Below are 233,699 nucleotides of genomic sequence, written 5' to 3'. Positions count from 1 at the left end.
GTGCGATCCGCGGCGTACTCAGATATAGCACGGGGGGAGGGGGCACCTGGCGGGCGCTCGTGCGCATGCGCACAGTGGCAAGGTGCACCTGCGGGGGCGCTGCGGGCCGCGTGCTGCGCATGCGCACAAGGCGCGGGGCGCCGCCACCTGCCCGCCGGGCGCCCCTGCGCATGCGCGCATGCTGCTGAAGGGCGGGTGGGGGCGCCTCGTGGCCGCCATCTTGTGTGGTGGTTTGGGGCTGGGGGGGTGGGGAAAGGGGGCTCCTGGGCGGCAGGAGGAGGTGCAAAGGGGGAAATTAGGTCTTTTAGAGGTATATTGAGGATATAGAGAGCTTTTGGGGTGGTTTTTGTAGCCATATTTAAGAGTTAATGGGTTCTGCCACCTCACATCCTCCATTCCTGTCATGGTGGACCTCCATGCCACGTGAAAGGCTGTGGCAAAGGTCGTGAAACCAAGAAGTTAAACTGAGAAACTGATGGCGAGCAAACTGGTTGTGTCATGAAGTAACCTAGCAAGACACGCCGCTCATCTTTTACCACAAGACTTTCCTACGCGATGGCATGGGAGGAAGAAGAACAAAAATGAAGTACCCAAGGCAAAGAAGTTATTGAGTCATCCAGCTCAGGCCAAGTAGATTGCATTCACCTCATGTTTTATTCTGGTTCCTCCCATGACCAGAAACTTTATCAGGCCCTGAACGCCCAACAGCTCTGCTGCAGACAAGTAGGATGTTCCTGCCATGGTCAGATCTTCCACCATTTTCTCAAGAACGTAGCGCTACTGGTGCTAAGCGTTTTCACAGAATCACCGAAGTTGGAAAAGACATCCAAGACTATTGTGTCCAACCACCCCCCTACCACCAATGTCACCACCAAACCATGTCCCCAAGCACCAGGCCCAACCTTTCCTTGAACACCCCCAGGGACGGTGATGCCACCACCTCCCTGGGCAACCCATCCCAACACCTGACTGCTCTTTCTGACAGAAATGTCTCCTCATTTCCAACCTGAACCTCCGCTGGCACAATTTGAGGCCATTCCCTCCTGTCTTCTCACAGTTACGTGTGAGAAGAGGCCGACCCCCAGCTCCCTACATCTAAAATCTTTTCCCACAGGTTTGCTGTAGGGCTCTCTATTGAATTCTTAACTACTACATTCAAACACTCACGTATGGCACAAAAATTCCTTGCTCACCATGACGAGGGAATTCCTGTCCTTCATACTGGGGATCAGGCAGCCCAAATACCCCGGTAACTTTCAGACTTCTTCAGTGATTCCTACCAGTGAGGCGAACCTGGCGTTACGCAACATTTTCAGCAAGAAAAATAAATGAACAAACATGGATAGTAGAAAATGAGTCTAATGCATGAGCAACCACACACAGCCTGGAGAAATGCTCATTAACAGCCATCAGAAGGAAGAATGGGTAAGTTTGCTTCTCAGATTTAAATATTTAGCATATAGACCAGGCCTACAACATGGAACTTGCGATAAGATGCTGTATAAAGCCAGCTGTATTTGAAACTACCAAATGACTTGTGTTGCTGTTGTAACAGCAGTTGCACACAATGTATTGTACATCCTACAGTGTGCATTGTATACCCTCCTTATTTAAAGCCCTTAGTTTTTATGCATGGAAAACACTTGGCCTCAAAGGGTAGCTGATTAATATATACAGGAAGAGAAGTGTTAGGCAATACAGAAGTGGTATGAGCTGATACAATAGATCTAACTGTTGGTAGCACACCAGTTGCCGAAGGGTAAACATTTTCTGCAGGCACCATAATAAAGAAAAGCTTTAAGGAGGGATTTGAAAGACAAGAATGTGAGGTTTGTGAATAACCAGCTCCCACGTGCAAAGAGTAACATGAACACCAGAAGTGGTTGTTGGAAAAATGACACGGTTTGGGTAGGATACCAGCCTGGAGGGCCAAGAGTAAGAGAACAAGGATGGGATGGCAGCTGGGGTGATGGTGTCCATGAATGACTTTGGAAGTTAACTCAGGTTTTTGAAATAACAGATGAGCCAATGGCAGGGTGCTAAGAGAAGAGTCCTCTGATCAAAAAGCAACATTCTGAATGTAAATAAAGTCAAAAAATCAGCAAAGACCAGATGAGAAGATGGCAAAGCAGACAAAGTACAAGTTGAGAGGGGTCTGGACAAGTAGGTAAGTAAATACATCAAAATCAAGCATTCAGGGTGCAAACAAGTTTTCCATCCTGAAAGAGCTGAGGTACCCAAAACTCAGTGGCTAGATACTGAAGTCAGTTAATTTTATTATTATTATGACTAGGGAAGATAATTAGCTACTTGCTTCACTTCCCTAGGATTCTTTATCCCTTGAAGGATTTAGTTCATGACCAAATATCTTTTTAAAATTATCTAGCTCCTCTAGGAGATATAAACTTGGGGTAACCAGTGAAATTTTACGTCAAGAATTAGAAGATGTAAGATATTAAATTGTGGCTATAAACATCTATGAATTTGTTGCATAATTTGAGAATATATTTCCCAGTCCACTTAGACAGGATTTTAACCATATAATACAGAAAAATAAATACTTTTTTTTTCTTTAGCTGATTATTTTATAGCTACTCACAATAGTCTCCACAAAAACTTACATCTACTAGAAAAAATATCTATAAATGCAGACTCACTCACACTGTGTGCTGATAGAAATACCAAAATGCTCAGAAATGGCTTTCAAGCAAACTATGACAATGATAATGGCACAGATGCAAGTATCTCCCTCTGGTTTATATACATCTGAGGAGCAGAATGCTATTCAAAGGATCTGCTAAACAAACTCTTGCTATAAATATGCAGGACAATTAAATTATAAAGCAGTACGTTTCCACCTGTTCTGCAGCCTGCACGGAGTCTTTAACATATTTTTTACAGGCAGTTCTACCGACTGGGTTGAGATGCTAATAAGTAAACCTTTACCTCCTATTTGAGAAAGGAGTAATCTGTGCAAACAGGTGCTCTTTAAACAGTAAGCGCAGAACACACTTGAATAAATTCCTTCTTTCAGGCACCATTTAGTAGGTAACAGCAGGTTTCTCTTGTTCCCAGCCTTACTAGGAAAAAAAATGGGTAAGAGGCTTTGGGTGAAGAGACTTGTGTTTAACAGTACACGTGGTAAAAGTTCTCAATAGCCAATTTTGTAACTTCCAATGCTGAAAAATTTCCATATTCATGAATTTAAGCCTACTTGTCTGCATATAAAATCTGGACGTGCTATTCAAATAGTTGTGCTTGCAAGTTGGGGTCCCACTACCTAAAAGTATTAGATATCATCAATCACAAATATTTTACAGAAAAGGGCATTTTATTCAGAGTAGGGCCAGCAGCTAACATTATTTTTTTTGTTCTCCAGAGATATATTCCCTGATAAATGAGGGCAGATGGTTTTTCAACACCCTCATTTCCAAGTTCAGCCTACAAGTCTGCGTGTGGTGAGGACAAATGCTTCATGGTCAGCACAAGATCTTATGGATGCTGTTTTTATTTAAACCTCTCCAGTAGCAACATTTAAAGGTCTGAGGTCTCAACCAAGCCCCCTTGGATAAGGGACTGCACAAGCAGAGGAAAATAATGTAAGTACTTCACCTCCTTCCATGATTAATGATGAAGGTGTAAGGACACGTACTAAAAGGTGAAAGCACACATGGTCAGACTACTACAGTGCTGGTCAGCTAACTAGAAACATGGATTTGGGGGAAGCTTAACAGCTTAATTTCCTCAGCATGTCTTGAAATACAGTCCTGAAGAATGAGCGATAACAGCTGACTAGAAGCTTTGTTATTCACTAGCACCCAAATTGATGTCATTTAATTGTTGCTCTAATAGATAAGTAGATTGGTTACTGCTCCTGCTCAATCCAGTTGTTGGGTGAACAGATAAAAGCCTGTATGATCTCATTTCTGTGGCTTGGCCACGTTACCTCAGCTCATCTCACACAAATCAGCTTTGCAAACAAGCAGAACTCGTTTCTGCGCTTTTTTTTCCATACTACTCTCTTCACCATAAGTTAAAGTGAAATAATTTGCCTTACGTTGGTTAATGCCTTCTCCCCGTGTAAAGTTAAAGGAAGCACGTATTTGGGCACAAAGTACATTGCAGTGCTCCACAGAGTTTATTTACTTAGTGAAAAATCCCGTAGGGAATGCTAAATTCTCTCTTTTTCCATTGCCATACGTGCTCTACAGTGGAGGGTAACTTGCTTTTCTTTCACTAACGATGAGTTAGTAGGATTTAGATTTGCTATCACAACTGTAGAAACGGGGAATTGCGAGAGGACTATTAGGATTGACTGTTAAGTTTTGATTGACCATTAATTTAACATTTAATTATTAAATTGGATGTAAAGTAATGCCCAGGGATTGGGACAGGGATTGGGACTGGATGTTATTTTTTTTTTTCAGATTAATTGTAAATTTAAACAGCTGTTCATAGATAGAGTGATCCAGTAGCAACCTTTCAAAAGTAGCCACGAGCAAACATTAGACATGAGAAGTGTGGTTAGTAGTTATGTGCAGATTTGATTTTTATTTGGAAAAAAAAAAAGGCCTTTCCCTACAGGTGTTACTACCTTGTCAGCTATTAATTGAAAGGGTTCAGGATAACATTTTTTAATCAAAGAATGCAAATCAGTATTACCTTGAGGCATACAGTTGGATCAAATCTCGTCCAGCACCAACGCAGCAGGAACGTTGTGGTGGTATCGCTACCCATGTATGCAACGAGCTGGGAAAGCTGAGGCAAGTTATGCCGTGAACTGTGACCAACATTATTTAATGAAGAAAATTGTTCTTTGTTAATTAGCTTCACTTCCAGTAGCCTCACAACAGGCTGAGAGCAAGTCATGTTACTCATATTCTGCTTCTTAGCAATGTCTAGGCTCTTTCACTGCTGAAATAACTTAACGTGGAGGTGGTGAAGGCCAGCCAGCCGTTGCTTCATTGCCTGCCAGTGCTGGAGAGGCTCTTCAGGTGTGTTACAAAGTGCTTCCTCCTGTCTCTTGTAAACAGCACTCTCTTGTGACCGAGTTTCTTTCCTTGGCAAAAAAGTGACACCTTTCCCTTGGACAGGAATTTTCTGCAACTCAGGCTCCTGGGAAGTGTAGCAAGGCTTTAGGTCAGTGAATGCTGGTGTACTTGATAGAAATGTTACTAATCTTGATGGAGCCTGCTACATACTTTTCTAGGACTGCTTGGACAAAATTTGTAGGGCTAAATTTGTTTTTTTGAAAGCTACATCTGTCTTCTGTTGGAAGTATTCGGGATGCTTTTGACCTTGGTAATTTGATGTAACTTTTGATAAAGCAGTAAACACAGAGAGACAATGGTTGTTGTGAATTACAAGTATGTGCAATTTGGAGAAGAACTTTGCTTGGTTTTGAATGTATGTCCACTAAAAAGAGAAGTCATCATCGTGGGTATGTTGTTTATACTTCAACCTTACCTGATGCACTGGAAATCCTTCTGCTCCCCACAGAGGATGCTGAGTTCTTGACTCTAACTCTTTCATCCAGCCGCTTACCAGCTGTCCTTTGAACTGGAGCAGTGGGTGTTTGGTAGAGTGTTAGCTCTTTTACCTACTGGTGTAATAGCTCCGATTCCAGGGGGAAAATACAGGATCTTCTAATGCCAAGGGTCAGCTGAGAAATAGCTTTCTTGGAAATTCTGCATGTGGTGCTGCTACCACGCTAACAAAATAATGCTGTTAGCTTCAGTATCACTTAAAAAATGGGGAGAGAAAGGGGAATATAATGATCCCAGCTACTGGTGAATGTAGAAGAACTGGGAATATTTAAAACTGTAGATTTCTAAATGTGACCTAGTTGCTATAGCACAGAACTGGGAACCAGATATGGAATCTAACACTCAGTTTATTATTAGGCAGATAATTTAATTCACTTCATTCCTCTCTGAGATGGGGATGACAATAATCATTCCTGAATCTATAATTCTTATGAATCGCTTTGTGTTGTGCACCTGAAAGATGATGAGCTACTAATTAAACATTATTTTAATCCTCAAATTTCCTTTTAAACTTTAATAAGTGTTTACATTCCCTAATGGCAGGGAGGAAAAAAAAAAAAGCATGATTGTGAAGCAGCTGCTAAGAATTTTTCCCCCAAGATGTTTAATATTAAATGGGGATTGAGTCATCCGTTTCAGATAAAGGGAGGATGTGAGAAATAATACATAAGCAAGAGGAGAGATGGAGTCAAAGCAACAAAGAAGCTGGAACCCCTGTCCCTTTGAAGGAGCTTCCACTTCCCCTGCTCTCTGCCTGAGCTGGAAATACGCTCGGCAGCTGAGGTGCAGCTGGGAATTTTGGGGAGTTTTTCGGTCTCACCTCTCCTGCTGTGTGCTGTGGCCAGGCAGAGGGGAGCCCTGGCCAGTTTTAGGGGCCAGCAGCTGGTTTCCAACCTGAAGCCTGCAGCGCAGCGGGGTGTCGGTGCTGGAGCTGGTGATTCTGATGTGCTTGGCTGTATTTATCGCTGTGAAACTCGCAGCAATTTCCTGCTCCTCGCTGTGAAGCTCCCCGCATCAATTGCACGTCAGTAAAACTAACAGATTCCTCAATCAGCTCTCTTCACAGTTGTCAAAGACTAATGCCTGTTCTCCCAGCGCTAGAGGTTTTTTTTGCCTGAAGTTAAAACAACAGATTCAAAGCAAAATCCTGGCTCCAGGGAAACCAGGAATTTCATCTGTGTTTTTTTTAAGAGACTCTGTTAATCCCGTCTTCTCCTGAAAGGAAGATCGTAAACTGTCTTGTCCCTTATCTCTTCTAAAAAGCTCTTCTAAAAATCTCTTCTAAGAACTCAAAATTGAACTTTTGTTGCTTCCTGATATTTAATGCCCTTACTAGCGTGATTACTAAACTGCAGTTCTCAAAAAATCAAACAAACAAACAAAAACACACAAAAAAACACCAAATATACAATATACAATACAATATACAAATATACACCAAACACAAACCACCACCAACAAACACAAACCAAAACACCTACATAAACAACCTTTCCCAGTTCCCTTTGCAGAGCACTTTGTGCTGTAGCATAGGCTTCTAACTCTTATTTCCTGTGCACAAATCATCACAGATTAAAATTTACAGTTGTAGTTTTCTAATGAGTGTATTAGAGGCAGCTCCAAGTCACTCCCAGCTCCCTGTTGTCCAGCAGACCTGGACACACAAACAGTAAGGTGTGGCTTAAAACCCGTGTATCTGCCTCGGGACAGCTGGGGGTGGATCGTGGGTTTGTCTCAGAAACGAGCAGGAAAATATTTTAGGTGACTGGAGATGGCTGATAAAGCTGAAGGGGATTTTATAAAAGCAACGTTGGAAAAACGCAACTCAGCAGATCGCTGAGGACTCCGAATTTTGGAGGTGCTGGTTTCCCTGCCTCCCACCACGGAGCTGATGAGCGTTGTGCCTCCGGCTGCAGCAGCCGTCGGATGTCTCACTGCGTGCCACATGTAGGGCACAAGCTGCCAATACAAAACACTGCACATGGAACCAACTTCACCTGCCAGCAGGCATCTAGTTGTCTGGGCACACTCCGTAGGGAGAGAAGGGAAGCGTCTCCAGCAGGAGATTCATACTGAACTAGGTGTCTGGAATAAGTGGGACAAATCACCCCCTAGAGGTGTTATCTTCCCCAGCTTCTGCAGAGCTCTGATTACTGACTCACCCTCCACCCTTTCGTTTAGGGTAAATGCTGAGCTAGACACTAACCTAAGGTGGGATGGAGTCCGTGCTGCTCTTAGGTTCAGACATTGTTGCCTGAGCTAGGTAGGCACTGAATTCATTTTCTTTGTCACGGAAAGCTTCTGTGAATGAATGTCAGTGGGAGGTGCTGACGAGCTGATGAGCAGTACGGTGTATTTTCAGGGTTCACAGGTTTCCCGTGGGACAAATGACCTTATGAATACTGGAAGAATAAAGACAGGAGCCACAAGAATTGGTTGTGTCCATAAAAGATCTTTTAAAGAGGGAAAAAGAGAAAGAATTACTCTTAAAGTTCATTCTTCCATCAGAATATTTCAAACCACATCTATTGTTTGCACACAGAGTGCAAAATAGTAATTTATGCTCACAGGCTATAAAAGATACCAAATAATTTAATCCCATGTAAGAACTCTGAGCACTTACATTCCCTAGCACAGCGTTTGTTAGCCGTGCTGCAGTGTGGAGGAAGGAACCTTTTTTAGGTTGACCATCTGAATCCAAATGTTTTCTCCCCAAATTTATCTTCTGTGGACTTTCAAAGTTAACAAAAAGTGCGTAGGGAAAATGGAAGCTTAACTAGCAATGGAAATGTTGATTTGTAAGCACGCAGTTAGCGTAAGAAACCAGGATGTGCTGAGACTGCCAGGACTTCGTGAGCAGGCCGTGACATCTGATGGCTTGCAGTGCTCGAGCGTGCGACAGGGATGTTGCTCCACCTTCACCCTGGGACTGGCGTTGTGACCAAACCTCTGCACTTTCATTTTCCTCTCTGGCATTAGCAAATATTTACCCACTTTTAGTAAGTACCTTCCCTTCTTGAGAAATGTCCTGAATGAAAGCAGGGTGACATTACCGCCAGCAGGTAATCCTGTTAATCTAACACACGCCCTGTGGGTATATTAATTATGCTCAATACCACTTGATCGCCGTGGTTAGATGCACAAAGGCTATTAGAGGGATTAACTCCTCATGTCTGCAGCTGCCCACCCTGCGCGTTTACTCTAGCCCCAAACCAAGGACTGAAGTCCTCCTCCTCGCAGCGCATAGGAGGAACACCCTTGACTTCTGCAGGACCAGTTTTCCAGCCAGAAAAGCGATGCCTTGCCCCAGTTGCCAGCAAAAGATTTGTCACACAACGGGTTGCCGAGCGCTGCCACGCTGCTGCCACCAGGGGAGACGACTTCAGTGCAAACTTCTGCTCTCCTCCTGCCCTACCAGTTCTGCAGAGGTGTTGTCAGGTTAAAGCTGTCTCACGCTGCTCTCTGCAGCTCACAAAGCCACGTCTAGGCTGCTTTATAAAATCGTAGCCGGAGACAAAGCTCTCTCCAGCGTGCTGTAGCTTCAAAGCTGGCCCTGCTTTGAACTAGAGCTCGGAGCAGATGACCTCCAGAGGCTACTTGCAACCTGAATTATTCAGATATTCTACAAAGTCAGGTGTAGTCTCAGCGGCGTGGAGCTCGGCATAAATTGAAAATCACCCCCTAGATACCGAGGACGTACTCGTGTAGCTGTGTCGGAGAAAGCTCCGTGTTGCTACAGCAACACCTTTATCAGTGCCCCAACTGCTTTCAGGGTAGTGCTGGGAGGACGGTGTGATTCGCTGGCATGTTTCTTGGGGAGTGGAGGTGGATTTTCACAGTCCTGCCGTTGGCAGTGAGAGATTCATTGGCTTTCTTTCGTCCATTGCATTCCATTTTGGTGGTACTTGGGAGAATCTCCTAGCTGAAATAGACAGCAGAGGATGGCTGAAACGGGGTCTGAGGGAGAAGAGAGTACAGAAAACACCACCACCTGTGTGCACGGCAATTAAAGGGTCTCTTATTGGAGCTGGGAGGGAGAGTCTGTGCTCACACGTGCTTCTTGTAGCAGCCCAAGAGGTTACATCTTGTAGTGTTCCAGCTGGAGCATGGCTGGAAACTGATAAGAAAAATGGAGTTCCGGAACTAAGCCTCTTATTTTGGTTTTGTGGTAGTTCGTGGTACCAAAGCAGAGACTTCTAGGAGTCACAGTTTCCATTTCCAGCTGTAGCCTTTTGCTGAGCAGTTGGACTGGAGGCCAATTTGTGTGGGAAAACTGCTGTCACTTTCCTTGGGCAGCCACACGTTGCTCAGAGATGTGTTCAAACGTTATCACATCTCAGTACCAAAGGCTGGGAGTGCTCAGCGTGCTATTCCCGCTTGCTCTGACTTTTGTTGTAAGCAGGTACAAGTCCAGAAGCCATTAATTGGTCCCATTAATAGTGGCATTAAAGCGACTTGTTACAAGTCTTCAAAATGGAGAAACATTTGTAGGGACTGGGTCCTCTATAAATATCCAATGGAAGATAACTTGGATGCTCTTATCCCAGTAGGTGCATTTGCCCTTTGTTTTCTGAAGCCTTTACATTGTTTGTTTGGATCCTGCTTTTGTTCCTTTTCAGTTTTGGAGCTCAGCCTTGTAATCCCAGGGAAGGCTATTAATTCTTGTTTGTTCTGCCACGTAATGGCAGAGAAGCAGGATGATACTGCAAGTTTTCTTATCCCCTGACTGCGGGGAAAAAAAAAAAAAAAAAGAAGTTATATAATACATCCATATAAAGAAACTTATTTTCTCTGGCATCATTTTACTGTTTCTCTGATTAAATAGAGCTGCATCTAGCTGCTTTGAGGGTGCTGGGATTTCATACTCATGATTACATTTATGGTACAAGAGTCAGTGTCTTTAACGTGCCCCGTGCTCTGACACTCACCGTTTCTCTTTGCACTTGTAGCTGAGGAGGAAGCAGGCATGAGGCTTTGCACACCTCCAGAGGAACAAAACGAGGTGCCCATGGAGGAGGCATTGGCTTACAGGAAGAGAAAGCATCTGTGCTAGGAGGATGGGAAAAGCCCTGGAGAAATTAGAGCTCTCCCAGCGAGGTTGCTGCTCACCTGCAGGTACTCCTGAGGAGCTCCCGGGGGGAGCACCTCGGGCAGGTGTGCCCGCACACCTACCTCCCTTCTGCCTCCCCAGGGGATCTTTGCACAAAATTGAAATCTGGGGTCCTGGTTTGTGCTGGGATTTACATTGACTGAGGGTCAGCAGCAGCTCTTTATTAAAACTCGCAGTGAAGTAGCACACCGTTACTGAAGCTTGATTTTACAAACCCCAGCAGCCTGGTAATTGCTGGGTAATTTCACCTGTACGCAGGGTACCTCTGAGCAGAGCACTGCCTGCGATATCACACGGCTTGGTTAAAGGCCATCAGCAAGGGCTGGCGAAGAACCCTGCTTTGCTTTCCTCTGTCACTGCCTTCAATTTTGTTATTACATCAGTCTGTGAACACAGCCTGTCTCTAGAAACTGCTAAGACCAGGCTGCAGCAGCCCTTTAGCTGCCCCCTGGCATAACTAGGGCTGTCCATAGCCTCCCTCACATTCCTTTGTTTCCTTGGAGGAAACCTTGTCTCTTTTGCCCATGAGAGGGGCCCCTTCACTCCTTATTTACAGCTCCTGGTTATCTTTAGCATTCCCATCTGCATAGCGCCTGGGTGAAAGCTCAAGGCCGTGCACTGACCATATTTCACTCGACATCCCTCTTTAACGAATCTCATGCTCACACTCGTGCTTAATTTCCTTCCTCCTGCCTCTCCGTGTCTGCTTTAAGGGCAGGAGTGTGGCTGAGTCATCCTCTGGTACATTCACTCTTCTCTTGTAGTCATTGTTAAACACTGCACAGGAACAAAATTCAAAAATCCCATCCTTCCAGTGTGAGAATCTAAGAATTGATATTCTGGATCAGTCCAAAGCTCCCAATGTCTTGGTATCTTCTCTGTAGCTGATACTTAAGACTCTGGAAAGCACACACCTGCAAATTTAGAGAGTAACCTTCCCCTGGTTTTGACTCAGGATGCATCAGTCACAGCAATTCACCCTTTCCTTTTTTTCAGAATGATCAAATGTCCTGTTTTAAAACAAAATAAGCTTTGTCTTGCTGCTGCTTTCCAGCCTTGGGAGTATATCTTATTATTAGAAGTCACTACTGCAGTTCTCCTTTTAGCAGTTTCCTTTCCTAGCAGGATGAACATCTCTGCCACACACGGCTTCTCACTCCAGCAGCCATGCAGACCTTTTGTGTTCAAGAAGAAGAAAAGCCTCAAGAGGAAGATGCTCAGGATCTGAACCTGCTACGGGGAAATCACAGGCTGACATTCCCCAGCATCCAACCAAGGTATCTGAGCAGCTCGTCCTCCTCTCTTTGTAGGCTTTGTCAAAGCTGCATGTCCTTGTTTGGCAGGGACAGGGGGAGCTTCATAAAAATAAGGGAGGTGTGTGTCACATCCCTCAGAGGAGGCGGCTTCTCTTCTTTCCTGCTAAAGCAGGAGGCTCTACCCTTTGATCAGAAAACCTGGTGGTTGTACATCACTGGGCTGAGGCGGAGCGATGGCAGTAGGTAACAAGGGACAAAGAGGCTAATGTGATTGTCGGAGGGACTCTAATTACAGTGGTAGCTTATTAGGGTCTTTATTGGAATTCCAGGCAGAAGGAATGTGTTCCTGTCCTTTTCTCATTGATTTACAAAATGCCATAATCCAAGAATTTTCTTCATCCTGAAATGGCCGAATGGAAAACATGCTAAATTGGGATCATTTTCCACAGAGCTGGAGGGCCTGCAGACGCCTCACAGTCACTAATGAATTAATCTGAGACACATGGATATGTTCCAAGGGAAAGAAATCCTGTAAGTAACATGTCAGCTACAAGAGAGGGCATGGGAAACAAAGAGCAGACTTCTCAGAAACTTCTGATGCACAACGTGTGGCGTTCAGAGCTTAATACTTGGAGATACCGAGCACCACTCACTGATCTTCCTGCAGTAGAGTTTCAGATGAGAATATCTGGGGCCAAGCTGTCTCATTTCGGTTACCCGAAGTGAAATGATAATTGAAGCGTGCTGGTCTCCACGTTGTCCCCAAGCTCTTGTAGTGAGTCACTGCGAGTGCAGAGCAGTTCTTAGCAGTTGCAGTTCCCAGCTCAGATGCCAGACCACATCGCTTTTCAGTCAAACAGGCATTTCTTAATCTCTCTTTGCTAATGGCCATGGCTCTAGAGCAAGTAATTCAATAAGAAGGCTGGAAATGGCAGCCAGGAAATGCTGACTGGCTCTTCATGCTTTAACAGTGCTCCCCACAGAGCATTATTAACCTTTCATACCTAGTCATATCTGTTGGTGTGGAGCTGTAGTTTTAGACACAGGCATTTTATTCGTTGTATTGAGGACCTGCATTCTTCTTGGATTTTGCTCTAAATGTCCACGTTGTCTTTTTAGGTTATTTTTTTTCTTTTGCAAGTGGAATTCAGGAGGTAAATTAAAGAGATCACCGAGAAGAAAACATCTCCCTTCCAAAAGGCTGGCTAAATGTATCTATACACGTGTGTATGTATATATTTATCACCTGTACATATGTTTCTGTGTATATGCATCCATACGTACGTACCCACAAACATATCCACACGATCTCTGATGGGTTGCAGAACATCTATTTCCTGATCAAACTGTCTGTCCTCTCCTGGTACTTTTTAGGTACCATAGCCATCCTGTACAGGATAAGTATGCACGGGTGGTACATGTCTATTTTATTTATATTTGTGTTCATTTTGTTTATTATTTTATTTTCTTCACATGAACCTCAGCACCTAAACACCACCACAGGTTTCCTGTCTGGTATTTTTCTCTGTGCCTCGGGACGTTTCCTAACTAGGTCGTTTTCTCATCTCAAGCTATTCTGAAATGTCTCCAGAATTGTCTAATCTCGTGTAGGTTCGACCTGTTGAAGGATTCTTTGTCCCCCTCTCTGCACTGGCAATTTCCTGACCTTTTCTGGATCTGGTAACCAGCTGCGAGCCCTGCACATATCTGTTAGTCCCTCTTCTCGTCATGGCTTGGTGGTTGTGTGAGGCTGACATCCCCTCTCCTTGGGGCCAAAGAGGAATGAGTCTGATTCTCATCGTGCTTTTGGGGGTCTGGCTTTTCCATGGAGGCAGTGAACTCCTCGAGAAAAACAGATTCTGCTAAGAGGAGGCTGCAGAGTGTTTAGGGCTGGGCTGGTGGCTCTCCCACCCCTAACAAAGCTGTTTTATTTTGTTATTGTTTGGCCAACAGAGCTGAAATCATCCACTGGTGCAATCTGCCGAAGATTTTTTACTGCCTGACCCTCTTCCACTTCTAAAGCAGTTCCAAAATGTTCCATTAAGCATCAAGTGGCATCACCACGCAGTTGGCTGAGGAAATTAATTCCTATCTACCCCTGCAGCTTTAACTCTTCTTGTGTCTCTTCATTATTTCTTTACAGACTGTGTCAGGCAGCGTAATAGCAAAGGAATCCTCTTTGCAGGCTGCTTGGAATATCACACGCGTAGTCATGGGGCTGTGACTTATCCTAGGACAGAGCCCATGAAGAGAAGGTAGGGGGCATTGTCACCCTTCCACTGGTGACTCGGCAGAGTTTAATTTCTCCCCTTCACCCTCTGTTTACCAAACAGCCCTTGAAGCAAAGCCCTGTGCGTTCCCATGGGCAGACTCCTTAGGTTTTCCATCACCAGACCTACTTTGTTACCCCTCTCTTCATTTTTTTGAGGCCTGAGATCAGTCAGCAACCATCAGGTAGTGGTGGTGGCAGCTGCTACAAGGCAGCAGCACAGGAGGGGTCTGTGTCCTGCTTACCCTCATTACACAACCATTTGTGCACAGAGATCTGTGCCATCTACTTGATATCGTCATGTCATTAGCTGTCATAACGTGCTGGAGCGTCTGCCAACTGCCAGTCTAAAATCCCACGCTAAACAATCCCGATACATGAAAAACCTTCAGTAACAGGTTTCTGAGAATCTCTTTGGCTACGATATAGCAGCGAGACAGCTACAGGGTGATTCACAGCCTTAGGCTTTGGGCTAGGTGGCCTGATGGCTTCTTCTGGAGAGAAGCAGCTCTTCCAGAGAGCAGTTTTGTCGGAGAGGATGTCTAATTGACACTTGCTCGTAGCAACAGCCCACCCGGCGGCAGGGATGTTTGGTGGTGGCCCCAACCCCCAGCTGTGGTTCCCAGCTTGTCCATAACCAGCAAATTCTGCTGTTTGGCCTGGAAATGCTGCTTCGACGAGGAGGTGGCAGCCAGTTGCGGGGCCCAGCGTGGGGTGGAAGTTCCCTCTGGTGGAGGAACGGACCCACTACAGAGGTTGGGGCCTCGTGGCGCTGCAGGTGCTTGGCTTTTTGAGGTTCCACCTGGGAGATCGCTTCTGGAGGTGCCAAACTTCACGTGTGCTGCAGCTTTAGCTTTTATTAAACTCTGGCTTTTGTGGGAATCGGGTCGAGAGAGCCTACGTGGGACGTGACGGGAGCCTCGTTAGGGAGGACTTTGAAGAGGAAGGGCGTTGGGTAAGGGCTGGGTGCTGCGAGGTGAGCTTCCCCTGGCCGAGATGGACAGGAGGATGGCTGGGGCTGGTGAGATCTGCGATCGGCTCCTCGCTCTGCTGCCTCCCCTTTGAAATACCGAGCGCCACCCCAGTTCCTCGCAGTTTATTCACGGCTCAGGGATTTCAGTCGCTTTCTGCTGCGCCGTCCCAGGCTGCTGGGTCCCTGGCCTCGACGCCTGCCTATAAAACACCCCCTAAATTTCCACGGGAGGGCCCAAACGAAACCCAGGGAGGGACAACACTTCAGGATGAGCCACCCTCTGCTGGGCTGCGTGTTGCTGGCGGACAGGCTGCGAGAGCTTGGGGAAGGGAGGCTCAGGGGGTCCCCTTCGTGTCCCTAAACCCCCGAGGGGAGGCTGCAGGGGGCAGGGGCCAGGCTGAGAGGCGCTGGGCACAGCCTGGAGCCCAGGAGCTCCCCCTGAGCCCCAGGCAGGGGCTGCCCAGAGCCTGGGGGGCTCCTGCTGGGGGGGTTCCAGGAGCCGCTTGGAAGTGGGGCTGTGCCCCCAGCTCGGGCTGCCCTTACTGGACCAAATCCTAAATCCCCAAACCCCAAATCCCTCAAAAATCCCCCAATCACAGCCCCCCGCACCCCAACCTCCCCCATCCCACCGGGGGCTCCAAACACCGGGGAGGCGAGAGCGGCGCTGGGAGGGGGGTACGGGTACGGGCTCGGGCTCGGGCTCGGGCTCCTCCTTCCTCCACCTCCTTCCTCCTCCTCCTCCTCCTCCCGGAGCCCCGGGGCCCTCCCCAATCCCCTCGGCCGGGCCCCAGTGAGGCTGCGCTGCGGCTGCGGGGCCGGATGGCCGAGCCCGCCCGCCCCGCTCCCCTCACTCGGGCGGCGGCCGGCGACGGGCGAGGAGCCGGGGCCGAGCCGGGAGAAGCAGAGCCATGGTGTCATGGATCATCTCCAGGCTAGTGGTGTGAGTAACGGGGAGGGGAAAACCCGGGGGGGGCACAAGCTTGGGGACACGGCGGAGGGGGCGAGCGACGGCCCCTTGGGGTCGCAGAGGTAGGGAGTGGGGGAGGCAGCAGCTTGTGGGCACCTTTGTTGGTGCTTTCCTTCCCTCCTCCCTTCTTTCCTTCCTTCCATCCTTCCCTTTTTCCTTCCATCCTTCCTCTTTTCCTCAAATCCTTCCCCTTCTCTTCCATCCTTCCCCTTCTCTTCCATCCTTCCCCTTCCCTTCCATCCTTCCCCTTCCCTTCCATCCTTCCCTTTTCCCTTCCATCCTTCCCTTTTCCCTTCCATCCTTCCCTTTTCCCTTCCATCCTTCCCTTTTCCCTTCCATCCTTCCCTTTTCCCTTCCATCCTTCCCTTTTCCCTTCCATCCTTCCCTTTTCCCTTCCATCCTTCCCTTTTCCCTTCCATCCTTCCTTTTTTCCTCCCTTCCCTCCTGCAGTGTCCCCCCCCCAGCCGCAGCCAAGGAGCGTGAGGCTCCCTGCACCTGTCCCCCAGCATCACCCCGGCCGCTGTATGGGAAGAGAAAATATCCCTGGAAATCCTTCCCAGCAAACCAGAGGGGGGGGAAAAAACCACAACAACGAGCTCGGGGTGTGCCATTCATTCAGCTGCCTGAGAGATTCGGGGAGAAAAAAGGCGTTTTCCGCGCCGCCAGCGAAAAGAGCGAGAGGTTTGTGCGCAAGGTGGGGCAGCGGGGTGGCCGAGCTGTCACACACACACACGCTGCCTTCTGCAAACGTGGCTGGGGCACGCAGTCACGGCCATCTCTTGCCCCTTTTTCTCCTTCTGCTAGCACCAGCCCAGCACATGCCGTGCTCGGAAGGCACTGCGGAGGATCAGCGAGGGGCTGCCGCTTTCCTTTGTCTGGCAGAGACGTGCCGGGAGCTTGCACCAGCAGCACAGCCCCAGGGAGGCGTTTGCAAGGTCTCCTTTTTTTGCCCTACAACATGAAGCATCAAAAGAAAAAATCGGCTTGGTTTTAGCTCTTTCCTTATCGCCGAGATGTTGGGTGGCTGTTGGGTGTGAAAGGTTTGGGGCTTTCTAGAGGTGAATTTAGCCCCCGGAGGTTTATGGTCTGGATTCAGCTGCAGCTGTTGCTGGCTGGTTTGGGGTTTGCACTTCATTCTGAGAAAGCATCTGAAATATTTCAATGGTTTAATGTGAGCAGAGTACCTGCAGATATCTCTGCTGATAGCAACACAAGGTGTAGCGTGCGTTGCCCGTGGCTGCTTTTCTTTCCTCCCTATGAGGCTGATTCCCACTTTGCAAATAGCTGTCATCATGCATCCAAGTAACCCTCAGGAACAAGGAGTGTCTAAAGAGAGACGATAATTGAACCTGCCGTAGCGCACACGCACTCAGGTGATTTCATCTAAGGCACACAGACGGGGTAAAAATCAGATGGGGCAGGGCGAAGAGCAGTTGACATCTGCATGCAGGTAATTAGCTGAGCACACAAACCCTCCCCAGCTGCATCCGAGCAGCATGTCACAGCCTGACAGAGCTGTGCAGAGGGCGGTGCCGATTGTTTGTTACACCTGAATGTCAATGGCAAATAATAATTCGGAAATGCGATTTAAATATTGGGCATTTGGTGGTCGCAGTCATAATTTAAAAGGGAATCTTGTGCAAGCCAGGCTTGCTCAGCGCTTCCTTTGCACCACCACTTTGGCTATACCCAGCCTTGGGGGATGTTTTGCACCAGGAGGTGCTGGTTTGTTGTGATCCCAGCAGGAAACTCAGATGCTGTGTTGCTTAAAATGCCACTTTTGGGTGGTAATATTATAAAAAAAAAAAATGAGGAGAGTGTAGGTAATCTGATGTCCCCTCAGTGCGGGTGGCTGTGTGATGCGAAACAGCCCTCTGGGCTGGGCAGATCTGTCTGGGCAGGGGTTACCTGGTGGTTTGGTCTTCTGAGCCCTTATAGGATTCCTTCAGAGGGGAAAATAATAATGATAACATAATAATAATAATAAAGCAATTGTAAATTCATCATTTATACTGCCAATACGTTGTCAAATGCAAGGGCTGCTCACAGGAGAACCTGTTGCTGCGCCTTTTGGTGACCACAAGGACAGGCGGTGGCCACTGCGAGCTCCCCACAGGCTCCTTCCTTGCAGGTCGCCAGCCCAGTGCCTCCCACAGCCCGGGGAATGGGGACAGCACGAGATGGCTTGGAAAGCCGTGCTGTGTGCACCTCAGCACAGGCCTGCACCTGGGTTAGCAGTTTTGAGGCCACGGACTCCTCTCTGTATGCTCCTTTCGGCTGAGGATCGCTACAAAAATGTCATTTATCCAATCTGATTTCGAATCACCAGCTCATCCATCACCGCAGCTAGCCGGGCTCTGTGCAAATGCCACCTGGTTAGGCTTTTTTTGTTCCTGCCCATGCCTATTCAGCTGATGTTTTCCTCCAATCTCCTTAGCTGATGAGGATTATGAGGGAAGGTGGCGCGGCGTGGTTTAGTCACGCTGTGAATCCTGCTGTCTGCTCTCAGGGCTTGCGCTGATCTCCGCGGGGATTTGCTGATATGACTCAGGAACCAACCTCAGCTCTGGCTCCTGAGTGCTTTGTCACTTCCATTATCCCCGTCGTTTATCCGCGTCATTTATTTATTATCATTTTTAAGTAGCAGGTCTGTGTTTCAGTGCCCTTTTACATGTGGGCCTTGGATATATTTCACTTAGCAGGCTGCTGTGGTGGTTTGAGCATCAGCACACCCACAATTTGATTGTTGCTGTCTCAATCCTGGCGATCTCTGCTTGCAAAATGGTGCTGAAGGAGAGGAGGGCTCCTCGCCGCCTCGGCGTGAAGGCAGGCAGTTGACTGCAAACCATCTCTGAGGTCGTTTGGTGCTTAGGTTTTGCACTAATGCTGGTGGGGAGTGCGTGCTTGTTCCGTCCTCCAGCAGAACTGATGGCTGGTAGCCTCCAGAAGGGGAATGATAGACATTGTATAGACGTTTTAGAGCACTGCTATGGCTAAAGACTTTATTATTGTCAGGGTCTGCTCTGGGTACCGTACAAATACCAAACAAAAACATAATCGTATCCCTGGACACCTTTTCCTTTGAAGACCTCATGTCTCAGCCTAGCTGCAGTCCAGGCGTTTGTTTTTTTGTTTTTTTTTTTTCAATGACTACAAAATCAGGATGGGCTTTTTCTCATGGTGGCAGCTTACAGGTGGCTTTTACAAAGGGCTGTCTGGGATTCCTGTAAGTGCAGTTGTTGCATCTTGGAGTCGTTTGCTGCTTCATCTCTCACAGTGACTGGAATGGGACAGCAGCGGTACCTGGGAGTTAATTACAAACCCTTATTAATTTATCCTCTCTGAGTACATCTCCAGGGACATCCTGGCACACCTGTAGTTCAGTTTCCTCAGTTGTACCTTTGGCTGTGGCCTGGAAGTATTTCAGAGTTAGAAGTGGCGTGTATCAATGAAGCCTGGGAATAACACGGCAGTTTTATTCTTGTCCAAGAACTGTGCAACTTGCTTCTTGTGCCCGGGCTGGTACAGAGCACAGGTACAGCTTCGTGGGAGTTAGGTGCTTCGTGTGGCCTCTGGAGAGCCTTTTGGTCAGGAAAACGTGGCAGAGGAAGGAGGCATCAGCGAAATGAGGCAGGATCTGACAGGTCATCGATACGCGGTGGTGCTGTGTGGCTTCAGCCTTTGAACTCCTGCCGTGAAGAGCGCATTGCGAATGTATGTATGGTGAATTAGCACGCCTTAATTATGCTTTTTTTTTTCCCTGCGTGTTTTCTTTTAAAGAAAAATGTCAGCAGGGGCCTTTCTGGTCCCTTACGGTTTGCTGTGAAGTGGGGTGGCAGCCTCAGAGGTGCTCCACGGGGAGTCCCAGCCCTATGGGGAAGTAATGGGGATTTGGGGCTCTGTCAGAAGCAGCCCGGTGTCTGGCTGCCGCTGGAAATAGGGAGAACAAAACCACAGAATACACAAAGAATTCTTCGAGCTGATGAGGGAAATCTCCTCCCATCACAACTTCTCAGCTTTTCCTTCCTAAAACGTGGTGCTGTTTTAGGGTGGGTGAGATCGGCCACCCCCATCCTCAGCTGGTGTAACCCCCCCGCGCCTGAGGGAGCCGTGGATGGAACCCACACATCGGGAATGAATTTCCATCACGGAGAAACCCAGCAGATCCTGCCTCCTCCTGCTTTCATGCGTAGGGGAGGCCCGAGGAGATTTATGAATGGAGGAACAAAGTGCTGGAACAGATCACACAGCAGCAGAAAATGGTAACCAGAGGCACACAGCCACAGGCTCTGTGCTGCAAGCCCTCAGAAACAGATCCTGCAGCCCAACATCTCCATTCCCCCTGCACGACGAGCCCCCAGCCCTCGGGGGCAGAACCTGCTGGCCCCACAAGCTGACGGAGGAGCATCCAACGCAGGTGCCACGTTTTTTTTTTGCCCTTGGTGTGCTGCAGGGGGTAACGCTGCCGCCTGCTTCGTCAGCCGTGACCCAGATTTCCCTGCACGAGCGCAGATGTGCTGGAAATGCTCTGAGCCCCGGTGGGGAAGGTTGTCTTGTGTGCACGTGCATCCATCACAGATGTTACCGGTCCTTGTTTGGTGAGGCAGGATGTTTTACCTGCCTGGAAGTCGTGGCATGGAGCTGAGGGGCTTGACCTTTGCAGCTGTCCTAATACAGGCTTTTACCTTTACGGGACCTCTTCCATTCCACCGTGTTTAACTACTTCCAAGCGATAATTTAGGCTTGTTAGTAGTGTGGTTTTTACTGCTATTTTACTTGTAAAGGCACCGGGGCACAGACAGATCGAGTGAAAAGCTGTAGCAACGGGTAGCATCTTTCCTCCGCGCTCCTCGAACAAGAAATTAATGAAAGAGAATCGGGCGCAGGGTTTGTGGCTTCTTTTAAGGGTTGTGGGAGAGCAAAAATACAGACTTAAATAGATGCTACCTGAAGCAGTGAACCAAGGACTTAAATCTGCTGAATAATGATGTGTTTCCTTCCATATCGTCAGGCATCCCAGTACCTAAAGCTGGTTCCTTAGTCCCAGCAAGGAGATTCGGGTGCTGGTTACTCCACCTGTGGTCTCCAGCTGGCTGGCAGCCCACGAAAGGGCTGCAGCTGTGAACCAGAACCCCTCCTGCGGGCAGTTGTTAGTTCTGTATAAACCGATTTAATCAGGTGTTAATATTTTTTTTACTATATTTTAAGTTAAAAGGTTTGTAATTACAACTACTGAGTTATGGTTTTATGAAGTGTTTTTGTAAAGTGTTCACATTTCAAGATTTTATGAATTCCAAGTGACTTTCGTATCATTTATCCTTAAGCAGCAGTGTGATGTGAGACGAGCTGCGTGTTCCTTTCAAAGGCTCAGCTGGTCCAGGGATTAAAAAGGCTGAGGAAAAAACTCTTCCATGCTCTTCTTGCAGTTAACGGAGGGAGACAGACAGCCCTAAGAAGCTTCCATTAGAGGTAATTTGCTGAGTAAAGAGCTGCTTGGCCAAAAGGAAACGCTCTGTACCGAGAAGATAAAGGAGGGTGTGTAATCACACCTCCTGCTTCCAGGCACCGAGCAGAGCATTCGCCTCTCTGCTTTCAGCAGGCAGCGCTGGTAGCGTGGAAACTTCCAGGCTGGTCGAAAAGGTGGGTGAAGAGGAGAGCACTGCAGGAGTGGCGGCCAGCTTGGGTTGTTGTAGAGCCATCGTATGACACGGTTTCTTCTGTGCCCTCGTTGAGGATGCGAGTCTAGATTTCATTTTGTCTGACCGTAGCAAAAAGTGAGGGCTGCTCAGCACATTTCGGGTAGCTCCTGGGGAGATGAGATGGCTCAGTGGAGGGAAGCATGCGAGTAATCAAGCAAAGCACTTACCTGGCAAAATCTCACTTAAATCGTCATGTACTTGAGCTTAATCACATGCTGCTTTCTGCAGAGAAGGCGTCACGTCCTTTTGTTAGCACTCCTGTGCTTTTTAGAGGGTAAACCCTTTTGGGGTGGGAACCCTCAGTTAGGTTGTGTGGCACCCTAGGCAGTAGGGTTTGGTCTCAGTTTGGTTCTCCCAAGTTCTGAGGTAATACAAAAATCAATAACTTGAATAAATGCAACTGTGCCTTCCAGGCGGATCATTTAAGATCCCAAGCTCCCTGATGATTTCGCTGTGACATTATTAATGGTACAGTGCTCACGATCTGTTTTGGCATCTCACACACATGTAATGAGACAAGATCTCTGCTCTGAGGAGCTCATTTAAATCACTGAAATATAGGCAAAACAGGTGGTGAGCTGAGTGAGGAGAGGGAACCAGAAGAAGCAACACAATGAAAAGTGGGGTTTGTCTGGCTGTGATTTGTGTGCTCCTGAAGAGGACTGAGATAAGGGGATGCTCCTGCTAATCCCGCAGCCGGGACCCAGGAGCAGCATGCCAGGACTGGGAAATCAGCGGTGCACAAAACAACTCCATCATTTTGGTGTGAAGCACAGAGCAGGCATCTTTAGTGGTTTGTTTCTTTTTGTAGACACATTTTGTAGGATCTACCAGGGATTTTCGTTTGATCTGGGGGGTAAAGCAGGGATCTGCAGACCACCAGAAGCTTCCAGCTAGCCTGAAGAAGGGCAAGGACGGTACTGAAGGAGAGAAGATGGTCGTACAGTGAAAAGAAACGAAGAGTAAGCATTATGTTTCAGAAGAGATGCATTTATATGGAGGCAGAAGGTTTGAAGTCAGCTTGGAGGCTGACTTTGAGGAGTGACGGGGGACAGCTGGCAGCACTGGCCTGGAGTCGTGCTCAGTAAAGGTTTGTTTCTCCTAATGCTGCTCGCTTGCTGCATCCCTTCCTATTAATGCACTAATTGCTGATAAATTAAAAACCACCCAATTCCAAAGGAGGAATCAATCAGCCAGTCGATAAGGCTGCGTTCTGCCTTTCCCCCTCCTCTCCTGTGGAGTAATCTTCGGCTTTGCAAAGTGGCAAATTTTACAGGACGACACAAACGGTTACTGAAGAACCTATTTGTGAGGAGCTAGGAGGAATGCCCCTCACGTCTGGAATTTTCTGCTGTTTTGGACACGTCCCAGGGATGCCAAGGCAACGTTGGAGCCTACGGAACAATTCGGTGCTAGCAGCAAGCCGCAGCTCCCGCCCCAGAAGCACTTCAGATCTGGCGACTTCATGCTGCTGCCTCCTTTCACTCAGCTCGGCTGAGCTCACTCATTCTCTTCTTTGTTAGTAATTTCTAAATAAGTATTTTTAGAGAAAACCAGAAACTGGAAGGAGCTTCTTGCCTGGTGTTTTGGAGGGAGGCTCGTGAGCAATACTGGCTTGGTGTGAGGGAGGAGGGAAGGAGCTGTCTGGTAGGTGTTGTATGGGCATAGCGAGAGTCTGGGTTCAGGTGTGCTGCAGGCTCCCTGTGGGAAGAGGGCAGGTTCTTTTGTTCTTTCCTAAGTTGGTTCCTATAAAATAGACTTAGTGATTACTGTTTAGATGGCCAGAAGTTTTCTCTACATGTGGGAGGCTGACACGGGAAACCCAAGAGCTGGAGGATGAGCACGAGATGGGTGGCTGGATGGAAACGAGTTGGTGGTCAGTGTTTGTGTTGCACTGAACATGTGCTTCTGCAAAAAACAAACACAAAGCACTGTTCCAGCTGGGATGGCTGCAAATCAAAGCAGAGAGGCCAGGGATGTAACAGACACAGGCTCTGAAATGAGGCTTTCTCCCTTCATCCAGCTCTGAGCTGGGGGCTGTTTGCATCTTCCCTGGCTTCCCTGCAGCCGTTTTGCAGTTGAACAAAGGATTCCACTTCCCAGGTTCACTGTTTTCACTCCGCTTACAGAGATTTCAGTCCAAACAGAGAGATGTTGCTGTTTGGAAGGAACATTAATAATTAAGCTGAGATGCTCAAGAGAATATGCCCAATAAGGCTGGGTTTGTTGAATGTAAGTAGATCATCATAATTTCCATGGCAACACGCTGCTGTCCTATATACAGAAAGGGTCTTTCTTGTAGGATCAAACCCGGGGAAAGCTGTTACTTAAGGCAGATACCTTAAAAGCACAGACAATGAAATAAAAGTAAACAGCTCCCTGCACGAATGTTGGCATTTTCTTGTGTTTGTAATGTTGTGCTAACCTCTTTCTGTAGCTGTCACACTGCAATCAGTTCAACCAGTCTTCTTTTGGGATGAAACCATGATCTCATGATCCTTTCATAGTAAATCATCCCTCTATGGATATACCTGTAGGGGTATGTAGATAGATATATCCACAGCACAAACTACCACGGTGATCTTGAACAGATCTAGTAAAATCTCTGTGCCTTACTGCCTGTAATTGTGTCTATGCCAGTACTCTCCCATCTCACAGTGTCAGATAAAGCTTGTTTCATCAATATTTGGGTTGCATTTTGAGATCCTTGTGCCTGGTGTGTTACAGCTGGCTGTTAGATGGGAATCTAATGACAGTCTAGCACCTGCAGACTTAGAGGTAATGGATTAACCACGCATTCGCTTAGAAGATTTGGAGATTTTTAGAGAGGAATGGCACCAAATATTTTTCTTTAGTCTAGCAATCGGTAAGTGCATCATTTTCTACATTAAAAAAAAAAGAGGTCAGAGTGATCAGAGTACAAAATTCTTGCAAAATGCGAAGGCATCAACCAAAGAACACCTCAGAAAAGGTGGGATTTCATAGAGAAGTTCTCAGCGTGGTCTAAAAAAAGTAGCAGCGAGGGAAACAAATCAGTTCATCAGTAATAGCAGGTCCTCCCTTCTGCCAGTGGAGTTAGACTAATTGATGCACTGCCAAATGTTAACAAGAACTGCCACAAAAATTCCCAGTCCTAGCTTGTGGTAAACCTGAAAGGAGCAAGGGTGGATGGTTTGCAGACAGAGGGAATAAATAGCTGGAAAATGCTGATTCAGTGCAAGCCTCAATCGTTTTCTTATCCCTAAGGCAACGCGAGGGCTTCGGCTTGTGTAAGCTGGGGCAGCGAGCGATGGGAATCTGCCCAGGTGAGCATCCCAAGGCTGTGCTTGTGGCCTAGAAAGGAGGATGCTGGCTGGGTCCTGGAGGATTGGGGGTTACGTGGTGGAAATCGGCCAGTTCAGGACAGCAGAAGGCTTTTGTTCCTTCTGAGCCCCAAGGGAAACTGTCTTTGGGAGTGGCTGGCTGAGGACAGAGGGCGATATATCTCTGACAGGATGGTTTTCCTGTCCTTTCTTTCCCCGTAGCGTTGGCAATTTTATCACTATATTATCATGTAGCTTTGCTTGTGCTTCAGCAAGCAGAGCCCATCAGGTGTGCCAGCCCAAGGGCTGTCATCAGGACACGTGTGGCTTCAGATCTGGAGCTCTCCGTGGAGCTTCACTGCTGAGCAAAAAAGCTTTGGTACCCCCTGAAAGCTGACGGGGAGGAGTGCGACCGCCCTCTTTCAAATCAGTTGAGAGAATCATCAGGATTTATTGCAACAGACATCCCTGATGATACAAACCCCACGCACGTTTCTCCAGATTATTCCTAGATCAGTGCAGAAGGAGCAGAGCTGGCTGAGAGACGGCACAGAGCCAGAGCTGAAGATCTTCCCTGCTCTCCGCGAGGCAGGACGTGCGTTCTAAGTGTGTAAAGACCGTGCCAGATTTTGCATGGCACTGAAACCTAAACTACTTGGCTTTCCTTGTGGTTTGTGTATGGTTCGTAGCTAATCCCATGTAAATCTGCTCTGTACGACATCTCCCTCTCCCTCCTCTAGAATTTATATATGGACTAGAGAGTTTGCCTCTTATTTCTTGCAGCGTGCCCTGAGGTTTCTGCACTCCGACATCCCGCACAGCCACTGGGATAGCCCCGTCTCCTTTCCCAATTATTATTCTGCTGCGGTTTGCAGATACTTGGCTGTAACAAATCAGATCCCCATTCAAAACACCATTGTGCTTTAGGTAGATTCTTGCCACCGAGAAACCCTCCATCCAGGCTGTCAGTCCATAAATGGGAGCAGTCTCTAAAGAGCCAGTTTGCAGGGCACGTTTCAGCCCCACGCTGCCGTCGAAACAATTCACCATTTCACCTCCAACAGCAGGGCTTTGTTCCCGCAGGGTGGCCGTGGTCGTGCTTCTGTGTGAATCTTCTTGTCTGCGAAGGAGAACAAGCCCCGGGCTGTGGCATTTAGAGCAGCACGTTACAATGGATAAGGAGCGATGGAGAAGCACAGATAAGATAGCAGTGTGGGTGCTCCCACAAAAAGCACAAGCTGCCTTCTCCGGCAGCTGCTTGCTTAGAAATTTCTCTAGTGGACTTGGGAGCACTGCCTGCCTTTCCCTTTGCTTTCCTCTAAAGTTATTTCTGCGAAGTCTCCATCTGGCTCCGACGCCTGGGTTTGTATTTCATGTTTTGTTCTGAGTAGCTGCCAGTTACATATGTGGAAGAGAAGGTGAGAAGGGAAAGAAGGTGAAGTCACTATGCCGAAACCTTCACCACTCTGAATTGTACAATACACTGCATTTTATTTCTTTATTTTTTTTTCTAATGCTCTCAGCCACAGCCTAAAATTTAGGAAGATGCAAGAAGTGAGAGAGCAAAACTGAATGCAAATGGGAACACGACATCTTCTGTCAGAATGACGACTGAATATCTGGGTAACAATCTTGCTATCTGAAGCATTTAAAAAAAAACTTAGTCAAAACCCTGCACTAAATCCTGAGACTGGACTTAAAATCCTTCATTTTATAATGCGTGCTTATATATTATGCACCAGGTCCTCTGATTTATCTTCTAGACCTGCAGGAGCGTTTGCATGCTCTTTTCTGGGAAATCATTAAGTCTGGGAATTCATTCTGAACCGAGATGTTCCTCTAAGCACTTCCGAGAAATCACCTGCTGAGATTAAATGAAGAAATGTGCGTGTTGGCAGTACCCAAGCACTAAGCAGGGCTCGCAGAGCTCACCCAAGCGTGGTGATGGAGGTGGTAAAGCCCAGCACAGAACAACAGCCTGGGAGCTGCACAACTGCACCCTCTGTTCCCAAATTTTACGTTGACTCCACTTGGGCTGTGACCAAGCTGCTGATTTCCAGGGGGGAAAGCATTTAATTTCCAGTCAGATCAGTGGAACCTGTGGCTATTTGTTGTCTCTGAACGCTGCCTGGCATCTAAAAATTCTCACCCTGGCAATCTCTCGAAGCAAAGCCTCTGAATTGCAGTTGGTGTGGTGAAGGTCTCAGGATGAAGTGCTGTGAGATGCTTCATGCCTGTCCTCACCATGAAGTTTTTCCTGCACTTTATGTAATAGATAGTTGTTAAATTTATAAGCTATAATGCAAATAAATAGCAGTAGTGCTAGAAAAATCATTGGAAGGTGAAGGAACCCCCTTCCTCTGTCTTATCTTTAATTTAAAGACCCAATGTTGCCTGACTGAACATTACAGGGACTGAAATTTACAGTCCGTGGTGTAACAGGGATGTGTTTAAACTGGGAGAAGCTATGACAAGGTAGGAAAGCACTAGGAATTAAACAAAAATCAGCTGTTGGTCCAGAAGTATAAAACCTGGAGATAGCTAATGAGATCTTAGAAAGATCTGGGAGGAGCTGGGAGCCATCTCTTCATGGCAGAAAAATATTCACTTGTGGATGAGGTAGGGAAGTTAAATAGAAATGAAGAGATCAGAGATGCCAAGGCTCAGAAGAGAAGCTTTGTATTTTATGAAACATCACAGAGTGCTGAGGAAATGTGTCTACGTTCTGATATTTCTACCTTAATGTACACATTTGTACATCCGTACTCTTTGTTGAACAAAGAACAAAATTATTTTGCACAATCCTGTGCAAACCATGTGAGTTATACCTGCCACATGTACCTGGAAAGTGGATTGTAAATCAGAAATTTCTAACTTTTACTGTGGTTCTGGGCAACATGCAAGCATTTCTGAGAGAAAGAGGTGAATTTTCGAGGCTATGCAGCTGCATCTCCTCCTGAGAGGTGTGTTAGGCACGAGGTGTTTGCCCACACACTGTGCTGATGTGCTCCAAGCCGGACCAAGTGGTGATCTCCTGCTCAAAACGGACAAGTTAAAGGCACAACAGATGCACGCTTGGCCTGTGAGTGCTGCACGGTGAATGTCCCAGCTGGGGAGTACCCAGCTGAACTTCCCAATTTCCCAAAGGCTTGGAGAGAAATCACTGAGGAGGGTGAGACTTTTAAAGATGTTGATAATTCTGTGCCTGGGGTCTTGCTGTGCACCCAGCTATAGTCCTGAAAATCCTCTTAGCATTAGTAGGTGAGAGAAATGAAAGCTTCCTAAATCCTGGGGGGTGGAGTTGTGCTCTTACTAACACAGGTGAACCCTTTCCAAATGCAGAGTGTAAATCTTCTCGGGCTCAGTTTCATTTCACCTTGCAGCATTTCACCTGGAAAATACAGTTCTCCAGCTCCTAAAGGTCGAATTTAGACACTGTGCTGGAGACGGCCACTTAAGGAAGTCCTTTAAATCCCATTTCTGCTCGAGTGAAGCTTTTCTGGACATTACAGCCCCGATCCTTTAAAAAAATGATCACAGCATGGCTATTAGGCACGTGCATGGGTAATTAACTCTTGCTGTGGGCTTCCCAGCTCCAGAAAAAGAAAGGACGTGTGGGTTTATCTCCAAATACACACCATGGGCTATGGCATTTGGCATGCAAGCAGATAAACCGATAGTGACCTCCTGACTGGTGGCAGGTCCTGCATTACCAGAAAGCCTTTTTGTGACACTGCCCAGCAAACGACACGAGAGCTCACACTGTAAATGTGTAGAGTCGAGATAAGGGGAAATCTCGCTGCTCCTCGAGCTCACCAGAGAAGCAAGAAGTGCTCATAAATATTCATTTTGAGTTCCTCATTCCCTTTTTTAATGCTCTTGCTAATGGCAAACGAGTCTGTGTTAAACCCCAGCACGACGACAACGTGGGGCTGTTCTTCAGGCGTTCCCCTTGGCTGTCAGGTTTGGTTTTACAGGTGGTTTGCTGGATGGCCGTTTTCAATATCTGTTCTGCTGCTTGCGTCCTGGAGAGGATGCGCTAAAGCTGTCCGGCTGGCAGGGGATCTGTGGAGAGCTGCCAGGGATCTGGCAGGGGATCTGTGCTGCTCCGTGGGTGCTGGGTGAGCCTGGTTCCTCCGGTGTCCACCCTGGAGGAAGTTCTGCACTCCTCTGAGCCCTAACGGTGAAGCTCCTTGGTAGCTTGAAGCCATCCCTTATGTTTTTTGGGAGAAAACAAGGAGATCCAGTAGGTATTTTACCTCCTGACTGTGAGTAAGATGTGGAGCAAGACTAAACAGGGTGCCTCTGCACCCTCACGTTGGCTTGTTCTTCATTTCCCAGGTGAGCCTTAGTCCACCCACGCATCCCATAATGAGTCTAATACCCCACAGGCAGAAATTAACTTGCTGTAGGGTGCTCTGGAGAGCCTGTCCCATCGACTTCTTGGGATGGAGGCAATCTCCAGTGGGGGTGCTGGGTGTTACCTGGGCTCCCCCACGTGCCCTTGTGCTCCTTTGTGTGTGCGCAGCCCATTTTGTTACCCTGAACCCTAACACTGCGATTTCGGGTCGTCCACTAAATAATCATTTTCCTTCTAATTTATTTTAATTAGAGACAAATAATTCTGCTGGTAGTTGAGGCTGAATTGGGAGGTGCTGCCAGGAGCTCTGCTTGATTATTCATTAGCGATCGGTGGCTTCGTTTCCTTCTGATTTCCTCTCCTTTATGTTCGGGTTTGACTGGAAGCTGCTGTGTATCAGCTTAGCTCCAGCTGGGGATCTCTCCCTCCTTGTTTATCTCAGCTGCAATATGCATTTCATTAAGACATTGTTATTATCCCTACAAAATGGAAGGATTAAAAAGGATGAATGAAATGAGAAATGACCCTAGAGGAAGGAACTCTGTTAAATCCTCACTAGAAATTCTTGTTAAATGCAGACGAGAAAACACTGGGAGCCTGTCTTTTTCAAGCTGTATGACGGTATTTCATTTTCCTTCCTTTCTTTTCTTTTATTTTCTATAAATTTTGCAGGTCCTAGTAAAAAGGTAGGTGCCCAGCCTCTCCCTAAAATGCTGCTGTAGTAGCCTGAAGAAATACCAAGCCGTGTCTTTGGGCCGGGAAGAAATGTGTTTTGCAGAGCCTGTGAACTCCCTGCAATGTCCCCGCTGTTAAATATAGCACCTGGCATTCTGATGCCACTGCTAATAACAGGGCTGAGGCGGTCTGAATATTGGGAAATTACCTGGGCAGTCATCTTGCCTTAGTTTTCCTACAGTCTCGGAGTTTGGAAGTGGGTATTTTGCATATTTTCTGTATATTTTCAAGTGGGTGTCACTGCCCCTCTCGTTTAAAATCAAGATAAAACCCCGATGAACTAGAAATAATCATAAATCAATGAGTGTGCGACCTGCTCTGCTTCTCAGGTCACTGATATTTATAAACCACTTAGAAATCCTTGTTTGAAATGCGTTATCAAAGTGAGAAGAGGAGTTTTAAAGGGGTTTGGGGCTTTGTTTTCCCTTTTTAAACTTAACTAGCAGTCAGATGCCCAGGTCTGGAAGAACAAAGTGCTTAGGACCAAGGTGGGTCCCGCGTGTTTTCTGTGTGGCCGGTCTCTCCGAATGTTTGATCCAGAACTTGTGGAGGGCTGGGGGACCTTGTGGCACTCAGAGCAGCCTGCTTGATTTGTGTCAGTGGATTGAACAATTGGTAGCCCAGGACTCCTTGTGATTCCATGAGAAACCAACATTTTTCATGGCTTTAGCTGAATATTTGATGTCTTTTCATCTCATTTGTAAATTATATCAGTCAGCTGAAATTGCACTTAGTTAAGAGCTTCTGTATTCAGTCCCTGGGAACAGAGCAATGTGACTCTGAGGAGGCCACGTTGCAGCTGATTTGGACGAGTTACAGCTTGATGTGATGCTTTATTCCTGTTTTCTGTCCCACGAGTACAACACTGGGAGGCCAAAGCTGTCTTTCAGCGAGGAGCCGGCAAACGGGAGTTTCTGTGTCTCACCATCTCCTCCACCAGCAGCAGCACTTCAGGTTTGATGGCAAAACCATGCCCTGAGTTTCAGGATACACAGAGCATCCAGTTATGCTCCAAATTGGGGTTCCCGTGTGTCATTAAGTGTGCTAATTCATGCAGCATCGGTTCAGATAACTCCAGAATAATCCTTGCAGCACGATCTTCATGGTTTTATACGAAAATAATGAAGAGCTTCTTTGTTGCTGTGTGCTCCGTGTTTTATAACCCTTTTTGCTTAGAAATGAGTTGGGTTAGGTTATGTATCTCTTCCCTTTCCTTTTTGTACCATGAGCCTACCATAAATCTGTAGGCTAACTCACAAACCAGATTTGAAACCATCTGTCATCTCTGGAATTTAATGTCAGTGCTTCTAAAAACGCCGTTTTTCCACATAATCGTCCCCCTCTACAGCGTCAGAAAAAAAAAATAACAGCCCTTCCCATGTCAAACACACTGGTTGGTTTTCAAATCGCCACTTGTTTGGCTTGGAAAAGGGACCGGGGTCTCAGGGCAGGAAATATCGGGACAGTGCTGAGCAGGGAAAACACCACAGCACGTGGATGCTGAGCTCTGCACTGGGGAGCTGCGAAGATCCCGACCCGCAGCAGAGAACATTTCTTTTCCAAAGGGCATGGATTTTCTTCCCAGGATCCCATGCTAACGACTGATTTCTTCTCCTCCAAAAAGGTCTGGATGAAGCAGAGGGCTGTGAAGGGCAGGACCGACAGGGGAGGAGCGGCGACACGAAACACTATCTCTCGCAGGCAGCTGCTTGGGGCCTGGTGGCATGTGCCAATACAGTGTTCCTATCAGCCTGCAGCTTCCCACCGACAGCTTGGGGGCCCCACAGCAGCCCCACACACACAGATCCTTCCAAATTTTGCCTCGGTGGCAAACAAATCCCCCTGGATTCCCTTCTCCACCACCGGGCCGGGCAGCGCGGAGCGGAACAGAGCAGCCTCGCGCCCCATCTACCTGCAGTAAATCTCCTTCCTAAAATAGCCGCAGAGCCGCGAGGTATTTTGATGGCAGGCACGCAGCCTTTTTCTGTCCTGAAGGACTGCAAAGGGAGCCTGGAGTTGTTGGCTTGTGTGCAAACCGGTGCCGTCCTGCCCGGGTCTGAAAGCAGCGCGGAACAATAGCTGGGAAGAGGGAATTAGCTGCTTGATCTTGGTTGGGTTTAAGGTACGGCACCGAGGGGTGTCGGGGGAAATGTCAGCACTGGGAGGTGCTTCGCTGCTGGTCGGTTTGGTAGCAGCACTCATCGGGTGCTAACATCCTAACAACCCCAATATTTCATAAGGTCTCCCCATCCGTGTTGCGTTTTAGCGAATTTTAGAGCATTTCGGCTCTTCACCTCTTTGTGCCTCCTGCGTGAGGAGGGGAAAAACGTGGTGGCAACAGGAGAGGAGCGTGCTCTGCTCGGGGAGGATCAAAACAACTTAAATTAGAAGCGCCAAGGCCAGCCCTCGCTCCTGCTATTTCTGCAGAGGGGACAGTGCCAGCTGTCACCCCCGGGGTGAACGGGCCGGTTCCTGGAGGCACCGTGCAGGACGCATCCTGCTGCAAAATGACCACGAGGGATCTGCAGGAGCCATCTCCCGGGGAATACCAGCCTAGAGCCTCCTCCTCTGCAGCTGGTGCTTCCCGGGCCCCAATCCCTCCGTGGCTCTCCGGGTTTGGCCTAAGTGACCGTGTCAGCCCCTTCCCTGACCTCGTGCCCTGCTTATTTTCGCATCCACAGCTGTCGGGTTCAAACCGGGAACGCAGGGCGCAGAGATGGTGCCGGTTATTTTTAATCCGGGGCGCTGCGCGAGCGTTAATTGGGGCTGATAATGAGGGACCCGGACCTCCTGGCACCCTCCTCGGCGGTCTCAGCCAGGAATGCTGGTGTGGTGACAGCTCAGCTGCTGCTCCGTGCGCAAGAAGCGTGCACCAGCCACCGAACATGCTGAGGAAAGAGGGAATATTTCAGCAGTTCCTACACGTGTCCATCCCTGGGATTGAGCAGAAGCTGGTCGGCTTGGCTGCTGGGTGCCAAGGGTATGGAAACTTGAGTTATTTGGGGGAAAATAAGGGCTGTTCCGTTCAACACGACAATGTGCCAAACGTTTGGGCACAGTAACTGGATGAACACAACTTGGCGCAGCTGGAGCTGTGCGGGTGTGTTTGTAAGAGCAGGTTGCCCTTCAGAAAATACGGATCCGCAGGTGTTCCTGGAGGTTTTCTCAGTCCTGCTCAGTGCCCGTGGGAATTGCTGAGATTTTCCACGTGTTTCAGTGGCTGCTGCACTGATGTAAGTTAGCGTTACGTGGACGTGGCTGTAGGAACAGGCCCCTGATGAGGAAAGCAGCACCACCAAGTCATCAGCACTTGAGATGTCTCACGAAGTCCTGCCAGCCCCGGTGCCGATCCCCAAGTACGCGCTGTTAGGAGTGTTGCCACGTCCTGCTCAGCCTCTGAAGGTCAGATCGCTGTGCTGGGAGAGCCACAGGAGGAAGAGGAAGGACGTGATAGCCAGGGTGGAGTGTGGCTGTGCCGGTAAGTGGGACAGGAGGAGGTTTGGTGCTGCTGCAGCTGCTCCCCTGTAGCGTGCCAGAGGCTGCTGACGAGAAGCCAAGGGTTCGGTTGCTTCAGTATTCCCCTGGTAATCAGGAAACCCCGCGATACAGGAAGCTTTGTCCTTTCCTGTGTCGTTTAGTGGTGAACTTGAATAAGGAAAACAAAAACCAATCCCAATCCTGTGCCGTGTGACTGCATAAACAAATCCAGTTGGCTCTACAGATCAGCTTGGTGCGATAGAGAGAGTTCCTCCTGCTCCTGACTCAGTTCTCTTGATGTAGCTGAGCATCCCCTCAAGCTGCAGCAGAAGCAGGAGCAGTAGGGGCACCTGCATCTCCTTTTCCACGCTCTTTGGGTATTTTGGTGCTTCCCCCTTCTAACCTCAGTTGTCTTTGCTGTAGGAGAAACGATTTACAGAGCAATTAGCTGCTTTTATGGATCTTCCCCGGTGTGCTTCCATGCGCTTTCACCGCCCTTCTCCTTTCCCCTTCTGCATCTGTTGTGTCCCTTTGGGCAAACACCGACCAGAAGACCACATGGCAGGCCAGATCGGGGACCGCTGCTGCTCTGCCTAATAGGATTATAAGATTTCCAGCACTAATCCTTATCCTCCTCTTTAGGCAGGCTAACCTTTTACTTAGATTTTTGCCTCCTGTTGCACAATTAGCTGACTCGTCGGTGATTTCTTTCCAGCTGCTCTTCTGGCCTTTTTTGAGATGCAGAGCTCCTCCAGAAGGGCACTGGAGGCACGAGGAGGACCTGGGGAGCAGCAGGGTTGGAATTGGCATGGTTTGGGCTGCTGCCCTTTAGATTTGAGCTGTCACAGTGATTTTGTCAGGCACCAGCTTGATTTAGAGGCGATGGGTCGGCGCACAATGGAGAAACAAGGAGCACGGGAGGCCCAGCACATGGGAGAAGACCCAAGGAAGAGCAGAGGACGAAGCTGGTGGCACTACAGCTGCTAAAGGAGAGGAGGGACAGAGCAGGACCTGCTAAAGGACCAAAGCAGGGGTTGGTAGGGGCAACATTTTTCAGGCACTGGAAGGGGAAGGTGAGGATATTGATCGGCAAAACACTCAGGGAGGCTGGAAGGGGACTTAGACAGGGAAGGGCTTAGTGGCCTGGGTGGAGGGACAAAGATCGGGCTTGTTTGTGTGTGTGCCGTGCAGAAGGAGCAATTTGGCAGCGGTTCGAGCGTGGGGCTGGAGGAAGGCAGGCACCAAAGATAACTGATTGCACAGGAAACCTGGATGAGGGGGAAGAGACGAGTATTGTCCTCAGCAGAGAGAGGAACTGGGGGGCGGAGGTAAAGGGCTGCTGTGTGCGTGTGAGTTAAATCTGCTCTACTCGAGCCTGGCGAAGGCAATAAACCTCAAAACGTTGGAACGTGTCCGTGTGCAGGTGTTCGTCTCCCTAACCCTGCGCGTGCCTTCCAGAAACACCCAAATATCTTTCTTTTTCAGTTTGCGTGGCATACACAGAGGTGAGGTGGCTCCGGGCCTCGTCGTGAGCTGCAGCAGCGACAGGCTGGGCTCCAACATTCCCCAAAGCAGCCTCCAGCCTGGTAAACCACAGCAGCAGGGAATGTCCTTATAAGCACACAGCACGCCGGGCGAGCTCGCAATCTCCAATTTAGGCAGGGCACATCGTCTGGCTACCGCTCCTCCAGCTTTGCATATGCAAAAGCACTGCGGAGTTTCCTTCCCTTGCAGGAATCTTCTCAAGTGGTTATTGTCTGCAGCTAACCCGGGTCTCGCGATCCCACAAAGCGTTTGCTTCTCCGGGATCCAGTTACTTGCTGTTTCCAGCCGAAATCCGAGGAAACGAACATCGATCACTCGGTGATGAGTTGCAGGAAATAAAAACGTGATGCGGCAGCCTGGCCAGGCCAAGAAGGAAGGGCAGAAATATGGTATTTTTTTCCTAAGCAGAGCCAAAACTATTATTGATGTGTTTGGCTGGTTTTTGGAATATTGTGGAGTGTTTCGGAGCACTAATTCCTCGGGGTAGCTCCTGCTGCCATTAAACTCGGAGGGAATATTTGTTATTAGCTTCAGTGTGAACAGCATCGAGGCATTGTCTGCGTGTTCCTCACCTTACCTGGCGTTTGTTACGATATTTCTAGGGTGAACAATGCAGTTGGTTTCCCAAAATCCTTCTGAGCATTCATGCTAACCCTTACACGCAGCACGGCCCCTGTGGGTGTGAAACAGCTTCGGAGCTGCCTGTTTCCAGCGAACCTTTCTGAAACCAGAGTGAAGCCTTGGTGAAATGCTGATTTCCCCTCCCTCAGTAGCTGCCTTTCTGAAGCCTGCTTTGTGCTTCAGGTTTTGCTAAGCTCTGCCACAGCAGGCATGATGAACAGCAGGCAGATTGTCTTCGGTCACTCTGGAAATCAAGGCGTGTGCTGGCTCACTCCAGTCTTTCCCAAATACCTTCCTGAGCTATGGGAAGCACAACGGCACGCCACATCCCAAAGTATTAATTTTTAATGTCCTATGCACACTAATGGACTTGGCTGTAATTATGGGTCCCCCGGCACACAAACACTCCTGGCAGAATGGAAAAAGCAACTGCGGCCCCACAATTAGGGGCTGAAGCATCGATCCTTTCCATTCCCAAGAGCAACACAAGCAGCCATAGGGGTGTAAAGCAAGAGCTCTGGTAGGAAGGGGGGGGATTTGCAAGCCAATAAACATCCCCCTGCAGCCTGTTAAATTCAGACTTTGCAGCATCATCCTGCTGCAATGAATAAAACCTGGGCAGGGCAAAGCGTTTCCGACAAGCCTATGCCTACGTCGAGAATAATCGAAGTGAACACGCAGCCAGGCAGTGATGCAGAGAGGAGTTCGGATAGAAATCTCACATTTTTTTTTCCCTGCGGTGCTATTTTTGACGTAAGGATCCTTATTTCTTCCTTGCATGAAATCTGGAAGCTGACAGCCTCCCTTTCAGACTTGGAACTGGAAGGAAACCGCCTGAAAGGAGGGGAGATTTCAGGAATGATCCTGTTGGCATGTCTTGGTGGGCAAATTCCTCCTTCTATAATGAGCCGAAATGAACTTCACACAACAGCGCAGGGTTATTCTCCTTAGCAAGTTAAATGCAGGATAAGGCCCCAGCATTCAAACCCTCTGGCCAGTGCCACTTGGATGCCACTTTATTCTCCACCAGCTTTTCAGAGTTTTGAATAGAGGTTTTGAAAGGATTTTAGATACACAGATCTCGTTTTGTCCTGCCTCTGAAAGCAATATTGCTGCATTCCTGGTGTCACACTGGATTATTTCAAAACCAGATTTTTCATTTCCCTGTTTAAAGTGTGGTGGTGGTCCTTTTTTGGGTGTGGAACTCATAAAGCACAGCTCTAGAAACTGTTCCAAAAGGAACAACAACCTGAATTCCTCAATTCATGGCAATGGCAACGTGTTCTCTGAATGCAATGATGCAAAATGAGCCCTATCCTGTACTTAGTGCACTCAAGCTTGAAGTGGGTCCAAACACTTTTTACTAATGCAAGAAATACATTTAACAAATCAAAAATAATAATATCTGTCTGAGAAGAAGTCAATTTAATTATTTTTATCCTTCTTTTTTTTTTTTTCCAGGCTTATCTTTGGCACTCTCTACCCAGCGTATTATTCTTACAAAGCCGTGAAATCGAAGGACATCAAAGAATATGTGAGTAATGGGATCTGGGGCTGTGCTGCAGGGTTCGTTTTCTAAGATTGCCCCTGATCACCTTGTAAAGGTGTCACCTGGACTCTGGGAAAGCTCGCAAGTCTGTCCTGAAGGTGGGCTGCCTGATTGCCAGGCAGAGTCTCAAATAAAATGACTTGGGGTCCTGCTTCTGGCTCCTCTGCAGGATTGGTGCACCCTTTGACAAACGCATGCCATTTCTCTGGTGGTGCGAGCTATATGCAGCAGACATAAAAGCTGTTTGGCACCCAGAGCTGTGCGTGTTTTCCTTTGTTTCTGAGGGAGCAAGTATAAATCAAAGCCTTTTCAAAAAGCCTTGAAGCTCTAGCTGCTCATTCAAAACAAGGATCAGAAGAGGCAGCTCGAAGTGCCTGTGACTGAATGTGCAGACAGAAACATCCTTCCTTGTGGAGTGACCTATTTACAGGCACGTCTGGCAGCTGGCTGTGCTGTCTTGTCCTTTTACTAAAAAAATATCTTCCTGGGCTCCCAGTTTCTCAAAGCAGAATTTAGGGAAAGTGAAACTGGGGAGAATCACAACCACTTGGAGTCCTGTAGGATTAGCACAACCTAGCCCTGTTAAATTCATTGAACCCAGCTCAGCTTCCTGATCCTGATTTTTCAGTCCTCTCAGCATCCCAGGGGCAACAAGGCCATTTTCTCCTCTGGGTTACAGCCTAGATGGCCTTCCCATTAAGCCCTTAGTGTGAGCTCAGACTGGGGCTCACCGTGGCTGCTTAGATTCTTCCATTTTCTTGTTCCTGTCCACCAGATAGCAATTTTTGATGTTTTGAGAATCAGAAATGTTAGAGAACGCATCAGATACTTAGGGCAAAGTGTCCCCGCAGCCCTCGTGCAGCTGTGCCTCTCAAGCTCTGTGCACCCCTGACTTGGAAGGGCCGAGATCCCCCGTGTCTGCCACTGATAGGCACCACCTCCCTGAGTCCTTCCTGGCAATTATTTAGCTTAAGGGTCCAATTCCTGTTAGAAATTCAATTGCAAAAGAGAAACTCACGTATCGAGTCATGACCCAAGTGTGGGAACAACTGGTCTAAGACCCGGTCTACACTTAAAACTGTTTTTCAGTTGGCACACCAGTTGGAGGCAGGTTAGTCAGCAGCCTGATTAGAAAGAAAAGAAGCTGTTTACACGGCCACAGTACAAACCTCCGTGTACGAATCTAAACTTGTATCACCGTGGTTTATTTTTATTCTGCTTAGTAACAGTCGTTTTGATCGATGTTGTTTTAGGCCAATCTAGGCCCATCCGCACCAGGTCTCCGTTAGTGTTTAAGAGCTTTGCTGGCGTTAATGTGGAACTGACAGAACCGTGCTGGCAGTGAGGCTTCGAGGGACTCACAGTTATGTAAAAAGTCTGGCAGAAGCTGCCCTGGGAACACAACTCTCCCATGCGTTTGGCACTGCCACTCCACTGCTGTCACACTAAATATAAATATCAAAATATAAATATAAATGCAGGGGGAGCGGGCGTACAGCTGGGTGACCGGTGCTCAGGGAATAATTTCAGTACTTGTAGGCAGATGGAGAGACACTGCAGGCACTGCCCCCACATCAGGGCAGGGGACGGGGCAAGCCGTTTCAGATTTATTGCCTTCTCAAGTGTCCTTCCCCAGAGCAGCACCTGGTTTAGGTGGCCCTCACCCACTGCCTGCTTTCCAGCCTCCCCTCATTTTACTGCAGTTATCCCAGCCTTAGGTAGCACGTTGCAGTTCTCTAATTCAGGGATGTCACGGATTTTGCTCCCTTAAGCTTTCTGATATTGCTGCAAAGCCACTCAGGAATCCTGGCTGCATTTCTCTCTTTGTACAGTTCATTTTTCCAAACAAGAATGACTTGATGTTGGGGTGGTGGTGTTTTTTTTTTTTTAAAAAAAAATAAAACAGAAAATTCCATAGGAATATCTATTCTGAAATATAGCCAACTAGACAACAATTTCAGTTAAAATGATGTTAAAACAACAGTTATTTTTTCCTTGGAGATGCAGACAATTAAAGCTTTTTGAACTATCAGTGGGTGAGCACAGTGACAGCACAGCGTGTGCTTTTGCCACCAGTGTGAGGCAAAATGCTCTCACCTGAGCCCTGAGCAGGGGATTTAAGCTGAAGCAGTTGCTCTTGTCCCTGCAATGCCCCTGCTGAGGGTATGTACGTGGGCAGGCACCACTGCTCAGCTGCTGCATGCTAACTCAGTGAGCTGTGCTCCCATCACTGTGCTCCTGAGCCCTGGGTCGTGGGCTGGGTCTCTCTGCCTCCTCCTGGACACTTTCCCCTGCCTGTAGATATTATGTCAGTAAGTACATTTTGTCTTAATTGCAATTTAGTCCACACCCTAGTACTAAGCTTTGTTGTTAAGATGAGCCAAGTGAGGTTTTTAATGCCCTGTGACAGGGCTGTGGTTCTTTCCTGGCCAGAGGAGCTTCCTCTGTAGGGACTCTTCGGTGTGTCAAGCTGTCCTCCTTGTCATGAGACCGGTCCTAAAGGCCAGATTCTTCCTTCCCAAGGGTCTGCGTGGAAATCTGATGTGTGTTACGAGGTGGGGGAACCCCGGCATCTTCAAGTCCTTAGGGATTAATAAATATAAAGCTTTTCTTCTGTGCAGGTTGGTCTCTGCACTTGTTCCTGTACAAGATGCTTAGAGGGTCTTGGGGCAAAATGATTGTTACTGAAAGCTGCCTCTTTCTTCTACCAGGTCAAATGGATGATGTACTGGATCATATTTGCGCTCTTCACAACAGCAGAGACCTTCACGGACATCTTTCTTTGCTGGTGAGTACCACAGGGGAAGGAGTCTTTAACCTGGGATGAAAAGAAAATGGAAATGTTTGTAAGGGAAAATGAGAGGCCAAGAGCTCACTGTCTCCTGAACATGGGAGTAGCACCTTCGGGTGCACAGAGGTGTTTTGTCTGGAAAAGCCACGTTTGCTTTCTCGGTGCTGTCATGAAATGGAAGAAAAAGGGTAGAACCCCAAGAAATCGGTACAGGAGTCTCCGTCCCCTGGCTTTAGGAAATAGGTCTCTGTCAGAGGCACATCTGATGGCTGAATTGGATGCTTGCAGAGATCATCACATAAAAATCTGTAGTTTTAGCTACAGGCACAGTTCTGAACCTAGGCAGATGTGTCCTACAGTAACTACACTGACTCTGGGATCAGGCAGAAACAGCCCTGCAGCACAGGACTTTGTGTCTAGGTTTTTCTGCATGGGTTGTTGCTCTTCAGATGTCTTGTCAGTCCCTTCCCTGGGCAGACTGGGTTTACAGTTTGATGGAGAGCAGTGACAGTTCTTACTGCCGGGGGCTCGCCGGTGCCAGTGGAGGGATGCTGGTGACCTCCGTCAGGGTGAGAGCACACGAATGCCCAATTATCAGATTCAGTTCCTTAAATTTGGATGCTCAAGCTTGGAAATGTTTGCTTCATTGCCCTTTAGCAGAGCATCTTCTAAGCTAGGGGAAACCAGCGAGCTCAGGAGGCTTGAGGCTGAAGATTTAAGGGTGGTGCGTGGCCCTCACCTAGAGCAGTTCCAGCACAGCACTGTGTGCCTCCGGGGAGTGGGGGGACTTGGCAGCGTGTCAGATCCCTTGGAGAGGAGATAAGACATTTTTGGCTCTTTATCTACCTCCAGTGTGCTCATCTGGAGTCTTTTTTTTTTGGAGGGTGTACGATATGGGTGTCTCTGGAGGAATGACAGGGGTCTTGCCCAGTCTGTGAAACCAAGTATGCCACAGAGATCCCCACGGAGGTGGAAGAGCAATTTGCCAGGTCCGTGCTTGTGGCAGAGCATCACAGAGGCCCAGTGGGTCTGGCCTGGATGCTGTGTGGCCCAGCTGGCTTAGTTGTGGTTGAACACAGCTGTGTGCTCGCTCCCCACACAGTGGGAAGGAGGAGAGAAGTGAAAAAGGTAAAAGTGCAAGAACTCGTGGGTTGAGATAAGGACAGGTAATAGGAAAAAGGGGAAAAAAAAGTAAAAAACAAAACAAACAAACAAACAAAAAAACACAAGTGATGCACAATGCGATTGCTCACCACCAGTCCCCAGGCAAATCCCCCCAGCTTTATTGTTGGGCGTGACATTGTGGGATATGGGATAGTCCTTTGGTCAGTTTGGGTCAGCAGGAAAGAGAAGCAGAAAATTCCTTGCTCCAGTGTAAGCACTGCTCAGCAGCAACTGCAACATCTGTGTGTTGTCAATGCCATTTCCATCCTAAATACAAAACACAGCACCGTGCCAGCTACCATGAGGAAAAATAACTCCATCCCAGCTGAAACTAGGACAAAGCAGAAAGGCAGAGAGATGAAAGGTGCATAAAAATCTCAATGAAATACTGATCTGCTGGTTTGCTCGGTGCTTCCTCTGGCAATGCTATGGAGGCAGCATCTGTGCTCTCCGTGGAGTCTCTTCCAGACCATGAACTGATTTCTCTGATACCTGAGTAAAGGTAGGACGAGCTGAGATGTGTGCAGAGGTGAGAGGATGTCTTTTGGTCTTTGGGTTCTTCGGTGAGCAGAAGCTGCCCAGAACCAGCCTGGCCAGTCCCACCGGGCTGTGCCGAGCATCTCTAATCAAGAGCAGTGGTTGAACTGGGAGAGGACATTAACAGCTCTTTTTTCTTCTAGGTTTCCATTCTACTATGAGCTCAAAATAGCTTTTGTAGCTTGGCTGCTGTCTCCATACACAAAAGGCTCCAGCCTCCTGTACAGGAAATTTGTTCACCCAACACTGTCTTCAAAAGAAAAGGTAATCACAGGTGCCCAAGTCCTGCTTGGGTGGAAACAATCTGCAGTGTGTTTGCTCCATCTTCATATCACTCATTTTCATTGAAGGACTGGGAGCTGCTGATTCTCTTCCTCTGTCATTTGATCATCTCTTTTTGGTCGGTGTTTTTGTCCTTTGCTGTTTTTTTTATAAATACTGGCATCTGTTCAGCTCGCTCACATGCATTAGTTCATCTTCGGGCACTTGAGAAGCTGGGAGGGAGGGGAATGAAAACGCCTCCTGAGCTGCTTTGCACCTACTAGCTGAATATAGCTAGAGAGCTGTGTTGTGGCTGGACGTAATGATTTAGAGAAGCAGGGTTCTGGCAGCCAGGGCTCCTTTATTTTGTTCCCAGCTCTGTGCAGCAACGAGACAAAATAGTCCAGCCTGCCAGAAAGGGGCTTAGCGAGCACTTGCCTGGCTGGGAGAGAAGCAGCATGTTGAAGTCCTGGTTTGAGAAACGGCCTGCTGAAATTCACGATATTAATTTCAGAGCATTACAGCTTGAATCATTTGCCTGCCTAGGAGACTTCTGTTGCTGTGAACGGGACGTTGTCAGGCAGATCCATTTGGCTCACGTGAATCCGTGGGCTGAGGATAGCTGTCAGTCACACATCAACGTACAAACTGCCAAGAAGTGAATAACCCTTTCCCACATTGCCAGCTACAGCCATGAGAGATCTCCATTTAAGCCATAAGCAGCACATGAACAGCTGATTTCAGTCCTGTCCAAGAAGAACAGTGGGGATCAGTCCCCTTTTTGCTTCCTGGGAACTTCTGCTTAGGCATCTCACAAACAGTGCTCGTGCATTTTGGGTTGCCACTTCTTATCTACCAGAAATAGGGAAGGGATCACTAATAAGCCAAGATCTTCTCGCAGATTGCATTTCCTGCTAACCCAGCCCATCTAGTAGCTTAGCACTGAAACTCATCATCATCCATCATCATCCAGGCCCTGGGGTGGAGAGAACAAGGACAGGGACTTTCACTGCATGTTGAGCAAAATCCAGAACCTCTGAACCGCCCATTTCCATGGACATGTTGGAGCCGGACACTGCAGCGATGTGCAAAGAGATCTCAGATACATCTGAGAGCATCAGTCCTGGCTCCAGGGCAGTAGACCCGCAGCTGCCCAGCATCATATTGTGATTCCTTTTTAACTACAGGGCAACCCAATTTGTCTTCAGGCTATAGATTGCCAATGGCAACAACACACCCTGGCCCGTTCTGCCCAAGGTGGGGGAAATGGAGCATGTCTACCTCTATGACAGATGACCTGGCCCTGCCGAGGATCTGAGGCTGGGACCACTCTGATTTTGTCCCTTTTGTGCTTTTTTTTTTGGTTTGTTTGTTTATTTGTTTTGTTGTCTGCTGTGACAGGAGATCGATGACTGCCTCGTCCAGGCAAAAGACCGGAGCTACGATGCCCTCGTGCACTTTGGGAAGCGGGGCCTGAACGTCGCGGCCACGGCGGCTGTCATGGCAGCTTCCAAGGTGAGGTTGTGGGTCGGGACGGAGGTGTTAGCATCTCATAGAATCACAGAATCATGGAATATCCCCAGTTGGAAGGGACCCATAAGGATCATCGAGTCCAATTCATCTGCATCCATTGCCAACGGCAGCCACAGTGTGGAGAGGGAGACAGAGCAGAGGTGGGGATCCTGTCACTGGTTTTATTGTGCCTCCCTGTCTCCCGTTCACCAGCCACACAGGTGCCTCTTAGGCTAAAGACACTTAAGTAAGGGTGGTGCTCAGGGAGCCTCCATGAGGTTGGAAAATGCAGGATTAAGGCCAGGGGCTGCTCCAGGCCTCTGCTGAATTTTTATACATTCCGTGGCATTTAGTACCCAGGTGACAACGTCAGCAATGTTGTGCATCACAGCTCTTGGTTTTCACTGCCAAAATAGGAGCGTGGAAGATGCTGACTCTAGGTGGACACAGCACCCTGTCCTGGGGAAGAGTTTTTTCCCCTTGCTGGGGAAGGGAAAGGCCACCTGCCCTGCAGTTTGTCAGTTGTTACGCTGAATTGCTGAGAAGCTTGGAGCATCTACTGAGCTCTAATTCAGGTACTGACAGGCTGCAGGGTTTACACATGACATAACCTGGTGTATAATTCTCTGGAGACATGCTGCTGTTATGTAAGAGTGCACGGGACATGGGGTTAGGTGTTTTTGGGAGAGTGGCTTCATCTGAAGAGGCGTATCCTGTGCTCTGTTCCTGGCTTCGAGCCAGAGCCAGACAGCAGCTTTTATCTCCTTCTTTGCATAAAAGCTGCGAGGAATTGATAACTGCGTTTGGTGGTTCTGCTCTCTGGCCGTGGATTACCAGGGCTGAGTGTGGATGTGCAGCTATAGCAGCTGTACTTTGATGTTTTGGGGGCAAAACTTGTATAAAAGAAAGTTCCTGCGCAAATACAATGCCCCTTGCAAAAGGAGTGTAGAAACATGTGGGCAAGATGGATGTTGATATTAGGAAAAACTCATGAATGGGAGTTGAAGGAAACTCTTTTCCTCTGCCAAATGCTTTTTGTACGACCTTGGGCACATCATTTAGTATTTCCTGGCCTCATCTGTAAAAATGAGTAATACATCCTTGGGATGCTAAATGTGTGCAGGCTATTAAGCGTGTTGAACTGAAGACGTTATAGAAGTGGGAGCCCCTGGGATATGCCATAAACACATAGGATGACAAGGATATGCAAAAACTGTTCCAAAGAAAAGCCCCAAATTGCCTCCTTTTACCCTGCTGTCAGGCCTGGCTCATTCTTCTGAGCTGTTGCTCTGCTAAACGGGGACTGCTGGCTAATCCAAACCCGGACTGAGAGGTAGGATAAACGTGGAGCTAAGGCGAAGCTCTGTGCTTTGTGCCCAAGGCCACACCATTTGTGTGACACCCCCGTGGCAGCAGTGCTTTCAGTGCTGTTATGTAAACCTGCAGAAGTCACACCGTGGACGTAAATAGGCTCCGGGGAAGCCTGCTCTGCAGCACTGCCTCTGCTTCCTACAGCGTGCTGCAGACTCTCTGTGCTGGAGCTGTCCTTCAGGACAGAGTGAGAAACAACGTGTGAATCCCAAAGAAACTGATTCCTTGTTGGGTAGCCCCCAAACATGCAAAACTCAGTGGTGTCCAGGCCCGCAGTGCCCACCTGTTCATCTTGGGACTGAAACAGCGCCTTCATCAGCTCTTCAACCTGAAAGAAAAGCCAGCACCACAGTTTTTCTTCCTGCTGTTCTGCTTTGTTCTGCTTTTCTGGTGTTTCTTAAGATTCTCACTGCCCTGAAATGCAGCTCCGGTGGCAGCAGGAAGCTGGGCAGAAGGGAGAAGACCCTCCAGGGTACAAGGGGGCTGCTGCTTTGCTTGAGATAATGAAGCTCCCTTTCATTGCTGGAAGAAACCAACCCATGCTGTGATTCCTGTGGCACATCTGCCAGCCTAACTGGAGAGAAAACAGATAAAATATTGCTGCCTGTGGTGGACCAGAAGAATCTCTTCTGCACACTACCTTGGGGATGGGAAAATGAGCGAGAGGAAGTCATTGGATTGAGTAATTTTTATGGTAAAGCAAGGACTGTTCACGTCTTTGTTTCAGCCTTGAGATTTAAGTGACTCTGAATACCTGAGGAAAAACAGGACTCCTGATTTCTTTTACCACTTCAGCACATGGCCTCCAGCAAGTTGCTTGCTTCTGTGCTCCTCAGGGTGTGATTCCAGGGACAAGGGGAGCTAATCTAACAGCTCACCTCTTCCAAAAACGAGGGCAATGCTCCTGCTCCCAGTGGGTCACTCTGCACCAGCCTTTTGGACCTCCTCAGGTTATCTCTAAGGTATCATAAAACTAATCCAGGAAGAGAAAGAAAGGGAGTACTGATTTTTTTTTTTAATACATGAAGGAGCCCACGAGTGTGGACTGATGCCTGAGGGCCTGAGCCACAGAAGGGAAGGGACAGGAGTGTGGCTGGAGGAAGGAAAGCGAGATCCCCCCTTCCTGGCGCTGGGAAGGAGGCAGTTCAGCTCTGCTGCTCACAGCACCGCACCCTTAATACCTCCTCACTCTTTTCAGCTGCTGCTGAATGTATGTCACCACCTTCCTTGCCCACTTGAGAGGGAGGTGTAGCAGAGGGAGATTATCCTGCGTGAGTGAAGTTTAGAGGGCTAATTATCTAGAAAACACTCTGAGCTGACAGGTGGCAAATAAGCCTGCGGTGCTGTCCTCTGGGAAAAGTTTCCAGGGAGGGGGAAGGAGAATCCTATTGGTAAGCCTTATCCTGGCTTTCCCTGTGGGAGGTTTAAGGGTATCCAGCAACCCCCGGTAAGTGTGGGGTGTAGATTGGGAAGTGAGCTCTGAGGAGTCACTGGGTTTCAGCCTTTAACAAGCCAACCTGTAAAAGGATCTAAAGGCATCTAAAGGATCTAAATCTAAAAGGATCTAAAATGATTTTAGGTCTAAAGTTCTTGGAGGTGTCTCCCCTTGTGCACAGCCCTGCCCTCTCCTGTCTCTCCGAGCTGCACTACCTGACTTTTTGTGCTCCCACAGCAATCCAGATCCACGATCTCTTCTCTTTGGTGATTAGATCTGTGCTCAAGGCCTGTGATTTCATCCTTTTTATCCCCAGTGCAGCACGGGGAGGCTGGCTCTCTGATCACTATGCATGAAAAGCTGCTACTTAGATATTTATCACGGGCTAAGGTGCTGCAAGCTGAGCGCAGCCACGTGCACGTTCCTTATCTCTTTCCCTTATCCCTTTCCCCTTTCTGTCCTAAACACCACCATGGTTAGCCAAGTGCAGGCTTCTTTCCCTTCCCTTCTGCTCCCCTCCCTATCTATAGAATCTATTTTTGGTGCTGTCCCAGCAGACAGAGCATCAGATTGCTGTCTCCTTGCCCCTGCTTAGGTGCTCGGCACAGATCCTTTCCTCTGTCCTTACAACCCTCCCATCACCACTTTTACATTCTCCCCAGCTCACCGACCCTCTCCTTAAGGTCCTGGTTTTCCCAGCTCCCGTTCCCTCATTCCTCACCCTGGATAAATGAATTCAACCAAACAGGTCAGTGCCATTTTCCCCTGTTCCCGACTCTTGAACCACCTCAAACTGGCCACAGCTCCACTCTTCAAAAAGGAGAGCTGCAGAAAACGTCCTGCAGCCATCACAAGGCCATGGTTCCTGATACCTGACCTTCCTCAGCCCTTCCTCTTCCCCCCTGTGTGTAGGGCAGGGAGTGTTGGCACAGCAACCGGTGCTGAGAAACCCTCCAGGAGCCTTTCTTGCGTTGGGAAATAGGGTCAGAAACCCAAAGTCAGAAGTATTACGGTGGGAGTTGGAAACCCAAACCCGTGGGAGAGAGATGCTGCCTGTGTGCCACGGCAGTGGAGAGCTGCACTTGTACTTCAGCTGGGAAAGAGGGAGGCAGGGAGCATCCATCCCTGTAAGAGAAGGGATTTGTAATGGGATTTTGTAACAGGGAGGTCCCACTGCTTGCAGGGAGAGTTTCTTTGCTCACCCAATGTGTCACAGGACGCTTCTGTCCAGCCTGCTTAGTGCTGCTTCTGGGCTGTAACAGGGCCAAGAGCTGCAGAAGTCAGGAGTGGTTCAGAGTACAGAGTCTGAGAAACCTGCGTGGACCTGTCAGTGTTATCTGCACACTCCTTTGGAAAATAGCATCCTTTAAAGGATCTCCACCTGGGGTCCAAAATCAGCAATCTTATGGCTGAACTCTATTAAACCATCAAAGAGGAATAACACACAACTTTCTTGAAACGTGCTGCCACTGACCACTATTTCCTGAATTGTTCTTGTTATTGTATAATGCATTTTTCACTCTGAGGTCTCAAGAAACTGACTTCCCCCCCAAATCAATAAAACCTCCACGCAGAGCTACAACCCAAGCAGCTGATCGCAGCTTTTCCATCTTGTTGGCTCTTACGCCGGTGTCTCGAGGAGCAGACAATAGCCAGCGAATGCAGGGGACCAAACAACAAATTCAGACAGAGCCCAGGCTGGGAGAGGCAGCGACAAGCAGTTCCCAGAAGAGGAAATGCCAACAGGCAGGGTGGATGAAGTCAAGTTTCCACCATCAGCTTTAAAGCCAGCCGGTTTCCTCCGGAGTCTTCAGCACTGCCTGGCACCCCCAAACTGCGTGGCTGCTCTCAGCCAGGCACGGCATGCAGGCCCTGGCTGTAAGGACATTGCTTGTAGGTTCTTTGTGTTCGTGTGGTTTGACAATGGCAGAAAAAACCTGCCCCCTTCAGCCCCCAAAGCTGGCAGGTTTGCTCTTAGCGGGACCTTCTGCAGGTAGGCACCGTAAGCTTGGGCATGAGCATTGCCCTCCTTCTTAGAAAAACCTTCAGTCACCAAGTCTAAAATGACTGCGGAACATCCTTCACCTAATCCAGCCTAAATTAGTCATAAACACGCTCTGTCCTTAATGGTTTTAAGTCTGGAGGAGGCTGGATGCTGGGGGTTTCTCCGCTGGGAAGCACCCGTGAGGTGCAACAAGCAGCAGCCCCGTTGCTTTTAGAATTTGCTGAACTCTTTGAACGCACTTGCTGGGTTGCAGCCTGTCAGCTGGGGTTGTGGGGTGGCTTCTTCACCCCTCTGGGGGAGCCGAGGAAGGCAGAGCCTACATTTTGGGGGTGTAGTGCACAGCTGGGTGTCCCTGCTTGTTGTCTGCAAGTCCCTGTACAGCAGCGCCCAGCCTCGTGCTCGCGCCTCACCTCGGTTCCTTGTGCTAAAATCTCTCTTTGTGTCGAAGCGTGTACGTTTGTTGCCACACTCGCTCTCTTTTTCCCTTGCTAGGTCTCTCAGCTGCTTCATTTACACTTGTATTTGGACCAGAAAAAAGGGCAGGTAATCTGCTGAGTGCTTACATTAACCTCTAACCAACATCTGCCTCCCCGTAGGAGTGGTTTGAGCTGTTTCCAGCTGAGGCTGCTCTGAGGCCAGCTGCTGTCTGCTCCGCTTCCCGTAGGTAGATCCTGCGTGCTGTGCTCTAAAAGCCCTGATCACATCAGCAAAACGCCTTCCAGGTCCTCTGCTGGCAGTCAGAGAGATGCCAGCAGCCAAGCGGGGAGCTGTGTTTGTGGAAAACCCATCTAACTCAGGTTGTCGCTGCCGTGTTTGCTTCTGTTTTCCCACTGATGGGTAAAGGCAGCCTGGCGCTGCCGCTGCTGCGATCCCATCAGCCTGGTTGGGGTTGACGTGGAGCTAGTGAGGCCAGGACTTGGCCCACAGGTGGAGAAGCACCTCCGCAAGCATGTCCTAGGAGTTTGTGCCACACCTCGTGGCGAATATCTGCAGGCTGGTGGCTGCCACGTGCATGCAGACACGTCTGCTGCTGGGGAGGAGAACTGCTAACCTCAGTTACAGCAAAGAGGGGACATTAACAGGGTTCGTGTGGTGCTGGACGTGCAGTGAGCGTGGCTTCGTGTTCCCTTGCCTGTCCATTAACATGCCAGAAGGTGCCCTCCTGTATTAACACCGAGCGCATTAAAAGCTTCTCTTGTATGACTTGACATTTTTCATCCCCGATTCGTGTCTCTTCCCCACGCTGTTGCAGCAGCAGAACGGAGTCTCTAGTTAAGAGATTTGTTTTGAAGCCTAAATAATGTCCACAGACTTCTTTCAGATCGTCAGACTGATGGCACGATAAAATCTAGACGCTGTTTGTTTATATTTGGATCAGAGGTAGTGGGACTTTGTTATATAAATTGCAGGTTTTCAAATGATGTGCCTGATTTTATTTTCCTAGAGCCTACGTAAAGCTACCTACCTATGTGGAGGAATTTCTATGCATAATCCTATTGTACTTAAACCCAGTTATTCCAGACTCCTAAGTCCATCTCCCTCTAAAAGGTTTCACTTCAAACGTGAGTGCAGAGATTAATTATAGAAGCCAAGTAATTAAGACACCGCCAGCTATTTCTGATGCAGGGCCTTTCAGAGTACCTGTTGCAGCCCTGGCTTCAGATTTTGGATCCTTCCAAGATTTCTGATCCTTCCAAACCATATTGGTTGTGTCAGTGTCTGTGGCCTGGGTGTGCAGAGTTTAACATCACTTCTGGAGATAAGCCTGCTGCGTTTAGGGGAAGGTAGCCTGCAGGTTAGCTTGCTCTGAAAGCTCACTGTTGGGATATTTTGCCCCCCTCTTTAAAGCAAAAATAAGGAGAGAATGTGCTAGGCGTGAGATGTAAGGTACAACATCACAACACTACAGCCACTGTTGTGACCAAAGCAGGTAGAGACGTACCCAAATTAGTTTTAGATTAATTACTGTGCCAGACGGATGAGAGCTTTAACTTCCCTTGGAATCCCAGAGAAGCTTGTGCAGCTTAAAAGGCCACGTGTTGATGGGCGACGACCTGATATCCTTGGTAGATCACATCTGAATGAGGTTGATACCAACTGGTATCAGTTACTGGGAGCTGATATTTTTTACTATTTGCCTTTTGTCCTGTTCAGTACCGTTGAGGGCTGGCCCTTCTCTGCCCCTGTCCCTGAGAAAACCAAAGCAAAGAGGGAACTGTCCCGTGTATGACGAGGTTGGTGAGTCCTGGGAGAAGAGGTGGAGGAAGGAAGCCTACAGAAGTCCACTTTCGTCTTTCCCTCTGCTGTGGGATGAGCTTTCCTAGGGAGCAGAAGATCAGATGAGTTTGCTAGCAGATACCCTGTAGTGAACAGGGAAGAAAGACACGCCTGCACCCACTTGTTGCCACCAAAACCCCACCTGCCAAAATCTCTGGGACATCTCTCATGGCTGTAGCACTTGGAAGAGCACCTGTATGATCATGGACAAGATGGTAAACAAAAATCCCCCAAATGGCTGCTCTCGATGTGCCACTTGACTGTTCTCACCATAGTCCGAGATGTCTGCTGTGCTAGATCTGTTCCGATCTTGGTTTCTCTGTTGTTAATAAGTCATGTCTTATGGTGAAATAATGGTCTCTACAGCTGGATGAAGACTTTATTGCTAAAATACAACTGCAGCAGGGCAAACCCTTGCAGTGTTGTCCCTTCAAATCTTTGTGATTTCATATACAGCAGCTGCTTATGTGACAGGGAAAGGGCTGGTAATGGCATTGCCATTTTGCTTTGAAACTTTGAAACCGTCCTGATTCGGTTGTAATCATAATTTCTGTCATGTTTCCATTTGGGCTCAAATAGAAATGCGGCAACTGGGAAAGAATTGCAGTCGAAGTGTTATTTTGTGCCCTACGAGCACTGAAATCCAGCCTGTTCCTGCAAAGTCTGAAGGCGCAAAAATCTGAAAGCAGAAGACTGGAAGGGAAGTGAGCAGGATTTCACGGTGCTCACTGTCATCGCTCAGCCTGAGCCATTCCTGTTCCTGCTGGATCTGAGGTTTGGACAAACTTTCATGGCACGGTAGCAGCGGTAACGTTTGCTGTTACCTGTGTGATAAGCAGCCTCCGTCCTTGCTGGAACAAGCTCAGGTAAAATTAAAGCAGAAAATCAAGAACAGACAGGCACGTACCAGGTCCGTATTGTAAAACTCGGGAAGTAATATTGGGCGAGCTGGCTGAGAGGAGGTTAAAAGCTGGTGTGCTGCTGACACTTGAGCTGGTAGCACAAGAGGATTACAGCGCTCGTGTTACACCACCTTAGCGATTGCTAAGCCCTGGCTTTGCTGCTCCAGTCATTCTGCAACAGAAAAATATTGTTTGGTGGTCTGATTGCTCCCAACCATCTCTTGCTAGGGATCTGGCTGTGCAGTTGTAGTGCGGGGTAGGGTGTCTTGTTTTTTCTTAATTGACACCAGCAGAAATAATTTTAGAGCCAGGCTCTGTGTAAAATTAAAACCCAAGTGTACTTTTTATCAGTTATATATATCAGTTTATATGCTGAATATCACCTAATGCAGCCAACAGAGAAGGACAGGTAGGTTCAGTATTGACTAATTTCTGACATTCTTGCTCTGTGGCATTGTGTTGTATGAGGATCTGAGGATCACAGAACTCAAGAAGACGTGCACTGATAACCAACCTTTTGATAAGATGTAGTTTTAATATAAGGTGTCCTTTAAGTGAACTCATTTAGAAAGAACAGCTCTCTTCCTTTTACCAAGGAATATGTTTGTTTCTTGACTGAGAGCTAGTCTAAAAAGAAATAAAAATAGTGCGTGAGTTTATTTATTCCTGAAGCTGCAAGAAAAAGCATCAAAATATTTATCTGCATTTAAGAATAACTTATTACCTTAAGATTTCAAATCTTCAGTGCTCTGGAAATTCTCTGTATGACTGACAACTGCTGGGTGAATGTCATCATGGAGAATTACCTTTAAAAGCAAGTTATTTTGATGTTGACCATTTAATTGCATTTCTGAAGCCAAGGACCTCTTTATCTAAGATATTAATGAAGAAAAGTACCTGCAAGAAAGACTCAGCAACATCCTGCTCCTTCGGATGTGGCCAAGGCCTCTCTGAGCTGAAATGACTGCAGTGAAGAATCAGAGGTGCTGTCCATCAAAATTTTGAATGATCACAATGTGTGTGTAGAACCACTGCAAAAAGAAGGGCAAAGAGAGTGAAATGATGTTTTTAACAACTCATTTATGTCCTCTCTAGGTTACCGGACCAGGCAATATTTTCTCTTCCTATTTTCCTGATGGATTTCAATGAGCTAGGGAGGAGAAAGGTTCAAAATACAGTTTGGTCTAATTTTTGTTTGTCTTATTTGCTTGCTTGTTTAACCAGGGACAGGGAGCCTTGTCCGAGAGACTAAGGAGCTTTAGCATGCAGGATCTCTCGACCATCCGTGGAGACAGCAGCAGCACTGTTCCTCCGTCGGTCACTGTACGAACAAGTAGCAAACAGAGCCAGCCAAAACCATCCAGAAGTGCATCGGAAGGCACTGGCAGCTCAGGTAAGTGCCAGCGTTATTTTCAGCGGTGTGTTGTCTGGAACATCACGCAGCCGAATGAAGTCATGCCGTTGGCAGCAAGCTACAGAAACAGCCATGGCAGGCAGCGCATTCCAGAGCTCGCAGGACACAGCCACACTGTGCACTGACGAGGGAACAGTATCGTCGTTTGGTGGTTGCTATTCCTGGCTGGTATCAAGGGCTGGATGTGGGCACGCAAGGGGGCCAGCATCAGTCTTTGCAACTTGAGCTGTAAGGTTTAGGTGCAAGCAGTGGAGGGTTTTCAACAAGAGGGGCTAATGGAAGTGCCAAAAGCAGGGATAAGAATGCACGATAGTGGGCAAGGGTCATTATTATCATCAGAGGCTCCATATGGTGATACAACCTTTCTCTTTTATGCCATCTAAACATAAATGTGAGTTCTAATGGGTACCTGGTTTGAAATAGTCCCACTCCTGCTTCTTCTGAACTGTACAGTAGCTGTCCCTTGACAGCCCTAGGTCAAGAACTTCATCACTGATGAAGCCTGATGAGAAATAAAACCTGTACAAAGCACTGCTAGAAACAGAGACCAAGGTCTGACAGTTATTTATAATAAGAAGGATGTGTGCATACGCGCTGTTACGGAAAGCAAGTGTCCCTGAAAAGCTAAGGTTTGTTTTCAAATTCTAAAAGAACAACGGGGAGAAGCAGCATGGTGGGAATAAAACCCGTTCCTGAGGATTCGGTTGTGAAAATTTATTTCAAGCTCGGTTAAAGAAATCTTAGTGAGCCTAGATCCGAAACATTTAATTAGGGATACCTGTGCAGATTAGTTCTGCTAGAAAATTGAGAGATGGAGCGTTGTCCCAAGCAGGAATTCCCAGACACTGCCAAAGATCATGCAACTCGACTGCTGGGATGAGAAACCACAGAGGGTTGCAGGCCTGTCTTGATAGTTTGTGAAATGTGGGCTGGTAAGTTTGAAATTTTAAAAGTTTCATCGTGTTGAAGTCTGTGCAGACATTCACTGTGTTCCAAGGCTGTGTAGATTTCTACCCCGTGTAGTTTGCTTTAATTTTGGAAAGTGTTAGAAATGGTTTTTTTTTCCTTCCTAAAAATTTCTTTCAAGCCCTTTACAAATGCTCAGAATTATAGCTCGTAGACTTCTCTTTATTTTTTTAGCATCGTCTGTTGAATATTTTTTCTTTATAGGTAGACTGAAACAGCTAATTTGATTGCAGCTTTGCAGTGGTTTTATTTGATATTTATGTAGGGTCTTGTATGCACGTAGCACATGTTGCTTTTGCTTGTGGTAATCAGTCTGAAGGTAAAGTGGTCACACACAGAATAGAAAACTCTTACTCAAAAAAATAAAAATTAAAACCAAATCGCATGTAATATAGAGCAAAATAACAAGTGGTACAATTAAAGCATAATCTACTTAATGCCAGGGTGTGTAGAGCAGTCTTTGTAGGTTTTTTTTTTTATTTTTTTTCTCAAGGCAGCCAACTCAGCTCTTAACACGTACAATTTTCTGATTTTGATCTGGTTTCCATACTGCACGAGGAAATGTCAAAGTGGATCTGTGAAAAATTGGATCTGTTCATCGATTTTTCAAACTGAGTCTAGTGTTTATCAGACTTTTTTTTGTTGTTCAGAAAAAAATGAGATTTTGGTTTTAATTCTTCTTTTAATGAAATTGACACAGATCTGCAAAATCTTCTAAGAACTCACTCTTCTATCTCCCTTTGTCACCTCCCTCATCCACCACAGCCAGCACAGCCAGGCACCTCCAGCCAGGGATTTCAGCCACAGGTGGCTGCATCGTGCTGGGTGGAAGTCTGTGGCCAGAGTTTTGCTCTCCCTTTTAATCAGGTTAAGTGAAAGAAGCGGCCCTGATCTCTCCTGTTTTGTGTGGGCACAGTTATGTGTGTAGCCAGAATGATTTGAGGGGAGAATTGATCAAAGTCACGGTGAGTGTGAGCTCAGTCAGACAGTGTCACACCTTGAGTGTTGTGTTCTGGGGGAGCCAGCACTGTTACAGGCACGCCAAGGCCAGAAGCCTTATTGCTTCACCTCCCATGTTCATTTATATGGATATTTTGATGGATTTTGTTTTTGCACAGAAACTTTAGCCTTCTCCTTTATATTCCTGGCTTAGAGATAATGGGACTGCCTCGGTCTGACATCAGAGAGAGTCAGCAAAAATTCCCCGGCCTGTTTGACAGGAGGGTGACTCAGCTGAAGGGCTCTGCTTTCTTGAAAAGGTCTTGGAAGCCCCCAGCCCCCAGAAGGTCTGACAGCAGTAGCTGGGATACCTAAAACCAGCTTACATTAATAGAGAGCCTGGCTGGGCCTGCAGATCTGCCTGCAGTAGAAATCCTGCTTTACTGAGGCTTTCAGGTAACTCCTGAACAAACAGGTCCTGCGTATGCAAGAGAGGCAGAGGAGCTCAGGAGGCAGGGTCTGCATTTCAGGGTCAATACCTTAGCATATTTCTCACGTGGCTTTCCTGTACACCTTATATCAGTGAATATACCCCGTAAAATACCTGCTCAGTGAAAAAGTGCTGCCTGTGGATTGATCCCCATTTCTCGAGGAGGTTTCTCAGTCATAGTAACAGCGCTCTGCCTTGTCACTACCTCCTGAGAAGTTTCTAGCCAACCAAAACATCCATTTTTTATGTTTTCTTTTATTCTAGCCTTTATTTTCCAATCCAGGCATCTGAGAAACCGCAGGTGGGTCTGCTGGGATGGTGATGATTTGGGCGCCATGCCCATAGCCCTTCTTCTGCCATTTGCCCATTGCGGTGCTCCTGCACTCACCCATTTCCCTGCACCCTCATTTCCTACCAACCTATTGCAATCCCCTGCAAGTGCAGCTCCCAAAGCCACTGCCTGAGCTTCCAAAGGATCGGTAGGTGCAGCGGGGACAGGAACCCCGAGTGTTATTTTGTCTGGACGTGCTCAGAAGCGCATCTCCGTGCCTGGGAGCGTGTGTGAGCATCTCTCGGTTGTGCAGGGGTCACAGGTTTTGATGCAGCAGTGCACACACACACTGCCTGCGGCACTGCTTCTGTAACATTTCTGAAAACTCCCTTTATTTCCCTCCTGTGGCTCTCAGGGGTGCACAAACCCTGAAGAAGCTGTTTGCCATCTAGCCCAGGCTCTTCATTTTCTCAGGACGAGAGGCAGCAGCACCAAGGAGAGAGCAGGAGCCTTACGATAAGAAGAGCTGCCCTCAGGCCATGGAGCAGGCCAGCCAGCCCTGGGAATATCAGGAGTTATTTTCTCATGCTGTCAGGCGTCTCTTTGATTTTCACAAGAAATCCTGCTGGGGAGCTGCCCTGCTGCTCTTGGCCTCGGGCTGTGGCAGTCCCCGAGCTGGGAGGGTGTCGTGGGGAAGAAGTGCTGCTGCCTGCCCTCCCGCACACACTGCCCCGCACTGCTGCCTGTGACAGCTCTGGTAGCATTCCTGGTCTTGGTTTCTTGAGTGTTCACCTTTCTCCTTACACATCTATATTTTTTCTTGTTGGTTAAGCCAGGGGCTTGTGGGACCTGCAGTGAATTAATTCAGCGTTTGGTTCCAATAAGAAATACTTTCTTTTACAGTTTCTGTGGGGTTATTTTTAACTCAGCCCAATTTGCTGATAAACCTCACAGGGGAGCTCCAAAAAACTCTGTGGAGAGATGTGGAATGAAGCCAAGTGGTGAGGAGCAGGAGGCTCCTCAAGCCAGCTTTGCCACTGAACGAGTGGCACATGGAAGGACAGCCGCACTTAAAGCAACGTGGCAGAGACAAGACGTGGCTCTTTAGGTCAAGATTACAGGTTAGAGGAGTCCCTACACCCTGAGCACTGTAACAGCAGCCAGATGTGCTGTGGGGCTTGGTGTTGCTCAGCCCCAGTCCTGTGTTTAAGAGCAGATGCGGTGTTTAAGGGAAAGTGATTTGGAAGGACAGGGATGGAGAGAGGTCTGCTGCCTTCCCTGTACACAGGAGACAGCTGAAGCTCAGGTTTGGTATAAAAACTGCTCCCACAGTGAGCACTAGGAGGGGCTTGGGTTCTGGTTTCACAGCTCTCGGCCGTGCTTTTTTGCTTTTTTTTTTTTATTATTATTATTATTTTATTTTTTATTTTTTTTTGCCTACCAAGAAAACTCTCCCGACACCGCCGGGCTTTGGCTCTGGCCACAGGCTGGCTGCAGGACCGTGCTGTACCCTGGCTGCAGTAAACGACTGCTCAGCCTGTTTCATTTCCATTGCTGTGATTTTTTATAACGTGACTGGTGCTGGTTAGCCTGATTTGTGACCCTCTGAATTCCCTCCTGACAGAAGGGAATCGCTGCGTGAGGAACTTGGCATGTGGTGAGCAGGGACCAGGGGCAGACACAGCGAAGGGTTATTTTTGCCCTCCGAAGAGTGTCTCATGAGGTCAAGACAAGGAATATGCCAGAGTTTGAGACAAGGGGAATTAGCTCCTCCTTTCCTGTACCTTTTGCTGCCTTTTCAGTAGCTGCAGCCACCCTTCAGCCAGGCACTGAAGGCAGCTGTGCTGTTGCTTGAGCAATAGCTGAGATGCTCGGCGAGCTTAACCCGCCGTCCCCGCTGCCTTTTGTGCCGACAGCTGAGCCATATTCACACCCATCCCACAGAAACACCCTGCTCCTCCTCCTCCTCCCTGCACCCGGCCAAAAGCCACACGCAGAGGACACAAGGAGCAGCGTCTGCTTCGCCCTGCCTTGAGACACGTGCGTGAAACACACGCACCCAGGGCTTGCCCCTCCTGCGAGTGGTGTGCTGGCCACCTGTCCTCTTTATCCGATCCCTCACTTCGCTCCTAGCTCAGCATTTCTCCATTTAGCCTCTTGGCAGCCTGCTGGCAGCCGGGGATATTTTAACCTCGATGTATGTCCCAACCTGTGCTTCTCCTCTGGGCAGAACTGCCCCTTGCGTTTGGGAACTGTAAATGTGTGGCTGCTTGTCATTATAGAGATCTGGAAGCCCCAGAACCACATTTCCCAATATTTTTCAAGGCAATCCTGGTTTTCTGGCAAATGCCTGGTTACAACCCACATACAGAGGTGTCTGTATTAACAGAGGGGGCTTTTGCACTTCGTAACCTTCTCTTACTGCCTTAGAGACAGCCCGGGCAGTGCAGGTAAAGCTCGTTCCCTCCTGCTGTGACTTGAGGACTGGGATTCTGGCCACAGAGCTCAGTCCCAGGGTTGATGCAGACATACGTGGTGGTTGCTGATGTCAGCTGAAAGCTCCAGTGTGAGCGCTGGAGCCAGCCTTTATTTTGGGACAGTCAGAGGGACGTCCTCCAGCGAGCACATTCGCTTGATGGGACATCGGTGTCCAGAGCTGGCATTGCCTGGGCCGAGTATCACATCCCAGCGCACTGCCCGGAGCGAGTGCCCTTTCTGCTGAAGCTTTCCTCAGGCAGAGATCGGCCTCAGCTGGGGTGACCTCAAAGCAGAAGCACAGGAGAGGCAGGGCTGAAGGCCAACTCCAGCTCTGAGGGCTTTGCAGGACACAGCAGAGGTGTGGCAGTATCGGTGCTCGGGAGATGCCCGGGTATCTCTGTCTCCACTCGCCAGAAAAGCTCTAGCAAGGTGCCTGACAACAGCCCACATAAATCTTGTTGTATGAGCTCTCCAAGAATAAATCGTCATAGAATTGAGAGCAGTTACCTTCTATGTAAAATCAGAAGCTAAACCCACAAAAATAAAAAATCCACAGACTCTGTGTAAGATCAGAAGCCAACCCTGCTAAAAACCCCTCGAGCTGGCCCAGCCTCCTGTCTTTTGTACAAAGGCCACAGCCAGGCAGCTCTTGACCCGGGACGGGTCCTCAGACCTGTGATTTAAGATTGGGGATCTAGGAGTGTATTTTAGAGGTTGCACCCGATGACCTTAAGAGGTCTTTCCCAACCTAAGTGGTTCTGTGGTTCTGGATGCCTCCAGAAGCCCTGTGAGTGACTGCAGTGCGTGCAGAGGTCCTGCCTCAGCCCCCTGCACCAAACCTGTGTCGTGATGTGCGAGCAGGGCCGGGGCACGCAGTGGCAGCCTCAGCACCCGTCAGCACAGCCTCAGGTGAGCCCCGAGCTCTGTGCTGGCGCGGAGAGACACAAACGGGAGCCCTGGAGTCTACCTCAGGACTTCCCAGCAGGGGAAGCCACGCCGAGCATTTCCTGAGGCTTACCTGGGTGAGTTCCTAACGCTCGGCTCCTCTTCCAGCGTGCACGTGCTGCTCGGTGTGCCGACTCCTGCGAGGTGAGTGCCGGTTTTCCTGCGTCCCTGCCGGGCATGGCCACGTCCCCCAGGCTCGCTCCTGCTGCCCCTCACTCACCGCCTGCCCTAACACCAGAGAGGGAGCGAGGGGAAGGCCGGGCTGCGAGCCCCTCCGTGAGCCGTGTGTGTGTGTGTGCTGGTGGCAGTGCTCACCCGACTGACACGGGGGGCTCCCTGGAGAAAACCCTCCCTCCTTTCTCTCCTGCCCTGCTCTGGCCCACGTTTCTGTGTGATGGGCAGGACATTTGCATTTGGGACGGGCAGGATAAGTGGCACAGAGCCTAGGAGCAGACCCTGCTGTGATGAAATACGCTCGAACGGACTCTCCCTGTTTCGTTTTGTGCTAGAGATGTTTTTGGGAAATGTCTTTCTGTCCCCAGCACCGCTCACATTGATAAACTTGGGGTGGTGGAAAGAGGCTTTGGCAATTCCTGGGCACCTCGGCTCATGTGCTTCGTGTTCGCTGTGCACGCAGCATCACGCAGCAGTGATGTTTGGTGATCCCAGCCTGACCCCCTGTCCCCTTGCACACCGAGTCGGTGGCAAATTGAGCCCTGCAGCTGGTTTGTCACCCTCCCTGTTCTCCTTCTCCAGCTCTTTGCACTCTGAGTGTGCCATTCCAGGAGAATGAAGCCCGTTTAAAGCTGCCTCTGCTTACCCAAACCCAAAGCGCTCGGATTCACAGGACATTTTATTAGCACCCTTCTAATTCGAGCCTGAACCGATTTTATGGATTTGCCTCTTTAGGGGGTATTTACAAAAGAATCACCAAATCCCTAAGTGCTTAATCAGCATGAATTCATCTCAGGGAACTCATTTAATGATGCTGCAGCGGTAATTAGCCCAGCGTGTTTACCAACTGGGCCCAAAGTCGTGTTGCTCTGGTTTAAATTGAGTGCTCTGCCTCTCAGATCGGCCTGCCTTGTTTTTTGTTTTTTTTTTTTCCTTGACATAACCCGTGTCAATAGGAATACAGCGAGGCTCCAGCCCCGAGGGTCCATTCTGCCTGCACGGGCTGGGGCTGCCCGCTCCCTTGAGTTCTTTCTCAAAGAAAAGAGGGTGAAGAGAGAAGCCGAGTTTGCTTGGCCAGGACTGAGTCGTTCTGCAGTGCTGGCAGGGATCTTCCCTTGGTTCAGACCTTTGGGTGGCTGCTTTCAGGACACAAACACTCCAAGTGCTCGTTCCCAAGGAGGTTATCATCCAAAGGGGCAGGTGGGCAAGCCTGACATCGAGCAGGCTGTCACAGGCTGTCGTAGCTCAGCCTTTTTGGCAGGAGCAGTCCCCTCAGTGCTCTTGCAGGTGAAACGGAATTGCTCCTCTTGCTGTCTGACTCACAACAACCCCACAGCTCTTAGGAGGTACTGGGTACTATCCTGAGACACCCTAGGTAATATCCTCGGTAGTATCCTGAGAGAGGCAGCGACATGTTAACAGCAGCTTGGGCCAAGGACCACAGCTCAGGACCTTCATCTCCTGCTCTGGTACCTTCACGAAACTCGAGCGTGGGCATCCTCCCGCGTCTTCTCGACAGCTTCTGTCTCAGCTCCTCTTGCTCTTGTTCAGTGCCTCGGTCAAAAACCTCGTTCCGAGCTCCTCCCAGGGCTGCAGCCACGTTTCTGACAAATCTCTTCCACGTCCAAGGCCTGTGGAAAGGCAGCCCGCAGCCCCCAGGAACAGCAAGGCAATTCCCGGGGGGCTTGCTTTCCCCTTCGGGAAGGACAGGGGGAAAATCTCCAGGGATGTCTGCTTGCCTTCTGGTAAATGCTGGCGTGCTGGGTGATGTCCAGCCTTGCGTTTGGGCCTTGTGTTTAAGAAATAACCAATTTCCCAGTCAGTGCTGGGATCGCAACTAACCCGTGCTGCTGGGGAGAGCTTCCTTGGCATGGCTGAGAGAGGGGGGAAAATTCAATCTTTGTAGGGAGTGAAGGGATTTATAATCCAGTGGGTATCAGGAAAACTATGGCTGCGTGTATCCGAGGGGGGATTTGGCACTGAAATGCTGATCGGGTGCCTCAGGCGTTGCAAGGAGCGTGCAGGGACTCCGGGAATGACCAAGGGGAGTGTTTGGTGGATGTGGCACCGCAGGGCCGTGCCCCGTGCCAGCCACCAAAACCACAGCAGATGCCTTGAAAACCACAGCCTGGCAGCCAGCCTGGCCTCGGTGTTGCCAGCCCTACACAGGGGCTGTCAGAGCTCCCCGAATTAAACCATTGAAACAGTCTGGGTCACTTCGTTCCTCTTCCTACCTAGTTTTGCTCCCAGCTCTCGTGCTGGGGATTCACAGATATATTTTTTTAAACCTTTCTTTCGCTGAGCTCACAGGCCAAACAACGACTTGCTGTTGCTCCAGGCGTTTTATGCCTCAAAATTTCCCTCTTAACTGCTGAATCGATTGTTTTCAGGTGTGATTTGTGTCAGTTCGCACCCGTACCAGTGGCAATCTGGGAGTTTCTCTGGTATTTAAAAATATTTTAATATTTATTTGAGTAATTTCCCCAGAAAACCAGTAGGCTCTTCGAGTACGTTTGCATTTTAGCAACCAAGTCCAAACATCCATGGCTGTTTAATGACCTGCAGTTCAACCCCAGATAGTTATGAAAGCAAAGGCGAAGCTCTCTGTGCTCTGAACCCATTCTCCTTCCCCTTCTCCACCCAAATGCCTTCCCCTAACAGTTTATTCTTTCCTTTTTCTCTATGTAAATATTACGGGACGCTGATGTAAGTGTTACGGATCGCATGGGTTTTCTTCCGAGGTGTTTGGAGTAGCCTAGCACTTAACAACTTAATCCCTCGTGGGCTGTGCTGGCATTAACTGGTGCCTGCGTTGACGATGTTGGTTTGCCGTGGTGTGGTGGTTTTTTTTGCACTCGACTTCAGCTTCGGAGAGCTGAGCTCCTGCCTGGCCCTGCTCTGTGGCTGCTCTGGGTTTGGCAGCAAGAAGTGTTGGGGAAGGACGGGACCTGGGTCAGTGCCTTTTGGAAGTGATGGCAAATTTGTCTTTGTTCCAGGGAAACGAAGCTGATCACCATCACGTAATAGCTGCTCTCCTGCTAAGTGCGGAGCTCCTTACGTGGAGGATCCCCCAGAAAGCCTTAGCTTTGGAGTGACTTCGTCTTCCCTTACCAATACACCGCCTTGTTCCTGCTGCTCTAGTCTGTGCCTCTGGTTTGTCCGAGTGCCCCAGGACTTCCAGAGCAAGAAATATTGCCTGGGAAAATAAAGGGGATCCACCTCTCCAAAGCACTGGGGAGCCTGATTCCCACTGTATTTCCGTATCCAAATCTTTCCGTGTCCAAATATTGATTTATCAAAGTCCTTTGCTCGTCTGGAGCTACTGGGCGAGGTCCTGACCTCTGTTACATGTGTAAACCCATAGAAAAGTTAATCTAGTCAGTAAAAGAGCAAGTGCTGGCAAGGCAGCCTGCTCCAGAATCGTTTTGTAGTGCCAGAAGGGTTTTGCCAGGGAGATTTTTCAGCCTGTACAGAATCACCGAGAGTAACGATGACGAAGATCTGGCCCCACGTTTCCTTGCCCATGCTGGGCTGTTCCCCGTGGAGCATTGAAGAGCTTTGATCCCAGCTCTGCAAAATGCTCCAGCTTGCAATATGCCCAACTTCAGGACTTCCCACCCAGCGTGCTGGTTATATTACACGGGTTCCCTTGGAAGGAATTAGGAGAGGGTGAGAGGGGCTGGAATTAAGGGCTCTTTAAACCACTTACAGTCAGATTTTGCCTCGCCTTAGGGCGTAGAGGAGTATGATCTGCTCTGGATGCCAAAAAGCCATGTTTGCAGGAGGCAGCAGTGGCTTCAGCCTGGGACAGCAGCGGTTTTCCCAGCTGTTTTCTGGTTTTCCCAGAGAGGTGGGAGGTGAAGGCACCCAGAGGGCTCCCAGGTGGGCAGTGAGAGCCTCCTGGAGGCGAAGCCCTGCCTGGAGCCTCGGCCCAGCTTCCAGGGGATTTTGGGAACCTCTCTGCCTTGGGGTCGAAGCAGCGTGGGCCAGCCTGGGGACTGAGCTCTCCCCCAGGCTTCAGAGACCAGCTCCAGGCTGGGGACGGGATGCTTGGGGTGCTGGGGGGAGTGGAGGAGCCCACGGGGTGCTGTGCATCTGCCCTGCTGCTCGTGGAGGCACAACACAGCTCACAGCACCTACAGGCTGTGCCCAAGCTCTGAACAAAGCTTTTAAAACAAGCTTGTCTCCTTCTGTCCTTGGCTTGGAGAGGCACCGAGGGCCATCTCCTGCAGCCAAGAGGACCCAACCGAGGCTTCTCCTGGATATCTCACTTCCCACGTGGAAGGAGAAGACTGGAAATAAAATACAACGTCCCTGCACTGGGATAAAAGTCAAATTCCAGCTCTCCCTGAAGGCTGTCTCGGTGCGTCCCAGCCTGCCCACGTGAGTGGTGGTCCAGGGGTAGAGACACTCTACCTGCAGCAGCCACAGCCTGAGCCTTTAAGGGTCTGAATCGGTCGTGATCAGACATTTGAGAATTCTTTTGCTGGAGTCTTTGCTCCAGCAGAGTCCTGCAGTGAGGCTGAGACACGAAGTACATTATTTCTGTCAGTCAAGAACATCATTTCTATGTGTGTTTATAAAAAAGGGACCCAGCAATTGTGATTCACGTCGTCTAAGCACCAAACACTTCCACTCCTGCCATGTTTTAGAATAAAAAAATAAACGTGACTGGCAGTTAAGCTCAGAGAGCTCCAGCCCTGCTGGGAAGAAACTGCCCGCAGAGAGGCAGGGAGCTTGGTGGCGCTGGGTGTCCCCTCTGGAGCTCTTGCTTTGGGCTGGCTGCTGAAAACACCGCCTTTTTTTCACTGCCTGGATTTGAGGCAGCGAATGCACTGTCCCAATAACCAGCCCCACAAAGATCATGTTGTAAAGCACGAGGAGGAGAAGCACCAAGCAGGTGTTAGCGCTCTGTAGTCACGGCCCCACACTCTGCCTTCAGATCCATCAGGGGCAGCCGGCTGTGGGGTTTGCTCTAGGGACAGGAGAGGATTTTTCTCCACTGATCTCGTAACAACACAGCCTGCTGAGAGCCCCTTCAATGCCCGTTGAAGTTTTTGGTTCACTTCAGTGGATTTTAGGCTGGGCTGTAGGCTGGAGCTCTCCCAGCTTGCAGTCAGGTGTTGCTGCTGCACTTTGTGCACCCCAGGAAGCTCTCCCCAGGCTGTGCCCCAGCACTCCCTTGGTGTCTTCAGAGGATGCTCCTAAAAAACAGGACATGTAGGAATGATGGATGAATCAGCAATTCAAGAAATCAATTATTTCACTTATCCCTCAGCCCAACAAACACATTTCTTTCTAGAGTCAACCTCCAGAAAAGCAGACCGTGAATTTAGTCTAAATTCCACATAAATCATCCAGGTAGAGCTTGTCATGTCTTTGCAAACGAGGTCCTTTTGATTTCTAACCCCTCGACTGCCGTTACTGAGTGTGCAGTGTGACCCCCTGACCATTAATCCCGGGAGGTGCATGGTCTTGCAGTGAGCTGGGGTTTGGCGGGGCGCGACTCGAACCATGGCTCATCTTCCTCCTGCTTTGTCTCCACGTTTAGCCCGTAACCGGCCACGTTAAGTAGATGTGAAGGACAAATACGATAAATACGAGCAGCCCCGGCAGGCAAACTGTGAAACGCAAGGCTCGGTGTTCTCAGATGATGAGGACAACGCTTTGTTGGATTGCGCATCCACCAACAAAAGGCCCAAAAGGAAGGATCAGCCCCTTGAGGTACTTCTGCTGTCGAGGTTCCTCCTTCTGTGACGTTCTTTGCCTAGCTGAATGAACTCCTTTCTTTGGTCTAAAAGCAGAGTCCAAAAGCAATACCTGCCCAGGCTTTCAGGGGTGAGTCTTGCTGGGGGAACGCTCAGATTCCTGCACATGTGGATATCAACCCCTCATTTTTCTTATCTGGAGAGGAATTGCTATTTTTGTCCCTGAGACAAGGTTCTCGGGGGGAGAACTGCCGGCACCCACAGCCGGGGAGCTCCCAGCTCAGAGCCCGGCCCCTCTCGCTTGAGTGTGCACCCGGCCAACCCCACCGAAAGCAGTGATTTTTGGGATTTTAACACTTTTGAATCAGGCCTGGGATTAACAAATATGGTTTGTTAACGCCCTGGGCATGGAGCTGGGGTCTGCAGCCCTGCTGTAGCGCTGGGATTTGAGCCAGGAGATCTCACTGTGGGGAAGGGGAATCTGGTCCCCCCTCCCCATCTCCTCCTGGTGGGATGGAGAATCACAGGCTCGGGGGATCGCTTGGGACTTTAGGACTGATTGAGGATATTTACTGGGCAGCTGATGGCTGCTTTGCTGTAAGAGCGGGCTGGCTTCCCAAAGAAGCCCTCTGCCAAGCTGCAGGAGCTATCGCAGGGCTCTGGGTTTACAGACGGACACCGAGGCAGCAGCTCAGAGCCCGGGCAGATCTCCGTCTGTGGCAGGATCCCTGATACCCTGATGCAGGGGTAAAAATTCAGAGCAGCTGTGCTCCCCTGCAGCAGCTGGTAAGCATTTACTCTGTGATTCTGACAAGAGCCAGGGCCAAGCTGAAGGTTTTCGGATAGAATCATGCACCGCAGACATCATTTGTTGTTGTTTGCTTACTCGTCTACACTTGGAAACACCAGAGCGGGCTTCCTAGCACCGCTTTGCTCTCTGGATCCAGTGGCTGCAGGAATTTGCACCAATTTCCCTGGGCTGCTTTGACCATCATGGGATTAGGGCTCTTCAGCCATGCCTTTAAGCAGGCGCCAGAGGGGCAGGTGTTGGTTTGGCTCAGGTAAGGGGCTGCAAAGGTTTTCAGAAAGGTCCTCAAGCAAAAAAAAAGTCCTCAGCTGGTGCTTCGTTAACGAGCTGCAAGGCCAAGAGATACTTCTCTCTTCATGCCTGAAACAGGATCGGTATCACAGAGGTGCCACACAGACGGGTGAGTTTTAAGGCAAGAAACCAACATTTCCTCACACGCCGATGATGTTTTCTTTCTGTTTTGCCTCTGCAGGCACCGCCTAGGACCCTCAGACCTCGCTTCAGGAAGAAAAGTACCTCGTCCTCTGCCACCGAAACAATGTGAGTGCAACGAGCCAATCGCACCCAGATCCACAGAATGTCTCTCTTCTGCCTTAACGAGCTCCTCGATAACCACGTAGGAAACAGCAGCGGGATGGACGTGCTCGACGTGCGGCGCTGTAGACGCGGCCTTTCTCTCTCTCCTCTCTCTGTACCCCGTCCCACGCTCCTCGCGCTGTCGGTGGCACGGTCGGGGCGGTCTGACGGAGCCCTGCAGATTCAGAGCCCTCCTTTTGTTTGCAGAGCGTCCCCTTCCTCGTGCTAACCCCGTCGGGCCGTGCATTTACAGTTCTCGTGTGTGTCTGCGTGGCTCTGGCTCTGCGGAAGGCAAAACCACTCAGCTGCTCACGATGCTACACGGACAGCGCGTTGATTTGTGGCTTTACCATTAAGGAAGGGGGCTTGGGGAAGCCACGGATTTCTCTTCCCTCCCCTTCCTCCTCAAGGCAGTGGTGGTGGAACAAATATTTTGGTATTCTGGCTGTTCAAAACACCTCGTTAGGACTCGTTAGGGAAGGCTGAGCTGTGATGTCGATCCTCCTCCTGCAAGGATTCTCTTCCTTTGAGCCAACCACCGCGTTGAAGAGCCAGAACTTAGAGAGGATGAGGAAGAGAGGTGCGAGGTGAATGGTTTCAACGCTGAAAGGGGAGCCTGAATTTTGATCAGCCTGAGCCAGGAGAGCTTTGTGTGGAGAATTTCCTTCTGGAGCAGGGGGTTGGTGAGAGCCGCGGTGTGTTTGTGTCCATGTAGATGTGTAAAAGGAGGGGAAGACGTCCTAGGGTTTGTGTATTTGTGCTTGGTGTCTCTTGTAAGTGTCCCGCATGTGAATTCACACATCCGTTAAGCGCGTGGCCCCTCGTGTTTGCTCTTGGCCCTAGACTAGATGAAACCCTTCGCGTTACCCAGAACTGCCCTCACCGAGGGATCCCCGCGCAGCCTGCACCACGAGCAGGGCTACTTGGCTACTGCAGGGGCAGCCCAGGATGCCAACAGCCAGTTGGGAGGCAGCAGGCTCAGACAGAAAGCTGCAGTGGCCTTTGCTCTGCTGGATGCGCATCACGATCCCGGCTGTCCCTGCCCTAGGCAGCCCCAAACTTTCCCCCAGAGCTTCCCAGGTATGCGGGGAAGAGAGAAATAGGCTGTGCGTGCACACAAATATTTTTCTGAGCAGGCTGGGAAGTGGGGAAAGCAAGCAGGTGCTTCCTGAGTCTGCCACAACATTCGGCCCCATCGCCGGAGAATTTTATTTCCTTTACGCGTGCTAATTAATTGTGGCTTGCAATGGGTGAGAAGGAAGAAGTCCTTGGAAAGTAAATTGTAAAAACCCCAGAGTCCTAAATAGCACTTACAGAAGAGTCAGTCCTTATAACATAGTCAGCAAATGCTTTGAGGAGCTCAGCTTGTGTGTTTTATTTTTAAGCAGCTTTGGAGTTTGATTTATTTTGGCAAGCATTAAAAAGAAAGAGAAAAAACTGCCTGCGGTGTTAGCAGAAATAAAATCCTGTTGCAAGCAAGCTACGTTTCCCTGCTATGCAATAGGCTGCCATAAGATAAAAAGCTGACAAGTTTGCACTCAATTATGCCAAAAAAAAACCAACAAACCATAGAGCTACAACAGCATCTGACAAATTCTGTTCTCAGACACGCTGCGCTAACATTGAATCTCACTGAAAATATTAATCGTGTCTAATCTGCTGTTTTATTGTAAACTTGACTGTTTAGATTCTCTTAAGTGCTGAGGTGAAATCGTTGACAAGGGAGTTGCCTTATATCTCTCAAAACATTCACTGTATAAAGGAGAAAAATAAACCTTTTCGTATGTCTGGCAAAAAAAAATAATAATAATGTATTAAATTATCAACTGAGCTGTATATTTGTGTATAGATAGACAAACGTGAATGCCTCACCACGTCCACGTAGTGCCCTAGCGTTCTGTCCACAGACCAGCCGTGTGTTTGGTTTCTCCTCCTCCCCACGCAGGCTGTTTACAGGTGTTGCCCGAGGTCTGTCCTTTCACCCTGTGGCTGTTTATTTCAAATAAACGCCAGCCATGAAGTCCTTTCTCCAGCTTTGCTTCGGAGCCTGATTCAGTGAGCGGCCTGCCTGCACTGCTGCTGACCCCTCGTGGCGAGGAGTTTGGAGGTGAGCAAATAAATGCAGGCCCTAGGAAAGGCAGCCTCTAGAGCTCCCAGCCTTCAGCCAGCACAAGGCTCGAGCGTAAGGTGCAGTATTTTAAGGAAAATTCGGGCTGAAGGGAAACTGCATCTGGTCCATGGTAAATGGGGCTGTAAATTACTTCACCAATTTACCATAAATTCACCTCAGCTCTGAGGACGTCAGGCTCAGGGCAGCCCGGTCCCATCCTCTGTGCCTGTCCCTGTCACCGCAGGCAGTGTCAGCGCAGTTTGTGCTTGCCAACTGCTGAATCAGGATCACAGCAGCCAGAGAGACTTCATTTTATCCCTGTAACCACAGAACAATCCCCCGCCAATTAAATTGTGTAGGCGCAAACCCAGCACGGAAGGAAAATCAGGTTATTTACTGCTAGTGAGAGGGAGAAAGCTGCTGGAAATACAGCGCTCCTCAGCCTGGTGTAAACAACCTGCTGCCTCCGTCTGCGCCCTGAACGCCGTGTTCCCACCTAACCAAGCCCCTGCACTCGTGACAGAGCGCTCGTTAATCACAGTCCCCTTCCTGCTGGTTGTTTGGGGTACCTGTTCTGCATCTGGCATCGTACTTGAAGCAGAGAACACGGTGTCAGGATTTGTGTTTATCCAAACCGAGCAGGGATCGTCGCCGTGCACGCGATGCGATTGCTTTGCTGCGAGCAGCAGAACCCTGTGCTGAAGCCTCCCGAGCGCGGCCGTCACGACTCCAGAGGCTGACGTTTCGCTGGTTTTGTCACACCGCTCGATACACATCTTGAGTAAAGTCTTAATCTTTTCTTTCAGGAAAACAACGACGATGACATCCGTAGTCTGTTCAATGTATCTGGCAGGCCAGAATCATTATTTGACTGCTGTATTATTTTTATCTCAATTCTGGCTGACTGTATATAGATGTACTCACTAAGTGCTGCATGTCCTTCGGAACTTTTCTGTATGATGAACTGGAAAAAAAATACAGCTACTGAACACTCTGCGTAACCCGTGAGTTCTTTGAAACGCCACAGCCTCGGGTAGGCAACCATCTCCTGCCACGCCGGTGGCGCTGGAGCTGACAAATGGGGAGTACCTAATTAATAAGGGGTTAATTATTAGGAAATATTTGAACCTACTGCATTTCACACGCTTGCTAAGTTTCCAGTGGTGGTCTTCCATACACACAGGTGAGCAGAAGTGCAGTGCGTGAAAAACAAGGAAAGACGCAGAGCTGACTGCTTGCAGATGTAGATTAGGACCCAATGAAGCCATTCCACTACTCAAAAAACAACATAAAATACAAAATTCCAGTCCCACGGTGGAGTTCTGCCATGAAATTTGGCTAATGTTTTTAATTGCTTAGCAAAACCACAAGTAACCATTTCCTATGCTAACATGGAGACATGGCAACAGCGTCTGTGGTACCGTAACGGGCAGCGACACCAAAACAAAATCCCACTCTTCTCTCCTTGGTAGCAAGCTACCAACACGCAGGGACATCAAATACCCTGAGGTTAAACATGTTTCTTTAAAAAAAATAAGTATTTTGAGTTATCTGCTAGCTTTTATTTTAGACTGTATTCATCCACACACATAATCTTACACACAACCACAAAACCAACAGATTTCAGAACGCTTAGGTGATGAGCTTGGCTCTCACCCTCTCCTAAATAAAACACAAATTGACCCTCAAAGTAGTCTTGAATATTCCTTTATTTTGGGCCCCAATACCAAAATTCTGACCAAATGCTACGCGTATGTTTATTTATAAAAGTAACATATTAGATTTATGATCTAAAATTCAGATACAGGGGCCATACCACACAAGACACCACCTCTTTCCTAGAAAGATGCAAAAAATAACAAATCTCTACACACGAAGATTCGTGCGATCATGGTACTTCTGGTAGGGATCATCAACGTACCAATTTCTTCTTTTCCAGAAAGAAGTGGTCATTTTATCGAGGAGCTTACACTGCGTTCTGGTGCACAGCACCATCTCTCTCAGACGCTTCTTCTGGGCAGCAGACTTCTTCCAGAGTTTCTTCTTGTAGCCAGACTGTCAGAAGAAAACACACAAAAAATTAAGTCTCCCTATGCACTCTTCCATGCTAGTTACTAACAGAAGGAAAACAGCCCACTGTCTGTAAACACAAAGCTTGTCTGTCTTAAAAAAATAAACTCTTACCTTTCTCCTCACCCAAAGGCCATTATGCAGCCGGAGAAACCGGTCGATGACAGCTTTCACGGTTTTCCTCTTTCCCTTCCGTAAACTATAGTAAGTGACGGTCCTCACGGGCTGCTGAAGTATGGTTGGAAGTAGAGGTGTGACTCTAAAGGAAAAAAGAGGAGGAAATAGAACAGGAATGAAACAACTCTTTCATTAAGCCACTCACTGGATTTTTCACATAATGAGAAATCAGAAGTGCTCTGACTTGAGGATTAACAAAAATTCACGTCACGTTACAACACATCATTCAGCAAGCATACCTACCAATGCTAACTGCACCGCTGAGTTTCAATTGAAATAAATTAATCTTGCAAGTTATAGAACAACTTTTCCATTTACTCTAAGCATAGCTAAATATTTAAGAGCAAACATACTCAACTGTTATTAACATTCAGAACTTTCAGAGTATTAATGGTCAGCAAGAGAATCAGTGATTATAACAAGGCTATTTGTAAAGTCAAGTCTACACCTATAAAGTATACACCATTATACATCCTCCTTCAAGCATTATGCTCAACTAGAAGACTTGGGATTGTAATTAACTCGTTTATTAGACCAAAAAGCAGTAAGTAGCTTCTTAGCCAAGAAAGAGGCCACCTGCTTCTTGCCTAAGGTGCCAAGGAGGGAATAAGCTTAGTGAAAACAACTGCCTGACAGGAAGCTGTGGGGAGCTGGGGGTCGGCCTCTTCTCACAGGTCACTGTGATAGGACTGGGGGAATGGCCTCAAGTTGTGCCAGGGAAGGTTCAGGTTGGAAATGAGGAGACATTTCTGTCAGAAGGAGCAGTCAGGCCTTGGGACGGGTTGCCCAGGGAGGTGGTGGCATCACTGTCCCTGGGGGTGTTCAAGGAAAGGTTGGGCCTGGTGCTTGGGGACATGGTTTGGTGGTGACAGTGGTGGTTGGACCAGGTGGTCTTGGAGGTCTTTTCCAAGATTAATGATTCATTGAATTTCTGCTCCTCATCTGTTACATCCTTCCCTTGCTTTACTGGTGAGCTCCGGCTGAGGGCAGGCAGCACAGAGCAATGCCTACCTACCTCCTTACCCCCCACCCCCCAGAAGCTTCCCCCCACCCCAAAATCACCCCAGCACCGCGCAACCGCCCCCTACCTGCCGAGGACGGAGGGGAAGCCCCCAGCGGGCAGGCTCCCGAGGGGCCCCAGCCCCTTCCCCAGCAGCGGCGGCGCCTCCCTCAGCCACCTCAATCCCCTGCCGGGCACACCTCGCCCCGCGCCGACACCTCGGGCTGCCCGCGGGGCCCAGCTGCCGAGCGGCCGGAGGAGCCCTGCGGAGAAGCACAGCCCTCACAGGCGGCGGCCCTGAGGCGAGCCCCGAGCCGAGGCGCCGCCATTTCGAGGGCGCCGCGCTGCCCCCCCCACAACATGGCCGCCGCCCTCCCTCAGCCACCGACCCGCCAGAGCCCCGCGCAGCGCCGCCGCCATGTCCCGGCCGCCACAGGAGGAGGCGGAGCAGAGCCCAGGAGACGGCCCCGGGAGCTCCACGCTGAGGGCGGCGCTGACAGAACCGGGAGGAGCCGCGGCCCCGCTCCGCCTCACGCCGCGCTCCAAAATGGCGGCCGCCCTCCTCCTGCGCGCCTCAGCGCGCCCTCCGCTTTTGATTGGCCGAGCCGCCCGTCACTCTCGCCCCGCCCTGTGGAGAAGGCCCGCCCCTTTCCCCTTTCCCCGCGCATGCGCGCTGCCCGGTTCCCGGCGGTGAGGGGCGGAGGCGGGCGGTGCTGGCGGCGGAGGCGCACGCGGGGCGATGCTGCGGGCGTGGCGGAGGGCGGGCGGCGCGGTGGCCGCGCAGGTGAGCGGGAGGAGGGGGGGAGCGCGGCGAGGCGAAGCGGGGGGGCCCCGGGCCGCCCGCCGCGGGGCGTCCTCTGAGCGCCGCTCCGTCGGCTCGCAATGACTCCGCGCGCGCGGGCCGCCATTGGCTGCCGGGCCGCTGAGCGACAGCCGCGGCAGCCAATGAGGCGGCGGGGTGGGCGGGCGCGCGGCTGGGGCGCACTACAAATCCCGGCGTGCAGCGCGCGGGGCTCTGCTTGGAGCTGAGCGGAGCCGCGCGCGCGGGGCATGCTGGGTTTTGTAGTCCGGCGTCTGTCTCCTATCGGGCGCCGCGGTGCATGCTGGGTGTTGTAGTCCTTCGGGCGCGGGGCCTGCGGCGGGCTCCTGAAGGGGGTCCCTGAGGGGGGCCGGGGCCGCGCTGAGGGGCGGCGGCAGAGAGCGGCGGGGCCCGGCCGGGCAGCACGGGGGGGAGGCGGCCGGGGCTGGGCCCGAGGGGAGGTGGGGAAGGGAGTGACCTTGGGCCGGGGCGCCGGGCTGCCGGGGGGGGTTGTGAGGGACCTGAGGGGATCCTGAGGGGGTTTGGGGTCTGTGAGGGGATCATGAAAGGATCTGGGGGTTGAGAGGGGGTGTGGGGGGATCCTGAGGGGGTTTGGGGGTTGTGAGGGGGTCATGACAGGATTTGGGGGGTTGTGAGGGGGTATGAGGGGCCCGTGAGAGAATTTAGGGGGCTGTGAGGGGATTTGGGGGATGTGAGGGGTCTGAGGGGGTCATGAGAGGGTTATGAGAGGATTTGGGGGGTTGTGTGGAGGTTTGGGGGGTGTGAGGGGTCTGAGGGGTGCCCACAGTCGCTGCCGTCCCCCCCCATATGCAGTGGCCGTGGGTACAAGGCAAGAGAAGGAGCAGGAGGGACGTCAGGGTGAAAAATCCCCCCCGTGTGCTTATTTTCTGGGCCTTTTCCTGTCCTCACGCTGCTCTCTCCGTGTGGTAGTGTGGTACGAAGCCTTTTTAAAGCAGCCCCTCACTTCTGGAAGATACAAGGGTTTGTAGGCAAGGTTTCTGCCTCTACAAACTCCCCAGCTTCTATCTTCAGACTCAGCCTCACAGTAACACACAAATAAAAGCATCAACCCCCCTTTATATTACATTCTACTCCATTCCAGCTCCGTTACTCTTCCTATCCACATGCTCTGTGGATAAAGTGTGACCCTTTACACCACCCCAGCAGCCGGCGTCTCCTCTGGCAGCTTTATAGGGCCGGGAGAAGTCTGCCCGGGTCATCCGATGCCAGCTGAGGCGAGGGCCTGGGGAAGGTTTGAGCCAGGAGCTGGGAAGACAGCAAGCAGGCTGTGACGTCTGTGTGTGTCTTACATCCCTGTGCACGTGTTCAGCCTCTAAGAGTACATCCAGGATGACTGTGCGGCTCTGGGGAATCGGGTATTGTGCTCTGGAGTTTGGAAGCCTGCCTTCAGTCCGTGAGTTTGATGGAAAAACTGCAGACACGGAGATGCCAGGGCGTTCCCTGGAGCTTTTTTATCTGTACCCTTGCAATTTCTCTCCTTACTTTAAAAAATGACTTCTTTTTCTTCATCCCTAGTCACGTTTCTTGATTGCTTGACAAAGGAGGCTTAGTTTGAGCAGCAGAAGTGTGTTTGCAGGCAGGTGGCACTGCCTGAGCGTTCACCTGGTGGGCAAGCTCTCTCAGCACACCGTTTATATTTACATGTACAGGCAGCTGCTGGTCCCCTGGGGTTTCTGCAGCTAAATCCTGTCCCTTTTGGTTGGCAAAAAAAGAAACTGGATGTGAGAAACAAGTGTGTTACAGCGCTCCTTCTGCAAGAGATTCGGAATTGTGGCCTCTGGCCTGATCTGAGGTGTGTTAAGGAATTTCTCCCAAGGAGAGACCCACACTGGTGGGGTTATTTGCCCCAGTTGCACAATTGGGACTGAGCTGCTCGCAGTGCCCTGCTGCAGGGCCGGTGCTGCCTGCTCGGATCCATACCGAGGGGATTTTTTATTGGTCATAAACACCTGCTAATGGTTCAGTGGGGAGATGAGAAACTCCTCCGAATTTCCCCAGTTAGGGCGATGTAGTGGATGTAAGCAAGATTTTTACAGTGGCAAAAGGCAAGCAATGCAGCTTGAAAGAATTGCTGCTGGTTTTTTTTTCTTTTTGGAGGGAGTATTGTATTTTGGTGAGAGGGAAGGAAACCAGAGTGGGTTTCTGCTTATAAAATGCTGCTGAAGGCTCATTTCCAGGTGAGCTGCTCACAGTGCCACAAACCCAGAGTTTGGAAGGGAGTGAAAATTCAGCCTGCAAACCAACCCCGAACACCTTTGTTTTGTCTCCTTGCTCTCTGCTGTAAATGAGAAGATCAGCCAAGGCTTGTGAAGGACTCAGGGGTAAGAAATGCTGCTTTCCTCTCGCTGCCCACACCCTCCTGTTACTAATCAGAGAGTTTTGGCTGACTTTCTGGAAAAAAACAGGAGTTCAGTGTGCCTGCCTCTCTGCGGCTTGGATAAGGATGGGAGCTGACCCCCAAGACGTGTGCTCGTTACGTGTTGCCCTACGCAGACATAAAGAAGGCTCTCTCCTTGGCTCAGGGTTTAGCGAAGCATCCCCTGATCCTTGTTTATGGATTTTGATTTTCATTTTTTAATTTTCTAGTTGCCCTCAGTTGTGGGAAGCGATCCTTTTGGGACTCGTGCACGGATCTCCCCTGGGTCCTGTCTTCCTCTTGTAGCAATTCACGTGTGGAAAAAGAAAAATGGAGGGGGCAGTGCTTCTGCTTGTTCTTGGGATTAGAGTACCTTAACCAGCCTTTCTGGTAAACCTGCTTCTGGGGCTAAAACAGCAGATAAACATCTGGGGTCGTGTCATTTGTGTTAAGTAGAATATGGCGGTTTATCACTTGCTCCTCATACGGTAACTTCATTTACATTATAATCCGATCTCTGTTTTGATCGAGGTGTTTTTGTAGTCCTTTTAGAGAAGGTCTTGGTGTGGGAGAAGAAATTGTTTGTGCCTTCAAAGCAAGGTGTAAGTGTTTACACCTTGCAAGGTGTAAAGCAAAGCAAGCTGTAAGTGTTTAAGCAGCTCTGTTTCTCTGCTGTCACAGCTGAGCTGTGGTGAAGAGAACCCAAACCGATCCAGTTGTGCCACACGGACCGGAGGAAGGGAACATAAATAGTGAAAACAGAAGGAGAAATAACTTGGGATGTTTTTTTTTTTTGCTTGTTTTTCCAAAATAACTAATTACTTTTTACGATGCCCTCAAGCTGCTCTTGTGAGAAGTCTGTTGTTTGGGGAGGAAAAACCCTGACATCGCCGCCTTCCCTTGGAGCCCGTGTGAGACGTGGCGGTGGAGCAGGCTGAGCTGAGACGCGAGTCCAGGTGAGGAGCCGCCTCAGGGTGCCCGCTGACTCTTGTCTCCTCTTCTCCTTGCAGAGTTGCCGGTGTGGGAGAGCAGCGCTGCGCCCCTCACGAGTGAGCCGAGGATATGCGACCGCCTCGGGGGAGTCGGGGTGCGTAGGAGGGTTTTGGGGGGTGGGCTTGAGCCTTCTGTGCCCTCTGCTGAGGGTGAACCTGCTGCTGAAGTCCACATGAGAGCAAACTGGTGGTGGGGGTGGGATTTGTTTGGTTGGTAGCTTTTATTCTCCTGGTTCCTTGTGTTCCTTGCTTGGTTGACTCGGATCTAAACAAATCCTACCGAGGTGAGTGCTGGTCAGAAGGGAGGTTGGGGGTGGTCGCCTTGAGCCAAGCTGGGATGCGATTTACGTCATTTTCACTCTTTCCTCCCCTCCAACAGCGTTTCTGTAGGCAAAATTATCGGTGCCAGTGTCTTGTTTGTGGGTGGAGGAGTAGGGGGAACCGTCCTGTACGCCAGCTATGACACGCAGTTCCGGGAGAACGTAGAGAAAGCCATCCCCTACTCCGACAAACTCTTCGAGATGGCTCTTGGTCCCGCACCTTACAGCGCGCCGATGCCAAAGAAACCGGTGAGCATTTCCCCCCCAGCACGCTTCATTCCTGGAATTTAACTAATTTCACCGTGGATGGAGGTTTAGTGTAGTTAGTGAGATTGTAAGATTAGAAAACTTCCATTCTGAGCTGAACTTAATTTAAAGAGATCTGAGAACTTCTTGGATCAATAAAGCTTTGAACAGTGCAGAACCGTGCATGAGTGTCACAGTCTGAAATCTTAGTGATGTGACCCTGCAAATGGAAAACCTGATACTGCCCTCAGCACCGCACTGGAAATGGAATCTGGAGGTTTCTCTCTTACTGCATCTGAAGGAAAACACTCCCTGCTTAAACAAGAATGCTGAAAGGTTCCTCTGGCTGTGGCTTCTCGGAGCTATCAGAAGCTTTTTGACCTTCGGGAAACCCAAAATATTTTGAATTTAATAAAGCTGTCCTAAACAAATAGCACATCAGTTAACCAAAACTGCCTCTCTTCTGTTTTCAGCTGCCGGCACTTTTTGGTAAGCTCCTGCTGCCTCCTAAGCACTGAGTAGCTCTTGCACAAAACAGACTGGTCAGACTAAAATCATCATCTGCCTAGTAAAGGCTCCAATTCAGATGTTTTCATTATTACCTTGTGGCTTTATGTGATGGATACTAAAGAATTAATATCATAAAGCCTTGCAATGATTTACACTTGAGTTAGTGCTCATCTGTCCTAAAAACTAGCATCCAGGCCCTTTCACAGAGCAGTCAGTGAGGCCATTCTGTCAAACCCACACCATGCCTGTAGCATCTTCGGCCACGACTCTGTGTTCTGTAAAGATTCCTTCTAAATTAAAAAATTAAGGCAGGCAATTACGTGGCCTTGCTGCTGTTTTCATGCTGTAGTTTGAGGTTTAGGTTTATGATTCAGTTGTCTAGACGTGGAAATGTTCTTCTGTGTTTTCATGGAATTGGTGACACGCAGGCTCCTTGAAAACTGGTGATATTTCTTCTTTTTGCTTTTCAAGATCCAGCAAGGTCCCCTGAAGATCTCCTCTGTAGCAGAAGTAATGAAAGAATCTAAACAGCCCATTACCAAATCCCCAATAAGCAAACCAGAAGCTGTTCCTCCTGCAGAGGAAAAAGAAGGTAACCTTACACAGTGTCACGCAGAGGGAAACAAAGGAGCTCACGTTCTCTTGTTCTGTACACCCCATAGCAGATTCAAATAGTCTTTTGGAGTGGTTGAAGATGAGTATGTTAGAATTTCTTCAAATTAATATTTTCAAATCTCTTCAATATCTTTCTTCAATATATTTCTTCAATTTTTTCAAATATCTTCAAATTTCTTCTCAGCCGTAAGAATATTTGTCTAAAAAGGCTTAAACTATTTTTGCTGAATTTTTATGAAGTTCATTTACGCTAGAATATTTGGATTTTAATATAAATAATGACTGTCCTGCATAGTTTTGGGTGTGAGACCCACCAGGAAGAACACTTTGGGTGCTGGACTTGGAGAGGATTTCTCTCTCCCTGTTAAGCAAATGCAAGAAACTTCAGTTAGGATAACTGCTGGGCTGCTTTTAAAGCAGGATCAAATGGAATTGGTTTAGAGAGGAGCAGTTGGCATCTTTGTTCCTTCAGCTGCCATGTCGAGTGAAGTTCTGTGTGCATGTGTAATACTGAATGCTCTCTGTCCAGAATAAAGTAATGTGAATGTCCAACTAATGTTTTAACAGAGGAAAAAAAGTCTTTATCTCCCTGTACTCACGTTGAGCACATGCATACTAACTGTTGGAGTTCTGTAACTGTACTTAACAGCAGGCACAGCTGCAGCACAGATCATCTCCGCAACAGGCGTGGCCGTGTCGGTGCCAGCTCCGGGGATACAGCCTGAAGAAGGTGAAAAAGAGCATACAAATGCAACAAAGAAAGCCCGAATTCTACATTTTTAAGTGCATAACTTCTTATTTCTGTGTTGGTATTTGTCATTTGTGAAGGCACTATTCTTTGTGCCTTTTGCAGAAGAACTCGCATTGTGTTAGCAGGTTTTTAGCGTACCGAGACAGTGGGATTGATAGCTGGGGCAGGGACAGGGATGGATGTAGGAAGAAAGCCTGCCTTTGTGCTGGGCTGGAACGTGCACAGTCCAGTTTGCCTCTGCTGCTTGTGGCTTTCTGACTGTGGTTCAGAAAAGCCTGTCTGTGCAGGGCTAAGTGAAGCAACTTCATTTACTGCTTAACTGAACAGGAAACACTAGTTTCTCTCTGGGCTATTTCAGATGAGGGCATATTAATTTATTTCCCTATTAACAAGCCATTTCATAAACTTATGCAAGCAAGAAGTGAATAAATTCTTCATTTAACATCAACATTATTAAAACATAACCCCATTTTTTTTAGATGCAGCCCAAGTCCGAGATCAGGGTTCTCTCCTCAGTGTACAGGCAGACTTAGAGAGAATTAGCTCGATGTTAATTCCTGTTTTGGAGAGTAACAACATTTTAAGCAGCCTTAGGCTAAGGCATTGAGTATAATCTTGACTCACCGTGGCCCTCTCCCTAACCTGCTTTACATTGGCTGAACTCTCCAAGCGTGCCAAAGGGGAGATGAAAAAAACATGGAGAGAGATTTACTGAAACCTTAAACTTGGCTCCATTTTAATTCTTGCTTTGCCTTTGAATTTTGTGTATCTTTGTAACTAGACAACGTACAATGTACAGATGCATGTGAGGTATCCATGCTTCTGCCTTTAATTTTAAGAAGCTTTGTGCCAGTCCTTTGCAATTACAAGTATAAAAAAGCTTGAGGTAGTTTTGGCATAGCTTCATGCAGAAGTCAGATTTATAAAATGATACTAACTCCGCAAATTGATTTTTGAAAATAAAGTTACTTCCCTACAAGTAATCCAAATAGTAATTTGGACTCTCCAATGAAAGAGTTTTACTCTCTGCTTTGTAGGTAAAGAACACGAAGTTTCCCATGCTATAAAGGAACGCTCACCAGAAGAAGTTGCGGCCCGCCTTGCCCAGCAAGACAAGGAGGAACAAGAGAAGATATCGGGTGAGTCCTTACCATCACTTTTCCTGTGCATGTTGTACAGGACGAAAGGATCGTTGGACTCTGTTGGCTTATGCAGCTGTCTTTAACCTGTGTTGTGCTGGTGAAGAATGCTCCACCCACTCACAAATAACTGATGATCAGACAATAATGAAAAAAATAAATGGGGTGGAACAAACTTCTGAGCTCTTTGGTCTGACCTTGGGGAGCTCAGGCAGTCTGCTCAGGGCCTTCTCCCCTGGGGCTTTGAAACTCTCCAAGGGTAGAGAGAGATTGTCCCACCTCTCTGAACATCTCTGCCAGTACTATTTATGGTGGAGAGCTTGTTGCATATAATTAATCTCTGTTGTTTCCACTTTAATTATTGCCTCTTACCCTTTCTCTAGGCACCTCTGAGAAGTCTGTTTCTATTATTTTCTGTAATCCCTCTATATTTTCCTCTTAGACTTCTCTTCTTCAGGCTAGAATAAGACCTCTTCAGTCCCCTCACCATCATAGTGGTTCTCTGTTGTTGTCTCCCTGCTGAGAATCTCAGAAAGGGACAGAGTGTTCCACATGTGGTCTTGTAAATGCTGGGTAGAGGCAGACTGTTCCTTTGTTTGATCTGTGTCACGATCTGTTTGATGCAGCCATGCTGATTTGGTTCCTGCTTGAATAATTAGTAGGTCGTTTGGGCTTGTATCCCGATAGGAGTGGATGGTTGCCTCCATCACCTTCTGGGCTGGGAGGAGTAACTTTGTGGCTGGAATATATCTTCCTTGGGGAAGACAGGAATATTTATTTGTTTCCTCTTGATAACCACTGCAGAAAGTAAAGAGGGAAAACTTCTTCTGGACTAAATGCAAACGCGTGGTAAAGGTCTTCCACTGAGTAGTCCTACTGCTCTAAGCACAGTCCTAATTTTCTGAATTAGGAATATGTTCTAGTGGCATTTCTTCTTCCATAGGCTGCAGTGTAGTTTCCAAACTGACTTTTGGGTCACAGAAAACAATGTGAGGAGACATTTGAGGAGATGTAGAGGATGTAATGTGTCACTTTACTAATTAGAGTTTAATTCAGTTCATTCATTTTTTTTTTTTTTTCAGCCCTTGCAGCAACATTAGAAGGAGCCCTGAGCTCTACAGCTCGTGTAACTCTCCAGGCGATCACGGCACAGGAATCTGCTGTGCAAGCAGTGAATGCCCACTTACAGATACTGAAGGAGGCAATGGACAATTCTGAGGTAAACTGGACAAACAGGGACTTAGTATATTCTGCTCAGCAAAACTTGCCATCTCACAACTGAAGTTGTTTTTCACTCACTGTCTTAATGTTTATCACAGTTTTAACTACTCTTTCCACTTCTGAAATGTGTAGTTTAATAATAAAATGCTTCTGAGTTTGACTTTTTTTCCCTTCCAACTCATTAATTCCACTTTGGCGAGTAGAAAAGTTCAAGTGATGCTGCTGGTCTTCACAGGTAATGCAGAGAGTATAAGTGAGTGGTTCATCCAATGAGCTGGGCCTTACAGACAACTAAACTGAATTCTGTGCTGAGTAAAACAAATGCCTTAAGAGTTTGTTCTTTATCTTGATACTTAAATGTCCTGTATTACTTTAAAATTGCTTTTCAGTGTCATACATACAGAGATTTGCCCCAGAATGTTGTGGCACCATACAGTGATCCTCACACATGCCTTGCTGTGCGTACAAATATCTGTTGCTCAGGTGGAACAAAATGTTAAGGATCAAACAAAACAAGATAAAACATTGAAAGGAAGAAATTCTTAAAACTTCCAGCTACATTGTTGGTAAAACAAAAGCACGTTGGTCAGACTGAGTGAAACGAGTGTAGCAAACTGAATCTGTACAGGCTGTTATTTCCTGGGTAACTTTATTGTACCGATTGTGATAACCCTAAGGAAAAATCTGTGCTTCTTAGGCTGCTGGGGAGAAAAAATCCGCTCAGTGGCGCACTCTGGAGGAAGCACTGAAAGATCGGAGGAGAGCAGTGGATGAAGCTGCTGATGCCCTTCTGAAAGCCAAGTATGTTCCTGGTTTTAAGACTCTTAGTGGTAAGGTGATGCCACCCATGAGGGCTGGCAGGCATTAGATGGGTTTGGGGACAGTTTTTAAGGCTAGATTTTTCTTAGATATGTGGTTAATGAAAAGTTGAATTCTGAAACAGCCTGCTCATAACGTCAGGTTCTGAATAAATTGCAGTGGTGTGCACTGAGTCTGGTGTGCAGGCTCATCACCTAGTGACTGTAACAGCAAAAGTAAGCTGATGGACAAAAACGTCTCCAAGTTGTTTCTGTAATGAGGGTAGAAATAAATTTGGAAGCTCTTCAGTGCTTCTGAGGCTGAGGGGGCAATGGGAGGAAGAGGGGAACGTCCGTGAAGTCGCACAGTTGGTAAGCTACAAACTCCTCTTACCCTGGAAGTTGCTGTGCTGACTGGAAATGGGTAGGAGGGGTAACTGGGGGTTGCAAAGAGTAAAACCAAGCTAGCCAAAACCCCAGGTATGCTAAAAGATTATTGCTAACCAAAACTGCAGGTGCTCATAGGTTATAGTTAGCTTTCAGACTGTCTCTTTACTGGATGCCTCCACTTTCAACTACTTATTTATTTTAAAAAGCTTGTTCCTTGCTCCAGTGGGGTTATTAGAAATCTATGTTGGTTTGAATGGATTTGGAAAAAGAACGCTTGTTCCTTTACTTCCTAGAGGAAAATGGTTCTCAATTACCAACAAAAAAATAACTTTTACAGAGCTCTATAAATATATATAGAGAGAGCTCTGTAGAGCTCTTTTACAGAGCTCTACAAATTTTCTCCATCCTCATTTATCTTTACCATTCACCAAGTCGTAATTTTACCATACGTAACTCTCATTTTATGTGGAATGGAGCCACTGACATCTCTAGGCTTCAGGCTGCAGAAGAAAATCTTTAATCTCAGCAGTTTTGGTGTAGAGCCGGTAGATGGGAAATGTCATTGGAGTTACCAGGTGGCTTTTTCTATAAATACAGATGGTGTCAAGTAAACTTTTCTCTGGGGTTATGTTGTAAGACCTGTACGTGTTATAATTAGCAGCTGCTTTTATTTTCAGAGAAGAGCTAGAGAAGACAAAAGGTGTAATTGAGAACGCCAAGAAGTCTCAGATCACGGGAGCCAAATCTCACATTACTGCTGCAGAAGAAAATCTTCATCATATGATTGTCGACTTGGACAATGTGGTGAAAAAGGTAATGCTTCCACACACTGCTTTTAATCACCATTAGAATAACAACTACTTGGCAGCTTGTGCAGAATTCCCTTTCCAAAGTGCTCTGCAGTAGATTAAGTACTTGCAGTAGATTAAATACTTTTAGTTTGATTTTTTTTTTTTTTTTTTTAGCTATGGTCAGTCCTTGAACTGATTATACTACCAGTATATAGTCCTGACAAAGACTTTGTGAGAAAAACCTGCTCTCTGTCCTGAAAATCTCCAGGCAGCTTGATTGGAGCCATGCTTTCTTTGGGCAACTTGTAGCTCTTCCTGTCTGATGTTGAGTGGAATTGTGAAAGATTCAGACAAAACACTAAACATGTGGCATGATGTGGTGTGCCTTCCACGCGGTGTTTTCATGTTCTGCTGCTGGCAGCTCCTCTTTGGCATGAGAAACTTAAGAGTCACTGAGTGCTGCTTTTTAACCTTGAAAGGAAACTTTGGAAGCTCTGATAAAAGACACACCTCTGTAATCGCGGGGCTGGGGAGGAGTAGGAGCAATGTGTGCTAATGGCGTTGTGGGTAAATTACAGCTCAGAAGACGGGAAGAAAAGTAAAGGTGAAATTTGGCTCCCTTTGCAGGCCAGCTCCTGCACAGGGAGACAAATTCCAATTCCATTCCTCGGGTATAATTTTGGTGGTGAATTTATCTTAATAGCAGGAGCATCAGGAATTAGTGAGAGGAGGGCAGTTCTCTTAGGAGTAACTTGCTAGGCAAGGCAACAAGTGTTCGGTAATGGAAGAAAAGAGCTGCACATCTTTAAAGATAAATTCAGCATTTAAGATGCTGCTTTGATGCTGTCTAGGCTACAGGCTGACTGTGCTGTTACAGTGTGTGTGTGAAAGGAAATGGAGTTGTGTAGCTCAAGCAAATAATGATTGTACACAAGAGGTTTGATAGCACAGGCTGGTTTTTCTTTTCCCCAGGCGTGTTTGTTTTAGTTGGGCTGGAAGATAAAGATCTCTGCCACTAACTCAGGGCCCAGTCTTAAATTACGTCTCTCTGTTTTTGATATTAGCCTTGAAAAATAAACTAATTCATTTTGTTTGTTGCAGGTTCAGGCAGCGCAGTCTGAGGCCAAGATAGTAGCTCAGTATCACGAGCTTGTGGCTACAGCTCGAGAGGAGTTTCAGCGAGAGCTCGACAGCATCACTCCGGACGTCCAGCCCGGCTGGAAGGGGCTGAGTAAGTCTGGCACTGTGGCGGTGCTCCTGGCTGGTTGCCTTGACCTTGTAGTGCTTCTGTAGTCCTGCCTGCTGGACTGAGCGTTCAGAGTCCTTTTTTCCTCTGGTTTGGTTGAAAATGAGTTCACAGAAGGAGTAGGCTAAAGCAGGTGTTAGGGCATCGGTGCCTTCTGGCTCCTGCATGACACGGAGTGCTGATGTGGTGTGCTTGTTTCAAAGTTAGGCAGGGTGTGTTCTCGTTTTGTTTCATTTTTGTAATCCATGCACTGTATTTTATCAGTTATACCCTTGTGAGAAGGGAGGCAATACCTACACACACACAGTGAAGTCAGCACGGCCTGTCACATGCTCTGCTTGATTTAAGAAACAGCCCCGGTCGCTCCAGATTTGGATCAAATGTGTGTTCCTGTCTGATCAAGTATTTCTCTGGTTGATTCTGTTATAAGTATTCTCATAGACTGTTATAGCAGAGAAGCAAAGAGCTCCCTGAATTTTTCTAGGTCATCACTGGAATGATAAACTAAAAGAGAGATTCACAGTTCTTTACATACCCTACATGTACATATCCCAGGGTGTTATTTCTAAGTGAAATTGACACAGGAACTAATCCCAAAGCTACTCCTACAGTTCTTTGCCTGGGATCTGACATCTCACACACTCATATTTTTGAGGTGTTTGGGTTTTTTCAACTTGAGCTCTTTTCTACTTTCCTTACAGCAGAAAAAAGAGAAATGTGATTTAAAAAAGCGTAGTTAGAATCTTCCTCTCTTACAAGAGGGATAAATGTATTACTTTGGGTTGTTGGAAGGTTCATGTGCCGCAGAGTTTTAACAGAAAATGTACTGAATGATCTCACATGTTTCTAGCTGCAGTGTTTAGAAGGACCGTGTCTGAGTTACAGTTCGTTTCCCTCTAGTTATAATACGGTTTGTTTGTAAAATCATCTCTGGAAAGGTCCTTTTGTTTTGTTTGCTCGTTTTTTAAAGTTGGGAAAACATTTTTAGATTAACGAGCTGTTTGCAGTTGCTGTGCTGGCTTACACGTGTAGTCTTTTGGGGTATTAGTTCCGAAGAAAAGTTGATTTTGGCACCCTGGAGGTGGAGCTGCCATTCCTAATTCAGGCTAAAGGGTGAATGAACATCCTGGTTTTGTGCTCGCTGCGCTTCGGTGGGTGCAGAGGGAGCCTCGTGGTAGCTTCCAAGCATTCAGTGTCATACTGCTGTGACCCACTGAAGTACACGGGACTGAGTTTTTGGCAACTCTCCCTGCTGCTTGGGAATTTGGTTCTTCCCAACTGCTTCTAAGAACCTGGAAACATCAAACTAAAACTTTCAGTGTCCTTTGCGCTTCTCTGCTCCCAGCTCGTATTCCTTGCTTTGGCTAAACGTAAAGGTTAACCTGGGGGTTCCCAAAGGTGGGTGTAGTGACTGGGATGTTTTGGGCTACATCTTGCTTGTAATGTGGAGAGACTTCTAGCGTCAGCATGCTGTTCTTTTACATTCCTGAAGACTTGGACTCAAAACTAAGATAGATGCAAAGCTGTTTTCAATTTTTCTTTTGCACGACTGACTTGCAGTAGTGAATGTGCATTAACTTTTCCAACCTCTCCTCTTTCTGTTTGCAGAGATAACCGATTTAGGTGAGTTCCTCTAACTTCTTATGGTCTTGTGAATGTCATCTCTTTTCTCTTTGTCCTTTTTTATGTGTGGTACACCACTGTAAATGACATGCAATACCAACAGAGGTGAAATGTTGCATTCCTAAAATATTCCATGACTGAGTTACGCTTTGGGATCTCTTCCACTCGTGTTGCATGTGCTGCTTGAACCACAATCTCTGTCTAACAGCGCTTGCTTGCCAGGAGAGTGGGATTGTTGGCTTCTGAAAACCAAGCTTGCTTTCTCATTGCAAATTTAAGCTGTTCAGTAGCTGCTGCTGAGATTCCAGTGAGAAACAGAAACTTTGATCAGTTCTAATGAAGCTACGTGACGGGGTTTTTCCTCAAGTAGGCCAAGCTTGCAGTGCTCCTGGCTTGTGTGAGGTGCTGGATGCGCCAGCTCCTGCTGATACTGCTAAAATGCCCAGGTACTTCGTGTGCTTGAAAAGCCACGTGGGGCACTCTGAGCTGGGTCACCAAAAATGATTGGTTTAATTTGAATTTAATCATGATTGATTAACTCTTTGATTCTGAAGATTTTTTTTCTCTTTGGAAAGAAACCTAATGTAAAGCTTGAGTGCAGTAAAGCCCAGCTCTGTTTTAATAGCAGTGATTTCATTGACTGAGCTCCTTAGTGCTGCTGGTTTTCCTAGAAGAAAAATAACAAACTTCTTCACAGATCCACTTCTAGTTATGAGCACTACTGCTCTTTGAATAGCCAAACCTGAAAGATACAAATTCGGATAACACAGCTGGTTGTGAACAGTTGGCCCGGAGGACTGTTGGAGAAAGATCCTTGTTTTGGCTCTCAATGTGCCTTCAGATGTTCACAGGATCCCATTTCTGTGAGCTTGTACCCAGCTAGCCCTATCAGTCAGCACGGGGGTTTTACAGATCCTGCTGCTCTGTGTGCTGTTGGAAGGAAACACACGGTGATGTAAAGACCAAGAAAATGACAGAGTTGTCAACAGTCTCCTCTAATTGTAATTACAGGAGTATAAATCATAGGTGCGAATGATTGCAAAGAATTGAAGGGTGTTTCTCTCCTGCTTACATTTGGTTTGGTTCAGAAAGGAACATTGGCTGGGCATTAGCACTAGTGAAGGGCTTGAAGTGCTCAGAAACCTCATTAAACGTGTTCCCATTTCATAAAAGCCACGTGTGGAGCCTTAGGTGGCCGTTTCTCACAGCCCTGCCTAACGCCCCGTGTTTTCTTCAGCCGGGCAGCTGTCGACGGACGACCTGAATTCTCTGATCGCACACGCCCACCGGCGCATTGACCAGCTGAACAAGGAGCTGGCTGAGCAGCGGGTGAGGGAACAGCAGCACATCGAGCTGGCCCTGGAGAAGCAGAAACTGGAAGACAAAAAGGCACTTGAGGCAGCTGTGGCCAAAGCGCTGGAGCACCACAAAAGTGAGATCGAGATCGAACAGGAGAAGAAGGTAAAGTGGCATAACCCACACGTTTCAATCTCCAGTGCCAAAAGAATGTAGAAGAGCTAGGGAAGGTGCACGGGAGGGCAACCAGGGTGTTGTGGGCGATGAGAGACTTGAGATAGAGAGACTTGTGATAGGAGTCCTCTGGAAAAGAGATTTTAAACAAGATTTTCTAATTTAGAAGGGTGCTGTTATACAGTAAACCAGGAAATTACTTTTGTTTTTCACATTACTAAGGATTTCACTACAGCCTATTACTTCTGACTGCTGTTGCTTTAACACTGTCATCTTTGTACCATAATCTTTGCATTTAGTGGAAGGGTGGAAATGGCACAATCCTTATTAAAAAAAAATAAATCATAAACATGAAAGTGCTTCAGGTGCTTCTAATTAAACCTGTGGCCTACATCTTGTGCTAGCTTGCACTCTCCACAGTGGATAAATATTTTCCCTGATCTATAAAATGAAAGGGTATTACAACTTCATGCTGTAACGCTGTTAAACATTTTAATACAGGGAAAAGGGAAGGCATGTTTTGTTTGGAAGCTGATTTATAAATGTCAGAGTGCTTAGTTTGTCGCTTTACTGTATTTTTCATGTAATATTTTGATACCAGCATGTACACCAGGTATTGGCACTGGGGATTGTGGAGTGGTTCTGCTCCAGGTGAGCCCTGATGGCTGATAATCAGTGTGTGATGAGCGGTTGAAAGGCGTGGTGTAATTCCAGCTGCTCGGTTGTGTGCAGGTTGAAGAAGTCCGAGAGGTGATGGAGAGCGAAATGAGGACCCAGCTGCGGCGGCAGGCTGCTGCCCACACCGACCATCTGAGAGATGTTCTTAAGATCCAGGAACAGGAGCTGAAGGTGGAGTTTGAGCAGGTAAGGGGGAGAGGCCTTGACGAATGGGTTCAGTTTGGTTCAGTGCTGCTGTTGAAGCCTTGACAAGCATGAACTTTGCAGGGTTAGAGTCGTGAATCATCTCCTAGAAGACTGAAAATGGGGCTAGGGAGGGGAGCCTTTCTATCTTGTATAGGTGAATGAGAACTTGAATTACAGAGGTCTTATTCTGAGTTGTCTTAAAAGCTTCTGCTTTAGGCGAGAAGCTTGTGAGGATTAAAAATGCAGAAACTGTTAATTTCACCATAATAAGGCTTCTTACTAGTATGATGTATTTATCACATACATGGTCTCCAGTAAGGAGGAAAAAAACCTATGGCAACATTTCTTAAAAAGAAGCTGAATACAGTTCAGCAGTTGTTACTGGCCTGCTGATAAATGTTTCTATTTCAGAACTTATCGGAGAAGCTCAGCGAGCAAGAAATGCAATTCAGACGCCTTACTCAGGAACAGCTCGACAACTTCACCTTGGACATCAACACTGCCTACGCCAGGCTGAAGGGGATTGAGCAAGCAGTCGAGAGTGAGCATTGGCACTGAAATTGCATCTCGTTAAGGACTAGAGTCAAGATCCCTCAGACCTATTACCAAACCTGGTGCCTAAACACAGGATTAGATGCAGATTCTGTGTTTTGGGTTGTTACAGCTGAGTACCCAATGCCTGCCAGAGCTGGTTCTGCTGAAAGCTGCCCTAGGGCTCTGTGTGCAGGGACCTGGAGCATGGAACTGGCTTGCTGAGAGCACAAAGGGCAAGGGGGTGGCTGTTTCTGAGGGTTTAGAGGGATGGCTTTTGGTGCAAACACTTTCCTGTTACTTTTCCTGTGTGCGTGAGTCCCCTTGTTATTTTGCAGGCCACGCAGTAGCAGAAGAGGAGGCCAGGAAGGCCCACCAGCTGTGGCTTTCTGTGGAAGCGCTCAAATACTGCATGAGAACAGCTTCAGGGGACAGTCCCACAGAGCCCCTGGAGAGCGCCGTGAAGGCCATCAAGGCCAGCTGCTCCGACAATGCCTTCACAGAAGCCTTAACAGCAGCTCTGCCCCAGGAGTCCCTGACACGAGGGGTATACAGCGAGGAGGCCCTCCGAGCGCGCTTCTACACCGTGCAGAAACTGGCCAAGAGAGTGGCTATGATCGATGAAACCAGGAACAGCTTGTACCAGTACTTCCTCTCTTACCTGCAGTCGCTTCTCCTGTTTCACCCCCAGCAAATGAAGCCGCCCGCCGAGCTCAGCCCCGACGACCTGGATACGTTCAAGTTACTGTCCTACGCTTCCTACTGCATCGAGCACGGAGACCTGGAGCTGGCAGCCAAGTTTGTCAACCAGCTGAAGGGAGAGTCCAGGAGAGTGGCGCACGACTGGCTGACCGAAGCTCGGATGACCCTGGAAACGAAACAGATCGTGGATATCCTGACTGCGTACGCCAGCGCTGTGGGGTTAGGGACAACTCAGGTGCAGTGAGCTAGGATGGGCGCTTCAGAGGCAGTTGGGCACTTGTTGGTGCTGCAGGGAAATCCACTGATCGCCTGAGGGGTGCAAACCAAGCAGCTGGCGGGGGCGTGAAATCCAAGCACGGGTACTGCCCTGTTTCTTTGCACTGTATTTAACTTCACCACCTGTTGTACTTGTATTGGGTTGAGTTATCGTGACAACCAACTTCAGGAAGCTTCTCTACAATTTGTGTTAACAATTTTGTTTCCCCGTCTTACCAAGCCGGCTCGTGATCCAACCAAAATAATGTTTGTAACCTCCCGATGATTTGCCACATTGTCAGCTGAATAAAACCAGACTTCAACCACCTCCCTCCTGCTCTTCAGTTTCCTGTTTAATATCAAATACAACACACAGCAGCCTTTTTGCATAACCTGTGGAAGGCAGAATTTACCCTCTGTACTTGTTCTGTTCACAAAGAGTAAGAATTCACTGATGAAATCAATTCCAATTGGTACAGCTGTAAATAAAACATTTACAAGCACAGGTTTAAGCAGACAAAAATTAAGCGTCAGAGCATGCATTATGGTGTCCCCTTTCTGGCACAGGGCCTGTTCACCTCCTGGAGCAAACGCTGCCTTTGCCCAGCTTTACTGCAAATCTTACTAGAACGTGAGCAGCACCTTACTTTGAGCCCTTAAGCTGGAGCTGTGCCTGCAGCAGCTGCTGTGTCCCAGGCTTGTTACTGGATTATCCCTCAAGTGCCTCCCACTGCAGTGAGCTCTGACTTGTGCTGCAGCATCGGGCACACCAAGGTCAAAGGCAGGCAGCTGTTAACTCCTCCACCACTAGGACAGGGTTTAGTAGTGAGGAGCTTCTTTGCAAGTTCATAAACTATCTCAAAAAACCTTCCATAATTCCTTTACGAGCTGAGAACGGGTGCAGCAACACTGCCATGAGGGCTGGCTAACTGCACGGCAGAGAACAGAAGAGCAGTTGTCCATCTTTCCCGTCTCCTCCTCAGCTTTTTTGCTCTATTCCATACAAACTTCACTCGGTGGTCTCTCACAGACCAGCAGCAACACTGTAATCAACAATTTTTGATCACTAGACACAGCTGTATTTAGTGTCAGCCATTTATTAATGTGGCAATCTCCAGCTGTACAGGCTAACAAACTGCAGCTTTTTAGCCTCTACAGTCCAAAGCCTGTCCCCAAACCCCAAAAAGGGTGAGGAAAAACACCACAGGTGATGAATGCTGTGTTACTTACAGTGTTTACATACCGATTGAACATCATTTTTAAGTCATTCATGAACATTAGCATGAAAGGAATTAAATCCAGCACAGGTTGACACCACAGGAGGCCTAGAAAAAGTCTTGCTCACGGAGCTGTGCGTGCTGAGCAGCTCCCAGAACACAGCACTCCTCTGTCCCTGCAGCCCCTGGCGCTTCAGGCACGGTGTGAGAGGCGTGGAAGGGACCACTGGGTACCCCAGCCCACCTTGAAGTCCCCAAAACTGTGAAAGAGGACAACTTCTTGGCTGCTCTGCAGAGGACAACGTCCTCTTGTGAAGAGGTTACCAGTAGGAACGGCCTGGAATGCTGCAGCACTGGGGAGAAATCAGCTCTTGGCAGCTCCCAGAAGCCGTCTCTTCAGGGGTTTCACTTCTTGGGGGAGCCTCCTGACACCACAGCTGCAGCTGCTCCTTGATTTCGCACAGGGAAGGCAGGAGGACAGCTAGTTGCTGTCACTGTCGCTGTCGCTGTCACTGTCACTATCGCTGCTGTCGCTGTCGGGCTGGATGCTCTCCAAGGCCTTCCTGTAAATTTTAAACCCTTCTGTCAGCATCAGTCCCCCAGTGCAGCCTTTTGTAATCCCTTCCCCATAATAACAGAGCCGAGCAGCGGGCACAGGTAACCCCATAACAGGGGTTACATCTCCTCCCAGGTGGGATAGCATCAAAAACTGAGGGGTTATTTTTTGGGGGGTGAATCCATCAGCCAATATAAAGGCACGTCGTTCTGAAAGCCAGTTCTCTGCCACCCCAGCCGAAGAGAAGGCTCCGCCCAGGAAATTACCCCTCTGACACTCACCTACTACACCCCTTTAGCAGTAGGGACAAGTACTCCGACTTACCTCTGGCTTTCAGAGAGTTCAAATTCCTTCTCCACTCTGCTTTTAAGCCTTTGTGCTGAAGACAGCCCGAGGGACACTGCCAGCTTCACCAGCTTAATTGCCTCATCGGGGGAATTGGTTTGTTTAGCACAGTTCAAGAACTCGTCCATCACCCGGTCACTGCAAGAGGAAAGGAAAGCGACTGATCGTGGGGCCCTGACTGAATCGTGGGGCCCCACCTCAAGTGCTGGCTCTGCCACTTCATCACCCGTGACAGTTGCTGGAGACACCTTTCTTGCCTCTCAGCAGGGAAACAAGTTAAGGGGCTGCAGCTCATGCTGCAGGGAGCAACGGACATTTCAACCAGGAGACCTCTTAGACCCATTTGCTAACAGCAGGGGAAGCTCCTTCCTTTCACATCCATGATCCACGGCAGCCACAAGCCACCAACTGCACCACAACTTCTCAAAAAGGATTTTTCTCCTTTCCTTATTCCCCAAACTGAGACAAGGCTCTGAGGTGGCTTGGCAGCATCAATCTTCCCTGGCGATGCTGGCAGATGTCTGCAGAACCGACAAGTGCTGTTACCAGCTGCCCTCAGTACCAAACTGTACCCTCAGTACCCCAAGAGGTGCAGGAGGCCACAGAGAACGTGATGCATCTCCAACACCACACCTAAGGTGTTCACTTATGGAAGCACCAAGCAGTTTTTGTCCCTAAAACACACTATATTCCTTAGAAGTTGTTTGCTTCTTCAAAAAGATAAATTTTTCATAAAAACCCTTAGAAAAAAAGCTGTTGGAGCTTAACAGGGTGACATGAAAATTGAAGGTTTGACTTGATAAACTTGTCTTCAGAAATCCAGATATCTCTGAGGCACCAGTGCTTACTTAACACCGCATCAGATTTTTTTCTGAGCACATGGGAAGTGAGATGTTCTCAGGAATGCTGCTTAAACTGACTTCCAACACAGACTTAATCAGTGACACCATTCTCCGTGTCCCACAGCTTCATTCAATGACATCTTAAGGATCGATCCCACAAAGTTCCCTTTGCATCTTCACCTTTCCTGGGAGGCAGGAAGGTCTCAGAATGCATCAGCTGGATAAACAAACACCCGAGCCCACAGGGACAAACACACACTTTGGCAGTAAGACATGGAACACTACTGTTGGTTGTAATAGAAATGCAAGATCCCAAGCAACGGGGGACTTGGCACATGAAGTCAGAACATAGGTACACTCACGTGGGAATCCTGTTGGCTTGCTGGAAACGCTCTATCACCTTCCTGTTCAGAAGAAAAAACAAACAAAACCAATATATGAAACAAAATACACACAGAGGAAGAAAACAGGTATTAAATCTCTTAGAGAAACCCTTGCTGAAACCCAGGCAAGCTCTGTGTTTCCTGAAGAGCCATTCCCCCGGGTTTGGAACAGTTCCCATGCTGTATTCTCACAGATGCAACGTACGCCAGCTAACATCACTGAACGTGTTAAACACCGCATGAAACATCAGAAGTGTGACTGATGACAAGTTTTAAATCTTTAGAAAGGTACTTGTCACTTCTTTGTTTCAAAGAAACCAGCACAAAGAAAGCATGTTAAACAACAGAACATCAGTCACTCAGCTTTGGTTTCTGTGGTTAAGCCTTGACGACAGCCACACACATACCAGGCATCCTGCGTCCTCCCAACCCTGGAGAACAACACGGCGACGTGGCCCAGCGCGCTGCCCGTCCACGCCAACGGGGCCTGCTCCCTCCAGGATTGCTCGTGGACATTTTTGATGTCTTCAGCACACTTGGCAAACGCCAGCTGAGTCTGTGAAAAGATCGTGATGTTAATTCCAACATCTCTTGAATCAGCGCATTCTCTTCAGTGCCATCCTCCAACACCCTCTGCGTACACTACAGGTCTGTCCCGATGTGATTTCATGCTCTGAATTAACAGCAGTTAATCCTGGCAGAAACCAAAACAAACAAAAAAACCCTCTTATGTCAGGACAATTGGCTCAGCAGCCCTCACTGCTGGGCTGGGTTCCTCTTCCAGACCCTGGTATGGAAGCGACCCTCTTTTATGTCAGTTTGAGGTTTCTCTACAAGTTGAGCACAACCTGGAGAGCTTAGCAGACCTGCACAAGCTCACACAGATCTGAGAACCTGTCACAGCATATGCACAGCAATGGGATCTCTAAGGTCCAGGGACAGTAACACAGCTCAAATACAGTCTGTGTCATATACAGAAACAGGGACACGCATCTGTGCTTTTCACTGGGCTCCCCTACCTCTTCAGGATGCGTATCTCTGCTCATCAAAGACAAAATCTCTTCCAACAGGTCTTGTCTCCTATTAAACCCAAGCAGTTTCATATCTGTTTAGATAAAGACAACAGTTAGTAGGATATTTTCTATGTGCTAGAGCCTGAATCTGCATTTGTTTCCCCTGTTTAAGGTGCAAAGAATTTAAATGGAATTAAACCTGGACTGTTGGTTAAGGTGCTATCTGGGGAGCATTCGGTTTTCCAAGACACTGACATTTAACTATCACCAGCATTTATGGCATAATATGGCACAGTCACGCTCTCTGCAACAGGCAGAGCTGATAGCACAGACTTTCTCTAATGAAGTAACCTCACCACTGTACTCAGCAACAACGTCTCTCACGACAAAGCATCTCAGTGTGGCTATTCTGAGCACCAGGAAGTTCTCCCACTGCTCACTCCTCCAGTCCCCACCGGAGGAGCTGGCTATGCGACCACGTGGCTATCACTGACCTTCCCAGACCGATGGAATTGCTTCCAAGTGATTGGCTGCATCCAGCGCTTGAAGGAGGTCCACGATATTTTTAGGACTTGGATAGAAGAGCTGAGGAAGGAAGAATCACTTCAATGAACTGTAACCGTGCCCTTTCTTCATTCTAAAGTTTGAAAGCTTGCTTACAGTAAGATACACTTACCGAAGGGGGCATTTCTCTGTACCATTTCAACACAACATCAATTTGTTCCATCATACACAACAGTGAAAAGAATTTTGACCTATGGGAAGGAAAAAATGCTGGTTCAGTACCAATTATATCATTGGAACCAGAGAAGGGCCAGCAAACGATGGTGCTCTGATCATAATTGTGTTGCGTATCATGGAAGTTTCACTGTACGACTGCAAAACTACAATTAAAACAAGCAGTAGCATTTTTGGGGGAGAACTTTGCAGTGACACTAGGTTATTGTCAGAATTAGAAGTGGGCCACTACATTTTAAAGTCCCTAAACAATGCACCTTTTCTGCCTGATGCCAAGTTTGAGGTACCTGAACCCCTCTTGAATACATTTCAGGTAAGAAACCACTTGAGATTAATTTCCATTATTTTTTCTTGACTTACTTACAGACTAAACAAGGCCAGATTGTAAGAATCACCTCTGAAACTGCATCTTATTTTGATGGTAATTATTTTCATGAACTTACTGGAGCATCTCCAGTTGCAATGTCTTAGCAGGCTTTTCTTCAAATCAGCCTGATCCAAGTGCTTAATTACATTCAGTGACTGCAGCAGTTGATGACATTGGTCAAGATGGTTCAGATGCCTTGGTTACACAGGCAAATAATAAAATTACTTGAGAGTTTGGTGCCTAGACACACCTGGTGCCCTGCAATGTCTCTCTAAAGCTGCATGCAGAGAGCTGGTCCTGCTGTGCGTGCTGGTTTGGTGCATCCACCACAGCCACCTCCTGAACTGCCATACTAAGTGGCCAACAGGGCTGCAGAAAATTCAGCTGGTTAGTGGAGTTGTGGCAGGGGGATTGAGCTAAGCTAGACAGTGAAGGGTCTGGGTTACAGAACTTCTGTTCCTTCCCTGGCCTCTTGGCTGGACAACAGTTTTCCTATAACACAAGGGACCACTGAAGAGGCATGACTTATACAGTTTGATGATCATCTACGATCTGTTTTACACATTTAGCCTTCTGACATTTATGAGCTCATGAATTCATCTGACTTCTCACACTCCAAGACACTTTCGGTTTGGAAAAGGCAACAAACCAAAAATACATCCTAAGCTATCACTGTTCATAAGAGGTACTTCATCACCTAATTCCCAAAGTGCACATATAATTGCTAGACGATATTCAACAAAGAAGCATTCTGTACAAGGTCTGAATTCTACTTTACATTCAAATTGATAACAATACACAAGACACCAAATAAAAGCTGCACTTCACTCACCAGTAGGAATTTAACTGAGACATGTCCAAGAATTTCCAGTTATCTCCCTTCTCCATTGCCTTATTTAACCGATAAGCAAGCTTGATATCCTTAAGGTCGCAGCACTGCAATAAACCAGTCAGATTTTAAAGAATGTACCAAATGTAACACATTACATAAACCCACAACATAGAATTATGGAGCAAAGTTACAGGAGGTGACAAACACAGGTGAAAAAAGGAAAGATGCTGAGTGCTATATCATATGAGACAGGCTGGAAATCTCACAGGCAATTCTGAAACAGCTGGAGGGCTCAAAGGAATTGTGACCGCAGGGAAGAGGTACTTACCACTTGCATAGCAGTGGCAAAAAAATTGGCTGAAATGGGAAAAATGAACTGTTAGTTTCCTCCTTTCAAAGGGACATACAGTAGCTCATTAACCCAGCCTCCCACGGGACAGATGAGACATCTTCAATTAAAAAGCTGAATCTGTAGCTAAATTTGACAACACAACAGGGATTCTGACTTTGTGTGGAAACTCTGCCATGGTTGCCAGCCAATGTTCTGGGGGCAATTACACTGCTGGGCTTTTGGAGCCAGATTTCAAATTTAAGCAGATGATCTGTTTGAATGTGGGAGGTTTTACAAAAGCTACATTCTCATTTGACCCAAACCAGCAATATTTGTAAGACAGGCAAGTTTAAAAATAAAAATAAAATAAAAAAAATAAGGTCAGCCATTTCACCCTCCTCCTTCGTTATGCAACAGAGGTAAGTGTTCAGGCAGGTCACCCACCTCTTTAGTACACCCCAGAGCTGCCCCAAAATATGCAAATGTATCAGAAGAGGTTGGTAAAAGCAAGCCACACACATTCTTTCCAGCTGGCTAGGACTACTTGGAATTCACTAGCTGACTCTTCAGAGATGTTTAAGCAATGCAGGTTGTCAGATATATTGAAGTTCGTACCATCATCAGGGTCCTGGGCAGTGAAACTCCTCTTTTCAACATCCTCCAGCACCTCAGATATGATGCTGGACGGGCCAAGATCAACTGCAGGGCAAACAGACGAACAATATGACAGTTGTGCTATGTGCTCCATTGGTACAGAGTTTGCAAAGATACTATGGAAATGGAAACTAGCACCACAATTACAAAACAAATGTTGAGAATCTCCTGTCTGTGCCACTATTTGTCGTGTTCCACATGAGCTGTAGTATTATTTGCACTACAAGTTCCCTAGTATCACCATATTTTCACAGAAAATCAGGGCAGGTTCAGGCAGAGATGAGTACTTTCTAGCAAGGAGTCCAACAGACCAGGAAGTTTGTTTGAAGGCAGCTCTGAGAAAAGCAATGCATTCCAAAAACAAACAACAAAAAAAATTCCAGAGCAACTCCTCCAAACACGTTCTAACCCAAGGACTGCAGTAATGACTACTGTGTCTGTTCTCTTCCCATGCCAAAGGATTTGTGGCTAAAGGATCTCCAACAGCTGGGCTCCTGCCTTCTACCACAACTATTTCAAGACACCTCCAAAGCACAGAACTGTTCCAGAAAAACAGAATCCTTGTGCGCTTTCTTCCCTGTGAGTAAACAGTCTATAAAATCACATTACACTCAGACCCAGCCTCCACAGAGACTGAGCAGCATTTGCTCTTTAGCTATACCAATTTGAAGGTACAAATGGAAAGGGGTTTTCTTTCCAGTTTTGCCAGTTCTCAAAGCACGAGGTCTCTTTCTTCCCTGTAAGAGGTTAGGATACTCTCTAACTTTTTCTTCACTCAAGTAGAATCAGACAGAACAGTTTACAGTAGGATTACACACATAAGAAGACGTATTTTATGTCCTAAATCAACAGCTTTCATCCATGACACTTGGAAAGCATTTAAAGCAGGTGTTAGACAGGACACACTCACAGACAAGTTGATACTGCACCTACCAGCTCTATAAAAAATAAAGAGAAGATGTTCATACGTTGCAAGGCTAGGCTCTGAAAAGAAAAAAAACATTGAGGTTACTTTGGTATTCTTGGCTGAGCTTTATGCCCAAGCTAACTCAGTCCCCATGCCTTCTAGTCAGGCAGCATGCAGAATTTGCTCTATCATCGCTCTCCCTTTCCACCCTAACGCTGGACCAGCCCTCAACCACATGTTACAATTCTGAAAAACATTATCTGAGGGTGGACCATCAGCTGGAGCATCACGCTGCAGGACAAGCAGCCAAGCTTCCTGCTCTAAATTAACAGCAGCAATATTCCATACCTAGGTTTCCACTCTGCTCATTAGCATCTCCCTACTGTATCAGCAGGCATGTTACAAGTCAAGGTGCACTCTACAACGTCACATCAGCTGTGCGGATATTCCCTGCTTTTTAAAAAGTGGATGGCATCACCAGAACATCTACATCAAAAGCTTTTCTTCTGTACAGTGTAGATACACAAAACTCAAACGGCTTGGGTGGCTCATTAGACTGATTCCTTGATTGATAGGAAATTAACAAACTCAGCTGACTGCTGTGAGTGTGTTTGTATTATTTACTATTTCTACCATAATACTGCAGTAAGGATACAGTCGAGAAATAGCACGTGGGCTAGGACCTACTTCCCACTGCATACACACACCTGTCCTCAAGCAGCTCGATGTAACTACAGCTAACAATGTAATGACAAACACGCTCCTCAACTAAGGGACTGTAACACCAAAATGCTTCATTACTTGTCCCAAGGGGCTAAATGCACCCACGACCTTGTAATTAGTAATCAATAGAGAACAGAGACTCTGAAAACAACAGTTCAATTTAAAATCTGCAGGCCACAACTAAAAATCACACCTTTTTCTGTCTCAGTTCTCTCGCAAAAGGAAAAAAACAGCAAAATCAAGAACACAGAAATACTTTTTTTCCCCGGCCTTGAACTTTTTCCCTACAGCTGGAAATGCTGTGTTGCTTGTTGCTGAGCTCTTACGCTAGCTATTCTGGAGGTGGTGTTCTGGTTCTCTTACCAATTTTGAGTGCTTCCATCTCCTTTAGTACTGATATAGCCACACTTCTGCCTATGCCACCACACCGCCTCAGAGTCTTCAGCACAGCATTAAATGTTAGCAAGTTTGGCTGCACTTCCTGTTGCACCATGTGATTCAAGAAAACCTTCAAAGACAACAAAACACACACATCCTCAGGGATTCATACATCACGGATCACAGTTCTACTTTCAAGCAGATACAGATGCATTTTACCAACCTAATCCTTCTCACACCCCGCAAGTGAACAACACTGCCTCAACTATCGCTTATTAAGGAAGTACGATCTAATCTTTAATTAATTTCAAGGAGAAACAAGACTACAAAGTTGCATCACATTTAATCTTGGAGGTTGATGTCCAGAATATCAAGAAAATTGTTAAGTTTCCTTACTAACCTTCCTTACCACTGTTATGTCAATAGAACTGGAACCTCTAATGTTACCCCTCAAAATTCCATTTCCATCACAACACTATGAATTGCAATTCAGAGAAGAGTTTTTAATTATCTCCCATCATAATTTCCCAATTACTTTCTGGCTGGGCAGCTCTCGGATCACTAAGTTCTCAGAAGGCAAACTGTTCTGCAAGGACAAGGTTGGGTTTTGTACATTTTTCACTCCTTTGCAGTTAGTTTGCGTTCTTAAACTAGCAAAATTCCTTCATAGCAGGTATTAGTACCTTACAAAACCCATGCTAAAAAATGAGCTTTGTAACAACTGCAAACTTGTACTAATAATGCAGAGCCAGCCCCCATACTCCTACCTCTTCCTTTTTACCTCCTTACCTTGACTAATTCCCATCTTTCTGGGGACTTGTCCTTCAGAAACGGGACTGCTGCGATCAGTGCATTGAACGTCTGCACATCGGCTGAAAAATGTAAGATAATTCACTTTAACTGACAACTGTCATCTAAAGAGAGCAGTTTGTTACAACATGGCTCAGTTTCTGGCGAAGTTCTCATGCAAATCTGTTTCCAGTGAGCCAGCCACACGCCAGCTGCACTGAAATAAAGAGTTTGCATTCAGCTCCCATGATCTAGCTGAGGTCCGTACCCCTGCGCCAATCATCATTGCCATGAAAGAAATATTCACATACCCAACAACTCATTTCTGCTACTCAGAAGACCATAAACCAAAAGAAGCAGGCTCTTACCCTTGTGCCTTTCATTCAGCAACTCTGTGTACATGTCGTAAGCTTTAGCAGAAGCCCCATGCTGGAAAATGAACAAAGAAAAATAAACTATCAAACAATGAACAAAGAAAATAAACTCTCTGTGTGAGATTTCAGCAAGTTAAAAAATACCTCTCAACACTGAAAGGTGACTTTACCTTGGCCATCCCACGGATCATAGTGCAATAGGAGTGTGCATTCCTCTCTGGCATTATCTTAAATATCCTTTCAGCATCGTTGTTCTCCCTAGAATCAACAAACAAGCTGGATGTTAAAGAACTCAATTACAGATACCTTTATGAAAACAATTTAAAATACAAAACAAAATTATGGGCTGTACCTCTAGGGGCTGACATTCAAATATATTAATCCTCATCCTTTGAGCTAGTCTACAATTACTTATTAGACCTCCACCAGCACTTTCAAAGGAGCTGTATTTAACAAATAACACCTGCAAGTATGGGCTTTAACTCAGTTTTATAACAACACAAATGCACAGTCCACTGAATGCAAGAATATCAGCAACATTTTTATACCTCCATCTAGAGCCAGATGAGCGTGGACCTCTTTGGAGTGGTCTCTTTGGAGTTTTCTGCTCTGAAGCATTCACCTGAAGAGATTTTTTTGCAGAAATGAGTTTCTCACAATTCAAAGTTCTCAATAAACATCCAACGATATGTTTTGGTAACAAAGAAGTTCAATAGCTATTTATAAGCTAGCAAAGCTGTTGTTTTTTTTTAAAATGAGTTACATTAAAATGATTTGCATTCTGATGTTTGGGAAACTAGTTAAATCAAGAATCCTGTTTATGTTACTAAACCTACTCATGAGGCAAATTATATATAATTTGTGGAGCTGTTGGAAATACTTAGACTGTATCACATCACGTATAAAACCCTTTCTCCCTCAATCCCCCCAGGGACAGGTCGTATGTAATGCATTTTCTGCTGACCCAATGACCTGATAACTCTGAGCTCTCAACTTCATTAAAACACAGATTTTAGGGTTTGGACTCAAATAAAATGGCCATGTTCGTCTATGTTAGATGTACTAGAAGCTGCCATTGGAGGTAATCTATAAAACCAAAGCTGGCAGTGGGAAAAATGTGTTTAAACAGGTCAGCAGAACTAAGCTGATGTAGGGTTCTAGCTGCGAAGTTCATCTTTAGGGAAACTACTTTTGCTAGTAGGTCAGGCACAGGATTTTTATAGCTCCTGTACTTCCAGGGAACATTGACTGCATCTGACCCACCTCACACCATCTTCCAGTTAGGGAATCCCAGTACAAAGATCTTGACATCACCTCCACACACTCTTACAACTTATGAAATAAATAAATAGAACTCAACATGTTTTTCATACCCCTGATTCTTCCAAATCCTCTTTCTCTTCACGTTGTTCTTCCTGAACAGATTTTCCATCTCCATAGAAGCATAACAAATCTAGAAGGCTGTTTGTGGTCTCCAGAGATACAGGGGTACCTACAGGAAATAATGACATACAGCAGTCAGAGAAAGTAAAAAGCACACTGTTCAATGTACAGCCTTGTCAGGGCATCTTTGACCACCACTTGATTCTCTAGATGTTTTCTAGCAAGTCTGTTAAACTGAGGTATGAAATTAAGATTTCCTTGGAACCACTTACAGCAGAAGTCTATTTTAATTAAACAACCCTATCTGTTTTTCTATTAATGCCACAGAAAGGGTAGAGCTTTCCTGATCAAGTGGGAGAAGGGAGTGACGGCTAGCAGCTGAAACTGAGAATCACCACAAACACAAACACCACTGCAACTGGAACATCGAGTGCTTTTCACTACTCCAAGGAGACATTTCCTATGAAACAGATTTAAAGCCAACAAAAGAGTGGTTTGATGCAATCTTCTTTCCATCTTTCAGTGGGAATGAGAAGGTCTCGCCTTCCCAGTAAGTTTTCCTCCTTCAGAGGCTGTGGCAGTTCATTTTCTAGTGTTTACTCCCCTTTTGCCCACAACAGAGGTAAGATCCAGAGTAAGGAGGAACCAAAAACGACTCATTTACTGCGGGCAGGGCACAGACGGGGCACTCAGCTGGTATGCTGAACCAGTCTACCACAGCAGTAAAGAGCTTAGTAGCACCTCGTATCACCTGTCTCTTGGTCAGGAAACTCCTTGTTCTGTGTCACCAAAACGACATCAGACAAGCCACTGATAGGGAAGGCCTAATAATTCTGGAGAAACAGTTCACCAGAGCAATGACAGTCACAAAAAAATTAGTAATGTGGTCATGAAAACTGCCTCCGTATGAAGGCTAGGTCTCCACACACGCTCTGGATGTAGTTACATCAAGCAACATGGAATTCTGTCATTATGCATGGGCTGAACTACGCTCCCTGACAGCCAAATTCAAGCAGACAAAATGAATGTGAACACATGAAGTCGTTACCTCTACAGTTCCAGTAGAAGGTGACTAACTTATGTTACCCCGTGCCATCTACTAAAACACTTTTTCAACAACTTAAGTAGAGCTGCAGCTCAGAACGTGGCAGGCAGCCACACACCTGCTTGCAGGAGCTGATCGAACAGGTCCACGGAGGCTTTCATCATCCGGAGGTTGATGCGCTCTCTTAGAGCTTCCTCGTTCACTCCTTCAAGCTGAGGTGTGAGAGTCACGGGCATCAAGCACTGAAAGCACAGAGGACAAGTTAAGCACATGCTCAAACCTTCTCATTGTTGAAACACTGATCAAATACGTTTAGTTCTTCACCCACTACCCTGCTTTGATTATTTTTCATTGGCCAAGAGCCTTTATTAGGCTCTCCCAGCCCAACAGCAACAGTCCTTGTGGTGATGAAGGGCACGCATCCTCATCTCCCGCTTTCCTACACACAAGTCAACATCTAAGCAGCATTTCTTTCCTTACTTTTATCTGAAGAACCTGCATGATGTTGAATCTACTTCAGTTTCACTTTGAAAACACCGAAAACACAGCAGCCCGAGGCAGCGTTCGTGATCAAGTCTTGTTTGTTTTTTTCCTTTTTTTTTTTCCCTTTTTTTGATTTTGATTTGATTATGGAAGCAGCCCTTCCATAGTTGTCTGCAAACCAGTTATCAAGATTATCTTTTTCCATTAGTTTCTGCCCAGTCTAACAGCTGATTTCACTACCCAACAGAATAAATATAATGGAAATGAAAAGCAAAAAAAGCTTACTGGTACGTTAGGTTCTGCAAGAATCTTGTCAAAATATTGAGGAAATTGCTTAATAATGTATTTTGCAGCATTTCTTCCCGACTCCTTCGACAATGAAAGCAGGCGCTGCATAGGAAGGAGAGAGAACAAGAGTTTGATAAAGAAACATGTAACTAAAAAGATCAGTGTGAGGAAAAACATTTTCTGTAACACTCAGCGTTCTGATGGGATCAAATTAAGCACACGTTGTATTTTCAGCTCTTCATAAAAACACAAGGACAGGACAACATGCCGCATAAATCTTCTGGTATTATCCCAAGTTCAGGATGTTTGTTATTTAAATGAGACGGTCATTTACTGCTATGGTATTAGTCAAGGAATGAAGTTCTGTATCAGATGCATCTGAACTGTTGCATTACTACCTCAAGGTCAAGCTCATGTCTCTTTTTAGAGGTATGACACGAGGAAGTTTCTCTATTTTTCACTTTCAAGAGGATCACTGGCATCACCCAACTCTCATTCGCAGGTTTTCCTGAAGTTCTACAGTCAGCTCCTCCTTCACTGCTTCTTTTAGAACTTCGGGCATTTGAAAGCCTCCTTCACCTTCCTCTGGCCTCACTGCATGGCCGGCATGCCAAAGAACTGCTGAAGTCCTCTCCTAGTCCTATCACTGCCTTGCCAAAATGTATCTTAGTACCACACACAGTACTTTCTTCTTGCCCTTATTTTCAGTTCTGCTTTCTCCTGCCTCAGCTTTGCACTTTTTAATCTTATGCAAAGGTAACATCACGGACAGACTCCTTTCCTTCTTCCTTTTATTATTGTCTCATTACTATTTCCATAAATCTATGTTACCAAATAGCTGTTCTGTGAATACAATTCCTGGCAGTTGGCCACAACAACTAATTAAATGTATGCAGTAACAGGCACACCAGTAACCATCCGTGTTTTAATTCAGATATAATTCAAATTGAGATTTTGTGCTTATGGTTTAGTTCAACACTTGCAATACCGCTTATTCAGGAATATTAACAGAGCTGTGGCAGACAGAAGGTCCCTACACTGCAGGGAAGAAAAAAAAAAAGGTAACTTTGTGTATGCAGGGTGGCTTTGTCTAGAAAAATTTTACAGTCACGTGCGTTCAGACATACACAGAGGGGAAATGAGAACAGGAATTCCAAAGAGAATTCTGATCTTTCATTTTCTTCTGTAATTAAAACAAGGCTTCAAATAGATAACATTCTCATAGCCTGGGCAAAGGAGGGAGAAACTTTAAAGGATTCCAAAGGAAATACTCACAGCATTAGCTGAATTTCTTGGCATCAGGTAAGGGTCATCCTGGAACATATAATGAGCAGCAGTAGGATCCTGTAGAAAGGAGAACCCAGGACTGAAACACTTTCAGTTATGAACGCAGGCATGCTGTAGTTATCACACACCTTCAAGGGACAGCAGGCACGATGAACAGTTCCATCATAACCAACACGATCTGCATTTTACAAGAACTCCACTTGTAAGCAAGCAGGACCCGCAGCTTTAATTGCCTCAGGAGATCTGAGGGACTTGCAGGATCAGATTCAATTTCCAGAGTTCCAGACAGTGTTTAAGAAAAGCACCACAGCATTAATTGCTGCCCAGCAGGAGTAGACACTGATTGCTCTTTGGAAGGCTGACGTTCTGGACTGAGATGGGCAAGAGGCAGACGGGACTGGAAAGCTAAACTGGTAAAAGAACTTGCTCCTGATTTTAGCAAAAGTCTTGTCAAAATATTAATGCCTTTCCTGTGATATTTTTAACTACAGTAAGTTCCAGCTCTCTTTGTACTAGAAAGAGAGTTTAAGGACACAACAAGAAGTGTTGAGCAAAAGAGAAGACCTTGTAAAAAACAAATGCAAAAATCTTGTCTTTCATTTCTGGCCAAGGCAGAAGTATAAGCCTCTAGAGTGACAGGCCAGCATGTGAGAGGATGAACAACCCAACCTGTATCCACGATCATAACAAAACTACTTACCCTATTCACAGTAGAAGCCAATGTTTGGAGGACTGCTAGTTTATCCCTAAAAGTAAAAGAAGCTTTGATTAATGCTGGGTTGCAGATTTTTAGTTCTATGTATTACAAAATAAGTACAGGATTATCACAGCCTGTAAGGATCTTCAGTTCTAGAATAGTGGGTTTGCTTCACTTAGAAAACAGCACTTTTCTCAAGAGATAGAAGATTTAAATGCAAAACCAGACACATTCCTGGAACTACAGGGAAAAAAAAGACTTGAGGAAAACCAGAAGAATTTGTGTATTTCCTGCTACCACCAGTTACCTCACTATCCATTCTGAAAGAGAGAACACAGGGAAGGGACACAGAAAAAAATCCCTGGAAAGCTCCTCTCAGAGCCCCTTAGGGCTATCCCAGCTCTGAGGGATGAGATACACGAGGCGCTCTCTCTAAGAAGAATCTTGGGAGGAAAACAAAAGCAACAAAAGAACCTACACTGCTTGCGACTCCCCTGTCTGTGGATCCTTAAGACTTTGGTTGTGTTTCAAGCTGACAGCGTTTAGGTGAAGGTGGTCTTATTTGGGGTTTGAATACAGACACCATTTAGCTATTACTTTATTTTTTGTGGTACAGTCATGCAATTTCAGCTTAACTGCTTTAGAGTACTAGGAGAATCACAACAAAATAGATTTTGTTCAGCTGTACTATTTCTGAACAGGATTTCATTCAGCAGGCTACCGATGGCCATGTTTATTTCACTGAAAGAAACATTCCTACATGCAGGCAGCCAAATTAAATTGATTTTGCAGATTTCTAGCAAACGCAATCTTTTGTAAAGTAACTAAACTATGCTTACAATTCTTATAATTTTCTTTTGAAAGAGAGGGCAGAAACAGGTTGTGCATGCTCTGCATTAAGGGGAAGAGCCAAGAATATTCCCAGAGCTTCCAGTCAGCAGCAACTGCCCCTTCTGGAGCATTAAATCTAAGATTACAGCAACCCCATTTTTCCTTTTCATCTTTGTTGTACACATTCAAGTGAATCATAACCAAGATAAAAAGCATGTTTTCTCCAAGAGGAAAAAACAAATCTCTTGTAGTAGGCAGCAATGCAAGACTGGTTTTAGTACAGCCATGTTCCAGTCTCATTCACAGACAGGTTATGTTCAGCTGTCTAGCAATGATTTTTCTTTTTTTTTTCTTTTTTTTTTTTTTTTTTGCAGGCCAAGAAATATTCCAACAGTAAACACTCACCAAGTTTTCCTTCGTGGAATCACAATTTCTTCTTGAGTATCTATGAGAAACAATATTAAAGTTTTTATTAAATGCTAACAGGTGTCCAGAGAAAACCCTGACCTGATCAAAAGTTGATGATTTGAGCTAATATTGCTGAAAAGATTTCAGGAAAGTCTTCAAAACCAGAGTCTGGCATAGGCCACAATTTATTGTGGTGGTAACAGAAAAGGCTGGCAGGGAGATCAGCAGTCCTTCACAGAGACAGGATCAGGTTTTTTTCCCTACCTCGAAGAGGTCTATCCACTTACACATCCACATTTCCTCAACCATCCTTCTCCTGTACCTTACAGCTTGAGCTCCAACCTTCCCAGTCCTTTGCTTTCCTGCTCTCAGTCCCCCACTTTGAAGTCTGCTGCCTCTGCCCATTTGTCTTCCCCAATTCAGCTCGCCTGAGTACTGCAGCAAAGCACCCTCTCCACTTCCAGCTCCTCCAGCCTGACACCAACTGATGGCACAAAGAGCTAAACAAAGTCAATCTTCCCAGCAAAGACAAAAAGACAGTGCCAAAAGAATCTAGAGGTAGTGAGCAAAGCCCTGTAGCAAACTCATTCACAAAGGAAGATGCAGGAAGTCCTGATTACAACCTCCAAAAGCACTGCAGAGGTGCTTTTCCCACTGCCTCTGTATTGATTCTTCCATGAGCCGTCCGCTCCTCTCCCACAGCCCGTAGCAGCAATATGGTACAGAATGCGGAGAAGAAAACTCCGAGGATTAAGGTGAAAAACTCCTTACTATTGGATGTTGTCACTATCAATTTTATTCTTTTTCAAGGAGCAGCTGGACAGCTGATGGAAGTGAACAATTCAGTTCATGCTCTCTGATCAGAGCTGGCTGGTGATAAGGGTAATCAAACAAATTAAGCCAGCTCTTCACAATGAAGATGAGGGGAAAGAGAAGAGGGTGTTTAGTGTCTTCTTTATCTCATGACAGAGTATATGGTGTGAAAATTAAAAAAAAAAAAAAAAAAAAAGGAAAGAAACAAGTAATTGAACTACCATACCTTCTATGTTTTCAGCAGCCTTCTGAGCTGTACTACTGGAAGAGCACCTATAAACCAAACAGTTTTCAGTGTATAGCAGTCACGCTAATATAGCAAAACCAGATTAATGAGATTCTAGACTACGAGTCAAAATTAAAACGTTAATGAGGAAAATGTAACCGGAAATGTTGTATTGTTAGTAACCCCAAATGACTATTATAAAACTCATATTTGACGATTCTATTATTGCACTGATTTCTGGAGATGAGAGTGTATGGAAATAAAACTGCACTGGATAAATGTGATTGTTTAGGGGGGGGTATCATGCCTTTAGTTTTCGTGAACATCTCAGAAAGAAAATCCTGAATGGAAATTAGAAGAGCCAGTCTATGTTTTAGAGATAGAATCTAGCTGAAAGCAGGACCTTTCCATAAGTACTTTAGACAAGCACGGTGCGTTTATACAAGTGGAATACCATGAGATGGGATGTAGTGACATCAGTCCCATTTGCTTCCAGGCACCCAGCCCCTACAGGGCTCAGAGCTCACTCATGCACACAGGGCTGTAGAAAGCACATTTGCATCAACTTGCTCTGCTGTGCTTGCACCCAGATCAGAGCTGGACACAAGGCCTTCTTACAATTGTTCAGATTTTACCGCTTTTAATGTAAAACAAACAAACAAAAAAATCCTTACATTATGGTACTTTTTCCACTCCTCATGGAACATTCCAACACTAAAGCCTTACTGAAACTCTGACAGGGAAACGGCCTTTAATGCTGACCTTGACCCTAAAGGGGACACCGTTAGGGTGTTTTTGTGGTTTGAAGCGCCACGAACAGCTAAAACTGCCCCTTATCAATCCATACGTTGATATGACCATTTATGGCTCCCCAATCTCAAAATTTGGCCCCCAAATAGGTGGTATAGTTAGCTCAAGACCCCTTCACGCTGGAGCTGCCCCTTTTCCAGCACTAAGAACCACTTTAACACCTCAAACCCCCTCAGGAGACGAAAAAGAGCCTCAAAACCCCCCAAACCTGTCAGAATCCCCTCACAGACCCCCTCCCCCCCCAAAGCCCCCTCAGGAGCAGCCCCGAGACCGCGCATGCGCAGAGCCCAGCGGCGCGAACCCACCCCCAGGGCGCATGCGCGGCGTTTCCCGCCTCACTCCCCCCCTTCCCCCCCGTCCCCTCAGGGGCTCCTTCCTCACGGCCCCGCCGCCCCCGGCTCCTTTCCCCCACCCCGCCGAGGCCTCGCCCTTTACCGGCCGCCCAGCCCTTACCGGTAGCCCCTCCGCCTGCCCAGCGCCACCGCCTGCCGCCAAGAGCCCGCCGCCAGCCGCCCGGCCGCCATGCCGGCCCCCTCACCGCGCAGCGCCTCCTGGGTGGCGGGGCCGTACCACTGCCGAGGCGGGGAGGGGACGCCAGCCCTGCCCCCGCCTCCTCCCCTCAGCCGTGGTACGTCCCGGCGCCGCCTCGCCCCTTCCCGTCCCCCCCCTCCGCTCCTTCCCCGCGTGGTTCCGCCCGTGGCGCAGCGGCCGGGGGAAAGCAGCTCGCCCCTTCGCCATGAGGCCGCCCAAGGTGGTGCCGTGGTGGCGGTTCGCCAGGGTGTCCTTCGGGATGTACACGGCTGAGGAGATCAGGTGAGCAGCCGAGGCAGGTTTGTTCCTTCCCCCCCCCCCGCCGTGCCCTGAACAGGTTTGCATGTGGGTGGAGGACTACAACTCCCAGGGTGCTTTGCGCGGGGGCGCCGGCTGGGCTCTATGGGGTAGGGCCGTGAGGCATGTTGGGAGCTGTAGTCCCGGTGCGAGCTGGCCCTCAGTGATGGTGGCCCAGGGGTTCCCCCTGGGCTCCCTGTGGGGCTGTGGGGGCCAGGAGACGGCGAGTAAAGGTTATTAGTAAAGATCTAAAATAAATATTTACTGTTTTATGAGCAACTGTACCCAGACGATGTGGTTAACCATACATAAATCCCTGTTGTGTGTCCAACATCTCTCAAAAAGATGTTTTTATCACTAAAAAAAGTCACCCAGGTGCTAAATGCCGATGCTACTGCTCATATTCAAGTCTATGCAGCTTAGCTGTTGGCTCCAGCTGATTTTTGTCCTTTTCTTTCATCTTCAGGAAGCTAAGCGTGAAAGCCATAACAGATCCTCAGTACCTGGATAATGTGGGCAATCCATCTGTCAACGGGCTGTACGACCTGGCGTTGGGACCTCCAGATTCCAAAGAAGCCTGTGCAACTTGCATGCAGAACTTCAGCAACTGCCCGGGTCATTTTGGCCACATAGAGCTGCCTCTGACTGTCTACAACCCCCTGTTTTTTGATGTAAGTGTGCTTAATTATTGTCTCACAGGTGAAATGGCTGATGGTGTTCAAGCTGCAATAGTTTGTAGTCCTTAGAAAAAGAAAAGGTACTAAAATCTGTTTGTTTTTTTTTTTTTCTCTTATTTTAGCTGTAGTTCTATTTATTAACCAGTAATCATAGTAGAAAAGCTTTGTTGTGTCATGATAGTTCAATGAAAATAGACTTTGTAGACTCTTGCAAACTATGTGCTTTGCTGTAGCTATTATTTTGTGCACTATCGATAAACAAAAGGGTGGGAGTGTTGATCACAAAACTATATCACCAACTGCAGGGTCTAATGGCTTAATTAAATAGATGGCACAGTAGCAACTAGTACTTGTTCTCTTTAAATTGCTACTGCAAACTTAGATGAACAGCTACCTTCTTTTACCTTAGAATCTCCAAGTGCTTCCTGGACACTCAGGACATGTTTGAGCTCAGAATAGCAATATTTGTATATTTGTCCCTATAGGTCCCCTTATTCCAAACAACTTATTCCAGAAAACTGTGCCAGCATGGATAAGACTCAACAACCTCTCCAGCAATGTGCTGAGTGACAATGTGTGTGTGAGCTAATATATCTACTAGGATAACTTTTTCCTCTTTTCTTCCCAGAAATTATACCTTCTAATTCGAGGTTCTTGTTTGAACTGTCACATGCTGACATGTACTCGAGCTGTGGTTCACTTACTACTGAGTCAGCTGAAGGTTCTGGAGAACGGGCTGCTTCATGCTGTCCATGATCTTGAAGTTGTCCTGAACAGGGCAAGTACTCTGTCTTTTTCCATCCCTTTTTGAGTTGATACTAATGTAAATATAGACTTATCCTTACCTATTCCTTTTCTTTCAGTTTTTAGAGCAAAGTGCAGATGCAACAGCTCTAGAAATTGAAGAAGAGTTAAACCACCATGTCCATGAAATGTTGCAAAGCCAAGAACCAAGCGATCAGTGTTCAAATGTAAGTAGAATCAGTGATCCTCTGAGGATACCAGATTTTGTCCTTTTAATACAGCCATGTGCACAAGAAAGTCTCTGTTTGACTATGTAGACTTTAGATTTTGTCTCTGAAATCTGAAGCGTGTTACATTTAGAGTGTAATGTCCAAAATTAAGTTTAAAAATACTTTCTTTGCTGGCCCACAAGAACTTACAGTAACTATTAGAAAACAAATCACATTTTATATAAACCTAATGGAGATGTTTTTATAGCATGAATAGGATATAAAAATAGTCTCATGTTTCTGTCAGTACGTTACCTGCAGCTAGTGATACCTCTGCACAATGTGTCAGCTGTTCTGAGCTGCAGAACATTTTTGAACTCAGGCATCCAGCAGTTTTGCAGCATAATGTACATTAAAAATGTTTAAATTACATGATTGTAATTGAATTCTTCTTTTCTTTTAAATACAGTTTAATGTACGATGTTAGTAAAGGGAAATATTACTAAGTTTTAACATCTTAGAGCAGATTAAACTTGTTTTTTTCGAAAACAACCTAAGACCCTTAGGAACTTGTGTATTCATTCACGAGCAGTCAAAAGAAGTGTGATTTTGGTCAATCTTCTAGCTTTTAGATTGGAGAAGACCTCTAATTAGAAAAAGCTTTATAATTTAGCACTGACTTGAAGATTAAAGATTATTGATAAATTTTAAAAGCAGGGAGATGAATGTTGGGATTGTGTGTGTAATGCTGAGTTTGATGTAAATTAGGTAGTTTAATAAACTTGTGTCAAATGTTTTAAATTATCTTAATTATTTTCAATATTTTTAATTCCTCTCTTTATCAGGTAAAAAATGTTTGTGAGTGTAGAAATAAACTGATAGCACAATTCTGGAAAGCACATATGACTTCAAAGAGATGCCCAAACTGCAAGTAAGTTTAACTACACGAGGAAGTAAATAGGTGGTGTATAGTAAAACGTTGTAAGTCTTTGTATTAACCCTTTTTTACCTTTTTTTTTTTTCTTTTAGATCTAGAAGGTCACTGGTGCGAAAAGAACATAACAGCAAGCTGACAGTAACTTATCCTTCCACAGTGTATCGTAAGTCAGGAGAGAAAGGCACTGTGGATGAGCCAGCAGGTAAAATATTTGCCATCCTGACTGTAGCTGTTGTCTCATCCAGTTGGGTATTTCATATGAACCTTGGTCCCACTGGTAATACTTGAGTCCTGTTTGCCTTTTTCAGCTGTAGGTTGACTCTTGTTTTTTGTTTTGGTCAGTGCAAAAAGGGGTACAATTCACCATTAATAAATCAATCAAATAAATACAGTCAAATAAAGCATACACTTTAGCTGTAAAGAATGAGTGTTATTTCAGCTACATATTCACTAGTCACATAAATGGCTTATTTATTCCATACTGGGAAGGCTCACTTTATTTAATTTCAAATTGCCAAAGTAAACATGTTAATGATGCTTTTATTATAAATATTAGCCAGTGTATTTTGTGTCATTTCCACTCCTTTTCTTTGCTGGAAACACTGATTGTTGTAAGCCAAGAAAACCTTTCAAAATAACCCTGTGTCTTTGGTTTTTTATTTATTTTTAAGCTATTGATGAAACACAATTAGGGAAGAGAGGGTACCTGACACCAATGACTGCCAAGGAGTTCATCATGTCTCTGTGGAAGAATGAAGGTAATGGTTATTAAGAGCAATGTTGTCTCCTGTTTTCTTTGTCCTTCAGTGGACAAAGTCTGCAAATGTTTTTTTTTCGTATTAAATCCTTTTCAAATCTTTACCTTTTACCTGGAGGGCTCCTGGTTGCAAGATAAATATTTATGACAGGAGGGCTGGTACCTAGCGAAGGCAGAGAACTGAATTCAGTAAAGTAGCTCTCAAACTGTGGCTCCTCACAAAGCTTGGTGGTTGTTCAGGAAGAATATGATGTTCACATGGTGCTGTGTCTACTATTCCCCACAGTTACATTGGTTAAAGACTGGGAATGTATTTAGTGGTTTCTTCTTTAGAGTTTCCTGTACACTAAAAGTATCTGCAGTTGTCAGGAAAAATCAAAGGGTTTCATGTATCAGTCACAGCCAGTGACAAAAAAAAATATATATTTGACTGAAAAGAACAATAAAATTATTTCTAAAGTACCTATGCCTAAATGTTCTTATTTTAAACAAGCTTTCTGGTATTTAACTTAGCAGATCATTTTGATTGACCAAGTGCATCTGGGGGATGAGGGATTAGATTCCCCAGAAAAAGCAGCATTAATGTGTTTATCTTTTCTATTTTCTCTTTTCAGGTTTCTTTTTGCGTTACCTCTTTCCTGGGATGGATTCCGATAAGAGTTCAGGATTTAGTCCAGATATGTTTTTTTTAGATCTGCTTGTAGTTCCGCCTTCAAGGTAAAAAAAAAAAAAAATAATAATAATAATAAATAAATTACCCAAACAAGTACAAAACAAATCATGGGTTAAACCAAATACTTTTCTCAGGAGTCAGAGATGCAAACACCTCTAGTACAGGCACTGGTATACTAAAATGTCAGTGGAGACTTAAACAAACAAAAGTGACAGCAGTAACTGATGATAACTTTTACCAAACTCCTCTGAAGTTACACTAAAGAAGTAAAATAGTAGTTTTGAAAAAAGTCTATTTTGGTATTAATATTTCAAACTATTACAGAATATTAGGATGTTACAGCAGTAGAGTGCTGGTAGAATGTCTTGTTAAAGAATTGTTCCTCTTACGACTGTGCCAGTATAATAAATAAATAAAAGGTTTTAAATGCTCACTGTTAGTTTAAAGGGATTATTTTTTCCAGCCTTGAAGACTTAGCTTAGTGTGTTTGAGATTTATTATGCTGCTTTTTGGTGACGCTGATCTAAAATGGTCTTGATCTCCTGTAGGTATCGTCCTGTGAATCGTATTGGAGACCGGATGTTTACGAACGGTCAGACGGTCAACCTGCAGGCTGTCATGAAGGATGCCAAACTGATACGGAAGCTCTTGGTTTTCATGGCAAAAGAACAATGTCAGCCAATTAAAACTGTAGAAGGTGAAACCCAAACAGTAAGAGTTGCTTGTTATCTTATTCTTTACTATTTGGATATGCGGGGTGCAGTTTGGGTAGGTTCTTGTTTAAACTGTTTCAGTAACGTTTTTCGCCTGTACTGCTGGAATATATGCTGTTAGATGTGTTCTCTAGGTATTTTTGCTCACATCTTTCCATTCAGCTCTCTAGTGCAAAGGGAATGTCCTTTTATGCGGACTTCTCTAGTAGTGGTTTTTATATTAGTCTACTGTATGTGAAACATGGGCTCTTGTTACTGGAAAATGAAATATTTACAGCAGAAACAGTTTATAATAAAACTTTAGGAGCATCTTATCAAATTAAAAATGGTGATGGAAAAAAGCCACTTTATCAGCCACTTTATCTTTTAAGCCTAGGAGAGCCAATTGTGATGCTGGTTATTTTTAACCATTAATGTCTAGATGAACTAAAAAAAATTCCAAATAGCCATAATTAGTAACAATGCTTGCTTACAGCCAACCAGTTCACATGGTAATATGTGTCACCACCTTCATCCAGGCTATGTGGCTTCGTGCCGTTTTCCTATATTTGTTTTGGGAAGACTTCAAGGAGAAAGCTAGGGACACCTCAGCTTCTGTGTTTAGGCTGTGAGTCATGGAGTTTGCTTACAGAGGGAACTTTCTGCATGGTGCATTGGACTGTGAATTTGCAGAGCACTAAATATGTGCATGGTCACTCTTAATTAAGTAGTAAGTGCCCTTTTCTAAGCACAATTGTCGTACAGTATGCAACTCTCTGTGGAGTTTTAAGGTTTGGAACATGTATCTCTTGCCTTAGAAATCACCATTTTGAGAACATAACTGTGAAGAAAACTTAAGGTAGAATCAATCTGGATATCCCAAGCTTCTGCGTGTTACATTTTTTCCTTCTGTAGTAACGGTTATACCCTTGTTTTGGAGTATCATCTGTATTCCAACTATTTTTCCTCCACTGATATGAAGCCTAATATTTTTCTGACAGCCTTCAAACACTCTAATCTGCTCTGTCTTCATGGTGCTGTGCACACATGGAGGAAATGCTGTATCTCTGGCAGACATGTTCACTCCAGTGTACTGCCCTACAAGGGGAGAAACTTGTTAGCTAATTTGAAAAAAAGAATAGTAATGCAGGTTAACCAACACACTTAACCTACAGAGCAGAAATTGATCATAAACATACTGAAAACCTCTTTTCATATTTATTCATCAATCGTGTTATTAAGGGTTCTTTGATACTAGACTTAGTTTCAGCTGGATTTGGTTTACATCTTGAAGTTTAAGGGTTTTTTTAAAAAATTTTAGTTACTGAGAGTTTGGCCACTAGGTGGAGATGTGCTCTTAAAATGTTTAAGGTGACAATATGAAAAAATGTGTTTTGGAGATGACTGGTATACAGCCTCCTAGGCTGTGAGAACAGTGATGTAAGTGCTGCAAGCTGTTGGATTTGTATTTTCATCTGAAAATAGGGCTTCCTGGGAGAACAGTGGTTCTTAGCCTATGCTGACTAACCAGTAATAAGCTAATTTGGAAAGAGGACTGCCACTTACCAAGCAATCAGCTAGTAAAATGCCACTGGAATATGTACATGTGGTCTTTGGAGATCTCCCATCCACATCAGTTTCTAAACCTTGACAGCAGACCAGTCTGAAACGCTTAGGTGTGTAATAAGTGTAAACATATCTTTAATTTTATTTTTTGAGATGTTTTCTTCAGTGAGGTGCAAAATAGTGGTCAGTGTTTTCTTTGTCATTTAACACTGTGATTTTAGTTTGGTATCCAGGAGGTATTTCTTGTTAAGTCCAAGTTCCTATTTCCTGTTTCTGTAGGAGACCGGTGAGAGTAATGAACCTCTGGACCATTCTGTCCTGGCTACAATTCCAGGACAGACGATTGCAGATAAGCTTTACAACACCTGGGTTCGTCTTCAGGCTCACGTCAACATTGTCTTTGACAGTGACATGGACAAACTAATGACTGAAAAATACCCTGGTATTCGTCAGGTGGGTGGCAGGGAGAGTGTTAGAGACTTTGTGTGTCACAGGCTGGTAAAGCAAGAGAAATGGATGGAATAAGAACTAAGTGTTATATTTTGTGCTCGTTATTTAGGGGTTTTCATGATACTCACTTAATCACTTAATGTCTTGAGACTCTGTCTCATGTTGCATGCTTTTCTCTCACATTTTAGTCATTAACTTTTGTTTTCAAAGCTATTGGAGAAAAAGGAAGGACTCTTCCGCAAGCACATGATGGGAAAACGTGTGGATTTTGCAGCTCGATCAGTCATTTGCCCTGATATGTACATTGGCACCAATGAGATTGGCATTCCCATGGTAAGAAGAAAGAAAGGAGCATTTCTTTATGGTACAGCTGGGGGCTGAGCTATACTCTAGTGTTTTCAGCTATGCAGTAAACAGTTTAAAGTGCAGAGATTTACTGACCTGTCTAGACCTTTTCCTCCCTTGTGCATCACAGTTGTGTCTTACCGTTGGATGTTAATGAAGAAGGAACGTTGAAGAGCAGGAAATTCTTACCGTTAGGCTGAACACTAGGTCTAGGAAAGAGAATGATTAAAAAAAAAAAATGCTTCCTTGGCTTATGAATTAGTGCAAACTTTCTAAGTAGATTCTGTGACCCTCGATCTTTGTACAGGATCTTGTAACAGGCCTGACAGCCTTTAAGAAACAGCCATAGATATGCCTCAAGCTTCATCTTTAATAATTCCCAGAGGTGACACCAACCCTGAACTTAAACTTCTCATAACCAGCCTTTTCTGAGCCTTGCCTATCTGAGAACAGTGAGCCTGGTGGATATACGTTTTTCCCCTGTGTTGTCAGTTTGTTTGCAGAATCTAAAATCATGCTAGGTTTTTAAATTGCTAATTCAGTTTTTCTTTCCTGCTCCGTAAAAAGGGCATAGTTATTATTGTAGTGCCTTTTGAAACAGAAACGTATCCATTTGGCACGACAATAGGTTGAGAGGATGCACCCAAAATCTAAAAATAATTTATGTTGACGTTATCTGAGTTAATGTTTGACCCTGTGTCCTCAGTGACTTCTGTTCTAAATGAAAGCTGAACAACTAGTTATTTCTCTCCTTTTTCCTTCCTGTCTAGGTATTTGCTACCAAACTGACCTACCCTCAGCCGGTCACTCCCTGGAATGTCAAAGAGCTGAGGCAAGCTGTCATAAACGGCCCAAAGGTTCACCCCGGGGCCTCCATGGTCATTAATGAGGACGGGTCTCGTACGGTGCTGAGTGCCAGCAGCCTGACCCAGAGGGAAGCCATAGCTAAGCAGCTGCTCACCCCTTCCTCAGGTGCACCCCCAACAGGACTGAAGATTGTGAGTATGACAAAGACTTGGCTTGGCAGAACCCTTCTACCTGTGTGGTGGGTTTTATAAGTGATAATATTGTCCGTGGTGGTGGTTCTAACAGACTCCAAAAGACTCCCTGAGCAGCCCTGTCTTGTCTTTTAGTAGGTGGCTTGGAAAAGGTTGAAGGAATATCTGGAAAGAAAAGCTTGACACTTTTTTCTAATTTTAATAACCATTTTTTCATCCTCAGTTTTACTCATCTCTTAATGTGCAGTGTGTGGTGTTCATCTTGCCAAGATGCTGAAGAGTCTTTCACTTACAGCTGGCTGTTCTTGGAAAGTCTCAGTAGGATGAAAGATATTCTTATGCATTAGTGTTCCCCTGCCTCCCTGCCATTCTCAGCCAACTTTAGAATTTTTTCATCTCTTTTAGAAATTCCAAATCTTCTATATTTGGAGCAGTTTTGTGGTGGTAGCTGAAATTCAATGTGTTTGTAGAGTAGGTGCACCACAAGCAGCTGATGTGCCCTGTCTGCCGCGATGGGTGCCCATGACCAAGTTCAGAGTCAAGTCCTCCCATTTTTTCCATCAGCCATGCTGGGAGTGGCACGGACTACAGGAGGAGTGTTTATCTTTTTTGGTACTGACTGCTGTAAGCTAGGATCCCTCTCCCCTTCACCATCTCATTTTGCACATGGCAAAGCAAGAACCAACCCCACTGATGCCCATCTGTTCGTACAGATGCTAACATCTGTGCTGTGCTTGGTGCTTACATCAGTTGTTTCTTTGGAGCTGCTGGAGGATTTGAGTTCTCTGTGCTGCTACTCAATCAACCTTTGAAACTTCTCAGTTGTGATGTTTCCCCACCTTGTGAGCGTTGAGAACATTTTTTAGGTGCTGGGGAGAATTGGTGTGGAAATGGCAAATGGTCTTTTCACACTGCCTGTTATCATACCCATGTCTAATAGAAGTGGATTTAAGATTTAAGACCGAGCATTTCTGTGATGTCTCTTCTTTCAGAACCTATCACAGGGATAAAAATGATAGTTACAATGCTCTTGCAAATTCTGCGTTGCTTCTGTTTCCTGGATGAGCCTGAAGCCTTTTAAGAAGAGTTTTGTTTTTTTCAGACGAGAAGAACCCATGCACTCCTGGCTTCCAGCCTAGGTGGCTGTTAAGTAAAAGTGGTGGTTGAGCTTTCACCTTTGAAAGCCATCCTCTCTCCTCAGGGTTCATCAGTGCAAACAACATGTGCAGACCTCTGACAGAGGTTGATATCCAAGACAGAGTAAAAAGAGCTGCTTTTGGTCAGTTCTGACTCAAATGCATGTAGGACGATCATTAAATGGAGCAGTAAATTGTTGGACAGCTCAGTACTCACTTTTTTCTTCTCTTACCTGAGTTTCTGTAAAGAGTCCCTCTTTTAGTGTATATTTTTTGGGCTGAGAATAATCCTCCAGGGCTACGCAGAATCCTGCATGTGGTAAATACACAGTGAAGGAAAACAGGCTTCTGGAGGGCCTCCAAACATCAGGGCTCAGGCATTTAAGTTTTGGCTCCAATTCTGAACTTTGTGGGGATTTCTGGTTAAAGCATTACATAAAGTCAATCTAAAGTTTCCTTACTTGCAAGGAACAAATGATCTCCCCCTTAAGTTACATGCTGTTCTGAGGCCCCAGACTGTTGCAGTGGGATCAGCGAGGATGCCACCCGGTCTTCTTGAATACAAGGTGGTGCTTGAGGCTCACAAAGTGTTGGTGTGATTTGTGAGAGCTTTAGTGGAAGTCATTAATTCCTTGGGTGATTACTGCACCAGACTGCAAAGCTGCATCCGTCACAGATGCAGGGTTCTGTGGCTTTAGGGTTGTCAGTCCTGCTCAGTAAGAACTTCAAAATTTCACCTTGGCTTTTTTACTGGGATGATGACCTGCAAAACAGATGTGAAAATTGAGCTCACTGATGAAATAGATGCGGAAGACTCCCACAAACCAGGCTGCGAATGCATTGTGTAATGTTAAGCACAGCATGTTTAATCTCTGTTTGCTCCTAACTCCTGGAAATCGCAGCATGCCTGCTGAAATCTTCATATATTCAATAAGCACTGAGTAGACTGTACAAACAGATTATCTTGAGCTGTTGATGATCACTTTGATGGATCTATTAAAGTGAGACTATTTTGAGAGGCTGTGTTCTAGATGAGGATTTGTTATGTGACCTCCACCCTGTGCTTTATTCAAACATGAAGTTAGAACTCAGAGCTCCTTGGCCTCTTCTCCAGCTATCCGGTCATATTACCTTTCTCCGAGCTGTCCATCACTGGCTTTATGGTGACAGGAATTATCAATTTGGCTTTGGGCAAATTCAGTTTATTTTCTCACTTACAAATAACAGATTTTCCCTTTTTCAGTCTTTGATGCCCGTATTGCCAGGGGAGAGGAGAGCCTAGCAGGGTGTGGCTTGCACGCTGCTACCTTGGTTTGATGGCTGTGGTTTGTGGGTGTTAATGGAGCACAGAGCAGGCTTAGGCTGTGGTTTGGTAGAGAGCAGAGAGCTTCGGGAGTAAGTAGTCTTGATTGATTCTCTTAAACCTTTTGCACGGAATGTTAATACCAGAAAGAAACTGCTTTGAATGCGTGTGTGCTTTAAGATCCATTCTTTTCAAGAGGCACGCATGGAAATGTTTTATAGACATCAACTGAAATTCTCTTGCAGGTTTGTCGTCACATTAAAACAGGAGATGTGCTTCTACTGAACCGCCAGCCCACTCTTCACAGACCCTCCATCCAAGCTCACCGGGCCAGAATCCTGCCTGGAGAAAAAGTGCTGAGGCTTCACTACGCCAACTGCAAGGCTTACAATGCTGATTTTGACGGCGACGAAATGAATGCCCATTTTCCACAAAGCGAGCTGGGTAGAGCAGAGGCCTACACTTTAGCCTTCACTGATGAACAGTATCTAGTTCCAAAGGTAAATAAAGCTGTCAAATAAACTTCCTCCAGGAAATCACATTGTTTAAATTGTTTTGGTTTTGTTTTTTTCTATGGATAAATAAGATTAAAATTGTTCTTTTATTTATTTATTTATTTTTTTAATTATTTCCCATTTTGTTTCCTGTTCTCATTTTTTGCCAGCTGTGCTCAGCAGATTTTTGTTGTTCAGGCATTATTACTTGCTTCTCATTTCCCCAAACTGATGTGTTCTCTCTCTTTTAGAGAGGGCACATCACATCTAAATAATCTTGTCCATTTTAATTGTGGGAGAGATTTATAAGAGAGCTGTACTGTGATGAAGCGTTCTTCAAAAGGGGCTTTGATGCTTTTATCCAGATGGATTAATCTGGGGAGCTGCTAGCACTTGACCCCCACCAAACCTTTTTTCTTCCAAATTTCTTTAGGATGGCAAACCACTTCCAGGACTGATCCAGGACCACATGATCTCTGGAGTCAGCATGACAACCCGGGGCTGCTTCTTCACGAGAGAGCAATACATGGAGCTTGTTTACCGGGGCCTGACAGACAAAAAAGGAAGAATTAAAGTATTTCCTCCTGCCATTATGAAACCACAGCGACTATGGACGGGAAAGCAGGTAGCTTATAATTTATTGGGTTAAAGAACACTGGTGGCTCCAAAGTAAGCAGAACACTACTGTTAAAATGAGTGCTGCTGGGGGCTGATGAAAAGCTGCATCCCGTTGTTTAAGCAAAACCATATCTGAACCATACGGATCTTGATTGTATATTCTCACTAAGGCTATAAGAGTCTTTTCATTTAAAATGACAGAATTAGCATAGTACTTTTACTTGTTGCTCTTATCAGTCTTGCAGATAGAAACATAATGCTGCAAGCATCAGAGCAGAGAAGGAATTTGTCAATCACAGTAAGCAGAGCTTGCTGAGAGTGGAAGAGTAAAGTTACGCCAGTCGCTGTTTTTAAACCTCTGAACTTAAAGGTTTTAGGTAAATACTGTGGTATTTGAATTTTTGGTTGAGATTGTCATTATATTGATGTAGTATCTGAGAAGCCCAAGTGAATGGACAGTTATTTTTCCCATTAACAAGGAAATTAAAAAAAGCTCTGGTGCCATTTGTTTCAGAGCAATTGTGTCTCATTGCAACTCTAGCATCTGAAAGAGCAAAAGCATATTCCTTTCTTGTAAACATCACACTTTTGATTTTTTTTTTTTTAAAATGTTTGTTGTCAGTGAAAATACATGTATAGATTGTTGGTTTCCTTCTCTTTGCCAAATTCTGTACAGTGAGAAAGGAATATGGGAAATAAATAGTTCTTGCCATTCTTTCTGCTTCTTTGTAGGTTGTTTCTACATTGCTAATAAACATCATTCCAGAAAATCACGTGCCACTGAATTTGACTGGAAAAGCTAAGATTGGTGGAAAAGCCTGGATAAAGGGACCTGCAAACAGATGTCTAAACCTTGATTCAATGTGTGAATCGCAGGTATGCTGGTGCTGCACCTCTGGAGGCTGGGCTGGGATGCCTTTTAATCTAAATATGTGTAGAGGAATGGGAAGGGAAACAGAATGATGATGAAATTAAAAACAGGCGTTGAAAGATACTGACAGAAGGTGGTAATCACAAGGTAGGGTTGAATGTAAAGAAAAACTCTCTTCTAATCCTGCCTGATGCAGATTCCATCTAAGTACAGGTAAACAGGTAATATTGGTGAATATGTTTAACTGTTCACCAATATGTGGGCTTTTAAAGCTTTTTACTTAAAGCCTTCTTTTCATGTGTCTTATTTACTCAGAAAAACCTGAAAAGGTTGTATTGGGATCAAAATTTTTTCCTGAAGCATTGTGTTTTCTTTTTCAGGTTATTATTAGAAATGGGGAATTACTTTGTGGCGTGTTGGACAAAGCTCACTTTGGCAGCTCTGCCTATGGCCTGGTCCACTGTTGCTATGAAATCTACGGGGGTGAAACGAGTGGGAAAGTGCTAACGTGTCTGGGACGCCTCTTCACTGCTTATCTGCAGCTCTACAGGGGATTTACAATGGGTGAGTAACACAAGGACTAATTCACCAGGGCACTGCAGCATCTCACGAGGTATAAAACAGACAGTGTTGGGTAGAATACATGCCAAGAGTTCTGTAAATAAACTTCTACAAGACAGTGTCCTTGACTGGGATCGCTGTTTGCCAACTTTTTTCCCCCTCACTCCTGTTTTTTACATAGCTAGCCTTTTAAGCATAAGGAGAAAGTATAATCGTAAAGATGTCTATTAAATTCTCTCATCTGTCCTGCCTGATTGAAGTGTGAAGAGTGTAAATGTCTCGTGTTTAAATTTCATGTTGACAAAACTTCCTATGAAGCTCCATGTTTTTTTTACTTCTCTGAGAAGAATGATTGCACAGAAACCATAACAACTGATAAGTGAGAAGGGAGGACTCTGAGGGGTTATTAGTCAAGTCTAGCATACCTCATTCTACTGTAAAACTTTTGGTAAATATTTGACTTTCATTACAGTTTTGCAAACTCATACAAGAATGCACTTGGCAGTCAATAAAAAAATTGACCCTTACTCTGCTCCCTCTTCTTGCAGTAGTTAAAATATTTCAAATGACCGTGTAGAGCTTTGCAAGATGTTCTTATGCTAATGAAAAATTTATGGTATGTAGCATCAGGAGAGTTTAAATTCACTTGTGAAGGCACAACATAATCACTTGGAGTTATGTAGAGCAGTAGTAAGCTTTGACAGCTGCGAGGAAGCAACAGTCTTCTGTGAACCAGAGAAAAGTGGGAGATCTGTTGAAGTAAGATGATTAATTGCCTATAAGATACAGAAAATATATCTTGAAAGTAAGGGCACAAAAGCTCACTTGACAGAGATAATGAGCAAAGAGCCTGGGATCATTAGATTTTTAAAACATCAGTAAAAGGGAAGTGGGACTGGAGCAGGAGCCTAGTGTTTGGTGAAGATGAGATGATTTAGCACTGCACAAAATGAGTCAGAGATGAGATGAATGAGGTTCAGAAGGAGTCAAGGAAGAAGAGACAAGTTTATAATGGGAAGAAGAGAGCAAGGACTGGACAGTGAAGGGACATGTAATGGGACCGTTAAGCTCCTTTGCGTTATAAACCTCAGTATGAAAGAGTCCCACTGGTCCCCACAGAAATGCTGAACGTGTAGAGTCTTGGAATAATTTACTCTGGGAGGGACCTGTGGAAGTGATGTAATGCAGCTCTCTGCTCAAAGCAAGTCCTGCCAGGTGAGCTTGTGCAGGGCTGTGTCCAGTCAAGTGACTATCTTCGGGGATGGCAGTTCTACAATCTCTCTTGGCCAGCATTTGATCTTGGATACTGTGATTTATTTATTTTTTTTCCCTCTTGAAGAAATTTTTATTTCCGTCTATCTTTAAAAGCCAGACAAATGTGTCTCCTTCAGTCTGTCCTCATCCATCATGTGTTTTATCCCTTTTAGTGACCATTTTTGGTGACTTCTGAAGGATGTGGTAAATACGTTCACAATTGTTTCTCTGTTTGGATCATGATGTGGTCTGTCTGTCTTCTTTAACAGGGATTGAAGATATCTTAGTTAAACCTGAAGCAGACCAGAAAAGACAAAAAATCATTGAAAAATCAAACCAGCATGGTATTGAAGTAAGTTATTTTGCAGAGCTTTTTTTTCATAATAATTAAAAAAAAAAAAATTAGAAAATCTGCCCTATGTAATCATGTCTGCTTGGCACCTAAAAAACCCCGTGTTTTATTTTCAGGCTGTTAGAGCTGCTCTTAATTTGCCAGAAACAACGTCATGTGAGGAGGTCCAAGGGAAATGGCAGGATGCCCATCTCTGCAAAGACCAGAGGGATTTTAACATGGTTGATCTGAAATTCAAGGAGGAAGTAAACAATTACAACAATGAAGTTAACAAGGTTGGCATCGAGGCATCTGTATATACTAATCTTGTTTGGAAAGTTAATTCCATGTTGATGAGGGGTGCCTGACTGCTCTGGAGGCTGGAGCTTTCCATCTGTCCCCAGCTTTGGCTTCACATACTGCCTTGCCAGTACCTCAACCTCATCCTCTCTGAATAAGATGGCTTAATATTCAAGATGCTTTTAAGATTATAAATAGGAATGCCTGTGATTTGTCCTGGTTTTACTTCTTAAAGCCTTTGACAGGAATTGCTTTGGTTCATTGTTTTATTACTAATAGTTTTGTTCTGTTCCCCTCACCACTATTCTAACTCTTTAGGTTTGTATGCCCCTTGGTCTGCACAGAAGCTTTCCGGAGAACAATTTGCAATTGATGGTACAGTCAGGAGCCAAAGGGTCCACTGTAAATACAGTACAGGTAATGACAGTTATAATTACTGAGCAGCTACGTATATTGATGTAATTTGTCCAAGAGTGCAAGTTATTGAGTAGGTCTCCTATGACTCTCTAATTGCCATGCAAGATTTTTATTGTGGGCTTTGGGAATGCAAGTTTTTGCATGGAAAAGTTTGGGAAGAATATGATAAAGACCTCAGCAGATAATTTTACCCTTTTTTTCTTCCAGCAGTTCTTAGTGCATTAAGGATTCATAGAAACTGCAGGCCTTCTTGTTGGAAGGAATGCTGCAGATAATACAAACAAACCTCCTGCAGGAGAAAGAACTTTCCCTGGCTCTTGCTGGAGACTGACTCATCAGTTTCCTTCTTCCACTGCTATAGGAACAATGCAATCTTACTTTGAATTTAGTGGAAATGGCAACAATGCTATTTCATTTTGCCTTCTGCAATGCAGACAAAACACCAAACATGCTGTATAAAAAGGCTATCTAAAGTACCAAAGGTCAAGAGGTTTTTTTTGCTTCATTTTGTTTTTTATTTTGTTCTGTTTTTAGTGAAATGCTGGGAGGTAGTAAGGGTAACGAAGAGAACTAATTATTTAAAATATTTTAGTTTCACATCTACTTATATTAAAATATTCATACAGAATGTGAATAGAAGTGTTGAGGGTGAGTCAAGGGGTGGAATAACTTTGTTTAAAAAGACCAGATGAGATCCACGTGTTGTTACTGTCCATCAGCAGCAAGAACACTTAATGAACATAACATTTAGTGAACATGTAATTGCTTTATTAAGTTTTTCAAGAAAAAACGTTGCACTTACGTGAGCAAAAAGTTGGATGGAAAAGTGATGTTTCCTTTTATCTTTTCTTGCCTGTGCTTTTCCTGTCCACATGCAGATCTCTTGTTTGCTGGGCCAGATTGAGCTGGAAGGTCGAAGGCCCCCGCTGATGGCATCTGGCAAGTCTCTGCCGTGTTTCCAACCTTACGATTTCTCCCCTAGCTCAGGAGGATTTGTGACTGGCAGATTTCTCACTGGAATCAAACCATCTGTAAGCTTAATACTCATTCTGCTTATACTGAAATTTATTTAGATCTTACTATTTTAACACAGAGTTTTTTGCCATGATAGATAAATCACCTATGTTTACCCTGCTTTCAAATGCAGCTTTTCAGAAAGAATATGAATTACCAGTCTTTGTGTACTTGTCAACAGAATGCTGATGGGATTGTGCTTATGTTTAGGAATTCTTCTTTCACTGCATGGCTGGCAGGGAAGGTCTTGTGGATACAGCTGTCAAAACCAGCCGTTCTGGGTACCTACAAAGGTAAGAGGCTTATTAAAGACTTCCAGCCTTTAAATTATATTTTTTCCTGAAGTATGGTAGGCTGGAGGAAGTGCTTAGGTAGCTTAGATTAACTTCATAGCGTACTTAATATTCACAAAAAGAGTTTGCTGTTTGAAATTCTCCAAATATCCGGGGACAAGGAAAGATGCACATATTCCTTGCAACTCATTTTTTTTAGGCCACATTCTGGGCCTCATCTTTATTCAGGCCACACCTGCAGTGTATAGAAGAAGGTGGAAATAATGTGTTGTTTCGGAGGGTAGTGAGGGGTTCTAAAAGAGTTTCCTTCTTGTACACAGCTGTTTGTGTGACAACAGAAATAGCAAGTAACTTGCTGTTTCATTTTAAGTTTTTTCAGTCCAAGGAAGTTGGATGGAGCAACATGCAGAAAACATTGCAATATCATCACCTGTTTAGTTTGTATGACATGTCTAAGTTTTTTTTGCTTGCAGAATTCCTGATAAGTCCTTAAGTGCAATTAAGATTTTACTGAAAACAGATTTTTCATGTTAGAGTTATCATCCTTGTTACTGTGCAACCTCAACGTTTTTTTAATTTTCTTTGAGATAGGTGTATCATAAAACATCTGGAAGGACTGGTGGTTCAGTATGACCTGACTGTACGTGATAGCGATGGCAGCGTTGTACAGTTTCTCTATGGAGAAGACGGCCTTGATATCCCTAAAACTCAGTTCTTACAGCCTGAGCAGTTTCCTTTCATTGCTGAAAACTATGAGGTAGAGCACCTAAATCTTAACTATCTGTGTGATGTGAAGGGGAAGACTGAAATGTGTGGTTAATTTTTGGCATGTCCGTTAGTGATCTAGTGGCAGAGGTGTTTGCATGTCACTTTCAGACTATGCTACATTTTTATTTGCCATTGTTTTTGAAATATGGAAATGATTATTAAGTTTGTAGAATAATTTAAGCAGTTTGAAATTCATTAGAGCATCAAGTGCTCTTCCTGTTTTCTTTTCTATTTGAACTCTGCAGTTGGATTCTCATCAATGCAGGTGATGTTACTGTTCAGCCTCTCAAGTTTGATAACTTCCTTTCACCAGTATCATTTCAGTTGCTGCTTAGAGAAGAGTGGCGCTAGTCACATAAAAATAGATGGATTTGAAAATTGTTTTACTGCAGCAGCTGAGCCTTTTCAATTGCAATAAATACCTATTCAGTTTGCTCTGCCTATGCAGCTACCATGAGTATAGAGAGGAAAGTAATCATCCAGGTAACTGTCTTGTAGGTGATCCAGAAAGCAAACCATTTGGATGAAGCTTTAGCAAGGATGGAGTCCCACCAAGCCAACCAGCAGTTCAAAGCCATAAGAAAGTGGCAAGCCAGGCACCAGGGCTCTGTGCAAAGAGAAGGAGGTTTTCTGATGTTTTCCCAGAAGAAAATGGCAAGTGTGAAAGCACAGATGCCAGCAGGAGAAAGCAAAAATGGAAGAGATCCTGCTACTTTACAGGTAATATGGAAGCAGTTGAATTGACCTAGCCCTTTTATATTTTTTAATGAAGTTGCAGAATTCAGTGACTTCTGTTGTTCCGATGTGTTTCAAGGGCTACTTAAAATCACAGAATCACAGAATTTCTAGGTTGGAAGAGACCTCAAGATCATTGAGTCCAACCTCTGACCTAACGCTAGCAGTCCCCACTAAACCATATCCCTAAGCTCTACATCTAAACGTCTTTTGAAGACTTCCAGGGATGGTGACTCCACCACTTCCCTGGGCAGCCTGTTCCAATGCCTCACAACCCTTTCAGTGAAGAAGTTCTTCCTAACATCCAACCTAAACCTCCCCTGGCTCAACTTAAGCCCATTCCCCCTCGTCCTGTCACCAGGCACGTGGGAGAACAGGCCAACCCCCACCTCGCTACAGCCTCCCTTGAGGTACCTAAAAAGAGCGATAAGGTCACCCCTGAGCCTCCTCTTCTCCAGGCTGAACAAGCCCAGCTCCCTCAGCCGCTCCTCGTAGGACTTGTTCTCCAGGCCCCTCACCAGCTTCGTCGCCCTTCTCTGCACCCGCTCAAGCACCTCCATGTCCTTCTTGTAGCGAGGGGCCCAAAACTGAACACAGTACTCGAGGTGCGGCCTCACCAGAGCCGAGTACAGGGGAACGATCACCTCCCTAGCCCTGCTGGTCACACCGTTCCTGATACAAGCCAGGATGCCGTTGGCCTTCTTGGCCACCTGAGCACACTGCTGGCTCATATTCAGCCGACTATCCACCATCACTCCCAGGTCCTTCTCTTCTAGGCAGCTCTCCAACCACTCATCTCCCAGCCTGTAGCTCTGCTTGGGGTTATTGCGTCCCAGGTGCAGGACCTGGCACTTGGCCTTGTTGAACTTCATACAGTTGGCCTCAGCCCATCGGTGCAGCCTATCCAGATCAAACAAGTTATCTTTTGAAGGGATCGTATGTCAGCTGTGCGAGTAATGAAACTGAGATTCATTTATTACTGTTTAAAGTCTGTGGGCCATAGAGCTAGGACAGAGGCCAAAAATTGAGGTAAAACTGGTTTTAGAAAACAGCCCATAGAGGTATTTTTGCGTGTTTTACACAGAATAGAGCTCTTAAGCCAGCCCTGCCTACTGTTTCAAAAAGTAAGCTTATGTATTCTTATACATCACAGCACTAATATATATGGCTTTTATCAAAGAATGAATATATGGCCACAGGCATTCACAGCCTTGCTTTCACTATGAACTTGCCCTGTTGTGATGTGGACAGTTTGCATAAAACTCCAAATTGAAGGTATTGGGATAAACTAACAGAAGTTACGTGTCTACAAATGTTATGCAGTGTGACTAGTATATTTACTCAGCTATGCTGAATTTATGTTGCTATTGGTGCATCTGATAGCACCCAGAACAATTTGGCATGGGGATTCATTTGTTTGCTTTTTTTCTTTCAGCAGTAGGTAGGAAAGGATGTATATTTATCTCTGTCTCAGTATATTATAAACCTCAGTGGACAGATAACCATGTCACAAGAGAGCTTCTCCTTCATTAACAGCAAAGCTTGTAAAAGCTTTTAAAAGCATTTTCTGTATTTCTTTTTTGAAGTCAGCATTAACTTTTTCCTCTATTAAATGCAACATATGAAGTGTTACCTGAAAGACTAGCCAACTGAAGACTAGAAAAAAGAAAGATGAGCGTGTATAAGATGCAAGCTGTATTTAAGATTTCTTCTGGATTCATGAGGTTGAGTGTAGACAACTGAAACCAAGAAAAGCTCTTCTGTCATGCTAGCTTTGGACAGGTGAGGTGCTAGTCAGCTAGAAGTGAAGATTAAAGTAAGTCAAGGGATTTCACTTCCAAGTTAAAAGCATTCTTAGTTGTATTTCACTGGTTTCTATGTAGTTACTATGGGTAGATACTTGATTTCAAGTGTATAGAGAATCTTGAAGACATTTGGGGTTAAAATTGTAAGTACCAAAAATGGGCAATGCTATATTGTAGCTGAGTTGTGCTCTACTGTGTGTTCCATACACCCTTAAGTGTTCTGCAGGTGATCTTTTCCTCCTCTATTGCTAGATTGCTGGTGGAAGTGGTGATATTTTACTTTGGTCTTACTGTGGCTGAACCAGCCAGCTTAAAAATTCTCTTTTATTTCCAGTTACTGAAGATGTGGTATGAACTAGATGAGAAGAAGCGAAGAAAGTATCAAAAGAAGACCAATAAGTGTCCTGACCCAAGCCTTGCAGTTTGGCGTCCAGATACACATTTTGCATCTGTTTCAGAAACATTCGAAAATGGAGTCAGAGATTATATCAAGAAATGGGAATGTGAGAACAGCGGAAGTTGCATGCAACCAGCACTTTCTTCTGATAGGTAGTAACTTCTCTATGCTTACTTCTCTGTGCTGAGCCCCCCCAAAAAGTATTTTTGGACTGGGTTTGCTAAAGATGAAAAGTCTTTATCAAATCATGGTTTTTGTTGTGACCTCTGTGAAGCAAATTTGTGGGTTTCAGAATGGTTCTTGAAAGCCAAGCGTGCATACTGCCTAGTGGAGAAGCCCAGGTGGTCTGTTTGTTCCAAATCTGAGTTTTCTGTGCTGGTAAGAACTTCGGCAAAGACTACAGAATAAAAGCAGCACAAGGGTCTTTCCATATGCAATGGTTAAAAATGAAAATATGCTCTTGCCACATCTTGCAGTCAGCAAGACAGTTGAGATGAGGAAATGAGTGTAAATAATTCTCTTTTGACAACGTGGGAATTAGCAGTAAAAGACAGTTTGTTCTAAGCTCGCAGCTCTGTGTCAATGAGCTGTCAGATCAAATTAGGATCAAATACAGTTTTACATTTCCTGAAGTGTATTTGTCCAGAGCCTACCAATAGAGAATGGCTGAAAGAGGTAACTTCATTGAACTTGGAAAGTTTCAGTCTGCACTGAGTTTTTTTATGTTGAGCTAAACATCTGCTTATTTATTGCCTTTCAGATTAAAGGATTTGTTGTATTTAAAGTGGCAACGATCTCTTTGTGACCCAGGAGAAGCTGTGGGTCTTCTTGCAGCTCAGAGTATTGGGGAACCTTCCACACAGATGACTCTGAACACCTTCCATTTTGCTGGCAGAGGTGAAATGAATGTGACTTTGGGTATTCCAAGGTGAGAACCCTGTGTTCTCAATGAGTCCTTAGCTATTTTTGGCACTTCAATATTTTTTTTTTTTTTACCATACTGGCAGGTGTATGTGATCTTGAGAGCAAATGATCGTTTAGTTTAAATGTCAATTGTACCTGTTTAGAAATATCTTCATGTCGTACAATTTTATGGGTGTTTTGGCTCACTTTCCAGACACAAGAGATCTATGGAGATCTCTTACTGGGTGCATAACAAATGACTTATTTTGTTTCTATTTTTTATTTGGCACAGTAAAAGCCTAAAGAAGCCGTGGTTTGTGGGTTTGCCCTCTGCTCATCTTTTCTTCCCCCTAGTATCTTTTAAGCCTGTTTGGTTTTCACACAAAAAAATTCACTGCAAATGACTACAAAGTCTTGCAGGATTATCATCACCTTGACAGAAGGAGACCTGTTTTTATAGCAGCAAGGTTTCTCCTGGCTCTTCCATGTACTGACAGGCACTTTGCAAGCACACGCATGTTTACCAGCCAGTCATCATCTTGTTCTGAATCGCATGGGTGCTGGCCGTGGCTGTGTAAATGTGTGTGAGGGATGAGGTGGCAGACGGTTGTGTCACTTTAGTGCAGCAGGGGAGAGGGAGAAGGCACGAGGAGCATACATTATGCATCTGTAGGAAACAGGCTTCATTAGTTCTTCTGTTCTGGGAACAACTTATTACCATCTCTGTTTTTTTTCCCGTAATTGGAGCGATAATCTAATGGAGTGGGTGAAGCTGTGCCTGGTCAGGAACCAGGGAAATGGAAAGGAGTGGTGCAATGGTAACCGCAACTCCTGATACGTATGGTTTTGGTGGGACTGGCAGTTGCTGCATGCTGGTTTATTTAATAAGCATGCAGCTGCATGCTGTCTTATTAAGTGAAGTAGATGTTTATTTGATTGCAGAGTGCTTTTACAGCTTCATTTGAAAGATCATTCTTTATTTAAAGGTTGCGGGAAATACTGATGGTAGCCAGTGCAAATATTAAAACACCAACCATGAGCGTTCCTGTGCTTAATACCAAGAAAGCTCACAAGAAGGTGAAGCAGCTTAAGAAACAGCTCACAAGAGTGAGCTTAGCTGAGGTGAGCCACCTATTCAGTGTATCCTTAGGGAATCTGCAAAACGCAGTTTCTGCTTTGAGCTTATGGGTTTGTCTGGCTTTGCAGCAGTTTTTACAGGCCCGCCTGTGGGTGTGAGACAAGGTGGGTCCTTTCTTTTCACTTCTTGCCTACTGGACATGAGACATTGAAAGGAGCTGGACTTACCGTGGCCATATGAGACTTAAATTCAATTGAATCTGTAGACATCATCACAGGCTGCAGACTATAGAGTGTAAAGCAAGTGCAATAGTTTAGACATAGCAATAGTATAATGCAGGGGAGGATTTGTATTTCCTGCTATAGCCTTGTTTGGCTTTTTCTTGGACTCATGCCTGCATGCACTGTCCTCTTCTGTCTTATTTCAAGTCGGGGTGCAGCAAGGATAGAGTTAAGTCAGCTCCACTGAACTACTGTCATGTTCGAAGGGCAAGTATCATGCTTCAATAAAATGAAGCTGTTGGCCCCCTAAGAAGTGTGGCCTCTTGTGCAGAAGTGGGACAGGAGGTGAGCCTGTTCTCCCATTGTCTAAATTAATTGTTGGGAGCAGTTTAAGCCAGAAGGATTGCAGTAAGGTGGTCATCTTCCCCAGGAGCTGCCACAAAGCCCACAGAACAGTTTTCCAGCTAGTCTTGTCTAATTCTGGTCTCATCAAAGGCACTGAAGTTGCAGGAAGTAAATAAAGTGCCTTCACCAAAGGAGTTATGTTCCTGCTTGTTGCTTCTGTAGGTTTTACAGAAAGTTGAGTTAGAGGAATCCCTGCGTGTGAAGAGCAAGCAGGACAGGCATCGCCTCTACAAAATCAAATTCTACTTCTTGCCCCATGAGTATTACCGAGAGGAGAAATGTGTGAAGCCCAGGGACATCTTGCACTTCATGGAAACAAGGTTAGTTTGCTTTCAGATGCTCTCATGTTTGTTTTTCTTTTTGCCCTTCTGTGGGCTCTAGGGGTCATCACTTGTTTATTATTGCTGTTACGGCTCTCAGAGCAGCAGTGTCCTGAAGACTTGCTTGCAGAAGCATCTTCATGGTGGATTTTTGTCTCGAGTGAAACTGTGTATCTGTGGCTTGGCTACAGTGCAGAATTCTGTTGAGGCACATCTTTCTTGTGTCTGTGATATACTCAAGAGAAGAGCCTGTATAAGCAATGTTGCATTCCTCATCCTTGGATGCTTACGTGTTTATTAGCAGCAAAAATGTTTGAATGCTTTAAGTATCCCTTGCTCTCGTAGAGAATAAATACAACTTGTGGGGTTTTTGTTTGTTTTTTTTTTTAAAGAATAAAGTAAAACAAGGAACAAAAAACTTCACTGATTTGTTCTTCATTCAAGCTGAGTTACTTTATATAACACTTTTGCATGTGCTTGTTGGTTTCAAAAAATAATTTTAAATGTGCAAAAGCAACCTCTCTCTTCTGAAGGTCAATATGGTGTGCTGATTTTATGTCTAGATGAGCTTATAACCTTTGGATGCATCACTACATCTATTGTTGTAAGAGAGGTGATGCCAAACTTTTATTTCTAAGGAAATGGGAAAGGGACAAGAAGAAAAATTAATTGCCTTACCCTAGATACATTTTTGTATCCACCAAGGAATAAGTCATGTCATGAATTGACCGGCTTCTTAAAATACATTCTGTTTGATAGCTCAAACTTGACTGCAGTGTTGCTGAACTTGGACCTCTTGGGTTGCTTCTTCTTTCAGATTCTTTAAAATTGTCCTGGAAACAATTAAACGGAAGAATGCGAAGATGGCATCTTTTACTGAAGTCAGCACACGGAAAGCAACTCGGAAGGATTTAGATGGTGACGGAGACAAGGTACAGAAAAGCATTACCTGAAATGTCCCTCACTTTCCTTACCTATTTTTGAGAACTGGAATTTGTGAAAACATTGCTTGTTTTGATGTGAATACTAATTGTGTTAATACTAAATTACTTCTTAATCAGTTTCTTTATGTATAAATTCTCTTTGTATTTTCATCAAATTAACAAGGAAATAATTGTCTCCTATAAAATCCTAATTTACTTACACATTCTCAGCATATGATGTTATTTTAGTTCCACTGAGAAAAAACTTCGTGCTCTCTGCCTTCGGATCAAGATCCTTTCACAGCACTGTTTATCAAAACCTTTAAGGGAAGATCCTTTATTCGTTGCAAAAGCTTTTGTGTGTTCCTTCTGCCACCGTTCTCCCAATGTAGATTGTCATATAAGCAGAGCAGTAGCTTATATATCTTGTAGAAGATCTTGTTTAATGTTAAAGCTATCACTAATTTGAGTTTTTTGTTTGTTTTTTACAGTAGTGTTATTATAGAAATTAGTTTGTTCTTAAAGGTAGAACAGGGGATGTCTGTCTCAAAGATGGACAAGGGATTGTTAGATTACAAATCTAAAGCCCTTGGATATAGTTCATGCTTTACAGCAGAGTCAGCCTGATTGTCACATCTGTTATGGATTTCTAGGCACAAAGTAGTCAGGAAGCTCCCGAAGAGGAAGAGAAGATCGTTGATGCAGAAGCTGATGAAGGGGATGGTGATGCTACAGAAGCAAAACGGAGGAAGAACCAGGAAGAAGAGGTAATGATTTCATAGGTGCTCAGCACTGCACTTGAATTCTGCTTCCACTGTCCTGGTCTGAGTTTGGGAAGGAAAACTTCTATTGAAGCAGAACGCCAGCAAGAAAGCCAGTAATAATACAGTAAAAGGCATAAGGAGGTCTCTAGTCTGTGCCGATCAGTTTTAATTTGGATGGGGGGAGAAATCTGTAGCAGGAAATGTGGGCTGAGACTTCCGATGATGTGCTTATTATGGCTGAGCCTGGTTGCTGTAGTTAAGAGTAATACAGAACTGTGCAAGTTAGAGATAAAAAGATATTTCAGATTTTATCCAAAGCCTCCTTCTTCAGCGATTGGATAGATGTGTCTGGCAATCAGATTGTCTGTGCTGTAGTTCCACTTAACTTCGTCTTGCTATTTTCACATTTTTTCAGTTGTGTTTAAAACTACAGTGCAGTTGTTACAAATATTCTGGCTGTGCATGTTCATTCCATGCTTACCATTTCGTAATTACTGTACAAAGGATGGTCAGCTGCAGTTTTAGCAAGAGTAAAATCCTGAGGGATTCCAGTCATCAGAGCTAGATTATGGGGCTTAAAAAAATCAATAATAATAACAATTCTGCCATGGTTGCAATAAGCTATAGCATCCGTAGTTGCATTGAGAAATAACAGCAAGAGAAATAGAGACTGAACCGAATCCTGCTGTATTCTCTTTGGAACAGGATTACATTTTCATTGTGTCATAGGCAAGGTACTTGCAACTCATCTGTCAAGAATATTCATGAATAAAACTGCTTCATAGTGTGTGTGTTTCTGTATGTTCTCTGGCCTACGTAATTACAAATTGTTCTTTTAGGTTGATTATGAGAGTGAAGAAGAAAATGCAGAAGAAAATGTTGCTGAGAATCCAGAAGATGAAGAGGCTGAATCAGATAAAGAAGAGGAGAGGGCTCAAGGTGCAGATGAAGGAGATGAGAATGGAGCAGATGGCAATGATCCTCAACATCTTTCCTTTATGTCTCAGACTAAAAAAGAGAGAAATCTTTTACTCAAGTCAGCGGAAATGCGAATAAATGCTGTCCTGAACAGTCACCCGTCAATACAGGATTACACGTTTGACACTGAAAATGAACTTTGGTGTGAGGTAAGATGGTGTTGCCTGGAAGCAGCTGTGTGTGGCTGCACAGCGGCTGCCCGTAGCTCTTGTAACAGGGTTCTCTTAGTGGAGTGCTGCTGTTTTGTCTCATCAGCAGTCCCCTATTAGTACAGCAGAGTGGAAGTGTGTGCCTCAGCACAAATATTCTTCTTGACGCAGTTATTTACAGCTGACTTTCAAAACCCCAATGAAACTTTTTAAAAAGACAACTGACGTGATTGTTTATAAGTAAATATATTTATGACTATAATTCCAGTCAGACGTTTATGTTCCCAAAGCACACAATTAAAATAATCCTATTTGACTGCTTTTTGCCTAGAAAGAAGTAGGTTCCTGAACCTAATGCTCAAGTATTTTTACAAAAAACCACTGCTTCTGTTTTTTTCTCTTTTTAGGTTTCGTTGACGCTTCCACTGATGAAGGTGTACTTCGATCTCTCCTCTTTGCTTCTCTCTCTGGCACGGAACACGGTCATCCATGAAGTGAAGGGCATCACCCGGTGCTTGTTGAATGAAAGTACCAATAAGCAAGGAGAGAAAGAACTCATTCTGCATACTGAGGGGATAAATCTTGCGGAGCTGTTCAGATACTCTGATGTATGTAGTCTATTTATAATCCTGAACTGGAGTGATCTCCTGTGCTCTACAGAGAGGGGGTGGATGATAGGTGTTAGCAGGGTTGATGTGAAGCCTTTTCAGCTCTTAGGCTTCCTTCCTTCTCCTTTTTCCCCCAGCTGCGTTCAGAGTTCAGTGAAGCCTTTTCTCAAGGGTAAATTGCAAATTGTTTTTTTGTGCAGCAGCCCAGTATCTAATGACAGATAATTCCACACTGTGCTTGTAACTGTCTCTATAAATGTTACTTGAGGGAGTTCTTCCATCTAAATGAATTGCAGTACTTGGAGATGAATAGTTCTGTTATGCCATCTAGCCCATAACTCTACAAATAGAGGATTGTTTTATGCTACGTATTTTCTACTGCTTTTGTTAAAAGTTCTGGTTGGCTGAGACAGACTGGGCACTACATTTCTTGGAAGACTTTAACATGTCCTCCTGCTGCTAGGAATGGTTAGTTGGTTTGTTTGTTTTCTAAACTCAGGTCAGTTTTTTCTGTGCTGAATTTTGATTCTGATTCGGGTAAAAACCACAATGACCACTTGCTTAAAAATAAATCTCCAGTGTCGTTTTTGTCCCTATTTGGCTCTGAGCTACTGTCTTGTTGTGCAACTTTTGGTGGTGTTTAAGCTAATGAAAGGTAGAGGGAAAAAAGCTATGCTAGCTTGCTTAGCTTAGCTTAAGCTATTTGGAAAAAAATAGAGTAGTTACTGTGCTAATTTATATCTGTGTTTTGTTTTTTTTGTCTTCCAGATTTTGGACCTGAACAGGCTTTATTCCAATGATATTCATGCCATGGCTAAGCATTACGGTATTGAGTCTGCCCTGAGGGTCCTTATAAAGGAAATAAAAGATGTGTTTGCTGTATATGGTAGGATTTGTTTGTATCTTTGAAGATGGTCTTTATTATAATTGCCACATTGCTCACAGTTATGGCTCTTCGTTATTTCATCATTCTGATGATTATAGTGCCTTCCGTGAAGAAGTCGTTAGTCAAGTTCTGTTTAATCTGTAGAAAATTCACTAGACAAGGTTGAATTTATCCATGCATCACAGATTTTTTTTTCTATTCCATTAATGTGCAAGCTGGAAAGTCCAGAGGAATTAATAATTAACATCTGAGGAACCTGAACTATGTTAGACCTGCACAGTGACCCTGAGAATAGAATTAATCTTGCCTCATTCTAGCTTTTTAACGATAAGCGTCTAGGCTCCTTCTATAGTTAAGCTTATAGTAGTTTCTAAAACGATAGAAACTGCATTGATACTGCATTGTCTGAAGGTTTGTCCCTCTGCATTATTGAGAGTCCCAGTTCAGGGAGGCTGCCTGACTTGTTAAAGCTTGGCAGGTTGAATTTGCCTTAAGTGAGCTAAGTCACGCTATGAATTAAACTCTTGAAAAGAGGGAAGATGAATGCAGTGGGAGTTTTAGCAACCAGTTTCATCCAACAAATTTTTCGGCTGGCAGCCCAGAATGGTCCAACCTTCAAGTTGTTCAAGAACTGGTAGGTAAATGTTGACAGAACTGTTAATGATCTCCCATCTCTCTTGACACCATAGTGTTACTTAAAAATAAGTACTGTTTCTTTTTAGATTGAATGTTTTTGTTTGTCCATTTTTTTTGTGGATGCCTAGCATCTTACACAGAAAAGTACTTGTTTTATATTAAAATGAGGAGCGCCCAGCTTGGATATTTGAGGGGAGCAGCTACTCCAGCTACATACAAAGATTTGCAGCCACCAGAGGGATGTTAAAAGAGATGTTCTCCATGTTGATTAGATCCAGGGGATTAATTTAGATCAGATTTCTTTTTAGAAAAAAATACCTTAGCACTTGAGTGCTCTGACGATTGCTCTTCCCTGTGTTCTTAGGTATTGTGGTAGACCCTCGGCACCTTTCACTTGTGGCAGACTACATGTGTTTTGAAGGAGTTTATAAACCACTGAATCGCTTTGGAATCCAGTCCAGCTCCTCCCCTCTGCAACAGATGACGTTCGAAACCAGTTACAAATTCCTGAAGGAAGCAACAATGATGGGTAAATGGTTTAGTTTGAACTATATCGCTGCAGAATTTCACATATGCTTTGTTTTCATCATAAATTTCCACTATTTTGAGTAATGTATAATTGTGTTAGAAAAAAAGGCCAGAGGCTAACATTTTAATTAAGTCCTTGCCTAGGAAAATGTTCCAGACATGTTTAATAAAATTCTGTCAGTTTAAATGAAGTCAGCTCCCACATGTAATCTGTGGGGTCTGTGATTCCTGTCTTTAAGAATTAGATAGCCTTTTTTTATAACAAACCTTAAAACTGTTACGGTTTGTTATAGCAAAGCCTTAAAACAGACTATTAAATCTGCCTTTTTCTGTCTCTGCTTAGACCATTAAAGTTGTCATCTCTGCTTGGTTTTCCTGTCTCTGTTATAACTCCCATGTTTTCAGCTCTTCTGCTCTAAAATTGCCATTTTATTGTGAGAACAGTCTTCCTGGTTGTTAATTTGATTTTGGATTTCTTCTGCTTTGTAGAACTTTACTATCTTTAGGGTCCCCCCCAAACGCAGACAAAGGCTCAGATTCATTTGGCTGATGGTAGGTTTCTGGTGCCATTTCAGATAACCAAGAATATGGTGGCCTTTTCTGGCCCCTATTTGCTGCACTGGAAGTTGTGCAAATCTCTTGGGTTCTCTGCCTTGTCCAGCAGACCATGTATCTGCATGGATCCTTTAGGGTATTTAAATGGCACTAGCCATCTGTATTTAGGAGTCCCATCCAAAGAAGTTATGTTTTAGGTCTCTCACTGAACTGTTTTATCTCACAATTTGGATATTAATTACACGACCTTTTTGCTCTTGTTTTTTTGTCACTTGCCTGTTGGATGCTCCTTCTTGGATGCTCCTGTGCCCCCATTTTGTAACCTAATACAAATGGGAAAAGCTGTCAACGCAGTCTCTTCAACTAGTGTCTTAAGCTTCCTGGCACAGATGTCAGGGGCAGAAACTTTTGTCACTTAATTCCTTTCTCTTAATGCTGTTTTGCACCTTGTCTGGGAGGGTAACTTTGGGTTTTACAACAGTATTGCTTACCAGTGACTTAGAAATCATCCGAAAATCAGAAAGGAAAAGTGTAAATTTGGAGAAAAATGGAGCAGAAGAGGAAGATTTTTGCACAGTTGCTTTCTCAGGATGTACATTGTAGCTCATGTTGATTTAGAATTAAGATAAAGGTTTTGTCAGGTGAAACATGATTACATTTACGGATAATATCACAAATAAAGACCGAAGTGCATGCTAATAGAAGGGCACGGCGAATTTGCAGGAAAGCCGCACTGCTTGCAAGTGCAGGGATTTATTGATTTCCCCAAGATGGAAACCAAGTCGTAATGTGGATTACAGCAGTCTGGATCTAATTTGCTTTAATGCAGCTGATAACTCCAGTGTATATTTAAATAGATACTGTGCCCACTTACAGCCTCAATCAATAAGACAGAAAAAGGAAGGGCTGCGACCACGGGGCACTGCTCACAGAGCAGGAAGTGCCACGAGAGCACAGTTGTGACCCAGCAGATTGCTGACCAGGATTTGGTGCGATAGCACATCTGCATCGGAAGTGAGATCCTTCTGGCTGTTTGCTCAGAGAATAACTCTCTGTGAACGTCACGTGAGCGAACGGGACAGTTACGTCTTTGACCTAACAAAGAACCTTTTTTTCCCCCCCTTTTCTCAGTTGACACACATTTAGGAGCAGCGGTTTACTTGTACAGCTGTAGCTGAGATCCAGGCAGCAAGCACACACCATACGCTGCTATGGCACTGCACCTCCCCCTGCATCCTCTGTATAAGAAAAAGTTAGTTCATAGTAGAATAAAGATGACCCAAATTTACCAAAAGTTAAACATTTATTTTTTTAACCACTTTTCCAACGTGCTTTCCTAAAAAAAAAAAATTGCAGCTTGCTGATATTTAGAATGAATGAAAACCAGCCTGGTTGCTTTAAAAACAAAACGAAACAAAAAAAAAACAAACAGTGAAAGCAAAATGCAGCAAGCATTGGCCAGACGTGTCATCTGGAGAGCTTCCAAATTTCTGTGACAATATTTCGCTACAGTGAGTAACCACAAAATCAAAGGAATTCAGGGAATGTCTCTCCAGTGAAAAGTTCTCTTCGTATCTTGTCAGAAGGATTTAAAATCCTTATCAAAAGGATTCACTCTAACAAAGAAAAAAGGCTCCACGGGAGAAAGGCAGCAAATGAAAAGGGTTTCTTTTTGGTTTTGCTTCACTGATGCATTTTGTTTTTTAAGCAATTTATTTAATCAGCAAAATGTGTTCACTGGAAGGTCAAATCTGTTCTCTTGGAATTGGGAGTGTATTATCTTTTCCTGCTGAATAGGAAGAATTTAGAAATGTGCAGCCTAGTTCTCTGCTTATACACAAAGACTGGGAAGAGAAAATTGTTGTAGGGAGAGGCAGGAAGAGTTATTTGGAGCTCTGCTCTCAGAAATACAAATTCAGTCTGAACAGTAGGTGGCAATGCCTTTCTGAAACTAGGGAGGCTGACCCAGATGAGTATGTAAACTCATCTGAACCAGATGAGCATGTAAAATAAACTGCTTTCTTTTCAGCACTGACCTTTTGAGAAACCTTTGGAAACATCTAATTTGACTTTCTGAATTTTGTTGTAGGTGCTTACGATGAACTGAGATCGCCTTCTGCGTGCCTGGTGCTCGGAAAAGTTGTTAAAGGAGGGACTGGTTTGTTTGACCTCAAGCAACCGCTTACATAGTGTTTTGTCTGTAATTTAAGAATTCTGCTTAAAGTATTCACTGTAAGGTGAATATGGATGTGCCTACAGCATCTGTCACGAGCACACGCACTGTGTTTCCAGTTGTCTTCCCTGTGCCAACAGATGTGTTAATCTGGCTACCTGATGGACCTCATCTATTTAATGGAAATGTTCGCACCTACAGGAGCTGTCCCTTGGCCCAAAGAAACGTTTATTTACTGTTCGTCAGTGTTAAAAATGGGATTATTGGCTTACATGGAAAAGAATAAGATGAAATAGACTGGCTGGGGTTCAGACAGGCTACGCAACAGCCTTGGCAGGCAGAAATCAAAGTAGAATCTGTTTATGCTGTCTGAATGTGTGGGGCAGAATTCCATCTGGGTGAGCGGTGCCAGTTGCCACGTGGTTCTGATACAGTCGATTTCTTTATTAGCCAAAGACAGGAACTCAGAACTTTCCTGGGTTCTCCACCCATCTTCCAACGTCTGCCCTTGCAGCCTCTTTGTACGGAACAGATCCTGGCACAGCGAGAAATGAGACATTTGTAAAGGTTTTTAATCCTTAAATGGCAGCCTGAGCAGCTGTGACAGTGACTGTACAAAATAGTCCTGTGCAAGTTATTAAAACAGAGTTTTCAAAATATTTTTGCTTAAAGTTTTATATCAAAAAGGATACTTAATAAATGACATTACCAAGAAATATTATAGACGTGGTGTTTTGTGGCTGTGTTACTGAGGGAATTTTGTCACGCGGCCAACAGCCATGGCTTTGATGTCTGCTAAATAGCCGAGAGCTATTATCTGCCCTTCAGAAATCAGACTTTCTTGCTTACACATTTGTTTTAAATCAGACTGAAATGTTAAAATTCTTTGGAGTTTGCTCACTACCGTATGGGTGCGTTTTCTGACTGGTTTCAACCTTCTGCCATTCCCCGTGGTACCCCTGAGCTAGCAGCTAAGTGCCAGGGCTGACTTAACCAGCTGAGGAGCTCCTGCTTCCAGTGGAGCTGCACTAAAGGGATTACATCAGACAGTGGGAGACGTTAGCTGGGGATTGTGAAAGAGCCTCTGTGGGATATCTCGATTGACTCCGTTCTGCTTCAGACCCTTAAAACTGTGTCAAATGCACTGCAAATTGCACCGAAGCTCAACAAATGCATTAGACCTGCAGTTCTCCGGTTTCATTCTGCAGATCTCTTCACCAAAGCCTTCCTTGTGTCTCTCTCCAGCTTTACCACCTGCTCAGCATTTCTCAAAAGTGTGTCATCACAGGAAGTAATTACTTGGATGCAGTTCTACAAATGGCGAGATGGGAAGGAGCAAACGTAGTAACAAAAGGCTGTTAATTTCAGACTGCAGCCTGCAGTGTTACAGACCACTCGCCGAGGAGTATCCCTAAGAGGTGTTCACAGTCCTGCTGCCAACACCACCTGTGCCATGTTTTCTACATGGAGATGGGGTGTTCAGCTCTCTAAAGAGCTTAATATAACTCATTCATCCAAGTGTTCCTATTGCCTCGAAGTAAAACAAAGAGGTCGTTGTGATTGTGTGGTGGTGATGAGCTGTCCTCGTAGCTATGGAGCCATGAAATAAAGGAGAACCTGGCGGTTTTATACTTGGGGTAAATCCAACGAGAGGTTTTGCATATTTGAAAAATGGGTATGCATGAAATGATTCTGAAGAGGTGGTGGGTCTTCTGAGCGATTTGAGGATGTCCTTTTTGAGGCACTAGCTTCCTTTTCTGTTGCTGCTTGCTTCTTCTGTGGTGAGAAGCGCTGCTGTGTGCTGGTGGAGCAGCAGCCAGCCAGGTGCTTTAGGGGAACGAGAGGACACCAAGTGAGGTGCTTGTAAATGTCACATTCTGAGGAAAGATACCAAAATGCTCGTCCTTCAGTGAACGTTGTGTGCCAAAGAGCTGGTTCTTGGTCCCTGCAGAATCCATTTAGCAGAAAACAGTGATGAATTGGGTCAGCAAGCATGCCACCAGGCTACCTGATAGCGAGGAGACCTTAAATAGAGCCCTTGGAAAGTCTGCTCTGGCTGGGGCTGGGTGAGCCAAGCTTTGCTTTCAGTTCTGAGCTGTCTTTAAAATGTAGGTGCAGGCTGGTATTTCTGATCAGTACTGTAGTAAGTCAGAGTTATTTCTCCAGGAAAGCCCCTGACAGTACAATCCAGACCTTAACTGGTGGCTGCTGAGAAGAACAAAGTAGGTGGCTGCTCCTGGGGACAAAACGGATAGGGGAGAGAATACGGCAGGGCCTCAGCTGTGTGTAGGGATGGAGAAACCTGCAGATTTTGGCATGTAAGTGGGGTTGGTTTACGCTGTGATTCTTCATGCTCTGTAGTGGAAGAAGGGCAGCTGAGGCAGCAATTACCGCTAATCCGTAGGGTGAGCACGTTGACCAGAGCCTCGACTGCACTTTCTTCTGAGACAGGAAGAGTTTGAATTTTCTTGACATTCGTGTGTGCAGAAAATAGAAAGAGAAGCAGCGTCTGGCTTCCTGTGCTCAGAAGACGCGGTTTCTCTTCGTAGGACACGCAGTTAGTTCTCTGCAGCTAGACCTCGCGTGTCTTACAGTTTTCTTCTTCCTTGCTCCTCACAACAAGTCCTGTTGCTGTACAGTTCGTTCTGAGGATGTGAGCTACCTGCCCTCAGCCTCCTGCGAGGGGGCTCTCATAATGTTTGGTGCTCTTGCTGCTTTTGTAATTGTACAAAACAGAGAAGCAGGGGCACTTTTGGAGTGAACAGCCCCTAAGAGTTGGCAGTAGATGTGAGTTCCTAGAGGAGAGAAGATCACGATTGAAAAGATGGAAGAATGTCTAGAAGGCCACTTTAATCCTTTGCAAATATTTAAATAAAATAAGAATCTGTAACTGGGATGGTGCACACACAAAGTGCCTTACTGCTCTGGATCAGAATTCAATTAAATTTTATTTTTTTTCTGCAGATTTCCTTTTTTCTGTTTTCTGTCCTGGTTCTCTCTAGTGGCAGATGAAGCTCAATTAGTAAGAAGTGCCAAAGAACCACGACAAACAGCACTGGGAACCCCTCCTGCTATTTCAGACTGCTTTCCGCAGGCTCGGTTTGAACGCACGCTATTTCCAAGTCTTTCTTCAAATGTCTTTGACTTCGTGATTTTGGCAATTATCAGAAATAATGCAAGACTAGTACTCAATAGTCAAACTTTGACGATTTCCTGGGGTTTATATGCTGCACTTCCTTTTGGAGGTGATTTCTCAGTCAGATGCAGCTGGCATTGCAATGCTTTTTCCAGGGGAACCAGCCGCTCTCTTAATCATCTGTGCTGTGTGGTGCCAGGTTACCCTAAGACTGTGAAAACACAACGAGAGAAGAAAAAGTAGCTTACAGAGTTGCTTCCTAAATGCGTTCTCTCCATTAACGACACCGTACGGTCCGTCTGGCACGCTGAAGGTTTTATGTTTGGCTGAGTGTGCGCTCCAGGAATTGGTAGGTTAGCATATGCAGATGTGAAAGCTGGGGGAAGAGGATGTAATAGATTAAAAAAATATATTTAAAACTGTAGTGAAAGGAACTTGTAGTTAGTGAGACAAGAGGGAAGTAGCAATCCTCAAAAATCTGGGAGGTCTCCGCGTTGTGCTTGCTTTGATGTGTCCTGGTTGTGTGGTACAAAAGACCAACCCACTTCGGGAGATTTGTTGCAGACAAGACTGGGCTAACAAAGATGTTCCTTTTGTTGGTAACGTTCGATCAGTTTGCCTTTATTTGTACAGCAGTTGGGAAATGAGCCACGTTGAAGCTTCATAAATCACCATCGGAGGCGTGGTCTTGTCAGGACGCCATAAAGAAATAAATCCAAAATCGGGCAAAAGGAATAGCTGCAAGTAGGAATTAGTGCTGCTTTCAGCTCAGAAGCGAAGCTGGATATTGGAAGGCAAGGAGCAGGAAAGTTTGTTTGCGTGGTGGTTGTGCTTGTGTATGGCAGTGACAGAAAGCTCTGAAAGATCTTCCATCACCCGGAGCCTTTCTGGCACAAGCCACTCGAAGCGTGCTGGTAAGCTCTGAGGTCTGGATGCTAAATCCTTAGCAGATGAGCTCAGGGTTTTTTTGGCAGGCACCCGGGCATGTGGCACCTCGGGGATACTTCGCACAGGGTCACGCCGGGGTGGCCGGACCACACGGCCAGCTCCAGCTGGTGCAGGGTGGTGGTGGGGTGGAACTGGGTGATCCTCAAGGTCTCTGCCAACCCAAACCGTGCTGAGACTCCTGAGGTTGTTACACGTGGTTGTTCCTAAAAGCCCAGTGTTTGGAGCAGGATGTGGGAGGCTGGATTTCGGCTTCCTGTGGTGCCCCGTGGGGATTCAGCCTGCCTCCTGAGCACCCCAACCACCAGCCTGAGGCCCAGCACGGGACAGGGAAGCTTCAGTTTTCCTGCTCGGAAGCTCCCTGCTGCTGCTGGAAGGAACACACAGATCGTAGGTTAGGAAAGGGAGGAGTTTGTTCCCTGTTCCCAGGGGAAAGTAGGGAAAATGAGGCCATACAGTCCCTTGGGCTTTCTCGGAAGATGAGAAATCTTTTTCCTTGTGCTGCCTCATCCAAAAGGGGAGGGAGAAATCCAGCCTCCGGACAGGATTATGGCAACCTTCTTTCTTTTTTTTTCCCTCCCAGGGTTTGAAGGCACTCTGCTGGGATGTGAAAGACGAGGGCTTGACGTCCACAGGCAGAAGAGGGTCATTGAAGACCGGTGTTACAGATGAAGCTCAGACCCCTAGGTGAGGCAGCCGCCCAGTTCTGTGCTGCTCCCAGTTCGCTCTGTAGCCTCGTACTGGTTTGGTGAGAGCCAGAGGATGCTGCTGGTGGGAGGTGGGCAGTGGTGGAGCAACACGAGTGCCTGGATGCTGAGACACTGGGGTGTTTGGGGGTTATAATGGGATGTTTGGGGGTTATGATGGTCCCTGCCAGCCTTGGGCATCCCGTGGTTGTGTGCAGGATTCCTCCCGGGGAGGCGGAGGGTGCAGGTGTTGCAGCACATCTCCCCTGGAGGTCCGTGCCACCCCACGCAGCCGCTGGCAAGAGCAAGCTGGAGAGCCTGCTCCCGCTCTCAGAGCCAGGATTAAGCAAGCTGCTCGTTAATGAGGCTTTACAGTTTTCTGGCTGGGATCCCTCCGAAGAGCCGACGATGCAATCACCCTGGAAGAGATGAAGTTTGACGGCGGAGCCGGTGAGGATGTCGGGCTGTTCCCGTCTTCTGGGTGCAGCTTTGGGAACGGGAACGTCCCCGAGCTCCCCACGGGGCTGCGCTGGGTCTGGTGGGGCTGCAGCCTGCTCCGTGGGATCGCTGCCGCAGTTGTTTGGTTCTGGAGCCCTGCCTGGCCCGGGTAACGAGTGCTCAAGGAGTAGGAGCGGAACATTAACGCGCGCTGCAATAAATACGCAGCTGCATTATTAATGGCACATTAAAACCAAGAGGGCGAGCGGAGCAAATCGCACGCTGACAGCACAGCAGCTCCGCGGAAAGCTCCCAGGGCAATACCTTGGATGGAAATCAACCTTCTGTAAAACACTTCAATCCGGGGTGCTTCTGCTTTCCATTACCCTGCGTTTCCGCTGCGTGGGAGCCTGTGTTATTTCTGGGAGGTGCAGAGCTGGAGAGAAGCTCTTTGGCTCCGCTGGCCTCGTGGGTGTCAATAATTCTGCAAAACGGGGCTGCTCCCTCAATCCTAATGGATCTGTTTTAATTTGGGATGGAGATCCAGACCCAAATTTCAACGGGAGGGGGAAGACGGCTGGGGCTGGGCTCCTGCTTTCACCAAGCCGAGGCTGGGCAGGATTTGGGGCTGGCTGCAGGCTCTGCTCTCCCCTTGGAGCTTCATGGTGCAGCTGGGGCCGAGTGAGGTTGAGTAGCAAACTGGCTTTTGCTACGTAATTCTGCAACACCCCCGTTGTGAAATGACCCACGCAGCTCGCTGCCAGCCCTTCGAGGAGCAGAAGGATCCCGCAGGGCCTTAGGAACAAGAAGCATTGCCAAACAGCTCAGAGGAACGACGAGGTCTGGGCGCTGCCCCTGCTGTTTCAGGGCTCTGCTGCTGCTGCCCTGCGGGTGTGAGGCTGGAAGCTGAAGTCCCGGCGCTGTCACCCTTTGGGTGAGCTCTTCCCTGCTGCTTGGCGAGGAGTGAAGGCGGTAAGCGAAGCTCACACAGCAGCTCTGGTGTTTTGCATCATGTTTTGGGGCCAGGCCAGGGCTCTGGGGGGATGAGTGGTGCTGAAGCAGCTGGTTTAAGATGCTGACGCCTCCGCTCCCCCACCCACCCACCCACCGGGGCTGCTCCCTTATCTGTGTGTAGGATTACAAGCCTGGGAGCTGCTTCTCTCTCTCTTCATTCATCTGAGCTAATGCCTGCCCTGCTCCAGCTCCCTTTCCGTAGGAAACCAAAACCCTGCACCCACGCTGCTGGCCGAGAGGTCTGGAGGGCTCCAGCTCCTGCTTATGACAACTTCAAATGGTCCTGATAAAAACTGTGGGGCGGGACGTCCCTCTTTGCTTTTCTTCGACCTGCGACTGACTCAAATCATCCCAGCCCCTGGATGTTGGGTTGGCCAAAGTCCTCGCTGGAATGGGGCTGGAGGACGGCTCACACAGATGAACGGGGCAGGAGTGGGAGCCACAGGGTGCTCTCCTTGCCCAAATTCCTTCCCTGCCTCTCCTCCATCACTCCTGAGCCCTCGGCTGCTTGGGTCATGACCACAGGAGGCTCCTGCTCCCTCGGGGGCGGTTAGGAGAGCTGGAAGTGACACCCATTTATTCCCTTTCTGTCTGGGGAAATCCCCTTCCTCCAACTTTACAGCCTGGGGAGCCAAACTGAAACAAGCTGAGGATTTTGTCGTGCTGCTGGCAGGCCCCACAAGCCGTGTGGGGCTTTGCAGCACCGCAGGGGAAGCACGGGTGGGAAGGGAAAGGGCTGGGGCTGCTGGGCACAGCCTCAGGGGATCACCAGTTTTCTGCTCCTCGGCTCTCTGCTGGTTTGCAAAGGAAATATTTAAGACGAGGGTTGAGTTTTTGACACAAAATTGATGGAGCTAGGAAAAACGCCTGGGAAAGCAGCGTTGTTCCAGAGAAAAAACTGTTACTAAGTTTATTCAGCATGATGAAATGAGAGTGCAATAGGATTTGGACTCCCCAGCCCTGCGTCTTGTGTAAAATAGGGTTTTACAGATGAGAAAGCTGGAACGCAGCCGTTCCCAAGGGTCAGCCTGACTTTGGCTTTTCACCTCCTTAGGTCACAACAACAAAAAAAACACAAACCCAAACAAACCCCAGAGCATGGCCCCAGTTTTCTGGGTGCGAGGCAGACAGACGGTTTGTTTACTGTCAACCAAAGGATGTCAGCTCTGCCTTGGTGCAGGGGAGGTGTTAAAAAAAGGAAACCCCACAATTTTTGGAGTGATCTTTGATGCAAGAAGGTTTGTACCAATCCAGAATAAAACCAGTTTTCAACATTTTCACTTCTCTTTGATTTTTTTCCCCTCCTCTAGCACTATTTTCTAAATCCAGCTTCAGCCTCATGGATACGAGCCTCGTGGATATGAGCGAGTTCGTTCACTGAGTAATAAGTCATTTTGGAAAACATCCACGTGCAATTAAATAAGGAAAACTGGAGATGGATGGATGCTGCTGGGGCTCGAGTCGCTTGGAAAAACGCAGCTGGTCCTTCCTGGGGCTGTTCGTCCCTCCTGGAAAATTGATATCAAGCATTTTTGTGCTGGAATCCACCTGCGAGAGCCCCAAACGTGCCCCTCACCACCATCTCTCCGGCTGCCACCTCTGTCCTTGCTCAGGGATGCCTCGGCATGGGTGAGTGGGATGTGCTGGAGGAGCTGAGAGGGAGGCTGGTCTCTTCCCAGGAGAGAAGTGGGAAGGGGAGGCTGGAAAGCTGCGACCTCTTCCCCTTCCCACCCACCTGCCAAACCTTGGGAAGGCTGCACCCCTCCGCCCCGCTGGGCTGCTCGGTAGTTCCTCACTGCTGTTACGTGCCTCTTCCCGACACGTTGAAAGGCTTTGGGCTTCCCCCTGAGGCTGCAGATGTCCCCCGCAGGGCTTTCACCTCTGCTTTCTGCCGTGGCAATGCCAGGAATCGACTTCGCACCCAGCTGCTGCTTCTGGCTGGTGGCGGAGAGCAGCCCCGCGCCCAGCTGCAGGGAAGCGCTGCTTTGGCTGCTCGGGGAAGGCTTTAAGTGATCCCAGGGGAGGAGGTGATGCAATTTCCCTCTCTTCCCTATTTCCTTGGAGGCTGCACTCAATCTTAACTTTTTTTTTTTTTTTTTTTTCCAATGCAAATACAAAAAATCAAGACTCTTTTTTTTATTACTATTTTTCACGGGAGAGTATTTCTTGGGAAGCTCTCTCCTTAGGCTGAGACCTTTATCTTATGACACCAGTAGCCACTGGCTGTTGGGATGCAAAAAACTTATTCAGGCTTTAACTAGGACACTTATATTTGTAACCGGGACACTTAAATTTGATCAGAGGGCTGCTGAGGATGCCCGCAGTCCTGCACGGTGCCAACACCACCATCACAGTCACTATGTCCTGCATCGTGGCCCTGGTGTCCTCGTGAGACCTTACATGGCTTAGAAATTGAGTTTTCAGCCGCGGTGCGACTGAAAGTGGTATGAATTTAGAGGGGTAGAAGTTGCACGGTGCGTTACAGCGGCTGTTTGGGACAACGGGCTGAGAAATGCTGGGTAAGCACGCTGAGATTAGCAGTGGGAGAAAAAAGAGTGGAAAGGATGAGTGGTGTCCTGGCACTGCTGTTACAGCCAAGCTGCTGGGTTTTGTGTCTTGATGGGGGTGAAGGTTGCTCTGTCACTGCCAGGCTTTTCCCACCATGTCAGAAAAATACATCAGTGACCAACTCTTACGTGCTTCCATGAAGCCTTCCAGGTCTACCAGAAGGCTTCCAAGACTTCTTAACCATGCATCTTTGCAGAGACACGAATCTATGCCAGCCGAGTGGCGATTACCACAGTGCATGACCCAAAAACGGGACCAAGTGCTGGATGTGGGGCTCTTAAGCTGAGCTCTTAGCCAGCATGGGTGGTTTTGTGCTGTGGTTTGCATTGCCTTGTTTATTTTTTTCTGGCTCAACAGCAGCAGTGCCGCTGCAAATAAAATGCTGTCCCTGGTTAGCTGAGGACGGGTGCAGAGCATCTCAGGCTCCCAGTTGCCCAGATGCTAAAGGAAAGGGGAAAGCTGTGTGCTCAGAGCAAGTGTTTGTAATGCTCACAAGATCCGGGCTCCGTTCCCAGCTCAAACACAGATGTCTCATGTGATCTCAGACAAATCACATCACTTCTCATGCACAGGGGGGGAGATGCAGTCGATACTCCTCTAATAGTTTGCAGCACGCTTTGAGGTTTACCAGCAGAAGCCACTGCTTCTAAGTAAGGGCTATAAACCTGCTTCCTGACTGCATTTGCTGTGCATCTCGGCTTCATTTCTGGTCACCTCCGAGACACAACATGCTGTTTGTGCTGAACTCTGAGAGCCCCGTGAAGAGCTCGCTGGCACTGTTGAGTCAGTTCTTGTTGTAGCACCCTGCAAACCAGAGTCATCATGCGTTTTGCTCAGCTTGGCAATAACAGAACGATGGCTAGGAAGCAGTCTGTCCAAGCTCCTTACTATATTGTCTGATTAAGGCAGACGAGACATTTCTGTAAGCATTTCTGGCTTTGTCATGCACAAGTCCTTTGCTTTGCTGGTCCGAGGAAGAGGGAACATTTCCTAGCACCGGAGCTGTCACCACCTGTGAGCACCAGCTGTGCTTTTAGCGTGAGGGTTCTCAGTTCCCCTTCCTGCCTTCCGACCACTGGGAATTGTCTTGGTCCAGACTCCAAGACAATGGATCCAAGGAGGCTCTGGAGCCTAACAAACCACTGCCCCTGCCTCTTTGCTGTTTGCATTTGCTCTTCAGTTTGGGGCCAGTCCAGAAAGCCCCAAGGCTGTGTGGTTCTGTGCCTGCAAACCTTGGTGGTTTGGTGGAGGACTCAGGTGTTTTTGCGGCAGTCCATGCTTTAGCATCCTGCAGACTGCTATAATCTGCTCTGCCCCTCCTGATAAGAAGAGTAGGGTGTTTGAGAAGCAGGCAGTCCATCTGAATGCAGCTCTGTCTGCCAGATAATCCCCTTCTGGGGGAGAGAGGTGTGATGAGGCACTGATCAGGTTTAACTCAATTCCCAGACATCGATTACACTTGCTCTCAGTAGTGTTTTACAGGCAATTACTCCTTACACTACACTTTGCAAAAGACAGGATACCCAGGGACTCGGTTTCTTCCTGAGTATTTTGTCTTTTGGAATGGTTTCGTAGTAGCATAGGTTCCTTCTCTATTTTTAATCAGTTTCAGCTGATGACTCCACTGCAGAAGCCCAAACCACATCTTCCCCATGGCAGGAAGTCCCCATGAGATCACAGCATCACAGAACTGTAGGGCTTGGAAGGGACCTCCAGGGATCATCAGGTCCATCCCCCCTGCCAAAGCAGGTTCCCTAGAGCAGGCTGCCCAGGTAGGCCTCCAGACGGGCCTTGAGTATCTCCAGAGAAGGAGACTCCACAACCTCCCTGGGCAGCCTGTCCCAGCGCTCCGTCACCCTCACCATGAAGAAGTTCTTTCCCATGTTGGTGCGGAAATTCCTGGGCTCCATTTTGTGGCCATTGCCCCTTGTCCTGTCCCCACAAACCACCAAAAAGAGGTTGGCCAAATCCCTCTTTCTCCCACATTTGTGGTATCTGTAAGCATTGATGAGATTCCCTCTCAGTCTTCTCAAGGCTGAACAGCCCCAGGTCTCTCAGCCTTTCCTCACAGGGGAGATGCTCCAGGCCCCATAACATCCTTGTTGTCCTCCGCTGGACTCTTTCCAGGAAATCCATGCCTTTTTTTTGTACTGTGGAGAAAATACAGACCACCAGTATGTGTGGGTGCCAACAGACAAGGGAATCTCCAGAAGCCAGGCAGCACAAGTCTGGGCAATTCCTGAGAGAAACCCCTGCTCTGCCAGGTCACTGCCAGCACAGGCCTTCCTCTCCCCACCCACCCATAGGCCTGGTCTTCCTCAGCCCTGTGCTTTTTTGTCTCTCATGTGCCTCACAAGGCCCAGGGGGTCCCATTCGTGTCCCTAAACCCCCAAGGGGAGGCTGCAGAGAGCACGGGGCCAGGCCCTTATCATGGTGCCTGGGGCCAGGCCGAGAGGTGCTGGGCACAGCCTGGAGCCCAGGAGCTCCCTCTGAGGCAGCCCTGCTGGGGCCCTGAATTTGCTCACTCATTAACCAGCTGGACTTTGGTTGGTTTTGGTTTTCTAATGGGAATTTCATTAGGTCAAAGTGTGTACTCGTGTGTATTTTCCCTGCCTCTTCGATAACCCTACGGAGAATTTGGAAACGGGTTGGACTGAGAGGCTTCATCCAACAGCACAGACCTTCAGCTCTGACTGGGCTCTTTCCTTCTCTCAGAATGAAATCACAGCTCGCCCCAAAACCTTGGGTGACAAAGGAACGGCAATTTTCTAAATTTGCTCCGAAATCTGCAAGGTCTGTGTTTGATTTTCCAGCTGTGATTGCTTCCCCCTCTTAAAAAGCCACAAAGGCGATAACTATCATGGTTTTATGTCATGCAGCGACGGGAGATTTCTGATGGAGGTCTGAGTTCTTGAAAACTGTTTTTGTTTGTGAAAGAGGAAGTTTCTTACTGTGAGGGTTACAGGGAAGGACTTCAACATCAGAACTTGGATCACTGGAGGCAGAAAACAAAGTAAATTCCTCATGTATTACTTTTAGGAAATCTTACGGTATTGGTTAGCCTCAGGTTATGATTTTCTGGGATAATTAATACTAAAAGTAAGGAAACACCTCATTTGTTTAGTAGTAAAGAGCTAGGAAGACGAAAACAAGACACAGATGAATGAACGGGAGGAAGAAATTAATGATTTGTGTTTCCAATCAGCAAATCTATGGATATCTTTTCAGTGGAAAGGTGGAAATTATTCCTGAGTAACCAGAGGCCAAACCATCGAGCTGGGTTGTATCCCACGTCACTTTTGTCACCACCAGGGAGGAAAGCAGGGACAAGGACACGTCTGCAATAACTCCTCAAGGCAGTGCTACCATGAAAACACGCCCAAGGCTGCACGGAAGGAGGGAGGTGGTGATTTCCTACAGATAATGTGAAGAAGCACGCTGTTTGCAGCAGGTCTGCGAGCTTCCCCGCTGGTGTGGCCCTGGCACATGAGCTCTGAGCACATGAGGGGTCACCAATGGGGAGGAGAAAGCCAATGCCACCCCTCCTCCTTCTCCTGCAGCTGCTGGGTTGGGGATGAGTCCTTTGGACCCCAGGGCAACGTGAGGGAGCTAATCATTAACTGCTGGAACAAAATGCCCTCTCCTCAGGTGAGGTTTTACTGCCTGGGAAATACCAACATATGGGGTTTACTTTGGAAATATGAGAGAGGAAGGGTGGTTAACACAGCTCTGTCATCATTCTGTGCAGGATTTGCCAGAGAGGGGATGGCAAGGGCTGGAGGGCTCCAATCAGTGTCCTGAATCCCAGTGTCCCTCAGCCCCACTACCTCTGTGTCTTCCCATCCTGAAACATTTCCTTCTGCCTCTGCATCGTTCAGTCCACCTCTCAGCATGTTCCCCATTCCCCAGCTCCTCCTAATGGTGCCAGCTTCCTTGGTTTCTGTTTTTTGGTTGTTTTTGTGAGGGGCTGCTGGCCGACATCCAGCATGTGCTGAGGCTGTCGCAGATTTGCAGCTCATCCAACAGGCACCACTGTGGCCCTAGCCACTTGTCATGAATAAAACCCCCCAAACAGAGTCTTTCCACTGCAGAGCTGGCTGAAATCAGCTCTCAGACCTAAAACATACTGGGACTAGGAGCCAAACATGAAGGGCTGCTTTCAAAGATGGAACCAGGCTTAAAATATATATATATGTGATGAGGGTTTGATACTAGCTTCATGCAGGGCTTAAATGTCACCACTCATGGGTTGTTATTAGCAGGGAAGGAGAAGGCAAAGATGTAGGGGAGGAGAGTGCCCTTGTAAAGGTCTCTCTGCTCCCACCTGTACCCCAACACTAACGATTTAATGCACATAATCTGAGCCATTGCAAAGCTCAAAGCTGACCATGCAGAACTCAGTGTGGGCTCTTTCAGGCCTCTTCAAGGACAACCCAAACTCATCCTAGCCCTGGGTCTGTCTGGGAGATGGGTTCAGCATGTTTAAATGAAGCCTACCTCTTCCCAGCACAGCTGGTGAGGCGAGGACACCTCCACTGGTGCTCCATGGCCAGAAGGTAGAAAGAGCTCACAACAAATTAAGAACAATCTTGCAGAATTTGGAGGCTTTTCTCACTCCTTACCAGCATTTATCACACTGGGGATCACATTTTCCCATCCCATTCCATTCCAAGATACCTGCTTGCCGTCCATCCCATATGGATCGATGGAGTGGTTGGGAGCAGGTAGGGACATCCCTGGGGACATTCCATGGTCAGTGTCTGCAGGGTGCGAGACCGTTGGCACTCTGCAGCTGCTATCATCTCCCCAGCTTAGCATTGATGTGACTGATTAACAGGCTGTATCATACTAGGGGATTTTTAAAAGTCTTATCTCCAGGCTGAGAGACAAAGCTTTTTGTTCTTCTGGCTGCTACAAAGGAGACACGCTGCTTTCTCATGGATCCTTCCCTTCCCCCCCCCCTTTTTTTTTTCTTCTTCCCCCCATAGATTTTCATTTGTGATGTGGTCACTTCTCGTTAGCAGAAGCATAGCAGTTATCTCCAACCTGTTATCTCTAAAACATTTGATAGTACGTGTTTTTTTCTTCCTCCTCCACAGGGGAGGAGGCATTGTATCACTTCAACTTTTCAGGAGAGATTGAGATGCAAATAATCCTCCTGGTGAGCAAATGAGAAGTGTTGGACCCACTGACCCACCATTAAAAAAAATGCACAGCTCTGAGCGTGCAGACAATTATGCATATAATAACATATAATAAAACCTGGTCCACCTAGTCATGAAGAAGTTAATTGCAGTGGTTTCTTTGCTGAACAAGACTAACAATTCCTGCAAACAACGAGGCTGAGGTTTACCTGGACATCTGCAAGTTCAGTTATGCTGTCTATGTGTGCAATGAGACCTGTGGCTGTATTTGCAGTGCCTTTACGAGGCTGTGAGTAAGTGGCTGGGAAGGATCAGAGACCAATGTCCCCATGGCCCCGCACATGCAGTTGCCTTTATGTCCATCCAGACAAACAAAAGAGCAAGGCTTTCCTCTGAGAAACCGAGGCTGCAGCTTTTCTGGCTCTGATGAAGACGGTTCAAAAAACAGAGCCTGGAGGTGGAGGCGACACATCTCAGTGATGGAGAGCTGTGGGAAATGAAGTGAGATTTATGAGGAGATTTAGAGGTTGCAGCCAGGGAGTTTGGCTAAGGGCAGAGAAAAAGCTGCTCCAGTCACTGAGAGGTCTCTCCCCAGAGAGAGCACTTGTTCCCCACAGGTCTCACCCCACAGAAGTACTTGTTCCCAAATGCTTACTTGGCTGAGAATTCAAAACCACCACAATTCTGGGTTAGGCAAATTAATTGTTGTCTATCTATTAGGGAAGATGCCTTCACCAGAGTACATGCTTTTGGCGGAGAAGCACGTGCTTGGAAAATGATGCAAAATTTGACCTGGGAAATACTGGCTTCCCACACCTGCGTGGCTTGGAAGTGCAGGGCTAGCTGCAGCCAGCAGCCCTGGGGCAGGCCAGGCTGCCAAAGGAGGGATTTCAGGAAAGGCAGCAGTGTCTGGCTCAAGCAGCAGCTGTGAAGAGTCCAAACTGATGCTCAGGGAATGGCCAGGAGGGTTTCACAGCAGCAGCCACCTCTCACCCTCCTCTTTGATCACCCTCTGCTCCAGGTGTGGGATGAATGAATTCCCACTCCTTTTCCCCACCAATTTGTTCAAATATCCACTGAGCAGCTGCAGCTTGGTTGGAGACCATTATCAGGCTAATGAGATTTTTGTCCCAACACAATGCGACTGCTTTTAGGAAGTCTCCAGAGCAACCCCTTGTGCCCAGTCCTGTTGCATATTGCTCTTAGAACCTGAGCTTCTGAGTTACCAGCCTGATTTCCTACTGGTTTATTATCATTGCTTAATGCAGACGTGGTTAGCTGGTTTAGGGCAATACTGACTTGCCCCATACATGACTACAAGGATGTTTATAGTATCACCCCTCTGCATAGCAGTGGTGACAAGAACCTGCACTCGCCGTGCCATGATGTGTAAAGCAACAGCAGTGCCTGCCCCTCACTCCACTACAGAAAAACAAAAACAAACTAACAAAAAAGGGTCTTGAAGGCCAGAGGCAGATTTGTCCCCATTTCAGCACAGCCTGCAGTGTACACATGTGCAACTTTCCCAAGCAAATCCCTTCAATAGGAAACCAATTCTCTCACTCAGCAGAATGCCAGCAAGCTCCTGGGAGAAAGGGTTTGAGGGATTTGAAGTCCAGCAGTTGAATGCAAATTAATTCTGGTACAGATTGAAGTTTTTCTTTCTTTCATTTGTACTTTGGCTGATAGTGGTGGGTGACATGCTGCAGGAGCCCCAGAGTTTCTGCCTTCTGGTACTTGTAGCTTCTCCCCTTCATCTTCATCACCCTCCTGGCAGGTTGAGCTCTACCTGTCACCCCTTGTCAGGAAGACAATCAATGTAGTCAATATTGACTTGAGATGCTCTATCTCAGTTCTTCAGCTTTATCTTTTATGCTTCTTCCCATTTAGGATTTGTGGTCCATTTGGTGGAGAGGTGAATTTATGGTGGTGGCTGTCTGCTGGCCTTCCCTGCCTCTGGGCCCATCAGTGACCCAGCGCAGCGCTGGGGAGGAGCTGCAGAAGCGGGTGATTTTGGAAGCCCTTTATACCAAGATTTAGTACCACAAGGATATTTTCACCTTCAGGTCTGACCTTCACCACCCGTGACACCAGGTTTCTGGCAATAAACACACACAAATCGCAGGGCAGGTCTTGCTTCAGCAGGCGGCCTGGTGCAGGCCTGGAGCAGGCCTGCAGCAGGCTGGCTGGGTGTAGGTTGTGCAGTGGGTCACAGAACTGCTCATCACCTCATTTTAGGGTTTGGCTGCTATCCCTGTCACTGCCAGGAACACTTATAACCTCAAACAAGCAAGCCAAACCCAGACAGGCCTGAGCCTTAAGGCCTCATGTAGGGACAAACTGTTTTCAGCTAATCCCCCCCCTCCCCAGCACAAAGGCATGTTCCAGCAGAGCTGGGCTTACCAATACCATAAATTTAGGCTGGAGACCATCCGACATCTGGTCATAAAAAAATGAGGAATTGATGACTCAATGAATTATTTTGCTCTTTCGCCATATCTAGATTTTGATCTACATTAGCTAAACCAGCTGGGGCAAGTTTTCTAAATTGATTGTAAATTGACCTAATTAGAGCATTAAGAGCACATAATGGAGATGTACTTAACCCAATTTAACCCTTCCTTAAATCAATTACACTAGAATTTAGTAATTTGCAGGCAAGCTAAACCAATTTAAGAAAGAGTTAAGACAAGTTAGGTAGCCTTGTAGTGCAGGTCCATATCACTTCAGGCAAATTAAACTCCATCTAGTACATATTCCCCTGTAGCCAGACCCCAGCCAATGTCACCCAATACTATAAGCTTAATTGATTCAAAAACTCAAGCTTTTAAGGCCTAAAGTGCCAATGACTGCCAGGCCATCACAAACCACAGCATCTCATTTTGTTCCACCTACACCTCACCCACTACTTGTTTCGGTAAGCCAGTCATGCCGAACTCCCCTTCTTTAGGAATTTCAAATTTCTGCTCCAGCTTTTGAACCGATGTGCTCCCATCCCATGTGGACACTGTATGTGGCCTCCAGACGAGTGATCACAGAATCATAAAGGTTGGAAAAAACCTTCAAGACCATCTGGTCCAACCATCACCCTACCACCAATGTCACCACTAAACCACGTCCCCAAGCACCAGGCCCAACCTTTCCTTGAAAAGCCCAGGGACGGTGACGCCACCACCTCCCTGGGCAACCCATCCCAACGCCTGACTGCTCCGTCTGACAGAAATGTCTCCTCATTTCCAACCTGAACCTCCCCTGGCACAACTTGAGGCCATTCCCTAAGTCCTATCACTGGTTATCAGTGAGAAGAGGCCGACCCCCAGCTCTGCAAACCTTCCTTTCAGGCAGTTGTAGAGAGCAATGAGGTCTCCCCTGAGCCTCCCCTTCCCCAGACTAAACAAACCTAGCTCCCTCAGCCGCTCCTCAAAGGACTTGTGATCTGATGTGAAAGCCCCAACCTTAAGCTGTGATGGCATGTGATAAATGTCTGACAAGTCATGCAGTGTGGGAAAAGTCATTCTGCTTCAGGGCAGGAGGACAGCAGATAATCTGCTAAAACATTCCTTTCAGTGAGCATCTGTCTTAAGCTGAAGACCTCAGAAGAATGGGGAAAACATTGGTGCAAACTACCTGTGGGCCTGTGGCTATAGCTGCAAACATCAGCTGAGATTCTCATCTGAATTAGTCTGGCCTCAGCTTACACTTGCTGGCTCTTCCGCTGCCTTTTCTGACTGTTTTGAAGAGCATTTTATAGGGGTTTTGCTCGCAGTTATTTTTTTTTTCTTCCCTGTGAAGCCATGTCAGCTTTTTAATCGTTATAAGCAATGTTACCATCCATGACTAGTAATTGCTGTTGTTACAGATGATAGGAAAAGGCAAAATTATCTGTGCATCAGGCAGTGGGCAGGACAGATGGGCGCTTTCCAAGCTGCTAAGACTTGATTAATTAGGGGCTGCGTACATTTTCTGAGGAATGGCTCTGAGCTTGGAAAGATTAAGTTGAAGGGAGCAGGAAATCCTTGCCGTGGCACTCCACACTTCTGAAAATGGCAGTTCCATCACTCGATTCCTCCTGCTTCCTTTTATGAACTGAATTCTCCTCCAGCTTGTCTGTATGGGCACTACCCCGTGCCCCCTTGAGTCCTCCCTCCAGCCAAGTATGGTCCTGCTCTTCCAGAAAACAAGAACAAAGACATAAACCCAAGGGAGGAGGAGAAGTGAAGCTCTGAGGAACGCAGCCAGCACAGATTTGCTAGAGGACAAGTATGTGGAGATGCAGCTCCAGGGGACCCCAGCAGTGAAGCAGAAACAAGGAATGAGGGGGAAATGGGAGATGGCACTGGGACACTCAGAAGTGTCCTGCAGGTCAGACAGACACCTACCTGCTTTTGGTCTCAGTAGGAAAGCATCCGGATGGAAATCTGTGGCTAGCACAAGCCTGCAGCTCGTGCACGTGCAGCTGAGTCAGTGGGGCATCAGTTACAGCATGATGATCCAGCCAGCTGGAGCAAGAAACTGGCTGAGAAGATAATGCTTCTTCCTGGAAATGGGATAGAAAGCAGACAGGAAGAAAATGATTTGGGAGATAGAGTGCTGGGGGAGGTTAAGCATCACCAGCTCCTTTTGCAGACCGTGGCACTGCTGGGGCAGTGAGGCTAGCATACTTTGCTATCAGAGCAGCATCAGGGCACTACTGTGAAGTCAAACAAGGTCGTGGTACAGAAAAAACAAGTCCTGGTGCAGTGTTTTTGACTGTCCATGAACAAAATGACCAAGGGACACAGAGCTGGTAGTGAGGTACTCCAGTGTGTGAGGTAAACACAGCTTGGGGCTGGGGGATATAAGGAAGAAGGATGCTGCTGCAAGACAAGTTGCTCAATGCTCCAGGTCTACAGCCAGACAGGGAAGAAGAAAGTAAACACTTTCTGTCTGAGCTATGTCCTGCATCTGCTCTACAGCAGGGCAAATAAAGCATCCTGGAGGCACGGCCAGAAAAGTACCGGAGCGGGGGCCAGGCATGCAGGGTGGTCCAGGCATGCCAGCACCAGCCACTGCACAGGCTGGGAAGCAGCATGATTAATGCAGGAGACACGGCCGTGGCAGCAGAACCAGAGGAGAGCCGCCAAACTGCGATGAGGAACTAAATGGCATCAGGAAGGTGAGATTTCTCATCTCTGTTGTGTGCTGAAATCTCACATGTTCCTCCAGCGCTGCCAGAGGCTTGAAAAGTGGCCAAACCCAGTAGAGGTTTATGCAGGAATGGGACTTGCCTTCCTGTGGGAATAGTGCTCCAAGAGTCCTTTTCCAAGGTCTAGCACCTGCCAAAGAGGATTATTCCGTCTGTGGATTTGATTTTCTTTGAGTGCCCAGTGGTAGGTCAGGTTGATGGTTGGACCTGCTGATCCTGAAGGTTTTTTCCAACCTCGATGCTGCTCTGATTCTGTGTTTCAAAAATTAAACATCAGAGACCTCCGTGCGCCCAACTGACAGATCTGAACAAAGCAAATTCTTTCCTTCATAATAAAAGTGAGGCTAATTCTTGAATTATTTTTAGCATTATTTCCATAGAAACAACCATAACTGTCAGGGGGAAGAACAAACTGCCTGTTGCGTGGAGCTCCCTGCTCACGGAGCTGCAGCATCTCGCTTGCACCTTCCTGCAGAGCAGCAAGGAGCTCTCAGCCTCTGTAATTGGGGAGGCAGAGAGAAGGGGTTTGGGCAGCCAGGGTGCTGGGAGGGGAGTGCTTCGCCCTTGGCATCGACATGGAGAATCTGATAAGAGCAAGTGTAAAACAGAGAAGTGGTCATCTGTAGTGGATCCTCACGGCTGAGTCTTGTGGTTGGAAATGGTTTTGGCAGTGTCGCAATTTGCTATGGGATGGTTTGAAGAAACATGAGCAAATAGGACGTGTGAAAACACAGGTTTTAGTGCATTACTGATGCAAAGCAGGCTTAAAATTGACACTTTTTTTCCTTTTAGATACCCTTTGTCTAATGAAAAGCTACGGCTGATTTACTACAAAGCAAATTGTCAACATTTGTGGTGAAAAAGAAGATGAAGCTGCAGCTCTTAAGGTGCTAAGACAAGGCCATTACCCAGTCTGCACCCACTGAACACGGGGGCTGTGAAGCTGAGGACTGCCAGACGCAGAGCAGTGCCCATGGCCTGAGCCTTGTCCAGAAGGAGGACGAAAACCACAACCCCGCCGAGCAGCTGGAGCAGACACTGGGCACCGGGAAGCTGGGCAGACGGCACCTCTACCCGGGGCTGGACCCAGCCCGTCTGTGCCGGGGCTGGCACAGGACCCAGCATTGTGCTTAGCATTTGCTTTCGGCTCCCTGGCAGCTGCATCGCTCCAGCAAAGGCAGATGGGCAAAAGATTATTTATAGAAATAATTACAGAAATGCGGTCCGGCATCAGGTTTTTTTTTTTTTTTCTTCTTTTTTTTTTTTTCTTTTCTTTCCATTGTCTCTGAGCAGACATGGAAATTCTGTGCCAAAACTTCTTCATTCCACCTTCATCCCCATGCAGGAGGGATGTCACATCGTGTCACTTCCAAGTATAGAAAGGACTAAGGGTGCCTCTGAGGTAATTACATCTTCAGCAGACCTTTCAGAAGCTGGTCTGTATTAAAAGCCCATTTTTTCACTAGAAATAAGTAAAGAAGGCGGAGGCAAGTACACTGAGCTCTGTCTTCTCACCACTAATTAAATAGTACCAATATTAATTTAGCAGAAAGCCAAAGACCTAATTTTCCGAGGCAGTAACCCACCTTATATCCATAACTTTCATGAGAAGCAATAAAACATTTACCCTCCCCAGCACAACGTAAACAATCGGGTGAACCTATATATGAACGCAGTTATCAGATAAAGGTATGTTGTCAAAGAAAACAAATAAGCTATCAGCAAAGTTTACAATTCCTTCCCAATTTGCTTTAAATAACCCCCAGTCTGCGACTCATCTGTGTGGTTTGCAAATAGGCTGTATCCTGAGAAATCAGATAAATGACTTCTGCGTGCTGCTGCTGCTGAAGAAGGGCTGCAGAGAGGTGACTCACATCCTCGCTCATGTGCGTGTCATCTGAAACATCGCAGCTTTTTTTTGCCTCCAGTTCTGCAGATCCCTGTTACTGTCCGTCAGGGTTTGTAACGCCTGATTAAACGAGCTTTTCATTTTCTTGCCCTCTTCTAGTCTTCTAATACCGTTCAGCCTTGCTGATGGCGAGGTCTGGGTATCTGCTTGCCTGACGTTATGTATCTGAAATCTGATGCTGTTTTTTTTCGTGAGTTTTGTCAGATCCAACCTCCAGGCCTCCCATCACGATGAGGATATTTGAGTCAGGCGCTCAGGGATTCCTGTTGCAGCAGCCAGAGAAATGGATGTATTTAAGGCAGGATCCACTGCCCATCACAGAGCGACATAGGGTAAAGAGACCCTGCGCTGACCATATGAAGGAGCCCCACTATCATTTGTGACTCCTTCAAATGACTCCCAAAATCAGCAGAGACATTTCCAATGAGTTTTCGAAGGGCTTTTCATTATAGGCTATGACAGAAACATTTGTCAGCATAACCACAGCAAGTGTGGGTACCACTGGCCAAAAATGCTCCAGGAAATTTTGCTGTGAAGTCATCCCACTAATACATCAGCTGAAATAGAAAACTCCCAGAAAACACTCATCTTTTCACTCCAAAAGCCTAAGACTGAGCTTGGCCCCTATGGCCACGGCAGTGGTGAATGTCCTTAGTGCTCGGTGTTCGTTATTGGATAGAAACTGAGGACAACGTGCAAATTCCGTATTTCTTCTGAAGCCATTTCATCCTCCCACTTGTTAATGCATTGCTTTATCTCTAATGCTTTCAAACTAGTAAACTTTAAAGTGGTAAGTATTTAATAGTGATATAAGTGCACTTCCATTTGGGGAGGGAAATTAAATGTAATGCTACAAGCATGTTTATACTAATAATATTTGCGGCTTTTCCTGGTAGATGCCTCCGCAAAGCAAACAAACAGTCAGAGGAGTTCATACCCCTAATGAGCGCAGTTACGGTGTTTATATGTGATTAGAACATCAAAAGCCAGGCTGACATAACCAAAGTCCTACCAACAGAGCTCGCTGCCTGCTGCACTGCACACCACTGGTGAGTGAGCTGAAGCCCCGTCCAGAAGCAGAAGTGCTGGGAAATTTGGCTGCCCCCACATGCAATGTGGGGACAGCATCTCAGCTCTGCAGCAAGCCCTGCTCCGGCTGAGGTTTTGCATCCTGCCCCACGGTTAGAGGGGGATGTGTTTAAAAAACTAAAAATAAAAAAGCTTGGGTTAACCTCAGGCATCTTCCTGGAAAAGGAAATGCCCTGGCTCTGCTCAGCTTGCAAGGGAAGAGAGCACTGCAGGGCCAGATGTGGCATGGCCGGAGGATGGAAAGAGCAGTTTGGATAGAAGGGATAATGGGAAGAGAGGATTTGGAAGTGCTGGTGATGGGGAAAAAGGCAAAGCCAGGAGAAGCCCAGGTCTCTCCCTCAGGCTTGGTGCTGCAGGAGTGGGCAGCCCTGGTATGTTACAAGGGATGCAGCGAAATCCTCTTCCACATGCACAGCACAAGGCTCTCAGCAAATAAAGGCAACGTTTTGGTGGGGTTCCCACAACTGCTGCCACATTCCCAAGTGGCAACAAGGGACGCAGCACATTTGGCCATGGCAGCAGCTTCACCAGCTAGTGCCAGCTCAGTTCTTTATTCAGCTCAATGTACTTGTCCTCTATATACGAGGTGTTCCTCAGTATGGATGTTCATATGCATGGAGACCTGCTCTATGGAAAGATTTGGGGATTTAGTCATTCTGCTGCTCATTCTGGGAGAGAGCAGCTAAAGCCTGTGAGCTCCTGGGTGTTCAGATAGTGCCTGAGTGAACCAAAAATATAAATACAGCTCTGTGGTCAGACCAAGAGGGAACATTGCCAGCCTAGTCTTTGCTTAGTGTTGAATGAGAAACTCCTGTAATGATTTCTGTGCAGAATACTGTGGTTTAGAAGATAATTGTAAATACATGGTGATCTCCAAGAGCTGAGAGCTACGGGACACAAGCTCTACAGGAACAGTGAATACTTAGGATGGACTGATGTGCCCTTGGAGCATCCAATTCCTATAATGCTGTGGGCATTTTCAAGAGCTGGGGAGGGTCACTAGCACATCTAATGCTAAACACCAACACGGGAAGACCTCCTATGGCAGGTACCAGCAGGGTGTGGAAGAGGACCTGCATCTTAGAGATGCTGGTGTACCCCAAAACTGCACGGTGAGTAAGGGTTTGCCGAGGAGAGAGAAGAGAAATACAAAATCCAAGTCTTCTGGATCCAGTCAAGATGCTTTTACCTAAGCCTAGAGGTAAAATAACATTAAGGAAGAACAGTGAAGTCTGGAAAAGGGAGCTTAAAGCAGCCATAGTGAATGACAGTTTTACAAGTTTTCCTTATGACTCCTGTAATCTTTCCTTCCTTCCCTTCAAATAGAGGCTGGAGGTGACATGGACAAAGGAGTTGCCTTCGATTTCAAGATTGTGCACTGACAAAAAATATTAAAATATGTTTTGGCAGAAAGAGAGTGTTCAGAAATTGACAGGCGTTCCAAAGATTTTATTTTTTATTTTTATTTTTTCCCAACAGAAATGCAAAAACCGTGCAATAAATAGAACGAAAAAGACAATGCAGACCTAAGTCAAAATGAAGACATGTCACAACACACTCAGTATCCGAAACGTGGAGAAGGTCCAAAGGTGCCTCCAAGCAATTCTGCAGCTGGGTATTCAGGTTACATGCTTTTGCAGGAAGAATTCTCTATAAATCTATTACCTTGTCAAAAACACATTATTTCTGTTTCTCAACCTGAAACACCACATCTTAAGCAAGTCATTTGGCAGCAGCTGGACGGGTAGAAATGGCATGTGTTGGCTCAGGGCGCTTGGTTTCGAGCTGGCAAGTAATGCTGTTCTCTGTTGTCAGCGTTGATTTATCTTGGCTCAGGCTTCTCTTTTGTTCTCTGGCACAACTTCAGCAATATTAGCAAGCGAGCATGATTTAACATTTGTGCATTTCTAGGAAGAGCGGCTTTATTTCTCCTGTCAAGATAAGACATTCTCCACGTGCAGGAAGCGTTGGTGGTCTCCCTGCAGTGAAGAGGCTGGCAAGTGACTCCCGCATCCAGAGCAGGACCTAAAAGCACTGCTGAGCTCTACGTGCACACCCCTGCCTCCTGCCTCCGTGTCCTTAGGCAAGATGTGGGCATCCTTCTTGTAATATCTATATGGATTTACAGGAAAAAAAAAAAATAAATGGAAAGCAGCTCTTTTTTGAACTCCAAATACCTGGTTTAGCAGTGACTTGGACAGGTCTCCTTTTGGTGATTACTCCTCAAAGAAAACCCGATCCTGACAACTGGGGAGAAGACCAAAAGACAGCAGGAGATGCTCTGGACCTGCTCAGAAGATGCTCTGGTCATATATGAGGCACATGTCTGACCACTTGATGGCAGATAGAGGCACACGGACACTACGCGTGGTGGGTCCCAGACCATGCTGTCCTGCTGGACTGCGCGTGGGGCAGAGGAACAGAGACGTGTTGGGGTAAATTGTTGAGAAAACAGCCTTGTTCCTGGAGAGGAGACAGCACCCGTGGGATTATTACCTTCCATATGCGAGACTTGCCAAAACTGCTCAGCGTGGTGTGGATAACCTCTGCTCTCAGAGCGCCTGGCCACGTCTCCCCAGAATGAAAAAGGCGCTGTTTTGGCTGCTTTGGCCCCACTCTGTCCCTGCACAGCCTCCATCCTGCCTGTTCTTTTTCAAGGTTTTTAATTGTTTTGTCCTCCTCTGTTTCCTATTATGGCACAATAAAGCTGTGTGCTGCGGAGAGCACACTTTATTTAATTTGTTATGTGGTTCAGAGAAGTAAAAGAAACTCTTAGATGACAGATCCTCGGCAGATCCTGAAAACCCTGTATAAACTCATGACACGGCCAGGCCCTATTTATTCACGAAGTAATACAAAGCAGGACCCTGTCTGTTTATGGCTCATTGTCAAAATACACTCTTCACGCTTTCCTCAGCTGAGAAAAGCCTCCACGGGCTCTGGTAATTGCTCTTGTGTCTGTCAAGCAACTTTAAATCCACTTTCCTCCTCCTCCTCATTGCTCCTTTGGGCTCGCAAAGCCAAACACACAAAAAAAACAGAGAAAATACAACACGTTGCAGTACAAACAGCACTGTTTGGGCATGTTCAGAGGTCGGTGATTACAGTTCAGCAGCTTTCATAAGTAAAAAATCCCCCTCCTCCTGAAGCAAAGCCTTAGGCTTCAGGTCCAGGGCGGGTCTGGATGTGACAAGCACGGCAGCTGCAGCATCGCTGCCTGGTTATGATAACAGGGCTAACTTACGGTGTTTTGGTAGGCAGGAACATTGCTGGGAAAGCATAAAGTGATCAACAGCTTGCACATCCGCTCAGTTTCCCAAATATTAGCAAGCCTGAGGAGAAATCCTTTCAGGCCTGGCGCAGAGCAGGACTTGAGCTAATAAGCCCTCTCCCCTTCTGCAGCATCTTCGTATCTTCTGCATCACCCTGACTTACAGTTTGTGCCTGGCAGCCTTGGTGCAGTTCTCAATGTTACCTATTCAGCAGCTTAGCCTTACTTAACAATTTCCCATTCTGCTGCTCACACAAGGTATGTTTTTTTTGAGCTCAGCTCTCTGGCTTGTCTTGAATGTAGCCTGGGTACCAGGAAGGTGCTCGTGGAAGCTGAGTGACTGGCAAGAGGTTTCCTTCAGTCAGTTAGCCTCTTCATTTTTATTGTATTTTTTTTTTTCACACTTTTTTTTCACTCAGTGTGTATCTGGTGTACCTCAAGCAAGGATGCTGTGAAGATTACAGCGGTGGCTTTCTCAGCAGCGTGGTGCTTCGTTATAAGCTCACAACAGGCTGAATCAGTGAAGACATCAGTTTTAGCTAGGTTGACACCCAAGTCTGGCAGCATTTTGTGTGTCTGAGCATCTGCTTGAGTGAACGTAGGCTTGCCGTGAGATACCTGGAAATTAAGAATGTGACTCATACAAACATCCGCAGGGTGTAACTTACCCAGCCATGAATGAAGGTCACGTTGGGGTTTGGCTGAGAGAACCTCACACACACAGGTCCACAGGACCTGACAGGTTGTGTCCACGGTGCTGAGAACCAGCTGATGTCCTTGCAAGGCCACTCCGTAATCTTCAAAAGGCCATGGAGGTTGGTGGGCAACTGGAAAAGGCAAATGCCAAACCTGTTTTCAAAAAAAAAAAAAAAAAGGCTAAAGAATCAACCTGGGGAAAACAAATGGGTCAGTCTCACTTCAGACCCTGAGAAAATCATGGAGCATGGCCTCACGGAGCATGTTGCTGGACACCTAAAGGAGAAAGGTCTATCAAACAGTCTGGATTTACCAAGAATACATCACGTTGGATCAACCTTATTCTCTTCTAAGACTGGATTTGTGGATGAGGGGAGAGCAGCAGATCCTATTTATTTTGACTTCAGCTTGCTTTCAACAGCATCTCCAAGAATATTCTTGTACCAATTTAGAATGTTATGGTCTGGATCGGGGGCAATGGGATGGGTTAAAACTTGCTTGGATGATGAGGGTCATGGCTAATGAGGTGTGCTCCTTGGGGTAGTGCAAGGGTCTCTCCTGGGACCCATCCTGTTTAACATTATCCATATTATTCATTGTTATCTGTGACAGAGTGCCCTCTCATCAAGCCTGCAGGAGACACAAGGTTGTGAGGGCCAGCCCATATTATGGAGGGCACGGCTGCCACTCAGAAAGACCTAAAACACCGGAGGGGAACCTTTATGAGTCAACAGAACCTTTATGAAATCCCACAAGAACTTGTGCAAAGTTCTGGGAAAGGAAACACGCCTGGCAATGACACGGGCTGGGGAATGACAGGGTGGGGAGCAGCTCTCCAGAGCTGAATTTGAGAAGATGGAGCCAGGATCTTCACTGAGGTGCAAGGTAGGGGAATGAAGAGACGTTGATCAGTTGGAATGTGAAAGCTTCTGACTAGATACAAGAAAACCCTTTCTCACCATGAGGAGAGTCAGATAGCAGGGCAGGTTGCCCAGGGATGTTGTAAAAACTCCGTTCTTTGACATTTTCAAGGCCTGACTGGGTAACGTCTTGAGCAACCTCATCTGACCTCAGAGCTGACGCTGCCTGGAGCAGAAGTTTGGAGAAGAGATCTCCTGAGGGCCCATCTCATTTGAATTGCCCTATGTTCCCAATGTATGCAATTGAAGTATATCCACAGAGGAGTTTATTTACAGAAGGGAATGTTTGCTTAACTGATAAAGAACGGCACAAAAGTAGTGTGGTCTGTGGCATATATGTACTTCCAGTGAAACAACCTTTTATTATGTTCCTTCCTCAGAGAGACGCCAAAGGTTATGGGAGATACGCTAAGTAAACAGGCTAATCAAAACCACAATGTTGGAATTCAAACCAGCGACTGATAAATGCTAATGCTTAACTCCGAAGAAAACTGCCAATCCGCCTAAACAAAATTCAGGAAAAATAAATGGTATCAGTGATCTTTACTGGGTGTTAAAGGTTACGTTTCCATTTGAACGTGCCATCCTGATAGACGTATCCATGAAGGTCTGGGGTAGGGGAGGAAGAGGGGGACGAAAGAAGCCAGAAGAGTCTTTCTCCTGGCTCAGGCTGGTGTGATAGCATTTTATCTTCTCCGGAGAGGCAGTCTGCAGACAATCCCTTGGCCAAGATACGCCTTCCAGGCAGCTGAGCCATGGGGCTCGCCTTGTTACAGCCTCGCAGGGCTGTTTGGCACAGCAGGCTGGGCGCTCTTCTCCTCCCGGATTACTTTCCTCCACATGCTCTTCAGAACTACTCTCAGACATCTGCAGTCTCACAAAATGATTTAAGGTTATACTCGCTCTCTATCACTAATGTTTTGTGGCGTTAGGTAATTGCTTAATTGAGCATTCAGGAAAGCATTAATATATTTTTCTCTGCAAATGCATTATTAATATATACATTACAATCTCTGCTGTTAAGGCTTTGTACAATTATTAATAGACTTACAATGATATGAACTGGACGAAAATATTTTCTTCGAGGGAAGAGAAATGCAAAAGGATGCGGATCGTAACTGGTCTACCATCATTTTAAGTTACTTATTCGTATTAAAACTCCTTTACTCCAATAGTCCCAAGCCTGTCTGCACCAGCCAAAGTGGGAAGTGTGACTGTTTCTGCTCTGCTTCCCTTCAGTTCACAATGCCAGCTTGGGTGTTTGAGGAATAACTGCTTCATATCTACTCATTTTGACAACTGACTTGGCTGCAATACAACGTTGTTTCTTTTCCCCAGACGAGCACACCGAATATAACACTGCCTCTTTCTTTCAGGCTCTATTTAGGATTGCACTGACAACCTGTCTTCCCTGAAAGTGGGAAAGGCAGCACATCTACGCGCATTAATTTGTTGTTAATGCTTCTGGGAAGAACACATTAAACACTTTTAATGATTTTTTTTTTTTTTTTTTCAGAATAGCGTGCAGTGCTGAAAATGTAAGTGTACTTAAATATAATACTGAGGTACAGGAAATGGTGAAGGGATCAAGGCAAAGACAAAAAAGAGCTGCAGAAGAAAAAAAAATGCTCAGGGAGATTATAGCAGCCGGGTGTCTCAGGGTTGGGAAGTAATATTCTGAGGCCGACTGTTAAAATAATAATTAAAGCATAAAAACTGCTACTGGGTCAGATCAAAGCTCCATCTAACCCAGCCACCTTCTGACAGTGGCTGACAGTATGTGAGTAGAAAGGGTGTAAGAACAGGGCAAACATGTTCTGTATTTCCCCCTGATACTTTCCCAGCTCTAGCAACTTGCCAGTCAGGAACTTGCTGAGCTAGAGCAAGAGTCTTTGATGATTTTTCAGTTGCTTTTAAAGCCCACATAAAGTTTTGCTATCTACAATATCCTGAAGCAACAACTACCGATAGCTTAACCACCGACTATGTGAAGAATTACCTCCTTTTGTTTGTTTTGAGCCTTCCAAGTTCTGCTTTCATTTGATGTACCCCAGTTCTTGTACCCAAAAAACTAGAGAACAATCTCGATTCCTGCTCGTTATTTGGACCACTGAAAATTTTATAGGCTGTGACCCTACTCCCCCACAACTACAGACTGAAGAGACCCGATTGAGTTAGCCATGCCCCCACCTGGAAGCCCTCGTGCTGTTTCTGCTCATTCTGTTAAATGTTTTGAGTCTCTTCCAGTTCCAAAATATTATTTCTAAGTTGGGCTACTACCCTTACACAAGGAATTCAAGACGTAGGTGCATCAGTGCAATGACATTGTATAAAATAATTCTTTCTGGTTTGACCTCTTTCTCTCCTAATAATTTTTAATACAATCGTAACAATTCTCAATTTGACCACTCCTGAGCTCTGAGCTGAGGTTTTCACAGCACCACCTCTTGTTACCTCACGATTTTTTTTCCTCAGTGGTAAAAGTCAGCTCAAAGCTCCTCAGTATATACATATAAAGCCAGGATTACTTTTTCTGATACATTACCCTTTCATATTTATCTGATTTGAATTTCATCTGCTATTTAGTCCCTGAATCAATAAAATTATTTGCAGCTCTTCACAGTTAGCCCTACTCTGAAGAGCTTAGTATCATCAGCATGTTTTGTAAGTCACTATTGACCTCCATTTCTATCAATTATTTGTCCATATCTCATATCCCTTAGCAGACTATTTTTTTTTTTTAAGTTCATTTCAGGAGGAATCTTACTGAGTGCTTTTCATCAGAAGCAGTTCATTGAATCTCTCCTGGTCCATGAGTTTGCTGTGAGCTGCTAATTTTCTTTACCAAAGCTATGCTGACTTCCCCTAATGTGTCTTATCCATGTGTCCACTAAGTCTCTTCTGTTCTTCAGCATAATTTTTACTTATTTGTCTAGCAAGGATGTCAGGCTTCTGGTTCAACAGTTTCCAAATCCCTTCAGAGAACTGGTGTCTCATGAGCAACCTTTCAGTGCCCTGTGATGCTGAGGAAGTTTGAAGTGAGAAGTTAGGGACAGAAGTTAGTACCTGCTCTTCCTCATTTCTGAGCTGCTTGAAAACTCTTGGCTGAACTCTACCTGGTCTCAGCAGTTTGCTACTGTTCATTTTGCAAAAGTTCCACGTTCTTTTCTAGTTACACTTTACCTTGAGAAATGTCTTCCAATTCCATGCCATTTGTAAATGCAAAAATCCATTTAGTACTTATTCTGTGGCTATATCTTCACCAGATGATCCTTCTGCATCTTCACTATCTATTGGCCTTAAAGACTGGTCAAACTCCCTGGCAGGCTTCCTGATTTTTGATTTGTTCAGAGAAAGATTTATTATTATTATTATCTTTTTTATCTTTTCTGAGCTGCTCCTAAATCTCCTTTTCAGACTTGTTTATCATGCTCTGGGATTGAACCCATCAGAGCTTATGATCCTTTTTTTCCCTACTTCGGATACAACTTCTACATGTACTTGTTGAAGGAAGACATCTTCATCCTGTAATGTTCCTTACCATGCTATTAGTTGTACAGTCTGCCTTGTAGAAGTGCTCTGTTCTGGTGCAGTTCTTCTTCCTCCAGAACAGCGTCTTTAAACAGTCTCCATGCCACCCTTAAATATTTTAGATATTCCCTTTAGTTTCTCTTTATTAAAAAGTACATGTATATATATATATATATTTTAAATATATATGTTTTTTTATTACTCCTTTTTTCTGAAAGGAAGAGGAGTAATTTTCTTTTTTTCTGGTGCTACAAGGGTTTTGAATCTAAGGACATTATGGTTACTCTTACAGTGTCTTTGTCAATAGTATTATTACGGTAATAATATTATGGTATCTTCCCACTGAGATTAATAATGTCTTGGCTCCTGCCTCTGTTTGGAATAAGGCTGACAGGCCATGGTTTTACGTGCTGTCCACGGGGTGTAGGCACACTGCATAATTTTTCTGGTAATTGGTCCTCTATTAGCATAGCTGAGGTGTGTGGGTTTCTACGGTGGATTCCTCTCTCCATGACTCCTTAACCTTTTCTGGAATATATTTCAACTTTTTTGTGATGGTACTAAGTATCTTCTATCACCAGTAACAGAAAAAATCATCTTCCAAATATGAGTGCCATATAGGACATGAAGATAATAAATATCTATGTGATTTTGCCTTTGTCTTCCATGTATATTGGACAGATTCCAGCTATACAGATGACTAATGTCATTAGATGCACTGTTCTAGCTATACAATTTATGTGTAACCACAGGAGAAATGTCACCTTTTTAAATTAGTGTGGAAAATGCAGCCTGCTTTTATAGCAACAAGCACCTAGTTACGGAAGCCCTCTGTTGAGAAAATGCTTTTCCTGTGAAGTACAGCATGACTGTCTAAGCATTTCTTCTCTAGTACAACAGCAGTGCCACTATTCTGTAATTCAATCATCAATCAGAATAAACATTAAAGCATAACGCAGCTTAATAAAACCATTAGACTGTGCCACAGAAATAATTACAAAGGCTGGTAATAAGAGAGAGCCATTTACTTAAATGGAGCATCATTTACCTTACCCCACCCAGTCCCAGTAAGACAGCTAGGACGTGGTAGACAGCAGAATCCATGATTCAGACTCTTTCCTAGAGGGCAAAATTGACCATTAAACCTGAAAACAGGTCTTGGTGTGGATCTAATTATACCCAGAGCTGAGATCTTCGATTCACCATTAAAAACCAAAAGGTTTCCAAGGTCCTAGTTCCGCTACAGGAAATTTAACAGAAATCGTTAGCCAGAAACTCACCCAGGAGGCAGTTAAAATAGCAATCCAGGTGGGGTAAGAAGGCAATTAAACAAACAAACAAATGACAAACACAAAACTTGGAAAATAACACAAGTGCACAAAACTAAAACCAGACCCAAATAAATAATTTTCTTTGAGCAACCGATGCATATGTCAAAGGGATGGTGCTTTTAGGGTTGTTTAAATAAGGATATTGAGGACAAACAAATCATGAGGCTTTCAGAAGTGCTCTGGTGCCTAATTCCCATTGATTCAGCAAAGAATTGACCAGATGCACTTAAAACTCCCTTTCCACGCCTAGCTATATGTTTAATCATCTAAATGTCTCTGAGCATCGCTATGTCTGTAACCACAGATCTCAGAGATCATGGGAATGACCCTATTACAATGTCTGATAAGACTCTGCCCATCTCTTCCCCCATCCTCTCTTCCGGCGTGGCCCCACGGTTTGAGCTCTGTGCACACCGCCGATCCGCTGAGATCACTCCTGCAGTTTTCTGAGAAACGAAGAATAGAAAGCATCTTTGTTGCAGCTGCTCTTCTTCGAGGCTGCTTGCAAAGCCTGGTTGTTTCCCGGCCGAAGCCTGATGTGACGGGCCCTGTGACACCCTGGGGCATGCCTGGCTGCACAGTCGGGGGCTTTATTTGCATCTTCTGGCTTCATCTGTAAGTCTGAGGCAATGAATGGTTCCTTGCAGTCACGGAGGAGCAGAGATAAGGGCTGATCCCAATGGATCTTCTGTGTTTGGTTATGCCAATGGCTGAAAAAATGGAGAGGGATTTTTTTTTTTTTGCATGTGAAACATATATTTTCCTAGAATTATACAAACAGCGATCAAAGATCTGACTATAAATCTAATACCAACGGCCAACAGAACACAAAAGTGACGTGTTGTCTGTTGCAGAGCTTAAGCGACACAGTTTAGCAAGAGCTGTAAAGGAGAGACCAACATACCGCGAAAAAGTGCTTCTACATTTACGTTAAGCTCACAATTTCAAAGAATTTTAGTCTTCCTGCTTTGGGACACTGCCAGTCCCATACACCCTGGGGAGAAACACCACACGAGTGCAATTTCCCCCCTCCGGTCGCCTGTCGCCGATTTCCACCCAGAAACCTCAGAGACCAGTGGCTGCCCCAGCCACAACTATTGTTCCCATTTCCCAGTAATCCCCAAGACACGGGGATAATTTTTTTAGACACCGCAGCGATAAGCACCCTATCAAAAAGAGAAGCTCCTAGCCAGCATGACCCGCAATGCTTTAATCAGTTTCCTTGCTCAATCAGCTCTTGCTCACAGCTGGTGCACAGCCTGTATAGCTTTGCTCCAGTATTTTTTTTTTTTTCCCTCAGATCATTTATTTTTTTCTCATTTATTTATTTATTTATTTATTGTTTTTCCTTGTGGTTCAGTTACTGATAGTGCCATGGTAACATCAGATGGGGCTGCAAGGTGCCTTCCCCTCTCCTGTAGGTTCAGCACCCGCTGGATGCCTGCGATGTGCCACGAACTCGGGTGCATTTTCACGCTGCCTGTTGGCAGGGTTTATGCGGCTGTTGTTGAAAAATAATAATAAAAAAAATCCCTAGCAACTGCAGGGGCAGGGCTGAAAACCTCCCCGCACCCGAGGCACGGGGATTAGGGAGCCGAACAAAAGCAATTAAAATTTCATGCTTTTCGGTGGCGGATCTCTCGGGTTCGCCTCGGCTGAGGCTGAAAACGTTGCAGAGAACCTAGAAATTCTGTGATTCTGTGTGAAAAAACGAAGAACTTCTTTACCGAAAGGGTTGTGAGGCATTGGAACGGGCTGCCCAGGGAAGTGGTGGAGTCACCATCCCTGGAGGTCTTTAAAAGACGTTTAGATGTAGAGCTTAGGGATATGTTTTAGTGGAGGACTGTTAGTGTTAGCTCAGAGGTTGGACTCGATGATCTTGAGGTCTCTTCCAACCTAGAAATTCTGTGATTCTGTGAAACAAAGGGGAGGGAAAAGAGCGGGGAGCCAGCCTCGGGCGCTGCTGTCCTCTGCCGGCACGCAGCGCCGCGAGGGCGCAATAAAACACACAAAACCCACCCACACGCGCGCTTTTCTCATTTTATTCCTTCCTAAAAGAGCAGAAATCGGAAGAAAAAACCCTCAAAACGAGAGCAAACCACCCTCTCCTCAAAGGGGGGGGGGGGGGGGGGGGGGGGTGAGACGGCGGAGGGCTCCCCCGTCAGGGGCGGAGAGCTCCCCTCAGGGCCGCAGCGCGCAGGCCCCGCCGCCGGCCGCCTCCGCCCGCCCCTCGGCCCGCGGTGCGGGGCCCATTGGCTGCGCTCCGCCACGTGCCGCTGCCGCCGCCGCCGCTGCCCCCGCCGGGGCCGTTACCTGCGGCGGGGCCGCGCCGCCCGCCCCGATGCGGAGGCAGGGCGCCCGGGCCGAGCCCAGCGCAGGTGGGTAAGGGCGGCGAAAGGGGTTGGTTTCGGGGGAAATCAAGAGGGTTGGAGGGGTTGGGGGGAGGATTGGGGCGCTGCGCGGGAAGGAGGGGCGGGTTGTTGGGTCGGAGAGGGGGGCTTTTCCCTCAGAAGGGGCGTTTTCTGTCAGAGAGGGGGGGTTGTTCCCTCACAGAGAGGGTTTATTCCCTCAGAGAGGGGCTTATTCCTTCATAAAGGGGTGTTTTTCCCTCAGAGAAGGGCTTTTTTTCCTCAGAACGGGGGCTTTTCCCCTCACGGAGGGGCTTATTTCTTCAGAAGGGGGTGTTTTTCCCTCAGAAAAGGGCTTTTTTACCTCAGAGAGGGGCTTACTCCTTCAGAAGGGGATGTTTTTCCCTCAGGAAAGGGCTTTTTTTCCTCAGAACGGGGGCTTTTCCCCTTACAGAGGAGGGGGCTTTTCCCTCAGAGGGCTGCTTTCCCCTCACAGGCGCTGCCCGGCGAGGCGTGAAGGCTCCGATCTCTCCGTGCTGTTTTTATATTAAATTTTTATTTTTATTTTTATTTATTTTTTATTAATTTTGAGGGTGGGGTCGCCTCCACCACGCCAGGTGCGGGGCCCTGCCGGGGAGGGTCAGGGCAGGACGAGGAGAGGCCTGGCAGCGCCGCGCCGCCGCCCCCTTCCCTCCCTCCCTCCCTCCTGCCCCTATCCCTGCCCCTATTTCAGCCCCTTCCCTGTCTCATCCCCCTTCCCTGCCCCTATTTAAAGCTGGCCCCACGGCAGCCCTGGCTTCGGAGAGCTGGCCCCGGGGAAGGCTGCGGCGATGCAGGTATTCCCCGGCTTTTTCGGGCCTCTTCCCAGCGCCAGGAATGCGGCTGGGGCTGTTCGGAGCCATTCTGCCGAAATAAAACGTGTAGGCTTCTGCTTGCCTGTGGCTTGCCATGGTGTTTTTGCGGGTGATTTTCATTTTTTTTTTTTTTCTCTCTGCGCTGGAGCGATCGGGAGGCAAACCAGCAATTATTTCTGGTGCGGCTGCCAAAACCTTCCTGTCTTCTCCGGCGCTGCTCAGGGAGAGGAGTTCTCGTGCTGAGTTGGATCGTTTCTTTCTATTTTTGGTAGATAAGATCGAAATATAAGGGTGATGGAGGAGAGCTGTTTATCTTATGTCTCTCTTTAGTTATGGAAATGAATGGGAAATGTTCATAAAATCGGTGGGGGTAAATGGCTTTCCCACTGCTGGCTTTGCTGTAACACGGAGATCAAGGGAAAATACAGATATGTATTTCTTTTTGTCCTGAAGACGGCTTTTCGAGGTAAATGCTCCTGTGTTGATTTATGTTTACGTGTCTAAAGTGGATGTGGATTTTTAAACCCAGCTTACGGTTCAGATGCAAGCGCCTGGCTTAGACGTGTGCACTGGTTCCCCACAGACCGTGTGTTACTCCCTCCGTCCGTCCGTTCTGCTGCAGCAAGGTTGCTATCTCCCTTCCAGCTCAAGCGCCAGGAAACCTTGAGCTGTCTGCCGACCCCTCTGCTGAGGCAGCAAACTCAGGGAATTTCACGGAAAGGTCAAAATGCAGCTGAGGAGTTAGAGCGTGTGAGAATGGTTTGGTGCCTTGGCCGCTTCCTTTGGGCTGGTGAGGAATGGGCTCACCTGGGCTGTGGTTTCCTGGAGCTGCTGGGGATGTAACCTCTGTCCTTCTGTGGAGCGTGATTAAATGAGCCAAATGGTTGACAGACATTTAGGGGCAGGATGTAGGAAAAGAGAGCGTGGTAGCAGCAACTTCCTTTCAGCGAGGGAAACAGGCAAAAATGTTTAATTTTGTTTGTTTTACGGGTATCTGGAGATGAGAGATGTGGAAAGGGCTGTTAAGTGCTAAGGTTGCTGCAGAGCTCTGGTATTTGATGTGAAGGTTGTTTTGCTTGAGGAAGAAATCCTGGAAAACTTCAGAAGGTCTCGAGCTTTGATCAAGGCGAAGTTATTGAACAACACTCAACCGATACTTCAAATTTGTCGTGGAGTAATTTTCACATTACAGGCGAGTCTGGACAAAACTTGATCAAACACAACAGCTTAAAGCACCTGATGCCTTGAAACCGCACAGCGCTAATTCAGATGAAGGACCTGATGACAGAGACATCTCCCCTGCTGCAGGCAACTCTCTCATGAGGTCATTCATGAATTATTAAGGACTTTCTTAGAACGTCTTGTAGGCTCTTGCCTTCCCATAGGACTAAAGGAAAATTATTCCTCTGCTGCTCAGGAGTCCTGTGCTCCTAGTTCATATATATTTACGACCACTTTTTCCTGTGTGCTGACGTTCTCCTCCTGTTTGTTTTCCTCTCTGGTGTTTATGTGCTTGGTGTGTCTCAGGGTGAAATCGCAACTTGTTGCGTGGAGCTAAAAAAAGTCAAGCCCTTGGTTCTCTTTGGGAGCAGCTCATCATTTCCTGCTTGCTCTGCAACCTGTTAAGTCCTGAAGGTTTGACTTCAGAAGTTAGCCACCAAAATTGATTCTAGCAACATTTTTTGCTATATTGTAATGAATTTTAAGGCTTTTCTTCACGGGACACGTCTGGCGTGGACTCTTCTGCTTGTATAGCCTCAAGTGTGAGTTTTGCCATGAACTCTTAGGGTGTCAAATGATACTGTGGTAAAAATGCTGCTGTACCATTAACATTGCTTCATAATTACTAGTTGTTCGGTGCTATTCTGCTGCATAATTCAGATGTAATACGAAACATCTTGGCCGTGGAAGTCTGCTGGCATGTTTCCTTAGCCCAGTAAAGATTAATGCTATGCCCTGTCTTTTCTGACCGTTTCTTCTAGGGATGATTTATTCTCCAAGCTTCCCATGTAAGGGGAAAGATCTCGTTTGTTTTGGCTTCCTCGCAGGGGCTCAGAAATACCTTCCACTGTGCGAGATGAACTTGCCCGGCTAAGGGTGGGTGCCGTGCCGATGTGCTGTGCTCTCTTCCTCCCCTCCGGGCTGCTGAGTTCATCCACAAAGCACCAACGGGTGCTCGCACGGATGCAGGGCTTGTGGTTTGGAGAGGAGAACATGTGGCAGAAAGGAGCGTGCGAGATGTGCCTGGGAGGGGTGGCTGAGTGCTGGCTGGGGATGCCGCGCTTTGCTCCTCGTGCATGTTCCCCTGCTTCGGCTTGAGTTCAGAGGAGCGCCTGACCTCGGGTTCAGAACATCCTGTGCAGACAGGCTACCGTTTCTTACACTGGTAACTTATACAAAGAAAAACTGGCATCTGCTGGCTTTGTTTTTTTTAATTTTGTTTAAATTAAGAAAGGGAGGGGGAGGCTCAGAAGTTTCCTTTGCAGGGAAGAAATCTATCTTTTTAATACCACGCTGTTCACAACAGCAGTTCTTTGACTCACCTGTTGGTTCCTGCTCGGCTGGAACGCTGTCCTTTTGTGGAGCTCGTTTGAGAGTCAGAAAAATTCCAAATTCAGGCAGTTTTCTTCTGTCACAGAGCACCGGTTGCCTCCATAAGCGTTGCAAGGACATCTAGATGATAATTCTTATGCTTGTGTTGGAGATATTTACTGTCGTTCACTTTGGAGTACCTGAGGAAGGTTTCACAGCAAGGCTTAGGAAAGTTTGGAGCGCTCAACTAGAGGAGAGGGTGCCAAGGCACGAGTGAAACTGTGAGGGTGAGCCCTGTTTTGAATGTCTTTGCCCATAACATTATTTTAACCGAAGCTCTTAATATCTAGAAAGCTTCCTGGGAATGCTGCTGGAAGGAAGCATTCTTTCAAGAGGTGTTAGCCTCTGAATATCTCTGATAGTGTCCATAATTGAACTGGATTTGAGCTGGAACAAATTTTTGCGTGTTGAGGTCTGGCTGACCCAAAGTTAAGAGCAAATCGTAGCCTAACTATGTATATCCTTCCTAGAGGGAAGGACTGGGCAAATAGACCCAATAATTTCAGCTTAGTAATGATTTCATGAGCTAGTTGTGGCTGATGTTGCAAAGAGGATGTAGGAATCTGCCATTAAACAATTAGAAGAAAATGCAAGGAGAGAAAAATGATGTTGCCTCTGAGTTGCTCTTGCTTCTTGCTGGTTTTATTGGCTTCAGGCAAAACAAAAACTCCTGCCTGTGAACCTGTCCCTGGCAGTGCCTGCTAACTGCCCTGAAGTTTTCCTTGACTCCTCCTTTTGCTTTTTTTGCCGATTCTGTCCACACGTGTAGGATACATTACTGCATTCTGGCTTTCTGAGAAGACAGATTTTGACCAAATGAATTTGAGCTTGCACAGGGTACATCGTTTTTTTACTTTCTATTGTCTGATTAAAAAGCCTTAACATTCAAAGTTCATTTGGTAAGACGCATTATACAGTAATGTAATCAATGTCTGTTGTAGGTGCTTATAACCGTATTACAGGCTAAACTTCTCTCTGCCATCAAGGAAGTATTGTTTCTACTGACTTTATTAAATTAGCTGCAGCAACGGACTCTACTGCTCATCAGAAGAGGCATGTCTGTCAAATACTCATTCTTTGTACCATTCAGTAGTAATATGTACTAAGCTGATAAGGTTTATCAAATGTCCCGGTATGTTAAAGTACCCACGTTACTGTGGGGTGTATATAGTGGCAACAGAAGAAATACTTGACAGAAGTCTCCAATTTTGTACCTTTAGTTCCATTTTTTCCCTCCTCTGGGAAGAAATTGCAACAGCTCTTAGACTACTCTCTTCTTATTTACGACCATTTCTGCTAAGAAGTGGTAAGGTGATGATCAGAGGATTATTTGAAGATAAACATCCAATAGTTAGTCCATTGCTACAGATTGTAACCCAACAGCCTTTCATGCTGCTGCAAGTCCCTGATAAGTCTGCCTCAGATCTTTAATATCTCAGGAATTTTTCCTCATGCTTCTGGTTTTAAGGGATTATTGTCATGTGCTGCTGGAAAAAAAGAGTCTTAAGGAAGATATTCAAAACTTCAACGTGTTACAGAAAGAGATTTCCCAGTCGGAAACAGTTCCTTTAGAACAAATTGTCTGTTTCTTTTCATTCCCCACTCTTTCCTGTGTATTTTGTTACTCTGGACAAGTGGGCCCATTCAGATAAAAGGATTTTGACTTCCATTGTGTAGGTTTGAGATCCAATTTCAGCATCTGGGCAACTCTTCAACTGGCTTTTAAAACCTGTGTTTGAGATTTGGCTTAAAAATTTGGATTCAGTTCTGCAGCTGCCGTTGGAAAGAAAGGCAGTCCTTCACCAGGGTGCAGTTTCTGGAGTTTCTCGTGCTGCAGAATGCTCATCTGTTGTTCTAGGCTGGTTGGTTACCAGTTCCAAACTGGTTTTATATTTAAGAAAAACCCAGTGTTTTGGGTGGATAAAAATAGTCTACTTTATTGCAGTTGTAAGGTAGGAGCGCGACTTGGCTTCAACTCTTTTTATTCTTTGCATCATCTTTCTCCTCCCTGAATATTGTTGGGAGAGGGCTTCATCCACTGTCGATTAAAAGAAGGTTGTTTGTAATTTCTTTTAAACAGGACAGAGCTTATTTGCAAAATTTCTTTCATACTGGTTTACTCTTTCCAATCAAGAGATGAAGTTTGAAAGCAAAGGAAGGCTCTGAGGGAGTCACAGATTGATGCAGGAGACCGGGGAGGGAGAGCACGTTGAGCATAAATGATGGGGTCTCGTAGCAGAGAGAGCCTGGGTGGGCCACGGTGTTCGCCAGTTTATTTGGAAACCTGTGTAAATAACCCACAGGTGTCAAAACCTCTGGTCGGAAGAGGTGATAGTGACCTTGCTCAGGCATTTTCAAGAGCAAGCAGAAGCCATGAGGGGCAGGAGATGCTCTGGGGGACACGGTCCCCAACTCCTGCACTGCCCGTTGCCTCCCCAGAGGAGTTGGGATGGGATCTGTGCGCAGCCTGGGGCAAAAAAAAAAAAAAAAAAAGGGCGAATGGAGACAAGGAAGTCTGGGAAAAAGAGGAGAGAGGTGTTTACTCATGGGTTAATCATTTTTTCCCCCCCTCAATGTTTGAGTCTGTGGTTAGAAGTTGCATTAATTGGAAATAAATTCAGCTAAGTAGAAATTCCCCAAGTCAAGTCTGTTTCGTCCACTACAGTGAGCTCAGCAGGTTTGGAGGATGTGGCATGGAACTGTGAGCGCTTTCCAAGTTTTCTGAAATCTGTATAATTTCAATTTTTTTTATTTTATTTTAAATGTATCTACTGACTTTTTAATCTTCTTTTTAAAAATTTTTAATTTCTTAGGTGCTATTTTCAGCTGAGAGGCTCTGCTTAACAGATGGCTCTTAAACATTTTGTACATCTCAAAAGAAGAAGACAAACCACAAACTACTATCCAGTTAATAATTTTCCCTTGTGGGTTGTTTTTTCTTTTTTTCTTTTTTTTTTTTTTTTTTTTAGATCTTTTCTTCTTTGATCTCTGGGTTTTAGTACTGCAGAAGCAAACAAAATTTATCCTAACTATAAATTTTACCAAAGTAACTTTTCTTTTGTTACTTAATAACGTGCTATTTGCCTATTGCTCTTCATTAAGGCTTTCAAGATGAATATAGTATCTCAGCTATTTGGTCAGTAAGGAAGACAGACAAAATGTGTGATCTGTTCCCTGGGCACAACCCTGGCAAGCAGTCACAGAGGTTAGTGGTGTAGTTGTCCCCTAATTTTTGTCTGTATTCCTCAAATCTGTCCCAGGAAACAATCTGTAAGCGATTAAAGTTTCCTTAAAGGTACTCTTCTAACCCTTTGTGTGAATTTTTGGAATATGTCTGTGTTTAAAAAAGCAAGACACAATTCCAACAACCAGCCTTGAACAGGGCATGCAGAATTCATCAGTGGTAATGTGTGCAGCATCTCAGTGAAGAACATCTTGCTAGAGTTTCTTCTGTGTACAAACACCTGTTCCTTTTACATTTCACCATTGTTTTCTGAAACACAAATGTTGCTTAAAACCAAATAAGTTTCATTTTATCATTTACTTTTTATAGAAGCATGTTTCTAAAGTAATTTGTGCATATCTGATTTAGAGAAGGAGACATGAAATAAGCAGGTGCTTCTGGGTTGTTTTGTGTTAGTTTTACCACCTGATTTACTGCCTGTTCAAGCCCTATTGCTCTTGACTAGTGAGCACTTTATATAGGGTGTGTCTTCCTTCATTTGCCCTGGACTTTATACTGCAACTTTCCAGTGTTCTTACATGAACTTCAAAAGCTGTGCACCAAGACCTTGAGATAGACTGTCTTGTGGATGACTCAAAGTTTGCTGTTTCTATTCCTGGTAGTACCGGGAGAGAGAATATCGATTTGTATTTTCAACTCCCACAAGCTTCAGGTGTAGTTAATGTTGAGCTAGATGCTATACAGCTGTAAAACAGAAGATATCTCTTGTCCTTCTGCTTAGGGCAGCTTTCTCATGGACTCAATGATCCTTGTGGGTCCCTTCCAACTCGGGATATCCCGTGTGCAGTTGCAGGCTGCTGATATCTGTCCATGTGCAGGTACTTGCTGAGGTTGGATGGATAAATTGCTGCAGGAGTGGAGTTACTGCCTAACAGTAAGCGTGTGGGGAGACAGAGGAATGTCCTTGAATTGGACAGGTGAGGGAGGGAAGTGGAAACTGCATCCACTGCCTGGGGTTACAGCTCAGGGTCCTTAACAAGAGGATGGTGAGGGATGTAAGCATGCCTCCTGCACTTGTCTACAGGCTGCTCTGGTTCTGTCTCCATGCCTTGTAACCCAGCTGGTAGAGCTTGAACAGCGGGGCTGAGAGTCCTTCCCTTTGTCCTCGGGTATATCCAGGTGCTCCACATAACCAAATGCAATTGTTCAGGGCGTGGCAGTGGTTGGGCGCAACTCAGCACAGGCTGCTTTTTGTTGCTTAGCATTCCCACATAAAAAGGCTTTAAGTCCCAAAGACTTAAATTAATTGCTTCTGAAATACTCTAAGTGTGGAAATCTTGTCTACTTAAGAATAACAATGAGACAAAAGTAAATTATGGTGAAAAGAATAACACCACAAAAAGCTTTGGAGTGTGTTCCTACTGATGGACAATTTAGCTTTCACAGCAGCTTTGCAGGGATCACTTAAGTTCAGTAGATGAAAAGCAAATTTAAGTCCCTCGAGTCTTCACTAATTACACCACAATGGGTAGCTATGGGAATGTCAATGCAAAATGTGATTGTAAGGCAGCGTTACTACTGAGACATCTTTTGTAAGCAAATTGAGACACTCAGGGCTCTCAAAGCAAATGTTGCACTGTCCCTTTCTGAAGGGGCACAGTGGTGTTTAAATGCAAACAGCAACATCTGAATATATGTGCTGCAGGCATAGCTGCTTGGCACTTTCTTAATTTATAAACTGCCAACTTAACTGGTTTTCTCTGTAAACTTGAAGACTTATTAGGACACTTCCCACCAGCTGAGGCTGCCTGAGGCCCCATCCAGCGTGGGCTTTTGAGCACCTCCAGGGATGGGGCATCCACAGCTCCTCTGGGCAGCCTGTTCCTGCGTCTCACTCCCCTTACAGTGAATAACTTCTTTCTAATGTCTAATCGACATCTATCCTTTTTCTGTTTAAGACCATTCCCCTTTGTTCTATCATCCACCACAACCCCTGAGTCCTTCTCTGCAGGGCTACTCTCCATGAGTTCTTTTCCCAGCCTGGGATTGCCCCCCCCAGATGCAGCACCTTGCCCTTGGACTTGTTGAACCTCATTTGGTTCACAAGGGCCCACTTCTCCAGCCTGTCCAGGTCCCTTTGGATGGTACCTCATCCTTCTGGGGTATCAGCTCAGCTTGGTGCCCTCTGCAGATGTGTTGCGGGTTCCCTCAGTCCCATTTTCTGTCTCATTGATGAAGATACCGAAAAGCACTGGTCCCAGGACAGCCCCCTGAGGGACACCGCTCGTCACCAACCTCCACCTGGACGTGGAACCACTCTGCCATTGAGCCAATTCCTTATCCACTGGATGGACCACCCTTCAAATCAATCTCTTTCTAATTTAGGGATTAGTAGGTTGTTGTGTGGGACTGTGTCAGAGGCCTTACAGAAGTCCAGGTAGATGCCATCGGTCAGTCTTCTCTTGTGGGCTGATAAAGTCCCTCTACCACAGAAGGCCACCAGATCAGGCAGGCATGATGTGCCCATGGGGAAGCCTTGCCTTATTGACTCAGTTCAGAGTGCAGGATCAAACTCCAAACAATTTGTAACAAAAAAGAAATAATAAATCACTGTACTGGATATAGATATGTATATTTTTATTTCATCAGCAAAGGGATCGTCTTAAGTAAACAGAACTGACTAAAGTCAGCCTGAAGCAGACTGTTGCAGATGAAATGAAAACTGACATTATTTGTCATATAAACAGACTAAATAAAAATACTGAGTATGCTAAATACTAAGAGTTGCACTCAAAGAGCCTGTGCCGAGATGATTAATGAAATTCTCTGTTTCCTTGTTAATAAGCTCGCTTTCTTCTTGCACATCCAGGATGAGTGAGGTGAACTGGAATTTTTTGCTCAGAGGCAGGGAAGACTGATGGTACCCATTCATAGCAGCCTTGCATTCCTCGCTAATCCCCTTCTGTCTTCACTGCTTTCCACCTCTTCGGTTCCTTCTCTTTCAGATCTCTGCAGCCTCCCTGTTTCTTTGTTTTGAAAGGCTTCGTGAAACCTGCGTCTCTTGGAGGAGCTCTCAGTGCAGTGCTGTAGCAGGAGGTTCTCATCTGTGGAAATTCTTGAAAGCTGACTGCTCGCAGACTGCTTTTTGATGATTTATGCTGCAGAGGAGACTGGCCGTGGCGTTCTGTGCTGCAGGAGCATGTTGTTACATTAGGCAGTACCACATTTTATATACATCGCATGGGTTTTCACAAGCATTGCCGTCAAATTGCACCGAAACCTGGGGCCTGGGGTCAGAAAGACTGATCTGCAAACAAATAAAAATCTGCATTGAACAAAGCAAAGGCAGCAAGGCTTTCATCCTACCCTCGTATTTCAAGCTGTAAAACTTTATGGGTTTGATTCAAACTGCTGGATAACGTGTGCTTAATCTGGAGCGTATTCCTTCATAAATTCTGCTGGTACTAGGGCCAGAAGTCCCTGCATCGCTTGATGTGTTCCTGCAATACTTTCTTCCCAGCAGGATCCTCCCCTACCTGGTCTGGCAGTAGCTGTTCCATGCAGAATGCTCTGCTCTAGCTTCCTATGGACTATGACCAAAGCTTCTCTTTATATTGCTTATCCAAGAGATAATTATTACATTGTTCCGTAGTTCGAATTGCTGAAGCTCATTACCTGCTTTTTTAATCAGCTTTTTTTTTTTTTTTCAAAGCAAGGCTCCCTTTTTTTTTTATACTTTGCCCCAGCTGCGTCTGTAGAAACACCAGATGGAATTATTGTTTTATTGTATGTGCAGCACCGGGTGATCACGTCGGTGCTGTAAAGCCATCCGTGTCAGGGAGCGACCTGCTTCCCTCTTGTCAAACAGCACCGAGTGCCCCTTCCTCGTGCTGCTCCCAGCCAGTCTCTGCAGTGACCCGGCTCCGTGTGCGTGGAGCAATCCTGGACTTTGCACGTGTTCTGCAAGCCTTTGCTCGTGCTCTCCTTCCACTCTGCAGCAGGCTCTGATCGCTGCTCGCCTCTTGCACCGTGTAGGACCATGCAGTCTGGCAGTGTGATTTCCGTGTGACAGCTGGTCTCCAGGACATGTGGGTATAAAGCTGCTGGGTCCATCATGACTTGATAAGTCTCTACCTACGTGGGCTTGATAGGTTTGCTGAGAGCAAAATGGATTTTGTAGGTACCTGGTGGTGTCAACACCCATTTTTCCTCCCCTGTGCTGATTTTTTTTCAATTGTGTAGATGCAGTTAGAGGAGACAAGATTGCTTGATTGATTGATTCCCTTGATCAATTCCCTGTGACCTGCAGCCTTGTGTCCTCATAGATTGATTCCCAGCTTAACTGCTAGCATTCTGGGGGACTTTGGCCATTGCTTAACCCTTGGGTTTTGGTTTGCCTTGTTCCAAGGCAAGCATGATGATACTGACCTGTTTGTTCAGTGCTTTCAGACCTGCTGGAGTGTTGGTTTGAGTAAGGTATTGCTGCTCTGTTACAAAGGTCTGCAAATGCTTGTGACAGGTCAGAGAGTCTGTGGCATTGAGAAACAGAGCCAGGTGAGTACTTTGAGGTTCTTAGGCAGCTTGGTTATTTCAGTATTGTTACGTTAGAGGTGAGTGGTGAAATTTTCTGCTGCAAAAAAAAAGGGTTCTTTTTAAGCTGTTTTGTGATATGTGACTGCTTGCAGGTGGCTCTAGAGAGCATCACTTAACCGTTGTCTGCTCTTCAAAGGATGGAAGGTGCTGGCACTGATCTCTGCCCCGCTGCTGCCGTTTGTGGCTTCAGACCTGTGGTGAATCCTGGATTCGTTACTGAGAAGCGATGTGTGGCGGTGTGGAAGCCCTCGTGTCACCTGCTGAACTAGATTTTAGTGGGTTGGACTGGAGGAGGGGACCTGTCCGTCTCACCTTCATCCTGGTGTATGAGAACATTGGGTGGCTGTTCGAATAGACAGAGGTTCAGAGTGGCAGCGCAGGCTAAGTTGAACGGGCAATTGCCCCACCTCATTTTACTTTATATGGGGATGAAAAGAGAATTGGGAATTGCCTCTAGATAAAAGCCTTCTCTTAGACCTGATTTTTTCCAATAAAAAAAAAAAAACTTCCCTGTGACAGTTCTTGGCAAGAGAGCAGGAGTGTGAATGTCCTTGCAGGGCAGAGCAGGGAGCCTTAAGCGCTGAGATCAAAGGCAGTGAGTAGGGCTGAGCTCTGCTGCAGGGGATCAGGCTGTTTGTCCTGTGGATGGCTGATCAAAGGCAGCTGCTTTGGGAGGTCAGTAAGGCCCTAAAAACCTTGTCTGTGCCCCTTTCTGGTCAGTACAAAGACAGCTGACTTGTGTAGTTAGACTTTGCTTTCCGGTTTTGCTCCCATCTTAGATTAATGGCAGCAGCCTGTGAGAAGTTGGTGTGCCAGCCTGCGTTTTTTCTTTCCAAAATCAGAATTGGAGCATGCTGATAGAAACTTGTGGGAGCTTATAAACTGTCTCCTTCCTGCCAAGTGGTGAGGTTGCTTCTTGTTAGCACTCGGTGAGTGACTTGCCCATCTGTGCAGGGGTGCTGTGCAGCCTCCCAGTCCTGCTGCCCTCCAGGCAGAGTTTTCTGCATGTCCCTTCTGGTGCTTGCTGCTGAAGTTGCTGACTGTGTTGCTGGGGCTTCTGAAGAGGTCAGACTAGTGGTAAGAGAGAGATCAATGGATTGGAGAGCTGGGCAATCACTGGCAGGCTGAGGGGAGGCCTCATGGCAGCCTGCAGCTCCCTCACAGGTAGTGGAGGGGCAGGCGCTGAGCTCTGCTCTCTGGGGACAGCGACAGGACCCGAGGGAACGTCATGGAGCTGGGACAGGGGAGGGTCAGGCTGGGGGTTAGGGAAAGGGTCTGCACCCAGAGGGTGGTCGGGCACTGGGACAGGCTCCCCAGGGCAGTGGTGGTGGCACTGAGCCTGACGCAGTTCAAGAAGTGTTTGGACAACGCTCTCAGACACAAGGGCTGATTGCTGGGTGGTCCTGTGTGCAGCCAGGAGTTGGATTTGACAATTGTAGTGGGTCCCTTCCAACTCAGGATATTCTGTGAGTCTAGGTTCAATTAACCTTGGGAAATTGATTGGAGCTGTGGGTTCCAGTTCTGGGGATGGGATGGTGCACGCAGGTTTTGTGTGCTGGGAGCACACTTGAATCCTGCAGGGTGTCACAGTACTTGGACATCTTGATTCAGGCGTCCTAAATAACCCTAAGCATACTACGCAGATTTTTCTGTCTGGATTGTAATGAATGCTCAAGCAAAATGATGTTTGACTGAGATCAAACAAGTGTCTGACAAGAGTTGCAGTTATTAGACTTATACGTAGAAACATTTACATATTTTTAGAATCATTTCCTGGCACTGCATCCAAAATGAGTATGTTCCTGATCATAAGGATGTCGGGAGTGATTCAGTATTCCTGACATGCACAGAAAGAAAGAATCGCAGTCTTTGCTGGCGGAAGGGGCAAGTTGAGTCATTTGAACATTTGAGTGTCCTTTGAACTTTTTTCTCCATTCAGAAAAAGTCATGATAAAACCTTTTTTTCTCTTTTTTTTTTTTTTTTTTTTTACAGCAATGCTGAGTGACACTAACTCTGTAAAGCTGAAAAGTGATCGTTCGCCTCCTGTGCAATGGTGTAAGGTAGTTGCACATGAAGATGAGAAGACCAATCTGGTTTTTAAAAGGTACTCCCAAGTAAGTGTCATTGCAGTGGTAATATAGAGGCAGTTGCTCTCCCCCTAGCTTGAACAGTTACAAAAAGGATGCAAAAATCAAGGTATGGGATTACCCCAGGACCCGAATGGAGGCTTAGGCACCCAGCTTTTGTTGGGGTGCCTAAAACACTTGGAGGAGCCTCGACTTTCTTGTAGTATTACACATATTTTCCTTAGCTGGTGTGAGATCCCAGTATTTTGCTCTCAAATGCTTCCAGTCTTTTTTTGGATCCAAATAAGTAACAATGTTAAGCCCTTTGCATGGTCTGATAATTGGGGAAAATGAAGGCCAGTGAGGTTTAGTGGGTTTATTTATCTATACAAGCTTTTTTTGTTTCCCTCCCTAAAATCTTGGGAACCTGTATATACATTTAGATTTTGTCTGACTGAGTTTCAAGAAGCACCGAATGCTTTATAGCTTACGTATTTTTTTTAGAACATTTAAACGAAGTCCTCTGGCAACCATAGGAAATAATTTTAAATGAAAATCAATGATAAATCTCAAACTATATACCTGAGCGACAACCACAGTCTAACCAAATAATGATGTAATTTTTGCAAATCAGTTTGGAAGTCACATGAGTCAACACTGAGTCAACAGTGAGATTCCTTAGTAATGAGAAATGAGTAGATCAAAAATGCAGATAACCCTTTGAAACTGAGTGAAATAAGCTATAGCCCCAAAACGTGCAGAAGAAAAAAGAATTATATTAGGCTTCTTAGCATAAACCCGAGCATCTAAATTCTGTGGTCTGGCCTGCTGGAGAGTTGAAATTTTGTTTGTGAGTGGTGGTTATCTGAAAACCTTGCAATTTGAGGTTCTTTTTTTTTTTTTATTTTAAGCAAACTAAAGCACACAACTTGCATGGAAATGCGTATTTCAAAATAGTGTTTTCTTTACAGTAGGAAAAGTCACTTTATGATTTCTTTATATGATCAGAAGTGTTTGGATCCATCAGGGATGCATTTAAAATATATGATGCAGGTATAGGAATATGTAAAATCAGTATGCAATGGTTTTCTTATCAAAGCATCTGTATATTTTCATACTTCCCTGCAAGTGGCTCTTAAGAGTTGTGAAAGACTTGGAGGAAACAAAACCATCAGTTATCTTGGTTTGAATCAAATGCAAATATTCATTTGAAATTCTTCAACTGTCTTGAAATTGTTTAAAAATACTATTTAGGAGTTAGAGGGTTGCTGTTTTCCCCTTCTCCTAACCCCTATATGAACTTGTTTGTTTCTAGACTTCTCGTACTGTTTGTGGTTGGAGGGTGCTTCCTTTATATCCTCAAGTTACATTTTTACCCTGAAGAATGTGACAGAACAAAAACACCATATGTGGACCCCGATCGTGTAAGGGTTGGTATTTTTTGGTATTTTCTACTTGGTTAAAACAAAAAGGTTTTGTTAGTCCTCAGTGTGAGCGTTATAAGGGTTTGTAACAAAGGACTTGAATGCTGAGATCATCCTGTGAGGGGAAAATATAATTTGTTCATATTTTCTTCATGGTGTAGAACTGTTGTTTTTTTTTTTTTTTTCTGTTGTTTGTCTGTTTTCTGCTTCCTGTGGAAGTGCAAAAGGAAACGAGATTTTTAGGGGTGAAATGATCCAACTGTGTGGCTGTTAAAAATTAATGTATGAAATGGCCACGCCTTCCTAACATGGTTACTGTGTAAGACCAGAAAAGCAAAAGGCAGCGAGCCTGTCGGGTTGTTCCAGTCCCCTGGGAACTGGGTCAGCCACAAAGGCACCTGCACCTGGGCTCCCCACGGGGAGGCTTTGGGCACAGCTCCTCAGCGCTGGGCCCTCCTGGCCCCAGCGGGAGCAGAGGTGTTGCCTGGCTGCCACCAGGTGAGTGCTGCCCAGAGGGGACAGCCCCAAGGGAGACTAATGTTAGGCCAGCTTTCAGCTGATGCTCAGCTTCAGGGAGCTGCCTCCTCTGCTCCTTGCTTGTTACCTTTCTGCGGTGTCGGTGCAAAGCTCGTGATCAGGAAACTAATGCAAATGGAAAGTAACGCTTCTTTAAAATCAGACCCAACACGTTCAACCAAGAGGTTGTTTTTACCCAAGCCAGTTCCCCAGTCTGCTTTACCTTGTAGCTGCTCAGATGTTTTTGGAATCACAAGTCTAACGTGCAGGAGGGTGCAGCTTTTGTGCATTTACTTATTAATTTAAGGTAGCACATCTGCTGCAGTTTTGCATGTGTCTTTTAAGCTTTCATAACAGAAGCCAGTAAAGCGTTCTTAGTGTTCTTGCTGACACTTCTCTGCCTTTGCTACGTAACCTGCTTGCTCTTTACAATGCAGTACTTTGGCTTAGAATTGTTACTTTTCTGTGTTTGAATGTTTTACATTAGATCTCAAACAGTATTTACATATAGCAGAAGCCCTGATTTAACATCTCAGCATCACTGTATGAGCATCCTTCCTTCCACACCTCCTTCAGAAGGCTTTTTACAGGTTCACCTTGCCTTCCCTTTGCATTTCATTTGACTTCTTTTCTCAGTAACACGTTCTTGCTCCCAAACAACTACAACCCTAATTGAGGCAAGCCTAAAAGACTGTGTGCCCAGGAAGAAGTTGGGTGTTTATGCCCAGATTTGCAGAGCCTGTTGTGGCAGAGGTAGTTCTGCAGATTGATCTCTTTATTTAAATAAAATACATAAACAGCTTGCTTCCTATGCCACCCTTTGTGCACCCAGATACGCACTTCCCCTTCTGTAGCAGTATAAAAGGGGAACTGCGTTAGCACTAGATTTGAATCTTTTTCTGACCTGTGTGTTTGCCTAATGTAGGTTTTTTTTGCTTGTTTTGATTAAAGTGGAGGAAAGATAAGCAGAATTACATTGGGGAAGAAGATATGCAAAAGGATTATTTTAAGTGACTAAAAATAATCTTTGCTATTTCTCTTCTTCCTTGCTTTAGATACCAGTTTGCCCCCATTTCTGAAAAATGTGTATGATTAACTCTTTTTAATGAGACAGATCGATTTTTTGTGGTTTATCTTACAGCTTAGTATTTTTATGGAGTTTGTAACCACAGCCTTTAATTTTGGTGACGTGTCTTTGAAAGAAGACCTGAAACTCCCCCGCTCCCCATCCCCCTTGCATTCTTTGAGTTATGGTTTAGTCATTAGCAATACCATTAGCAATACTTCTGGAAGAAGCATTGCTTTATTTTGATTAGTAAGCAAATCCAACCTGCCATTTGACACAACTTCTAACCAGCTGGTATGTCTCTGGTAAAAATCTATGACAGGCAGAATTTGGGTCATGCAGTTGAGCAGTGGAGTAGAATTCCTCTTGCTGTCTCACTGCTGAATTAGATGGGAGAAGGTAATTTTAATTTTTCTTTGTAAGTAACAGCACAGGCATTCTCCAGCAGCTTTTGGGGCAGGTCTTTCTTGAAAAAAGGTAGCATTTTCACTTCCCGTTTTTCTAAAGAATAAATTAGCCTAGTAAAAAAACAAAACAAAACAAACAAAAAAAAAACAAAACAACAACAACAACAACAAAAAAAAAACAACAAACACCTCCTATCCAGATTTAAATGGAGAGACATTCACTTGCAGGTTTTGACCTTGTGCTGCTTTAAAATGTTTTGTATTTCCATGTTTGTTTTCTTTACAAAACCCAGTGTTCGCTTAACTGCTGGTTGTCACCTGGCGGGTTGCTCTAACAGGGCTTTTTCTGTTCCTGAAGTTAGCTTTCCTAACAGAAATCATGTTTGTTTTCTTTTAGAGAGCACAACAATATGCCAGTGCTGTGCTGCAGGAACAGTGCCGACCTTCTTACGTGAAAACAGAAATGGGAAAGTTATTTGCGGAGAAATACAGCATGGACATATCTCCCTTTGTAGGAAAAAACATAGATGAAGATGAAGCTTTATTTAAATACGGACCTCCCTTTGGATTTCACAGGTTCTTTGATAAGCTTAAAAAGCTCCTCGAACTCTTACCTGAGCATGATTTGCCACAAGATTTGAAGTCAAAACACTGTAAACGTTGTGTTGTTGTTGGCAGTGGTGGAATTCTTTATGGATCAGAGCTAGGCCACTTACTGAATCAGTTTGATATTGTTATAAGGTATGTATTTTCTATTTCAGGCTTCAGACTACTTCAGCGTTACTTTATGAACCGATGTTGCTTTTTGAGGGGAAAATATCTCCAACTTTTTATGCAATACATCAGACTATTTCTGAAAGTGCTTTTTTGAAATTTACTTGTGAATTGATAGAATTCAAAGTCTTAAGAGCAGAGTAACATTGTGTTCACAAGGCAGGAATTCAGTGTAATGATTTGTGGACTTCAGATACCAAAAAGTACAGGCACAACTGAAGAAGAAACCAATGAGATCTTAGAGAAATAAGCAGTAGTGTTTTTACTTATTCATATATTTAAGCTTTCTGAGACAGAAAGGAGTCCTAAAGACTTGTTTGTTTGGGAAGCTTATTTGATTTTTTTAACAGCTGTTTTAAGCACAATAAAAATGCATTAGTGTTTCAGTATACAGCTTGCTTACACACTGCAGAGCATGCTGCTTATCTTCCCTTATGTTTACAGGAACAGTGCATGGTTTCTATGATTACCTGTATTTGCTAAAGTCCAGAATATGATCTGTATTTGTGCTTTCTGAATATTACTGTTGGAGCTGTTCTTAATATTTTGAATCATGTGAAATCATAAATTTGTAATGTAAGCACTCATAAGTAGCTTTGTAAAGCAAGTCTTATTCCTTTTACAAAGGGAAGAATGGGTACAGCAAGTCAATACCTCTTATGTAAAGGTGAACAAACCGTGACATGGAGAGGGGCAGAGAACTTTCATTAGTTGTTCTTTGAAATTAGGGCTGGCTGCTTGAAAGTGGCTTTCCTGTTGATACAGAAAAAGTTTCTTCTGTTCTGCAGAACTGATGGAGCTGGGTGACACTGTTCTTGTAAGCAGTGTGCTTGCTTCTGATGTATTTATTTTTTTTGTGAGCTGGAATGATGCAAACCCACAGGATGTGTTACTTTGCCCTGTGTGTTTGTGAAGGGATAATTTGTGTGCCTTTGCTGTATATAATACTTGTGTGTGTGTGTAAACAAAAGAATACAGGAAACTGCCTGTGTGTTTTCTTTCCCTTCTGTTAAGATTCTCAGTTGGCACAAGGCAGTGAATGTGAAATTCTGCAATGCTCTTCTGAGTCGCTTTTCTATTCAAGTTCTTTCTTTTGAAGTTTTGCACTTTTGCCAGCTAACCCAGAAATAGAACTGGCTTCTCCTCAAAGATAGGGGATGGATGAGTGTGAGAGGTGAGGAACATGGAGATACTGAGAAAACATTGTACTCTGCTCTGTTAAAAATAATCTGCGGGCCAAATACAAGTTTTTTGCTTAGTGTCTGATGTTTTAATGAGGTTGCACACTGCTTATTAAATACAGTTTCTCTCAATCTTTTTTTGTTAGGCTAAATGATGCGCCAGTCCAAGGATACACAGATCACGTTGGTAACAAAACGACGATACGGATGACTTACCCAGAAGGAGCCCCGCTTTCTGAACTCGAGTATCCTCCTGCTAGCTTATTTGTGGCTGTTTTGTTTAAAAGTGTTGATTTCAATTGGCTACAAGCAATGGTAAAAAATGAAACCTTGGTATGTAAAGTGGCAGTGCCATGTACCTATATGATCTTGCTGTTCAGTTCTTGTTGTCTAATGCTTAAGAAGTTGACTGATGCCCTATTTCCTGGTTTATCATACTGGGGATCTTTTATGTAACTTTTTTTTAGTTATGTCTCCTAGTTATAGTTGGTAACAGCACTTGGGTTAAGCCACATGCTGACAGCAACAGTTTTTTCCACTGATACTGGTAGATTTCAGACACTCAGCTACATGACATATTGAGTGTTTAATAAAGTAGAACTAATTTCACCTTAGGTTTCAGTGACTTCTTTGAATCTGCAGAGCCTGAGGTTGCTGGCTGCTAGTCCCACATTTTTAACCATTTAAGTCTGTGCTCCTTCAGTGGTATGCTTGCAGTTAATGTGTAACTAACTGAAAAACTGCAGTTGTCACATTTGTCTGTGGTCTTCCAGAATTAGAAATTACTCATTTCTCACTGAATGTTTACAGAAGTACAGATACTCCTAAGGAACTGATAGAAGAGCTCTGCGTTTCCAAACTATTTAAACTGGTGGTTTTTGCTTCTTTCAGTTTGCAGGCAGGTAGTTTCCATAAGCTGAAAACCCCTAGCTAGGGTTTTCTGTCCACAGATTGGAAACAACTGCTCTACATTTTTTGAGATAGATTGAGAAGGAAGGCTGTCCAATTTCTGAACAATATGATGCATAACAGTTTAGGTACTCCAAGTTCCCTTTTTAATTCTGTGACTTATTTTTATTTTTTTATGACATGAAGGCATATGGAAGGCCTGTTTAATATTGACCACGACTGTCCACTACTACTTTAGTCCAGGGATATCGCCTTGTTTTGAATAATCAGGGTATGTTTTGTATAGAGGAGATATTCCTGAGTGCAAATTCTAGAGTTGCTGCTATACAGTGATTTTTTACCAGGGGCAAGATGATGTTGGTCTGTCCTGTTGGTCCTGCAGGAACATGGTCATTTTGCCAACCAGCAACTTTCTAACTTGAGTTGAATCCCTCTCTCGTTGTACAAGCTGTCTGGCTTTTTCATATTTGAAAGATTTGTTTTTCAAGAATGACTAGTATGAGGACACCTTTTTGAATTAAAATCTGTTTTTGGGGAATTGAAAATATGGTTGCTTTTTGGCATCTATGACATCCTCTGTCAAGGAGTTCAAGTATATGTTTTACGAAAAAGGTACCTTCTATTGAGTTGCATGTCTTAAGAGCAGAACTGGGGTATTAATATATCAATATTATATAAATACACAATTGAAGAGGAGAAAAGGAAAATCCCTGTCTATCCCCATACTGGTCTTCTGGTGTCTGGTCCCAGTCTCCTTGTCCTGCTCTGTTAGGCTTGGCATGCTCATCTTTTCCCAAGCTCTCTCCTTCCTACTGTTCATGTGCTGTAGATGACTAAATGCTATGTTTATATTTGTGCTGGAAAGGAGCATAAAGAAATGGGATTCTGCAGAACTTAATCAAAATTCTGGACCAGACTGCCACGTCTCTGTGCTGTCCCCATCAGTGTCTGTCCATTCCCACCTTTTTCTGTGTTCTGGTGTTTTTGCTGTTACAGAGAGCCAGTTTTGGGAAGTGCTCTGGAAGCTGAATGTTTTTACTTATTGTTTCAAATATTAGGCTTTCAGTTGGTCAGCTTCCTGTGCAGGCACTGGTACTTTACTGAAGCATTCAGAGCTCAGGTAGAAACATGGGACCACAGCAAAGTACATTTCTTACAAACTCCATCAGTTTAAGCTGCTGTGGAGTTACACCTTGTAGAAGGAAAAAAACCTGTTTATAAGATTTATAAAACACAGGCCTATGCTGCAGCCATGTCAGTTCTATCAGACGTGTAGTGTTACGTGTTATGCGGAGGGATTTGTAAAATGAGCCTGAGCGAGGTGTGTGTGTGTTTTTTTTTCATTCGTATGCATCTCATTGACTGCACATGGCAGGAGATCAGAGACTAGTTTGCTGAGTCTAGTGTAAATCCTCTTCTGAAGTGGTACATTCATCACTAGGTGGATGTTGTCAAACAACAGCTGTTCACTTCAAAGCCCGAGCAATTGTTTTAAGTCCAGCGCTCGCTTCAGAATGACCTGGTTAATGTTTGTGGAAAGCTGATTCCCTGTCCCATTTCTTCAAATACTGCTGCTGCTCGGTTGTGCTGGGGAGGGTCTGGAGAACCCGGAGGAGCTGGTGGATACGTTGGCTGATTAAACACTAGGTTCAGTCAAACATTCAGAATAAGCAAACTTTCCCCCTGCTACCCTCTGCAATTCCAAACGCTTTGAAGGTTTTTCCTCTTCTAGTCCAATTGCTTGAACAGGATGCTGGTAGTTCAGAACAAAATCAGCTCTAAGCTGTTTCCTGAGTTTCTCAGTATCAGTAGCGAATTCTATAACTCATGTATCATGTCTGCTGTACACTTGATAGTGTCAGAGTTTCCGTTTGGTCAACTATTTTTTTTTTCTTTCTCTTAGTCTCTGTGGATACGACTTTTCTTTTGGAAGGAGGTTGCTAAGAAAATTCCTTTTACTTCAAAACAGTTTCGGATTCTGAATCCAGTCATAGTTAAAGAGACAGCTCTGGACATTTTACAATTCCCCAAGCCTCGATCAATATTCTGGGGTTGGGATAAGGTAAGAAGTTTCATCTTAGGAGAGAAACTGTATAAAAGAATAAAATAAGAAACTGAAAAAAGGTTTTGGTGGTTCTTTCAGTATAGTTCTTCTGCAGGATGTCAGCTGGTCTGAAGTAATGGGAAATTAACTGTCTCTCAGAAGACTTGCATTTTCTCTATTTGTGAAAAATTAAGTCAGGATTTCAGTTCACCTTTTCCAGATGAGGCCCTATGCCTGTGCACGCTGACATGAGATGTCCTGCTTTACAGAGCAGCAAGACCCAAATTCACTCCAGTAGGGTGTTCACTCACACATCATTTTGGCTGGTGTTAAATATTCAGAACAGACTTCTGACTGACTGGTGTGTTCAGAACAGCCCTGTTAAGGCAATCCTTAACAGAATCCTTAACAGAATCCTAGAGATCACCTGCAGTCAGATCTGTCTCCAGCAGTGGGGAAAGCCTGAGAAGTGTAAAGCAAGCTTCCCTCTGGCAGGTGCTTCAGAATATGGGAATTGCTGCGTACGCCCTCCTGCTTAGCAGCACTGCAGTGAACTACTGCTATATCCTCCTGCTGTGTCCTGAGCTTGAGCAGTGATGAATTGCCCAATTTAATTAAGCACTGCATTTTTCTTAAATTTCAACTGTTTGACAAATTGGACATCAGTAGTTCTCTTGAGCTATGAGAAGTGCTGCATAACAATAGCGGTTTTACTTTGTGGGAAGGCTGTTAATGGTAACGCACTGCACAAATGTTTTGAAGGATTTTCACCTCTTGGAATGTTTATTTATCTAAATAATGTAATATACTGAGCTATTTATTTTCTACGTGTATCCAAGTATACTCACATTCAAAGGCTGTTCAGTGAAAAGTAATTTCCTGAAGATTACTGCTGGAGTGCTTGTTGTCCAAGACTGAAGCAAGCACATATTGGGCAATGCCAAGTTGTAACTGCCTGTCAGTTGGTTGAGTGTTTGGAGCAAGAGCTTACTTGCAGTTTAAATTTACTTAGTAATAGGGTGTCTTGCCTTCAGTTCACAGTAAAAAATGTAGCATTGAAAGCCAAAATTACTGCTAAAGGCAGTTACTCAAATTGTATCGATATTTGGCCCTGAAATGTTTATAGTTTCACTTGATCCTTACTTACTTTTTAATTTTAACCGATTATAATTTTAATTGCTATTAACTTTTAAGTGAGTAGAGGGAGTAGTCAAATGTATTAAATACTGTGAAGTGTTATGGAACTGGTAAAGGAGAATATGTGAAGCCATTTGAATTCAACAGGCTTTTTTTTCTTTTTCCCCTCCCTGCTTTTTAGAATGTACCCACGATCGGGGTCATGGCGGTTATTCTAGCAACACATTTATGTGATGAAGTGAGCATAGCAGGATTTGGATATGACCTCGATCAGCCCAGCACTCCTTTGCACTATTACAACAACCTCTGCATGGCTGCCATGAACAGACAAACTATGCACAATGTGACAGGCGAAACAAAATTACTGCGAAAACTGGTCAAAGAAAAAATTATTAAAGACCTCACTGGTGGGATACATTGTGAATTCTGCAGCAAAGACAGCTAGTGGTAGATGTGCCCAACGGTTGGATTTGATAAATCCCAGAAGCTTCATTGGAACAACTTTTTCACTGTCCTCAGTAGCTCTTTAAAGTATGTACAAAATGGACTCGGAACCTCTGCTGCCTTTTTTAATGTCAAATTCAATTTATTGGACTTTATTTTGATGTTGAATTTTACTTTTTGCACGTTATTGTGGATAGCTATGTAAATACAACGTGGAGTTCAAAGAGATCCATTTAAAATATTTAATGTTTTAAGTTGTGAAAGAGTTGTTGTTTTCAGATGTATAAGGTATGCACGATGCTATCCTGAGTTGTCTGACAGCATACAGTAATTCTCTTCCATTGAACTACTGTCGCTGTGGATCCAGCTCCTGCTGTATGACTCCTTTTCAAAAGAAAAGCAAGGCGTGTGCTTCTCAAGTCTCTCACTTGCAACTTGACCATTTTGTTTCTCCTTCAAATATAAATATTCCTTTGTTTTTGTGCTAATATTTCTTTTGGAAGGAGGAATGTGGGGGCGAAGGAAAAGGAACTGTTGTGGCAACAACTGTCTAGTAAGTACTCTAGCGTTCACGCTTGATGTTAAAATCATTGGTGCATTAATGTGTCGAGTTAGAATCCTGCTTTATCATGAGGCATGTTTGGATCCCAGGGCGTGTTGTAAGGTGATGTAACCAGTAGAAGGCTTTCACCTGAACCTGGTCTTGGACATTTCCGTTCTTTCAGACCTAGACAATTATTTCTAAATATCCTAAATACTTAATTTGCACCAGATTTCAGCCACCCCGATTAAAGAAGTGGCTTTAATACCTCTTTTTTTTTGAGTGACTTGAGAATTGCTAGGTCCATAAAACACCAGTTTGTATAAACCTTTCATTTAGCAATAATACAATGTATGACTAGGCTAAAATTTCTATTGATTTACTTCACAATCCTTTAGTAATTAATTACAGCTATTGTAATCTTAATAGTTTACACTGATGATAACCCGTGTGAACTCCAGTGTTGACTGTGTAATTGAATGGAGAGGCTGAACTGTTAGTTTTTCCAGATCTGCTTGTAAGTCAGCAACTAGCTGAGTGAGTGTAAGAAGAAAATCACAAAATCACGGTGAGCAAATACGACCTAGCAGCAAGCTAAATGTCCATTGAAAGCACTGTGCTTTTCTAAACAACAAAAAAAAGCAGCCGATGTGAATATACGCTCTTGTGACTGGAAATCAGTGCATTGCAAAGAAACTGGACCGCGCAGACCTACGAGCAGGTGTAGTTCCTTTTTGTTCTGTTACCAGCGGGGTAGCAGGGGTGACGGTTTGCACTGAGTAGCATTGTTACGCAATCCACTGGATGTGAAAAATGCTTTTTTGGGGAGGATTGAAAGCTTTTTAGCTTTCAATCTTTTCAAAATTGATCAAAGTTTGGCATTGAACTATTGATATGGACTCTCCACATAGTGAACATTCCCACTTCTTTATTTTTGCTATGGGCTAACCTAAGAGCAGTATTGAGTTTAAAATATTCAAGCAGCTAATGAGGGAAAGCAAGATCATGGTGGTTGCCGATTTTTCAGGGGTTATTTTCTCCACGGAGAGGAGATCTAATGAATGATAACGTTAGGCCACAGGAGCAGCAGACTGGTTCTGGCCGTTACACTGAAAGGCAATAAAATGACATCAGATCGTAAAGCAGAATTCTGAAAGAAGTTGTGGACCTCAACTTTCCCAAGTCCCATGTACCTGCGTGTCCTTGAAAGCCAGTTGTGGATGATAAGCAAATATGAAGATCAGATTCTTGTCTCTGGCACTGTTTGTGTTTATAGCAATAATATTAATCTAACTTCTCCTCCTCAAAACACATTAATTTTTGTACTAGCAATAAATTTCTAGTTTGTTTTCCTGTAAGTATAATAATTATATTGTTTAATTTAAAATATTTCATGTGTGAAGAGTTTTATACAGATGGTCTTTTAGTTAATATATTGAAATGTGCTAATTATTTTCTCCTGGTATTTAAACTGGAAACAAAGTACCTTAATTTTATTTAGGCATTAATGAAATTATGGAAGAGTTCAGAACGTGTGCGTTGGGAAGATGTCTTGAATACACCAGAAGCATGCGTTTCAGAGCACTTGATCCCTCACCAGTTTTGCTTTATTCAGTAACTTGAAAAATAATCAGTTGATTAATGTAAATGCCAGTAGCTTTTTGGAGATACGATGTATTTATTGTCAGATTCTCAAATGATGTCCATGTGGGGTTAGATTGTTTTCCCACCAGTTGTATGGCTCGTGATAAAACATTGTTTTTTGTTGTAGTGTTTATGGCATTGAGTATTCCTGCACAGACTCGACCATATGTGAAATGGCAGCAAAGTTCGGGTTGCTAAAAGCAATAAACTGATGAAACCACTTTCTATTTATGCATTTGTCTCAGTTTGTCATTTGTTTTGCCTCGCTTATTAAGGTTCTTACATGTTTTATGGAGCTAGCTTAAAGTTTCAGTGCGATCCCAGACACTGGAGATCTCAGGCTGGTTCTTCAGTCCGTCTCCTTTCTTCTGTGCCTTTTTGGTACCTGTCATTGGAATTACATCTCTGGTACCTGGAAGGAGGGAACACATCTTAATCCATCTTAACAATGACCATGCCACAGGTTCCTGAAGTTAATGTGGATGAGAAGATTTCAGACTGGGTTTTAGCACTGGCCTTAAATTCAACGATGGGTCTCCTTAAGGAGGTGGAGACAGGTCCGTGTCTTCTGGTCTGTGTCTCCTCAGTCTTGCTCGAGGTGAGTTAACAAGAAGAGCTGTGTGTCTGTGCCGCTGTGTCCCAGAACTTAGCCTTTGCAAAGAGTGCCTTGTCGCTTGTCCGTGTGCATTACTTGTGTTTGTTTAAAAACATCGACAAAGAAGCTGGGAGCTGCGATGGACCTGTTGTGTTGCACAACAGAATTGTTCTTGGTAACTGTCCTAGGAGGAATCAGTCGTTTGTTTGTCTGACCTGTGATGAGGCTGATTTTTTTTCCTGGTTCCTGTGCAGGGATGTGTCTGTGTGTGTTTTAAACAGCTTCAACTTTCTTCTCCTTCCGCTCTAGAGTGGTTGTGAGTACTTGCATAATCTCTTATACTTTAGTTGTCACCTTTAGATGACATAAATAGAAATTCTCATATCAGGACTAAACACTTATGAAAGCATTTGGAGGATTTTTAAAACTTGTGAAGCTTTTTTTCTTTTTATTATTTTTTTTTTTCCGAATTGTATGGCTCTTTAGAGAATGGCAAAAGAGATGAGCAGCTTGCTTATTTTGGCTGGGTCCTGTTTGTTCAAACAAACACTGGGAGCTTTGAATTGCCAAGTGCGAATTTACGGTGCCGTCTTTCAAGTCTTTATGAATCCTGCGCCCAGGCAGTTTATCTGAAGCTGGAGATAAAACGATGCCACGTTGGAAAAGTACCGTGGGTAAGGTCACAATTCTTTTCTTATGATACCACAGACATGCCAGAGGTACACGAGGAGAGCGAGCCACTTGTCTGCAGCGTGGGGTAGTGCTGCAAGGGGTGGTTTTGGGCTGTGTAGGAACGTCCTGGTTGCAACAGGTTGGAGCAGTCTGTCATCAGCCTTGCCCCATGTCTCACAGGGCGTTGGAAGATGGGCTCCTCAACTTCCCTCAGGGCGGAGGGCACAAAAAAAGCACTTTTCTTGCTAAAAGTAGATCCTTGCGTTTTCTACCTCCTCAGCTATTTTATCTTGACTTAAATGTTCCTGCAAGCAGGGGCTGAAGCAGCCACCCACAGCCCCACGGGTGGTGTGGATCACGACCTCAGGTAATCAATGCTCGCCTACATCTCAGCGTGTCTCCAGCTGCGGGATGCAAGGTGGGTGCTCCTCCTGCCTGACCCCAAGTCCCCAGGCTGTGTGTGTTATGTAGGAACCTCCCTTCCTTCCTGGGGAGGATCAGCAACAGCTCCTGGCTCCGTGCTGCTCCCCGTATCGCCCCTAAGGGACCCACCGCATTCCTGCGGCATGGGAATCCTGCTGCTCAAACTCCACCTTCATTCCTTGCACCTTGCTGGGTGAAGCATGCTGTACCTACGTGCTCAGAGCAACGTGACTCGCATTCTTTTTTTAATTAAAAAAAAGAAAAAAAAGCCTTCAAGCAAAAATGGATCTTCTGCTGTAAACCTGGTATGAGCCTCAGGAGCTGGAGTTGAAGCTTTACCATGTGTGAATGACCTGCAAGGTCACAACACCAGTGACAGCTCTGACGGTCGAGCTGCTCGAGCATTAAATCAGCAGTGTTATGACAACTTCTGTGGTTTATATTGATAATGCAAGGCCTGGATTTGCCCGGACTGAGTTTTGAGGTGGGAGAGCGGAGATGCAGCGCCCCGAGGTTTTGCTAAGCTCACCAGGTGCCTGCCTGTTCCAGCTGGCTGGCCTTTTTCTGCTTGCCCATGCACTTGTGCTTCACCTCTTCATAAGTTAACAAAAAATAAATAATCTTAACCAAAACTCTGCCACCTTGCTTGTTCCAGCCTGTGACCTCCTGGAACTGGAGCAGCTTCTCTGCTGAGGTGCCGCGCTCCTGCCCAGGATCATCTGCCTGCTTCATTCATTTTCCCTCCCTGCTTCTCTTGTGCTCAGGCCAAAACCAACTTGTTTCTGACCCCTGACCTACGCCTTTGTGGAGAACAAAGCCTTTCTGTTCAGTGCAGCTGCTCCTACTCCTTTCTTCTGTCCCCAGAGCTCAGCACCCTCGGTATGTGGCCAGGCGCTCAAGCCACTCGTCGTGAGGGGCCAGCAGGAAGGTGATGGGTGAGTTGCAGGAAAAAAACCCTTTTAATCTTCCTGTACAAGGAAAGCTAGAAAGCAGACAGCGGGTAGTTTCCCTAGCCCCTTGCTTCCCTCTCCTGCTGTGCATAAATGTATTTCCTATAGCCCAAGGAAGCCTTGAGTATGGAAGCCAGAGTATGTAAGCAATGGCAGGGTAAGAGGGGAGCACAAAACAAGGCGGCTCCCTGCGAGCCTCTCCTTTTCTCCAGCCTGGTTCTGCCCGATCCCAGCTAAACCAGGCACGCAGCACACCTCGCACGGGCTGCAGTCCTTTCCTCCCCACCACCACGGTGTGAGCTGGGGAAGGGATGCGAGGACCTGGGCAGATCCCACAGACTGACTGCAGAGGGGTTCTTCCCTCTGCAAGAGCTGGGCTGTTGCTTCCAGCTTTTCCCTGCATGTTGTCATCAGTTCTACCTCCTCTGGCCCTTTTTTAAAAATTCTTCCTTATTTTTATTTTTATTTTCCCCTGCTATTTTCCTCTCCCTGGCCCCAGATGCCCCGTGGGGTTGCGGTGTCTCCCTGCCATCTTTGCCAGGCACAGCAGCTCTTCTGCAGAGGACCGCGGATGCTGGTGAGGGTGCTGGCAATTTTTGGGTGCTCACCGCTTTGTACCCACGAGGGAAGAGCAGGATCTGGGTCCACAGCAGCTTCGGGACCTCTCTGTGCTGCTCTATCCGGGAGAGAAGTTTGCATGTTGGAGTGGTAACTGATCGCCTATCCTGCTATGCAAAGTCTGGAAAGAAGGGCTGGTTTGTGCCAACAGTATCGAGATTACCACGAGCAGGTTTGGTTTCAGGCCTGGGTGAAGGGGGGTTATTTTTAAGCAGGTTCTTTCCTGTTCATAGAGGCAGCTAACTAGGACAGGTTGCAGCTTATTTCAAAACCCCAAGGGGTTTTCCTCTGCGAGGTCACGAGTCTCTGAACCCTGTGACTATTTCTCTGGTCTGAATTTATCCTCCTTGATTTCTAACCTTACTTTTCCCTATGAGGGGACTGTCCCTTGTGTTACCAGCCAGTAATTCATCCTGGTGTGTCCCTGGGCCTGGCTGCTGCTCTGAGTGGATGGATGGATGGATGGATGGATGGATGGATGGCAGTGGCTCAGGCAGATGCTTATGGGGTTTCACTGCTTCTTCTGCCATAGCACCATTAAGGTTGGAAAAGCCCTCCAGGATCATCTGGTCCAACGACCCCCTACTACCACCATCACCCACTAACCCATGTCCAACCTTGAACACCCCATGAGATGGTCACGAGCCGTGTAGTGGCTCACGCTCAGGCTGGATTAGGAATTTCAGTGCTTTGAAACACCTGGGTCCACAGAGATGACCCCAAGCCCTACAGCAGCCCTGGGAGGGCTGAGCCTGAGGGCAGCATTTCTGATTTGCAGAGGGTTGGAGATGAGAGGCGGGCTCGTAGCCCCATCTAGTGCTCGGAGAGAGCCCTGCTGCCAGCCGGGATGTGCACAGGCTTGGACCAGCCCTTCCTCCAGCTGCACCGCACCGCTAGAAAGGGTCAAAACCCAAAAAAAATCCTTCACCGCTAATGCAGCATGCCTGTGCTGGGTGCCAGAAGTCAACCCTGAAGTGAGGGCTGCAGGGATGAGCAGTTTTCCTCCAGCAAGTGGAGCTGGAAATAAGGACTTGCATCCCATCAATGAGTGTTAATTACAAGCAGCTATTGATGAGCCAGCAGCTGTTAAATAGCCTGTGAGCTGATGTGGCACGTGTCACCCTAATCCCTGGCTAGTGCTCTCCCAGAACTGCAAAAATGCCTTTTAAATCATTTTATTTATTTATTTATAATTAATAAATGAATTACTTTGTTTATTTTATTGTATGCTCAGTTTTTCATCTGCATAGGATTAAACACAGCAAAACCTGTATTTCTAACAATATTTCTAAATCCCCTTTCCTCGGACTCAAAGCTGTGGGTGGTGAGGGAATTCTTCCCTGTGACACGCAGAAGGAGGCAGAGGTGGTGCCGGGAGGATTTCACGGGTGGTTTGGTGGAGGTGTGGGGTTTTGAGTTCACAGAGGAAAATCTCTGGGGAAGTCCCAGTGTTTGGTTGGGGACCTAGACGAGCTCCTTGTCTGCTTTGCCTGAGGAAAAAAGGAGGGCTGGAGGCTGTTCTCCTACCATTCACGGGGCAGTGGGGTTTGATGTCATTTGAAGGAATTTCCTATGTATTCTTTTTTTCCTTCCAGCATGATGATTTGGATGAGAAGGCCAGCGGCATCCTGACCTGTATCAGGAATAGTGCAGCCAGCAGGACCTGGGGGTGCTCATCCCCCTGTGCTCGGCTCTGGTGAGGCTGCACCTCAGCGCTGTGCTCAGCTTTGGGCCCCTCAGTACCAGAAGGACATCGAGGCCCTGGAGCATGTCCAGAGAAGGGTTAAGGAGCTGGTGAAGGGCCTGGAGCACAAGTCCTGTGAGGAGTGGCTGAGGGAACTGGGGGTGTTTGGTCTGGAGAAGAGGAGGCTCAGGGGAGACCCCATTGCTCTCTGCAATTGCCAGAAAGGTGTGGGGAGCTGGGGGTCGGCCTCTTCTCGCAGGTCACTGTGATAGGACCAGAGGGAATGGCCTCAAGTTGTGCCAGGAAAGGTTCAGGTTGGAAATGAGGAGACATTTCTGTCAGAAAGAGCAGTCAGGCGTTGGGACGGGTTGCCCAGGGAGGTGGTGGCGTCACCGTCCCTGGGGGTGTTCAAGAAGAGGTTGGGCCTGGTGCTTGGGGACATGGCTTGGTGGTGACATTGGTGGTAGGACCAGATGATCCTGGAGGTCTTTTCCAACATTAATGATTTATAAGTGGAAGAATTAATGAGAGACAGCAGTTTTATGACAGATCTTCATTTCTCTGGCAGTGGAAACGTATGCAGGACCACTGATGCCCCCTCCTGCAGCCCCCATGGACATTCAGGCAGTTGTTCACAATTCCCAGAGATCTGTGAATTGCAGGAATCCTCTGGACCTGAGACAAGCTGAGGTTTATCTGCATGGGCAGCTGTACTGGAGGGGACTTTATAGAGCAGTAAAACACTCCTGCACATGGTGGCTTCCCACAGGTATGATGTTGCAGGACAGAAAGTGTTGTGACAAAACCAGTCCTCTCCAAACCAGGCCTCTCCATCCCACCAGAGGGACTTGGAGGGCAACCAAAACTCTGAGACACCCAAAAGCACAGGTACATGAATGAACACAGGTCAGTGGGTCCCGAGAAGACCAGAAGGTCAGTGAGAGGGGCAGTAATTCCTTTCTTCCTTCTGCATCACTCCAGACACAAATAGCATCCTTGGGGTGTTCAGGTTCATCTCAAGTAGATTTTTTTCTAACATGAGATTAGAGAAGGGTTGGTCTGGCTTGTGCAGGGTGGCCATGAGGTCTTCATCCTCAAATTCCTTGACAAGAGTGGGAGAAGCTCCAGCAGGGATGGCTTCAGCTGTAGCTGATCCCACTGTGGGCATGGGTTTAGGTGCCCTGTGGGGAGGAAGGGAGCATCTTTTCCAGCCCCCCTCTCTCTGCCCTTTCAGCTTGAAGCATGATATTATGTGCCGATGCTGAGCTTGCAGTTACTCACCCTTCCTCCTCAAGGATTTTCAGCTCTGCTTACACAATGTGCTGTGAAAAAGCAAAATGCAGCCATAAAGCTGGGGACAGGCTCCCCCCTGTAGCTAAACGGGGATGCTGGGAGCAGAGGGGAGGGAATGACAGGCTCTTGAATCAGAAGGAGCTGTGTGTCAAACCCCACCCTGACCAATATTAGAGCCCTAAATTTTAGAGCCCTAACCTGCTCTAAAATTCCCAGCCTTGGAGAATGCAGTTTATCAGCTTGCAGAGGCCGGTATTTCACTGCAGATCCATCTCCAGGTATGTTCGAGCACCAGGGCTTGGATTTCTCTTTGTCTTGTGTTGGTTTAGGAATGTCAGCTGAGGGGAGGAGGTCTGGGGACAAAAGCAGGTTCCACATTGTGCAAACTCACCAGAAATAAGGATGGGTTGATAGCAACTGCCCCATCTGATGTCCCTGGAGAATCTCTTGCTTGTGTTGGAAGAACCACTGCTTTTCCACTACCTCAAATTTTCTGATTGCTGTCTTATTTCCCCATTTAATATGGGAGAGAAGAGAGTTAAAACATAGTTGGTTGAAGCATGGGACTGCAAAACTCAAGCGTTTTTCCCAAGCTGCTTATCTCTGACCCTCAGCCCAGTCCTTGGCTATAAAGGGATTATGTGCATACCACTCCTGGGTTTGTTTTGGGACACACTTGGAAGCGGGACCCCATGTTATTCCTTCTTGGCATCTCATGAGCTTGCTGTGCTGTAAGCTCCTAGGGGATGTTGCCTGTCCCTGCTCTAGCACTTATGACAGTCGGGTCTCTCTCCCACACTCGATTATGAACTAGTTTTTGGCTGGTAACAGCAGTGCAACGACACCTTTTGTGCCCTTGCTCCAGCTGGCATTGCTTGGTGGTCTCACCCTTTTAACCCAAAGCTGGTTCCTGAGCATAGATAGGCAGGCCAGGGTTAGTTGCCAGTTTAATACAGTTCCCCATGAACAATTCACTTCTGCAGCCTGGATTCCCACCCTTCTCCCTCCAAACAGCTCTTCCCAGAGCAGGGTTTTGCTGTCATTTCTCTCTGTGGCCCCCGAAAAATATATGCCATAAAACGATCACACCTGGTAGCACAGCAACCTCCTGAGGTACCCGTGAGGAGATCCTGATGTTGGGCCCAGCAGATGGCAGCCGTCAACATGCAGAGCTCCAAATAAAACACGTCCCTGTGAGGCTTTTGGTCTTCTGACGGAGATCAGTGATCCCAGCGTGATGCTGCCCCAAAACGTGGGAGCCAGGAGCACGTCGTGAGGAAGCACGTTGTGAGGCGTCAGAACTGGAAATGCTGAGTGCAGCGCACACACCTGCAGAGGGTTGTTCTGGCTCGATGAGAAGTAAACGTTGCTCAATTCATCTCATCAAAGGGCTTGATGAAAGAAAGAGGGGAGCTAACAGCAGCTGAAACCCCAAGCCAGTGGTGTGCCCCAAAGCCTGCGGCCATCCCTCGTGCTGCCAGCCTGCAGGGAAGGCAGTAAGGACATGTGGGGTTTTGTTGTGCAGCACCCCTGGCTATCCCCAAGAGCCTTTGGGATGGAGGGAGCTTTTATCAGGTCGAATTTTGCTTTTGCATGGTCTCCATCTCACTGCGAGGACATTTGAGATGGGTAAGAGGGGACGAGGCCTGCGCCTGGCTTCCCCTTGGTTCTTGCACAAGCTGCTGCTGCTTTGAATGACAAATATTTCTTGCTTGTGTGTTTTCCCCCCTTTTCTTTCTTCTTCAGCAGGAACAAAGATTTTTTGAAGAATCTTTTTTTTTTTTTCTTTTTTTTTTCTTGAAGGAACAAAGGCTCTGTAGCCTGACCTCTGCCTGTTGGCCCCGCAAGTAGCTCCTGGCCAATTCCAAACAAACGTTACAGATGGGGAGAGCTGTGAAAGGGATTACAAGTTCATAAACAATGTAAAAACCTGTGCCTGGACGGGGGAAGAGAAGGGTAGGTCATTTCCTACCCTGTTTTGGCCAGCTGGCTCTGGCTGCAGTAGGGGCTGGGAATCCAGGCTTGCTCAACTGTGCTGCTCACTGAGCTTCTAACTCTTATTTTTTTTTTTCAGGTACAATTTTAGGAGGGACTTTAGAGATCTAGAAGCATGGTCCAGGACTTATTTTTTTTTTTCATTTTGTTTGGGAAGGGTAGGCTTGAAATTACACCAGGGAGCCTTTACAGGTAGGAGATTTGTTTTCACAAAGGGGAACAGGTAGATTTGATGGATTCCTTGCTAGGGATGAGCAGGGGATTGCATTGGGGGTCAGGAAACACAGCCAGCCTCATCAGCAGGGCTGGAAGGACCACACTCACCTTCTGGTGCCCTTCACGTTGTGTTTGCAGAAGTGCTTGGATGCTCTTGCTGCTGTGACTTTGCAGCTTGAGCTGCTGCTCCTTCAAAGCCTTTTCAAACTGATGTGAAAAAGGCACTCCTACTGACAGTCCCACTCTCCTTGAAATGCCTCATTTATGGGTTTTCTTCCCGTAGACAGGGATATAAATCAAAAGTGACAAGCAGAGTGCACGGAACAAGCTACTTCAGCGCCCGTGTTGGGGGGGAACCTCATAAAGTCCTCAGCAGCAGCCAGGAGATCCCAGGTTTGGCTGCAAGACCTCAGCCCATAAAAGTTCCTGGGAGAGCTCCTGTGTTTTTTCCCCCCAAGTGAGAGGAAACCTTATTCTCTGTCTCGTTTGCTGCTTCTACACGTGCCAGATTTCCCCATGCAAATGTGTTCCTTTTCCTTCACACCCTTGGATACACTTTCCATTGATTGTCACCCAGCTCTGTGGCCTTTAGATCCTGGATCTTGGCACTGCAATAGCCTCCTTCCAGATGACAAGGAAGGATGAGGAGCTAAGAAGCTGCAGCTTTCACTTCTTTATCAATTATGGTTCTTCCTAGGCCCTGGGGTTAGAGAAGTGCAGAGCTCAGGAAAAATCCCAGATTACGGCCTGGCCTCAGCATCAAGGATTTCCTCCCTGAGATGAGCTAACTGTTGCTGCACCCCCCAAAGTAAGCATCTCCCCCTGGTTTATGTGACCGTGTTGCATTTTTATTTTTATGCTACACACCTCATTGAAGGGGCAGTGTTCTCATGGAATGTGCAATCGCTTTCTGGAGGGTGTTGCTGCAGAGGATTACCAAATCCAGGCACTTAGCACAATTCAAAAAGGAGGAAGGATATTGGTATGGATTGCATCAGTCCAGACCTGTAAGGGATTATGTTTGCAAGTTTTGGAGCAGGTCTGGATCTGGATAGTGCTTTCAGGCTGTAACTATTCTCTGGATAACCCCATGGGCAAGACATTCCCTTACATCTGCCTCCCTGTTGTCCTCTTGCACCTTCCCATGCTGGTGGAAGTACGGCTCTGATGCAGTATGTGCTGTATTTTCTTTGCTGTGACTGAAATTTCCATTTGCAGTGTCCATAGACCAGCTGAAGCTTTGTGAGATGCTCCTGAAAAATGCCCCAGCTCTCCCAGACAGACAAGTCCCTCGGATGGCCACCATAGCTGTGTCCCCGGTACAAACAGAGCCATCAAAGGGGGCAGGAGGGATCTGCAGACAACACAGGAGAGTGGTGAGAGGAGCAAAACTCACAGCTGCCATCCTCTGCCTAGGTTCTGGAGTCATCCCTTTGCCCTGGGGAGAGGGAAGGAGGCAGTCGGTACCTAAACAACTTGGGATGGAGTGAAACAGTGCTGACCATCAGCCACTGAGCCCCGTGTTACAAGCGAGTCCATCCAACCATCTGTGCATCCATGGTGGAGTTAGAGATGACTGATGGGAGTATTTAGAAGGCTGGCACATCAGACCGGTTTTTGAACTGTAAAATTAAACCTCATTAAATTTTCAACAGGTTTCTTGCTAGTGGGCAGTCTCCTCTGCTCCTGATACCACGTAATTTGTTTTCTTTGTTTTGCCAGCCATCTGCCTCACATTTTGGGGGGAAGCTCTGCCTTTTTATCAGCCACTTTGTGTTTATCTTGTCCTCCCTCTTAGGAGGCACCTTTTGTTTCTTGGGTGCCTCCTAAGTGCACCTCCACCACCCCAGCCTGCCCCCTTGCTGATGGCGGCGCTCACGTACACACGCCGAATCCCATCTGAGCATGCCATCAGCATTACAAAAACCTGCGTGTGAAACAGATCCACTATTTTATTAGGCTCAAAGCAAGTTAATAGTGATTTTTTCAGTGTGTATAATTCACAGGTGTCTGCGTTGGCTACGCAGGCTCTGTGCACGGCTGTATGGCTGGCTGCTCCGCTTTGCATTTCGTCTTTATGGGGTGCAAGGACCGGGGCTTCCCTGGCATCAGGGCCAGGTTTGCATCCTTCCCTCTCCACGCTCAGCACCCACCCGTGTCCCACTCGGTCCCGAAGCCTCGTAGCTCCCCCGGCAGAGGGCAGTGACAGACAGACGGACGGACAGACGCCCGCACGGCACAGCCAGTTTGCTCTATTTTGCTTCGGCCAGGGATGCCGAGCCAGTTAAGCTGCAGCATAAGCCGCATACTTAGCTGCTTTGCTGGGCTGCTCGGGAGCTGGCAGGATCAAGGCTCGGTCTCCCGTTTCCCCAGCTGACGGGGATGGTGCCGGAGGCTCCAGCCCGTAAAATCGGAGCTCGCTGTGGGTCTCCGGTAGGACTGGGGTGGGTTAAAGAGGTCTCTGCAGGATGCTAAGTCTTGCACAATTCTTGGTCAGGGAGGATTTGTCTCTGACATAATTTATTTGGAGTGAATGCGGTGGGTTTGGGGTTTGTGGAGGCTTGTTCTGACCGTAGGATTTTGCCTGATCACTTGGGAGGTGATGGCAGAAGAAAACTGCCTCCCAAAAATGTGCGAGGGTAATAATTGCCTTTTTCCTTTCCTAGCCACCTCTTCCTCCCTTTCCTTTCCCTGCTGGCCTCAGACCCCCTTGCTCAAAGCCTTACACAGAAAAAAACGCTCACAACCCCAACCCACCAAAGGGTGAAACTTGAAGCAGGACAGCTCAGATAACACATCCACGTGGGAAATCAGGGTCTTTCTCTAAACTGATTATCTCCTGGGTTGCCCCAAATAGTTCAGCATCCTCCTTGTACCGTTCTTGTGAGGTCTCGGAAGCCGTGCAGCACCGGGCCCGGGGATTTATATGGGAGACCTCCAGGAGCTTTGGGTTGTTGGGAAACAAGTCTTGGAGGCTCACTAAGGGGCATTCTCCTCTCCTGAGTCAGTGTTGAACACGCGCCCATTCCGGCAGCAGATGTCATGCTTCAGCACTGTCGTTCTGGCACCCAAAAGCTCTGCAGAGTTAAAGCCCATCTTGTCAGCATCAGACGCGCTGAGATGCTCGGGGTGCCTGTTAGGAGGAGAGGACACGGCCCCGTCAGAGCCCTCAGTGACAGATGGGACCCTTGTGCTCAAGGTTAGAGCAAAAAATGTTTTATTTTTAATCCAGCAATGGTCAGGCGAGGCAATGCCAGAGGAAGGAGCTGTGGAAGGAGGGACTGAGGGCTCTCTGTGCTTTTCTCTTTGCCTTGGTAGCATTGAGCTCATGGTAGCTGGTCCTGGCCCATTTCTCTGAGGGCTGCCTCACCCCCTCACAGAGCCTGTTGCTCTTGCAGAAAAGCAAACTGTCTGTCCAGTCTGTATTTGCACCAGATTCTTCCCCATGGGCAATATTATTGCTGATTTACGCCTGATGATGCAGAGCAGAAGTTGTTCTCCTCAAGCAGGAGCAGGAAAAGTTACACCTAGAGCCTTCCTTCACTTGGGTAAGCTGGGTGCATGGAGGGACCAAGCTCCAGAAGTGAAGGGCTTCATCTTGCTGAGCAAACAGGAGGAGCTTAATTCACCAGAAATTCTCCTGAATGTTTCCAAGGATACCCTGAAAGTCACCAGAAGCTGCAGACAAATCCAGACCTGCTTGCACAGCAGAATTTGGAGCAGGGGAAAGTTTCTGTGTCAGAGCAAAGAGGCTGCATGATGTGGATCCTTTTTTTCTCTGTGGATCCTGTGCCAGCACAAGGGCCTAAAGGTGCAGGGGGTCCTGCCCAGTGGCTCTGGGCATGGTGATGTATAAGCAGGAGGGATCCTGCACAAAGAAGGCGTGGAGATGGATAACTCCTTCTCCTCCTCAGAAATAAATACAACAAAATAGAGGGTGGTTTTACTCTTCCTACAGTGCTGGGAACATCCTGGCCTCTGGGGCCAGACACTAATCGCTCAGTGACTCCAAATGGTCCATGGGTTCACACGGCCAGGGACAGAAATTGCACCCACTGACATGTTCTCCGGTGGAGGCTTCCCACCAGTGGAGAGTTAACCAGTGACCACCAGTGCTTCTGCAGAGGCATGGTTATGCTCCATTTCCATCATCTATTTTTGTTTTTCTCCACCTTAGGGAGAAATAAAAAGCCTGATAATAGATTTTTCCCTGATATCATCCCCAGACTGACGTGGGTGGAAAGGCTGCAGAGATTGCTAAGGACACATCTGAGGGTTTTTTTTAGGGGGTCCTAGAAATCCAGCGTGAGCGCCTCGAGCTGGGTCTGCTTTGTTTTAAAAGAGAACGTGAGCTGCTGGGGCTGGCGTGGTGGGATGCTGACAACACCTGGCAGAAGGGCTGTGCTCAGATCGGGACGACTGCATGTGTTTAATTTTGAGCTGGAGGAGGAGAACTATGGTGAGTCCTGGGTCAGTGACAATGAAGTCTGGACTCCAGATGTGCAAAGCCTGGCAGTGCAAGACGGGAAGGCTGTTTGGAGGAGAACATTTTGGAAGTCTGGGGGAGTGCACAGTGGGATACTAGATCTCAAATTAAATCTTCAGCCAAGAAGGGAGGAATCTAGCAGCAGTTTTATCAGGCTGGGCTACTGCAGGAATTGCTTCAGCTGCAGGCCAGGAGTGTTGCTGAGAAATTGGCTCCAGCAGCAGCCTTATCTGATGGGTCAAGGCAACGGCTTCCAGATTTTGCAGAGCAGCTCATCCGAATTCAGGGTGATGAGGCAGCGAGCTGGCCGGGGGTTGCTTGCTGAACTTTGGTAGGTGCCCAGCGTTGAGTGGTGCTTTCAGCCGAAGGTTGTGCGTGGTGGGAAGCAGCGCTGCAGAGACAGCAGGGAGGCACTGCTGCCAAAAAGCTGCTGAGCATCTGTCAGGTTTTGAAAGCTTAACTATCCTGATTGACTTACCCCTGCGGACGGCAACTGGGAAGGAGGTTCTGGAGCAAACGAGCAGCAGGGGCTCTTTAGATGTAAAATTTCATGCTTAAACGCCAGCTATTGACGTTGTCAGCTCCTCGGATACGAGTGCGAGATGATTGTGGATCACTGGAAAGAACAGGCAGCATCTCCTGCTGCAAGGTCTCCTCTCCCTGCGTGGCTACATCCGCTGCTGTTGCACTTGGCAGGCGTTTGGTGACACGAGTTGTCATGGCCTCTGTGCTCGCCACTGATGAGGGATCCATTTCCTGAGCAAAACCCGAGCATTTGACAGCACCCTGGCTGTTGTTGTGCATGGTGTGAGAAATGTGCAACATCACAATGTGTTTTGGGTCCTTCGTGAGGGTTGTGGCTGTGGGTAGGGATGTTTGCAGTGTGCCTCCCCCTCTGCTCGTGCTGGCCTTTAGCCTGATGTGCATTGCATGGTAAAAATCGTGCTTGTTTTTAAAGGGCGTGCTCCAACATTTTCTTGTAAGGAAAAGCCTTAAAACAAAAGGAAAAAACAGCGTTATATAGAGAGAGCAGGTGCCCAAAACCAGTAAGTAGCACCTTGCTAGTGGGAATCCTGGTCCCTACAAATGTCAGGCATCTGCAATAATTGTAGGATTTTGAATTAAGCACTAAAAGTGCCTGTTATTGATCTCTTAGATGCCTTATGTCTTTGCTGGGTGCCTACCCCTAAAGAAGATGTGCCCTTAAAAAGCTAAAGAGGGAAGGAGCAGCTTGAATTCAACGGATTTTGGACGGAATGTGGTGAGGAAGAGGACAGCCAAAAATACAACTTGAGCACTGTGTTTTCAGCACTTTCAGTCGGGCAAAAATGCAGGTGGAAAAATAAATACATGTTTTTATTACTGCCATTGTTCAGGGTGTGAATTTAGAGAGGTCCAAACTGTTCCCCAAAGTTCAGAGCTAACCTGTTGGCTTGCAGGTGGGTGTCCCTCAGGGATCACACTGGACGTAGAGTGCATCGCCTTCACAGGCTATAAAGAAAACACAGAACTGTGAGACATCTAATTAAAATTACATCTGGATAGGATGAAGCCTGTCCCCAGTCCTTAGTGCCTTGAGATGTGAAATGTTTTGACTCTCAGGAAGCATCACATTCACCAGCTTTTACCTATTTCTCATTAATATTACTCATCCCTGTTGTCCTTGGCGTGGCCCAGGATCCTATTGCATGAGGCATCGCCCACACGTCCTGTTGCCATCCTGCTCCTGAGTGATGATGAAAATGCTTCCAGGAACCTCATAAAAGTTAGATTTTGCTGTTTATCATCGCTGACATCAGCAATGATAAACCCTGAGTGAAGCTCCAACTCCAGGCCCTCCAACGCAGACCCAAGGAGGGAGATCCCATGTGGGTCCTGGTCTGACATCCACCTCCCTCCTTCTGAGCCCCAGACCCTAGCTGACCGCAGAGGACCTAGTAAATTCAGGATTGGTTTCTAAAGTGTTTTTTTGACAAGAAACTCCATGCTGTGTGAGGTGCTGTAGGACAGGAGAGGTGTTACCCTGCACCACAGAGCTTGTCCATCATGACGCAGCATCTCAGCTCAGCCCTGTGAGCGCCTCCTTTCCTTCAAAGCCATCGTAGCCGAGCAGGGAGCTCCCAGGAGAGCCTCGGGAGCAGGTTTTTGAGAGTGGGTGCTGTGGGGACCTTCCCACCAGCAGGTGTGGGGCAAACAGCCAGGCGACAGCTCAGAGCAGAGCAGGGAATGGGGCAAGCCCTTACAAGGGAATGTACAGTATGCTGGGCACACGCGGGCAGCGGCCACCAGCAAGTACAGTAGCAGCCTGGAATAGCTTGGCCGGGCAGCCCTGCATGAGAGAACGGTCCTGAAATAGGGCTGATAGTCTTGATGTTATTTTTGTTGTGCTGGAAACCGCAGCCCTGGCACCCTGCGTGGCTGCCGGCCCCCAGGTGGCTGCGCTGGGGCGCGTGGCCCTCTGCATCCCATCATGGGAGGAGAGGGAGCCGCCGTCCAGCAGGGAGGGGAGGGCGTTTTGGAGGGAAATGGTGGAGGATTTGTAAGAATGAATAAGACCTCACAGTGCTCTGAAAGGAAACAAGGTGAGCATGGTGTGCCTGTGATGCTGAGGAGCAGAGACTGAGGAGAGAGGCCCATGGAGGCATCCTTCCTCCCTTCTTGCACTGTTTCAATGTACAGATTATGATAGAACAACACAATGTTGCTGCAACAACCTTTTTTTTTCAAAAGCCCATGCTGCACAGTAATGTTTCTGTCAGAGCCACCATCTGGAAATCCATCCCGAATTGTAAAATGTCTTCTGAAGTGACAGTCTCCGTTGGCTCAAAAACACAGGGGTTGTAGCCTAATTCACTTAAGTCTATGGACTTTGAGGTCTACAGGAACTTCCTGACCTCAGCAATCCATTTTAAGTCAAAATCCTTGATTTTCATAGCTCAGCATGAGGCAATCTTTAGTTGATGAATGCTCACAAGTAAAGTTTGCAGAAAAAAAGAAAAAAGAAGAAAGTGTTAAGCCTAAAATTTCATATAGGAAAGCTGGGAAGAAAGCTGAGCCAAGCTTCACATAGGAAGCAAACCCTGACTTATTGGGTCTTCAACATGCATGGCTGCTCTTCCAAGGCGATGGTGATTTCCAGAATGCATGTTCCTACATGATTGAAGAAGGGATGAAATGGGCTGACTTGCTGTCAGGTGGGTCCCTTTTTCTTATTGTGCTGGAAGATATGCGTAGCATGGAAATTGAAATTGAATCAGGATTAAAATGTAGGGACTTGTGAGTTTTCAAATAGCTCTCCAGAGTTATGCTTGGGCACATGGCAGATCCACCTTCTGAGGTCCCCGCAGAGGAGCTGCACAGTGGCAGGGAAGTGATGTGTGATCATAGAGAGGAGAAACATCTCCAGAAATAGAAGCACGCTTAGCTGCGGTGTGCCCCAGCTCTGCTCCTTTACTTATAGTGTACAAAAACCATGGAGGGATCACAAGGGTTCCACAAAGTCCCATCTATGCATTCCCCATCTATTGCTCAGAGTAAAATGTCACGGCTCAGTTGTGCTTGTCACTACTGTGAGCACTTCCAAATTAAGCTAAATCTTGCTAAAACACCATCAATATAGGCACAAGAAGAAATATTTGTCATTGACTTGTCTCTCCCATGTCTCATTTCCTTTTTTGAGAAGCCAGAATTTGGTTCCTACCTCTGGAACTGGCATCCAGGTTTCTTGTGCAACTCCTCACCCTTGGCTCAGAAGAACTAAACCCCTCCCATGGCCCTCCCAGTGAACTTTCTGCCTGGAGACCCTGAAGCTGTGACTTCATTTTGAGCCTGAAGGGGCCAGCTCTGGATTGTGTCAGCCAGGATGTCCTGGGACTCAGCGTCTTGAGGAGATGAGATGGATAGGAAAGAAAAAAAAAAAAAGAAATAAAACGCCATTTTTGTTTCATTTCCCAAAGGCCTCCTTAACACCGTTTCATTTCGAAACAAAAATGTGCGAGAGCTGTGTGCTGGAAGGGGAAGATGGTCTCAATTCACAAGTGTGGGGTTAGCTCCTGGACTTGTGCTACTCTCCTTCAGGGTGTGCAGTGAGGGGGAGAAGTCATCAGGCCCTGCAAAATGGAGAGGACTTTCAGATGCCCCCTGCCTTTGTCTCCTTTGGGAGGAGTGGGAACATGTTCCTGGAGTCTGCAAACCAAGTGCATCTGAGGTGAAAATGGCTTTGGAGTAAATATTAAGCTTGTAATACACAAGCTGTTGCTCAGTTGATCATTGCACAGCTGTGGGAGTGCATTTCTCTCAGTCAAATTCAGTTATTTTTCTCCTGATGTAGCTGTAGATGTGGTGGAGCCTCTCATGAATCTCTTGGAATCAGGTGAGCTACATGAAAAAGATGCTCTCCTGAAGGTCCCTCATCCAACATCTCTTATACCTGATTTAATTTCTCACATTTTCTGAGTCTCCAATGGTCAGAAAGATCCTGAAAATACTTGAATATGGTGGGCCAGAAGAGACTGAGGGGTTTTATGCGAGATGATTCTGTGCCTGTGATTTTTATTGAGCCATAACATGCCATGAGTGCTCTGCTTGGTAACAGCATTCCCAGGATCTATCCTAAATGTATGGAGGACTTGAGAGCTGCATATGAATTCTAAGTTCACAGACTTTTCACCTACCAATCTGCCCTGACTTGGCTTTAGAGAGGAATTTTTAAAAATTTGGTCAGATTAAAGCATCCCTAGTGAACTTTGTGTGTTAAATATGTAGTATATGAGGAACATATGATATGGGGTGTGGTAGGAAGGGTTTATTGGCTCTCAGTTGGGATGGCTGCGATAATATAGTATGAGTAAGAAAGATGTGAAAGATAATGGAGCCTAGAAGTTCTTACAGGATGGATCTGAGTTGCAGTACCTGAGTTATCTAAAGTATACTCAGGTTATCTTGGGCATGTCAGGGAACCCATACATATTTATGCATCACATGTATTTAGTCACAAATCTACTTCTTCTAAATCTTACAGTAGGCTCTCATAGGGTTGTCTTCTTTCTCTAATTTCTTGCCTAAATTTATTCCTGGCCCCTTCATACCCATTTGTTCCTGTGCCAACATTGTCTTTTAGCTTCAATAGCTCTACTGCCTCCCTGGTGCTTGCTCCTGTTGTATTTATAGACAGCAACCATGACCCCTCTTAGCTTTCATTCTGTGGCCTAAATGAGCTTTTTTAGGAGACGACTACCTTGGGAGCAGAAATGTGTAGGCACATCTCAGCTGGCCGGACAGTGGCTGGTGCCCTTGGTAGTCCCAGGCTGTTGGGGCACAGTGGGCTGTGGAGCTGCAGTGAAGAGCCACAGGGCAACCCGAGCAGCCAGAGTCATCAACATGTAGATGAGAAGCTCCAAAGTAAATCATTCTACTTTTTCCCTAAGACATTTAAGAATTGGTGCAAGCATGAGATCAACCCATGGGGTTTCCATTCAGAAATGCCTCTTCCTGTCATAAGTCCCATAGCTGGAGGGGTGCTGCACTCTATACATCTGGATGGCTTTTGAAAAGATGTATTGAAGGCTTTCTCCATCCATCATAGATCGTGTAGGTGTGAGAAGAGGCACAAACTGTGGGAACAAGAAGTGGCTGCCCATCCTTGACTTATTCTGGTGCCTACACAGGTCTCCAGGCAGCATGTCAAGGGATGGAGACTTTTGAGGCTTTGCCACAAATGCATTAGGTGACCTTGTGGCAGCTATTCCACCTCTCTTTTCTTTCTCATCATCTCTTTCTTTGGCGTGTAGACCCTCTGGGGACCTCATGGACTCAGCACACACACTCAGCACTGCAGGAGACCCTGCTCATTGGGTTTGCAGGAGCTTCGCCAGCAATGCCAGCAATTGATTCCTATGTTGGTCGTTGTTCCCTCCACCTCTGACCCAGCTGCTCGTGTTGCAGAATTCACTAGAGTTGATGGTATTCCACAGGAAGGAAGTATTGCTGCATTTTAACTTGTATTTATTTGGGTCTCCTACTCCACCTCTACTTAGGGCTTCAGCAAGATCTGTCATCACTCAGCAGAAAGAAAGGAAACAATGAGTCCTTGCCTTAGAGCGATTTTTCTATTGCAGAAACTGTTGATGAAAACAAAAGTCTTTTCAGGTCTGTCAAAAGGAACTGAAAAGCTGCTGAAAGTGGCAGATGTAATTTGCTTTTTCTGCCCCGCTTCGTTTCTGCCACCTGGCTGCCTGTCCTGAGGTCTCCTGTTTGGCTGCAGCTTGTTCTCGTGGTACATTTGTGGGGATGCAGCCTGGCTGCGCCTCCTGAGCCTGCAGAAAGTGGAAACCCTGGGAGAAAAATGCAGCTCCAGGAAGCACTGTGATGTACATTTCAGGGCTGATGTTTTTTGTGTGGTCAAAAACTTTACATGGTGAGAATAATGTTTTCAGAGGGAAAGGTGGAAACAATATTGGTGGACACATGGCCATACTTGGGAAGTCCACCTTAGTTATGTGTAGCCTTGCTGCCATGCTGTAAGACATAACAGTATTGGATGTATCCACTTCGCATGATGTGCTGCTTTGAACCTTGTCTGTACCCTAATTCAAAGGCGTTAATTGCCCATCGTTGATTTCAGGAGATAATGGAGATTTAAGGAGAGGTGTTCACACACATCCCAAAGAAATATGGCAGTGAGCATCAGCTGCAGAAAGAGCTTGCTTTCAGTGCAGGTTTTTTTTTTTTTTTGGTAAGCAGAAGTAGTTGGAGAAGATGACTCCCCTTTTCATCTGTCTCTTCCTTTGAGAACGAGGCCTGACGTCACTGCCTATTTCTCAGCTGAACGAGAAGTCTCCAGTTCTGCCTTTGATGCCCTGACCAGGTCAGCAAGCTTTATTTTTGCTCTGACAAATTCTGTGAGATTCCCATTTTTCTTCCTTTTGGCACCAGGACAAACTCCAGAAATGTTTTAAGGTACGGAGGGAGAACAGAGACCAATGGAAACCAGCACAGCAGCACCAAACCTGGTGTGGGGTAAGAAAGATGAGCTCCAGCTCCACAAGCTGTGAGCACCAGCAGGACCTGGCTGAGGGATCCCTACTGGAAGAAGATGATCCCATTTTGTGATGTTGCTCAGCAAGGTCAGATGTTTGTCACAAGGAATGGGGGGACAGGGCTCACCTTGGCCTCTCTGGTGACCAACCAGGCTCTGGGTACATGTGTAGGTGTGCATGACCCCATGGATGTGAGCTGTGAGTGGTGCCAGGGCCCTCTGGGATGTGCCATGGTTGTGGTGTCCCTGCTGTGGCACAGGCAGGGACAATCTGCTGCCATCCCCGAGCCACACGTGGCATCAGCTGGGGATGTGCTGAGCATCCTGCTGGAGCTGCACCAGGGTTTGCAGGCAGGCAGAAAACGATTAATTAAATTGCTTACATACAAAGTGCTTACTTTCTTCTGACCTCTGGGATGGAGAGCAAATTGCCCAGGCTAAAAGGGAAAAAAAAAAAAAAAGAAAAAAAAAAAAGAAAAAAGAAAAAAGAAAAAAGAAAAAAGAAAAAAGAAAAAAGAAAAAAGAAAAAAGAAAAAAGAAGAAAAGAGGACTGAGGTTGTAGCTTCTAGCTTGCAAAGAGGGCTGTAAAACTGCGTCTGAGGGAAGCACTTGGTCCTTCCCATCATGAGGCTGTCTCTGCTCCCTCAGATTTTCAGCGTGTGCAAGTCTGTGCTAGAGGGAGTTGACCATCGCATTTTTGTCAGCTCCCTCCTCAAAGGCAGAACTTGACGTCCTGCTTCTCTTTTTCTCTTATTTGTCTCCCCCCCCCCCCCCCGCCTCCCCTTTTCCCCTGTCCACATGACAGTCATAAAAATATAATGGGAACAAGATGGGAATAGTCCTGCTTAGAGCAGCTTCCTTCTGGATGGGAGCCGTGCGCAGAAGCCGGGGAAGCTGCGAGATGCCTTTGGAAAGCCACCGAGGGGAGGTCACGGCGGCCGGCTTCCCAAAACCAGAGCTGTGCTTCAGCTGGACCAGTCCCTCCCCAGGGCACCAAGCTGGCAGGATAAGAAACCCCACGATGAGGTTATCATCTTTGATTTTTTATTTATTTATTTTTTTTTCCCTATGGGAAGAGTCTTTGGGGCAAGGCTGTGCAACCATCAGAGGGTGCTCGAAGCATCCTCAATCCTCTCCTCCGTGGGGCTTGCTGCTCCCTCCTCCTGGGCAGGGGCTGCTGGGGATGTCCCTGGGGATCGTAGCCCACCGGTGGCTGTTAGTGGCCGGGAGGGACAATACGGCCGGCTTGCTGATTGCAGAATCTGGTTTAATTGCTCACAGCACAACACGCTATTAAAAAGAAATTGGTTTGGCTTTCTCGGGAGCGACACATCTGAACTGACTCGCCTTCAGAAAGCTTGGCTCACAAGTTAATTAGATGGCTTGGTTAAGCAGATCGAACCCCTGTTCTACTATCAGCTCGCAGGATCCAGTATTATTTAAAGATCCTGCATATCCTTACATAAGAGCTCAATTGTTTCTTTAACAGGAAAAAAAAAAAAAGACCCAAAAAAGAAAAGAAAAAGAGAAAAAAACAACCCGCCCTTTAAACAGAATATAAATTTATACATCATTGAGTTCTTAATTTTCATGGAATTTCTCTCCCCCTCACAGACAGAAGTTGTATATACAGGATTTTAGTATTTCCTCTCCGGCTCCAGCCCCAATTTGAAAGACTGTAAAAGTTTGAACCGATTCCAATAGCGCGCGGTTTGCCTGGTCTCTGCTACGCTGCAGAGTCAAAACAGCCCACACAGTAACAGACATGCAGTAAATCTTGAGAGAAGTGTTTCCTTTCTTCACACACACACACACACAGGACTGAAATTCAATTACAGTTCAAAAAAAAAAAAAAAAAGCTGAAATTTCAAGGCAGAAGATAAAAAAAAAAGCGAGCGCTGCTCCTCGTGGTGAGGAACCCGGTGTGTTTGGAGGCGATATCAGGTTTCTCCGTGCTCGGGGCCGACGATAACGTGTTTAGCATATTTTGTGGTTGGGCCCGTTCGCAAACATGAACTCATTATTAGGGAATAATCATAGCAGTTAATTGTCTTTGGAGAGAGATTTAGAGTCCCGTCACACCGCGTTTCGCCTGTCCCATGTACTCGTTCCCAAATCCGGGGAAGAACAGAATGTAAAACCGCAGCTCATCGCATTAGCCCTAATAAATGCCGTGAGACCCGCGTGCGTTGCACACACACAAAACCCTGCATTCTCCTCCGCCCTTTCTCTCTCGTACGTACTATAAACAAAGGAAGAGGACAGCGGGCCGTGTGCCAGATCTCCCCATTTTTTTCCTCTTTATCTAGGACTCCCTCCATCGTGCTTTTGTCTAATTGTGTGGCGGTGCCTGTCGTGGTGAGGTGGCATCACCAGATCGATGCCAAGCACTCGGTATTGGCAGCAGCAGCCACGAGCATCATGCCCAAACCACTCTGCAGGGTTTTGCTTGTTGAGCATGAGGCACAGGGCGATAAAGGAGTGGTGTTGGGGCAGCAGCTCCCCAGCGATGCTCAGATCCACAACCCTGCAGTGCCCAGGGCAGATCTGCCTTCCTCACTGAAAGTGGCTGGCTGCGATTTTGGGGAAGGGAGAACCCATTTCATGGGATCTGCTGTGGTTTTCCATCCTGGGAATGCACCAGAGACTGGTGCAAATCCTCCCATTTACCTCCCAAGTGAGGGAAGGGTGGGCTGAGAGACGGGACTGGGGAAGGGGAAAACAAGGAGAGATGGGAACAGGGGGCAGCACCCAGGTGAAGTGAAGGAGAGGGAAAAAAATCCCCTATGGAACCTGACTGGCTGAAACGTTTTCCACCCTGAGCTTCTGTGGCTGAGCTTTGCCTTGGGGTTGATTCTGGGACCAGGTGAAAAATCCATGTGGATTACACCCTCGCGTGCTCCCCGCTGGGCATTAGCATTTGTATTTCAGTGGTATTTACCTCATGCTAGCATGCAGAAGTCTCTTGATGGCAGGTGTTCAGCCAAACCCCAAAGCCAGAGGAGCTGCGGTGTGGTGGTTGGAGGTTCAGCCTCATTCACCCCAAAAAGTGGCTTTGGGCCGTGCATTTCTGGACCACTTGGAGAATTGGGCTTGAAGTTACGTATATGTATGTTATCCATAGTTTCAAAGCTTGGTCTGGATTTCCAGTGCCTTTACCAATAATGTTTGAGTCTGGGCTTGTAGCTCAATACAGTTCTTCTTCCCTGCAAATTCAGACTGGTTAGTACAAATCATTGAAATATTGATGAAATATGTCCCGACCAGGCTTTTCAATAGTGTTAATGTGCACACTGCTGAGCAGGCTGTTGCAGGAGAAATACCCAAGTCCACCTCAATGCACACCACCTGTGATTTTTAACCAGTAGCCAGCTCAGAGCCCAGGGATCTTTCCACCTGTCCTGGTTTTCTACCATCTTTGGTCCTTTCCTCAGCATCCTCTCTTCCATCCACTCATCCCTCTTGAATCACTTGGTCAACCAGATGTAACAAAGGCAAGGTGAGCTCATGGATTTTATTATTATTATTGTTGTTGTTGTTATTGTTATTAATTTTATTGGATTTGTGTAAACTGATGGCAGGGAGAGGAAGGATGTGGAGGGGCAAGGCTGTGTGGGGAGTGCATGCATCACATCTTAACCAGTGTGGGACAGTTTGGTGGGCATGTTACAGGGGAAAAGGGAAAAAGTCTCCATGAAAGCTGGCATCACTGTTGAAACAATTAATCTGTAAACTTCAACACCCATCATTTTGATATATCTTAAAATATATCTCTCTGGGGTTTGTTAGGCTTTTTTATATACACTTTTGAATAATCCTTTGACATAGCCGGAGGAAGACTCTGAAAGGGCTTTTCCCAAATTGCTGGGGTATAACTAGATGTGGCTCCCTTTCCCAGTAGGGCATGGAACGAGCCCTCACCAACACGAACTTTTCCTCTTGTGTCCAGCTTTCTGTCGGTAGCTTACCCAATAATTTAGATCGTAAATTCCATAATAACTGGAAAAACACTGATCCGAATCCCTCCCACACACAGTTCATTCACATACTTAGGAGTGAAAATGCTTTCACAACCAACAGCTCATTACAGGCAAGTTTCCGTGCACCCAGCAGCTCTGACAGTCCCGACAGATCTGTAATTATCCGAGCCATTTTGGGTCACCAAGCAGGCAGACTGTTGCAAGTAAGGGCACTGGAGCTCTTAGGGGTTTGAAAACAGCCAGGAACTGGAGTGGTGGGGAAAACCAGTTCCAACGCTAATGAGACAACTTTATTTCTCTTTCCTATCTATTCCCCAGAAGACATTGCCCAGGGCCAGGAGCTCTCATCCACCACTGGGGCTCTACAAGAGAGCTGTGTCATTCAAGGTGTGTTTCAAAATCCACTGATGGCTGAAAGAGCCTGGATCCGTGTAGTTTTGTGACAGCCAGGAGCCCCGAGTCCCGCTTCTGTCTGCATTAACAGGACGCTGTAAGAGTTTGCAGAGGTCACCTGTGGCCTTGTTTTAAGCTGGCCAGGAGACAGCTAAACTTTGCCTCTCCGGGCTCTGGGGAAGGTGGCAGATGTTTGGCATTTGGGGAAAACAGGCCACAGACCTCTCCAGGGTGTGTGTATGGGGTGTTGCAAAATCAGCTTCATTTGTATGTGTGGTGCAGTTCACAGGGCAGGACGTATTAGCTCAATATTGCCAGCTCTTAGTGGTTTTTTATTTTTTATTTTTTTTGGCCCAGGAGGCGTCAGTGCTCATCCAAAGGTGCCAGCTGGGTACCCTGGGGAGAGGTTTGGGCAAATCATTTACTCCTCAGAGGGACTGTGCTGGGTGGCATCTGGGGACTTACCTTTGAGAGAGCCTTTTGCCATCGGGGCCCCTCTAAGCGACCTACCCTAGCTGAAGTGCAGTGTTACAGACTCTTACTTCACCTCATTTTGAGTTAAAATACACGAGACCCAGGCCTGGCTGCTGGTGGAATGAGTCTTGCTCTTAGAAATTGTGTCATAAAATGTCACCTGAAGGATTAAAATGTACTTCTGTGTGTGTGCAAGAAACACAGACTTGTCACAACGGAGATTTTCTTCTCGTTGCTTTTAAGCAGAGGTCTCCAAGCCTCCAAATAAGCAAATCAACAAAGGTGGCATCTCGGACCCACAGAAAACTGGTGGTTTGGAGAGAAACCATTAATTGGGATGAGAAGCTGAGCTGTGAGAAACAGATTTTTTTTGTTTGTTTGTAGGCCTTAGTCACAGAACCAAACATTTGTAAAAAATTTAGGTTTTGCTCCAGCCAAGCTTAAAATTTTTAGCTTTCTTTCAATAACCCAACAAAATTAAAATACATTCTTGTGTCAAGCCAAATGTTCTTTCGGTTTAAAGGAAAACATTTCATTTTCAGGCAGAAAGCAGAGAACCAAATAGCTGTGTGGAAGAAGCAGTTGCCTTATATCCAAAGGCCCATCTTTTGGGGATTTTGCCCGCAGTAAAAAAAACTTAAATACCATTTCCTCCTCAGTTGGTGAAGGGTCTGGCTTCAAAATCCCATCTCTAATTAGTCCCACCATGAAGCTATGTGATAGCCAACAGAGGATGTTCCTCAAATCTATTTCTTAGAGCTTTGCACACAGCATGGTGAATCCCTAAATTTTTTTTTGTGCCAAAAAGGGAGAAATGATGACTGTCTCTCTCAAGCCTGTAGGTTAGGTTTCCAAATATTCAGGTTTATATGTGAGAAGTTGAAGTGTCAGTAAGAGAAAATGAAGAATACCACCGGAGATCTTGTAACAGGGTGACTTGAAGGGCACATTGCCTGGATGTGGACAGTGAGTACGTCCTGCCCAGAGCTGCTTTTGTAACGCCTAATTGTGCAGCTCTGTCCCAAAGCCTGGTGGTTTGGGGCAGGAAGATGGGACATGTGAATTCAGACAGCCCTGGGAAGATGAGGAAATTGGAGCAGGGTCCCTCACAGTTTAACTGAATGTACTAACCATGAAGCTATTAGATAAAAGAAAGGGGTGTTGATGTGTGTGAGGGAGAAACAATCATAACGACATTTTTTGGTAAATTTACTCTCCACTGAAAATAAATAGTCTGGCCTTCTCTACTGAGAAGTCACAGTCTCCCATTCAAATCTTTGGGTTCCCTGTTCACAGGATGACCTTTAATTGTTTTAAAGACTCTGCAAATCTCTGTAGCAGGGAGAGCAGTAGCCAGAATGGAATGGCTCCTTACGTAAAGCCGAGAGACATGAATAGTTCAAGGCAGCTGCGGGGATTAATGCTTTGCAGGGCGGCTCTTTGTCTTGGGCCATGGAAAGGACTGGTATTTGGCACTCTGTTTTGTTGCATATTTTATGGTCTGGAAGAGGTCTTAACATCTTTTATAATGCAGTGGCTCCACAATGGCTCTCTTCAGCGTGGCTGGGAGCTCATTGGTAGGGCTGAATGAAAACATGATCTGTTTTTCTTCTTGTATGGGTGCACGGGGTGGGGTGCTCTCTACTGAGGAATTCTTTCCAGGTAGAGGTATAAGAATTGCTCCTAGGACCTCAGATTGCAAAAGTCATGAGGGCTGGGATGGAGTTATGAGTTCTGGCAAGAAAAAGCTTGGTTTTGGTTTGGTTTCTGCTTTTAGAATGGGAACATGCCGATGCAGTGATCCACGGGCACATGGAACTGGGGTCTGAGACCACGACCAATGCTCTGTGGTGTCAGATGCAGGGATTCAAAGACTGTCCTCGTAGACATGAGTTCATAATGTTCAGCAGCAGTGTCTCTCACTCATGGTAAAGGAGGTGATCTTGAGCCTTGTAGGTGATCTGATACCTGGGTGCAGCTGCTAGAAAAGGTCTTTATTGCATGCACTTAGCTAGCACGTTGATTACTAATTTTAGGCAAGCAGAAGACATCCCAGTTGTGTCTTATGTGCAGGAGCATGTTACTCTACCAGTTGTTATTCCAAATTTCCTGCATTCAGCTGCTTTCTTGAAATTTAGGCCTTCCTTCTAGCATCTGTTTGCTATCCACTTGCTTATTATGAGGGCATTTCTCTCTTCTGTGTCATGCTTTATTTCCAAGAAAGTTGTAGTATGTCTGGCCACTGTTCTTGAGTCGGAGGGTAAATCAGATGCGCCCTCCTTCCAGGCTGCAGGAAATAGGTAGGGATGTGGTCCCATTTTGAAACATGTGTGGAAGGGAAATGCACATTCTGTGAGATCATCCACCGCGATATCTGCTAAAGGAGCTGGAGATACCATGAGCTGCGCTCCACTCACCCAAACCCCGTCTGACAGGAAAAGGAATTCCTGTGTAATAAAAATTAAGATAATTACCCGTGAAGAAATGTTTCATTGTGGAGGGGTTTTCATACTCATTAGTGGACGGTAGGTCAAATTCAGAGAACATAAGATCAGACCCCAGGAGAGGTGACTTTGCTTGTGTTTAAATGAGCATTGTGTTTTCTTACAGATTGCTGTTTGGTTCTGGGCTAAGTCCCCATTTGCTTTTCTGGAGAAAGTATAAAATTCCTGAAAGCTATGGGAGCTGTGAGTGAAGGGAATATCACTCTGTTCTCTCCACCTCTTCCACACCTATAGGGGAAGCTATTCCACATATGCTGAGGAAGAAAACAGCTTTTTTATTCTGGCGTCTCAAAGCACAAAGCTCAGCAGCTCACCTTGCCCCATCTGACACTCCAATTAGGAGAGCGACACCTGAGCACTACCAGACCTGCTCATCTCTCGATGTGAAGACACTGAAAAGATGAAGTTTGAGGGAGTCACAGCTGATGGTGGAGAAATATCTGGTCCTCAGCTTTTTCAGTTCTGATCCTGTCTGAAAAAAAATTTAGGTCAAGGTAAAGTGTGATTTTTGTATTAAAGAGAGAGAATATTTAAAAGGTGAAAAAGGTGGAGTGAGAGCTATTATGTGTGCAAGGTTTGGGGGTGTTTGTGGCTGGAGTAAGGGTAGTTAGGTGGAAGATAAGGAGAGAGCTGTGTAGACCTTGTTTTGCTCTTTTATTTCCACTTCTCTACAAATCCTTGTAAGCTCAGGACTATTGGGGTTAGATTCTTAGTTTTCTAGGGGACTTAGTGTGGGACAGATGATGGGGAAAAAGAAAGTATTTCTCTCCTTCCTCCTATGTTGCAAGGTCCTTAGCTTCAGGTTCAGGTCCATCCGCACCAAGGACAGTGGTTGACACCAGCCAGGGCAGGGTGGCAGCATGAGCTCCCCATGGCCTCCCTCCCTCCAACTTGCTCCTTGTTGTGTGTGCTGGACACTGCAGGAGCACACGGAGGGGTTCACCCATGAGTTTTGGCACGTTTTAACCAAAAAACATTATATTCTCATCTACTTTGTTGCTGCTAAAAACCAGAGCAATGATTTGCCAGCAAAGATTCCCTGCTTCTGCTTGCAAGAGCGAGGCAGTGACTGCACAGGCACCAGCACCTCGTGGCTGGGATTGGTGCAGGATTAGCAGGAGCCCAAAGCCGAGCTTCCAGGCAACATATTGCTGACAAATGCGATTCTGAAACACCAGGACTCATTCATATTTTGAGCTCTGCTTACTTTACACAGCAGTTTGAGGGGCTCTCGAAACAATAGCTATAATTGCTCTGCTCTTCCACCGAGCTCTCGTGTCACTTTGACAAGGAGAGCTGGGATGGACCTTGGGTTGCTGTGCAGCCTCAGCCATGGTGATTGCTTATCTGCTTTAGCTGCACTGTCCAGAGAGTGTTTTTATTATTTTATATATATATAATATATACATATATATATATTTCTTCTTTGCCTTCTACTTTCTATTATCTCTTCCCGTTTGTCCTTGATTTTATCAGCTGAGAATGTGGCTATATGTTGTGTGCAAAGGATTTCTGAACAAGTGCCTTTGGCCAGCTGGTGCTCTTGGCATTTTGGTGCAGACTGGTGGGAAGAAAGGAGAAGGAATCGGATTCAGAGCTCCAGAGAATGAAGCCACCTCATTTTTCATCCCCTTTGATTAACTCGCCGGTTTATTTGCCTGTAACAATGACAAATGACGCCACCAGCTGATGCTATCACATTTGGCAGAGTCAGCCTGGTTTTGAACTCAGCAATTAAAGCTCTACGTGGGACAGATTTATAGAAACATTTCACGAACTGTTGGGGGAAAAAAAAGTCTTTGCCAGATACGAGCTAAGTAGGAATCTGAAAGGATCTTAAGATCAATGGCAAATAGTTCTTTTGTGTCCTATCTATTTATTCAGAGCTACTAATATCCAATAATGCTACTCACTATCACGATCGTAGGACATCTGTATTTTATTCTCATTGTCTTCTTATCTGTCCTACTGTCAGTCTAATCCTGTTCTTATTTCCACCAGTGTAAATTGGGAGCACTTCCACAGAAATTAACTGCACTGGCTTTACACTCGCACAGGCTCCAGAGAGGCTTAAAATGCCTCGGGCAGGCAGCTGTGGGCAGGCAGTTGCTTGTTGGAGGAGAAATCTCACCTTTCACTTAAAATCTGCTTCTCGCCTTGATGGCTGCGAATGTGGAAGGCTCAAACCAAGAAGGCAAATTAAAACTCCAAATATATTTTTCCCCTGTTGTTATTATTACCTGGGAGGTGGCTGGGAGGGTGCCTCGTGGTTTTTGAGCTTTCAGGTCAGATGTTACTGAATGTCAGAACATCACAAGGAGGTGACCCTGGGGCACTTCTTACATCCATTAATGCCAACATCTTTGTGTGCAGAGCTGCTCTGCCCATGGGATGGACCTGAACCTATTCCCTTTGTGAATCACACATCTGGTGTATTTTACAGCCAACAGAGAGACAGACACCTCCAAATCCCTTGAACTACTTGAGACACCTCATCAGGAGGCACGAGTCCCACCTAGTATCCTAAAGTCCAGCTTCATCACTGCCATGTCTATAACAAGTGTAGTCAAACCTCCTGACCCTGCCAGCTCCATGCCCGAATCCTCATGCCCCTGCAAGCCACAGCACGTAACCCATGTCTGGTGAGATGGAAGAGGAGAAGAAGCTCCAGGAGAGGGTCCTGGTGTGGCTCACAGGAGGCAGGGGGTTCCTCTGGGCACTGCAAGGTGGGAGCAAGAAGACCATTTCCTTGCCTGCCCAAGCACAGAAGAATGGGATTTTCGTGTTTGGGATGTTTGTTTTGCTGCCAGAGCGTGGGATGCTGCACGTGCTGCAGAAGGACACGGCTGTCCCAATACACTTGGTCCTCCAGAGGAGATGCAGGTAGACCTACAGAGCCCATCGCTGTCCTTGTCATAGAGTCTAAACTCATGAATTATGTGCAAAGCCAGCAAAGTGAGTAGCCGTGTTAAAAGCTCAACCTCACAATGCAATGCTCTCCTCCACCCCTCCCACAGCGCTGATAGTAATTCCTCTGGCACATCTGCTAATGCTCCTTGTCTCTCTCCTTCGCCCATGGCTTTTGTTTAAATGTTAATTCCATGTGTGCTACCTTTTATCTGGAGATGAAGATGGATTGCTGTGTCAGGCTGGATTTAAATTCATTTTGCTGTTAAAAATTTGTAATTATATTGAAAGGTTGTATGAAGTCCAAGACCTCTCTGGGCTACTGTGGTTAATTAGCTGCTACAGATATTGTGCATTCAATCAAATCATTCTCACTGCATTAAATTAAGTTATTAAACATTTGAAATAGTTGAGATATTAGCAATGCTTGATCGCTGGAAGGTCACACACTTCGTTACTCATCTAGGCCAAGTGCTGTGTGTCGGGCAATTTAATTGCAAATGGATTTGCAGGTTGAAGAGCCCTCTGAGAAGGCATTTGCTAATGGTTGGCAGATTTACACAGACACTGAGGATGTAGTCAGAGGCTGAGGCTGGGACCTTCATGAAAGAGATGACTTCCTCGTGCGGCAGATTAAGTGAGGTCTATCCCTGTTTACAGGCTCCACCAGGCAAACCGTGTTCATTAGGGAGCTATTGAAAAGGTCCTGCCTGGCTCCATGAAGGAAGGGAGAGGATTGCTCCAAGTAAATTTGGATGGGAGTGACGAGATAGCACTGGATGCTGATAGGAAATTGGAATTGGGTAGGGAACTAATGCATATAGACAGCAATAGATACCTTTGTGCTGCTGTGCTGGACAAGGTTTGCCTTCCACCTTGTCCTTCTTCTCCAAGCCTCTCACACCACCCTTCGTGCCAGGAGGTCTGGGTGAGTCCCACCTGCAGTTCTGGCCATGGCCAAGCTACTGAATGCATCACTGGTCCATGGCAAGGAGCTGCACATGGCTCTCCCAAATAACCCAGCTCCTCTCCCACATTGGCAGCCCGGTTTCTCTCTCTTACTCCCTCCTGTGCAGCATCCATCCCTGCTTGCAGGCACCTGGGAGGGAGAAACCACTTTGAAGAGGCTAATGACAATTTCACGTGCAAACTAAAACCTTGCGACCATTGACAGGTAAGGACATCTCTTTAAAGTGCACCTGGTGGCACAGAAAGGGGCAGAAGGAAGCCCTTGAGCTGTGGGCCAGGCTCTGCCCAGCTTGCTGGAGGCATCATGAAGTGCAGCTGAGACAGCCTGTGAGGTAGGTAACACGGCTGCTGTCATTTTGTAGATAGGGAAACTGAGGCAGGAGGTTACACAAGGTCACAGACAACAGAAATTTGCTTTCAGGAGACAAACCCAAAGCTTTTCCACCACTCTAACTCCAGCTAAGTGCATTATTTGGGGTGCTAAAGTCCCTCTTGACAGGGAGGATGCTGCAGCACAGGGTTCAGATTTCCAAGCAGCACAGCAGAGCATCTGTCCTCCCCCCTTAGCAGTGCTGTTTTGCAAGGAAGGTGGTGATGAATATTGAATTCTTCACGAAAACTGCAGTAAACAACATTGTACCCCTGATTCTTATTCCAGGTGCTCCCCAGAAATCAATATTTCTATCTCCTCCTCTGCAGGAATGTGGCATGCTTGTCCTAATTGATCTTTCTTTTGGAAAAATACAGAGGAGAAGATGTTATTGTTTCTCTCTCTGCTGGACATATGTTATCTCCCAGCCCCACAGCCCGCAGCTGGTTTTCTTTGTCAAATGATTTTGGCTTAGTTGCCACGATAATTACACAGCTGGGCAGTGGGAAATCCCGCCCAGTAGCTGACGCCTGGCTAATCGCTGCTGGTTGTGTTCGGAGCCTGGAGGACCTGCTGTAATAACACCACCACTTAATTAGTCCTTTCCTGAGTAACGGCTTTGGAAAGCAAAAGGGTTGCTGCTTCCGAGATCCTCTTAACTGTGTGAGTACAAGATGGATGAAAGCAGCCCCGATAAAAGTCCGCAGAAGGCGTTCATGCAGCTGCAGGTCAAACCTTGGCCCTGCCTCAGTTTCCCCTTCCTGGGCTTCCCACTGTCTGGTGTTGAGGCAATCCAAATAACGCCCGCTCTGGGGCATGGCTTATTATAAGGACACTACAGTTCAAATGTCAGATTAAACCAATATAAATAGCTCCTTCTCTCCCAGGGCTACCTGGCATTTCACCCACCTCTTGGTGGGGCTTTCATCATGAGCAGCCCCAGCTCGCCTTCCAGGCTAGCAGCTGCACCTAGGGGCCTCTAAAACCATCCTGTGCTGGCATTTTATCTTGTTTCTCAGTCTGTATTAATGGCAGAGCATCTTTTCTGCATTTGGAGGGTTCAGACGCTCGACTTCGCATGCTGTGAGCTGAACAGCAGTAACAGTGCCTGTGCTGTCAGCCTGCTGCCGCTGGGAAACCTTTCGCAGAGATTTAAGCTAATGTATTCCCCCTCCCTTGCTTGCCTTGGGCTCAGGACACAATGCTGGGAACCACAGCTCAGCTGACAGGCAGCATTTCACCATGACAAGGCTGAAATAAACTTTGCTGGGAATCAGCTTTAAAATAGTGTGAGGTCCAAACGCCTCCTCCCCAAAAGCAAAACCTCACCTGCTTTTCTTCCTCGCCAACCACCCAGAGAACCCCTCAGACCCTCCTTGTCCCCAGCCTGTCCCTATATCCTGACTTCCTCATGGCCAGCCCCTAGCCTGCCTCCTCCTCACCCACCAGTCCATTACCCCTTCCCTTCTCCAGTCTCCCCAAATCCACCCCTTCCTCTTGGCAGTTCTCATCTTGGCCGTCCCCTCCAAATGTCTTGCCCAAAGTCCTCCAGGCCAGCATTTATTTTGTGTGGAAAACCTGTTTTTCTCTAAATTTTAGACTCTTCTCCTTCTCTCTCTTCCTGGCATACTTGCCACCAATGTGCGTGGTTGCCCTACCCTTGTTGGCCTTCCTTCTCCTGACCTTCCTTACAGAAGTTCTGGATCTGGCAGGGACATCAGATACCTCGATCAGTGTCCCAACCAAAGAAAACATCCAAACAGATCTTGAGAGCAAAAAAAGAGGATTTTTCCAAGAAAAAAAAAAAAAAAGAAAAAAAAAGATGGTTCCACTTTGTTATAAGGACTCCAAGATCTCCTAGATTTAACTGGCAAACAATGGTCCTTTCAATTGCCATTTTAATGGAAGATTGGTTGGAAAAATGAAATGCAAAACACGGTCCAAATTCACATTTGCCCAGAACTTGAGGCAGTTGAGATTTGTAGTTTGGATCCGCCTTGTAAAAGTGCAGACTAAACCCTGGCACTCAGACTCCTGTCCGGATTTCCATCACATTCATGCAGTTTCTGGTTTCAG

The 233,699-nt window shown here is 46.1% G+C and overlaps 6 protein-coding genes and 1 long non-coding RNA gene across 28 annotated transcripts; 4 read left to right on the top strand and 3 right to left on the bottom strand.

The window, feature by feature from the left end:
* The first annotated feature begins 15,921 nt into the window (after positions 1-15,921).
* Positions 15,922-69,532, top strand: REEP1 (receptor accessory protein 1). Of its 8 annotated transcripts, XM_082759375.1 has the most exons (11): positions 31,928-32,171; positions 32,484-33,695; positions 37,322-37,394; positions 40,121-40,197; positions 42,045-42,165; positions 43,564-43,677; positions 48,978-49,028; positions 52,889-53,057; positions 59,276-59,311; positions 64,917-65,065; positions 66,330-69,532. In XM_082759375.1, the coding sequence occupies exons 4-11, from the start codon at positions 40,130-40,132 to the stop codon at positions 66,399-66,401; spliced, it is 780 nt and encodes a 259-aa protein (XP_082615501.1). In that variant the 5' UTR covers positions 31,928-32,171; positions 32,484-33,695; positions 37,322-37,394; positions 40,121-40,129; the 3' UTR covers positions 66,402-69,532. The 8 variants fall into 8 exon arrangements, 7 of the variants coding, with proteins under 7 accessions (XP_082615497.1, XP_082615498.1, XP_082615502.1 ...); XR_014317416.1 differs by lacking the exons at positions 31,928-32,171; positions 32,484-33,695 and adding an exon at positions 15,922-16,094 and having other exon boundaries at positions 64,917-65,179; XM_082759371.1 differs by lacking the exons at positions 31,928-32,171; positions 32,484-33,695 and adding an exon at positions 15,923-16,094.
* On the bottom strand, positions 52,409-59,258 carry LOC309877710. Its single transcript, XR_014317417.1, has 3 exons — positions 53,857-59,258; positions 52,562-52,695; positions 52,409-52,470 (listed from the first exon to the last, which is right to left on the bottom strand). It is a non-coding gene; the product is annotated as an uncharacterized lncRNA (long non-coding RNA).
* A 702-nt stretch (positions 69,533-70,234) lies between the features above and the next one.
* Positions 70,235-72,336, bottom strand: MRPL35 (mitochondrial ribosomal protein L35). The gene is made up of 4 exons (XM_082760031.1): positions 72,180-72,336; positions 71,879-72,053; positions 70,728-70,872; positions 70,235-70,598 (listed from the first exon to the last, which is right to left on the bottom strand). Exons 1-4 carry the CDS (start codon positions 72,208-72,210, stop codon positions 70,410-70,412), a joined length of 540 nt encoding a protein of 179 aa, XP_082616157.1. The 5' UTR covers positions 72,211-72,336; the 3' UTR covers positions 70,235-70,409.
* A 94-nt stretch (positions 72,337-72,430) lies between these two features.
* Positions 72,431-89,778, top strand: IMMT (inner membrane mitochondrial protein). 4 transcript variants are annotated; one of them, XM_082760025.1, is made up of 15 exons: positions 72,431-72,574; positions 75,998-76,074; positions 76,359-76,548; positions 77,527-77,647; positions 78,320-78,400; positions 79,459-79,560; positions 80,643-80,779; positions 81,479-81,582; positions 82,646-82,781; positions 83,861-83,990; positions 85,614-85,628; positions 86,866-87,089; positions 87,831-87,962; positions 88,374-88,503; positions 88,832-89,778. In XM_082760025.1, the coding sequence occupies exons 1-15, from the start codon at positions 72,530-72,532 to the stop codon at positions 89,437-89,439; spliced, it is 2,232 nt and encodes a 743-aa protein (XP_082616151.1). In that variant the 5' UTR covers positions 72,431-72,529; the 3' UTR covers positions 89,440-89,778. The 4 variants fall into 4 exon arrangements, with proteins under 4 accessions (XP_082616151.1, XP_082616153.1, XP_082616152.1 ...); XM_082760027.1 differs by lacking the exon at positions 78,320-78,400; XM_082760026.1 differs by lacking the exon at positions 85,614-85,628.
* Positions 89,779-89,832: 54 nt separating this feature from the next.
* Positions 89,833-108,718, bottom strand: PTCD3 (pentatricopeptide repeat domain 3). Of its 2 annotated transcripts, none has more exons than XM_082760029.1 (24): positions 108,624-108,718; positions 107,361-107,407; positions 106,319-106,358; positions 105,086-105,131; positions 104,374-104,442; positions 103,096-103,200; positions 102,446-102,569; positions 101,273-101,391; positions 100,448-100,521; positions 100,070-100,157; positions 99,894-99,954; positions 99,526-99,608; positions 98,722-98,866; positions 97,662-97,712; positions 96,690-96,773; positions 96,072-96,100; positions 95,744-95,847; positions 94,483-94,561; positions 94,301-94,391; positions 93,813-93,898; positions 93,201-93,349; positions 92,773-92,814; positions 91,548-91,706; positions 89,833-91,230 (listed from the first exon to the last, which is right to left on the bottom strand). In XM_082760029.1, exons 1-24 carry the CDS (start codon positions 108,692-108,694, stop codon positions 91,149-91,151), a joined length of 2,028 nt encoding a protein of 675 aa, XP_082616155.1. In that variant the 5' UTR covers positions 108,695-108,718; the 3' UTR covers positions 89,833-91,148. The 2 variants fall into 2 exon arrangements, with proteins under 2 accessions (XP_082616155.1, XP_082616156.1); XM_082760030.1 differs by lacking the exon at positions 108,624-108,718 and adding an exon at positions 108,035-108,075.
* A 750-nt stretch (positions 108,719-109,468) lies between these two features.
* Positions 109,469-142,078, top strand: POLR1A (RNA polymerase I subunit A). Its single transcript, XM_082758951.1, has 33 exons — positions 109,469-109,669; positions 110,304-110,453; positions 110,539-110,646; positions 111,474-111,559; positions 111,658-111,767; positions 112,237-112,323; positions 112,937-113,039; positions 113,544-113,706; positions 115,533-115,706; positions 115,914-116,036; positions 116,819-117,046; positions 119,731-119,985; positions 120,413-120,604; positions 121,330-121,473; positions 121,849-122,032; positions 123,553-123,635; positions 123,752-123,910; positions 124,233-124,331; positions 125,210-125,362; positions 125,556-125,638; positions 126,230-126,395; positions 126,905-127,126; positions 129,281-129,495; positions 130,104-130,271; positions 131,233-131,368; positions 132,113-132,270; positions 133,088-133,202; positions 133,847-133,960; positions 134,797-135,084; positions 135,492-135,692; positions 136,461-136,578; positions 137,579-137,743; positions 140,387-142,078. The coding sequence occupies exons 1-33, from the start codon at positions 109,589-109,591 to the stop codon at positions 140,485-140,487; spliced, it is 4,932 nt and encodes a 1,643-aa protein (XP_082615077.1). The 5' UTR covers positions 109,469-109,588; the 3' UTR covers positions 140,488-142,078.
* Positions 142,079-174,592: 32,514 nt separating this feature from the next.
* Positions 174,593-200,291, top strand: ST3GAL5 (ST3 beta-galactoside alpha-2,3-sialyltransferase 5). Of its 11 annotated transcripts, none has more exons than XM_082758941.1 (7): positions 174,593-174,711; positions 187,898-188,019; positions 189,287-189,395; positions 191,782-192,125; positions 193,486-193,672; positions 196,152-196,310; positions 197,611-200,291. In XM_082758941.1, exons 2-7 carry the CDS (start codon positions 187,976-187,978, stop codon positions 197,872-197,874), a joined length of 1,107 nt encoding a protein of 368 aa, XP_082615067.1. In that variant the 5' UTR covers positions 174,593-174,711; positions 187,898-187,975; the 3' UTR covers positions 197,875-200,291. The 11 variants fall into 11 exon arrangements, with proteins under 11 accessions (XP_082615067.1, XP_082615074.1, XP_082615070.1 ...); XM_082758948.1 differs by having other exon boundaries at positions 189,287-189,401; XM_082758944.1 differs by having other exon boundaries at positions 174,599-174,711; positions 187,898-188,009; positions 189,287-189,401.
* Positions 200,292-233,699: the final 33,408 nt, after the last annotated feature.

This window comes from Aythya marila (genome assembly GCF_965140915.1).
Source record: "Aythya marila genome assembly, chromosome: 4".
In the NCBI taxonomy this organism is placed as follows: Eukaryota; Metazoa; Chordata; class Aves; order Anseriformes; family Anatidae; genus Aythya; species Aythya marila.
The sequence above is the reverse complement of the archived record's forward strand: the minus strand, read 5'-3'. Positions and strand labels throughout refer to the sequence as shown.

Coding starts and splice junctions, on each gene's coding strand:
- REEP1 (XM_082759371.1), top strand. CDS start 16,063: ATGGTGTCATGGATCATCTCCAGGCTAGTGGT. Junction 42,166..43,563: donor CACTGTCTTCAAAAGAAAAG/GTAATCACAGGT, acceptor CTGCTGTGACAG/GAGATCGATGACTGCCTCGT. Junction 59,312..64,916: donor GGTGTGCCGACTCCTGCGAG/GTGAGTGCCGGT, acceptor CACGTTAAGTAG/ATGTGAAGGACAAATACGAT.
- MRPL35 (XM_082760031.1), bottom strand. CDS start 72,210: ATGGCGGCGGCGCTGCGCGGGGCTCTGGCGG. Junction 72,054..72,179: donor GCTGCGCGGGGCTCTGGCGG/GTCGGTGGCTGA, acceptor GCTTCTCCGCAG/GGCTCCTCCGGCCGCTCGGC. Junction 70,873..71,878: donor TTCCCCTCCGTCCTCGGCAG/GTAGGGGGCGGT, acceptor TTTTTCCTTTAG/AGTCACACCTCTACTTCCAA.
- IMMT (XM_082760025.1), top strand. CDS start 72,530: ATGCTGCGGGCGTGGCGGAGGGCGGGCGGCGCGGTGGCCGCGCAG. Junction 81,583..82,645: donor GATGCCCTTCTGAAAGCCAA/GTATGTTCCTGG, acceptor TTTTATTTTCAG/AGAAGAGCTAGAGAAGACAA. Junction 87,090..87,830: donor AGATCGAACAGGAGAAGAAG/GTAAAGTGGCAT, acceptor GGTTGTGTGCAG/GTTGAAGAAGTCCGAGAGGT.
- PTCD3 (XM_082760029.1), bottom strand. CDS start 108,694: ATGGCGGCCGGGCGGCTGGCGGCGGGCTCTTGGCGGCAGGCGGTGGCG. Junction 98,867..99,525: donor AAAGATGGGAATTAGTCAAG/GTAAGGAGGTAA, acceptor TTGTCTTTGAAG/GTTTTCTTGAATCACATGGT. Junction 97,713..98,721: donor GATGGAAGCACTCAAAATTG/GTAAGAGAACCA, acceptor TTTTCTTTTCAG/AGCCTAGCCTTGCAACGTAT.
- POLR1A (XM_082758951.1), top strand. CDS start 109,589: ATGCAGAACTTCAGCAACTGCCCGGGTCATTTTGGCCACATAGAGCTG. Junction 111,768..112,236: donor CACTGTGGATGAGCCAGCAG/GTAAAATATTTG, acceptor TTTATTTTTAAG/CTATTGATGAAACACAATTA. Junction 115,707..115,913: donor AATACCCTGGTATTCGTCAG/GTGGGTGGCAGG, acceptor TTGTTTTCAAAG/CTATTGGAGAAAAAGGAAGG.
- ST3GAL5 (XM_082758942.1), top strand. CDS start 174,675: ATGCGGAGGCAGGGCGCCCGGGCCGAGCCCAGCGCAG. Junction 174,712..187,897: donor CCGGGCCGAGCCCAGCGCAG/GTGGGTAAGGGC, acceptor TTTTTTTTACAG/CAATGCTGAGTGACACTAAC. Junction 193,673..196,151: donor TGGTAAAAAATGAAACCTTG/GTATGTAAAGTG, acceptor TCTTTCTCTTAG/TCTCTGTGGATACGACTTTT.